This window comes from Dipodomys merriami, unplaced genomic scaffold (assembly GCF_024711535.1).
Source record: "Dipodomys merriami isolate MVZ:Mamm:240054 unplaced genomic scaffold, mDipMer1.0.p SCAF_3, whole genome shotgun sequence".
NCBI lineage: Eukaryota > Metazoa > Chordata > Mammalia > Rodentia > Heteromyidae > Dipodomys > Dipodomys merriami.
The window spans coordinates 109,078,610-109,329,208 of record NW_027204492.1 but is presented as its reverse complement, the minus strand read 5'-3'; the positions used below and the strand labels follow the sequence as shown (position 1 = coordinate 109,329,208).

Genomic DNA, 250,599 nt, shown 5'->3' with positions numbered 1-250,599 from the left:
TGGCGCTGTAGCTCAAGTGGTAGAGCGCTTGCCTTGAACTGAAGAGTTAAATGATAGCTCCCAGGCCCAGAGTTCAAGCCCCACGACCGACAAAAAAAAAAAAAGAACCAATAAAAACCGGTGGCTTACATCTGTAATCTTATCCACTCAAGAGGCTGAAATCTGTGGATCGAGGTTCGAAGCCATCTCTGGCAGGAAAGTCAGCCAGACTTTTCAATTAACCTCCAGAAAACCGGAAATGTCTCTATGGCTTAAAATGGCAGAACCCTACCTTTAAGGGAAAGGGAGCTCAGGGGCATTGCCTGGTCCAACAGCAGCAGCAACAACAACAAAACCCTCAACTATCCCTCTCTTTCCTCCCTCACTCCATTTTTGGTGCAAGATACTCAGGACCATGCATGTGCTTGAGAAGGCACTTAGCACTCACCAGGCACTGGTGGTGGCTCATGTCTGTCGGCTCCAGAAGCTGAAATCTGAGGATCGTGGTTCAAAGCCAGCCCAGCAGAAAAGTCTGCGAGACTCTCCAATTAACCACCAGGAAGCCGGATGTGGCACTGTGGCTCCAAGTGGCAGAGCTCAAACCTTGAGCAAAAGGGAGCTCAGGAACAGCACCCAGACGCTGAGATCATGCCCCACAACCCATCAACTATCCCGCTTTCCTCTCCCTCGCCTACCTTGCTTCATTTTTGGTGCAAGAACCCGGGACCATGCATATGCTTAAGAAAGCACTCACACCTCACTAGGCACTGATGGCCCACACTTGTAAGCGAGGCTGTTCAGGAGGCTGAGATCAGAGGATCATGGTTCAGAGCCAGCCTGGAGAAGGAAAGTCTGTGAGACTTTCCGCAATAGAGAGAGGGAGAAAAGAAATAAAGACGGAAGGAACCAAAGAAGGAAAGTGTCAAAGAAGGAAGGCTCAGGGCTGGGAATGTGGCTTAGTGGTACAGTGCTTGCCTAGCATGCACAAAGGAAGCCCTGGGTTCGATTCCTCAGTACCACATAAGCAAAAAGAAAAAAGCCGGAAGTGGCGCTGTGGCTCAAGTGGTAGAGCGCATGCCTTGAGCTGAAGAGCTGAGGGACAGCGCCCAGGCCCAGAGTTCAGGCCCCACGACTAGACCCCCCCCCAAAAAAAAAAGTTTGAGGAAATTCAGGGTAACTTTTCAAACCTTTGTGATGGTTAGTCTTAATTAGTAAAGCACACTTCTGAGGAAATCTGTGAAGACATTTCCAGAAAGGATTGACATGTAGGACAGCAACGGAGGGGAAAAGACCCATCCTGGGTGTGACCAGCACCAGGGAGAGGTCGAGTAGAAGTGGGATGAAAGGAAGCTAGCCAACTCTCCAAGTGCCCTTTCTCTGTAGGAGCACATGCATGGCTACTGCATTGCCTGTGAGTAGCAGACACGAGCTTCTTCAGACTTTTAATGCAGATTCACACCAGAGCATTTTCAGGTAGCCACCAGGCCTTCCGCCTCCAACTGGACTACATCATCAATCCCATCCTTCTGAGGCTTCAGCTTCTCACATAAGCAGTCACTAGGTTCTCTGGTTCTCCAACATGTAGATAGCCATTATGTGACTAACCAGCCCCCAGTAGTTCAAAATAATCTAATAAATACCTTTTTTACATCTCTCTCTATATATATATATCTGTTATATATTATGCATATTATATATAAATATACATTCTATTGGCTTTGTTCTTCCAGAGAACCCTGACTTAAAGCAGAACAAATAAGCAAACTTTTTTTTTTCCAAAAAGATGACTCAGGCTTTGCTACAGACCTAGACAAAGTAGCCACTGTCATTGTCATTTGTAGAAGGGAGTCAGCTTCTAAGGTGAATAAAGCCAATGATCTTGATGGCATCCCACATGCCCTTCATAACATGCATTAATATGGGGAAAGGAAAATTAGAATAAATTAGGGCAGATAGCCTGAGAACACTGCTGGCTTCTGCATGGCTACAGTGTTTTTATATGCACAGCGTGGGTTTGGCCTTCAGTACTGACATCAGGGCTTAGAGTCCAAGCCAGAAAGAGATAGCAGACTTTTTTGTACTTGGGTGACTTTGGTTGTGTGGCCTCTTACTGTTAATGAAATTGGCGAGGTAATGCTTAGTTGGCACTATTTCCCCCTTTTCTTCTGGCTCATGGCCTAGGCATTTTTTGTGGCTGCTGTCTTTACTTTTTTTAAAAAAATGACTCACTGTTCACAGAAAGTACAAACAGAAATTATTTCTTGTGCTTGGAAGAAAATGGTTTGGAGAACACTTAGACAGCAGGTTCCTCTATTCTCATTCTAGTCACACCATTTTATCCCCACCACCCCCCTTTTGTTTTTTTTTACTATGGTGGAGGATAGATTTCAAAACAAAATTTGGAAGTTGCTACCAGCCTTCTGATTCAATAACTTATTCTGATAATTAACCAAAATTATTTGTAATGAGATTTTTTGGGGTGGTATTATAGCTTCAACTTAGGGCCTCATGCAAACACTCTACCACTGAGCCACCTTCCCAGCCCCTCCATGAGATTCTTATCTCCAATTAACCACCAAAAAGCCAGAAGTGGATCTGTGGCACAAACTAGCCTTGAGCAAAAATGCCAAGGGACAGTGCCCAGCCCCTAGTCTAAGCCCCAGTATTAATACAGAGAGAGAAAGAGAGAGAGAGAGAGATAGAGATAGAGAGAGAGAGAGAGAGAGAGAGAGAGAGAGAGAGAGAGAGAGAGAGAGCACTGCCAATGACCTAAGTGACTCACATTATTTTCCTGTTGGAAAGCTCTGGTCCAAGTAAGTCAGGGCTTGGCAAAGACAACTAGCTAAGTGCCAAATTCCATGTGCTCCTCTTTCCATAGCATAGTATTTCTAGTAAGAAGCAAAGCTTTTCCCATCCTGGGCACATAAATGGGGCATGAAATTAGTTGTTGCTGATGAAATGTTGGAAAGCAGTGTATCTTCTCCATACTCTTTCTCTATTATGCTGGAGGGATTTAGAAAAATGATAAAATTGGGAGGCGAAGGAAATGTAACCTGCAAGTCAGTGCAGGTAATGCACGTCCATCCTTGTATCTAATAAGAGAAAAATTAAGACATGACATGGAGCACAGTGAAAAGGATAAGAAAGTTTATTGGAAAAAAGAAAACACATCCCATAAACTGAAAGCAGCTCATTTGCTGGGAATGTGGCTTAGTGGTAGAGTGCTTGCTTAATATGCATGAAGCCCTGGGTTCGATTCCTCAGTACCACATACACAGAAAAAGCTGGAAGTGGCGCTGTGGCTCCAGTGGTAGAGTGCTAGCCTTGAGCAAAAGAAGCTCAGGGACAGAGCCCAGGCCCTGAGTTCAAGCCCCAGGATGGGGAAAAAAAAGCAGCTCACCAATAGGGTGAGAACTAAAAGGCTTTTTTAACCCAGTCACAAGTTTTTACTGAAGTATCAAGGGCTCAGAGCTTTAAGTTCCTCCCCAGGAGAAGCTCTTGAGCAGTGTTACTATCCCAGGAGTAGGGGTGAGGTTCACTGAATTGTATTTGATCTCTATCCAGACTGTGGTTTGCTGGTCTGGGTTGGGAAGTTAAAGATCTGTTGTTTTAGGAACTGCTCTATTTGTTTGTTTGTTGGTTGGTTGGTTGTGGGGTTTGAACTCTGGATCTGGGCATGGTCCCTCAGCTCTTCATCTCAAGGCTAGTGCTCTACCACTTGAGCCACAGCCTCACTTCCAGTTTTCTGGTGGTTTATTGGAGATAAGAGTTTCACGGACTTTCCTGCCTGGGCTGGCTTTGAACCGTGATCCTCAGATCTCGGTCTCCTGAGTAACTGGGATTACAGGCATGAGCCACCAGTGCCCAGGTAGGAACTGTTCTGTTGACCCAACTTAAACTGTAATGAAGCTTATCATTAATCCTTAGATGCTCAAAAAAATTATCTCATGACATTACATGACTTTGGGGAGCCTCTGGGCCTGTTGGAAAGGTTAATTTTTTTTCTCAGCATTCATAATCCCACCCACCATTTTCAGTTCTCTGCATTTCCCCGCTGCTCATGGCTGCTGCTTATTGGGAACTCTAAGATGGAAATAGCCTGGGCCCTGAATCCTCAGAGTGCTACAACCGTCAGAGGAAGGAAAATCTACTGTACGTCAGTCATTCTGCATCTAATGAAATTTGTTTTTGTTCTAGAAGCTAGCTAGCATGACCCCAACTAGTACAGTAATAATCTCACTCCTTTTGGCTAGTCAGTATCTTGGTGGTAGAAGTGAAACCTAGTTGTGGCTAATAAGAAGAGGCATTCCGGAAGCTTCTGCTAAAGTGTTTCCTCCCTGGTAACTGGAGTAGAAGCAGCATCACCCGCACTGACTTCTTGATACCTTTGCCTTTGCTGCTGTGAAGATTGGATGCTTGGAACCATAGAAACCTTCTCCAGAGTCAAGACACGCCAAAGAGATGCTGTCCCAGAGTCTTGCCATCATTCAGCTCTGAAGCTAGTTGTTATGTGTGATAAATCCCTTAATAACAAAACCTCTTTTTGCAGTGCATATTGGAACCAGCCAAACTGGCATATCTATTCTCAATTTCAATTAAGATTTACATTTAAAATTTTTTAATAAGTTAACATTTTAAAAAGATTATTTGCCAGACACTAGTGGTTCACGCCTGGAATCCTAGCTACTCAGGAGGCTGAGATCTGAGGATCATGGCTCAAAGTCAACTTGGGCAGGAAAATCTGTGTGACTCTTATCTCCAATAAACTAGCAAAAGAGCCAGAAGTAGAGCTGTGGCTCAAGTGGCAGAGTGCTAGCCTTGAACAAAAGAAGCTCAAGGAATAATAAAAAAAAGAAGAAGAAGCTCAAGGATAGCATCCAAACCCTGAGTTCAAGCCCCAGGACTGGCCAAAAAAAGATAATTCATTCAACAAAGATTCATCTTGTGTCTCAGGTGGCTCATGCCTGTAATCCTAGCTACTCAGGAGGCTGAAATCTGAGGATCATGGTTCAAAGCCAGCCGGGGCATGAAAGTCCATGAGACTCTTATCTCCAATAAACCACTAGAAAACCAGAAGTGGTGCTGTGGCTCAAGTGGTAGAGCACTCACCTTGAGCTGAAGAGCGCAGGGACAGCGCCCAAGCCCAGAGTTCAAGCCTCATGACTGACAAAAAAAGATTCATCTGTGTCTCCTCTGTCACAGGTGCTTACTGTACACTAGGTGCTGAGATTCCACCTCACATATAAAAAAAATTCTTGGAAACTTCATCTTCTGGTAGAATATGGGTCTCACAGAAAGAGTTGTGGAACAGAGATCACAATTTTTAAATTATTGCTTTTCTTTAGTAACAACTGAGTTCATCTACTCACAAATATTTACTAAGTAGCCACGTTGGTTAAAAAAAAAAATGAAGTCTCGCTATCCTGAAATGGTAATGGAGAAAGGCATTAATTAAAGAATTGAACAAATCAGTGTCTCATCACAAATACTTTGAAAGTAATAGCAGAACTGACCTTCCCACCCAATGCAATTGAATGCTTCCTTAAATTATTCATCTTCTGTTTTCTTCCCTGGTAAATTATAAGCTCCAAAAGAGTGGAGACAATATCTAATACTGTCCTCTGCTCCTTTCCTACCCTTAGCAAAACTCTGAGCATGGGGAAGGCATTCATTCACAGTGCTCGATAGATGAGCCAGTGTGGAATGGACTGCCTCCTGACTGAAGAAATCTCAAATCCATTGTCTGCTCCCAGATGAAAGATGTTCTATTGTGCAGGAGTGAGCAGAGCCATAGATGGATTAAACATCCTTTGCAGAAGGTTCTCGAGGAGTTGCAAAGTCAGCAAAAATTTCTGGTAAGGGGCTCTAGATGAGGAGATTGGGAAACTTGCTTGCATAGCTGGGAGCTGTGTTGACTAAGCCTCCAGGTTTCATATCCTTGATTTTCTTTTTGCCAGTCCTAGGGCTTGAACTCAGGGCCTGGGGACTGTCCCTGAGCTTCTTTTGCTCAAGGCTAGCACTCTACACTGGAACCACAGCACCACTTCCAGCTTTTTCTGTATATGTGGTGCTGGGGAATCAAACCCAGAGCTTTTGCATGCTAGGCAAGCACTCTACCACTGAGCCACATTCCCAGCCCTCATATCCTTGATTGTTTTTTAGGCAGGAGCTTTAAAGCTGGAGTAGACCTGGGCAAACTCGGGCTCGAAAACAATGTTGGCTTTGGACTTTGGAGTCTAGTTCTGTACTTCCTGGTGGTGTGTGACCTTAGATTAGCCCATTTCTGAATGGTGTTCTGAAGGTTAAGATATATATATCCCCCTTAGCACAGTGTCTATTGCTGGCTCAAAGAAGGTTCTTCAGTAAAGACTTGGACCAATCAGCATGCAGGAAATGTATACCAAGTACTTGGGGGAACATGAAGGAAGCAGGAAGGAGAATGTAAGCCTAGGGTGAGCCCACAGGGAGCTTGATGGTGAGGTAGTCTCTTCTGTGAAGTCCTTTAAGCCAGAAGCAATTCCACCAACAGGACCATTTCCTGCAGCATGTGGCAGGACAAACACCTCAGTCCTAAAAGGGACATCACAGCATCCACCATATTAGCAGTGAATGCAGGTAAGTTTTTCAGGCTCACACCTGTAATTCTAGCTAATCAGGAGGCTGAAATCTGAGGGTCAAGGTTGAAAGCCAGTCAGAACAGAAATGCAGAAGAGTCAAGAGATGGGGTGAGGGGCTTGAACTGCTGTCCCTAAGCTTTTTTGTGCTAGTAGTCTACCACTTGAGTCACAGTTCTACTTCTGACTTTTTGGTGGTTAACTGGAAATGAGTCTCACAAACTTTCCTGTTTGGACTGGCTTTGAATCATGATCCTCAGATCTTAGCCTCCTGAGTAGCTAGGAGTACAGGTGTGAGCCACCAACACCTGGCTTAATACTTAGGGCTTCCCCCCCTCCCCCCGAAGGTGGGGAATGCTGGGGATTGAACCCAGGGCCTTGAACATGCTAGACAACTGTTCTACCACTGAGTATGCCTCGAGCCCTCCAAGAGCCTCATCTCCATTTAACTACCAAAAAGCCAGAAGTGTCTCAAGTGGTAGAGACCTGGCCATTAGCAATGAAGCCAAGAAAGATCACAAGGCTCTCAGTTCAAGTCCCAGCACTGGTACGCATGTGTGCATGTGTGCGCACACACACACACCCCAAATCATGTTGAGGGCTTATCTTCCTCATTGTCAAAGTACAACCTCCCAAAAGCTAAAACAATTAAAAAATAGGAGTCTGAATATAATATTGATTATGCCTCAAAAAAAGTACTTAACTCAGAAAGGAACTGGGCCACCAGCACCTGGCAGAGACCAATTCTGCAGTATATTATGAGGACAAATCAATATAACCTTTGACATCAACTTTTTTCCAGGCCAAACATCATCTTCAATTTTCTGTGTACAAGTGAGTAACCCCAGACTCCAACCCGTCATCCAAGGCATAGCCTGAGACTCAGAGGAACCACAGGCTACCTTAAGACAATGCTGTACTGTAGCAGGACCTTGAAAGGGAGTGATTATCTCTTTTGCCTTGAATTCTGGATAATTCCTTACCATCAGTGAACATCTAATACTTCACATGAGCCATATGAAAATTTTCTAAGAACCCCTTAGAAGACCAGGTCTACCGAGAAAATAGAATTTATTCTTTCCTTTCAGAAGGCCTAGTAAGAGTCAGTGTGTCCTCAAACCTTTATGGGTTTGACTGTGGTAACATGAATCCATCAAGATTTGTGCACATTTACTGTTTCCCATGCACAACAAAGCCCTGTCCCAGTCAACAGTTCTGTGGAGATGACTTTCATGTTTTTTCAAAGATGAGTCTGAACATTCTGCAGGATGGAGTGTGAGGTTCAAAAGGCATGGAGAGTAGACAGAGACAGCTCAACACCAGCAGTTTTATTAGGGAGAAAAATCTGTGGAGGGGAGTATCTAGCCCTAGAGACTCACTCTGGCTTTCTAGTGGGTCGTGGGAATGCTGGAGTCATTTGGTGGGGGTTGATATGAAAGTAACTAATGGTGGGACATAGATAATGTGCAAAATGGGTTGAAGCCAGAGGTAGGGAGAAAGCCAGGCAAAGGTATCTTCTCAAGGGCCTTATCTGTTAAAATTGGCAGTAAATTCTGGTCTGGTGCCAGCCACTAGAGTTACAAGCAGTCAAGAAGAGAGGGTATGGTGGGGAGTGGTTGTAAACCAAGGCACTGGTCTGGGGTCTCAAGATAAGGACATCTGGTTATTCTGACCTAATATAGAGTGTCCCTTATCTGAAATTCTTGGACCAGAAGTCCAAGAATTTTTTTTTAATTTGGAGATATTTGCATTTAGCTGAGCTGTCTTGGGAATGAGACCAAAGCCTAAACATAAAACTCATTTGTTACATTTACACCTTATATACCTTATACCCAAAGGTAGTTTTATACAATATTTTAGTAACTTTTTGTATACCAAATCATCAGAAAACAAAGGTGCCGCTATCTTAGCCACAAATGGTATGTGGATAATCTGGTTATTTGACATCATTCCTGATTCTGAATCTATATGCAATTGACAAGCAACCACTTTTTATACTTATTTTCACAAAAGTACTTCACAGTAAAAAATTTCCCATACTTCTGGTTGCAGATGGTTCACACCTATAATTCTTGCTAGTCAGGAGGTTGAGATTTGGAGGATCACAGCTTGAGACCAACCCAGTCAGATGTTTTGTTGGTCTCCATTTTCAAAACTAACCAGCAAAAAAGGTGGCCTAGAAGCATGGCTCAAATGGTAGAGCACCAGTCTAACAAGTATGAGGCCTTGAGTTCAAACTCCAATATAACCATATATATCTATATCTATCTATCTATCTATATATATATATATATATATATGTTTGATGCACTGAAAAAGTAATGTGTTGAATATTTGTTCAAAAATGTGTTGAACAAAGCAGCACAATAGCATCACTGGAATACCTGTTATCAGCTATTTACCGACAATAACAATAAACACTATAATTTGTCTCATGAGGTTATAGATAGAAATCTTCTTGTGGTGTCATGTTAATGTTCAAAGAGTTTCAAATCTTGGAGCATTTTGGATTTTCAGATTAGGGATGTTCAACATATATTACAAAAGCAAGCTGAAAACACAAAAAAGAGCTGCTGGTTCTAATTTTTTTTAAAGAAGTTACTTTTATAAAGTTTTAATTGCTTAGGACTCTATTCTTTGCACTCCGTACTTCCTGAGGGATGGTGAGCTGAGGAAAGATTGCCTTAATTTTTGAAAGTCCAGAGAGGAGCTTTAGACATTTTCCCTAACATCAACAATTCCTCATTATCGGTTAGAAGGACTGAACTTTGGCATTGTCTTTCTTTTTACTTTTCCTTTTGGTGGTACAGCATATAGGGAAGGGAAGAACAAGTTCTCTATGTGTGATACCTGAAGCTTTTCAGCTCCCTTGGCCCTTTGCAAGTAGTGTTCAGTTTGTTGGCAGTAGAATGTCATTTTTTTTCTTTTTTTGCCAGTTGTGAGTCTTGAACACTGGGCCTGAGCACTCATTGTCTCTGAGCCCTTCAGCTCATGGCAAGTGCTCTACCACTTGAGCCACAGCACCACTTCCAGTTTTCTGGTGGTTAATTGGAGAGAAGAGTCTCATGGACTTTCCTGCCCAGGCTTTGAACTGTGATCCTCAGATCTCAGCCTCCTGAGTAGCTAGAATTACAGGTGTGAGCCACTGGTGCCTGGCTAGAATGTGATTTCTGTACATAGTTCTTGAGAATCCATGCCTTAGATCCTGATCTGAGTGATGGAAGAAAGCACTGAAACTCTCTCCTGTCCAAAGAACACAAGAGCAAGTAGATTTGCCTTGTAAGTCACCCCACAGCCAATTCCATGGTCCCTGTTAAAAGCATCTCCCCAAAAGGTCAGGATTTTCAATGTATTTTAAATCAGTTTCACCTAATCTGTCTCTTATCAGTGTAGGAGGCCTATGCTGGGCACCTGGTTAGTGAGCTTACTCAGCATCTGATCTCATTTATGTAGCAAGTGTAAACACAAACGAGCCCAAATGAAGTTATATACCAACCACCCTAATTTGAAGCATTGGAAAAAAACTGGAGGCAACTGCTTCAGTATTTCCAACTTCCATGTTCTTGTTTCTGGGTTCAATGAGACTGTGAAGTCATGGTTGATAAAGCCAAGCTCTGCTGCCTGACTGACAAACCCTTGAGAGAAAGAAAACCATCCAAATGAAAATGTTCTAGAATGAGTGGCAATGGTGGCACAGCCTTGTGAATATTTTTAAAAACCATTGAATTGCATACTTTGAAGAGGGAGAATTTCATGGTATATAAATTATACCTCAAGGGCTGGGAAGGTGGCTCAGTGGTAGAGTGCTTGCCTTGCATGCCTGAGGCCCTGGGTTCGATTCCTCAGCACCACATAAACAAAAAGAAAAAAGCCAGATGTGGCGCTGTGGCTCAAGTGGTAGAGCACTAGCCTTGAGCTGAAGAGCTGAGGGACAGCGCCCAGGCCCAGAGTTCAGGCACCACAACTGGACCCAAAAATAAATAAATAAATAAATAAATTATACCTCAAGTATTTTTGAAAGTATCACTGAGGGGAGCAGACTTTTTTTTTTTCATTTTATTAAGCATGCTAAAGACTAGGATTCCCTGTTGGCAGGTCCTCGCGTTGTCCCTATAAACAATGATGCCGTTCCTGGTGGTAGAACAACCTGTCCACCACCATTGGAGGCACCAAGGCTGAGGCCCTGCAGTCAGAGCCAGCTAGGCCAACTTCTAACTCAGTGTCCTCGAGGGCATTAACCTTCTTCTATCTACCTCACGGCATACAGAAGCCTTGGAAATATCTTACACAACTTCATGTCATGTCTGGCTTCCCTGAAAATAAGGGCCAACATTCTTATTTTAATCTTGTTGAAATTCCAAAATGTTATGTGAAATGGGTGACACCAAGATTATCTGGTTAACTGTCTTGGCTTATCTACAAATCTTTTGCCTCAATGTGTGTACAGAAGCAAAGAAAAAGAAAGGCACAACAACTTAGCTGTTACTCAAAGCTTCAAAGTGCGTCATATTCAAGGGACAGGCCATCACTTAAGCTTAGCTCCAAAGCTGGCTCCATTTTACAAAAGCAGAGGGATTTTGAATTCATTTGACAGGGAAAGGGACACCCATGCAGGAATTGGGGGAGTGTTCCCACAATTCCACAAGCTTTGGAAAACCTGGTTTTGTTTCAGCACAGTTCTTCACCGAGCTAGCTACAGGAAACAAACAGAGACAAAACACTAGCAGGCCACCAGACTCTTCAATGAAAATGTATTTCACACTGAACAGAATGTACACATCATGCATTTGAAATGAGGCATCACCACAGTCACAATGACACTATGAGGTGTAACAGATCACAACAAAACAGACATCTAGCCAAAGAAAGCCGCAACAAAGATGGCCAGGCATTTTCACAAATCAGACCATGCTATCATTTTCGGTGTGCTTGTCAGAAAAGGGATTCCCCAGTATTCATCAAGATCAATTACACTGCATTATTAGAGGCATGTATTTTATTTAGTATATACACATACACAAACATACAGTTTCCATAGCTAATAAAGTCTTAAACTGTAGCTGGCTTTAAAAGCGAGTGGACAAGATTACTACTGAAACTTCTTTATATTTCCTGGTGGTCAACCTTTCTTTCCAAATCCTTTATGGTATAAGTCAAAACAAATGTCTCAAACAAGAAAAGGTCATTTTGATTTGAAAGCCACATTTAACACAAGAAATTAATTTAAGGAAACAGCAATATATGGAATAAAATGCATGGAATTTTCATTCTAGTGGCATTCTTCCCAGATTTTTTTTAATGTAAAAGTCGGTTAAAAAGATGTGCGAGAACCAATTTGAGGCCTCCTTGTTTCAGAGCACTGTGACTTTTATGACAGTTGAGAAAGCACAGGAATAATCAAAGAAAGAAAACCCCCAAGATCTAATAGCAAAAAACAGCAAAACCATGAAAATCAACCACCTGCATGTGAGAGACATAACTCCTTCAGTTGGAAGGCCACTTGTGGAGATTGTTAAGGTATGACAAGAAAATGTCCTGGCTAGATTGAGTTGCTCAGGGACATAAAAATATGAGTAAGAGAAAAGAAATCATTACTCATTGTTTAGTTCTTCCTTGTCCAACCAAACTTACAACTTTAACCCCCAAAACAGTAATGTGGTTAATGCATTTGCAGGTGGCAAAGCTTAATAATAATAATAATAATAATAATAATAACAATAAAAGGATTTCCTGACATTACTTTCCAACAGAGAAACCCTAGAGGGAGAGAAACTGCTGAATTTCTTCTCCATCTAAACCAAGACAGGGAGATACACAGCTCAAGTCAAGTACATGTTTAACCAGAGTTCTGGTCATGTAGAGAGTATTTAATAGGAAGAGATATCTAAATGTTTTTGTGCTCCAACTCTGAGAATGAGAGCAGTCATGGGTGAAGTTCTGAGCCAGCATCACTCAGGTTGACAGGCTCACCATGAAACTAGAGAAAGAAAGGAAATGCTCTAGCAGCAGCAGAAGCTCAGAACTAGAACTGTAGAATGTAACTTCACTAAAGCCCAGTAAGGCCAAAGTCTGGAGGTTTCTACCAAGAGGCCAGTGTTTGACATACTACCTAGGAATATAGTTACATTCCAATCTAATATTTTGGAATGTGGCTACAGAAGCTCCATCAGGTGGCCAGCAGCTCAGATTGGACTCCCAGCAGCGTCCCGGGTGCTCCAAACTCCACCTGTGGCAAAAACAAAATCACATGAGACCAATACAGAAACCAGTATCTTGTACTTGGTAATTGCATTTTCCTTGGCTCATAGATTAGTCCTCATCAGCAGAAGTGCTGCAGTATTTTGTACATGATCTTATATGAGGTGGGTCCAATTTTCCTGGTGTGAGAATTTTCTAACACCTGCAGATATCCCCATTCCTGTGCTTGTTTTTTTTTTTTTAACCTTTGAGCAAAGGAGAGCCCTACTTAATCTGGAAAGGTTGAACATACTGCTTCAGGAGGGATGTACATGGAATAGGAGAAGATAGCAACATCTTACTGGCCAGTCAGAGTCTCCTTTACTCAAACCTATAGATAATTTCATGTCACAGATCCGACTGAATGCCTTCAGGCATTGTGATACTTAAAAAAAAATGCTGGGCTAAGAATGTGGCTCAGTGGTAGAGTACTTGCCTCGCATGTATGAGGCCCTGAGTTCGATTCCTTAGCACCACATAAACAGAAAAAGCTGGAGGTGGCACTGTGGATCAAGTGGTAGGACGCTCACCTTGAGCTGGAGAGCTGAGGGACAGCGCCCAGGCCCAGAGTTCAAGCCCCACAACTGACAAAAACAAACAAACAAAAAACACCAAATGCTCCCTAGTGAGGGTTGCACCACCTCTTGTTCAGAAGGATTTGAGAACTAGTCTTTTTATTTTTGCCAGTCCTGGGGCTTGAACTCAGGTCCTGGGCACTGTCCCTGAGCTTCTTTTACTCAAGGTTAGCACTCTACCATTTGAGCCACAGCACCACTTCTGGCTTTTTCTGTTTATGTAGTACTGAGGAATCCAACACAGGGCTTCATGCATGCTAGGCAAGCACTCTACCACTAGGACACATTCCCAGCCCTGAGAACTAGTCTTTATCATACATGAAAATATATAAACAAAGTTGGGCACGGTTGACTCATTCCTGTAATCCTAGCTACTCTGGAGGCTGAGATCTGAGAACCATGGTTCAAAGGCTGCTTGGGCAGAAAAGCCCCTGAGCCTCTATCATCAATTATCCAGAAAAAAAGCTGGACTGGAGGCATGATCAAGTGGTAGAATGCCAGCCATGAGAGGAAAAAGCCAAGCAAGAGTGATAGTCTCATAGGCTGGGAATGTGGCTTAGTAGCAGAGTGCTTGCCTAGCATGCATGAAGCCCTAAGTTCGATTTCTCAGTACCACATAAAGAGAAAGAGCCAGAAGTGGCGCTGTGCCTCAAGTGGTGGAGTGCTAGCCTTGAGCAAAAGCAGATCAGGGACAGTGCCCAGGCCCTGAGTTCAAGCCCCAGCACTGGCAAAAAGGAAAAAAAAGAGTTCTAGGCCCTGAGTACTGACATCAATATATGTATACACGTAGTGTGTGTGCACGCGTATGCACATATATGCACACTTGTGTGCTCGTTCTAGGACTTGAACGCAAGGCCTGGGCACCATTCTTGAGTTTTGTGCTCAAGGTCAGTGCTCTACTACTTTGAGCCACAGCATAATTTCTGGCTTTTCGGTAATTAATTGCAGATAAGAGTCACACGGACTTCCCTGACCAGGCTAGCTTCAAATGGCAATCCTCAGATCTAAGCCTCCTGAGTAGCTAGGATTACAAGCGTGAGCCACCGGCGCCCAGCAGGTTAGTGTTTGTAAATGTCCAAGAAAGCAGCTGCTTTATCAAACCAGGTATCCAGTTTACTGTACAAGTGACCTGTTAGACCTTTCCACTCACATGTTAATGCACTACAGGTGCTTTCTTGAAATCTGAGAGAAAGAAACCCTAAAACTCACCTATGGACAAAAGCTGAGGCCTAGTGGAAATACATATACAAACCACAGAAAGCTTAGCTATGCAGCATTTCCACCCTGTTACCTCACTTGAGAAATAAAGAGGTTGGACTAAATCATTTTAGGCATCAAATTTCTATAAGAGGAATGCAGCATCATAAAAACTAAAGTGTCAGAGAATGCCAAGAATATAAAAAAGGTTTTCCTAAGAGTCTAAAATGGCAGGAGTAATTGGATGTATTCATTTCTTGAAGGATTTGGTGAAAGATTATAATTATGTTTTCATTATTCAAAAATCAAGTGCCAAACTGAAGTAGATCAAATGTGAATTGCTAAGCACACGTAACTACAGACTCCCCATGGACTTCCCCTAGTTATAACACATAGATATTCTCACTCATATAACAGGGCTGGGGTGTAGTTAAGGGTCTATAGAGTGTAAGTTTTACATGTGCAAGCCCAGTGTGTGTGTGTGTGTGTGTGTGTGTGTGTGTGTGTGTGTGTGTGTGTGTGTGTGTGTGTGTGTGTGTGTGTGTGTGTGTGTGTGTGTGTGTGTGTGTGTGTGTGTGTGTGTGTGTGTGTGTGTGTGTGTGTGTGTGTATGGCGGGAGGGGAGGCAGGGGGGAGGTAGAACATATAACAGGTGAGGGAAAAAGGAAGCAGAGAAAACAGAAATGCTTTGGCAAGAAAAACATTAGGTCAGCTGGGCACGTGGCTTATGTCTATAATCTTAGCTACTCAGGAGGCTGAAATCCGAAGGTCATGCTTTGAAGCTAGCCTAGGCAGAGATGTCTATGAGACTCTTATCTCCAATTAGCCACCAAAAGCAGCCTGGAGTGGAGGTGTGGTTCTAGCTTTTGGGCCTGAGTTTAAGCCCCAGTACCACAAACCAAAATAAAATAACACCACAACTAGCAAAAATCCAAGCTGGAAGAATGGTTGAAATAGTAGAACACCACCCAAGCAAGCTAGCCAAGCAACTGTTTGTTTTTAAGTGGTCATGGGGCTTGAACTCTGGGCCTGGGCACTGTCCCTCAGCTCTTCAGCTCAAGGCAAGTGCTCTCCACTTGAGCCACGGCACCACTTCTGGTTTTCTGGTGGTTTACTGAAGATAAGAGTCTCACACAGAGATGCTGGGAAGGTGGCTCAGTGGTAGAGTGCTTGCCTTGCATGCATGAGGCCCTCGGTTCAATTCCTCAGCACCACATAAGCAGAAAAAGCAGGAAGTGGGGCTGAGGCTCAAGTGGTAGAGTGCTAGTCTACCGCTGAAGAGCTTGGAAATAGCACCCAGGCCCAGAGTTCAGGCCCGACCACTGACAAAAAAAAAAAAAGAGCCAGGCACAGGTAGCTTACGCCTGTAATCCTAGCTACTCAGGAGGCTGAGATTTAAGGATCTCGGTTCAAAGCCAGCCCTGGCAGGAAAGTCCATGAAACTCTTATCTCCAATAAACACTCAGAAAAGTGGCCCGTAGCTCAAGTGGTAGAGTGCTAGCCTTGAGCTGAAGAGCTGAGGGACAGCACCCAGGCCCAGAGTTCAAGCCCCACGACCTCAGATCTCAGCCTTCTGAGTAACTAGGATTACAGGCATGAGCTACCAGTGCCCAGAAAGGTGCTACAATTTTATAGACAAGGGTTAGGAGGTGCTGAGTCCATTTCTTTTTGTTGTTTTTGCCATTCCTGGGGCTTGAACTCAGAGCCTGGGCACTGTCCCTGAAGCTCTCTGTGCTCAAGGCTAGCACTCTATCACTTGAGCCACAGCACCACTTCCAAGGACTTTTATGTGTATGTGGTACTGAGGAATCAAACCCAGGGCTTTATGCATGCTAGGCAAGCACTCTACTAGTAAGCCACATTCCCAGTCCGAGTCCATTTCTTTAGCCTATGCTTCTCAAACTTCCATCTTAATCCTCAAACTGCAGGAGCAACATAGCAGGGTACTGGAGGCTTGTATATAGAGGAATGAATTAATATCCATCTCAAGTATTGTGTTGCTGCAGTATATACCACAATATATTCATGTCCACATTTTTCAAATAAAATTGGCCATTCAAGAAGCTGAATAATAATTATGTTAAACCCTAGGGGAGTTATGGATTAGAGCATCATCAAAAGACTTTACCTTTCATTAAAAGGTCGTTGTTTTGTCAACAGAAGGTATTCAGAGTAGTTTCTTGGCCAGGGCTGTTAAATCCTTCAATAAGGTTTTTGTTACAGTCATCCAGGCTGAGGTTTTCACTGGATTTCTTGGTGAATGCTGGAGGGCCAGTAAAATCTAAGATATCTTGAAGTGCGCGGGCATTGCCAGTTCCATTTTGGTCCAGAGACATACCAGGAATCATTTCACTCACTGGTGAAAATTCTGGGATGGAGATAAGTTCTTCTTTGGAAACAGGGCTAGAAAAGATGAGAGAGAGACAGAAGTGGGGACAGAACCTAAGGAGTAAGCTCGATTAGCTGGGTGCTAGTGGATCTCAACTGTAAGGTTACTCAAAAGGCTGAGATCTGAAGATCTTGGTTTGAAGGCAAAAGAAATCTATGGGGCTGGGAAGGTGGCTCCGTGGTAGAGCGCTTGCCTTGCATGCCTGAGGCCCTGGGTTCGATTCCTCAGCATCACATAAGCAAAAAGAAAAAAGCCGGAAGTGGCGCTGTGGCTCAAGTGGTACAGTGCTAGTCTTGAGCTGAAGAGCTGAGGGACAGCGCCCAGGCCCAGAGTTCAGGCCCCATGACCGGACCCAAAAAGAAAAAAGAAAAAAAAGAAATCTGTGACACTCATCTCCAAATCAACCAGCAAAAAGCTGGAGCTGGAGATAGAGCTGTAACTCAAGTGGTAGAGCACTAGTCTTGAGCAAAAAAGTCAAGTGAGAACCAGGCACTGGTGACACCTAGGCTAGCTACTCAGGAGGCTGAGATCTGAGGATCATGGTTTGAAACGAGCCCTGGGCAGGAAAGTCTGTGAGACTCCGATCTCCAATAAACTACTCAGAAAAAAGCCAGAAGTGGTGCTATGGTTCAAGTGGTAGAGTGCTAGCCTTGAGCACAAAAAGACTCAGGGACAGCATCCAGGCCCTGAGTTCAAGCTCCAGGACTGATACAAAAGATAAAACAAAATAAGAACTAAGCATAATGTGTTTATATACTTCATTCTGTTTGTAGTATTTTGTTTTATTCTTCTTCTATAAAAAGTTGTGTGTATAGCCGGCGCTGGTGGCTCACACCTGTAATCCTAGCTACTCAGGAGGCTGAGATCTGAGGATTGCGGTTCAAAGCCAGCCGAGGCAGAAAAAGTCCGTGAAACTCTTATCTCCAATAAACCACCAGAAAACTGGAAGTGGCGCTGTAGCTCAAGTGGCAGAGTGCTCGCCTTGAGCTGAAGAGCTGAGGGACAGCGCCCAGGCCCAGAGTTCAGGCCCCATGACAGACCAAAAATAAATAAATAAATAAGATAAAATTTGTGTGTAACACATTATCAAAAATATGCATGAGTTTAAGTCTAGGAAGCTATTGGACACTCTACTAGTGGACACAGTGGTTGAGAACAAGGGACTGGGTTAGGAGACTGGATGAGGGATGTTAGGCTGAGCTCATATAGGCGCCTGCAGGTACCAGCACTTCACTACACAGAAGCATGGCCGTCTCAGAGCCTTTCTAGCAGTACCGCCCCCTCAGCCTCCTGGCCTCAGACTCCTCCCTTATAAAATGGGAAGAACAGTCATTTCTCCTTCCCTGGGCTGCTATAAGTATGGATGTGACAGAGCTGAGAAAAGTTCATTTTGGAGCCACTCTGAGTGCATGCTCAGTTAAGGCTACGGGATGAGGGAATCATTAACTTGGACCCTACTGTCAATCTGAGGTCCTTTAAAAAACCTTATCTGGCTGGATGCTGGTGGCTCATGCCTATAAGCTTAACTACGCAAGAGGCTGAGATCTGAGGATCGATCACAGTTCAAAGGCAGCCTAGGCAGAAAAGTCCTTGAGACCCTTATCTCCAATAAACCACTAGGAAACTGGAAGTGGCACTGTGGCTCAAGTGGTAGAGTGTTAGCCTTGAGCTGAAGAGCTCAGGGACAGCACCCAGGCCCAGAGTTCAAGCCCCCAACAGACAAAAAAAAAGGCCTATTTCACCCACTGTCTCCTATCTAAAACCATTTCCAATTCACCATGACTTATCCAGGAATAAGCCTTATGTTTCTCTCTCTCTCTTTCTCTGTCTCTCTTCTCCCTAGAAGTGAAAGGCATTTCACTGTTGTCTGCTGTAGGCCTAGTAAGCAGCAAATCCGAGCCCAGAAGAGTGGAAGGCTAGGAATTCAGGGACCATCCCCAGGAGTCTCAATAACTAGAGTAAGGCTGCTACCAGGTTCTTCTCTTCTTTGATGAAATCTGAGAGAAGAATCTAGAAAAACCAGTTGAACTGCAGAAGCACCCACAGAAACTCCACCTTCTTCACATGTGTGCCCAGTGTAGGGGCAGCCACTGACCTGGTATCTCCTCTGGTGTATGAAGCAAGCATAGGCAAACTGCCTCATTCAGCAGAAACAGTCTGCCCCAGGTTCTGTCACAGGCTTTGGTGCAGCATCAGGACTCACATATCTTTAAGCATACAAAACCCCTTCACTTTCTCAACTGTGCCAATAGTGCCACGTGTTGTCCCCTTCCTGCCCCCACCCGGAGACATAAAAGAATAATTACTGGGCTGGGAATGTGGCTTAGTGGTAGAGTGCTTGCCTACCATGCATGAAGCCTTGGGTTCAATTCCTCAGTATCTCATAAACAGAAAAACCAGAAGTGGTGCTTTGACAAGAGTGCTAGCCTTATGTAAAAGAAGCTCAGGGACAGTGCCCTGGTCCTGAGTTCAAGCCCTAGGACTGGCTCCCCGACCCCCCCCATAAAAGAATGAAAGACTAAGTACAGCTGGCTCTATGTGGGGGTGGGGTTATGTTGTATTAACCCTTAAAACTGCCTCAGCGTTTTCTGCTGTGGGCAGAGTGGCACCCATCAGGGGATGGTGGCCATCCTAGTGGTGCTAGGGCCAGGAGAGCTCCAGGCAAGGGCTGGAGGGCCCTGCTCTCAGTCTACAAAGGATCTCTCCTGTAGATGGGACTGTCGGGTGCTGGCTTTTCATATATCTGGTTCAAGCTCAGTGCGGATGTGTGGGCTATTTACAACCAGTGTGTCATAGGAACCCATGCTTCCACCCCCATCCTCTCTCTGGTAGAGCTTTTATACAATACTGTCATACTGTCCTGACTAACAGAGCCACCCCCTACTCCAACTGCCCTGCCCAAGGTGACGTGTGTGCTTTATAATGCCTCTGCTTCAATCCCACACTAATTGGCTCTTCATTTCCCAGGCATACCAGCTTAAGAATGCTTTAGGCTTTTAGTATCTGAAAGTATATTAGTTCTTTTCTCAACTCTCTACTGACAAGCTTTCTGAAATATGAGACTCTGGACACAGGAGACCCTGTTGATGCCCAGCCAGAACCCCTATACCTGCAGGTAAAGAGTCACAGTTGCCACCATTTCTCTAGACAACAACTTCCTTTCATTGACACAGTCCTTTAGTGTCCACTTAGTCCTATATCACTTACCCAGGCAGGGGTCCCATAGAGAAAACTGATGAACATAGTGGTACAAAAGCTATCTGCCAGCTATGCACTGGTAGCTCACATCTGTAATCCTAGCTGCTCAGGAGGCTGAGATCTGAGGATCACTGCTCAAAGCCAGCCCAGGTAGGAACATCCGTGAGACTCTTATCTCCAATTAACCACCAGGAAACTGGAATGGCACTGTGGCTCAAGTGGTTGAGTGCTCACCTTAAACTGTAGAGCTACCTGTCATTAACTCAATAAGGCAACTTTGGTGGAAATTCATCCTCTAGGGGTCCTGGGGGATTATCTGAGAATATATCCTTATTCAGTGTTTCCCTCTTTTCCCTTCTTCCTGAGAAATACTGAACATCCTCCCCCAATAAATCCTATGATAAGAAACTTGGGCCCTGGCCCTATTTCCAGGGCACCCAACCCAAGACTCTAGTATTACATCACTGTCAGCTTCTCATATCAACCAAACCTGCTTTGTAGATGACTGATTAAGAAACCATATTTAGGGGTTGGGAAGGTGGCTCAGTGGTAGAGTGCTTGCCTTGCATGAATGAGGCCCTGGGTTCAATTCCTCAGCACCACATAAGCAGAAAAAGCCAGAAGTGGTATTGTGGTTCAAGTGGTAGAGTGCTAGCCTTGAGCTGAAGAGCTGAGGGACAGTGCCCAGGCCCAGAGTTCAGGCCCATGACCAACAAAACAATAAAAGACAATATTTAGAGAAGAGATGAAATGTAAAATATTAACATACCTTACATCCATAGACTGAACTTCTTCAGTGGAGTCATCCAAACTGTTTGATTTCCCATCAAGGGCATCCAAATGAACAAGCCCCCTGACTGGTTTAAACCCATTAGAGAAAATGTCTCGAGGAAAAGCTTCTGGGCCAGTGGGTCCCACACCATTAACTTCCTGGCAGGTGTTTAACCCATTGATTTCTGATAAAAACACACACACACACAAAAACAAAACAAAACAAAACAAAACAAAAAAGCAAAGTCCCTATGTAAATAATCAAATATCCCCAACCGAAACAATGGCAAATATATAACAAGGTCATTAACTTAATTCTCTTTTTTCACCAATATGTTTTATGGAAATAACCAATATTAACCCATGTCATTAACTTCCCACAGGGGAAGCAGAGAAAGATCACATTATCAGTTTGTAGGGCCTCTGGAGGACAGAATCAGATCTGAACAGCATCTGATCTAAAGCATCCTGGGCGGGCTGATGGATGGCATGGATTATTAGAGTAAGGAAGGAAGCCAGCAGTGTTCCAAACGGAGCCATAGCCCCAGCACTGGAAGGATGCCCAGGAAGCAAATCTGCTGGCAACCACTCTCTGGGGACCTAGAGATACTTTTGCCCTGCAGCAGCTTTTACTAGTCCTCGTTGTTGAAAGGAAGAACCAAACCAGACCTCATACTTACCTATTTTATTGGGCACAACTGATTTTGTCTTATTTTCCACACACGTACCAGGCTGAATCTCTACTTTGGGAGATTCCTCTTTCTGAAATCAAACAGAAGCTGAGTGAAAATAGGGAAGGTTGTCATGACAAATGCTTTTGAAAAGCACCAGCCACCAGGCACCAATGACTCATGCCTAGCTTACATAATCCTAGCTGCTCCAGGAGGCTGAGATCTGAGGATCACAGTTCAAAGCCATCCTGGGCAGAACAGTCCATGCAACTCTTATCTCTAACCACCAAAAAGCTTGAAGTGGAGCTCTGGCTCAAGTGGTAGAGTGCTAATCTTGTAGCATAAAAGCTCAGGGACAACATCCAGTGCCTGAATCCAAGCCCCAGGACAAGCACACACACACACACACACACACACAACACACACACACACACACACACAACAACACACACACACAACGCACACACACACACACACAACACACACACAACAACAACAACAACACACACACACACACACACACACACACACACACACACAGAGCTCAGGGACAGTGACCAGACCCTGAGTTCAAGCCCCAGAACTGGCACGCACAAACAGACAAAGAAAAAAGCACCAGGGAATGTTCATAATCCTGAGTGGTGATCTGCATGTTACAGATAATTCTTAAGACTCTTTAGCTGTGTTTCCCTTATTCTCTTGCATTCGTGGACTCATCATCACTTCCTCTGCATACCCACTCCAGTTCTCTGAGGAAATCTTTCATTTGTTCAATCTCTTACACTTCTCTTTTCTTTATGAGCTGGTCAGAAACAGGCCAGAAAGAGTCCATTTTTTTTCTGGCTAGTTCTCCTCCAACTTCACTGAATGCATTCTTTTGTTCTTTCCCACTCAGCATGGTATTTCATAAAAATCCCCACCTTTACTTCTGGAGGCACATCACTCTTCCTTGTTCTCTTCATGATTTCATCTATTCTCTGGAAGCCGTGAAGAAAAAGAAGACCAAAAACATAAAGCAATTGAGTCTCTATGTAATTTCATACTTGTAAGAAAACTTCTAAATGATCAATGTTAGCAAAGGATAACAACTATAGGAAAGTTTTCCATTGGTTTTAAAGTTGGACACCTCTGAACCTATGAACACAGTCAAGTGAAGTATACTAGTCCATACCTACAATTTATATTCAATTTAAAGCTCATCTTTCTCCATAAGTTCTCTATAAATCAACAACTCACCAGCTGCCATTGAAAGAACTACTCTACAAAACATGAAATTGATCCAGGAACAGTGGCTCATGCCTGTAATCTTAGCTACACAGAAGGTGGAATTGGAGGGGGGGAGGAAGAAGAGCACTCTCAGTCAGCAATTGATGAGTCAAGATGACCAAAAAAAACCCAACTTGCTGAGTGTTAGTGGCTCATGCCTGTAACCCTACTACTCAGGAGGCCGAGATCTGAGGATTGTGGTTCAAAGCCAGCCCAAGCAGTAAAGTCTGTGAGATTTGATCTCCAATTAACTACCAGAAAACCAAAAGTGGCACTATGCCTCCAAGTGGTAGAGTGCTAGCCTTGAGCAAAAACAACCAACCAAACAAACAAGCTGGGGGCTGGGAAGGTGGCTCAGTGGTAGAGTGCTTGCCTCACATGCATGAGGCCCTGGGTTCAATTACTCAGCACCACATAAGCAGAAAAAAGCCAGAAGTGGCACTGTGGCTCAAGTGGTAGAACACTAGCCTTGAGCTGAAGAGCTGAGGGACAGCGCCCAGGCCCAGAGTTCAGGCCGCATGACCAACAACAACAACAAAAAAAACAAGCTGAGGGAGAGCGCCCAAGCCCTGAGTTCAAGCCCCAGGGTACACACAGACACAGACACAGACACAGACACAGACACAGACACAGACACAGACACAGACACACACGCCTGCACTTGACTTAATTGACATATTTAAGAATATTCTACCCAAGTACTGCAAAACAAAACTGGACTCACTTCTGTTCCTGCCTCACCCTCGGCCTTTACCTTCTTCCTTTCTAGCCGTTCCTGCTCGATCTGCAGCATGATCTGTTCTCTTTCTAGACGCATCTGTTTAACTGCCTCCTGGGCCTTTGCTTCTGCTGCTTCTTTCTGAAAGTGAGAGAGAAACCAAGGCACCAGATTTATTAAGCTAAGAAAACATGGTAGTAATTCCCTAGGGTTTGCACAAGTTTCTTTCCCCTCATCGTGTGCCCCAAAGTGGCTAGTTAATGTTCCATCTTCAATGTGGATTTACACAAGCTGCTTTATGACCTAAAGACAGGGTCAGGCTTCATTCACATACACTCACACTCAGTCTACTATGTAAATCACCTGCAGACAGTTCTACATGGCCACGGTTTCTCTGTAGAGAGACAAAGGTCTCCCTGTGTTAGTAGCAGAGTTTGGCCAGAAAGTCCACATATACTTCTCCAAGGAGCAATCTTCCACAATAAGGGGCAGTGCTGGTAGGTAAACTTTCCATTTTTCCGCATCCCTCGAAGGACAATTCTAAGCATGAACCTCACTCTCTCAAGTCCCAATGGCAATGAGTTCCAGTTGCTCATAGTAACCCATTCATCAGTATACTTACTATTCTCTCAAACTCTTTCTAGTTTCATGAGCTTTACTCTTTTTTGGGGGCGGGGGTCATGGGGCTTGAACTCTGAGCCTGGATGCTGTCCCTCAGCACTTCAGCTCAAGGCAAGCCCTCTACCACTTGAGCCACAGCGCCACTTCCAGTTTTTTGGTGGTTTATTGGAGAAAAGAGTCTCACAGACTTTCCTGATTGGGCTGGCTTTGAATCTTGATCCTCAGATCTCAGCCTCCTAAGTAGTTTTAAGATTACAGGCATGAGCCACTGGCACCTAGCGAGCTCTACTCTTAAATAAACTACTGGCACACAAATTCTTACTCCAGGGTCTGTCTTTGGGAAGAACTCAAACTCAAAGACAGTAAACATTACTAATTTTGATTGTTCCAAGAAATTTATATTTAATAACTAGCATAGTCAGCTTAAGAAAAAAAAAGGAAGTAACTATTATGTCATTCAAACTTAATGTTTACTTGTTAACAAAAGCCCTTGCAAAACACAGGAAACCTGAGAACCTGGACTTTACCTGCTTTACAATCAAGGCTTTCTCCTGCTCTTCTTTTTCTTGCTTCTCTTTCAACAACAGCTCCTCCTTAGCCTTCTGTTTGGCCTCTATCTCTGCCTTTCTTTTCTCTTCCTCTTCCTGCTGCTTCTTTGCCTCTTCTTGCTTACGAGCTGCTGCTTCTTGGCGCAGTCTCTCCTCCTCTGCCTTTCTTTTCAACTCCTCTCTCTCCAGCCTTTTGAGAACATAAGCGTTGTTAGAAGACAAAGGCAAATCACCTAAGAATCTTGTGCAGATAGTGGTGGATAATGCTAACAAATAACGTGAATCAGACTTCGTCCATATGCCTACAAAGATATTAACCAGGCTTGACTTTAAACTCTGTACTAGACAAGAACAATTCATTGATTTGTAAGCCTACTACTGGGAAGACACAGATACTCCCTTGTCACTCTGTAAATCACCATGATGACACAGGAGGCCAAACCCTAGCATTTGTATTTTATGGCAATTCCTAAGAAATATTCAAAACCAACTAAAGCTAAAAAAAAAAAATAGTGAGGTGGGGATTGTTGTAATGGTCACAAATGTGTCAGTCAGCAACTGAAGAGCAATGACCACAAGCTCAAACAGTTTACTTTGGCTTCTAATTGAGGTATGTATGACTTTGGAAGCAGCTGACTGAAGAAAACATTCAACCAAAATTCAGTATCTGATACAGAAGTTAAAGCATCTTTTTTCCACTGATTTTGGCATTCTTTAAAAAAATCTATTTTTGTATTTAGCCTTTATTATATGAAAATGAAGTAGTATTTGGGTAATTTTCATCCACAGATGACTGGTTCCTGACATAATGCTAAAGAGCTCTAAGTAGCAAGGGAAAACTGCTAACGGTAAAGTCTAAAGCTTGTTTTTGCATTTTTTTGTGCTGGTATTGGAGCTCAGACTTAGGGTCAGGATATCACTCAGCTTTCTTCCTAACAACTGTCACTCTACCACCTGAATCATACCTCCAGCTCAGATTTTTGCTGGTTAATTGGAGATGAAGTCTCAGACTTTTCTGCCCAGGTTGGCTCAAATCTCAGCCTCCTCAGTAGATTCCTATTACATTTCTAATATTCTTGCTTCTGACAAGTCATCCCTTTCTTCAGCTAGTCATTGGCAACATAAGACCCAAATCACATTTTAACTGTGCTACTCACTGTGTGCACCTGGAAATTCGTTTAACATTTATTATGCTCATAGGAATGGCCCTACTATGGGAATGGCTCTACTATGCCTCATGGCATTCTTCTGAGACATAAATGAAATACTGAATGGCAATGTTTGGCCCTGGAACACTCAACTATCAGTTTTACAATTTAAAATGAATCCTCCCTCCAAGCCCAATGACCTTTGGAGTGCATCTATAAATCAGTATTTTTAAAAAAAGTAATTACCTTCATTTAAAAGATAAGACTTAGTCCGCCGGTGGTTTACGCCTGTAATCCCTAGCTACTCAGGAAGCTGAGATCTGAGGATTGCAGTTCAAAACCAGTCTGGGCAGGAAAGTCCCTGAGACTCTGATCTCCAATTAACCATCAAAAAGCCAGACGGGGTAAGGAGGGACATTGTCCAAGAAAAAAAGAAATGTGCTCATTATCTGACTTATGAAATGGTAATCCCTTTGTATAACATGTAAAAATAAAAGTAACATTTTTTTTTAAGCCAGAAGCGGATCTGTGGCTCAAGTGGTAAAGCACTAGCCTTAAGTACGAAAGCTCAGGGACAGTTCGCAGGCCCTGTGCTCAAGCTCAAGCACTGGCATTTAAAAAAAAGAGCGGGAGCTGGGAAGGTGGCTCAGTGGTAGAGCGCTAGCTTTGAGCTGAAGATCTGAGGGACAGCGCCCAGGCCCAGAGTTCAGGCCCCATGACTGAACCCCCCCCCCCCAAAAAAAAGAGGGCTGGGAATGTGGCTTAGTGGTAGCGTGCTTGCCTAGCATGTATGAAGCCCTAGGTTCTATTCCTCAGTACCACATAAACATAAAAAGCCAGAAGTGGTGCTCTGGCTCAAAGGGTAGAGTGCTAGCCTTGAGCAAAACAAGTTTAGGGACAGTGCCCAGACTGAGTTCAAGCCCCAGTACTGGCAAAAAATAAAAAATAAAATAAAATAAAGCCAGGCATAGGTGGCTCATGGCTGTAATCCCAGCTACTCAGGAGGAAGAGATTTGAGGATCATGGTTCAAAGTTAGCCCAGGCAGAAAATTCCATGAGACTCTTATCTCCCATTAACTACCCCAAGAAGCCAGAAATGACACTATGGCTCAAAGTGGTAGAGAAATGTCTTTGAGCAAAGCAAGCACAGGGACGTGAGCACCCAGACCCTGAGTTCAAGCCCCAGGACTGGCATGAACAAAAAAAAAAGACTTAAAAAGAACATCTTTCTATTCTAATACTTACCTTCCCAGATCAGACAGGCTAGGTCTCACCAAAGAAATATTTTAAAAGGTGAAAAAAAAAATGCTTAAAGGGGTTAGCCCAAGAGTATACCAGTAAATACCGTACTCTACCAGCAGAGGCTGCACTTCCTAAAAGCATGCTAGAGCAACTGCAATAAACAACTGAAATAAAGAGAAGAGCATTATGGGGTTTAGTCAGAAAGACACTTCTGTTCTAAGTATGTTCAGCACAAATTTTCAAAACTGGATTGCTAAGATTTATCCAATGGTTTGGTTAATCAGAATGCTGCTTCTTTTCTTAATCCCTTTTTAAAGAATCAATGTGATCATCCTAGAAAAGTTAAAACAAAGGAAAAGGCATATGAGTTAATCATGTACAAGGTACTTTCACAAAACACCCGCTATCTTCATCTATATTCCTCTTCAGGATCTGAGAATCTACTATTCTCCTTTTACCATTGGGATTACAAGGTGTTCAGGTACACACACACACAACACACACACACACACACACACACACAACACACACACACACACTTTATACATATAGCCATCTAACATCACCGTGGTTCTCATCTTTAATCCCTTTGTCATCTAAAACATAAATGCTCCCTTATAGGTCCATCCACCCATTTGTCCTTTCCAGATGCCTCCACGGAAATCTTATCTTCTTATGAACAAAATTCCCTCCTCATAACCTTACTTTGTTTTTCCCCCAAATAGGTAGAGTGGCACTGAAAGGAAAATGGCTTCCTTTCCAAGTATGAACATTCTTTCTTTCCCTGCTTAAGTAACCAGACACAGCATTTTTACAGGTTGCCCCCAGACGATCACCTCTGACATTGTGAACTCCCTCCAGAGCTCACCAAACCACTGGGAGGTTCTGTCTCCCTCACATCCTTGTTGCCATTTCCTCCAAACCCACCTCTCCTTCCCTAATCAAATTGAAAGAACCAGAAAACCAGGTGTCATTGTCATCATTCAGCATTTAACAGATGAATCATTTGTCCCTGCCATTGGTGAGAATCTTAAATATAATGGCCCCATCTCTCAATCACTTAAGTATGCCCCAACCCCATTTGTTGTACCCAGTCATACCTTGCTCATACCACTGACACGTGCTCAGCCTTGAATTGTTTGATCTTGTAGATGAGGAGGTCGGCTTCTCTGTTTTCTATTCCTATGCACTTAAATTATCCATTACAGAGAAGACTGGGTCTAAGATCTGAGAGATTTTGCTTCTTGTTTTTTGTTTTGCTGGTCCTAGGGCTTGAACTTAGGGCCTAGGCTCTGTCCCTGAGCCTCTTTGTGCCAAGGCTATTGCTCTACCACTTGAGCCACAGCACCACTCCCGGCTTTTTCTGAGTAATTTACTGGAGATGAGTCTTTTGGGCTTTCCTGCCAGGGCTGGCTTTGAACATTGATTCCCTAAACAGCTAGGATTACAGGCATGTGCCATCAGCACCTGGCTTAAGATTTTGCTTCTTTATATAAGGCACTACTGCTGAAAATTTGTCCTGCTTCTTCCTTTGTCTAAGAGGAAAAGAACTATAAATAGCATGATTTGTGCTATGGATTCTACAACTTTATGTTCTTGATAGTCCCTTTTCCTTCCAGTGCCAGTTTGACCGTTCTGTATGCAACTTTCCAAGGACTGCAAAAATCATCCAAGGTCTTGGTCATCCTAAACCATTCTTCCTAGTCCTCTCCTATTTGCCTTCCACTGTGACCACAGAATGCTCCCTTATATTCAGGGCCTCCAACCTCTCAAACTTTTTTTCAGGTTACTTCAGACCTCTATTCCTCTTCTCAGTCACTTCCCTCCAAAACATTTCTGTCTCTGAAACTCCAAGACTGGTAGTCTCTTCTCACCCTCAATATGTCTCACAGGTACCAACTACATTGAACCTCCCTCCTTCTCTACAATGTGGACCATGTGAGACTATGCCAGACTATGCGGTTTCAATTCTTTGCCGCCTCCACTGCCATCCCTGCTCTGCTGTTTGTTCCACATAGGAGAGTCCCTGCCTGCCCCCTAGAGGCTGAGCCAGTGAGAGCTCAGGTCTGAGCAGCCCTGGGGACCTGTCTGCAGTTCCAGGCCTGGGATCCTCATTTGAACACTTGAGTTTCAGCCTGGCTATGGGCCTTGCTTACAGGAGCTGCCTTACTTGATTATTCTTGGACATGGGCCACTAGCAGCGATTTCGGCTTCTTAATGGGACTTTATGTGATACATTTTGGAACCCCAGCAAGATCGCTTAAGAGTGGAGCTAGTGTCTAAGGTTACTTGCACCAATCCCACTGTACATCTTGGGCCTTCCCCAAGCCTAGGGGCTGGGCCTGTTCCTTGTGTCTCTGAGAGAACTCTGGTATTACTGCTAGTTGAGACTAAAGCAGCTTTTGTTCTTCTTCATGGGGTGCAGGTATCTGGACTCCTAGTTAACTGTTCTATGGAGGAAGTCTTCCCACCTCTTATTTGGACAGTGTTTCCTTCACTGGTTGGTGACAATAATTGGGCTCTCCACAGTTCAACTCAAGTATCTTTATTGTTCTCTATATTCTCTCAACTGGCAATGACATTCTGTGGTTTTAACTCATAGCTCTAAGCCAAACAACAACAACAACAAACAAGGAAAAGGATGTGAGGATGATCTTATTCCAAGAGGTGTCCAGCTGTTTCCAGCCCCAGGCTGTCTGGTACTTTCCTTTCTCAAAGCGTCACATTCTGGCAAAAGAGAGGAAAACTGATTTTGGGTTAAGTGTGTTACTGGTCTTAATAGTTACCCAGGTCTCAGGCTTCAATTCCATTTCCAGTCACCTATGTATTCTGTAGGCACCTTTGTTTATCTCAGGTCAAATGTCTAATTTTTATCCTTTAAAACAAATTCCTGATTCCTGTCTTTCCATTATCTGTTAACGCCATTCTGTTATGCCATTCTCTTTCAAACCTCACCATTCACTTTTTTTTTTTTTTAGTTACTTTAGTCTGCATACTCTCTTTGCCTTGTTTGCCTTCATCACACAATTTTTGCCCTGGTGTCAACTTAACCTATTACTGTGACCGTTGCTTAGGTGAGCCTCCTCCTCTTTTTCTTCCTTTCTTGTACATTCACTGAGTACGAGGCACCCGCCATCCAAGGGTGCACCCCAGGATTTTAAGGTGTTAACTAGGGGAGAGCTTCCTGTAGACAAATGAGTCTGTGTTAGTCAGCTGAAAGCAGCACTGGTCCAGAGTATTCTCTGCAGTTCAGAGCTTGACAAAGGATAACATGTCTGGAAAGAAGGAGTATGGGATGAGTCCACGTAGGGGCATAGAAAAAGCAAAGCTTTACCAGTATGACATGATATTGGAAATATCAGGCTGACTGGAGCCTAGCGGGAGAGAAGGTAGAGAAGCAGGGAGAGGCCAGTTCTTGGCAGGCCTTCAAGGCCCAATATGTCTGAGTGGATTCTGTGGGCCAGGGAGCCATTAACTTGTTAAAAAAAAATAGGAGCAGCATCCAGGCACTGGTAGTTCATGCCTGCAAACCTAGTTACTCAGAATGCTGAGATCTGAGGATCACAGTTTGAAGGCAGTCCAGGAGGACACATCTGAGAGACAATTATCTCCAATTAACCAGCAAAAGGCCAGAAGTAGAGGTATGGCTCGAGTGGTAGAGCACCAGCTTTGAGCAAAAAAGCTAAGGGACAGCACCAAGGCCCTGAGTTGAAGCCCCAACTAGCATCAAAGGGGAAATAAGAATAAGAGCAGAACAATCATACTATTTTAAGAAAATTCACAGCTAGGTTGCTGTGAACTTGTGAGAAGGGAGATGATAGCACAGTTTGGTTTAACACACTTAAAGTTTAAAATGAAAATGTTGTATAAAGCCAGCTTAGGCTGACAAATTCGTGACTCTTGGGAAGACAAATTCATGTCCAATTAACCAGCAAAAAGTTGTAAGTGGAGGTGTAGCTCAAGTGGTAGACTGCCAGCCTTGAGAAAAAAAAAAGCCTCAGAAAGAATATAATAAGGCCCTGAGTTAGTCTCAGTACACACACACACACACACACACACACACACACACACACACACACACACACACACACACACACACACACACACACACACACACAGAAATGTAGTTGTTCAAGTGGTACAGAGCCAACCTAGCAAGTAGAAGGCCTTGATTTTAAACCCTCAGTCTACCAAAATAGAGAGAAAGAGAGACAGAGATAGACAGAGAGATATGTTAGCCCTAAATCTTTAGGGGGCAGAGAAATGTGGAAGTGTGGTTAAGACGATGGCAATGACCAGTGAGCAGCACTGTTCAGGAACAGCTTGCCAGGTGAGAAGCTGGTCAAAGCTAGGAGTCCAGGCAATATTTAAAGGTTTTGACAAATATGATTTAGAAAAAGAAACCAGAGGGTTGGGAGGTTGGCTCAGGGGTAGAGTGCTTGCCTTGCATGCATGACGCTCTGAGTTCGATTCCTCAGCACCACATAAGCAAAAAAAAAAAAAAAAGCTGGAAGTGGCGCTGTGGCTCAAGTGGTAGGGCACTAGCCTTGAGCTGAAGAGCTGAAGGACAGCGCCCAGGCCCAGAGTTCAGGCCCCACAACTAACAAAGAAAAACAAAAAAACTTGATATGGTTAAGTGAACTAACATTCAATTAGGAGTCCAACAACCAGGTAGAACAGTGGATGTGAGGTTTGAAGAATAAGAGTTGAAAAAATAAATAGAATCAGTTATTTCAGGACCTGGGCTATACAGGGAATGCGAGAAAGGGTGGTAGCTAGAAGGTAAAAAATTCCCTTTCCTAAGCACAAAGCAGTTACTGCTTCCAGTATGTGACATATTTCCAGGACCTGTAATTACCAAGGCTGGTCTTTTGAGGTTCTGTAATTCAGCATCTCCTGTGTAACCTTCCCCTCAAACAACCGACAGCCCACCAAAACCAGCTTGAACATACATTCAACAAAACCTGTCAATACTGACCAAAAGACTAAAGTTGAGAAAATAACCAAAGAAGTTTAGAATTTAAAAAAGGACCAGCCAAGCCTTCCCTGTTTGGAATAAGTAGATCAGTGAACTTGTATACAGACGGCATAGACTTGCCAAGGTCACTAAAGATAAAAAATACTGTTTTCAATTCAGTACTGGCCAAGAGCTACAGCAGTGCTCATTTCCTGTCCTGCTTGTTGTCTAAATGGCACCAGATTGTACTCTGTTGTTATCTTAAGAGCATTCTTGATCAATTTAGTGATTTAAATCAACTTTTATCAATTTTGTGATAAAATAGGCTAGGTTCTTTATCTTTCAGTCCCTCTTGGAATTAGAAAAGGGCCTGGAATGTCAGGGCATAGCTATCATCCTAGCACTTGAGAGACAGAGGCAGAAGGATTAGGAGGTAGAAGCCAGCCTGGGTCTGCTTGGGCTACATCCTGAGAGCCTGTCTCATAAAAACAAGTAAGAACAACAAAACATTCCTGACGACTGCAAAGGGCAGGAGTGGCGGTACTGTAATGAAGTGCTCAGGTACTATCACCCCACAATGGTGGTTTTCCAGTATGACACAATTAGAAGTCTCTAAGGTATTCACACCAGAATAGGAACATATGGTATTTATTAGATGGTGCTTGTGGAAGGGGAAATATTTTAAGAAACCAAGCTACTGAAGGCAGTCCTAATCTCACTTAGATAAGAGAATGGAGGGAAACGAGCTCACAGACAAAGAAGCAGAGGGAATGGGGAAGTGTCTTAATCTATGCTACTCTTCTCCTTTATTTTAATGTTCCAGTGAAGATAATTCTGGTGGGAAAAGTTTGGAAAGCAGAATCAACCTCTCTATAATCCAGACCTCTAGCTTCTCCTGGAGACTCATTCTATAAACAAAGCTTAAGCTCTCTGGACAGCTCTCTGGGCATGCCTGGTCTGAAATGCCAAGTGGAGAAAGGGGAGCTGCCTCTTACATTGAGATCCAGGAGCTATGAGTTCCCAGGTCCTCCAAAAAGAGCAAAGTCCTATTGTTGCTAGTCATCCCCAATAGAAACAGAAGACATCGTCCATGTGGCTCCAGGCTTCTATACCTCTGGTGAGGTTTTGGCAGGCCAGAAGTCTTTACAACACAGCCTTTAATAACACAGCTCACACCAAAGCTATGGGTGCCACATACCTCTCTTGTTGTTCCTTCTCCAATCGCTCTTGCTCCTCCTGTTCCTTCTGCAGCCGAGCCTGACGTCTCTTTTCAGCCAGGATCTTTGCAGCCTCTCCCGCATCTGTGGTGCCTGCTGTAGGCTTCCCCGAGACTGTGTCACACAAGAGATGGTAAAAGGAAAGATCAAGGGAAATTAATGATTCTATTCACTTGGCAGCTTCCATGTCAACACAAAAATCTAGCCTAGGGGTTGGGAAGGTGGCCTAGTGGTAGAGTGCTTGCCTAGTATGCATGAAGCCCTGGGTTGTATTCCTTAGTACCACATACACAGAAAAAGCCAGAAGTGGCTCTGTGGCTCAAGTAGTAGAGTACTAGCCTTGAGCAAAAGAAGCTCAAGGACAGTGCACAGGCCCTTAGTTCAAGCCTCAGGACTGGCAAAAAAAAATTTAGTCTAAGCTGGGCGCTGGTGGCTCACACCTGTAATCCTAGCTACTCAGGAGTATGAGATCTGAGGATCACGGTTCAAAGCCAGCCTGGCAGAAAAGTCCATTAGACTCTTATCTCCAATTAACTATCAGAAAACTGGAAATGGTGCTGTGGCTTATGTGGTAGAGCCTTGAGCTGAAGGACAGTGCCCAGGCCCCATGACCACCACCCCCCACTCTCAAAAAAAATCTAGTCTAGTGTGGTGATGGGAAACATTGCTAGGGCAGCATTACAACTAGCCACTGAGCAGAAATTGGGAAGGACTGCCTGGGACCGTGGGGGGCATCATTTCCCAGTGGAAGATAGTGAACAGCTGAGACGTACAGAGCCACATGCAAGTCCCACTGGGTCCACCATCTGGGGGAACTCCCTGCAGCATGGGAACTTCAAGGGACTAAAAGAAGACCTTCTCCTGGGGAAAGCACTGATGGTCACTGACAGCCAGTCTTACTCAGCACTGTGGTGAACTTCCACAACTGTGAGCAGGGTCAGCTCCTAGGGTCCTCTGGGAGACTGAAGGAAAGGATTAAGGGGCAATGACTACGTCTGAGAAGGCAGTAGAAGGGATGTCCCAGGAGAAATCCTGTTTCTCTTCCTCAAATGGAACACTGATCAGCTCAGAGGGAGAATCATCTCAGCAAGGCCAGGGCTTAGTGGCAACATTGACAAAAGAAGATGTACCTGCACTGCTCTCAGCCTTCCCTCCTGCAGTAGCATGCTTCTCCGTGCCACGCTTGTCGGCCACATGCTTCTCGGTGGCACGCTTGTCTGCCATGTGCTTCTCAGTGGCACTCTTATCCATCACATGCTTTTCAATGGCAGGTTTGTCAGCCACATGCTTCTTGGTGGCATCTGTGTCAGCTACATGCTTTTCAGTGGCATCCCTGTTGGTCAGGTGTTTCTCAGTGGCATCCTTGTCAGCCACGTGCTTTTCAGTGACATCCCTTTCAGCCACATGTTTCTCAGTGGCATCCTTGTTGGCCACTTGTTTCTCAGTGGCATTCTTGTCAGCCACGTGCTTCTCAGTGTCATTCTTGTCATCCAGATGCTTCTCAGTGGCACTCTTGTCGACCACATGCTTCTCAGTGGCATCCCTGTCAAGCGCATGCTTCTCAGTGGCATCCTTGTCAGTCTTGGGCTTCTCAGTGGCCTCCTTGTCAGCCACATGCTTCTCAGTGGCCTCTTTGTTGGCCACTTGTTTCTCAGTGGCATGCTTGTCATCCAGGGGCTTCTCAGTGGCACCCTTGTCAGCAACATGTTTTTCGATGGCACCCTTGTTGGCCACATGCTTCTTGGTGGCACCCTTGTCAGCCACGGGCTTCTTGGTGGCACCCTTGTTGGCCACATACTTCTCTGGAGTTTCCTCTCTGTGCATGCCAGTGGCCAACTGGATAGAGGTACCTTCCCTTTCCTTGTTGCTCTTCTCTTTATCTGCTTTTTTCTTGAGTGTTTCTTGGTTAGGAACAGGGGAGTAGCGATATTTCACAGGAGACCCTGCGTACGGTGGCTTCACTGTCTTTGGAGACTGCGGATATGCTTTTGAAGTTGTCCTGGAAAACCAAAAAACAAGGCATAAGCTTGACCACAAAGCTGTTTCTCTAAGACACCTGGTTCCAGGAGGTTGACCAATTTCACCCTTCCAAAGGAACAAATGCAAGGCTTAGCACACACAATCAGAAGTCTCTAAGGTATTTGCCCCTGAATAGGAAAATATGGTTGGTTATCTATTAGCCGGCCCTTGTGGAAGGAGAAATATGCTAAGAAACCAAGCTGGTTGGGCTGGGAAGGTGGCTCAGTGGCAGAGCGCTTGCCTTGCATGCCTGAGGCCCTGGGTTCCATTCCTCAGCACCACATAAGCAGAAAAAGCCGGAAGTGGCACTGTGGCTCAAGTGGTAAAGCACTAGCCTTGAGCTGAAGAGCTGAGGGACAGCGCCCAGGCCGGAACCACCCCCCCCCCCCAAAAAAAAAAGAAAGAAAGAAAGAAACCAAGCTGGTGATATCATGTCCTAAGCTCACTTATATTTGTTGACAACATAAAGATTTTGATATGGTTTGTCTCTCAAAGGTTCTTGTGCTAGAAGACTCGTCCCCCATGGTAATGTAATGGTCTTGAGAAGGGATGGTATTGAGAAAGAAGTGAGGCCCAGTTGGAGGTGACTGGGCCATAGGGACACTACTCTTAAGGATGTCTTCCTGGCGAAAATGAGTTCCTTCTCTGAGATTGGATTAGGTCTCTTAGGAATGAGTTACATCTTTTGGGATTAGATAACTGACTCTGAAAATGAGCTATTAATAATGTGGTTAGCCTCTCCTGCCTTATTCTTATACATATGTTCTTTCATTTGTTTTGGGTTTTTTTTTGGGTCAGGTCGTGGTGCCTGAATTCTGGGCCTGGGCGCTGTCCCTCAGCTCTTCAGCTCAAGGCTAGCGCTCTACCACTTGAGCCACAGCACCACTTCTGGCTTTTTTCTTTTTGCTTATGTGGTGCTGAGGAATCGAACCCAGGGCCTTATGCATGCAAGGCAAGCGCTCTACCACTGAGCCACCTTCCCAGCCCCTGTTCTTTCATTTGTATAACTTGTTTTTGGTGGTAATGGGGTTTGAACTTAACACCTCAGGCCTATTAGGCAGGTGCTCTATCACTGGAGCTACAACCCCAGGCACACATGCTCTTGCCCATGCACTCACTTTTTTTTCACTTTTCCATCATGAGACAATGCAGCAGGAGTCCCTCGCCAAAAGCTAGGCAGATGCTGGCATTATGCCTTTGAATTTTCCTACCTCCAAAACTTGGAACCTAAGCTTCTTTTTCTTTATAAAGTAACTCCCTCAGGAATTTTGTTATTGTAATGAAGAATAGACTAGGACAGATGGAGTGTTAGGTATTTTCTCTCTTTTTGGATGAAAACTAGGGTTTGATCTGGCTTCAGCATATAGAGAAGTTGGCTCCTTTTTAAACAACATAAAACTAAACTGTGTGTGTTACAATATTTTAGTTGTTAAAACCAAGCACAACACAGGTTCTATTGTTATGGTTACTTTACAGATGAGGAAACTCAGCTTAGAGAGGTTAAGTGGATCCTATGGTTAACTAAGCAATGGAGCTAGGGTTTGAGCCCACATCTACCTGATTACTTCTTACAACTCTGTGCTATTCCTTCTATTACAATGGTGGCTAAGTCTGAGCTTGGTGTTAACAGTACTTCATGTTGTTGTTGTTGTTTAATACTAGTATCAAGAAAACACTCAAAGCCCGGCACCTATGGCTCATACCTATAATCCTAGCTATTCAGGAGGCTGAGATCTAAGGACCCTAGTTCAAAGCCAGCTTGAGAGAAAAGTCCCCCATGAGACTCTTATCTCCAATTAACCACTCAAAAACTGGAAGTGGAGCTGTGGTGCTAGCCTTGAGCCAAAAAAAAGCTCAGGGACAGTGCCCAGGCGCTGAGTTCAAGCCCCACAACTGACCCCAAAAAAGAGAAAAAAAGGAAGCACTCAACAGCTATAGATACAGGTGGTATTTTGATAGATGACAAAATACAAACCCAAATGATTCTCATAGGAAAGAATGAACCTAAATGAGGAGGCTCAACTATAACAGGAGGAAGCATGCCATTGCATGCTCTCTCATGTCGATAGGCCTCCACTTAGCAGTTCCCCAAGGGACTGAAACCTATGTTTCAGTTCAAAGAATATATACATACATATGGCAGAAGACCTGCCTTTCATGTCATCTGTGGATGCAAGTTTGTTTGTTTATGTATTTTGCCAGTCCTGGGGCTTAACTCAGGGCCTGGGCACTGTTGCTGAGCTGCTTTTGCTCAAGGATAGAACTCTACCATTTGAGCCACGGCACCATTTTGGGCTTTTTCTGTGTATGTGGCACTGAGGAATCCAACTCAGGGCTTCATGCATGCTAGGCAAGCACTCCACCACTAGGCCATATTCCTAGCCCTGTAAGTACATTTAAATGAGCAAATCCTATGTTGCATCTGCTATCTACACAAGCTAACAGTGACCTGCAGATGTGAGCTCTGCTCCCAGCAATAAACTTACCACCCACTTTGCCCTAATCACCACATGAGAAAGACTGTGTCTAATATCTTGCCAGGATCAAAACACATTGCCTGCTCTCCAGAACACCATGTGGGCATTATGCTTGCCGTGTGCACCTTTGGTCCAATGACAGAGTGTGAACAGGGGATGGATTTGGGATTTAGTGAGAAATGTCATAGAAAAGTGATAATTTTCAGTAGATCAGATGTGGACAGAATATTTTCCCCTCCCATAAGTATTCCTGACTCATTAAGAAGCCATTTTAGGCACTGCAGGGAACCACCAGCAAAAGCAATCTGTTTTTCTCCCTTACTAACACCCCACTCCCCAAGGAACAAGGAATGAGTTCTCTTGTTAATGAGATTGGGCAGAGATGTCTGCTATGCGCAGCTCTGCTTGTGTTCGTGCCCTGGCTGTAATTTCACTGCAGTGAGCCCATAATCTGGGCTACTCTAAGCAGTGCTGAAAAAGGTGAGCTCTGCCCCAGAGGGGTGGCCATGCCCTGGGGTTCTCTACCCGTGAATGAGTGCATGGATGGGGAGCTTGCCTGCACATATTACTCCCACCATGAGGCTGGAATGGGAGGAATGGGTAGGCATCCTGAACTGGCTGCAGCCTTATTAGCAGCCACAATCTAAATTCTTTTTTTGGGGGGGTGGGGTATGGTCGTGGGGCCTGAACTCTGGGCCTGGGCGCTGTCCCTCAGCTCTTCAGCTCAAGGCTAGCGCTCTACCACTTGAGCCATAGCACCACTTCCGGCTTTTTTATTTTCTGCTTATGCGGTGCTGAGGAATAGAACCCAGGGCCTCATGCATGCAAGGCAAGTGTTCTACCACTGAGCCACCTTCCCAACCCCACAATCTAAATTCTTTTTTTCTTTTTTTGGGTCCGGTCGTGAGGCCTGAACTCTGGGCCTGGGCACTGTCCCTCAGCTCTTCAGCTCAAGGCTAGCACTCTACCACTTGAGCCACAGCGCCACTTCCGGCTTTTTTCTTATGTGGTGCTGAGGAATCGAACCCAGGGCCTCGAGCATGCAAGGCAAGCGCTCTACCACTGAGCCACCTTCCCAGCCCCCCACAATCTAAATTCTAACAGGACTCCTCTATCTATTTAACAGAAGGCCAAGGAGTATAACGAATACACACTCAGTGTGGCAGAATCCCGATGGTTCTTTCAGATTCTTTGAAGTAGATAGAACGGGTGAAACAAGATAGCACTTTGAAGGAAAAAAAAGGCCAACTGCCCTGGGCAGGGGATGGTTTTTGTTTTGTTTGAAGTAAGTTTTTTATTGTAAAAATACTGGACAGAGGGGTTACAGTTACATGAGCCAGGGGATGTTTTGACAGCCTTAAGTTGGCACAGCTCTGAACAATCTTGCTTTAACTTGCTTTTCAAAATGGTCATGTGGAGGCTCATTTCACACCACAGACCACAGTTCTATTCTAAGTAAAACTGGGCCAACTACCCAAAAGCACACATTTAAAAATAACTCCTACCTGAAAAGTAAGGATGGAGAATTTAGGATAAAACTTAAGAAGTGGGGTTATTTTCACTTACCCTAGCCCCCACTGACTGATAAACAAATAAGTTAGAACACACACACACACACACACACACACACACACACACACACACACACTCATGTGCGCGCACGCAACTTCAAATTAGAGAAGTGTCAAGTCCGATTTTTCTAACAGTGAGTAAACAGAATATAGAATACAATCTTTTTTTTTTTTTTTTTTTTGCCAGTCATGGGGCCTGAACTCTGGGCCTGGGCGCTGTCCCTCAGCTCTTCAGCTCAAGGCTAGCGCTCTACCACTTGAGCCACAGCACCACTTCCAGCTTTTTCTGCTTATGTGGAGTTGAGGAATGGAACCCAGGGCCTCATGCATGCAAGGCAAGTACTCTACCACTGAGCCACCTTCCCAGCCCCATAGAATACAATCTTTAAAATTCCCAATTTCCTGTTCGTCTAGCCTTGTCATTTGCTTATATGAATGTAGCATCCTGCCAGTTGCCCTATAAACACAGCTTGTTTTTTGATGGCTTTTGGAGACAGCATTGACTGTACAGCATAGGCTGGTCTCAAACACATTATCTTCCTGCAGCAGCCTTCCAACCACACCCAACTTAGACCTTTATTTTGAAGTACCTACTGGTTTATTCAATCATGGGCTATTTATTGCCATGACAACCCTGTGAGGTAGGTAGGAAATTGTTGTTAACCACAGTTTGGATAAGAAGACTAAAGACGGGAGGCATGGCTCAATTGGTAAGAGTTCAAGGGCAATACTCCTTGAGTTCAATCTCTAGTACTGCTAGCTAGCTAACATACATAGATACCTAGATAGCTAGGCAGACAGATACCAACTCATAAGAGCTTAAATAACTTTTTCCAAAGATGCAAATAGATGAGAATATGCCTACTGGCACTCAAGCCATTTGTTAATCATCTGGTTTTTTTTTTTTTTTTAGTTCTTCTACTTTATTTTTTAAGCTCAATAAAAAATAGAACAAGGAAACACTAAAAATATATAATATAAAATGTAACACGGGTGGTAGGAGATCTTCCTGGACCACCAGGAAGAATTATATAACCTTTTCAAGTTCTAAGACTGGCAGAATATATAAACAAATACCTCTGTAAGTAGAGTGGCAAGAATAATTCTCCAGAGAGCGTTGTCACACTTCAGAATGTGAATTGACTACAAAGCTGAGCCACAAAGCACTGCTTCACCCACCCCACCACATCCTGGAATCTAATTTTGTTTTCTCCAAAGCTATTGCACTGCAAGTGCGGTGAACGCAGCCTACCCACTGGCTAGGAGAAAGGAGTCTGTGGCTTCATCAGCACAGCTTGGCCAATAATCTGACGTTCATTCCTTCCCAGAGAGAAAAAGGACAGTTTTATGCTAGAAAACCCTATGGATACACAACTCCAGTCCAGTGGGCAAAGTTGGCACAACAAGAAATGAAGCAAACAGGCATCATGGTATGAGCCACCGCGAAGAACCCGACATCCCTGCTGTGTGATTTCTTTCCAAAAGGCACAACCTGCAAACATCAGAGCAATCTAAATGGAAGGCAGCCCTCAAAATAACTGCCCTGCCTGCTTTCAAAATGTCAAGATCATGGAAAAAATAATTGGAAGACTGTTAAGAGACCAAAGAGATGAGACAACCAAATGCAGTCCAGACTCTTGATGGGCTGGATCTTGAACTAGGAGAAAAACAGTTTTACTGGGACAACTGGCAAAAGCTGCATACAGATTAAAAATTAAGTAACAGTGCTACTTCAAGGTTAAATTTTCTGATTTCCAAAATTGTACTGTGAGCTTGTAAAAGAAAGTCTTTCTAGGAATGGTGTCTGCAACTCTCAACAGTTCAAAGAGACGAATCAGTCTATAGAGTGAATGTGAGATTGAATAAGACTGATGGAAAGATGGGATGGGATGGGATGGAAGATGACATGGAAAGGATCAAGTAAATGTGCATAAAAACCTATAGGAGCTCTTTAATGTAGTCTTGCCATTCTCTTGAAATTCTGCAAGACTGAAAGAGTTAAAATAAAAAGGCTTAGGGGCTGGGAAGGTGGTTCAGTGGTAGAGTGCTTGCCTTGCATGCATGAGGCCCTGGGTGCGATTCCTCAGCACCATATAAGCAGAAAAAGCCAGAATTGTTGCTGTGGTTCAAGTAGTAGAGTGCTAGCCTTAAGTTTAAGAGCTGAGGGGCCAGTGCCCAGGCTCAGAGTTCAGGCCCCATGACCGACAAAAATAAATAAATAAATAAGCACATACAAACATACATAAGCAAATAAAAAGGCTTAAAACTGGTCTAAACTTAAAGTGATCCTTTTTATTTTGCCAGTCTGGGGGCTTGCACACAGGGTTTGGCACCGTTCTTGAGCTTCTTTTTTGCTCAAGGCTAACACTCTGCCACTTGAGCCACAGAGCCACTTCTGGCTTTTTCTGTTCATGTGGTAATGAGAAACGGAACCCAATGCTTTACGCATGCCACACATGCACTCTACCACTAAGCCACATTAACAGCCCCTTAAGTGATCCTTTTGCAAGGCTGAAAAATATAGGACTACATACAGACTGGGTGTAAGAAAATGTTCAGTTAAGAATGTAAAATAGGGGGGCTGGGAAGGTGGCTCAGTGGTAGAGCACTTGCCTTGCATGCATGAGGCCTTGGGTTCAATTCCTCAGCAGCACATAAGCAAAAAAGAAAAAAGCCGGAAGTGGTACTGTGGCTCAAGTGGTAGAGTGCCTTGAGCTGAAGAGCTGAGGGACAGCGCCCAGGCCCAGAGTTCAGGCTCCATGACCGGACCCAAAAAGAAAAAAAAAAAAGAAAAAAGAATGTAAAATAGGGCTGGGAAGGTGGCGCAGTGGTAGAGCACTTGCCTTGCATGCATGAGGCCCTGAGTTCTATGCCTCAGTACCGCATAAACAAAAAGAAAAAAGCCGGAAGTGGCGCTGTGGCTCAAGTGGTAGAGCACTAGCCTTGAGCTGAAGAGCTGAGGGACAGTGCCCAGGCCCCACGACCGGAACCAAAAAAAACAAAAACAAAAAAAAAAAACCAACAAAAAAAGAATGTAAAATAGCCGGGTGTTGATAGCTCACGCTTGTAATCCTAGCTACTCAGGAGGCTGAGATCTGAGGATCATGGTTCAGGCCAGCCAGGGCAAGGAAAGTCCGTGAGACTCTTATCTCCAATACACTACTCAGAAAACCAGAAGTGGCACTGTGGCTCAAGTGGTAGAGTGCTTGCCTTGAGCTGAAGAGCTGAGGAACAGTGCCCAGGCTCAGAGTTCAAGCCCCACAATCAACAACAACAAAAAGAAAGAATGTAAAATAATTAGTAATCAATTTATTCTACTACCATTTTGGTGGCATAAAAGTAGTTCAACTACTAGTCCAGGGAGCCCTGATCTACTGTACTTGCTGCTCTGTGGGAGGAGATAACCACCACACCACACACCTTACCAAGCCATGCCATAGAAAAATTCTGTGGGCCTATGATTTACAACAAAGTAGGAGGCATTGATTTTGAACCATTCTAATTTTTCTCCTCATGTGGAATATCTATTTTGTTTGTAATATACGATAAAGTAACATTAAACCTGGTTCCTGAAAGAAAACAGATGTTGGCTATAAGCTCTACTGGAAATGGCCATCTTTGACATGATGGATTTTCCGAAGATGGCCACAACTGTATCTCCATCCTACACGATCTTATAAACTTATTTCTCCCATCCGTTGGATCTTGGCTGGTATCTGAGTGCTTCGGTCAACAGCATATAGCAGCAAGATGCATTGTGTTCATAAATTCACATGTTGAATTGAAATTCCTTTTACAACTATTTAAAGGTAATAAAAATAGGGCTGGGAATGTGGCTTAGTGGTAGAGTGCTTGCCTAGCATGCATGAAACCCTGGGTTCGATTTCTCAGTACCACAAGAAAAGCCTTCTAAGTGCCACAGAAAAAGCCTGAAGTGGTATTGTGACTCAAGTGGCAGAGTGTTAGCCTTGAGCAAAAGAAGTTCAGGGACAGTACCCAGGCCCTGAGTTCAAGCCCCAGGACTGACAAAAAGGTAATAAAAATAAATTTAGCCAGGTGCTGGTGGCTCACACCTGTAATCCTACTCAGGAGGCTGAGATCTGAGGATTGCAGTTCAAAGCCAGCTGGAGCAGGAAAATCCATAAGACTCTTATCTCCAATTAAACACCAGAAAATTGGAAGTGGCACTGTGGCTCAAGTGGTAGAGTGCTTGCCTTGAGTTGAAGAGCTCAAGGACAACACCCAGGCCCAGAGTTCAAGCCCCACAATGAATAAATAAATTGAAAATAATGATGAATAGCATATAGCCAAGAAGTAATGCTGTGCCAAACCCGGGCATAATTCTTAACTGGCCCAGTAGCTTCCACATCCTGTCTCAGGAGATGCTCACTCCTGAGACTAAACACTCTTCAAACCATGCTGTAACATGCCTAAGCCATAGGAAGAAGCTACATGAAGACACTCTTACTGATAGCTCCAGCTGAGACCTAGCCAAGTGAATGCCCATCTTGGACCTCTAGTCATAGAGTCCTAAGTAACCATAGTCATAGCTGACAATGAGTCACAACGGCACAGAAGATGCCAGGTAAGAAACATGCGGTGACTGAGTCAGCGCACAGAGAAACTGCACAGAAGATCCAGAGAGACCTTTCCCCTGTGATTGTCAAACGACTGTGAGAATTAATCATACATTATTGGTTTAGACCACTAAATTTGGGGAGGGCTTGTCACAGAGACAACAGGAAGCTGACACTTAACTCATCACAATGACCCTACTAATTCAGAATGAACTCCAAGTATAGACAACATCAGTCTGCAGAGGCAAAGACAGCCTGCGTAAATCCACTTGGCCACACTTGATTTCTTCTCTCTAGGCTACAGAAAGAAAGCTATGTTCCATCTACATCTTTCAAAGTGTTGCTGAAGCTAGGTTTCTAGACCCACACAAGTACCCTACAATACAAACAATGGAAAGAAACTTGAACGTTTAAAAGAGCAATGCTAATAATATGCACAGCCACCCAACTGTGGCGTAATTTATCTGAGATCAGGGAGAACAATACACAGTCAGAGCTTAGGAGGTCACAGGAAAAGGGATCATTCATCACGTGACTTGTCTGAGCTTCTGGATGAGAGTTCAAAGGGGCTAAATAAGCCCCTTTTCAAAGCCACATCATTATTTTCGTGTGCTTTAAAAATCACCTTCCTTGGTTTTGCAGAGTGTCAAAAATAAATGGAGCTTATTTTCTGTGTGACACCATCTTAAGTATCCAGTGTTTCCTTTTATTTGTCTTTCTTCCATATTGAGTACACAAAAAAATTATATGAAGTTTAAAGAATGATACAATAACAATTACATTCTGACTACCTAATTGAAAAGAAACACATTATCATTATGCTAGAATCGCCTATGCAGCTTTCCTGACCCAATGTCCTCATCTCCCCTTTACAAAGGCAATCCCCACCCTGAAATTTTGTTTGTCTTTTTTTTTTGTTCAAAAAGGTCATTTTACATTTATACTCTTAATATCACATAGTTAGCTGGGCCACTGGTGGCTCATGCTTGTAATCCTCAGTATTTTGAAGTCTGAGACCTGGAGTACCATGGTTCAAAGCCAGCCTGGGCAGAAAAACATCACTAGATTCTATCTCAAATTAACCAGCAAAAAGTAGACTGGCAGCATGTCTCAAGAGGTAGAGTATCAGCTGAGGAAACAGACCAAGCAAGTGTGAGACCCTCAGTTCACACCCCAGTTCTACTCCCCTAAGAAATAAGTAAGTAGAAAGAACATTGTTTAGCTTTGTACATTTGGGAACTCAAAAAAGTAGACTCACACTGCTAATATTTTTCTACAACTTGCTTTTTCCACTCAATTGTACATTCCTGAAATTCACCCATATAGTGGTGGGAAGGTGTAGTCCATTCATTTTCATTGCTATAGTCTGGATAGATTTTCAGAATTGACTTGTGCTGTACATAAGTTCTCATGATTCTTATCCTGGTCCATACTCACTATAGTTCAGCCACTAATTTTTATCCAGCAGGAAACCTTCATTCTGAACATTTGAGAATCATGAAACAAGCTGGGTATTCAATATATACTTTGTAAAAAATGAATTGTGCAACTTGTAGGCAGGGATGGGAAGGAGGAACTTTGGAAGAAAGTGAAGAAAGAGGTGACATTGTCCAAGAAGCCTGTAATTTCAGCAATGGGGAGGCAGTGGCAGGAGGATCATAATCTCAAGGCTAGTTTGGGCTCTAGAGAGACCTTCCTTGTCTCTAAAACAAACATAAACCCGAGAAACATTTGCTTTTCTTTGTACCTCATATATGTTAAGAATGACTCATCTGAAAATCTAAAATCTGAAATGCTCCAAAATTCAGAGCTTAGCCAGGTACCTGTGTCTCTCACCTGTAATCCTAGCTACTCAGGAGACTAAGATCTGAGGATCATGGTTTGAAGCCAGCCTGGGCAGGAAAGTCCATGAGACTCTTATCGCCAATAAAAACTACTCAGAACGCTGGGCGCTGGTGGCTCACGCCTGTAATCCTAGCTACTCAGGAGGCTGAGCTCTGAGGATCACAGTTCAAAGCCAGCCCCGGCAGGAGAGACCGTGAGACTCCTATCTCCAATAAACCACCAGAAAACCGGAAGTGGCGCTGTAGCTCAAGTGGTAGAGCGCTTGCCTTGAGCTGAAGAGCTGAGGGACAGCGCCCAGGCCCAGAGTTCAAGCCCCATGGCTGACCAAAAAAAAAAAAAAAAAAAAAAAAACTACTCAGAAAAAGCCTGAAGTGGCACTGTGGTTCAAGTGGTAGAATGCTAGCCTTGAACACAAAGAGGCGACAGCTAGACAGCCAGCCAGAAAGAAAGAAAGAAAGAAAGAGAGAAAGAAAGAAAGAAAGAGAGAGAGAGAGAGAGAGAGAGAGAGAAAGAAAGAGAAAGAAAGAAAGAAAGGAAGGAAGGAAGGAAGGAAGGAAGGAAGGAAGAAGAGGAAGAAAGGAGAGAAAGAAAGGAAGGAAGGAGAGGAAGAGAGAGAAAGAGAAAGAGAGGGAGGGGGAAGGAGAAAGGAAAGGGAAAGGAAGGAAGGAAGGGGAGGAAGGAAGTAAATAAAAAAGGAGAGGAAGAGAGAGAAAGAGAAAGGAGAGAAAGGAAAGGAGAAAAAGAGAGAGAGAAAGGGAGGGGAGGAAGGAAGGAAGGAAGGAAGGAAGGAAGGAAGGAAGGAAGGCAAGCTTTTGGGTATTATGTTAATGCTCAAAAAGTTTCAAATTTTAGATTTTCAGATCAGAGATGCTTAATCCAAGTAACTCTAAAATATTTGATATTTCTGGTCTCAAAGCAACCCCAGACACACACTGAGCACATTGTTGTATACTGCTGCTCATAAGAAATCTAACAGGAGATCAGGAAACCATTAAATGAACTGAAAACGTTGACCCAATGCAATGAGGCACAGATAAATGAAACTTGTCCTCTCATTTCACACAGGGCCCTGCTCTTCTCCACAGAGAAGTCTTTTCTGACCACCTCAACAAGCTACTTCCCTCCACCATCCTCTGGCATTTGACCCAGTTTCTTTATTCTTCACAACGCTTATTAGACAATATTATGTCATGTAAGCCCCCATGAAGACAAGGGCTTTTGCTCTATTCATTGCTGCATCTTCGGCCTTTAGAAGAAGACTGGCTACAGAGCAGGCACTCTGTAGGTATTTGTGAAGGGAATGAATGAGGTGTGCATGTGATTTTCTGTGAGCAGAAAGTAGGAGTTAGGGTTCAGTTTGACCTGGTTCTAGAGAAGGTGACAACTGAACTGAGTTCTTAGGCCTGGGTTAGGCAGCCCCTTTAGAGCCTATACTTTTTATTAGATTATATTAGTTATACAGGGGAGAGGGATAGATTACACTGTTACATTCATTATTCCATTTCTTTTTAAAAAATTGCTATTATAAAGGTGATGTAAAGCGGGATTACAGTTACAGAAGTCAGGTACTGAATACATTTCTTTTTGGATAATGTCACTCCTAACCTTGCTTTCTCCCAGTTTTTCCCTCCTGTCCCAAACCACAATACATTTCTTTTTTTTTCTTTGTCGGTCATGGGGCTTGAACGCTGTCCCTCAGCTCTTCGGCTCAAGGTAAGCACTCTACCACTTGAGTGCCACTTCCGGTTTTCTGGTGGTTAATTGGAGATAAGAGTCTCATGGACTTTCCTCATCTGGGCTGGATTTGAATCACGATCCTCAGATCTCAGCTTACAGGCGTGAGCTATTACCACCCAACACATTTCTTTTTTATTGTGATTTTTTGGCAGCACTGAGGTTTGAACTCAGGGCCTTGTACTTCCTAGGCAGGTATTATACAACTTGACAGGTCCCTAGCTCTTTTGCTTTTTCATTAATCTTCAGATGGAGGTCTCACATTTTTGTCAGTGGCCAGTCTCAAACTATGATCGTCCTTCCTATACCTCCCCATGTAGATGAAATGACAAGCATGCACCACCATATCTAGCTTCTTTGCCCAGGTTGTCATGAGCTTAACAAGGATTCCAGGCAAAAGTCCACCATTCCTAGTTGATAGGCTTTTCAAAACATAAAATGATGGGGTGGGAAAATGGCTTAGTGGTAGAGTGCTTGCCTAGCATGCATGAAGCCCTGGGTTCGATTCCTCAGCACCACATGAACAGAAAAGTCCAGAAGTGGTGCTGTGGCTCAAGTGGTAGAGTGCTAGCCTTGAGCACAGAGAAGCTCAAGGACAGTGCCCAGGCCCTGAGTTCAAGCCCCAAGATTGGCAACAAAAAAAAAAACATAAAATGATTCCAGAAATAGTCTTCTTCAAGATTTTCATCTTCAAAGAAACAATACACAGACAGCCAATTGTTTGCTCCCCAAAACCTAATTCTCATTTCTATAGAAGTAATAACCCCCTTTGCTTATTTTAACAAAATTTATAGTGACAATGATGAAACTTGAGAAAGTTATTATCTGTGTAGGGACCATGAGTCAAGATACCAGGCAAAGATAGGAAAGCCTTGAAAAACTCTTGTCTAAACTAGGCCTTTCTGTTCATGTAATCATCTCAAATTAACAGAAGAGTCATAATACTGGGCTGGGAAGGTGGCTCAGTGGTAAAGCACTTGCCTTACATGCATGAGGCCCTGGGTTTGATTCCTCAGCACCACATAAGCAAAAAGAAAAAAGCCGGAAGTGGCGCTGTGGCTCAAGTGGTAGAGCACTAGCCTTGAACTGAAGAGCTGAGGGACAGCGCCCAGGCCCAGAGTTCAGGCCCCACAGCCGGACCCAAAAAAAAAAAGTCGTAATACTTAGAAGTAAGACAGAAGTAGATTATAAAGCTCACATAATAAACTTAGAGAGAGGCTGGGAATGTGGCTTAGTGATAGTGTTTGCCTGGCATGAATGAAGCCCTGGTTTTGATTCCTCAGTACCACACAAACAGAAAAAGCGGGAAGTGGAGCTTGGCTCAAGTGGTAGAGCACTTGCCTGGGCCCTGAGTTCAAGCTATAGGACTAGCAAAAAATATTTTTTTAAATAAACTTAAAGAAGTTTCAGGAGAATAATACCATAACCAAAAACAAGCAGTACTACCATAGAAAAAATTTAAAATAAAAAAGTAAAAGGTTAGGTATTGGTGACTCACATCTATAATCCTAGCTACTCAGGAGGCTGAGAACTGAGGATTATGGTTCAAAGCCAACCTAGGCAGAAAAGTCCATGAGCCTCTCGTCTCCAATAAATTACTCAGAAAAAGCTGGAAGTGGCGCTGTGGCTCAAGAGTAGAACACTAGCCTTGAGTAATCAGAGCTCAGGAACAGCACCAAGGCCCTGAGTTCAGGCCCTAAGACCAACACACACACACACACACACACACACACACACACACACACACACACACACACACACACACACACACACACACACACACACACACACACACACACACACACACACACACACACACACACACATTAAAATGCTATTAATTCTGTGATGCAATATGGAAGGGTATATTATGAGAGATAAACAGACACATCAAATAGCAAGTATTACTAGCCTATCAAAACCAAAGTGATAAGCTGGGCACTTGTGGATCACACCTGTAATCCTAGCTATTCTGGAAGCAGAGATCTGAGAATTGTGGTTCAAAGCCAGCCTAGGCAGGAAAGTCCATGAAACTCTTATCCTCAATACTGCTCAGAAAAAGCTGGAAGTGGCAGTGTGGCTCAAGTGGCAGAACACTAGCCTTGAGCAAAAGTAGCTCAGGGACAGCTCCCAGGCCCAGAGTCAAGCTCCAAGCCTAGCAAAAACAAACAAACAAATATACATAGTGATATCTGAGAAAATAATAATGAAAACTAGTAGAAAGAATATATTAGAAATAGGAGTGGGTCACCTTCAGATCTTTTAAACCAATTTCCAAGTGTTCGTTAAATTTGTATTTTATATTATGTTCTCTGAGTCAAATTGAAGCACTAACAGAGGCTTGTGTAATTCTGTGCATATAAAAAACTTCCTTGTGGTACATTTCTGTAATGCCAGCAACTCAGAGGATAAGCCACAAAGATTCCAAGTTTCAGACCAACCGAGGCTATACATTGAGACTCTGTCTTAAAAAAACTTCTCTGTTTTCCCAAATTTTATATCTCTTTCTCAGTACTACTGAAGATGTTTACGCTGCATGGTTGGATTAAGCTATTTACTCAGTCTCTTTTGCCACTTCCTCTGGGTAAAATGTTAAGGCCAGTGGTCACATTTACTGCTACTTGTTTTTCAGTTATGTTTTCATTGTTGAGTTTAACGAATTCCTAATGAAAAAAAATTTACTTTAAAAACATTCATTACTGAGGCTTAATCTTTTGGCTGAGATTAAGTATTTAAAAAAACACTTATTTTGATGACACATAATCGCCTCTGTTAAAGAGAGAGACTGTGACATGAGGTGAGCAAGCAGGTGCACAAGCACAATCCAGTCACTTCAATCCAGATCAATCAAGAGAACAGAGAAAGCGTGCCAGCATTGAACAAAAAAGCTAAGCACAAGACTGAAACACTGAGTTCAAGCCCCAGTAACTGCCCCTCACCAAAAAAAAAAAAAAAAAAAAGAGTATAGCTAAGAATACCAAATAAGTGGGCTGGAATTCAAGGGCACCAAAGAAAATGCTCAATGCTTCATCTCAGCAAATAAGCAGTCTATATTTGCCAGAAAACACACCTCCCAATGATCCATCATTTACCAGAAGATACATAGAGTTGAAAGAGACAGCTCTAGGTTAGCATTTCTCCTGCTTGCTCCTTTTGGCTGGCCAGGTCTTATGGGGAAGCAACGGCTGCAACACTGGATGGAACAAAGCCCCACAGACTAGCTCTAACCATCCAGTAGATTTAACAAAGGGCAAAGACGCTTACTTGGATGCTACAGGAGAGGATGCCCTCTTAGGAGTATCTCCGGAAAGCTCGTGTCGTTTCAGTGGGGACCCAAGGCCCCCAGGTGGAGCAGAAGCCGTACCTCGTTGTCCTTTCTTCACCTTCTCCATCTGTAGGGGACACAGAATAAGACCGTTATTGTGAGTGGCTGATACTCCTTACTACAATTTCTAAAAATATCCCAGATGCAATTGGCACACGGCTTTAAGAGGAATCAGTATAAAGCTATGGTATGCTTCGTGTGTAATGTGTATCACACTTAGGTCATTCAATAGAAGGCTCCCACTTCCAGTTATCATACCAAGAGCTAACGATAGAACCATACTTTGTTCTTGGACATATGGAAGAGTTGAAAAGCATATGTTAACTATTAAAAAATTACAGGTGTGTGAGAATGTGGTTACACTATCCAAGACAGCGACTTTGGATGGCATACATGGTAACGGGACTGCGACACTCCCACTTCTTTGAATTGTCCCCTTCCTTTCTCTAGGAAGAAGGCAGAAGAACAAGGACACCAGTGACTCCATAAGGATCACTTCCTTTCTTTCCTCAATATGCTTTCCTGAAGCCAGTCTTCATTTGGCCCACATCTACAAACCACCCCCCACACACACACCCAGTAACTTATCCTACAGCAAACCTAAGGGTCAGAAGCATTCACCTCTTTTGTTGTTGTTGTTGTCGGTCATGGAGCCTGAACTCTGGGCCTGGGCGCTGTCCCTCATCTCTTCAGCTCAAGACTAGTGCCCTACCACTTGAGCCACAGCGCCACTTCTGGATTTTTCTGCTTATGTGGTGCTGAGGAATCAAACCCAGAGCCTCATGCATGTAAGGCAAGCACTCTACCACTGAGCCACCTTCCCAGCTCCTCACCTCTTTTTTTTAAAAGACCCTCAGGGCCACAGTGAATGTGTAGAAACATCCCCCTGGGGATGATGCCCAGTACTACAAAAGTAAAATAAAATAATGCAGCATTATGGTGGTTTTAGCATTAAGGCCTCCCTTCAACAGGTGGAGTTCAATACCCCCTTGATTTTGGATTGCTCTCAGCAACTTCCTTTGAATAATGTGACAGACGTGACAAGTTGGACATGAAAGATACTGCAGCTTTCCTCTTGTACTCTCTCCCACGTCATGTGCTCTGGGAGAAGCCAGTTGCCCTGTGATTTGGATGCTCAAGCAGGTTTGCCCTAAGGGTAGTAAAGAAGTAAGGCCTCTGGTCAGCGGCCATGAGAGGAATATGTAGAACAGGACCAGTCCAGCATTTTGACTATAGTCTCATGAGAGACCCCATACCAGAACCATCTATCTCTCAACTGAGCAGCTCTCAAGTCTGACCCCAAGAGCCCACAAGATAAGAAATATTTGTTGTTTTAAGAGGCCAAGGTTTGGGGTACTTTGCTGTGTAGAGCAAATGGTAACTGAGTAGGCACCCACAGAGGCCCAGGACTGGATGGCTTAAAGAAGCAGAGATGTCACTGCAACACTCCTTCAAATTCCTGTCCTTTAGGCTGACAGAAGCATTAAACTCAGGTCAAGGGAAGGAAGTAATTACACTGTTAGATAAAGCACAGTGGGAAGGGATGTAGTGAGCAAGTGAGTTTAGACTTACCGAAGATGCTTCCGCTCCTGCCGGAGCATCCTTCCCAGCCTCTCCCGTGCCAGATGCAGATGCAGCCTTCTTCCTCTCCATGGTTCGGGTAGGAGAAGATTTGTATGCAGATCTAAGAGGGCTAGCAGGAGCTATACGAGGGCAAGCATGGAAAACTAGAGGGTTATAGATAATATAGCCAACAAAGATGGAGTACAGATCAGAAAAGCAAGGGGTACAGAAGTTGAGAAGAACATTTCTATTAAAATGTAACACAGGAAATCCACATTGTCAAAACTCTCCTTTTTTTGTTGTACACAGAATGGATCCCATCTTTAAAAGGCTCCCAGACTCAAAAGTCAAATTCATTTCAGGGGTTAACAGTCTGTACTTTGGAGTAAGACAGATTCCATACTGCTACTAATTAGTTAGATCACCTTGGGCAGCTCTAGAGAAGACCTCAGTTTCCTTATGCAAGAAGAATTAACCTGAGGATCGGTGGCTCATGCCTGTAATCCTAGCTACTCAGAAGGGTGAGAACTGAGGGTTGAAGGTCAAAGCCAACCCCGAGCAGAAAAGTCTGTGAGACTCTTATCTCCAATTAACCAGCAACAAGCTGGATGAGGTGTGGCTCAAGTGATAGAGCACTAACTTTGAGAGAAAAAGCCAAGTGAGCCCTGAGTTCAAGCCCCAGTACTCACACACAAAAAAGAACTTCACAGCAGTCCTGACCACTGTCCTTGGAAGGGCCTGTTTAAAATGTTGGCTCTTGGCTGATACCTAGAAACTTAGATTTCAAGGAAGTTCCTACAATTAGCTGCTGGTCCTAAACTGTTTATGTAAATAACACATTTCTGAGTTTCTGAAATTTGGGTATAGGACTAGCATAGGTGCCTATATAAGTAGTCCTGAGTAAAACTCCGAAGCAGAGAATCTCTGTCTAAAGTGTTTCCTTACTTGGCAATTATTTCACAAGTGTCATCACAATTCATTGCTGTGTAACTCTACCAGGAAAGGATCTTTGAAAAGTTGAACATGCTTTCCTCTGGCCCTCTCACCAAGTACTTCTTCCCTTTGCTCATTTTTCTATGTATATTTCTGGTGAATCATCTAACCTTAGTGGTCTCAGAAAACCCAGCTACAATTGGTGTCAAAAGTAGACATTGAGCCAGGCACCAGTGGCTCATACCAGTAATCCTAGCCACTCAGAAGGCTGACATCTGAGGATCGTGGTTTGAAGCCAGCCAGAGCAGGAAAGTCCATGAGACACTTATTTCCAATTAACCACCAGAAAACTGGAAGTGGTGCTATGGCTCAAGTGGTAGAGCACTAGCCCTGAGGAAAAGAAGCTCAGGGACAGCAGCCAGGCCATGAGTTCAGCCCTGAGTTCAAGCCCTAGGACTGGCAAAAAGAAAAAAAAAAAACAAGAAGTGGACATTGGTAGACTGATCCTGATTCACTAAAATGTAGTCAAAGCACCATTTGGGAAAAGGTGGGATAAAGGAATAAAGGATGAGGAACTTGTGGGCCTGGGTGATCATGGAGTCATCCGCTGTATGACAGGTCAAAGCTGCCTATGGAATTTAAAGATAACAATTGCAAAGTCCAAGAGAGTTGGCTTGGCGGATTCCCTGGCTACTCCTATCCAGACTAGCTCAAGTGAGGCAAGAATGTGTGGTCTACATGTCTTTGTTTTTTAGTTTTCTCCTCCAAGTGGAAGAGAAAGCTTTCATCTTTTTTTTTTTTTTGTCATCAGTGGATGCTGGCACTTAAAACTCTGAATACTGGAACTATAACAATTCCTATAGCTAAACTTTCCTGCTGAGAGTTTTAAATAGAGCCTCTGGAAAAAGGGAGATATGAAAAGAAATGTGATTTCCAGATATAGATATACTCTGGAGAGTGGAACATCAACTGGGGACTGGTGTAAAAATAGATGGTCCCAGCTGGGCACTGGTTGCTCGCGCCTGAGATCTGAGGATCTGAGGACCACGGTTCGAAGCCAGCCGGGACAGAAAAGTCCCCGTGAGACTCTTATCTCTAATTAATCATTTAAAAACTGGAAGTGGAACTATGGCTCAAAGTGGTAGAGCACTAGCCTTGAGTAAAAGAGCTTAAGGACAGCATTCAGGTCCTGAGTTCAAGCCCACAACCAGGAAAAAAAAAAGTGGGAAGAAAAAATATATCCTAGATATTGCTGAAGCATCTGGGTTGTTTGTTTGTTTGTTTTGTCAGTTGTGGGACTTGAACTCTGGGCTTGGGCGCTGTCCCTGCGCTCTTCAGCTCAATGCGAGCTACAGGTCCACTTCCGGTTTTCTAGTGGTTTATTGGAGATAAGAGTCTCATGGACTTTCCTGCTCGGGCTGGCTTTGAATCTCGATCCTTGGATCTTGGCGCCCGGCAGCATCTGGATTGTACAAAAGTATACCATTCTCTGATTAGATCACCCAAAAGATGATCCTGTCTTTCTAGGCCCCAAAAAAGTTGCAAGTTGGCAATGAGACCCCTATTCCCACCCATGACAAATCAAATTCTATTCCCTCTAGGGTATGCGTCACCACTTCCCTTACTTTCTTCCCAATACACCTTTGTAAAACAATCTGTTCAATGTAGCTGGGAAGGGATTGATGGTTTGTGGGGGTTTTGGTGGGGGTTTTTTGCTTTGTTTTGTATTTTTGGTGTTGGTCCTGGGGCTTGAACTCAGGGCCTAGACACCATCCCTGAGCCTTTTTTTCTCAATACTAGTGTTCTACCACTTGAGCCATAGTTCCACTTCTGGCTTTTTTTGTGGTTAATTGGAGATCGTCTCTCCTGGACTTTCCTGTCTGAGCTAGCTTCAAATTGTGATCCTCAGATCTCAGCCTCCTGAGTAGCTAGGGTGAGCCACAAGCATGTCCTGCTGGGACTGATGTTTTTTAGACAAAAAGGGTAGGGGGTGAAACAGACTCAAAAGGAACTGATGAAGGAAGCCACCTGGCTACCTAAGACAGATCTTGATGGTTAGTGAGAGTTGGTTTAACTGCTAAATCTAGAATTCCTAATGGACATAAAGAGGCCAGTATCCTAGACTGCTCTCATCCCGCTGTGTGGGTCTTCTGGTCAAAAAATACCTTGGCAAAGGGTCAAGGGGTGGACTGTGCAGACTTGAATGCTTTGCTTACAAGGTTAGGCCACAGCCAGCATCTAAGAACTTCAGATGTGGGCAGGGTTCCCACCGTTTGTGGATGAGTGGCTCATTGTGCTTCAACTGTTTAATATGGTGTATACTGAATTTCCTGCTTTCGACCTGGGAATCTGCAATTTTGGTGTGTGCTGGGCAAGGCATACACATAATCAGGCCCTATTAAAAACCCTAAGTACAGAGTCTCTAACCAGCTTCCTTTGTGGGCGACACTCTGTACCTGCTGTCATGATTCCCTGCTGGGGAAATGGATCCCCAGTGCCTTCCAGAGCATGCGCCTGCTTTCCCCTGGACTTTGTTGCTACTATGAATAATTATGCTAAGAACATTGTGTACAAGTTTTTCTATGCTTTTAATTTCTTTGGCTCTATACTTAGAAGTGGCACTGCTGAGTCATCTGGTAGGTAATCTATGCTTAGGAGGTTTAATGTCATTTACATGTTATTTCACTAAATACACTGTGTCTTGGGGCTGGAAAACGCAGACCCAACTTACAGGGACATGGCATTGCTAATCTGCACACAAATAATATCAGCCCTTGTTAATCCTGACATGATGATTTGATATGAGTGAGTAAAGGTGGGACTTTAATGGTCTGGTCCCATGGTTTCTCAGACTTTAATGTGCAGCTATAGAGGGTCTAAGTGTAGGCTGTCCTGAAGTTTCCAGGTGATGTTGTCATTGCTAGTCCATCAACCAGCTTTTTAAGTTGCAAGGCTGATTTCTTAATCTGTGTCATCTTTCACTCCCTCCCTCCCTCCCTCTCCTTCATCCCATTCTCTCTTCCTCTCATTCATTCATTTGTGTGCCACTAGTAGGGCTTGACTTTGTAGCATTTTGCTATTACTTATCTTTTTGCCAGAGTTTGCTCTACCACTTAAGGCATGCATCCAGTTCTGGCTTTTTGATGGTTAAGTGGAGATGAGACTCTCTGGGATCTGTCTACTTGGGCAAGATTGAATCATGATCCTTAGCGCTCAGCCTCCTGAGTATATAGGATTATATGTATGAGCCACAAGTGCCTGGATCTACTCTCTCATTTATATCATTATCCTATTTAATTCTTGTAACAATTTAATAGTAAAATTTTGAGGTGGGGGGGTCTCATTTCATTGCCCTTGAATTTACAACCTTCCTATCTCAGCCTCCTGAGTAGACACGTGCGATCACTCCTGGTGCTCACAATTTAAAGTAACTTCCATTTTATAGATAGGCAAACTGAGGTTTAGAGAAGTTATAAATCGACTTTCTGAAAACATTAAGAGCTGGTGAGTGATACAGCTAGCTTTGGAATGCCAGAGACTGTGCTCTACTGGCGACCTTGCCAAACCACTTCCTATGCAAAGGCTACTAACCTTCGTAGCATATCAAGTGGTTCTTTTTTTTCCCCCAAAGCACATAGCCTTAGTCATAAAACAATTTACTCACCTCTGGGACACTTAAAAGAAACAGCAACAGCAAAACACTGGTAGGTAGAAAATGTTATTAACCAATGAAGACATTTTACAAAGCCAGCAAATGGCAAGCAAAACACAAAACTTCAGGAGTAAATTCCAAGGCTGACCAACACTGCTCTGATCATTTTCCTTGGTGTCACCAGCTGAACCTCTTTTACCTGCATCTCTGGCCTGCTCAGAGAACATGAATGCACTTCTGCTTCTGGCTAAAGAAGCCTGTGTGGGTGTCAACAGTCGCATAACAAGAAAGTTTTCCATAGGACTAAGGTGAGTGCGACGAGCTAAAAGATGGAATCAAATGAAAACATTTAAAAAGCAAAATTAAAAGAAAACCAAAAAAAATGTTTCAACAACACAGTGCATGCATGATGCAAATTAAATTTGGGGTGGCAGAACAAATGTGGAAAATAAAAATATTCTAATGAATAAATGGCTTTGGAATTTATCACAGGAAAATAAAACAAATGATGCATCATTTAGAGTTTGGGAGAGTGCATTAATTCTCTTGGGGCACCAGAATTTACTTAACACACTATTACAGTAGAGTGATCTGTATCACGTAAAGGAAATTAGCCCATCTCCCAAGATGTTAATATAGTCATTCCCTCATCTAGTACACTTACCAGTGACAAAAAGATTACAGCTACAAAATGCTCATTTTAGGTCCTCTGTTCAGATATTTTATAACAGATTTTAAATGAAATATGCCATCCTATAATAATACAAAAATAGATCCTTTCATATGTTTTCCCTATAAATAAGGGTCAAAACTGAACCAGAAGGCATGAAAATATGACTATCAGCTTTAATGGAGGATAATGGGATTCATAATTTAAAATTCAATGACCAAAATAGCTTAATGGTTTTGGAATATATTATATGGCAACAGATTCAAAGAATTACTTTGTATTCTTTGGTTTGAGGATTATACGTTTTCAACTTATAATTTACCAGCAAATAATTTAGTTGTCAATAGCATATAATAGCATGTATACGTTCACATGTTAATCAATGCAAAAAAGAATTTACCATCAATCTGTAACCATGTGAATCTTCAAAAACATATGGGATTTATTCATTAATGGAATAGTTATAAAGAGTATTTGGGAGGGGTGCCCGTACTGGGGCTTGAACTCAGGGTCTTATGATCTCACTTGGCTTTTTTGCTCAAGACTGATACTCTGCCACTTGAGCCACAGCTCTACTTCCGGTTTTCTGGTGGTTAATTGGAGATAAGAGTCTCACGGACTTTTCTGCCTAGGCTGGCTTTGAACTGTGACCCTCAGCTCTCAACCTCCTGAAGAATTAGGATTACAGGCATGAGCCACCAGTGCCCACCAAGAGTGTGTATTTTCTTGTCCAATTCTTCCTTCCTTCCAAGTTCCTATGGTGCTGACCTATGAAGGGCACCAGAAATCAGTGGACTCTTGACACTCACAGGTGCTCTGACATACACGCCCTGTCTCTGTGATACAGTAGTGAGGCCAATACCAGTGGAACCATAACCAGGAAAGCCAATTGGTCACTTGTAAGTCACAAATGTCTTCCTGCTCACCACTTGTGTTGGCTTGGTATGCCCAATACTCAAACTAATGCTCCCCCTTCAGTGGAGCTTTAGGATACGTATGTAACACATGGAGAAACCTCTCCTTCCAACCTTCATACCATGAAAGACATAAATTCAGACTTCCAATGACTTATCTGGACCTCCATTAGAGCACAGATGTTATTAAATCTATTTGGGTACTGGAATTGGTCCCTAATAAGCATCATCTCCCAACTCAAAACAGTGCTGGAAAAGACTAGCCATCCTTTCCCTCTTTTAGACACCTCAAATTACTTCTGTTTTCATCCATCAACTTGGCAGCTCTACAAACCACGAACAACTTCAGAGGCCCATTTTTTTCACACACAAAGTTCCCTCCTCCCCCCCAATAAACCTCTGACTCATCAATTCTGTTCTTCCTGGCCAATCAATTGTATCCTGTCCCTGATTAGGTAAGTACTTTTTAAATTCCTCCATGCTCTGTGACAAGTAACTGGTTTCTCACAGACTGGGAAAAGATGAATTCCTGTCCCTATTCAACAACAACCTGGCTCTAAGAAGCAATGCTGCTTTCCAGAATCCTGTTAGCAAGGCCGTGGAGGCTAGGACCAAAGCACTATTTGCAGAAGGCTCAAGAAAGGGCGCTCAGAATGGCCAATGTTAAGATGCTCACACCAGAAAGAAGCAAACGGGAGAGACTAGGTCTACACATTCACTTGCCTCGGTCTGGGGAATAGGATATTGCCACGGTGGATGAAGACAGGCGTTTACTCATGGGAGGCTCCGTCTGCTTTGGCAAATTCATGGTTGATGTTGAAAGTTTGTCACATGCTGCAGAGAAATGCATTAAAGACATTGGTATTCACACCGCTGTTGACAGAGAACCACATATTCCAAAGTGTCCTTCCTGTCCTCATCCACAATCCACATACCACCAGCGGAGTCCTGCTGTAGCACAGCACACTCGGCATCCATGATTCCCTCATCATCTCATGATCCTAACCTGGAAAATACTCGAGCTCCAGCAGTTATCCATCTATAATTTATTCACCATGTACTTCTCTTCAATTTCAAATGTCCAAGCTCACACCGATGTTCAACTAACGCCATACCCTAACCTCAAAACATGTTTCGTGTGTGTGTGTGTGTGTGTGTGTGTGTGTGTGTGTGTGTGTGTGTCCAGAGAATTTTTTTAAACATATTCATACCACACGAAAAAAAAATGTGGACCCAGAGACAAATCACTAATTGAAAATGTCCTACAGTCTGAATGAGACCTGTGCCGAAACTCAATTATTCTATGGCTCAGTTTGGAGAAAGATGTAATCTGGAACACAAGAAGCTATATTTAATAGAGATCCACCTTAAGGCAGTCTGTTTTGGTCCTCTTGTGAAGAGATGGGGTTAAAATGTCCCTTTCATAAATGCTGCAATAGTTTATGGTTAGGATTTAACACGAAACCCTAGCTTTGATGTTCTGATGTTCAAGCCATTATTTCAGATGTTCCTAAACTCAATCATTACAGACAACTGAGCGATTCTGTCAGTGCCCAGCTCAGCTATGCTACAACCTGAGGTTTAAAAAAAAGTATGCTTATCACTGCGGAGGAAGCAAATTCATCAATATTTTCTGCTCATTTTATTTTCAAAGACAAGAACTGTCAGGTCTGAAAATTGCCACTAACTGGCAATCTTAAATAATTTTAGTGAACTTAAGCTGAAGTCAAAATACAGTGTAGTTGAATTGGGGATAACACAACATATTTCAACTTGAAATTGTATTCTGTAAAACTACTTTTCAATTTCTGGAAGTAATTTAATTTTCTGGAAAAGTAGTTATTAGAAATGATATACAACAATATATGCAGGGATGCACATTTTTCCCTTTTGCCCCAGACTCTAATATGGCTCAGTATGACATTGATCTTTAGAAATTCAGTATTTGGGGATGGGGTTATAGTTCAATGTTCAAGTAATTGCCTAAAATGGGTTACAGAGAGAGGGAGAAGGAGGGAGGAGAGAAAGGAAAGGAAGGGGGAGACATAGAGGTAGGAATGAAGGGAGGGAGGAAGAAATCTAGTATTTTATTATGGATTGTATTAATTTTTATTTAAAAAAATACTTCACTGAAAATGATTGTTATGTTGATCACTGGCATTTGGGGTCTTCTTAGTGTATGTGAGTCACTCACTCCTCTCACCACTCCTACCTTGGGTATTAATTCAAAGTGAATGATTGTTATACTTACTCTCCTCAGTAAGGGAAGGCCAGTATCTCATTGTCAAAGGAAATGACAGAAAGCAAGGATATTTCTTTCTACTGCTAATATGACCAGTATCGCTGGGAAACATTTCATCCTCCCCCCGTCCCTTTTTTATTTGGTTTGTACCAAAGGTTTGAGTCATGGCCTCTGGCTCACTCTGCTTGCTTACTCATGGCTGGCGTTCTATCACTTGAGCCACCCCTCTAGCGTAGCTTTTTGCTGCTTAAGTGGAGATGGACCCTCATGTGCTCTTCTGCTCAGGCTGTCTTCCAAACTTAACTGTCCAGATCTCAAGCTCCTGAGTTGCCAGGATTACAGGCATAAGCCACCAGCACCAGCTCATACCTCTCTTATATTTTGTTGTTGGTCAGTGAAAGGCGGGTTGTATTTCTAAACTCATGATTAAATGGGAGCTAAGTCTTGCTAGTTCTGCTCTTACTAGGCCATTAGGGTTCACCAGGCCTGCATCTAAAACAGAAGCCTTTAGAGAGAAAGAGATGAAATCAAGCATAAAGGCAAGTTTTCTAGTTATTTGGAACTCCCAGTGTTCGAAATACTGATGAGACTCCCTCTCGAACGCTTCTCCTAGAATCCATCACACTAACACCAAGTATTCTACTTCAGAGCTCTGTGAGATTTCTGCTTTGTGAATCTCAAATGATACTTCACCACTCAGTGCCTTAGACCAATGATTAATGAGACTGTCAAAGATCTAAGTGCGCAGAAATCAAATATTGACAGGATTTCTAAGGCAAGAGTTAGTGAGCTGAAGATGAGATGCCTCTAGGACACTAAGACATGCACAGCTCCACAATGACAGAGAAACAAAGAAGTATGGGTGTGTCATTCACATCTCTAGAAGAAAAGTTGTAACTGGCCAGATTAAGAAACCCGTTGTGAAAGTGCTTGAGACACACAGTGATGGAGGAGGGTGGTCAGGACAGTTATCACAGCATGCTATGCACGGTGATGCTTGGATATACCGTTGGTAGGCTCGGCAGCGGTGGCAGCGGTCCCTGCATCCGGAGGGAGGGTGCTGGCTGCTAAACCTAGAGGAAGGGGTGGGGCATTTTCTGATTCACCTACACAGCAAAAAAAAAAGATCAGAGCAAAGAGAGGTAAAAGAAAAAAGTCCTGATTGGTTGTCGCATTTTAATTTCTAATTAGGAAATGAGAAAAATAACTCATGGGTTGTTGACTTCTCACCAAAGAAAGGGATAAAGTATATTCACTGCTAAAAGCACAATACAGCAAAGTCAAGGAACAGTACGCTAAGCCTCTATTCTCAGAACGCTAGTATGTGAGTCCTACCTAATAGAAGGCTGAGTGCACAAACACAGCGTGATACTTTTGAAAAGAGGGGAAAGTCCCTGTGAGATTAGTAACAATCCATCTCATAATGCACACATTTGGAAATTTAAAGATGAGTATGAACTGGATAATGAAATAAATAAGTCATCTTGCAACAAAATCAAAAAGAGCAACAAAAACTCAGAATGAGGGGAGGAAAAGGCCCAGCCCTTTGCAAGAAGGTAAGGTGTTATGCCATTGCCAGTCTCCTCTGGAGCTGTGACTGAGCCTCGCTGCCATTCCCCTCCCCTGAAAAAATCAGCCAACTTGCCCTGCTGGGTCCAGCTAGGCAGGCTCTATACTACGTTCATTTCCTTTGCCTTGTTTTTCTTCTCCCTCAAAGCCCAGTAGTGCATCAAGTGCTGTTTGCTAGCAAGGAAAGCACGTACAACTCTCCCTCCTGAGAAATGCATGAGCAGGTTTTAAATACACGTATGAAAAGGGAACCTGTAAAATTGTGCACAACACCCCCCCTCCCCAGATAATGCAGATACCCATCCTCTCCTACTGGGGCCCTACAATGTGGGGACAGCTCTGCACTTACAATCACGTCCTCCGTTCCCTGAGGCCAGGGATGTTCCCCACGAACTCTTCTTCTTCAGCTCCAGCTGCTGGGTGCGTTCCATGGACCGCCGCATCATTGCCTCCAGCCGCTCCTGCCCAGTTCAAAGTGTTGGAGGTTAACAGAGAAAGAGACCAACACCCAGTTCTACTGCACTGCTGCGCCTCAATGCTCTGGATGAGTCACCAAATGGGGCTTTCTGTGCCCAGCATCCCAAACCCGGGCACACATGCTCTCGCCACCACACCAGTGTGTCCTTGGTGGGTAGAGAGTAAACAATGCGGCTGAGCTAGCACTGGCTCTCCCGGCTGAACACTCTGTCCCTGTCTCCTCCTCTGTCCCTGTCTCCTCCCCGCCTTTCCCTGGGGAGAAGCTGCTGCTGCTGCTATGCCAGCCCTTGATTTGTTTAAGAATAATGCCCAACAAGCATTAACTCCTTCAGGCCTGTCTCAAGCCCCATTCTGCCCCACCCAGTAAGAAAATGGAAAACTGGCTCCAGAATACAGCTAAGGCCTTTCTAACTGAAAGCATGTAGCATTCTGATTTGAGTTTTAAATTAAAATATAATTTGAGGTTTAAAAATGATTTGGGGGAGATCTTGGGTGGGGAAGCAAAGGAAGGGGTGACATTGTCCAAAAATAATTGTACTCATTACCTGACATATGGTGACCCCCTCTGAACAATACCTTAGTAATAACAACAAAATCATACTTTAAAAATAAGGGTCTGGGAAGGGGGCTCAGTGGTAGAGCGCTATGCCTTACATGCGTGAGGCCCTGGGTTCGATTCCTCAGCACCACATAAGCAAAAAGAAAAAAAAACGGAAGTGGCACTGTGGCTCAAGTGGTAGAGTGCTAGCCTTGAGCTGAAGAGCTGAGGGACAGTACCCAGGCCCAGAGTTCAGGCCCCACGACCGGACCCCCCCCCCAAAAAAAATAAGGTGAAGTTTTAGTCTTTGTAGTCTTACATATAGCTCTTTGGGATAATGAGACTTTGAGACTTATTTTACAAAGTCTCATTCTCATCTTAGAATTTCTCAAAGGCAAATCAATTGTTTTCTACATTATAACACTTTTCAGCTAATAAGACTCAAGGGATAATCCTGCACATCTCAACATTTGCAAGATGAGGGTAAAGAACCTTCTTGCCACAAAATAAAGCAGCCATTCATTTCTAGAGTTAGAGGGGTAGGGAGAAAGAACGATGCAATTTTTAACCAGATAATTGAAAAACAACTTTCTCAGGTTTCTCTCTTCACAAAGGATTGATTAAAAGCACGCTCTTGTATTAAGCAAATTAACTTCCATAAAGTTGTCCTTGACACTGGAGAAAAGGCATCTTAATTCTGTACCTCACCACCTCAATGACACTGCAAATACCAGCTTGTCTCCCTGCCTCCACCGGAGCAAGGCCGGCCATTACACTGAGCTAATGAGGCTATTTCTATCTGACTCCATCCAGAACACAAAGACAGGATTTTTTCCCCCTACCTTAATAAAAACAAGCAAGCAAAATACATTGAAGTATCCCTGACTTAACTATCAGGAAAAGGCTCTTTTACGTCACTTACTAGGAACAGGCATAGGTCACTCTGGAGGTCTGGATAGATCCCTCTGTGTCTACCAGAGGGATGAGAAGAATGAGTTGGCTTCTGCACATCTCAGCCTCCTCTGCATAATTTTCCCTCGGTAACATTTTTCTAAGGTACTCTTGTTGAAAGTCTCTCCCGGAATGTGTAAGTATAGAAGGAGATATTTTTTCCCTTTTGCAAAACAAAGACTTGTTCTGGCTAGTTTGTGCTCCAGTTTGGAGATGAGCAGCACTCTACAACCACGGTGAGTCTGCATTTCCTGGCTGTCCCACCATTATGACCCAGGGCTATTCCATTCTGTTGGCCAACACCAGTGGTCTGCCAAATAAAAGTTGAACGCCACCATTTGATGTCTGAAATAGGATCATTGGAGACTGGGACTGAATGGTAAATTCATTCTATAGATTTAACCTACAGTAAGTAATGACCTAATTTAAGTGGTTAAACCTCACCCTACAGTACATTTGGTGTGGGGTGAGTTATGGTAGATTTCCTATATGCCGAAAGGACTTAACAAGACAGTTCCTCATGTATGGAAGGTCCCAATGAGAAGGAAAAACACCAAGTCTCACTGAGCCAACCATACTGTTGAGAGCTACCCAGGGGACAGTGTTATAAGGGATTGTTCAATAATCTTTAGAAACTACCTATGACAGCCGGGTGCCGGTGACTCACACCTGTAATCCTAGCTACTCAGGAGGCTGAGATCTCAGGATAGAGGTTCAAAGCCAGCCAAGGCAAGGAAAGTCCATGAGACTCTTATTTCCCATTAACCACCAGAAAACCGGAAGTGGCGCTGTGGCTCAAGAGGTAGAGCGCTAGCCTTGAGCTGAAGAGCTGAGGGACAGTGCCCAGGCTCAGAGTTCAAGCCCCACAACCGACCAAAAAAAAAATACCCATGCCATCCACCTCAAATCTGCCAAGCTGTTCCAAATGCCACCAAGAGATTGTGTCCTTTAGACCTTTTGTAGACTTAGGAAAATGGAGCTATGCCGGAAAGGAAGATACCCTCACGTTGTAGCATTCATTTGGGGAAAAAACAGGCAGCGACAAAATTCCAAGAGAAGGGGGACTCATGGAACCCGAAGAGGTTGAAATGGAGTAAGTAAAACATTCTAAAAGCCAGATGCTGGTGGTTCACGCTTGTAATCCTAGCTACTCAGGAGGTGAGATCTGAGGCTTACTATTCAAAGCCAACCCCGATTGGAAAGTCCGTGAGAGTCTTATCAGCAATTAACCACCCAAAAGCCAGAAATGATGCTGTGGCTCTAAGTGGTCAAGCACTGGCCTTGAACACAAAAGTTCAGGAACAGTACCCAGGCCCTGAGTTCAAGCCCTACAACGTCCATATTGGGTCAGGAGGTCAGGTGATTTTTGTTTAGATGAGCTCCAACGTTTTTGTTTTATACTCTGCTTGGCAGTTTTGTTAGCTATAAAACAGTGAGAACATAAGCAGGTTAGATATAACAAACTAACATAAAGAGGACGAAGTTACTCTTCGAAAGAGCCCTGTCCTGGTCATCTGTTCAGTATAAGAAACGTGGAGTTTCTTCTCCTCTAAATCCTATCTCCCCTCACCCAGACTAGCTTGTTCCAGCAGCTCAACTCTGGACCTGTACAGAAGGTCGACATTGTAGGAACCCATCTTAGAGAAGGTATTCTCCAATGAGAGAATAAATTCAAGTTCAGGTTCTCCAGTAAGATACTATACCCCACCTCAGCCCCAATTCCTCAGGACAAGCCTGAGTAGCCTTCAGTTTTTTGTCTTGTCAGTCATAGGGCTTGAACTCTGGGCCTGGGCACTGCCCCTCAGCTCTTCAGCTCAAGGCCAGTGCTCTACTCCTTAAGCCATACCACCACTTCTGTTTTTCTGAGTGGTTTATGGGAGATAAGTGTCTCACGGACTTTCCTGCCCCAGCTGGCTTTGAACCATGATCCTCAGATCTCAGCCTCCTGAGTAGCTAAGATTACAGATGTAAGCCACCAGCACTGGGCTGCTGTCAACTCTTGGGAGTTAGGCTTTGTTCTGCATTGAGATGAGGGAACACTATGATAAACAGTCCTGCAGAAGCTGAATTCAAGTGGTTTAACCTCCAGATAATGTTCTATTTGCTTCTGTGCTTTCTTACATTCCTACTGCGGTGGGGAATGCAGAAATATCACTCACTTCTACCTTGGTAGAGATATGAGGTCTTTTACCAAGAACAACATTGTGGCAAACACAGTGATAAGGAGGCAGGGGAGGGCCACATTTCGTGTAGCAATTGGCTTCTCGTCTTCTCCTAAATACCAGACCTGGGGAGGGAGGATCTGTTAGGCAACACATTTTCCAATAGGATGGAGAAGCAAAATGGCCTGCACAAGAGGCTTTTTCTTGGTTGAGTCAAGATGCAACAAAAAAAGACTTAAATTGAGCATCGAGAAGAGAATCAAGAGTCTCTACATCTAAGTGCTGAGCATGCAACCATCTTCATAGAGCTCTCCAAGAAGCATTGTAGTGATCACAGACAGCTGCCTTTGCATTGGTATTTCCACAGTGAAGATGGATCCTGTTATCCTAAAGAACACCCATGAAGTCACTAAATAGGGCCTCAGTACGGGTAAACGCAGCCAAACACTGATGTGATTGCACTGGACAGCCTGTATGCGGCAAGGGCCCAATCTACGCCTGGGTCTCCTGGGGTCCAGAGGGTAGGAGCAGATGGCAGCAGAAAGCTTCTCCTTCCTTAGGTGGCTACACAACCTTGGGAAGCCCAGCTCTGAACCTAGTCCAGCCTTCTCATGCTGTACCATCCTGCACCAAGGAGAAGAGAAAGGCAAGCTCAGCTTGTGTTTATGCTGACAAGGGTCAGACAGCATTCCCCCTACCCCCACCATAGTAGAGGTGCAAGGAAGCACAGTACCAACTAGAAAACTTGGAAGTGAAATCAGTAGACTCAGCTGCATCAGGACCAACCATCTGGCATGTATTCCCTCATCTGCAAGGGACTGACTGCTTGATTTGACATGCTTCCAGCCCTGCTGATGAAGGGTAATGCTACACAGGAATTGCCTCCCAAGTGGACCCTGTGATATGGAGGATGTGTGAGAGAAGGAAAGCATAGAATGTAACGTTTCTTCGTGCTCCTTCCTGCATGCGGCAGTGACAAGCTTTCTCATGAATCAGCAGGATGTGAGGAATGGAAATGAAGAGACCAGGGACAGTGGGCACAAGTTCTAAGTCATCAAGAATGGAGGATAAGAAGAAAATGGGCAAATCTAGGGACTCATGAGAAAGATACAAGTTGAAAATGGGAATTCTGTCCCAAGTAACCAAAACAGCTTCTCACACTGTGGCTTTTGTTTTGTTTTGTTTTTTATAATCTATACACTTGGTGCCACGATTCCTTCTAGGTACTTCTCTCCTGACCTTGCTACAATCTCTAAGGTCAGCTGAAGTAATTGGCCGGAATGTCACATTTCTGAGTGATTACTCTGTACTAGATGCTTTGTTGGGCACTTTCACAAAAGTCATCTCCTTTCATTCCTGGGACCATCTTGGGAGCTGAAGAGAGAGAGAGAGTTAGACAGGTTTTGGGCCATTTTGAGGCTTGAGCTGAGCAGATAAAGTCACAGCCATCACACTGCAGGCAGCAATGGTGAGCCATGATTAAGAGCTTTGTTTAGATCTTCACTTGCTTAAGATGAACAGAGAGCTCACCATAAGCAGGTGTATCATGAGCAAAGATGCATCTCATTGTGTATGCTTGTGCAGATATTTTTATGTGCTCTTGAAATAAAAAGGAAGTGGGAAGTCATATAATAGTGACAGACAAACATTCACAGATAGGAAAAATACTAAATTTATACAAAAATCTTGAGATACCACCTCACCCCAGTTAGAATGGCTATAATCAAGAACTCTAATAACAGCAGATGCTGGGGCTGGGAAGGTAGCTCAGTGGTAGAGTGCTTGCCTTGCATGCAAGAGGCCCTGGGTTCGATTCCTCAGCACCACATAAGCAAAAAGAAAAAAGCCGGAAGTGGCGCTGTGTCTCAAGTGGTAGAGCACTAGCCTTGAGCTGAAGAGCTGAGGGACAGCACCCAGGCCCAGAATTCAGGCACCATGACCGGACCAAAAAAAAAAAAACAACAGCAGATGCTGGAGAGGATGTGGACAGAAGGGAACCTTACTGCATTGTTGGTGGGAATGTAAACTTGTTCAACCACTTTGGAAAGCAGTATGGAGGTTCCTCAAAAGAGTCCACATAGAGCTCCCCTATGACCCAGCAATCCCACTTTTGGGCATTTACCCAAATGTTTACAAACAAGACCACACTAAAGCTACCAGCACAACTATGTTTATTGCAGCATTATTTACTATAGCTAAGATATGGAACCAACCCAGATGCCCCTCAGTAGATGAATGGATCAAGAAAATGTGGTATATATACACAATGGAATTCTATGGCTCCATTAGAAAGAATAACATTGCCCTATTTGTTAGGAAATGGAAAGGCTTGGAAAAAATTATATTAAGTGAAGTAAGCCAGGCCCAAAGAAACATAGGTCCCATGGTTTCCCTTATTTGCAATATCTAGTATATGTCTGAGTCAAGCAGAAAAGGTCAGATAAGGTGATGTTAGAGAAATGAACCCTAAGATATGTATTCAAATTTTTTTTCTTTCATGCAATTGTTTCTAACACATTATAAGATGATTTCTTTGTTGCTATGTATGTCCCTCCCCCACAGCATAACCCCTGCTTTCACTGTATTTGATGTCAGTATAATTTGTGGAGGGAAAGGGGAAAAACAAATCATTTAAGTAGGGATACAGGTGGACCCATTGCAACAATGAGATGTACAAGTCATATGTAGAAAACAAACGTTACAACTTTGGTGCAGGGGGGGAAGAGGGGCGGGGAGGATTGGGTGGGGGGTCGGGGGGAGGATGGGAAGGGATGGGAAGGGGAAACAAAAGAGGAGGCTACAATGCTTGATAAGAAATGTACTCATTATCTTGCCCATGTAATTGTAACCCCTCTGTAGAGTATTTTCACAATAAAAAAAGGAAAAAAATAAATTTATACAAAAATCTTTGTATCCCATTGTGGAGATTTCCAAACTGCTATATTGTTAACATTAAAACTTGAGTCATGATTATTACCTGATTCAAGGCTATGACTGTATCCTCAAAATATACTTGTTAAGGGATGGGAAGGTGGCTCAGTAGTAGAGTGCTTGCCTTGCATGCATGAAGCCCTAGGTTCGATTCCTCAGCACCACATAAGCAGAAAAAGCCAAAAGTGGTGCTGTGGCTCAAGTGGTAGAGTGCTAGCCCTGAACTGAAGATCTGAGGGACAGTGCCCAGGCCCAGAGTTCAGGCCCCATGACCAACAAAAAAAAATTACACACACACACACACACACACACACACACACACACACACACACACACACACACACACACTTGCTAGCTGGGCACTGGTGGCTCACACTTGGAATCCTAGCTACTTAGGAGACTAAGCTCTGAGGATCAAGATTTGAAGCCAGCCCAGACAGGAAAGGTCATGAGACTCTTACCTCTCTAACCATCAAAAAGTCAGAAGTAGGGGCCGGGAAGGTAGCTCAGTGGTAGAGCACTTGCCTTGCATGCATGAGGCCCTGGGTTCGATTCTTCAACACCACATAAGCAAAAAGAAAAAAGCCAGAAGTGGCGCTGTAGCTCAAGTGGTAGAGCGCTAGCCTTGAGCTGAAGGGCTGAGGGACAGCACCCAAGCCCAGAGTTCAGGCCCCACAACTGGACCCCCCAAAAAAATTCAGAAGTAGAGCTGTGGCTCAAGTAGTAGAATGCCAGCTTTTAGCAAAATACCTAGGGGACAACACCCAGAACCCAAGTTCAAGCCCCAGTACCAGCACAGAAAAAAAGAAAATCTATAATCCAAATATGTTTTTTTGGTTGAAGGTAGTATTAGGGCTTCTACTCAGGGCCTTGTCATTACTAGGCAAGCAATCTAACTCTTGATCCACATCTCTAGCCCTCAAATATACTTCCTAAATATACTCTCGGAGGGTAGCAATGAAGGCTTCTGTAGGAAATAACTGCTTTCCTTCTATTGTTTTTAAAAAAAGGTAACTGAAAAGAAAGGATAATTAAAGCAATGGACTACAATAAAATTGACATGCACAACCATCTTTGTGTTTGTAGGTAAGCTAATTTTCCAGTGGTAAATAGGAGTTACTCTTGACTCTCACAGCTCAGGCTCAGGCCTCATGGGTGCTGTGGAAGCATGAACTCCCCACTGAAACCCTCTGCTCTCCACCCCCAGCCAGCCCTGTCATAATCCCTGCATTTTAAGAGTCAGAAAAGGTTATACCTGGAAACAGTCTCGAACACCACCAAATCTACCCCTCTACTGCACACAAGCAAAACAATCAAGACTCAAACTTAGCCAAGTTCACACACAGCAAAGGAGTTCTTAAGTCAAATGGGCTAGGTCTGTTTGCTCCTAGCAGTACAGTTGCTACTGGATCACTGTGTCACGGTGCTGAAAGGTGATATGAGACAGCAAGACAAGGTTCCAAGAGCAAGTCTCTCCCATTCTCCAGAGCTGGGCAGCAAGCCTGCACGCTCTGAGCACTATGACCTAGCTGAGCTGCCAATGTGTCTGTGGCGGTAGGCTCACGGGACCTCACCTCCTCCTCCCGGAGCTTCTGCTTCCTCTTCTCTTCCACAGCAGCTCTCTTCTGGTCCTCACGCTGCCTTTGTTCCTCCATTTTTCGCCATCGCTCCTCAATTTGCTTTTCATATTGGATCTTGGCTCTTTTCTCTTTCTCTAGGATCTGCTGCTCCCGGGCGGCTGGAACGGGAAAGCAGAAGAGAGGTGTGATGCTTAGAGCAATCCAGGTGGGTTAACTGAGACCAAGGACACAGACGTGAAGAGTCTGCTGGAATGAAGGCATGCAGTGATTGAGAGCAAGGCATCTCTGCCACTAGCTGGATGGCTTGGGGCATGTTAACTATGTCATTTGTCTGCCTCGCTTTCTTAGTGAAAGGGGGACAGTAATGTTTGCTACATCACAATATGACAGAGATTAAAGGAGCAAGTATACAATAAGTGCCCCCCACCATGGGAGCTATGACTCCTGTTGCTATCATTGAGTCAAACTTGCACACACTAGCAAAGTCACATACTAGCTTGAGAAATGATAGCTACAAGAATACATTTATTCAGGGCTGGGAAGGTGGCTCAGTGGTAGAGCACTTGCCTTGCATTCCTGAGGCCCTGGGTTCGATTCCTCAGCACCACATAAGCAAAAAGAAAAAAAGCCGGAAGTGGTGCTGTGGCTCAAGTGGTAGAGCACTAGCCTTGAGCTGAAGAGCTGAGGGACAGCGCCCAGGTCCAGAGTTCAGGCCCCACGACTAGACCCCCCCCCCCAAAAAAAAAGAATACATTTATTCAAAAGATAAAGTTAACTGTGCGGGCACTAAGCAGTGAGCTGAACAAAAGGTCAAAATACACACATTGCTGGGGGGAGGTGGGGAGGGAAGGGATGGTAGGAGAACAAAAAGGAGGGGTAACAATGCTCCATAGGAAACGTACTCATTATTTTACTCATGTAACTGTAACCCCTCTGTACAGCATCTTTACAATAAAATACAATTTTTTAAAATACACAAAGAAGACTGGTATTCTTACCACGCCCGTACTTACTAAGAAGCTCTTAACTCTGTCAAACTAGACGAGGCTAAGGAGGAAGAACTTGAAAGATCCTTAGGTGTCTCAATTCCTCAAGAAACTCACCATCAACCTATCTCAAGTACCCTGTCCTGGGGTGGTCTCTACTGCCTCGACTAGGCACCCTGTTCTAATGCAGAAAATGACTTCTGTGATGATTTTTCTCTATTTTTTTTGGTCAGTTGTGGGACTTGAACTCTGGGCCTGGGTGCTGTCCCTGAGCTCTTCAGCTCAAGGCCAGTGTTCTACCACTAAAGCCACAGCACCATTTCAGGTTTTCTGGTGGTTTATTGGAGATAGGAGTCTCACAGGTGGGCGGGCTGGCTTTGAACCATGATCCTCAGATCTCAGCCTCCTTAGTAGCTAAGATTACAGGCATGAGCCACCAGTGCCTGGCTTCAATTCTTCTCATGATGGCCCTTCTAGATGCCCCAAAGAGAAGCTGGCCATCTACCCTTGAGGATATTAGGACTTTCCCAAGTCAGGCATGATGACTGGTTTTCTTTTCTTTGTTTGAATTTGTAGCTTCTCTTGTCAAGGTGATCACACTGGGGTTAATTACAGAAGTGACGTAGTGACTACATTGTGTGTGGAGCTTGTTACCCTCCCTCATTTTTCTCCCTCTTTCCCTCCCTCACATTGCCCCACCCATGTTGTACAGATCATTTCCAAGACTGTCTTGTGAGTATCACTGTGGCATTGGTTCCCCCTTTGTTGTTTGTCTCAGCCTTCTGTTGTTCCCCTTCCCTTCCCTGATTCAGATAAATGAATAGACTGTTTTTCTTTACCACCACGTCTACAGCGAGCACCAGGCATAGGACCCAGCAGAGGTCCACTGTGTGCTGAGAGAAGCGTTTGGAGGGTGAGGCAGTCGTTTGAACACGGCAGGCACGCTTCATGTGGATGGAGGGCAGTCCCGCTTCTCGTCCCATTTACTGACAGATGTTTAAGGCCTTTTGAAAAAAAAACATGACCACATCTCCACTTCTTTGAACCTAGTGAACCAAAGTAGAGAACTTACCCAGACATTTTTCTCTTTCTTCTCGTCTCTCTTTAGCTAATCTTTGTCTCTCATCGGATTTTAAAAATCCATCCATAGCTGCAAGAGAGAAAACAAAATATGATTTTTTTTAATTTGGATTTTGTCAGTCATGGGGCTTGAACTCTGGGCCTGGTCGCTGTCCCTCACAGTTCAGCTCAAGGCTAGCACTCTACCGCTTGAGCCACAGCACCACTTCCAGTAGTCTGATGGCTTATTGGAGATAAGAGTCTCATGGACTTTCCTGCCCAGGCTGGTTTTGAATCGTAATCCTCAGCTCTCAGCCTCCTGAGTAGCTAGGATTATAGGCGTGAACCACCAGCATCCATCCCAAAATATTATTTTAACTTTCTTTTTTTTGTAAGTTGTGGGGCTTGAACTCTGGGCCTGGGCGCTGTCCCTCAGCTCTTCAGCTCAAGGCTAGTGCTCTACCACTTGAGTCATCGCACTTCTGGTTTTCTGGTGGTTTATTAGAGATAAGAGTTTCACGGACTTTCCTGCTCAAGCTAGATATCAATCTCAATCCTCAGATCTCAGTCTCCTGAGTAGCTAGGATTACAGGAGCTCTCTGGTTTTAACTTTTGACATATTCCCTGTCAGCTGAGTGCTAAGGCCAGCTAGGCACACAGCGTGCGTCTGGCTATGTATATACATATCATCCATCACCATCAGCTCATCCCCACCACACTTGCGCAGGCCCCAACAGCCAAGGGACAGTAGCTGCAGCTTTCTGAGTGTTCCTGTAATAGCAACCACACCAGCCCAGGAGAACCAAGCCCATTCCCTAATCCTCTGTCCCCACTCCTGACCTTCAAGGGACCAGAAAGTACAGTAATTGACCAAGAGGCCTGGCAGTGTGCAGAGAAGCTCACCGGGCCTCTTCCAGCCTTGCTCCCAGATCTTAGGGAGCAGCACCTAGGGAAGAGAAAAAGCCCCAAAATGGACAATATTTTGGATACCAATTATTACAGATGGTGAATACTTTCTTTAACAGTCCCATGCTGAGTAACACAGCGAGCATTTGAGTAGAGCACTGTGAAACGGAATGCTCAAGTCGGATTTGGGCTGTGCCAAGTTTGCTCTGATGTCAATCTCAGACTCTCAGAATCACAAAGGAGGAATGAATATAGTATATTCCCATGTATTTGTCATTCAGATACCTAAAAATAATATGGACAACTCTCTCTCTCTCTCTCTCTCTCTCTCACACACACACACACACACACACACGTGTACACACATGCACACACACACAATCCAGGTATCCCTGGTGCTCAGTATCTCTACTCACCCCCTATAGGACCCCAACAGGCTTTGTAAATTATAGATTCAATGGCTCTTCATGGTTTTTTAAGATTAGAAATAATTTACTACCCTCTGTTACAATTGGCTTTTAAGCACACCATTATGGAGAAGTACGCTTTAGGGCTAATGCAAGCACACGCACATTCCTGGGGCGTAGGCGTTCCTCTCTGGGAGCATCACTAATTTCCAGAATGACTCGCTGCCATAGCAACTTGCACTCCTTTCAGGGAAGCCCTTGCCTTTTGATGTCTAGGAAAGAGGCCCCGGAAGCCAGGCCTGCAGTGTAAGTAGCAGTAATACTTCCCCACGTTCAAAGTTCCCCATGTGCATTTGGTTTTCCAGGTTGTATTATGTGTTTGGGATATGAAAGCTTGAGACAGAAGTACTACAAAACCCTCTCAGGGTCTGCAAGTCCCATTCTCCATGTTTGTTTTCTGCAAGCCCTTAATTAGTATAAGGTTCCCCAAAACATGAATGTGATTATGAATTTAAAGGCCAAGCCGGGCACCAGCAGCTCACGCCTATAATACTAGCTACTCAGGAGGCTGAGACCTGAGGTTTGCAGTTCGAAGCCAGCCCAGGCAGGAAAGTCCATGAGACTCTTATCTCCAATAAACTACTCAGACGAAGCTGGAAGTGGTGCTGTGGCTCAAGTGGTAGAGCGTTAGCCTTGAGCAAAAGAAGTTCAGGGACAGCACCCAGGCCCAGAGTTCAAGCCCCAGGACCAGGAAAAAATAAATTAAAAAAAAGGTCAAACTTGGCCGGGCACTGAGGGCTCACACCTGTCATCCTAGCTACTCAAGAGGCTGAGATCTCAGGATCACCGTTCAAAGCCAGCCCCGGCAGGAAAGTCCCTGAGACTCTTATCTCCAATAAACCACCAGAAAACCAGAAGTGGTGCTGTGGTTCAAGTGGTAGAGCGCTCACCTTGAGCTGAGGAGCTGAGGGACAGCACCCAGGCCCAGAGTTCAAACCCCACAACAGACAAAAAAATGTCAAACTCTCAATCCAGGACAATGTGATTCACTTCAGCTCTGCCTTTTCTCCTTCATACCTTCTGGCTGACACTATGTCCTACCCTCCCATTCCCATACCCTCCTTCCTCACCACACTTGCCACATTTGTTTAAACTCCACCCACCTCCAAGACCCCACAGTCCCTCAGATCCATGATACCCTGCATTCAACAATTTCTGGAAGCCTTATTTCCTCTTCCTTTCCCACAAAGATCTCTGGAATTCCGTCTCCCCTGGTGAGCTCGAGAGCCACGGATGGCTGACTTATGGCTGACTTACGTCTAGGTCTCCTCAGGTTCAGCCCCAGTCCCTTCCCCACTGGCTCTGAGGTGCACACACAGGGCTCCAAAGGCAGGCAAGAAGTTAGTGACAGGGGAGCAGGGGGACAATCTTCCTCACGCTTTCAGGTTCTAGTGTCTACTTCATGAGTTACATTAGTATGAATTTGTTGAGTGCAAGAAGCTTTCAAGTCGAGAATGCCTGAGGTTTTCTTCCCTTTAGCATCCACACCAACCTACCCACCCAAGGTGGCCCCAAGCCCCACTCTGACACTGTTTTGATGTTAAAAGACCTAACGCATACCTAACGCAAACCTGAGAACGGCGGGTGTTCCATGGGCCTGGTCTTATGCTGCCCCCTTGTGGACATGTGTAAGAGTTACACCTTCAAATTCTTTCCTTCATCATGTTCATGGTCATCACATCATTATAATGAGAGGATGATAAAGCAATTCTTCTTGGATTTACTGTGCCCAACCCGCCTATGATGACATAGGTACTATTATACGTCTCATCTTTACAAGTGCAGAAACAGGGAACAGAGAGGTTAATTGACTTGTCCAGGGCTGTACCATCAGAAACAGAGAAAGCCAAATTCTAATGTGAGAACTTGAATCTAACACCCATACTCTCCATCACTTTTCCGAAAGGAAAAAATAGAGGCACTCTGACCCAGTGAGGTACATAGGAAACAAATCCTGTCCTGGTCCCAAGAATAATAAGCCTGCAAATCAGGAGAGGAGAAATGTGCCTAAATCATTGGAGAAGTATAAAATAGGCAATACTGTGAGCCAGCTGAGCACAGATGTGGCGACTGCCCACACAGTCATCTGCTCCCTTCTCACACTGATGGCATGGAAATGTGTACTCAGGAGTTCACGGATGCTGATACTGGGTGGGGAATGAGGGTAGCCAGAGGACCCTGGGTATCACTGTCTCTACTTGTTTGTGGCAAGCAATTCAGCTTTGCCCCACTGAAGGGGATGGAGTGACTCAAACAGCCTAACCTGGCTAGCCGAGAATCTCTGTGCTGTTCAGTTGGTAGTCACCAACTACATATTGCTGTGTCAGTGTAAACGAATCAAACCAAGTACAAGCTCAGTTCCTCAGGCACGTGGGGGCACATTTGAAGCACTCAAATGTGTGCGTAGCTATCCTACTGCTCCGTGGTAAATGAGAAGCCTGCTGGCACACTCCTGATTCCATTCAAGTGTAGCTGCTCTGAGGCAGATGTAGAAAAAAGAAAGAAGGAAGATCAGGGCTCAGTCAGAGCTGAATTTTTCTGGAAGAGTAAGGCTGAGGTGGGGCCTCTCTGTTCCACTACACAGCAGTAATTCTCTCCTATTCAAATGACTAGCAAATGCCCCAAGAACAACCATTTAATGAGCCAAATCACCTGCAGCGCCAGCCGCTGACAAGAGACCCCTTTCCTTCATCCCAGGGCAAAGAGAGGTGCAGCATAAACTAGACGGCCGTGGACTTGATCTGGTATCACCATTATCACAACATGGTCAGATTTAAACCAGAAGGAATCATAGTAGACTACCATGAACACCCACACCAGGAGATGCTTCTTGAAGATGCAAGATACAATAGACTCAAGGGTTAATGCTGAATTCAATTTGTGTCTGTGTGTGTGCGCGTGCGTGCGCATGCATACCATTCCTAGGGCTTGAACTCCGTGCCTGGGCATTATCCCTGAGCTTCCTTTGCTCAAGGTTCTCTCTCTCCACAGTGCCACTTGGGGCTTTTTTTGAGTAGTGTATGGAGCTAACAGTCTCATGGACTTTCTCCTACCTGGGCTGGCTTTGAACTGCAATCCTCAGATCTCAGCCTCCTGAATAGCGAGGATTACACGCATGAGGCACCAGCACCTGGCCCCATGTGTCTTTTAGGTATACAATTATTGTTTCTCTTTTAAAATCAGGGGCCCAGTGTTATCTTGATAACATGAGAACAGGCAGATAATCAAACCGTGCTCTTCAGGGGGTCGGGGGACAGGAAGAAAGAAGTAGGAAGCTATAAAGAGCATTAGAAGAGGTCCCAGTAGTGATGGAAACATTCTGTCTTGACTGAACCACTGGCAGCACCATGGTTGTGATACTGCACTCCGGTGTTATAATGCATTCCCCCTGAGGGAGGCCATTAGAATTAGGGTATGCAGGGCCGTCTCTCTGCAACATTTCTATTAAGTGCTTGGGAGTCAACAGTGACCTCAGCATAGAAAAGCTTAACTATGGAGAAAACCAACCTGGTTCAAGGAAGATGCTCCGGGCGGGCTCTAAACACAAAGAAGGAACAAGGAACGCTGTAGCTGAAATGCCCTACTTAGAAGAAAGGCAAGGGAGCTTGTGCGGGAGCTACCCTCGGCCTGTTCTTCACGCAGTAAATGTGTACTTCCGCAATGGAGGCCTTTTCCTCCACAACTCACCACTATGGGGAAATTAAAAACAGCCATGCTGCGGCTAGGAAGGTGGCTCAGTGGTAGAGTGCTTGCCTTGCATGCATGAGGCCCCGGGTTCGATTCCTCAGCACCACATAAGCAGAAAAGGCCAGAAGTGGAGCTGTGGCTCAAGTGGTAGAGCGCTAGCCTTGAGCTGAAGAGCTGAGGGACAGCACCCAGGCCAAGAGTTCAGGCCCCGCGACTGACAAAAAAAAACAAAAACAAACACAAAACAGCGATGCCAGCAGAACAATTAAAAAAAAAAAAAAAAAAAAAACCTCACACTTCACTGACTTGGCTCTTGCTTAGAATAACTTCCCATTATCCTGGGGCTCCAGCAAAACATTTTCAAAAACCTAATTTTAAAGTGAGTTTTATTAGCCTGAAGCACTCTCCTACTAGAATATTAATGAGCTGATATTGGTCAATTCTTCACGGTACTGGTAGGAACCATTATTGAAATAGCAAAGTTTTTAAGGGAAGCAGTTCTGTTTGACTTTAAAAACTTAACGGAGGGAATGTGGCTTAGTGGTAGAGTGCTTGCCTAGCATGCCTAAAGGCCTAGGTTCAGTTCCTCAGTACCACATAAACAGAAAAAGCCAGAAGTGGTAGAGTGCTAGCCTTGAGCAAAAGAAGCTCAGGGACAGTGCCCAGGCCCTGAGTTCAAGCCCCAGGACTGGCCAAAAAAAAAACAAAACTTAATTGAACAAATGAATTAAAAAATAATCTGCTAAACAATAATAATCTGCTGGGCGCTGGTGGCTCATGCCTGTAATCCTAGCTCCTTCAGGAGGTTGAGATCTCAAGATCGTAGTTCAAAGCCAGCCCAGGCAGGAAAGTCTGTGAGACTATCTCCAATTAACCATCAGAAAACCAGAAGTGGAACTGGTGGCTCAAGTAGTAGAGCACTAGCCTTGAGCTGAAGAGCGCAGGGACAGTTCCAGGTCGAGAGTTCAAGCCCCATGACCAACAAAAATAAAAATAAAAAATAACGTACAGTTGGCGATATGTAGTATCTGGTTACAAGCAATAGAGAAATGTAAACGGAAACAAAAATGGAGGATGGGATTAGAAGGTCTCTGAGAACATTGTAATAAAGCTTTTCAACCAGCCTAGAGGCCCATCAAAGTCCTGGAATAGCACAAGATGGACTTTTTGAGCACTGCATCCACTTAAAGATTGATGACAGGCTTCTTTCCAGCCTAAGGTGGGTCAAAGAATAGCTTCTAAAACAAAGGGTCTTTAGCTTACCTACCTACGCTAGCCCATACGTGGAGGTCAAACACAATTCAGTGAAAGTCTGCCACCCTTGGGACAGTGACTGCCCAGGAGCTGGTCCTGAGGACTTAAATAAAGCTCTAAGCCCCTCACACTTTAGTAAAATAGGTGCCTGGGTAAAAATCTTTGTAAGTCTCACCCTTGAGATGACACGCTTTCAGAATCATGGAAGTGTATATATTTTCCACATGAACTTTCCTGACACTTTCACTGTGTCCCAATGTCTTGCCTGAATTCTTCTCTTACCACATTCAAGGACTGAGGATGATTAACTAAGCTGACTTTCCAGTTATAGTTCCTTCCTCTTCCGATTTTCTCACAGCCACCAAGAAAGCTGTCTCTGTTGACTGCAGCCCCATTCATGTGAAATGGGGGTATGTGGCTCAAGTAGTAGTAGAGTACTTGCCTAGCAAGCAGGAGGTTTTGAGTTCAAACTACAGTACTGCCAAAGAAAAACAATGGGCCGGGGGGTGGGTGGGTAGAGAACCTTAGCTGGGCTGGGAATGTGACTTAGTGGTAGAGTACTTGCTTCACATGCATGAAGCCCAGGGTTCGATTCCTCAGTACCTACCACATACACAGAAACAGCCGGAAGTGGTGCTGTGGCTTAAGTGGTAGAGTGCTAGCCTTTAGCAAAAGAAGCTCAGGGACAGTGCCCAGGACCAGACTTCAAGGCCCAGGACTGGCAAAAACAAAAAGGAAAAGGAAAAAGAAAAGAAAACCCCATAGCCCTGCCAGGGACCAGTGGCTCATGCCTATAATCCTAGCTATTCAGGAGGCTGAAATCTAAGGATCAAGGTTCAAAGCCAGCCCAAGCAGAAAAACCCCTGTAAGACTCTTATCTCCAATTAACCACTCAAAAACCAGAAGCAGTGCTGTGGCTCCATGTGGTAGAGTGCTAGCCTTGAGCAAAAGAGTTCAGGCTCAGTGCCAGGCCCTGAGTTCAAACCTCACAACCAAAAAAGAAGCCCTTTTGGCTCCACTCATATGGCCCTACTGTATCCTAGGTCAAGGGACTTTGTGAAAATACTATAACATCCCATTATTCAAGTTCCTCTTCTGTAAATCGGGAACATACGGCTTGATTCTCAGGGATGGATCCCTTCCCCTGATACTATATGAAAACAGCCCAGACAAGTTGTGACAGATGCTCCCTGCCCTCTGAGCCTCAGTCTTTCCAAGAACCCCATAAATTCCCCCAGGACAGCCCCCACAACTTCCCAATAGGTCATAATTTCCATCCTAAAACTTGATCTGTCAAGCTGATAATTCACTTAGAAGGTGAGATGAACAAAAGCTAAAAAAAAAAAAAAAAAGTGCCAGGTGCCAGTGGCTCACACCTGTAACCCTAGCTACTCAGGCGGCTGAGCTCAAAGCCAGCCCAGGCAGGAAAGAATCTCCAATCTCCACCAGAAAACTACAAGTTATGCTGTTCGTTCAAAGTGGTAGAGTGAAAAAGGTCAGAGTGGTTGAGTGAAAAAGCTTAGGGACAGAGCCCAGGACCTGAGTTCAAGACCCGTGCCCAACAACAACAACAAAAAAAGCTAAAACAGCGAAAGATGACACAAGTTTAAAAAGTTAAACTCAACTGATAAGGTATCTATTTTACACCACAATGTGAAAGCATACATAATTCCTGGCAGAAGGCAGGATTCACTGGGATAGTTGCCTTACTACAATCGATAAAATACAAATAGACAGAATTTCAAAAGAAGCCAATGTGCACAGTGTACTCTTTCTTTCCAGCATAATTTGCTATTCATAAGTAAAATCTAATCATTAAAAGCAGGGCTGCTACTGAGCCTGTTACCCTACCATTCTTCTCCGTCGCGGTAGCTACACATCATCTCTGCCCCTTTCCCAACACTTTCCTTTCTGTGTACTCTGATCATCGCAGAGTTGTTTCTGTGGATCTGCTCGTCAATCACAAGACAGAAAAATGTTTACAGTGTAGAGACTTTGATTTCTACCACATTAATATACTGTAGTTAGCAGAAAGGCTAGAATATTAGAAAGAGAATAAACAAGGTTCGTATTTAGGTAGCTTTAAAAAAAAGTGGCAATTTCACCCATTTTTTTAAAAAAATTCTTTTTTAAAAAAAAATGAGTGCAATCTATTATTACTATAGAGGTGATGCAGAGAGGGATTACAAATATATGAGTCAGATAATGAGTACATTTCTTTTCGTACAATGTCTTCTCTTCCCTCACTCTCTCCCAATCCTTCCCACCCATCTCCACCCACATGTTGTACAGTTCACTTTCATCAATGTCCAGTGGGCTCCACTGCTGCACTTTTTCACCCTTTTTCCCTCGAGATCTGTGCCCTACCTCCTCCACCCTCCCGGAAGATATACATGTGAATACACCATACTCAAGAAGCTTGTTAAGGTGTCTGCTAGCATCACTGCATATAATTTGTTCTCCTGGAATGACTGTGGCTAAGTGCATCATTAGTAGCGGTAAGGGATTTATAGCAATATCTATGACACAAACATGCCCAGCGCCATCTCCTGGATAAAAGTAGGAAATCATCGTGGGAATATGCAATGGATTGGGAGCCAGAAGACCACTGTTTGAACAGGAGACTCCAAAGTCAAAGACATACATCTGCATTCACCGGCCCTATTGGGCCAAAAAAAAAGGCCCTTCTTGAGGACATTAGTACAAATTCGACCCTTAATCATATATACTCTGCAGATGAAAACAAGTAACTTTGTGTCTTACAACAAATATCCTGCCCACAGGAGAAAAGGAGAAGAAAAGATGGATGGAAAAAGCTTTTATTCCAGTAAAAACCCATAAGCACTTGAAAATTGAGTTTACTTGATTTGATCAGCACTAAAGGAAGTCTTACACATTTGATCAAAGTTATTAAAAAATATAACATTTCCCTTTGGGTATGTTTTTACCATAAAGAATTGGTAAAATGTAGATTGTCTTACAACTGCAGTGACTGTGTCCTTTTTATAGTAACAGGAAGGATGTCTGTGTTTCCAAGGTAACACAAGGTTTTGCTCATTCAATACAGCACAGAGTGCTTTCCACGAGCACAGTTATCAATCTTTTTTTTTTCCTACTATTTCAAAATTGGAGTTCTCTGCTAGGGCCAGGGAATGATAGTTCTATACATACCATATATAAGCCAAAATGGTCACCAAATCTAAGAAACAAAGATAAAGAGCAAATACTATATTAGTATATATACTATCTATAGCATATATACATATTTACTATATATATATTTATATTCTATTCTCATGTTTTTCTTCAGATGGTCATTATTCAGGGCAATAGGAAGCTATTCAGTCCAATCCACTCTAAGAACTAGATTCTGTGCAGAAAAGTGTCCGCAGAGACCAAGTAAAAGCTAAAGGCATTTCAAATACAGGAGAAAACTGAAGTACAGCCTAGTCCTTCTCCTGGCCCCCTCCTTATACTTTCTTTTCCTTCCCCTGCCCTTCAAACTGGAGGTCAATCCTATATTCAATACTGTCCTTCCATGGGCCCCAAGAAAACAGTGGCTCATACATCTCAGTTACATACTGACAAGAGTTTAGGAGAATGTAAATGTTAAAGGTGAATTTTAACATGGAGAGGTGGATGCTATACAAATACTGTGTAGGTATCTGAACTAGGTGCTACTCAGGAGGCTGAGATCTGAGGATCGCAGTTAAAGGCAGCCTAGGCAGGAAAGTCTGTGAGACTTTTTTTTTTTTTTTTGTCGGTCATGGGGCCTGAACTCTGGGCCTGGGCGCTGTCCCTCAGCTCTTCAGCTCAAGGCTAGTAATCTACCACTTGAGCCACAGCACCACTTCCAGCTTTTTCTGCTTATGTGGTGCTGAGGAATCGAACCCAGGGCCTCGTGCATGCAAGGCAAGCGCTCTACCACTGAGCCACCTTCCCAGAACCAATCTGTGAGACTTTTATCTCTAAACCACCAAAAATCCAGAAGTGAAGCTGTTGTTCCAGTGGTAGAACACCAATCAACCTTGAGCAAGATTGATCAGGGACAGCACCCAGGACCTGAGTTCAAGCCTAAGAGTGGCACAAAAACAAACAAGCAGTTAGGTGTCTGAATAGAGGTAGTTAGGGGAAAATCAAAGGAAAGGATTTTTTTGGCCAGTCCTGGAGCTTGAACTCAGAGCCTGGGCACTGTCTCTGAGCTCCTTTTGCTAAAGGCTAGCACTCTACCACTTGAGCCACAGCACCACTTCTGGCTTTCTCTGTGTATGTGGTACTGCGGAATCAAACCCAGGGCTTCATGCATGCTAGGCAAGCACTCTACCACTAAGCCACATTCCCAGCTCAGGAAAGAAATTATAGTAATTCAGATACGTGTAAGTACTTCTGAGGAAAAATTTGAAAATAATTTTACCCTTCTACAAACTTAAATCACAAACATCGAGGATATGTCCTAAAATACATAAGCAATCTACTTGCGACTCTAAAGTTAAAGGTTTTTTCCATGGTTTTGTTTTGTTTTGTATTGGTAGCAAGGCTTAAACACAGGGCCTTTTGTGCCTAGGCTAGCTTCAAACCACAACTGGGAGAGACTCTTTTCTCTAAATAATTAGTAAGATGGTTTGCCTCAATTAAAGCTATCAGTGGCCAATATTAAATGATAAAAATATTTTAATTCATCCACAAGAAATTACAGTATCTACAATTCCTAGTAAGAACCTAAGCTTAGCCAAATATTTCCTGCATCGATGTCTTTAATCAACATTTTTTCATGAAAATTTATCCAGTTAATTTGTAGTTATAAGAAGGCAAACAAGAGCTGGGAATGTGGCTCAGTGGTAGAGCGCTTGCCTAGCATCATGAAGCCCTGGGTTTGATTCCCCAATACCACATAAACAGAAAAAGCTGGAAGTGGTGCTATGGCTCAAGTGGTAGAGTGCTGGCCTTGAGCAAAAGAAGGTCAGTGATGTTGACCAGGCCGAGTTTACAAGTCTCAGTACTGGCAAAAAAAAAAAAAAGGCAAACAAATTGTAGATGTTGTCAAGTCCATGTTTCCTGTTATGCTACCCAGTCCCTAGCATGATTATAACATAAACAAAACCTTACCTGGTGCCTTGTATACAGCAGGTACAGTAAGATATCACCTCTTCATAACAATTAGTACTCATTGAGCTCTTCCTCTGCTCCAGGTACTGTGTCAAATGCTTTCCACATATTACCTTATTTAAATCACAAGAAATCCATGAAGTCTGATTTATTACTCTCCCTTTCACAGAGGAAGTAATGGGGGTTTCTTAAGAGGTGAAAAAGCTTGGGTCAAGGTCACATAAGCAGTGAAAATAGAAGAATGGAGACTCAAACTAAGGCTATCTGGCTACAAAAACAAACAAAAAATTATATTGAATCAAACAGTTTTTCAAAGCCACTAACAGTGTGTACCATGCTAGAGATATTTGCAGATTCTGAAACTGTAATTTGATGACTAAATATTATTTCTATTAGTGGAGAATACATTTACACAATGGATAGCATTTCGTTTAGAAGGTAGACATTTGATTTGTGTCCTGGCACAAACTCATAGAAGCCACAGGCTGCAATCTCAGTTCATCAGTTACCAGGCAATGCCACCGATCATAGAGAAGCCTGCAGCCAGCCTTTCTCTTCCTGGCTTAGCTCTGCAGCATCTGCAGACCAGCCAGGGAAAAGAAAGCCAGAATCATAGAGGCAGAATGAAAGCAGGTTGACTACGAGGGCATTCCATAACTCACCCAGCCTATGTATTCATTCCTATGTAGTCATTCTTGTAGTTGTGCCACATCCATCAATTCAATCCAGTTCTGGGAACTATTCAAGAAGAATTTAGCCAGACATTGGTGGCTCATGCCTGTTATCCTAATTGCTGAGGCTGAGGATCTGAAGGTTGAGGTTCAAACAGCCTGGGCAGGTAAGTCCGAGAGACTCTTATCTCTAATTAACCACCCAAAAGCTAGAAGTGGAGATGTGGCTCAAATGGTAGAGCATTAACCTTGAGCAAAAGAGCTCAGGGACAGCACCGAGGCCCTGAGTTCAAGCTCCAGGACCAGCATGCAGACACACACACAAAAGACAAGGAAGGAAGAATGGTGGTTTATATTGTCATCTGGAGGAGAAAAATTAAACAAGGATGTAAGACTGGCCAAAATTTGTATCCATCATGATGCAGTAGATTAGTGGTTGGCTTGCCTGGGGCTGAGGGATGAGGGAAAAGGAAAACAGAGAATGACTACGAATGACTAAATATAGATTGTCTTTTCAGGGTGATGAAAATGTTCTGGGATTGTTTATGATGATGGTTGTACAACTCTGAATATGGTTAAAAAAAACAGAAAAACAAAACAAACAAACCTTTGAGCCAAATGCCAGTGTTCCTAGCTCCTGGTTCATGGCTCATGTCTTTAATCTTAGCTACTGAGAAGGCTGAGATCTCAAGACGGAATCCAGCCTGGGCAGGATAGTCTGTGACACTCTTAACTTCCAACTACCCAGCAAAATGCTGAAAGTGGATCTGTGGTTCCTACAGTGCTAGACTTGAGTGGAAAAAGCTCAGAGACAGTGACAAGACCCTCAGTTCAAGCCGCAGGAATAGCAGGAAAAAGATGCTTAAAACACAAAATATTAAGGCCACAATTAAATATTAAAATACTTTATTAAATAAAATTATATTAAATAAAATAATTTATTTAGTAATTTGCTTAATATTTTATTAAATAAAATGTTAAAACCACAGAGCCCCAGTGGCTCATGCCTATAATCCTAACTAATCTGGAGGCTGAGATCTGAGGATTGTAGTTCAAAACTAGCCTGGGCATGAAAGTGTGTGAGACTCTTATCCTCAAATAACCACCAAAAAAAGTCAGCATTGGAGCTGTGGCTCAAAGTGGTAGAGCAAAAAGTGTTGAGGGACAACACCCAGGCCCTGAGTTCAAGCCCCACAACCAACAGAAAAAAAAACAACAAGCAAAAAACAGCACCCTGGTATTTATAAGTGACACATAGTAAGAAGATAATGAGGTTTATTCCGTGTTCCTGAGGAAAGTAATCTGAAAATCAAACATTTAAGACATTCATTGCAAAACAAAAACAAAAAGCAAACAACAAAACCCAAAATTGAAAATACAAGCAGCTGCAGAATTTGGGATCAGAACTAGAGAAGGAACAGAAAGAAACAGGACTGAGCCAGGCTTCCAGAACATTGCTGGAGAGTCTGACCCATTTGTGAGGTGCTTCAATATCCCGTTCCATAAAAGAAGGCCTCGTGAGTAGCTGAAAATATGTCAGGTAGCAAGGGAGCCTTTCTAAAGTGCAGGCCTAAAAGCCTCATGGTGGGCAACATATTTTGCCCAAGAATGTGAAGCATTTCAAGCATTATAAGTACATATAATTTATTTTTCTTTTTGTGCAGGTACTTGGTCTTGAATGTAGGACCTTATATTCTCCTTTGTCAATTTTTTTGTCAGTCCTGGGGCTTGAACTCAGGGCCTGGGCACTGTCCCTGAGCTTCTTTTGCTCAAGGCTAGCACTCTACCACTTGAGCCACAGCACCACTTCTGGCCATTTCTGTGTATGTGCTACTGAGGAATCGAACCCAGGGCCTCATGCATGCTAGGCAAGCACTCTACCACTAAGCCACCTTCCCATCCAAGAACGTAATTTTTTACACGAATTATATCTCAATAATAATTTTTTGTGCCAAAATAAGGGCTTGAACTCAGGGCCTGGGTGCTGCCCCTTAGCTTTTTTTGTTGTTGTTCAAGGGTAGAACTCTACCACTTGGGCCAAAGCTCCACTTCTAGATTCTTTTCTGGTTAATTAAAGATAAGTCTCAAGACAGTTCTGCCCAGGCTGCTTTCAAACCTTAATGTCACATCTTAGCCTCCTGACTAGTTAGGAGCCCAGTTGTGAGCCATGGGCACTGGAGTTTCTATTCTTTATACAACATGGAATAAGTACTTAATATCATTGAGCTACACATTTAAATAGGTAAAATGATAAAGTTCATGTTATATATAATCACAATAAAGAAGGAATAAAAGAAATCAGAGGGGCTGGGAAGGTGGCTCAGTGGTACACGCTTGCCTTGCATGCATGAGAGCCCTAGGGTCAGTTCCTCAGTGCCACATAAACAGAAAAAGCTGGAAGTGGTGCTGTGGCTCAAGCAGTAGAGCGCTAGCCTTGAGCTGAAGAGCCGAGGGACAGCGCCCAGGCCCAGAGTTCAGGCCCACGACCGGCCCCCCCACACACACACCCCAAAAAAAAATGAAATTAGAAGCTAGGCCCTGGTGACTCTCACTTGTAATCCAAACTACTCAGGAGGCTGAGATCTGAAGATCCTGATTCAAAGCCAGCCCAGGCAGGAAAATCGATGAGACTTATCTTCACTAACCACCAGAAAACTGGAAGTGGCGCTGTGGTTCCAGGTGGTAAAGTGCTTGAGCAAAAGAGCTCGGGACAGCACCCAGGCCCTGAGTTCAAGCACCAAAACTGACTCTCAAAAAAATCCCCCAAAAACAAAACAAAAAAAACCTAAAATCCTTCCATGTATACACCTGAACTAAATGGGAACCATAAAAGCCTTTCAAACTTAAAAGTTTTTCCCTTCCCCTCCACAAATTATACCAACATCAAATACAGTGAACCCCAGGGTTATACCGTGGGGGAGGGACATACAAAGCAACAAAGAAATATCTTATAAATATGTTAGAAACAATCACATGAAAGAAAAAACATTTGAATACTTATCTTGGGGTTAGGGAAAAAACAAATCGTTTAAATAGGGATACAGGTGGACCCATTGCAACAATGAGATGTACTAGTCCTTAAGTCGAAAAAAGGGACTTTACAACTTTGGCAGGAGAGGGATGGGTGGGGGGGGGAGGATGGGAAGGGATGGGAAGGGGAAACAAAGGAGGCAACAATGCTTGATAGAAATGTACTCAAAATCTTGCCCATGTAATTGTAACCCCTCTGTACGGTATTTTCACAATAAAAAAAATGTAAAAAAAAAGTTTTGCTAATTTCTTCCTTAGCCCAGGAAATTTCAGATTTAAAGAACCTTTTCATTCTTTATGTAGCTAAAAGGCAGGGTGTGGCACTAAAAGCTCTTATTCTAAGGTGGAAAGAATTCTGCAGCCCAAGGGTTACTTTTCAAAACAGTTAGATGTTATCACCTTTGGATCTGTATCTTAAGAATAAAACCTATTTCTCTTAAGTTCTCTAGTGCAGCCGAGCGCTGGTGGCTCATGCCCAGTAATCGAAGCTACTCAAGAGGCTGAGATCTAAGGATTGAGGTTCAAAGCCAGCTGGGTCAGGAAAGTCTGTGAGACTCTTATCTCCAATAAACCACTAGAAAACCGGAAGTGGCACTTCAGCTCACCTTGAGCTAAAGAGCTGAGGAACAGCACCCAGGCCCAGAGTTCAAGCCCCAGGACCGACAAAAAAAGAAAGTTCTCTTGTGCTCAGTGTAGTTCCCATATCTATGCACAGCACTGATTCTGTTTTGTTTTCTACAGTTATAGTCAAGCCATTTGGACTAAAGTGATCAAACCTTTAGAAAGAAAGGCTAAAGGATGGGAAGGTGGCTCAGTGGTAGAGTGCTTGCCTTGTATTCAGGAGGCCCTGGGTTTGATTCCTCAGCACCACATAAGCAGAAGAGGCTAGAAGTAGTGCTGTGGCTTAAGTGCTAGAGCACTAGCCTTGAGCTGAAGAGCTCAGGGCCAGCACCCAAGCTTAGAGTTCAGGCCCCACGACCAACCAAAAAAAAAAAAGACAAAGTTTTAATCCTTTCGAAGAGAAATAAGCTATCCTTACATAAGAATGTTAAACTTCTCTATAATACTAAAGACTTCAGAAAATAAATTCCTTTGTTGTATTACAAATGTAAGAAGGCCGAAATTTTCTAAAGTTGAACACTCAAGTAGGTACTTAGAAGTTTCAAACTAAATGCACTATGAATATACATCTGTGTTCTCCTCTATTAAGAGACCTACAAGTGGCAGGGCACTGGTGGCTCATGCCTATAATCCTAGCCACTCAGGAAGTTAAGATTTGAGGGTCAAACTCTGAAACCAGTTCAGGCAGGAAAGTGTCAAGACTCTTATCTCCAATTAGCCAGACAAAAACCACAAGTGGAGCTGTGCCTCCAGTGGCAGTGCACTAGTCTTGAGCAAAAAAGCTCAGGGATAGTGGGACAGTGCCCAGGGCCTGAGTTCAAGCCCCAGGACCAGCATGCAGAAGCCTTACAAGTTTAAGACAATCCCCTAGAGCACACTGTGTCCTAAAATTCTACAAGGATGAGGATGGTCTATATCTGCACTGCCCGGTATAATAGCCTCTGGCTACATGGGCTACTGAACATTAGAAATATAACTAATGCAACCAAGAGACTGAACATGAATGAATCCACTTCATCTCCATAACTGAGGTACAACAGGAAGGAATGGACATCTAAGAAGTCACCTGGATTCCACAGACACATGACCATGAGGACTCAAGCCCTCCTCCCTATGTACTCCCTTGTTTCAAATCAACCTGTGACTCATATTTGTAATTATTCAAATAAATAAAATTGTCACAGAGAGTCTGTCTTGAAACAGAAGCCAGTTAAGCCTGGTACAGATGGAATACTATGAGATAATATTTTTCTCCAAAGACCTATTCCCTTTTGATCCAAGTATCTACCGGCAGGTTTTTGGTAGAAGACTGAGTTTCCTCATCAAGGCAGAATGAAGTCCTCTGCCACACTTGTAGTTTCCCGCACACACCACACTCTAGAGGGTCAAAGTAACACCCAGCTGCACAAACACTGCCAATAAACCAGCCGCCTGGAAAAAGATAAGACTATGGGCAGGTGTACGCAGCAAAGCAGAGGAAGGAAGGAGACAGAACACGGAAAGTGACTGCTTCCATTAAGAAGTCACCATCCTGTCTGCCTTTCTCCTTCTGCCAATCCAAACTTCTTTATTTTCTCTCTCTAGTGGCAAGACTTCTGCATCCACCATCTTGTGTCCAGGGGAAATTTATTTCCATTCTGGTTTCACTTTCCTTGCCCACTGTGGCCTCAAGTCTCCAAGGCAGGTTTAAATCTACTTCCTGAAATGCAGAAAATGATACTCACCTTCAAGTCTTTCCTTCTGCAAAATGAAGTGGCAGCAAGGTGCTACATAGCCCAGTTCTAGAAGAAGGAAAACCTGTGTCCCAGTAAAAGGTTTGTGATCAGGCTCTCCAGAAGCCTGCCGGAACTGTATTTTCCTCTCATTTACATACATAATGAAGTCATTTCCAACCAACACCCTTAGGAGTTGAGGCCTAAGTCTTCTTTGAGGATATTACTCACTTACAGATTAACTACCTTGAGAAAGCCAACAAGCATGCAGAAGCTACAAGTCAGGTTTTTTGCTCTGGTCCTATTTTGATCATGGGGAAACCCTACCTGAGATCCAGATGCTGGGCTTTCATTTACATCTTCAGCTCTGCTTCCCCACTCTGCTGAAGAATGCCCTCTGTTAAGTTCTAAGCATTCAAAGAGTATTTACAAATCAGACACTATGTATACTTGATCTCATGAAGAAGTGTTCAGTGGGACTGGGAAGGTGGCTCAGTGGTAGAGTGCTTGCCTCGCATGCATGAGGCCCTGGGTTCAATTCTTCAGCACCACATTAGCAGAAAAAACTGGAAGTGGCTCTGTGGCTCAAGTGGTAAAGCACTAGCCTTGAGCTGAATAGCTGAGGGACAGCGCCTAGGCTCAGAGTTCAGGCTCCACAACCAACCAAAAAAGAAAAAAGAAAAATGGAAAAAAAAAAAAAAACAAATAACTCTGACAATACCAGTGCAGACAAAGATGTAGAAGAATTAGACCTCTCTCTGGGAAACACAAAATGCCTCAGTCATGTGGTGACAGACTCATATCCTCCCAGAGATATTCTTCTGGTCCCTAGAACCTATGAATTATTCTATTATGTGGAAAAAGGCTTTGCAGATGGAAATAAGGCTCTTGGGATTTGGTGGGGAGGGAAGCCCCATGTTATCACAAGGGAGGTAGAAGAATTGGAGTCAGAATGAAGATATGTAGCAATCAAAGCACATACTGGAGACAGAGAATCAAAGATGTTATATAGTTGCCCTGAAAAATGAAGAAAGGGCCATAAGCCAAGGAGTGCAGGAAACAGATTCTTGCCTTCAGCGTTCAGAAAGCCTCTGTGGACCTCATTTTAGGACTTATAATATCCAGACTCAAAAGATAATTTATTTTCTGTAAGCCACTAAATTTGTGGTAATTTGTCATAGCAGCAAAAGTAAATGAATATGAGCCATGTGGTAAAATGGTTTGACAAAATCTGCTAAAGACAAACACATATTATGACCAGGAAATTTTACTTCTAGGTATAATCCGACAGAATGTGTTTGCATAGGCACCAAGATTCATATACAAGCATCGTGTTCATAGCAGCTTTGGGCGGGGTGGGGGGGAATAATCTAACTTCCCACCAGCAAGAGAATATAGATAGAATAAATTTTGATATCAGTTCACAATATAATGCTATGAAGAAAGAAAAACAAATGAACCATCAGCACCTGTAACAGCAGGTATTTATCTTACAGACATAAGAGTGGGCAAAGAACACATTTGATGAGAAAGTTCTGGAAATGGATAGTGATGCAGTAGCACAACCATAAGAATGCTACTGATGCCACTGAAATATATACTTGAAAGTATTATGCAAATGTAGCTTTTACGGTAAACAGATTTTATTTTTATATGTATATAATATAACCATAATAAAAAGTATACACTACATTAATCTATTTGATAAAGTTTAAAGATAAGAAAAGCCAATCTCTAGGAAAAAAAAAGTGAGAACAGTGGCTACCTTCAGAGGGTAATAAGTAGGAGATAGCAAGAGAGAGCTTTCTGGGTAGTAGAAATGTTTAATTTCTTGATCTAATGTTTAATTCCTTAGTTACATGAGTGTGTCATAAAATATTTATCACATTCTGGCTGGGAAGGTGGCTCAGTGGTAGAGTACTTGCTTAGCATGCATAAAGCCCTGGGTTCAATTCCTCAGTACCACATTCACAGAAAAGCTGAAAGTAGTGCTGTGGCTCAAGTGGTTGAGTGCTAGCCTTGAGCAAAAGAAGCTCAGGGACAGAGCTCAGGCCCTGAGTTCAAGCCCCTAGATTGGCAAAAAACAAAGAAACACAAATTTATCACATTCTGTATTTAAGATTTGTGCAATTCAACTTCCAAATGCTAACCCCAATTTTATTTGCACACAGTTCACCTGCATTAATATAATCAATACCGTAATAAAAAATGAAAGAGAAAGGGAAAAAAAACACCAGAAGTATGTGTGTCAGGGAAAAATACTGAAGAATGAATAGGGTAAACAAATAGGACAACAGTAGACACAGAGGAAAAGAATATTGGTCCAACAGAACCTAGCCAAATGCAAGTGGTTGAAAATGTGCTGGACTCTAACAGCTAGTGCTCACTAGCTATACAAAGGAGGCTAGAGCCAGGCACTGGTGGCTCACTCTTGTAATCCTAGCTACTCAGGAGGCTGAGATCTGAGGACTACAGTTCAAAGCCAGGCTGGCCAGGAAAGTTCATAAGACTCTTATTTCCAATAAACCACCAGAAAACCGGAAGTGGTGCTGTGGCTCAAGTGGTAGAGCACTCAGCTTGAGCTGAAGAGCTCAGGGACAGCGCCCAGGTCCAGAGTTCAAGCCCCACTACCAACAAAAAAAAAAGAAAGGAAAGAAGGAAGGAAGGAAGGAAGGAAGGAAGGAAAGAAAGAAGGGAGGAAGAAAGGGAGGAAGAAAGGGAGGAAGGGAGGGAGGGAGGGAGGGAGGGAGGGAGGGAAGGAGAGAAAGAAGCTGGAGGGTCCAGCTTCATCCCACCAGCCTGGAAACCCCATTACCAGAAATTCAGACTGTAGGGGCTGGGAGAGTGCTTGCCTAGCATGCATGAAGCCCTGGGTTCAATTCCTCAGTACCATATAAACAGAAAAAACTGGAAGTGGCGCTGTGGCTCAAGTGGTAGAGTGCTAGCCTTGAGCAAAAGAAGCTCAGGGCCAGTGCCCAGACCCCGAGTTCAAGCCTCAGGACTGACAATAAAACCAAAAAAAAGAAAAGAAAGAAATTTAGACTGTATACTGTAGGAAGTGCACGGGAGACGTCAGAGGAGCTAACATCAAGAGTGGCATGATGGCACGTGAAAGGGAAGGGTACAGAGGCCCCAAGGCTCTCTCCATGCTGGACAGGTCTGAGATGCCAGGGTCTGACCTAAGGCATGGGCTAGAAAGAAAGTAGAGCCCTCAGCTTGGCTGTAATGGGGGTCGAAGACCTTCAAACTACATGGCTTTTGATCCCACCAGGAAAAGGAAAGAGCAGACATATCTTTCTGTTTACGGGGCTGCAACATCAGAGCTGGAAAGCACCAGGAAGATCACCCACTGCACTCTTTGATTTACAGATAAGCCGCTGCATTCTCAGGGCCAATGCCCGAGGCCAGACTGTGAGGTGCAAGCTGGAACAAGAGCTGAAACTTATCCACTTTAGTGAGCACGTCCTAGAGAACAGCCCCCAAATGCCCTCACCAACCTCATGGCCCCTGATGGGTCTTTTTTTTTTTTTTTTTGGTCTGTCGTGGGGCTTGAACTCTGGGCCTGGGCACTGTTCCTCAGCTCTTCAGCTCAAGGCTAGCACTACTCTACCGCTTGAGCCACAGTGCCACTTCCAGTTTTCAAGTGGTTTATTGGAGATAGGAGTCTCACAGATGTTCCTGCCCATGCTGGCTTTGAACCACAATCCTTAGATCTCAGCCTCCTGAGTAGCTAGGATTACAGGCTCCCAGCACCTCAAAATTCTTTTGTGTGTGGGTGTGCCGTTCCTGAAGCTTGAACTCAGGGCCTGAAGGCTGTTCTTGAGCTCTTTTGCTCAAGGCTAGTGCTCTACCACTTTTGAGCCACAGCACCACTTGAAGTTTTCAGGTGGTTAATTGGAGATAAGAGTCTCATGGACTTCCTGCCCAGCCTGGCTTTGAACCATGATCTTCAGATCTCAGCCTCCTGAGTAGCTAGGATTACAGGTGTGAGCCACCAGAACCTGGCTAAAAATATTGTTGTTTTTTAATTTAAAAAGTTACAAAGTCAGGTGCTGGTAGGTCATGCTTGCAATTCTAGCTACTCATGAAGCTGAGATCTGAGGATGATGATTCAAAGCCAGCCCAGGTAGGAAAGTCCATGAGACTCTTATCTCCAGTTAATCATCAGAAAGCCAGGGGGAGCTGTGACTCAAGTAGGAGAGCACTAGTTTTGAGCATAAAAGCTCAAGGACAGTACCTAGGGCCTGGGTCCAAGCCCCAGGACCAGCACACAAAACATTCATACAAGTAAATTGCAGTTTGTCCACTCTCCATAGTCACATGAAGCCAGTGGCTCCCAACAGTTTTGAACTAGAACATATCGATATTCATGGAGTATTCTACTGGACAGCATACTGTATCTTATGGTTCTAGTCTGCTTGAATTGATTATAAGTAACTATCACTCTAAACTTATCTTTACCTGCCAGAGAAGAAAGAATCCTTTAACTTTTTTTTTTTTCTGGTCTTGGGCCTTAAACTCTGGGCCTGGGTGCTGTCCCTCAGCTCTTCAGCTCAAGGCTAGTGCTCTACCACTTGAGCCACAGTGCCATTTCCGGCTTTTTCTGCTTATGTGGTGCTGAGGAATCGAACCCAGGGCCTCATGCATGTGAGGCAAGCACTCTACCACTGAGCCACCTTCCCAGCCTGAATCCTTTAACTTTTAAGGAATAAAATTAGGTACCCCAAAGGATATTTGACATTCTTCAGTAGAAGCCCCTGAATCTCATCAGGCTCTTCAGCTGAAACTGAGAGAAACCAAATAAAAAACAACTAAGAGAAATTAAAGCTGAGCAAGGCAAAGTAACACAGTTCATTTCGTTCCCTTGTTTTTCTATAAAAATAGTTAATTTCACCCAGAAGATTAGGGACATGTAGAAATTAATGAACCATAAATAAGAAGCCATTATTCTTTGGGAAATAAAAACTCATGACTGGTGAACATAAAATCAAGTGAAGTGGAAATTTAAGTGGGTGAGCAGGGGGAAAAAGAACAGGAACACATTTCGCATTAAGAAAACTATAATTAGAATTACAAAGTTTTTTTTTTAAAGCTTTGGTCTGAAGACAAAACTAAACTTGCTTAAATAATATTTGTTATCTAGTTGATGAAAGTACTCACTGTTAAAATTTTGTTCTTAACACTTACCTCTTCTGGGGGAAAATTACCGAAGTGCAGGAACACTTCCATGGAGGACTATCATATTTCACCACCAATTGTCACCAATGAATGCTGCCCAGGTAAACTGAGCACATATAGTTAATAAGGAAGAAAAAGATCAAAACCCACTAAGAGGAGACACTAGCACACTGCACAATGCTGTTGCTCCCTCCTTGCAATACTAAAAATGCATTGCTAAGTGCTAAGGTGCAGGTTGTTTTAAAAATGAGCACAGCTGGGTGCCGGTGGCTCACACCTGTAATCCTAGCTACTCAGGAGGCTGAGATCTGAGGATCATGGTTCAAAGCCAGCCTGGGCAGGAAAGTCAACAAGACTCTTATCTCCAAGAAACCACCAGAAAACCGGAAGTGGCGCTGTGGATCAAGTGGTAGAGTGCTTCCCTGGAGCTGAAGAGCTCAGGGACAGCGGCCAGGTCCAGAGTTCAAGCCCCACTACTGACTAAATAAATAAATAAAGCAAGCAAGCAAGCATTGGTTTTCCCAGTTTAAGGTTCTAATGGTGATTCCAAGATAATGGCACATGTGAGAGCATTATTTTGAGAGCATTATTTTGAAACCGGGATATAGCACTGCTTGATGAGGGCTTCAGGCGCCTGGAGAAAAGACTCCAGCTGCAAGGGCATGCCATGCCCTGCATTTATTAATTTCAGGTATGCACATATGTTCCCATCCTTTTGGAAGGGATTAAAGCTGTTGATAGAAAATACAGCCAAAATAAATAATATGGAGAGCTAGGAATATGGCTCAGTGGTAGAGTGCTTGCCTAGCATGCATGAGGCCCTGGGTTCGATTCCTCAGCACCACATAAGCAAAGAGAAAAAAGCCGGAAGTGGCTCTGTGGCTCAAGTGGTAGGGCGCTAGCCTTGAGCTGAAGAGCTGAGGGACAGTGCCCAGGCCCAGAGTTCAGGCCCCACGACCGGACCAAAAAAAAAAAAAAAAGGTGGCAAAACCAGCCCCCCATACACTGGCATTGCCCAATGATGTGGTCCCCAATTAGAGTATCTGTCAACATCAGCAGATCAGAATCAGCAGGCAACTTAGGTAACAAGGCACCAGAAAGGTATGACACCGGCCCTGAGGGGAGATGACCAGATTAAGCCATACTGAACCCAGGACATCTCAACTCCACACATTAGATTCTTCAACAGGACTCCAACAAAGGACCTGGTAGATCAGACCTGGTTACTAGGATTCTAGTCTCTCGTAGTCATAGTATCATAGTTTTTTTAATACCATGTTTTCTCTCAAGATCAGCTTAACACTTGCCATGAAGTTAAGCCTACCTCATTTCTAGTCTGCCACATCCCCACGATTGTAATCTGTGTGAAGACTCCAGTAGTTCTAGTTGCAGACACTCCCCTTGCCCATGCAGGGGAAGTTTGAAGCAGCTTTTTTTCTTCAAGAGCCTGGGGATACAGGTCTGTTCTGCCTGACTGTTCAGTACACCTCTCCATTTCCATGAGCCTCATCTATGCAGAAGAAACCCAAACTGAACTCACTAACCGCAGCTTCATGTCATGTTTGATCAATAGTAGTGTTTCACTAAGATCATGGTTCAAAGCCAGTCTGGGCAAGAAAGTATGTGGGACTCTTATCTCCAATGAACTACCAAAAAAGTCAGAAGTGGAGCTGTGGCTCAAGTTGTAGAGCACTAGCCTTGAGCAGAAAAGTGCAGGGACATTGCCCAGGCCCAGAGTTCAAGCCCCAGAACGGACATGTACATACAAAACAACTTAAACTCTAGTGGGAAGCCCACTAGGAGTAAAGCCTAATTTACCATTTACCGTGTGCCCATGAACAAATTACGTGGTCCTTCTTAATTTCCATTTACTTATCCAGCGCAGAAGATACTGAAAAAAAAGACCATTAACTCTTTACCAGTAAGTTTTTGCAGTTGGTGTATGTGCTACTCCTCATATCAGGAGTTGGAATCTATTTCCTCTTCCCTTGCATCTGTGCTGACCTTAGTTAGGACTCACTTTGATCACTGAATGTAGCAAAATGATAGTCTGGTACTCACTGGACACAGTGTTGAAAGTGAACTATGCAAGTTGTGGGTGGAGATGGGAGGGAAAAACAGGCAGAGAGTGAGGGAAGGAATGATATTGCCCCAAAAGAAATGTACTCTAATATGCATGCAACAACGGAGGGAAGCCGGGAGGAGGATCAGAATAAGACGGAGCAGCTTACACTAAGCAAAAGGAAAGAAATGTAAACATCACCTGCTGTGAAAAAAACATATTGTCAAGTCTCATAGAATTCATCAACTGTATAGACCATAATAATGACAATTTGCCTTGTGAAGGTTAAAATGTGTGTGTGACTTTAACAAAGTATCACTTCCACAAGAGTGTGAAATATGTGAAATTTATGTAATCACCTAATCCCAATTAAAGAAAAAAAATGAGAGAAGGGATGGGTTAGGAGAGATGGGTAACAATGTTGTCAGACACTTTGTACTCATGTACTGTTTTGTAGAATGGGAACGTCTTTGTACAACTACTTAAAGATAATAATAATAAAAAGAAATGTACTCTACCTGACGTATGTAACTGTAACCCCTCTGTATATCACCTTTATAATAACAATATTTTTTTAAAGTATTACTCTTATCTCCAATTAACTACCAGAAAACCAGAAGTGGAGCTGTGGCTCAAAGTGGTAGAGCATTAGCCGTGGGCAGAAACAGCTCAGGGACAGAGCCAAAGCCCTGAATTCAGGCCCCACAACCACCAAAAAACAAAACAGAAAACAAACAAACTAGGAACTGTGTTCCCTCACTCCTGAAGCATAGCTGTGCGCCAGGCTGTTAGATATTCCAACACACTGGACAATGTTTACACACCTGGGAATTAAGAAGCCATCTTGGACATTTTGACCCTTGCTAAGTATCCAGTTAAGTAGTGTGGCAGTCCAAGTGGAAGTGAAGACCTGCTCAACTCAGAAAAACTGTGAAAAATAGGTTGTAATTTTTTAGAGTGATAAATAACTGAAACTTTTTTTTGCCAGTCTTGGGGCTTGAACTCAGGGCCTGGGCACTGTCCCTGAGCTTCTTTTGCTCAAGGCTAGCGCTACCACTTGAGCCACAGCGCCACTTCCAGCTTTTTCTGTTTATATGGTACTGAGGAATTGAACCCAGGGCTTCATGAATGCTAGGCAAGCAATTTACCACTAAGCCACATTCCCAGCCCTGAAACATTTCTCAGGTGAATATAAAAACAATACTAAGAGCCTAGAGCAGATGGCCTACACCTGTAATCCTAGCTACTCAGGAGGCTGAGATCTGAGGATCTCGGGTCAAAGCCAGCCTGGGCAGGAAAAGTCCTTGAGACTCTTATCTCCAATAAACCACCAGAATACCAGAAGTAGCCCTGTGGATCAAGTGGTAGAGCAATCGCCTTGAGCTGAAGAGTTGAGGGACAGTGCCCAGGCCCAGAGTTCCAGCCCCATGACGGACCAAAAAAAAAAAAAAAAGTTAATAAAGAGAGGAGAATGGAGGTGGGGGAAAATTCAGACAAGAATCCAATGTATAGCCACAAAATTAAGAAGAGGGAAGGAGTAGGTAGGAGAGGCATGGGTGAAAATGTTGAAGGAGGTGATCAAGATGCGCTGTGTTCATAAACTGCTTTGTTAAATGGCAAGTCCTTTGTAGAACTACCTAAAGATAATAAAAAGAAAAAAAAATAACAAGGAAGAAAGTTCCTAAGCAAGAAGAAAACAAATACTTCCCAACAGAAAAGTAGGTCAGGATTGGCACAAACTGACCTCAGAAGCACTGCGGGGGAATCCAGAGGCCCAGTCCACCCAGAGCCTCAGATGCGGAGCCAGTAAGCACCATTTTCCTTGGGGCCACCTTAGATCTGTAGAACCCAGGGAACAATCCCTCCCTGAGGCGCAATGCCCCAAGGGTAAGTCCCCACAATTACCTCCTCTTCTTCCCACTTTTCCTAACAGGCTAGAGGAGAGGGCCAAGGGAAGTTTTCAAATCTAAAGCTAACCCAATTCACAAATGCCCTCCAGCAAACTAGGCAGTATTATCATATCACCAGGCACTATATATCATTAAATCCTCCCAACAAAGCCCACTTTACCAAAGTCTCCCCAAAATCCATCCCTATTTTTTCCCCCAGTCCTTGAACTCAGGGCTTGAATTCAGGGCCAGGGCACTGTCCCTGGGCTTTTTGCTCAAGGCTAGTGTTCTACCACTTGAGCCACTGAACTACTTCTGGCTTTTTCTGTGTATGTGGTGCTGGGGAATCGAACCCATGCATGCTGGGCAAGCGCTGTACCACTAAGCCACATTCCCAGCCCATCCCTATTTTTTACCTTACCCAAATCAACCTTGTAAACTGTTTTGTTATTCAATTAATGTATTCCCTGCAGAAGATGTTTATTTGTGCATGCCTGAACTGGGGCTTAAATTTAGGGGCTTTCTGATGACTAATTTGATGAGTGTTACAACTTTTCTGACTTTTCTTGGAGGGCTGGCTTCAAACCTTCATCTGCAGATCTCAGCCCCTGAGTAGCTAGGATTAAAGGTGTGTAAATCAACAGTGCCCAACTGAACTGTTCTTTAAAAAAGAAAAAAAAATCTAATCCCTACAAACCTGGTATGATGCCTCACGCCTGTAATCCTCAGGAGGCTGAGATTGGGAGGATCACAATTTGAGAGCAGCTCAGGCAAAACAAAAATCCTCAACACTCTTTTCTCAACCAACTTTTGGGGTGGTGGTAAGACCCAGTCACCCCTGCTCAGTGGGAGACTGAGATCAGGATGATAAAGGTTTTAGGCCAGTTTAGGGGAAAAAAAGTTCATGAGACTCCATCTAACAAAAGAAGCTGAGATATGGTGGCGCAAACTTGTCATCCTAGCTTTAACAGGAAACATAAAATAGAACGATGATGGTCTAGGCAAGAGCCCCAGGCAAAAAGTGAGATCCTAATAATCAAAAAAAAGGGGGGGCTGGAGGCTGACTCCGCATGATACAATGCCCTAAATTCAAACTACTACAAGAAAGACAAAACCTCTGTAACCCTTGTGGAAGGTAGAGGAAGAAGGTCAGAAATGGAAATGACAGCATTGGGGGGGAGGGGATGTAGCTTAGTAATAGTGCATGCTCATCAGTAGAAATGACATGTGTTGGGGCTCAGGTAGACCACCTCAAAATATGGTAGGAAACCAGAATATGCCACTCCAAAATAGATGTGTTTGGCATATTTTACACTCATTATTCTGGGAAATTGAAACGGCAGGAGAAACTCTGAAAACTGTCATTCTGTGGAAGAAATGTACATATATATATACATATATATATGAAATTTATATTGATTAGAGTATATGTATGTATATCAAGAAGTGGGATGCTCGAGACAACTTTTCTTACCTGACACTTTATTTGCATAACAAGCCAAACTTTATTCACCTTGTTTCCTCTCCTCACCCTCCTATAAATTCTGCACTCCCTCCCCCCCACCCCCCCCCCATGCCACAAATCCCAAGTCTCTATTCCTTTCTGTAGCTCAGGAATTTATTTAAACTTCAATCACCTGAATCTTTTATTTTTCAGGTTGCCTATTTTGAAGACTCCTGTGCAGGCACATGTAATTAAATGTGATTTTTCTCCTGATAATCTGGTTTGGTTGTTGATGTTGTTTTGGTGGTACTAGAGTTTGAACTCAGGGCCTCAAGCTTGCTAGGCAGGTGCTCTACTGATTAATCATGCTTCCAGCCCTTTTTGTGCTGGTTATTCTTTTTTCTTCTATGCTGATACTGGGGCTAGAACTCAGGGCCTCGTGCTCTTACTTAGCTTGTTTTGATCACTCTTTAGGGACATTAGATATAAATATGCATACACAAGCTGAACATGTGCTTCTTAGATCCAAGCAGACAGAAATAATCAATAAAATTATCTCAGAATTATACATCGCCATTGACCAGAGGGACTTCATAGACATCTAGAGTATTTATTTTATCCAACAGCAGCAGAATACACATTCTTCTTAGCAGTCCATTGAACTTTCTGCAAAATAGATCATATTTTAATCCATACAAGTAAATCTTGCCAGGTGCCTATGGCTCATGTCTATAATTTATTCAGAAGGCTGACATCAGAGGATCACAGTTCAAAACCAGCTCAGGCAGCAAAGTTCTTGAGACTCTTATCTCCAATTAATCATCAAAAAACTGGAAGTGGGGCTGTGGCTCAAATCGTAGAGTGCTAGCCTTGAGCACAAAATCTCAGGAACAGAGCCCAGGCCTGAGTTCAAGACCCAAGACCAGCATGCACATGCATGCACACCCCCCACACACACACATCTTAACAGAGAAAAAATTTGAAATAATTTCCTGTATCCTCTTATGTCATAATGGAATAAAACTTGAATTCAATGGTAAAAGAAACTTCTGAAACTACATAAATATATGTAGATTAAAAAAACACATTTTGGGTGGTAATAGGATTGAAGTTCAAGAACCTAGAGCCATACCTTCAAGCCCAGCAAGATTTTTTTAATTTAGCTTAATATAATTTAATTTTTGTCAGTAGCAAAATTTGAACTTAGGGCCTTGAGCTTGATCAGCTTGCTTGCTCAGTTGGAGCTCTACCACTTGAGCCACATCTCCAGCCTGGCTTTTGGGTGCTTAATTGGAGATAGAATCGTGAGGACCTTTCTTCTGGAGCTGGCTTTGAACCATGATCTTCCAAGTCTGAGCCTTCTGAGTAGCTAGGATTACAGGTATGAGCCACTGGCACCTGGTCCAATCCTATACTTTTAAATCATCAGTGGATCATTGAAGAAATCTGGAAAGAAATGCACACATCATAAACACTATAAAGAATAGTATATTATTTCTATCCCAGGAGTAAGTAAAAGGGATGAAAGAAAGCATTGCTGGTGGTAGATAATGAGGAAAAAGCACAGGATTTCAATGCTGGAGAAACCTGTTGCTAGAGGAATCAACCAAAATCATTCCCTTGCTATCTTTTATAACAGCTCCCAGGAAAAGCATTTATCCACTTATATCTCCCAAATATGCCAACTAACATGACAGGGCATTACCACAGAGTCTCAGACCTTTCTGTCTTCTACAGCTCCCTCCCTCCCCCCCCCATCACTCAGTAATCACTGAGGAACAATGGTTGATCCTCTAGAAAGTTAATTAAGAATGAATTCTAGAATAGTAAAGCCTTGACACATGGTTTTATGAACTATCACATGCACACACATACACACTTTTTTTCTGCAGTGCTAGGAATTAAATCTAGGGCTTCTTGCATGCTAGCAAGCACTCTACCACTGAGCCCAAGACTAGATTATAATAATACTCAAGAATCAAGATTTTTTTTTTGAAGATGACATTTGCTAAGTACCTGGCCCAATCAGCCACAAAAGAATGCACAATGATACCAACCTGGCAGCTAAATTGAGCATTTCAGTTTTACAACACTAATATTAATGTACAAATAAGTTTAACACTTGAAACTTTCACATGTATTTCCATTATTTCTAATTTAAAATATAGGAAAATAGCTTTAAACTATCATTATTATCATATAGTATATTAAATGATTCTTATAACAAAAATCCCCCTTAGCTGGGACCAGCTTAAAGTCTTCCAGCCTAGGCTATGGCTACAAAGGAAGACCCTGTCACAAAAAAAAAAAAGTAACTTAAACAGGGGGCTGGGAAGGTGGCTCAGTGGTAGAGTGCTTCCCTTGCATGCATGAGTCTTCAGCACCACATAAGCAGAAAAAGCCAGAAGTGGCAATGTGGCTCAAGTGGTAGAGTGCTTGCCTTGAGCTGAAGAGCTGAGGGACAGCGCCCAGGCCCAGAGTTCAGGCCCCACACTGGCAAAAATTAAAAAAAAAAAAATTTAAGCAAAGATTTCCCTTGGGCTGGGAAGGTAGCTCAGCGGTAGAGTGCATGCCTTGCAAAGATTTCCCTTAAGTTTCTTTAAATAAATTAAAATACAAGATAAACTGAAGAGCCAATCATACAGCCCCACCTCACCTCTCATTAGTACAATAGAACATCTAAATTTTTTAACTTTTCACCAAATACAAATGCAAACTCACAACCACCTCTTTCTAATGTTTTTTAAATTTATCCTTGTAAAGTCACACACACCTTTTAATCTTCACAATGACAGTCATCTTAATCTACATTGCTTATGAAGTCTATGACCTTTAACAATAAAACTATTTTTTTTACAAATCTGACTATATGTACATTTCTTTCCATTTACTTAGTATTAGCTGCTCCCTTTCTCTCATTCCTCTTCCCAATGCTTTTTAAAAAAATATTTTATTGTTATTATAAATGTGATGTTCAGAGGCATTACTTTCATAAGTGTTTCCAATGTTTTATTCTCAAAGTCCACTCTGGCAGGAAGGCTCAGTTCTGGTGGGTGGATTTCTAGGTTCTTACTTGCCAGATGTCAAAGGATGAAAATAGAAGCACACATTTAAAAGGTATTTATATCAAGACCCTGGGATACTTACTAAGCTCTGCATTGAATAAAAAACATAACAATGCAAACTGGGATTGGCACTGGTGACTCCTGTTCGGAATCCTCCCTCCTCAGGAGGCTGAGACCTGTAAGATGGAGGTTCAAAGCCAGCCCCATTAACCAACAAAATGCCAGAATGGAGGAGTGGCTCAAGTGGTAGAGGGCCATAGGTGAGCTGGAAAAACAATCCAGCAAGCCTGCCCATCCAGTGTGCCCATCAAGCATGAGACCCTGAGTGCTCACACCTGCATACCTGCACAGGCGCATGCACGCACGCACGCACGCGCGCGCACACACACACACTCACACACACACAGAGAAATGCAAACTGGAAGTGATTTAAACCAAACAGAAAACACTGTCCCACCCCCACCCCCAACTGTGTTTTTAAAAACATTTCCAAGCCTAGCATGTCAGCCAGAACTCAAGACCCTGTCTTTTGAGGGTTTGTTTTTTTAATTTTTTTGCCTTACTGGGATTGAACCTAGGAACTTGGGCTAAGCAGGTCTGGAGCTGGAGCCACACCCCCAGCCCCAAAATTTTCTTTATCCCCTCTCCCTCCCCCCCCCCCCCTCCACTTTACATAAAACCGCTCACATGTGGGCTATGTAATCATTCCTCAAATCATATGAAGAGTTGGTCGATATTTAGACTGCGGTCAGGAAAAATTGTTCTAAAATAGCTGACATTATTAACTTAAAAATTAAAAAAAAAAAAGGTGCTGCCACGGGGGAAAAAAATAGCACGAAATCAGTTTCCACGTTGCTTACGCCCCTGCACTACCTGCAATCACTTTACAGATTAGTCCCAGCGGACGCGACGCCCGTCAAATTCTGCCCAACGTTGTCACGATCTCCCCGCTGCGACACCGATCTACGAGACCAGCCCCCCATCAGCTCCGGACGACAGCCACGCAGGCTTCAGGAAGCCGCAGTTCAAGGCCCGACACCTGAGCGGCGGATCGCACTCAGCCCCGGCGTGTGGGGCGCAGGGGGAGGGCCGTCAGTCCGGAGCCCGCGAATCCCACCCCCCCTCCCCCCGCTAGGTAGGCAATGCCGGGCTGGCTCCCCCGCAGAGCCCCTGCGACGGGAAAGAAGCGCAACGCGGGGCCACCTTGGCCGGGGGGCTGCAGTTAGGGCTCGTGCGTATTTTCCAGGACGTGGAGAGGGCGAACGCGCAAACCCAGCCAACGCTCTCGAGTTGGCTCCATCCACCTCAGATTTCCCCTCCATCGACCTCAGATTCCCCTGTATCCACCTCACATTCCCCTATCTACCTCAGAACCGCCCCTCCATTCTACCTCGTACCCCACCCCCACCTCCAGCCATACGGGGGCCAGCACCCCAGAATTTCCTTGGGCACCAAGCATGGGCCCCAAACACACTTGTTACCCACCCTCAACACCCACAAGGACATCCACTCACCCTGCCACCTCAGGAAGGAACCTTGCCACCCGCAGACAGGGTGCGGCCTCAGGACCTCGCTCCCAGTTGACCCCAAAGAGGGCAAAGGCGTTTATCTAAGCTCTGCGCCACCCCTTCCCATCCCCTCCCCCCGCGCTTTATAACCTGTGCCAGGCGCAGCCCGCCCCTTTCCCCGGGGGGTGGGGGGGGGGTCCGAAGCCATCTCCGGCACTTGGAGGTTTTGTTGTTGTTGTTGTTTTTTACCTGCAGGCCTGATATTGGATGGTGGCAAAGTCCGCACGGAGACTGACTCGGCTAATTTCCCGGAAAGCAGAGCGCCTCGAGTAGCCCCTTCAGCCCGGGATCCCGCTCTAGAACTGCTGCTGCGCTCCATCGGGATGCGCCGGCCGCACAGGCGCACTACCCAAACCTCCGCGCTGCACTGGACTCGTGTGTGTCCGCATGCGCAAGCGTCTTCACTCCGGGAGCGCGGTTCTCACCCAGGTCCCGCATGCCGCGCCGGACCCTCGCGCACCCGCACGCGCATTCTCATACTGAGCGCGCACGCGCACACTGTGCACAGCTTCTCACACAGCATGCCTATCATCTGCCTTGGTTCTCACGCATTGGGTACATGAAATGCACATGTAATATACGTAGTTTGTACTGCACATATTAGTACACAGGTCCTTACACATGATCGAACAAACAGTGCACGGACCCGCCAAACCTCGGCACGCACGCAACATGCACAATTCTTCCTGCCGTGTGTACACATAGCAAGCACACACCACATACAGACAGGACCTACATACACTCATAGCGTGTAATGATGTAGGGTATGGTTTCTCAGTGGCCACACACACACCTTGGTGTGTGAGCATAGTGCACACACACGTGTGCATGTCCATGTTTAGACACTGGGGTGTGGAAGTGTAAACTTAATCTGTTCTAGATACAGTTTCAGGCGAGGTCTTCAGATGTGGGCACCCCTGTGCCAGTGCCGCAATGCATACAGACACCAGCTCTGGGTACAGTTCCTGGCTAGGTCCTTAGGTGGGCGCCACTCAGGCTGTCATGAGACCTATCCTCCAAGCACAATTAAGTTCCAGTGATTGACTAGCAGCGTTTAGTGAGCACCCCTCCTCCACGCTCTTTGCTCATCTCAGGCGGTCGATCACTCAGGACAGACTCCAGCAATGCTATCAAGGAAAGCCAAGATGGCCTTCTAACTATGCTCCACTTCCCATCCCTCTCCTGCCTAAAATATGTACTGTTCGGCATCTCAACAAAGGACAACCTTTGGAAAGACATGCAGAAGCAACTGGTAAGTGTATTGCTTCACAAGTGAGGTCAGAGGAGGATAGGGGAAGTATTTCTATTGGACCTCCTTTTATTCCTGTCACACACATTTATTACGTCTCTTTAAAAGTATGAAAGGGCCGTGGGTGTAACCCAATGACAAGAGTGCTCATCTGACATGCATGAGGCACAGAGTTCAATCCTCACCACAACAGAGCAACAAAAAAAAAAAACCATATCAAAAAAGACATCTTTCCAGGAGCAGCTCAAGCCTCTAGGCAGTAACAACCTAGGCATAGCCTGCCATGTGATAGTCCTCCTCAGAGCCCCAGGCCACACATCTTTTGGGTTGTTGTTCCTGGAGGATGATCAGCCTGGAGATTTTATTCTAACTCTTGAGGTGTAAGACCTGGCTAAAAATGAGGATAAAGCCCGGCATAGGGGGCTCATGCTCTAATCCTAGCTGCTTAGGAAGTGGAGATTGAGAAGATCCAACCCATGCAGAGTTGGAGAAATAACCCACCCTTTTCAAGAAATAACCCACCCTTTTCAATCAAGAGCCAGACACAGTAGTCCATGCCTATTAAACTAGCTACAACAGAAAAGTCTAACATAGGCAAGCCATGACTTAGCAGGAAGCAAGACTTTATCTGAAAAATGACCAGCAAAAGTCAGTATGGAGGCCTGGCTCAGCAGTAAGAGCTCCTGTCTGGCAAGCATAAGAATCTGAGTTCAGGATGGGGTGGGTACCTGTAGCAACTATTCAGGAGTTGCAAATCTGAGGCAAAAGTGGCTGAATTTTGGGTATATCTACATTATTCTGAGGCTGCTTCAGGGAGAGGAGGGATAAAGAAAGATGGGGATGAACGTTGAAATACATGACAACTATGTAACAGGGAAAGAGAAAGCATTAAAGGGCTAGTCTGATCAAAATATAGTATATGAACATGAGATAGCATAGTGAAAGCCCTTGGTACAACTGATACACATTAAAAAAAATGAGGGGCTGGGAATGTGGCTCAGTGGTAGAGTGCTTGCCTTGCATGCATGAGGCCCTTGGTTCGATTCCTTAGCACCACATAAGCAAAAAGAAAAAAGCCGGAAGTGGCGCTATGGCACAAGTGGTAGAGCGCTAGCCTTGAGCTGAAAAGCTGAGGGACAGTGCCCAGGCCCAGAGCTCAGGCCCCACGACCCGACCCCCCCCCAAAAAATAATGACAAGAGCTGGGGACCTGTGGCTCAGCTCATGCTTATAGTCCTAGCTACTCAAGAGGCTGAGATCTGAGGATTGTGGTTCAAAACTATCCTGGTGAGGAAAATCCATGAGATTCTTATCTGCAATTAACCACCAAAGAACTAGAAGCAGTGGCTTAAGTGTTAAGAGCACCAGCCATGAGCAAAACAACTAATGATCTACACCCAGACTCAAGCCCCAGTACTTGCACAAAAAAGACAAAAAAATGGTGAGCAAGTTGAGCCAGGTGATGTTAGTGACCCAGGAGGCTGAGATCTGTATTCCAAGCCAGTATCAGCAGATAAATTCAAGACTCTTAAATCCAATTCACTAGCAAAAAGCTGGAAGTGGAGGTATGGCTCACAAAGTAGAGTGACAGACATGAGCAACATGAGCCTTGTGAAAGCAGGGGGTAAGCATTGGGAGAGGGTAAGGCCTAGGAGTTCAGGTTCCAGTACCAGTACACACACGTACACATACACGTATACACAGTCATTACTTGGTACCAAAATGTCTATTATATATGACATGGCAAGTTGATATCATTCTGAAAAATTGAATTACTACCAGAAAATGTCTTCTTTCGCACAAATCTACTTGCTGAGAAAAATAACCACATGTTTGGAATATGATTTAATGAGCCCATTCAGACCAAACAACCAAAACCAGGCAAAAAGAAAAAGAAACATAATATATGCCTCTTCCCTCAAGTCACATTGTTTTAAAAAAATCAAAATTTCAGAACAGAATCACTACGAACAAGTTTAATTCAAGTATTTGTTTGCAAAAATTCAATTGTGTACATTGTTGAAAGTTGTTTCATATTTTATTTTCTAATTGCAGTAGTTTGCATCTGATTTCTTTACAATATTCCACAAGATGGGAAAGGAAACCCTCAAGCCAGCCAGTACTATTTGACATTAATCTATACTAAAAATGACATATTAGAGACTTCCGATGAAATACTCCCCATAGCCATCAAAATTAGTAATTATAAACTTTCTCTAATGAAATATAGAGCAGTTGGTATTCTATAAAATATTTTCAAGCAATTTTTGAGACTTCCATCTGTTAGTCTTAAGTTGGTAGCAAGTATATTAACTATTGTGTCCACATGAGTACAAATATATATTCTACATGTTCTATGATAGGAGTCAACTGCAAGCAAAAGATAAGGTAAATGGTGACTACAGAGGACATGCACTTTCTCTTAATAGCCCTAGCTAAAAGCCAAGAGGCAGACACTGCTCTAAGTGCTACACACACCAACATCTACTTTATTAATCCTCCCAATAATTCTGTGCAACAGATAGTTTTCAGCATCCCTGCCTTAAGGATGAGGGGCATCAAGTTGAGACAAGCTAGAGAAGGTGCAAGTGGTGACAGAGTGGAAGTTAGGGTGCAGGTTATATAACCTCAGCCAGGTCCCCCTACTTGCCCCTTTCTCACACCTTGCCTCATAAGTTCCTGGAGGGTGTGTACACATTCAATACACTTTCCATACCACTCAATCTAGTATTTTTCCATACTATACCTATACTGAAGTCAGATTATTCTTTATTTATTTGTCGGTCATGGGGCCTGAACTGTGGGCCTGGGCACTGTCCCTCAGCTCTTCAGCTCAAGGCTAGTGCTCTACCACTTGAGCCAAAGCGCCACTTCCAGCTTTTTCTGCTTATGTGGTGCTGAGGAATTGAACCCAGGGCCTATGCGTGCAGGGCAAGCAACTCTACCACTGAGCCACATTTCTAGCCCCTGAAGTCAGATTATTCTTGTTTGAATAGGAAGAAGAAAAACAAAGATTAAAAAAAAGGACAACTGTAGTACTGTATGCAAAATTCATGGGAGTTCTAACAGTATAAATGAAACTTATCCTCACTAAGCAGGATAGATAAGCATCTCATTCATATCAATACAAATTCCTTCCATCTTTATGACAACACACAAAAAATCTTTAATTCTGACACATTAATCATTGAGTCACTGTCAATACTGGATATCATTAAATCTGTACAAAATACAAATCAAGTGGAAATCTAGCTAGGTATTCTATTCAAAACATGCATTTACCTATTTGATTGCTCAATTACCCTGCAGTCAACATTAATAGTTTATACCTATTCATAACTTAATGATATGTGAAACATACAATATTAAGTTTGATTACAAGTCATTTTTAGCTATTACTTACAGTCACAATTCCACAAATATGAAAAGTAATAGATCAATGAGTACTTTTCAATAAAATATAAAACTTTCCATCACATATAATTTCCACACTCCTAAAATGGGCTCTTTAATAGCTTGATGTCCAAAAAAGATTTAACAACTAAACCTTGGCAAGTCTTTCCTTTTGCCAATCTTGGGGCTTGAACTCAGGGCTTGAGTAGTCCTTGAGTGTCTTTGCTCAGGGCTAGCACTCTACCACTTGAGCCACAGCGCTACTTCTGGCTTTTTCTGTTTATGTGGTATTGAGAAATTGAACCCAGGGCTTCATGCATGCTAGGCAAGCACTCTTACCACTAAGCCACATTTCCAGCCCTGGCAAGTCTTTTTATATAATGTTTGGTTTGACTTAGCCACTTTGGTTAACACTACATGTATATAATCTAACTAGAAGTAGAATAAAGATACAACCCTATCAAATATTTTTGTTTAGGTGGTGCTAAGGATTAGAAATAGGGCTTTGCACAAGCTTATTAAATTAGTAAAAGACCACACACATTTAGCAGTAAAAAGCATTTTTAGATCTCATTTATTTTCTCTCTGGGTATTAGCTTAACTTTCAGAGGTGTTTTTTTGTTTTTTTTTGCTAAGAGCCATTTGGATATTTGTAATATCATTTGAGAGCTATACAAAATTATCATGGCAGTCCACCATGGGTAGCTGTGAGAAGCATTACCAGTATGTTCCCACTATACCAAATGATTTCAAAGGCTTTACTGCATGGCCTGAAGGACTGGACATTCTGCACCACAGACTAGTCTTGCATTATAGGAATACAAAGCATTCCCCAAAGCAAAGTTTTCTTGAGGACTAATTTTTCCAAGTAGCATTTTATATGTGCTACATTACCTTAACATTTTTTTTTCTTTCTGCAAGTCTTGGGTCTTATATTCAGGGCCTAGGATGTCCCTGAGTTTTGCTCAAGGCTAGTGCTTTGCCACTTGAGTCACAGCTCCACTTCCAGCTATTGCTGGCTAACTGGAGCTAATAGTCTCATGAATTTTCCTATCCAGGCTGACTTTAGACCATGATCCTCAGATCTGTATCTACAGAGTAGCTAGGATTGTAGGCATGTGATACTGATGAACAGCCCTACCTTAACATTTTTAATCATGAGTTCAGATTTTCCAGGATACACCAGCATGGACTGCACTGTAACTATCTAGACATAAAAACATTAACCACTGTGGATACATGACTTGGAGTCCTAAGTTATAAATTTAAAAAAATCCTTAAACTCCTTCGTTAGAGGAGTTAAGTAGTAAAACCAACTTTTGAGTTATACAATTCCACTTGGAATTGTATAATATATGCAGAGTCCCCTCATTACAAAATATCATGGAAGGATCAGGATATAGACACACTGCAAAGTTCCTCTTATACAGGAGCCTTGATACCTTAGGTTTAGAGTACTTATCCTAGCCACTCAGGAGGCTGAAATGTGAGGCTCTTGGTTCAAAGACAACCTGGGCAGAAAAGTCTGTGAAACTCTTATCTCCAATTAACCAGCAAAAAGCCAGAAGTAGAGATGTGGCTCAACTGGCAGAATGCCAGCCTTGAATGAAAAAGCATGCAAGAGCATAAGGACTTGAGTTCAAACCCAAGTACCTGCAGCAGGAAAAAAAAAATTATTGATCTCAGATGCATTCCACTTAGAAGTTGTCAGAAACTACACAGAATAGGAATAGGATTAGAAAAGATCTGCGTTTGTTGTTGTTGCCCATCCTGGGGCTTGAACTCAGGGCCCAGGAGCTGTCCCTGAGCTGTTGTGCTCAAGGCTAGTGCTCTACCACTTGAGCTACAGCTCCACATCTCGCTTTTTGATGGTTAATTGGAGATAAGTCTTTTGGCTTTGTCTGCCCAGCCTGGCCACCAATGCTTGGCTAGATCTGCTTATTTTTAAGTTGCAGTACCACTTTTCATCACTGTGGCTAAAGAGGTCTGACTAGTCCACCCCTAATTTCACTTTATTAGTGGCTAATAACTTAAAAACTAAAATAAGGGCCAACCTAAATTCTCAATATAAGCAAAAACAACCTCTCCCAAAAGAACTGTCCTCATAACAAATCCTTAATACAAGGTCAAGGTACAATATACTCTGATAGTGACATTTTACTGTATCTCTCAGCTATAGCTGTTCTATTTCAAAATTGGAGACCACCTTTCATTAAGTTTAATATCCCTCCTGTTTCCCCAGCTCCGATATAAGTTGAAAAGTTATGCAAGTTGTTATGAACCTAAATCTTCATTTATATACATTTTATGTTTATAAACCACTCAAAATTAAAAATTACATGAATATGACTTCTGAAAATAAAAACCAAAAATTTAAATATAATCTTTCTGATCTGAAAAAATATTCTAAACACATACAATCAAAAAAAATCTTTCCATCTTTGGGAAATTTTCTTATGCATACTAGTAAAAAAGTCACTTCAACTATTCTATCAGTATTTCCATATTAAGATAACTGGGTGCCACCTAGTGTTCAATTTCTGCAACTGTTAGCATAACAAAAATTGCAGTTAAAATCTAGATTCAAAAAATTATTTTGCAAATGCCTCTTCTCCCTAAATATTTATGATGGCAAAATAAGACCATGAAAAGAATGTGTAGGATGATATCAAAATATAAAATACTAATGCTACTTAAATATGAAAAACAAACCAATTGAGTTTGATTTCAAATACAGATTTCTTCCCTCAAATCGTATCAAACCTCAAAGCATCTAGACTAACTTGTACACACTTAAAAGACTGTATAATCAACAGGCCAGTCAAGAGTAGGACTTAATCATAATTCATGAGTATGAGGCAAATTGTTTATTCAAGACATCAATTTACTTACTAGATATAATCAAAGTAGTAAAAGCAGTAATGCTTTTTTTTTTTTACTTTTAAATTAAGCATGGTCTTAACATAATGTTAACAGTTTTTAAAGAACCTTAGTAACAAGGCTATCTGCCTTAACAAATTACAATCATGCTATTAAGTTTTGAATCTTCTTTAAGAGTTACTGCCGGATTTCAAACTGCAGGACAATCAGAAAAACTGGAATGTAAGATGCTGAGTCGAACTAGATCTGAAAGACAAAAGAACATCAGGTCAAAGGAAAAAACAATTCACATATCCCAGCAGTCAGCTAATGGAAATGTCCACTGCCTTAGACTATCTGAGAAACAAACCCAATTGAAGAAGAAATACCCATATACCAGGTTTTTCTCAATTGAAAAGTATCAGTTAATTTGAGGTCCTTTATAATGTTTTCTGTTATGTACAATATGAAAGCTCAGGGTTTTCTCTGTTGTGCTAGTGATTTGCAATTTTATATTTTGGAATTGAGAACAGACACAAGGCAGCATAGTTGTCCAATTTAGAACAAGTATGTCCTAATTCCTTTTCTCCATCTGGATATAGAAATAAGTATAAATGCTAAAGCACCTACCAAAGCACATGGAAAAAATGTTTCAGGGAATAAAGGGTTCTAGATGATACAGAAAGATGTCATAAAAAGCTCAAGAAAATGTAAATTATTTTAATAATCACTGTCTTTACAATCTCCCTGCCTGCCTACTGGGCATTAGAAGCACTGACACAGATCTTGAAGTTTTTTCCTAAGAAAATCTTCACCTTGCTTAGATCCTTAATCTATCACTTGGGTGTGTATGGTTAAGACTCCTTTATCTGCTAGAATCCTATCTCAGGACAGCTGTCAAAATGTTTGGTTCACTCCTTATTCCACAATACACCAGCTACACGTCATTAATCTTACTGCCAAAATATGGATAAGTTAATTTTAAAAAGTCTTTTGACTGTATGCCAGTAGCTCATGTAATCCTAGTTACTCAGGAAGCTGAGATCTGAAAATCAAGGTTAAGACTCAGCCCAGGCAAATTCACAATTCTTTTTTTTTTTTGGTGCTGGTCTTGGGATTTGAACTCAGGGCCTTTGCACTGTCTCTGAGCTTTTGGTGCTCAAGGCTATTGCTCTAACACTTGAGCCACAGCTCTACTTCCAGCTTTTTGGTGGTTAATTGGAGATAGAGTGACACAAGCTGAGAGCTGGTGCCTCATACCTCTAGTCCTAGCTACTCAAGAGGCTGAAATCTGAGGATCATGGTTCAAAGCCTATCTGAACAGGAAAGTCCATGAGACTCTTATCTCACTCTCCTGAGTAGCTAGAAAAAGCATGAGCCACCAGCGCCTGGCTAAATTCACAATTCTTCATCTTTTCAAATAACAATCAAAAAGTTGAAAGTGGAAGTATGGTTCAAGCAGTAGAGAGACAGCCATGGGCAAAGAAGCTGCATGAGAGTGTGAGCCTGGAATTCAAGTCCCAGTATTGAAAAATAAAAAGTGTCTGTACTTGACTAGGCTTCGGTGGCTCACACCTGTAATCCTAGCTACTCAGGAGGCTGAGATCTGAGGATCACAGTTCAAAGCCAGACCCAGCCTGGGCAGGAAAGTCCATGAGACTTAACTCCAATAAACCACAAGAAAACTGGAAATGGCACTGTGGCTCAAGAGGTAGAGCCTTGAGCTGAAGAGCTGAGGGATAGTGTCCAGGCCGAGTTCAAGACCCATGACCAACAACAAAAAAAGTGTCTGTACTTAACATGCTCACTTTTCTTTCCTGTCATTAATCCCTAAAATAATACAGGACAGCAACTACTTATGATTTGCACTGTATTAGGTATTAATATGTAATATAAAGACAATGTAAAGAACATGAAAGAATATATACTACAGATTTTTATATAAAGGACTTCAGTATTTGCAGTGGTGTGTGTATGTGTGGTGACAATATAAAGAACATGAAAGAATATATGCTACAGATTTTTATATAAAGGACTTCAGTATTTGCAGTGGTGTGTGTGTGTCTGTGTGTGTGTGTGCACATGCATGCATGTGTGTCCCTTAAAGTGACTGTAGTGCCGGGTCCCAGTGCTCACACCTATAATCCTAGCTACTCAGGAAGCTGAGATCTGAGGATTGTGGTTGAAGAGCTCAGGGACAGTGCCCAAATCCAGAGTTCAAGCCCCAAGAGAGACCAAAAAAAAAGTGACTGTAGAATCCCAGTGGTATTACTTGTCCTTAAATCATATTTCCCCAGGTCTAGCCTTTGTATCTCTGAAAATCTTGGGTAATTCTACTGTACAACTTTGGTGCTCTAGGTATTATGAAATTACATCTTTCAATCAAATCAAATATTATTTTTTGACTTAAAACAGCTCAAACCAGATTTGAGAGTATCTTATGATATCCCAATCAATTCTTAAATTTATATTACTAAAAGACCAAGTTGTAAACTCTGTTAACTACAGTAATAACAGAAGAGCCCTTCTTGTGGATACTACTTTATTATTAGGAAAAAACTATTTTCCTCAAAATAAAACATACTAACCTCAAACCAGGAATATGCCAATAGAGAATACTAAACACATAAAACCATGAATTTGTCAATAGCCTTTTATTTTATCAATGATTTCAATGTATGTTCTAATTTCAATGCTTTATATAGAGCTGGTTCAAACAATCCTTTTTTTTTTGAGACAGTCATACTATATACCTAATTAGGATGATATAGCTATATACTATGTCTAGTGTATAATAATTCTTTTATTTTACTTGAACAAGTACACTCCTTTGATATGGTCTTGTATTTCTCAACTGTTTACTAAACTTCTGTTTTTGTGCTGGGCACCAGTGGCTCATGCCTGTAATTGTAGCTATTCAGGAGGCTGAGATTTGAGGATAGCAATTTGAAGTCAGCCAGGACAGGAAAGTCTGTGAGACTCTCATCTCCAGTGAAGCACCAAAGAAGCCAGAAGCGGAGGTACAGCTCAAGTGGTACAGCATTAACCTTGAGCAAAAGAGCTCAGGGCTAGTACCCAGGCCCTGAGGTCAAGCTCCAGAATCAGCACCAAAAAAACCCACAAAACTTTAGTGGTGCAGAGGACAAAGCCTGTGGCTTGGACATGCCAGACAACCAGTCTATACATTTCACTTACGTATCCCTGGCAACTAAATTTCTTTTTCTCCAATGCTGGGGGTTGAACCTAGGGCCTAACACATGAGCCACACCAATCCTAGATATTCTTTTTGGTGGTATCAGTGTTTACATTCAGGGCCTCATGACTACTTTGCTTGCATGCTCTGCAGGTGCTCTACCACTTGAGCCATACCACTAGCTTGACCATTTTTGTCAGTCTTGGGTCTTGAACTCAGGGCCCAAGTACTGTCCCTGAATTTCATTGCTCCAGACTAGCTTGAGACATAGCTCCATTCCTGCTTTTTTTGGTAGTTTATTAGAGATGAGAGTCTCATGGACTTTACTGCCCTGGCTGGCTTTGAACTGTGATCCTCAGATCTCAGCTTCCTGAGTAGTTAGGGTTACAGGTGTGAGCTACTTGTACCCAGCTTAGCTTGACTTTTCACTGGATAATTTGGAGATGGAGTCTCAACTTTTCTGTTCAGCATCCTCCAGATTTCAGCCTCTTGATTAGCTAGGTGTGAGTCTCCAGTGCCCAGCTCAGTCCTATTTATTCTTAAGCCAGTTATGATTAAAGTACCTGGCATTTGTAGTGCCAAAAGAAAATCAGGTGTGATGGTGCATGCTTGAAATAGCAGCAATCAAGAGCCTAAGGCCAGGGTGTCTCTAGCTCAAAGCTAGTATGGCTGGCTATACAGTAAGAGCCTGTCTTTTTTCTTTTGAGAACCTATCTTAAAAACAATTTAAAAAAACCCCAGCATAGGGGCTGGGAAGGTGGCTCAGTGGTAGAGTGCTTGCCTTGCAAGCCTGAGGCCCTGGGTTCAATTCCTCAGCACCACATAAACAAAAAGAAAAAAGCCAGAAGTGGCGCTGTGGCTCAAGTGGTAGAGTGCTAGCCTTGAGCTGAAGAGCTGAGGGACAGCGCCCAGGCCCTGAGTTCAGGCCCCACGACCAGACCCAAAAAAACAAAACAAAAAACAAAAAAAAAACCCAGCATATGTCCAGAACAATCAGATGAAGACTGTAAAAATGCACAGATATTACCATATTTTATCCATGTTTGCCCTCTATTACCTTCTCTTACTCCCTAGCACCTCTCTGATCCCCTCCCCTTTCCCAGTCACCCTACTAACTTTCATGTGATCCCTCCAACAACTTAAATACTCTTACTATTTAAATGTTCTGCATTTCTAATATTAAAGAAACTGAGCAGAAAGGACTGATTTTTGAGTATAGTTCTTAAACAGGAGTTCAGGTATACTTACATCATCAATATCTTCATCATCGTCCCCAATGTCATCAAACTGAATTTCATCATCATCCCCAGGTCCAAAGGTATCAGTTTCATTGATTTTAGCTAAAGACACAATTGACAAATACATTCATGATGTAACTGAAATGTTACATCATGTAACTGCCTACAAGTGGGTCTAATATAAAATGTGGTTAGTATAAAAGGAAACTATAAGCCAACCATATAACTTTGTTTTTATTATAAGAAGAGCCTTCCAAACTTCTTTCTTCCTACCAATTCTACTATACAGAGTAAAATATTATACCAAGTTCCATATAAGTGTTAAAAATGAACTATACAACTTGTGGGTGGGGAAGGGAGGGAAAACTGGGAGACAGTGAGGGAAGGGGTGGCACTGTCCAAAAAGAAATGTACTCTTGGCTAGGAATGTGGCTTAGTGGTAGAGTGCTTGCCTAGCATGCATGAAGCCCTGAGTTCTATTCCTCAGTACCACATAAACAGAAAAAACTGGAAGTGGCGCTTTGGCTCAAATGGTAGAGCTAGCCTTGAGCAAAAGAAGCACAGGGGCAGTGCCCAGGTTCTGAGTTCAAGCACCAGGATTGGCAAAAAAAAAAAATTCTCCACGACAGATACAAGAACACATGGATTGAAAATTGACTTAAAAAGTCTGAAGTACCTAGTTATTGTTTTTACTTTGTATTTAACATATGAACACTGAGTCTCTGAAAGGATTTTTTTTAGCATGCTGAGGGCCCAACTCTGTAGGCATACCAGATAAAAAAATTCTTAAAAAAATTTAAAATTTAGGGGCTGGGAAGGTGGCTCAGTGGTAGAGCGCTTGCCTTGCATGCTCAAGGCCCTGGGTTCGATTCCTCAGCACCACATAAGCAAAAAGAAAAAAGCCGGAAGTGGCGCTGTGGCTCAAGTGGTAGAGTGCTAGCCTTGAGCTGAAGAGCTGAGGGACAGCGCCCAGGCCCAAAGTTCAGGCCCCACGACCGGACCCAAAAAAAAAAAAATTTAAAATTTAACAAAATAATTCCTCTTCTGACTGACATCCTGCAGAAATATGGGGCTTATATACTAAAGTATAATTTCAAAAGAAGTTTCTTTACCAAACACCAACAGATAAACTAAACATCATATAATTAATTCACTCATTACCATGTTCCGGTAGCTCGCCATATGCCTTCAGACTTCTTGCTTCATCTGCATTGTATTTTAAAATTACATCGGCTTTGTTATCCTTAAAAAGAAATAGCTTTCAGAACTGATTATATTGATACATGTTATTTCATAAATTATTTTTAAATTCAATTTAAAAAATCATTTTTTACTGGGCACCAGTGGCTCATGCCTACAATCCTAGTTACTTAGGAGGCTGAGATCTGAGGATAGAGGTTCGAAACCAGCCGGGCTACAAGTCCAGGGCACTGTGATCTCCAATTAACGATCAAAAAGCTGGAAGTGGAGCTGGGGGGTAAGTGTTAGAATACATGCTTTGAGCAAAAAACTCAGGGACAGCACCCAGGCCCCAAGTTCAAGCCCCAGGACCAACACGCACACAAACACACTTTTGCTATTGTTTTGCTACAATCTCTTTAAAATTTAAAGTTTTCTTCTACTCTCTGGAAAACATGAATTTAACCCAGCATGATTAATAATTAACAAGCTCAGAAAAGACATTTATAGATTTCACTTTAATAAAAGCAGAATTGTATAAATTCTAGCTTTTTTTGAGTGTGTCAATATTGGGGTTAGAACTCAAGAGTTTGGGCACTGTCCCTTAGCTTTTCTGCTCAAGGCTACTATTCTACCACTTAGGCTACTGGTCTACTTCTGGCCTTTTGATGGTTTTTGGAGATAAAGAATCTTGCACTTTCCTGCCCTGGCTGGTTCTGAATCATAATCTTCAGATCTCAACCTCCTGAATAGCTAGGAGTCATTGGTGCCTGGCTGTTTTTAAATTCATTTTTACTATTACCCTTTTGTTAGAAGTCTTTTGTAACAGAAGTTTCCTGGAACCATAATTTGCAGAGTGCTAAAACACTACAATTCAAAAACAGGAGCACCATGGCCTAAGGAAATATACCATTCCATGTAGTTGTGCTTCTTTGGATATGTATCAATGAGAAGCTCCTGGAGTTTTTACATTTCTTGGAAGAGTCACAGATATGTTAATAAATTGAAGGCTAAATTACTTGTCTGTTCACCTAAGCTTTGTTTTATGCCCATTTAATATTGTTGTCTGTACTGTAATTCATAATTGTGATACCATTTTGGATGTGTAAAATTGATTTTCTTGTAAACTCTTAAATAGACTATTGTGGCTGTTAAAAAAAAGAAACCCCCTGTTTTTATTGATGCCAATAAAAAAACAGTATGGGGGGGAGAGAAATTCAAATGTAATATTTACCTGATAGTCACGAAGACCAACCAATATGATGTCTGAGGTATTTATCCAAACCTACAAAAGAAAAATTACTGCATGTTGTATTTAACATGAAATGAAAAAAATCAAGATTTTTCCAGAGAAATTATGATTTGTTTAGAAATTAAAGGACTTGAAATTATGAACAAGTTCAAGTGGTTATTATATATGAGAAGAGAAAAATTACATGGTTTTATCTCCTGTCTCTTCCTGTGTTCCTTGCACCCACATACACACTGTTTCTAAGACCTCTTTAGCTTGGGAACAAGATTAACATAATCAAATTACAACCACAAAAAAACAAAATCAGAGTTGGGACACTTTATTATTTACTTTTTCGGCTAGGAATTGAATTCAAGTACATTCAAGAATTTTTTTTTTTTGGCCCGTCGTGGGGCTTGAACTCTGGGCCTGAGCGCTGTCCTTCAGCTCTTTAGCTCAAGGCTAGCACTCTACCACTTGAGAGCCACAGCGCCACTTCTGGTTTTCTGGTGGTTAATTGGAGATAAAGAGTTTCACGGACTTTCCTGCCCTGGCTGGCTTTGAACCATGAATCGCAGATCTCAGCCTCCTGAGTAGCTAGGATTACAGGCGTGAGCCACCGGCGCCCGGCATGACATTCATTTTTTTTTTTTTTGGTCCAGTTGTGGGGCCTGAACTCGGGCCTGGGCACTGTCCCTCAGCTCTTCAGGTCAAGGCTAGCACTCTACCACTTAAGCCACAGCGCCACTTCCGGCTTTTTTCTTTTTGCTTATGTGGTGCTGAGGAATCAAACCCAGGGCCTCATGCATGCAAGGCAAGCACTCTACCACTGAGCCACCTTCCCAGCCCATGACATTCATTTTGATTAAGAACAAAGGTTTTGAAAGTATCCCTCAGTTTGGACTTGTGGGCTATTTCCTTATGATTCAGATTAAATATTTTGGGTAGAAATACAACATAGGTGTCTTGCTGTTTGACTCTGCTGGCCCTCATATAAAGTGTTGAGGTGAAGGCTGGGGATTGTACCTCAGTGGTAGACTATGGTGTGCTTACATTGTGAAAGGCCAAGATGGATCCCAGCGACACACACACACACACACACACACACACACACACACACACACACACACACACACACACACACACACACACACACACACACACACACACACACACACACACACACACACACACACACACACACACACACACACACACACACACACTTTCTCCCTACAAATAATTTTATTCTTATACAAAACTCTATACTTACCTTTTTTCTCAATTTCCCTCTAATATGACATAACCTCTTTACACCATCAAAACACATTGCTTCTAATCGTCCATTTCCCAACATTTTGATCACCTGAGCGTATTCTGGGGAAACAGAGCAGGTATGAAACATTGCTCAAATTTTTGATAAAAGCAATTTTAAATATCTATACACAATTGACAAGAGTTTAAAAGTTCTATTGGCTAGGAATAAATACATACAATGGAAATATAAATACATACAAGGAATTTAAATACCACGCCAGTTAATGGTAGAGCTAGAGACTCTGTAATGCTATTTCTTTAACAACCCATGTCTGCTGTTAAACATGCTTTAATTATCTACTCATTTTGAGTAAGCCAATTACTTACTGTCTTCATGACTATATGCTGTTCCTGGAGATCAAAGGAGGACTGTCTCAATATGTATGCCACACCCCATCAATCTCTTGTATTCGTTCAGAGCCTTACCCAACTTTGATCTTTTCTCTAAGAACCTTTAGAGGTAAAGCTCATGGACTTTTTAGTATAGTTTTTTGGTAATGTTCTGTAGTTCTTAGAAAGCCAGAAAGATGTTCCAAAAATAGTTTAGCCAGTATCTTTTCACTGCCTACATTAAAGAACTCTGAGAAAGGGATTATGAGATCGAGTGGGAGGGTGGCAACTCAAGAGGCACAGAATTTCAGGGGTTGACATGAGGAAGTGACTTAACATAGCAGGCCCAGTACCTCAAGATGACTGGAGGCAGCCTCTCTTCCAAAGTAGAGAAGAAAATACAAGGATGGGGGGTGTAAAGCCCTGTCTGCCCAAATAAACCACTGGAGGAGGCACAAATGACTAAGGCTAAGAAAATGTTTCATATTTTAGTGTTTTGTTTTTGCCAATCCTAGAGCTTGAACTCAGGGCCTGGGCACTGTCCCTGAGCTTCTTTTGCTCATGGCTAGCGCTCTACCACTTGAGCCACAGCGCCACTTTCTGGCCTTTTCTGTTTATGTGGTACTGTGGAATCGAACCCAGGGCTTCATGCATGCTAGGCAAGCACTTACCATTAAGTTACATTCCTAGCCCCTAATTTAGTGGTTTATAGGTACAGCACAAGGGTTCAACTAAGTGGGCTCCATCCCTAGCATGGCAAAAGGATAAAAGGAGAGGGAACAAAACTGTACAGTATGCTTATGAAAGGAGCAAGTGATTTAGTGAGAACTTATTTAGTGTTATGCATCTTGATCAGGTATTAACAAAAAATCTTTTTGGTCTAGAAAAGTCAATCATTCAGTTTTACTTTGTTGTAGTTGATTAATCATATACAGACGGTACTGGATAACAAAGCTCTATAATAATCTGGGATTCAGCCTCCAAATATATATAATCTAGCTGGGTGCTAGTGGCTGCCTCATGCCTGTAATCCTACCTACTCAAGGAGGTTGAGATCCAGAAGATGGTTGTTTTGAGGCCAGCCTGAGCAGAAAAGTCCTAGAGACTTTTATCTCCGATTAACCAGCAAGATGCCAGACTCAAGTGGTAGAACATCAACTGTGAGTGAAAAAAATTAGTGATAATGTGAGGAGTTTAAGCCCTGGTAGTGGCACACATATTTAAAAAGTGCAGTCTACTGAATACACTGTGCTACATGATGGATTAAAAAAGCTCACTGAACTGGGAGCCCATGGCTTATGCCTGTACTCCTAGCTTACTTAGGAGGCTGAGATCTGAGGATTGCAGTTTGAAGCCAGCCAGGGCAGAAGTCCCTAAGACTCTTATCTCCAATTAATCAGCAAAAAACAGGAAGTGGAGCTGTGGCTCAAGTGGCAGAATGCTAGCCTTAAGCACAAAAGCATAGGGACAGTGCCCAGGCTCCTAGTTCAAGTCCCAGGACCAGCACAAAAAAGAAAAAGAAAAAAAAAAAGCTCACTAAATCATGGAATATCAATTATAGCTTTCAAGGCTACATTTCCTGTGTAATTAATTCTTCGTTGTAACGCAAATGTTCAAGAAAGCCTGTGTATTTACAGAAATGCACAAATGCATAGTGAGTAGACCAGAAAACCTGAAAGAGAGGCTCTAGAGAACTGTGAGGAATGTGAAATGGAGAAAAGTAAAGGGAGATGAGGTTTACAGTTCAGGATTATGAACAGGATCCTTGTTAAATGTATAGAGTAAATCTCATAGTTAAAGAAGAAAAGGTGTATCAGGTGAGGTAGTGCACACTGCAGAAGCGGAAGCAGGAAGACTGAGTTTAATGTAAGTAAGCCTGGCTACATATATTAAAGCAAGCCTGAGCTATATTGTAAAAACCCTGCCTCAAAAACAAAAATAACGAAAAACAAGGGCGCAGGATGTAGCTCAGTAATAATAAGAGCTCTTACCCAACAAGTATAAGACCCTGGAATCAATCCCCCAGTACCACAATAAAAGCTAAGTGGAACCTACCAAAACTATTTAAACTTGGAAGTTTTGAACCTGACCACTGACTTGAGAGACGGTCCTTTTAAATACATTATACTGTTTTGTGGAGTTCATTTGCAGTTACTCCTATGACAAGTCTTATCTTGGTATTTCTGTCTGTTTTGCCTGTATGAGTTGATAAAAAGTACTCTGTAATAAGAGGCAACAGTCTTTTCTTTGCAGTACAATGAAATGCGATATTCCTGTTTTCTCAATTCCACGAAGTACTTAGAATAAAATCTTTTATTTAAAAAGAGTCCTAAAAACGTCCCAACTTATAAAACTGCTTACCTTGTCCATCTTCCTTGAAGACCAGCTCTCTTTTCTCAGATTCATTTTCATTCTTACCTCTACGTCTATTTTTACCTCCTTTACCTAATGGTTTTTATAGAAGAAATGAAAGAAAATTTGAATTATTTGCAAAGCAGTAAGGGATATTAAGTGAAGGCTTCTTTATCATACTAACATCACCACACCACCTTCCCTACTCTTCATGGAATTTTCTTTGACACTTTTGTGACAAGAAACATAAATCTCATTTAAAACAATGTATGCTGGTGGCTGGGAGCTAGTGGCTCATGCCTGTAATCCTAGCTACTCAGGAAGCTGAGATGTAAGGATCAAGGTTTAAAGCCTGCATGGGTAGGAAAGACTGAAATTCTTATCTCCAATTGACTACCAAAAAGCCCAAAGTAGAGCCATGGCTCAAGTGGAAGAACACTAGCCTTGAGCTAGTGCTTGGGACAGTACCCAGCTACACACAATCACTATCTCTTGGGATGAAATTCCAGAGTCTAACACAAGCTAGACAACTGTTTTGTGTTTTAAATAAGTGAAATTATACAATTAAAATACTCAACTTATTTTCTTTTACACAGCTGGTGTTTAAATGATATCCCTATTTCAATTGTTTATACAGAAGCCGTATTTGCAACCACTATGCAATAATACAACATATTTACCTGTCCCAATCATCCTATAACGCATGTGAAGTCCCAGTTTACCATGTTCAATATAACTCAGATATTAAATCAATATACTGTACATCTTTAAATTCTTCATGTTTTAAAATGCATGAAAAGAAACTATGCTGAAAATGAACTATACAACTTGTGGGCAGGGAGAGGAAGAAAAAACTGGGAGAGAAAGAAGGGGTGGACATTGCCCCAAAAGTAATGTACTCACACCTATAATCCTAACACTCAGGAGGCTGAGATCTGAGGACTGCGGTTCAAAGCCAGCCTAGGCAGGAAAGTCCATCAATCTCCTATCTCCAATGAACCACCAGAAAACTGGAAGTGGTGCTGTGGCTCAAGTGGTAGAGCGCTCACTTTGACCTCAAGAGCTCAGGCACAGTGCCTAGGTTGAGTTCAAGCCTCACGACCGACAAAAAGAATAGAAAAAACAAGTAACGTATTCATCACCTGACTTATGAAATAGTAACCTCTCTGTACCTACATCACCTTTATAATAGCAATAAAAAATAAAAATAAAAGGCAGTGGCTAGCCGGATGCCAGTGCCTCACATCTGTAATTCCAGTTACTTAGGATTTTGGTTCAAAGCCGGCCCAAGCAGAAAAGTGTGGGACTCCATCTCCAAAATAACCTGCAAAGAGCTGGGCCTGGAGAGTGTGGCTCAAGCGTTAGCTAGGAGCACAAGCAAGCAAGCAAGCCAACCAGCCAGGAGGCCTCAATGTGAGCAACAAAAAACTAATTTAAAAAAACACCAGTGGCATAAATAAATAGGAAGCATCCAGTGGTATAAAAAGGAAGCTTTCATGTTCGCATGTTCGCTTATACATACACCCAAAGTACCTTTGGAAGATCAGATACAAAGTATTCTCTTTTGGTAGGTGGTGTGGGGCCTGAACTCTGGGCCTGAGCGCTGTCCCTGAGCTCTTCAGCTCAAGGCTAGCGCTATACCACTTGAGCCACAGCGCCACTTCCGGTTTTCTGGTGGTTAATTGGAAAGAAGAGTCTCATGGACTTTCCTGCCCAGGCTGGCTTTGAACCGCAATCCTCAGATCTCAGCCTCCTGAGTAGCTAGGATTACAGGTGTGAGCCACAGGTGCCTAGCTCAAGCTCAGTTTTACTCAAAACTCATTTTTCCTTTTTTAAAAGGTTGATCCTTAACATCCTTATTTGTTGTGTGACCCTCGTGACCATGCTCTTAACCACTATGTAACGTCATCCACTGAATTGTCATAATCACTTTGAGTTCACTCAATCCCAGATTACTAGTAAGTTCAGTGAAGCTCAGTGGTTCTATGAGGCTACAGTCAGTGAGCAGAGGTGTCCAAATTCACCTTTTTTGGTTGGTTATAGGGCTTGAACTCCAGGCTGGGCACCTTCCCTGAACTTTTTTGCTCAAGGCTACTACTCTACCACTTTGAGCCACAGCTCTACTTCTGATCTTCTGGTGGTTCATTGGAGATAAAGTCTCATGGACATTCCTGCCCATGCTGGCTTTCAACTGCAATCTTCAGATCTCAGCCTCCTGAGCAGTTTCAATCAAAAGCATGAGCCATCAGCACCCAGCCAAGATTCATATTTAATGGTATTTTTTTCTAAGTCCTCACATTAGAGTACATCACCAAAGCCTTTTCTTCTTAATGCAAAAGCTAACTACAACTGGCAACCATTTCCAAAAGATGGCAAGACTCTAAGTGGTAGGAATATCAAGGGATTCATGAGAAAACTTTATAGAGGCAGCCAGAGTTCCCAACTCAAATAAAATGACCATGCATGTGACAATCTCTGAAAAGGCAGACGTCTGCAGCAAGGAACTGGTGGTACTTGCCTGTAATCTTAGCTAATCTTATCTCCAAATCTTAGCTATTCTTATCTCCAACTGACCACCAAAAAGCTAGAAGGGGAGGTGTGGCTCAAGTAGAGTGCTAGCCTTGAGCACAAAAGCTCAAGGGCAGTGCCTAGGTGTTGAGTTCAAGCCCCAGGATCCACATGTGCACATGTGTGCACGTGCACACACATATCTAACTTCTCCAATTAGTGTACTTACTTTCACCTGCAATAGCCTCACATAGCTCTGCTATTGTTAGGTGGGCCTCCACAATTCTCTAACCTGTTCTCTCTTTTTTTAACTTTTAAAAATTATTAAGGTGTTGGGGCTGGGAAGGTGGCTCAGTGGTAGAGTGCTTGCCTTGCATGCATGAGGCTCTGGTTTTGATTCCTCAGCACCACATAAGCAAAAAGAAAAAAGCTGGAAGCGGTGCTGCGGCTCAAGTGGTAGAGTGCTAGCCTTGAGCTGAAGAGCTGAGGGACAGCGCCCAGGCCCAGAGTTCAGGCCCCACGACCGGAGGCCCCCCCACCTCCCCCCCCCGCAAAAAAAAATATTAAGGTGTTGTACAGAAGGGTTACAATTCCACAAGTCAGGTAATGAGTACAATACTTCTTAGCGTCACTCCTTTCTTGAGTCAAGTATTTGAGGAATTGTCAGCACACTGAAACTCCAGAGAAAAAGGTGCCCTCTAGCCATTTAATCAGCAAATTTGTTGATCTAGAGCACAAGTGCCACTAAGAGTAAGAATCATAGCTGCTCTGTTCACTGAGTTATACACCCAAATTTGTCAATTTTTCAAACAAACTAGTCAATAATAATCTATTTCTAAAGGAGTGGTCATTGTCAAATCATAGGTGGTAACCTATTTAAAGACTGCGAGTACTTTACCCAAATGCTTTACGTGACTGGCCAAAAGATGCTTTTATCCGGACTTGAGAATGGGTTTCTAAGAATTTCTAGAGGAAATATATTGGTAAGAATCAGCCCAGGGCTGGGAAGGTGTCTCAATGGTAGAGCGCTTGCCTTGCATGCATGAGGCCTTGGGTTCGATTCCTCAGCACCACATAAGCAGAAAAAGCCGGAAGTGGCGCTGTGGCTCAAGTGGTAGGGCGCTAGCCTTGAGCTGAAGAGCTGAGGACAGGGCAGCCAGGCGCAGAGTTCAGCCCCCATGACCAAAAAAAAAAAAAAAAGAAAAAAAAGAAAAAAAGAAAAAAAAAAACAGAATCAGCCCGAAACAAAAATCATCCAACACATAGTTGATGGCAATTTTTATTTCTTGTGTCAACTATCTCAAGGTTATAATCACCAAGCTTCATAAGTTTCCAATGAAGAAAAACAGATAAATATTAATTTGTTTCTATATTCGAGAGTCTTGAAAAGTTCTTTTTCTTTGAGTAGCTTAAAAACACGGAGGACTCAATTAGATTTACATGTATAGGGATGGTTATGGTAGTTTCTTCTAGAAAGAGTGAAGAGACAAGGGAAGGATAAACAGAAGGTTTAAAATCAATCTGTGAAAAGAAAAACAAAACAAAACCAATCTATGTTGTAATTCTTAAATTCAGGGGTAATGGATTCTTAGTATCTATTGTATTTCTGTATGCTTCAAATGTTATTTGTAAAACAAAGATTTATTTCTTGTCAACTTAGGCAGAATTAACCATACCTTAACCATTCCACTTGCTATTTTATTGCTATAAAATGAAATGCTCTTTATTTCTCTTTTGAAAGAATGAAATCAGACTTAAGGGTATAAAAAAGTAGAACAAAATAGGTAACCTTTTAAATCTGGTTATCTTTCTAAAAGAACATTTAGTCCCTAAAGGAAATAAAAATTTCAGGGCTTGAGCACAGTCCCTGAGCTTCTTTTGCTCAAGGCTAGTGCTCTACCACATGAGCCAGACTTCCACTTCCTTCTTTTTTAGTGATTAATTGGAAATAAAAGTCTCATAGCCTTTCCTGCCTGGGCTGGCTTCAATCTGTGATCCATAAATCTCAGCCTCCTGAGTAGCTAGCATCACAGGCTTGAGCCACTGGCAATGAAAATTGCAAATCTCTTCTTTACAGCAGAAAGAACTATTTCAGGGAAATTTGTCAGATGGGATCTTACCAAAAAAGAACCTATTATTCACCTTAGGGTGGAGCAAACAGAAGGGAGGTGACTCGGTCTAACAAAAATTTATTGAGCATCTTCTAAGTGCCAAGTGCCGGCAATCCAATGTCATTAAGATAGATACTATTCTGTCGTTTAGCTTTTAGAGTCTAGTGAGGGAAACGGAAACATGTTCCCTAACATAAAGGGGAGGGTAAGCTACTCACTGAAGTGATCCAGTTACCACCTCAGAATTCAGAAAAACACTTTTTATTACCTCATTTCTCCTAGAAATAGTAGCGAAAAATCCTTGCTACCAATACAACTTACAAGCTTCATGTCTGACCACAGTGAGGTGGCTTGGCCTGGGACGACTGCACAAAACTGTGCAGAGAACTGTGAGCAAGTACCCAGTGGGTAGTGACAGCTACAAAGAGTAAGTGGAGCCAACTGGCAGGTTAAAAAGAGAGAGAGAGAACTCTAATAGGCATGGTTCAGGGGAGAAGGTCCTAAGGATGAAATAAACGAGAGCCTTCTACTGAGTTGTATAATGTGCTCCATTCCTTTAGAAAACAGTTCTCTCTCTTTCTATTGTATAATTTGATCCAGTCAAAGGATGACTTAAAAAAACCCCACAGAACTCCTAAGTCTATAAAGAAGTAGAACTGCCTTAGGAGCGTTCTACTTTTACTTCACTTAGGCCTTCCATTTTGAAAGTTCTAAACAAACTCATCCTCAAGTTCGCCTATTTGTGAACGTCCGTGAGGCCCCGCCTGGAGGCAACCTAAAGGTCTTTATTCCCGTCACCATATATATACGTGATCTAGAGTAAAAGAAAATTGGGTTAAATCTGGATCAAATCTTTTCTGTGAAACAAACCCTGGCAAGAGATGGGGCAAAGGAAATCACCAGACATCAAACTTTTCCAAAACGACTCAAAGTATCGCCCAGCACTTATAAGCGACAAGGACTTGCCTCATTAATCCTGAACAAGTGTCCATAAAGAAGCCCAGCCAGAAGTGCCAGATGGGCTCGAGAGCCGGCATCACCCTTTTATTAAAGTTCACAGGTCTTCCCAGGGCCTAACTTCCCGCGCCCAGCAAAGCCCAAGGGCCGCATCTGCCAAGTCCCGAAGGCCCCAAGGAAGGCGCCCCCGTGGCTGCCTGACGAGTCGCGGTCAGCGTGGCGCGAAGCCGGGGCAAAAGCGCACATTCTCCCACAGGAGGCCCTACAAAAATGGCGTCGGCTCCACCCCAGTGCCACTCAACTGGGAAACAGAAGTAACTTCCCCGCGCCTCTCCGCACATCCGAGCGGCAGGGAGACGAGGAGGGAGAAGGCAGGAAGGTCACTGCGGCCTGGGCTGACCCAGAAGTGGCGCGTGGATGGGACCCAAGGGAAGCCGATTGGGCAAAAAAAAACCTTTGGTCTCCGGTCCGGGCGGCATTACCTTTATTCTTTGGCATGGTGGTGACTGCGGGGTGGTGGTGTCTGGGATTTCTTGGAGGGAAGCTGCAGCAGTGGGGGTAGTGACTCCTCCGACCGACAAGCGAGGCGATACGAAGGGCCGCGCTGGACGAACAAGGCTCCGAAGGCCAAGCAACGTGCGCGGGAGAGTCTCAGGAACTGGTTCTTCCGAAATCCGCCAGCGCCCACGCTCGGCAGCAGCAAATGGCGTCGCTGTTACGTGCGTCGCTTTTCCCCGCCTCCCGCCCCCCCGCGAGTCCCGCCCCCCCGGCTCAGAGGTATTAGTCCGGCAGACGGAACCTTATTGTTGGAGCCGAGGGAGCAGAGGTGTTGGGGGGAGGACCTCAGGCCGCGGGAAAGCGCTCAGGGGAGTGGCCGGGAACCGGAGGCAATTGCGTTAGGGTAAGAATGGGCGGAGCGTACGTCATAGGCGGGTGACTTGATGTAGCGCCATCTGCTGGTAAAGTTGAGCATCCGCTGTTTCAATACAAACCCGAGGCTCCGGTTTCATAAGCTGCTGACTCATTAACCTCTTGCCTGAGGTTTAACGTGGCGCGGCTCGTTCCCGGGGGAAGGCCTTCCTGTCATCCATTACCAAAGTGATACTTGCGAGATACTTGAAAAAAATAAAAGGCTGTCTTGTCTAGTTCTATGTAAACTTTTCTAGGCAAAGGACAATTTTGTTGCTCACTACCAGTACTTAACAAAGTACTTGGTGTGCACTAAGTGTTCAGTATACAGGATAAGAAGAAAGGGAGGAGCCGGGTGCCCGTAATCCTATCCACTCAGGATGAGGTCTGAGGCTGAGAGCTGAGGATCGCGGTTCCCTGTGAGAGTCATCTGCAGTGGACAACCAGAAAACTGTGGCTCAAGTGGTAGAGTGCTTGCCTTGGGATGAAGAGCTCAGGGATAGCTCGGAGGCGAGAGTTCAAGCCCCACGACTGACCAAAAGGGAAAAAAAAGCTAAAAAAGAAAGGGAGGGAAGAAAACAAAGACAAGTTTGGTGTTAAGGGCTGAAACTGTCTGCAAGTATCTTCTGAAAATTCTTACGTTGAGGCTCTAACCCCCTAGTACCGTAGCATATGACTGTATTTGGACATAGGGGCCTTGAAGCGAGGAACTTAAGATGGTCCCTAATACATTCTGACTGGTGTCCTTAGAAGAAAGAGTTATCAGGACACAGACTTTGGTTGAAAACGCCATGTGGGCCAGAACATAGGCCCCTAACAAGCCACAGAGAGGCCTCAGAGGAAACCAACCGTGCCCACACCTAGATCTCAGACTTGCAGCCTTCAGAACTAAGAGAAAATAAAATTTCTGTTGAATACCCACTCTGTGGGACTTCACTGTGGCAACCATTGTAAACCAATAGAACTGGCTATGCTGGGAAAACCACTTTGAAGTGTGGGGGGGAACCTTATTTTTAAGTAAATTACCTTTCTGCAAATATTAGGTTTTAACATTATCTCTCTAAAGAGCTAGGTGTACTGAAAGGACACATAAGATACAATCATCTAGCCAGGCGCAGGGGGCTCACGCCTGTAATCCTAGCTACTCAGGAAGCTGAGATCTGAGGATAGCTGTTCAAACCAGCCTGGGCAGGAAAATCCGTGAAACTCTTTTTTTTTTTTTTTTTTGGTCCGGTCGTGGAGCCTGGGCCTGGGCGCTGTCCCTCAGCTCTTCAGCTCAAGGCTAGCGCTCTACCACTTGAGCCACAGCGACACTTCTGGCTTTTTTCTTTTTGCTTATGTGGTGCTGAGGAATCGAACCCAGGGCCTCAGGCATGCAAGGCAAGCGCTCTACCACTGAGCCACCTTCCCAGCCCCCCCGTGAAACTCTTATCTCCAATAAACCACTAGAAAACCGGAAGTGGTGCTGTGGCTCAAGGGGTAGAGTGCTCTCCTTGAGCTGTAGAGCTGAGGGACAGTGCCCAAGCCCCATGACCGACAAAAAAAAAAAAAAAAAAAGATATAATCATCTAACTGGAGACAGTAGGCAGTGTCTGCAGACATTTCTAGTGGTTACAAGTGTGGGAGGGTAGTTGGGGTGCTTGGATCTAGTTTGGTATACCCAGCCCCAAATCCAACAACACATGCACTTCTCAGAGGAAAACTAAAAGCTGACAGGGGGCCCAAACTTCTCTTTGACTTATTTTTGCAATTTATACAGAATGCTCAGGCTGACTTAGAACTCAGTAATACAAATCCCTGTGATGTTGAGTTTTTGATCCTTCCTCTTTCTACCTCAGAAGTGCTAGAATTCCAGACATGCAACAATTTAATGCCCGGCTGCAATTTAATAAAGGATGAAAATTCTATTTAAATTTTGTTTCAAAATTGGGCTTTGGAGTTACACTGCTAGATTCCAACACAGGCTCTGTGGCAACTTTTTAGTCTATGATGATAGACAAGTTGTATCATTTCTCATCTCTAAATTAGGCAAAGGTACAGCATTTATTACTTTGGATTGTTGCAGAAATTAAATGGTTACAATACATTTGGTGTTTGCCAATTGTACCTAATATGTAGGTAATCAGACTCCAAGTGTGAGAGAGACTCCACAAGTTCAACAATCAAAAGGCTCTTTCTGTTAATTACCTGATATAAAACTTCAAAGGAGAGGTGACATCTGAGGGATGTGTATTGGCCAAGAAAACTGCCCTGGGTGGGAATATATGTGGCATAGTCAAGAAGTAGTAAGTTGGGTGTAGAATATCATGAGCCATGGGGAAAGTTTGCAGAGAGAACGAGATCAGGGAGGTAAGGAAACCAGATCACTTGTAATCCTTCATAGGATTTAAACAAGTCTTTTAGGCTTATGCGTTAATAGACTGTAGGGGGCAAAGACAAAAAAAACAAACAAACAGAAATCAGCAGATGACTGCAATTGTCTGCGCAAAAGACAATGAGGTACCAAGCTCTGGTGATCAAGCCTATAATCCTAGCTACTTAGTAGACTGAAATCTGAGAATCAAGGTTCAAAGCCAGCCAAGGCAGAAAAGGAGACTCTTAACTCCAATTTGTCGGTAAAAAGCTAAAAGTAGAGCTATGGCTCAAGTGGTAGAATACTAGCCTTGAGCAAAAAAAAGCTTAGGGACAGTGCCGAGGCCCTGAGTTCAAGCTCCAGGACTGGTAAAAAAAAAAAGGGGGGGCGGGAATGATTAATAGTTGAGATTAGAAAATACAAATTTACGGAAGTGGCACTGTGGCTCAAGTGGTAGAGTGCTCGCCTTGAGCTGAAGAGCTGAGGGACAGCGCCCAGGCCCAGAGTTCAGGTCCCACGACCGACCAAAAAAAAAAAAAAAAGAAACAGAAAATACAAATTTACAAAGGTGTCAGTTTGTGTAATCAATATTGTTAGGTCGAATAGCCTGGGGTCCTCACCTTAGTGCCTTGTTCAGCAACCACTCCAGCCTTACCTTTTCCATAGCTATAACCCATTTGGCTAGCAACAGATCAGGACTTTGAACAAAACAGGTCTTTGAACAGCCACCCCCTCCTTTCTTCTTTCCCTTTTTCCAGCTGTGACTTTTTTTTTTTCCTAGTTCTCTATCTCACTATTAGTTTCTTTTGTAACAACTCCCACCAGGCAACTCTAGCATTTCCAGACAGCTACAAAATGTCCTAGACTGTAAGCAAAAGTGAGTTTCTAAGCTTTGGCTGAAGGCTTCTCTATCCAGGTTTTCTTCCAAATAAACCTATGTTCCTGGTGCCAGTGCCTCACACCGGTAAGCCTAGCTATTCAGGAGGTGGAGATCTGAAGATTTCAGTTCACAGCAGCAAAGTACATGAAACTCTTTTCTCCAATTAATCACCAAAAATGGAGTCAGAAGTGGAGCTGTGGCTCAAGTGTTAGAGCACTAGCATCAAGCTGAAAAAGCTCAGGGCTTGCTTTTGCTCAAGGCTAGCACTCTACCACATGAGTTACAACACCACTTCCGGCTTTTTCTGTGTATGGGGTACTGAGGAATGGAACCCAGGACTTCATGCAATGTAGGCAAGCACTCTACCACTGAGCCACATTCCCAGCCCCTGCAGGCACTTTTTAATATAAATATATATGCTTTTTATTATAAAAATACTGTGCAGAAGGGTTAGTTACATGAGTAAGGTAATGAGTACTTTTCCTATGGAGTGTTGTTACTCCCTCCTTCGCCTCCCTCCCCCCACTTCCTGAAGTTAGTTTTCAACATAGTGTCTTGTCCATCTCATTGTTACAATGGGTCAACCTGTATTCTTATTTCAGCATTTTGTTATTTCCCTTCCTCACCCCAAATTAGAAAAATGTATATACAAGACCCTGCAGGCACTTTTAATGGTAGATATCTTTGAGAAAATAAATGCCCATTTGTTAAGACACTCAATCTGTGGTATTCATAATGTAAAAGTATTAAACAAGCCAAGTAGGAAAAAAGTTGCTTTCAGCCTACATACCATATTCTATCAGCTAGCACTCAATAACTTCAAATTTTCTTTCAAATATGCAGATTTACTAGCACAAAAAAATGCAAAGTTCTTCTAAAAATGGTTTTAATAGATACATTTCTTTTAAGAGGGCTTATTTGATTTATGAGGCATGGTTGGGTGGAGAATAGGGGTTCATTATTTAAATTACATAAATAATGGATTATAAAAAGGGCATTTCCTGGGGCTGGGAAGGTAGCTCAGCGGTAGAGTGCATGCCTTGCAAGCATGAGGCCCTGGGTTCGATTCCTCAGCACCACATAAACAGAAAAAGCCGGAAGTGGCGCTGTGGCTCCAGTGGTAGAGCACTAGCCTTGAGCTGAAGAGCTGAGGGACAGCACCCAGACCCAGAGTTCAAGCCCCATGACTGGCAAAAAAAACAAAAAAGGCATTTCCTTTATCTTCCTCCTCTTTTTTTTTTTTTTGGCAATACTGGACTTTGGCACTCTACCATTTGAGCCACACCTCAAGCCCTAAAAAGGTTGTAAGAGTGAATGATTCCCATTTTTTAAAATCCAGATATTCACATATTAACATTCAGAAGAAAACTAGCACTCCAATCCTGAATCCAAAATACATCATGTTTTCAGAGCCAAATCTTGTAGTTTTAGACTTCAAGAAAGTAATGTTTGGGGGCTGGGAAGGTGGCTCAGTGGTAGAACGCTTGTCTTACATGCCTGAGGCCCTGGGTTCGATTCCTCAGCACCACATAAGCAAAAAGAAAAAAGCCGGAAGTGGCTCTGTGGCTCAAGTGGTAGAGCGCTAGCCTTGAGCTGAAGAGCTGAGGGACAGCACCCAGGCCCAGAGTTCAGGCCCCACGACCAGCAAAAAAAAAAAAGAAAAAAGAAAAAAAGAAAGTAATGTTTCATCTGAGTCTGGTGATCATTCTTATTCGTTGAATCATTAAGGTTTGATACTGAATAAAATGTATGACATGCATGAGTCTGATTTGATAAGTCCTTTATTTAAGATAATGCATAGCAAAATTATTTTGTACTTTTTGTTGGTTATGGGACTTGAACTCAGTCCCTGAGCTCTTTTGGTCAAGACTAGTGCTTTTACCATGTGGACCCAGAGCACTACTTCTGGTTTTCTGGTGGTTCATTGGAGATAATGAGTCTCATGGTCTTTCCTACCTGGATAGGGTTTGACATCCTCAGATCTCAGTCTCCTGAGTAGCTATGATTACAGGTGTGAGCCACCAGCACCCAGCTCAACTTTTTTTTTTTGGTGGTAGTAGGATTTGAATGCTGGGCCTGTAGTTGCCAGGCAGTCACTCAACCTCCAGTCCATTTTGTATTTAACTCAGAAATATTCCTATCTTAAAGTTCTATCAAGACAGCTGGGCACCGGTGGCTCACGCCTGTAATCCTAGCTACTCACAAGGCTGAGATCTGAGGATCTCGGTTCAAAGCCAGCCCAGGCAGGAAAGTCCATGAGACTCTTATCTCCAATAAACCAGTAGAAAAATGGAAGTGGCGCTGTGGCTCAAGTGGTAGAGTGCTCACCTTGAGGTGAAGAGCACAGGGACAGTGCCCAGGCTGAGTTAAGCCCCATGACCCACCGAAAAAAAAAAGTCCTATCAAGACAATTTCACAAATGTACTTTGGATATAATAATTTGATATTATAAGGGTTTAATTATATAACCAAGACAAGCTGATAAAAGGGACATACATGCATTTATTTGAAATTTTATTATATAAATTTTCATTTCTTTTAAAGATTACAAAACCTGTTCTATGACAGGGATACAAGCAATATTGTTCCAGGATTATTCATGGTATTCATGGATACATCTAAAAGAGCTTACATTACACATTAATAGTATGATTTGCAAACTTCCCAGATTAGACTCTTAAGTGAAACAATTGAAAGTATTCAGTGATATTTGATCCTTTACAAGCATTTCATAATTACGGCGGCAGTGCCAAGCATCTGATGCGATTTAACCACCAACAGAAGGTACAATACAGAACTTGTGATATGGTACCTTGGGCTTCTGGCATGCCTTACTAGAGAGACACTAGTATAAAGTAAGATCATATATAATAGTAGAAAAATATTTGTGATTTTTTTAAAAACTGCTTAAGTAGACACCCACCCCAATCCCACCCATGGCCAAAAATGCAAAATAATTACATCCCTTAGGTGTATATCTTCCCTTTTATTTAGGGCAAGAATTAAGATAAACTAATACGTGTATATAATTTTAAGAGTTACAAGTCATCACCCATGATTATTAAGGATGCTAATGAATGGCAATACACTGAAGCCTTTTAAGTTAAAAAAAAAACACAAAGCTTTAGATGGTAAACTACACTTACAGGAACACAAACCAAACTCTCTTATCCTTATGCCCTTGCCTTGCATTTAAGTTTTATTTTAAATACTTGTGGAAAACCCCAGTATACAGTTCATTCAGTTCTACAGCAATAATAGGAGTAAAGATGTTCATTTCTATTAGATATTGAACTAATCTACTTCGAGAGGACTATTATAGTGGCTCTCTTCATATACATTACATATACTGTACTCAAATGGCATGTGCTCTAAAGACAATTTCTCGAGGCTTGCACCTGTGGACTTAAATCTCTAAATTTTCCTTTCCACTAATCTCTATTCAAAATGTCATATACTTTGCTAGTTGCTCTGGGATAAGTCATGGACATTTAAACAGCTTATCATGCAGTTCAAGGTTATATGGCAAAACAATGAGGAAAGTGCCTTAAGAGGTAGGAAGTAAGCTCTCATCCCAACCCTTGGTATGCCCCATTATAAACAGTTACAAGACTGGAATCAAAGTGGTAAATTTGAGACCGATACTAATATCAGACTTAAAAAAAAATACCCCCCCCCCCAATTGACTTAGTTACTAGCATTACTTGAGAACAATTCAGTCACATTGGAACCATTTACAAGTCACTTGAACACACAATACAGCAGTGTCAAAAATACACAAAGCACACTGTAGATACAAACTCTTCTTGGCCATCCGTATCTGGGTATTATCATTGTGTAGATTCTTCACTGGAAAAAGTGGTTAAGTGTGGCTTTGTAGAATACCACAGTCTCAAGAAAGAAAGTGAATTCATTCCTTCATTAATTGGTCTCCACCAATGGTCACTTGGGGAGACTGGCAAAATGTAAGCAACCTGGCACTGAAGAGAGGACTGTTTTCATTAGTTGAAATAAAAAAATTAAGTCAACTTCTCTGTGAATTAAATAAGGCTGAAAGCATATATCCAGTTTAGTCCCAGGGCATCAGACCTTACAGAGGGACAGATCTCTGGGACTAGACTGGAACCTCCTGGTTTAAGCACCAAGATTCAGCCAAGGAATCTATATTTGTGAATCATAGACAAAGATCTTTTCTGACCCTTTATATTCCTGAGCTATCTAATATCTTTCTAAGTCTCACATGGGCAACACTACCATAAGATATAATTGACTTGTAGAATATAGTAAAGCAAGTTGAAAAATTGTAGGTCAATTATAAAGGGCAAGGAGTAGAGGCTATTAAAACATGTTAGGATACGTGTTGTTGGCTTGCCATATTAAGTAGGCACATCTACACCAAAGCTTCCAAATCTTGAATGCTGTTCTGCCAATTTTTTATCCCAGGCAAGGCCTACCCTACTTCCTTTCCTACCCAATGTTCTGCCTTCTCTTGAAGCCTTTGCATTCACCACCCTCTGTTCAAAGTTCTCCTATAGAGACAGTACAAGGCACAGCTAGCTATACGCCCATTTTCCTTGATGTTCTCTGTCCCCAACAAGTCACTTTGAAAGATGAGAAATGGTTGATCTGAAGTTGTTCTTTGGAGTGTGCTGCACATTATATGGAAACTGACATGCCCAATCTCTATTTGCCCTCCAAACATGCACAAGTGACTCTTCCCACACTCCATCCTCATGGCATCTCAACTTCAGGCCTTGCAAAATGATTATATCTTTATACTGCGGAGTTTGCTTGTGAATAAACACATCCATGCCACAAATCTGTTAAAGTCAAGGGTCTAATGAACTTAGTAGCTTTATAAACCAGAAGGAGCTGAAAGAATTCACAAAAAGTGAAAATAAAAAAGGATAGAAAAAAACTTACCTTAGTATCATCACTCGAAAAGAAAGATACAAAACACATGGTCATGCATTCAGCAATGTCAAATACAATCCTATCATTTTGCGTATTAAACTGTATTATAAACTAAGAGAAAAGAGTGTAAAAGAGTCCTGATGGTTTAGTTACTTCTTTCACAGTGAAGTATCTTTAAGACTGGACTGACAACTCCTGGGAGAAGTCCCAGGAACTGGCAGCAACTGGTGAAGGGCAAAAGACTTCAGGCGCTTCAATACCACAAGTATAGAGGCCTGCAAGAATTGCAATTTGGGTAATTGATGGAGTGGGTAATCCAACACACACACTATACTTAGGGCACATTGCTGGCCATGACTTCCCAAAGGCAAACACCAAAACTGCTGCTAGAATCATTTATGTTCACAAGCTGCTTTTTAGGCAGAAGGCCTTCAGTTTTGTGAATACAATTTGCTTTTCTCCATTAAAACCGGCAGCTTGACTAGACAAAGGCGGCAATTATTCTGAAAAGAAATAAACTTGGCATCATAAGACAGTAGAGAACTGCCCCAAGAAATCTAAGTTTTTTTGAATTCAGCTACAGTCAGGTGGTGATATGAAGGAAAGGCAGCAATGGTGTAATGAGGAAAAAGGAACTTAATGGGAAGAAGTTGGGGATTCAATTTCAGTCTCAGCTTCTTTACATACAATATGGGAAATTTGGGGAAATTTACAGGAAGTTAAGTGTTTACTTACAGTTCTAAAAGACTGGTGGACAATACAGCTAAGCAATTATGGAATAGCATACCTGGCAAAGTCTCAAAATATATCTATTTTCTGCTCAGAGTTATATTAAAGTTTAAAAAGTGACAAGAATTTGAGATTACTATGGTTTGAAACACAGAGGAGGAAAAGACAAAAAGCTCTCTTTTCTGGCAATGGAAAACAGCTTTTACTGGTTAGCATTCATGTAATCAAGCACTTTAAAAACTTTTTGCTAGATCTTCGGATGTCCTTTCTCCTATTCACTTTTCCTGTATTTGAGATAGAATTACATTTGATTTCTATGCAATAACCATTTTGTGTTAGTTGGGCAAAGGAATATCATGGATTTTCTCTTTAATAGCATAAAGGAAAAATTAAGGAATGACACAGTGGCTTCCATAACATTTGGCTTGGTATGCTTAGGGGAAGGTTTAAAGCTTCTGGCAGGAGAAGATTTCTGACGTGTAATACCTGAGTACATACCTATTTGGACACTCTTTGCCCATATGTTTTTCACATTACATGTTGATATGTGCTAAATAGCCTGGCAAATTTAGGGGTACTAATGGGTACAGAAATTTATTTTTTCAAATGATATAAAATTGTGGAAAATAACAAATTTTATGTAAATAATGAATGCTGCAACAGATCCAGGGGCAATTATGAAAAATGATCATCTCTGCAGTCAAGGGAAATATATGGCTCTAAATCAGGTGGAATTCAGAAAACAGTAAATACGGAACATTCACTTGGCCTACCTTGGCTATAATTTCAGGTTAGAAGAGATAACTGTTTTATCAAGAATGTTTTATTCCCTACCATAAGAAAATTTAAATCCCGTGGCCTTTATTATTCAAATTAGTGTTTAATATAGAATATCTATTTAAACATAAAATTTTCAATAGGAATTCAATTACTAGTTGTAAATTTTCCTTCACCAATCTCTTGATGATTTTTAAAGGTCTTTCATGTATATTGGTGAAATCCCAAAGGAAAAGCCGAATATTAAGTATGGACACTATGTAAAATTAAAAGTGCAAGGGTATTTCCCTAATTAAGGAAAAAAGGACCAGAAGGAGTTGCAAAGTATATGGAATCACTTCACAGGTGTATTCTTGATTTCATGCCACACACATACGACAACTTTCTATACCATAATAGCTCTCTAAGTTAGTCTGACAGAACACCTGATTTTAAGAAACAAACAAATGAACAAACCAGTGAAACAGACACAGGGAAAGATATATACATTTTGAAATATTACATTCAACAGCTGTTCCACAATCTGGCCATGTTTAGGGCTGTCCAACAATACTGTTAATCCAAGTGAACTAGTTAACCAGATTTAATAGTCATTGATTAATAATAGATTCCAAGTTAAACAAGGCATGTATACATTAAAGAAAGCAGTACAGAAATGTACTGTATATGAACTGTTTACAAAAACATACAAAATGTTGGATGGCACAAGGGATACAGTGCTAATATAAATGGACTGTTTAAGCTAAGTGCTTAACATAAACTGTCCATCCCTATAACTAACAAAGAATATTTAAGGGACATGAAATATTTCCTATAAAAATAATGCTATATGGTGTAGAGTACTTTATTCAGTGTATTTTAGGTGGTATTCATATGTTCATTATTTTTCTAGTTGATTCAGTGATTATATCTCCATCATGTTTCCATATTCATTTCATCCGAAGCTCCAGGAAAATCTAACTTGCTAACAATCATTTAAAGCGAGAAGAGACGAAAGCAGGAGCAGCAGCAGGAGCAGCAGCATTATGGGTACCAGCTGGGACAGTGTGTGCTTGCAGGTGTCTCTCAGATATGTGCTACCTGTCGCCAGAACTTGTGCTATCAGCTTACATCATGGTACCAAATATCTCACTGAGGTCACTTCACAGGGCTGTTGAGGTGATTTTTTTAATACCTCTCCGCTGAGCAAGAGTAGAGCGGCCTACTGGTTCCAAAACTGGTGACTGATTACGGTTTAAAGCAGAATATGTAGCTGCCATGGCACCCTGACAAAAAGGAAAGAAAGGTAAAATGACATGTTTGCAAATGGGAAATCAAGGTGTATTCAGATAATTTTTCATGTGCAAATATATCTAGAAATGGCCACATTGGTTAAGCTCAGATTTCACTAAAACACAGGTCAATGTGGGAGGGTGAAATTGTACATGAGAGGACAGGGATGGGCTCAAAATAAGTGGTCCTCACTTTCCTTGGGGATCTTTAACTTGTCTTGGCAATTTTTTTTGGTCAGTCTTGAAGCCTGAACTCTGGGCCTGGGCACTGTCTCTCAGCTCTTCAGCTCAAGGCTAGTGCTCTACCACTTGAGCCACAGTGCCACTTCCGGCTTTTTCTGCTTATGTGGTGCTGAGGAATCAAACCCAGGGCCTCATGCATGCAAGGCAAGCACTCTACCACTGAGCCACCTTCCCAGCCCTTCCAATGTTTTAATCTGAGAGGTTGCAGGGTAAGCTCTTTCAGTTAGAAAATCAATAAGCTCGACTGTCCTCACTGACAATGAATATCTACTTATGGAGACTGACAAAAATTTAAAAGTTACCCTAAATTAATTCCATTACCGATCTTTTGGCATGCTTTGACCTTTTCTATTGTAAGTTATCTATGTAAGAGAAGTTCATACTTGAACTGGATTCAGGATGAAAAGGGAAAGGCTTCTGAGTTTCAGCTGGCCCTGTCTATACTGGAGGACATGTGGAAAACAGTGACCGTGAAGTGCTCACCTTTACTAGATGTGGAGCATCCTGTCTGTTTAATTGGTATTGTGGTAGTTGGTCCCAGTGGACAATCCAAGGATGTCTGAGCACAAGAGCAGCAGTCAGTCTTTGATGAGGGTCTACATGAAGCATCTTTGACACCAGGTCCTGTCAGGTAAAGGGAATAAAACAAGCTTAATCTTTGCTTTTATTTCTACTTGATGCTGGTAAGCATTGTTCTTTAGCTTGTGCGTGTGTGTGTACATGCTCGTGTGTGTGTGCACATGCGCACATACAGCTTCTGTGGCTTGAACTCAGGGGCTGGGCACTGTTCTTGAGTCTCTTTTCCTCAAGGCTAGTGCTCTATCATTAGGGCCACAGTTCCACTTCTGGCTGTTTGGTAGTTAATTACAATTAAGGGTCTCACAAACTTTCCTGACTAGGCTGGCTTTGAACCATGATCCTCAGATCTCAGCCTCCTGAGTAGTTAGGATTATAGTTGTGAGCCACCAGTGCTTGGCTCTTCTTTAGCTTTTATAATATTTTCCCCCCTTTGGCTTGATAAATGTAATAATTTAGGGAAAATATTCCTCCCTCAATGACAAAGGGTTACCTTATCATATTTCTCTTTTTTATTAGTGTTTATTAATTGTACAAAGAGTTTCATTGTGGCATTTTCAAACACACATACAAGGTAGTTTCATCAAAATTGACCCTCCGATTACTCTTTCTTAGCCTCTTCTCCACATTTAAAAACAATTTTAATGGGTTTCATTATTGTACCCATATATAGGCTTATGAAGCACTTAAATGACTACATTTTATCTATCTTTAAGTACTCTAGCTCTTGATTCATCTCAGATTTTATGGAATTTCCTATACATTTGGAGGTCTGAATACTCTTGAGACTTTTATTGTACTACGAGTAATACTGAAAAACAGAACATAAATATCCACTAAAGGAATTTATTAAGAGGGCTTTAAGTTCCCCCAAAAGATTGTACTTTTACAATTATTCTACTTCAAAAGCAACTAATGGCATTAAAAGTAAATCCAAAAACATAGACAATGAACAAAGATGAAGAACATCCACAATCCTGTTCTTCTAGACATAATACCATTGTTAGTGCCTAGCTATCTGAATACCTTCTTACTTTGCAAAATATAAATTCACACCAGTTATACAGCTTTAGACATTTCAAAGTGATAATGTTAATTGTGATCTATAAAGCTTAGAGAAGAACTCTTGCTTTATGAAGCTTTCCTTCAGTGAGGGAGAAACAAATAATTACAGAGCAGTAAGTTTTTGTTTTGTTTTTGGTCTGGGGCAGTACTGGGGTTTGACTTTAGGGCCTTGAACTTGCTGGGGAAGTGCTCTACCACTGAGCTATATTTTTAGCCTTTTGTTGTGCTGGGTATTTTTGAGATAGAGTCTTGCTTTCTGCCTACGTATGTGCCTGGACTGAGATCCACTTATTTTAGGCTTTCTGTTGTAAATAGAATGACAGGCGTGTGCCATTATGAATAGTTTCTTCCATTGAAATGGAGTCTTGAGGACTTTTATGTCCAGGTTGGCTTAAAGCTATAAGACTTCTTTTCTCAGCCTCCCAAGTAGCTAATATTATAGCTGGCACTATGGTCTAGCTACTTAGGAGGCTGAGGCAGGAGAATCATTTGAACCCAAGAGTTCCAGTGATTCACCTAGGCAACATATTGAGATTCTGTCTCAAAAATAACAACTGAGGGCTGGGAAGGTGGCTCAGTGGTAGAGCGCTTGCCTTGCATGCCTGAGGCCCTGGGTTCGATTCCTCAGTACCACATAAGCAAAAAGAAAAAAAGCCGGAAGTGGCACTGTGGCTCAAGTGGTAGAGCGCTAGCCTTGAGCTGAAGAGCTGAGGAACAGCGCCCAGGCCCAGAGTTCAGGCCCTACGACCGGAAAAAAAAAAAAAAAGAACTGAAAACATGAAAAAGGTGAAAAAAGAAACAAGTGAAAAAAATTAAGGATCTTTTCTACCAAATTCTGAAAGCCAAATTGCTTAAAATAAATAAAATTGCAAAACTGCCAGAGGAAAACAAAACAAGTAGTATGTACCTGTAATGCCCGATGTGGCTGGAGGCATAAGAAGGAGGGTTATAGTCTAAGGCCAGTTCTAGGTAAAAAAAATGTAAGACTTCATTCATAAATAACTAAAGCAAAAAGGATAAAGGCATAGCTCCAGTGACTGCCTAGCTAGTGAGGGCCCTTTGTTTAAACTGAAAAAAAATTGTTCATGGAGCACAAAAAAGGAAAATCTGACCACTGTAGTGCTTAATGTATTTTTTAAAAATTTCCATGATACTTAGAGTAAGCTCACAATTATGAACATGAGACACAAACTTTCCATAATAAGCTTCATTTTGTACTCTTTCCCCTCTGCTATTCTTTTTTTTTTTTTTTTTTTGGGGGGGGGGGGTCCGGTGGTGAGGGCCCGAACTCTGGGCCTGGGCGCTGTCCCTCAGCTCTTCAGCTCAAGGCTAGTGCTCTACCTCTTGAGCCACAGTGCCACTTCCGGCTTTTTTTTTCCTGCTTATGTTGTGCTGAGGAATCGAACCCAGGGCCTCATGCATGCAAGGCAAGCGCTCTACCACTGAGTACCTTCCCAGCCCAACCCTCTGCTATTCTTATGTTACCATTACTCCCTATCTGCACGGGATCAACTACAATTTTTAGCTTTCCCATTGAGCTGGCAAAGTCTTTTGTTGCTTCTGGAAAGCTTTCCCTAAAATCCTTCAAATGGAGCTTCCTCTGATCTTCTTTAGCACAAAAGGTGCACACCTGGCACTGCATTTTTGGCTATCTCTCAAGATAAAAGCGTAATCTGATCAGGAATTCTACCTTGGTCACAACTTTTATTTTCAGGGCTTTCCTTTATTAAGTATATTTATAAGTGCTCGATTAAGGGAATCAGAAAGGAAATAGGTACCAGAATTTTATTGCTAGAAAAAGGTGAAGACTAGTATTTCACTTTATTTCATTTTATTTTGTGCCAGGATTGAATTCAGGGTCTCATGCATGCTAGCTAAATAAATATATGCTATACCATTCAGTTATACTCTAGTCTAAAATCTGTTTTTGTTGGTCATGGGGCTTGAACTCTGGGCCTGGGCACTGTCCCTCAGCTCTATAGCTCAAGGGAAGCTCTCTATTATTTGAGCCACAGAGCCACTTCTGATTTCTGGTGGTTTACTGGAGATAAAAGTCTCACGGACTTTCCTGCCGGGCCTGGCTTTGAACATTGATCCTCAGATCTCAGCCTCCTGAGTAACTAGGATTATAGGCATGAACCACTGGTGCCTGGCAAGTGCTCTATCACTTTAACCACAGCTCTACTTACAGCTTTTTGTTAGTGAATTGGAGATACAAATCTCACGAAGTTTATTACCTGGGCTGGCTTTGAACTGTCATCCTAACATCTCAGCCTCCTGAGTATCTAGGATTACAGGCCTGAGCCATTAGCACTGACTCCTATATAGGTTTTGGATGTGCTGCTAATTTATATAATTTGAATCTCCAAGAAAAATCAGTGAGACTGTTGATCAATGTTTCTTTATCTCCTCTATGTTTTTCTTGTTTTATTTTTATTTATTTTTATTTTTTTGGTGCGGTCATGGGGCCTGAACTCTGGGCCTGGGCACTGTCCCTCAGCTCTTCAGCTCAAGGCTAGCGCTCTACCACTTGAGCCACAGCGCCATTTCCGGCTTTTTTTTTCTGCTTATGTGGTGCTGAGGAATCGAACCCAGGGCCTCATGCATGCAAGGCAAGCACTCTACCACTGAGCCAACTTCCTAGCCCCATGTTTTTCTTGTTTTAAAGAAGAAAAGTTCATTTGTTTTTTTTTTAAAGAATTTTCTATGAATAAAATACAAATAGAGCAGTGGTGTAAAGCACATCAGTGCTATTCTGGGGATAGTAGACCTAGGACTTTTCAAATGACTTTATGCATCATCATGCTCATAAGAAATAACTTTAAGGGCAAACCAGTATCTTCTGGAAAAGAAACAAAGGAAATGGTCCATTTTGGAGTTCAAGTTACTTGGTAACATAATTTTAACATACTTCTTTATAAGCTAGATTTGCTGATGGTGTATCTGCTTATCATGGATTATGACAAATTATAGTCTTAGAATGTTGTCATAGGACCTAGGGATGTAGTTCAGTGGTACAGCACTTGTCTAGCATTCACAAGGCCCTTGGTTCTATCCCCAGCACTGCAAGGAAACAAAATTAAAAAGAAAGCTTGTAATAGGGCTGGGTGTAGCTCAGTGAGTAGTAGACTGCAGGCTTGGCATGCAAGGCTCTGGATTCAATCCCCAGTACTAAAAATAAAATAAGCTTATAACAGGAAGCCACACTTACTTTTGCTGTATCTGAAACTGAATTCCAGTAACCGCCACTGAGTGAGAATTTCCCACTCCCTATCCGTGCCAGTATTTCCTCTGGTGTATCATCAGGACCATTTGCAAAGGGAGTGTAACTGAATTACAATAAAATTAAAACATGAACAAAATGTTGTTAGCTAGTAATCTGTACAATTAGTTGAAGTTTCCAAAAGTACTGCAATTCAGCTAATACAATATCAGTAAAAATCAAAGCCCTATAAGCCACAGTATAAGTTACAAAACATGTAACTTATTGTTAACACATTACAGAAAAAAAGTACTAAAAATAGTGCTTGGGCACAAGAACAACAAAGTTATTCTTTACCACCCCCCCCCCGCCCCCCGCCCCAGTCGTGGGGCTTGAACTCTGGGCCTGGGTGCTGTCCCTCAGCTCTTCAGCTCAAGGCTACTACTTTACCACTTGAGCCATAGCACCACTTCCAGTTTTCTGGTGGTTTACTGGAGATAAGAGGAGTCTCACGGACTGCGGGCTGGCTTTGAACCATGATCCTCAGATCTCAGCCTCCTGAGTAGCTAGGATTACAGGCATGAGCCACTGATACCCAGCTAAGTTATTCTTAAATTAAGTAACAAAATTAACAAAAAAAGGGGCTGGGAAGGTGGCTCAGTGGTAGAGCGCTTGTCTTGCATGCCTGAGGCCCTGGGTTCGATTCCTCAGCACCACATAAGCAAAAAGAAAAAAACCAGAAGTGGTGCTGTGGCTCAAGTGGTAGAGCGCTCGCCTTGAGCTGAAGAGCTGAGGGACAGCGCCCAGGCCCAGAGTTCAGGCCCCACGACTGGACAAAAAAAAAAAAATTAACAAAAAAGTTTTTAGACCTTGAGATATATCTATGAATATGATGCTCTTACATTACAATATTGCATGTACTACATAGCATGAGAAAATATGAAAAGAGATATTATAATATCGGGATAAAAAAATCCCTAATTTAGCCAAAATGTTGATGAAATAAATGCTTCCAATATATAGCACATACTTACCCGGTGAGCATTGTATACAGGAGGACACCAAGACTCCATATATCACAAGCAGCATCATAGCCTTGTCGTTTTAAAACCTAGGAAATTGAAGGAGCATTATTACCATACTACTATCTTCTGTATGCATAAGCTGTGAACTTATATTTTTCATAGATGTATATAAGAAAAACTTCACCAGAACATGATTAAAATGAGACAATTTATCAATCCTATCTTAGGACATGCTACTAATGACAATTCATATATAGAAATTTGTTTTGGTTATATGAATATTTGGTTTTAACTTAATACACAGAAGAATAAACTAAAGGTAAGTTTCTTATTTTAATAAATATTGTATGGGCTATAGAAGTGTGATTTTTTTTTTTTGCTGGTCCTAGGCTTGAACTCATTGCCTGGGCACTGTCTCTGAACCTCTTTGTGCTCAAGGCAAGAACTCTACCATTTGAGCCACAGCGCCACTTCTGGCTTTTCCTGTTTATGTGGTACTGAGGAATTTAACCCAGGGCTTCATGCATGCTAGGCAAGGTTCTACATTAAGCCACATTCCCAGCCTGATTATGGTTCTTCGAAAGACCAATTTCCTTAAGAAATTAGAATCTAGCAGAGGATATCATATAAACGAACTATTCAACGAATGTTAAGTATCAAATCAAAACCATGTATGAAATAATATAGGTATAAAGAGGAAGTAATCTATTCTTTTCCTTTTCTTTTTATAGAATTGGAGATCCTACTCAGGGTCTCTGGCAAACTAGGCAGTTCTCCACCATTAAGTTAGATCCTCTAGCCTCAATTTAATGTTTTTTTTTTTTATTTAGAGAGTAAATTTTGATTTCTTTCAATTTATTCTTTTTATGCATATGCTGGTACAGTGGCTTGAACTCGGCGCTTGGCTTTTTTAGTTCATGTTTGGTGCTTTACCACTTGAGTCATACCCCCAGTCCTGCTTTTTTGTTGACTACTTGGAGATAGAAAAAAATCTCTTTGCCATTCTTTGCAGGCTGGCTTTGAACTATGGTCCCCAGATCTCAGCCTCCTGTAGCTAGGATTAGAGACATGAGCCACTCGTGTCCTACCCTAAATGATTAGTATTGTTATGTTTTTGTCAGATTCAGGGCTTAAATTCAGGGTCTGGGCTCTGTCCCTGGGCTCTTTTGCCTAAGGCTAGAACTCTACCACTTTGAGCCACAGCCCCACTTTGGTTTTCTGGTGGTAAGAGTCTCACAGACTTTCTTGCCCGGACTGGCTATGAACCATGATCCTCACATCTCAGCCTCCTGAGTAGCTAGGATTACAGGCATGAGCCACCAACACCTGGATCTAAATTAATTTTGGTATGGGTAGAGAGGAAAAGCTACAGGGTTAGGCAGTTTATTTTGAACAAGTAAGAACTTTTTAATTTTAAATTATCTTTATGGAGTTGTACATATGGATTTCAGTTCAACATGTCACTTTACGAGTTTCCATCATGCTAGTAAAACTTGGAAGGGAAAGTGGTGGGGAAGGGCAGAGTGTAGAAACAAGTGGACAGAGCAGTTTAAGACATAGGCAAGGAGTTCAGAATGGTCAGACCTTAAAGTAGGCTATACTATCGAGATTAAAGTCCTTTTATAATATCTTATCAAGGAATTTGAGACTTTTTCAAGTTCTTTTTTTTTTGGGTCCGGTTGTGGGGCCTCAACTCTGGGCCTGGGCGCTGTCCCTCAGCTCTTTAGCTCAAGGCTAGCACTCTACCACTTGAGTCACAGCGCCACTTCCGGCTTTTTTTTCCCCTGCCTATGTGGTGCTGAGGAATCGAACCCAGGGCCTCATGCATGCAAGACAAGCGCTCTACCACTGAGCCACCTTCCCAGCCAAATTTTAGACTTTTTAAAGTAGGCAATCAGCTGTCATTGAAGCATTAAATAGGGAAATAGGGGTTGACATTTTATCTTAATTATTTGCTCAGTACCACTTCAAATAAACAATTACTAATTAGTCTATATTAAACCCAGCAAACAGGATCTTAGATACATGAAAATACTGCAGGCAAACTGCCTCACAATTACCTCTGGTGCAACAAAATTTGCAGTGTAACAAGGAGTCATGAGAAGACCATTTTCTGCTCTCAACTGTTTTGCAAACCCAAAGTCACAAATTCGAATAGACTCTGGATTACCAGATTCATCGACATAAAGAATGTTGCTAGGTTTCAAATCTCTGTGAACCACCTAATTGAAATACAAATTAAAGAGTCACATTAACAATACATTTACTTACTGAAAATTCTTTATTCACAAGTGTTTAACAAGATGATTAATGCCGACCTTTAGATTACTGCAACACTGTAAAATATTGGTACAAAAATACAAGCTTCTCTCTGACATAGATCTAGAAAGGTCAAGGAGAAGGAGAAAGAAGGAAGTGTACTTACCTACTCCTCCTATCCAATTGGGAAATTGGGCTAAGGTAAATGCAAATAATAATATCTATGTTCAATTATTTACTCATTTCACAGTATTTATTGTCTATCATGCTCCTTGGTATGCTATGAGGGAGTATAGTCAATGTGGTAGAAAGAATCTGTGAGATCCTAGCCATTTCATACTAGGAACTTTCATGGTAGTAGAAAAGGCAGAGAACAGATATCGCAGGAGATGGGGCATAGGGGTAAGGTTATTACATTTATTTATTTTTGTGATACTGGGGTTTGAACTCAGGATCTGTGTCATTCTACCACTTGGGCCATGATGCCAGCCTGTACTGCTTTTTGAATAGGGTGTCACTTTTTGTCGCATTGGCATGGACCTCTTATTTTACTTCCGTATAGCTGGGATGAAAAGCTGTAAATCACCACACACAATTTTTTTATTGGTTGAGATAGAAGAGGGATGGCTTTCAAACTTTTTGCTGGGCTGGCCTCAAACCAGAGTCCTCCCAATCTGTCTCACAAGTAGCTAGGATTACAGATGTGAGGCACTGTGCCCAGTTGGGAAGTTGCTTTAGAAAGCATGGGAAGGGAGGATTTTTGAGAATGGCACCTACGACTTCAAAAACTGAATAAGCCATGTAAACAGTGGATGGAAGAAGACTGTTCTAAACAGAAGGAATAATGTGCACAACACATTACAATCATGATAAATATATCGTACTTTTTTTTGGTCAGTTGTAGGGCTTGAACTCAGGGCCTGGGCACTGTTCTTGAGCATTTGTGCTCAAGGCTGGTACTCTACTATTTGAACCGCAGCTCCACTTCCAGTTTTCTGATGGTTAACTGGAGGTAAGTATCTCAGGACCTTTCCTGCGTGGGCTGGCTTTGAACCATGATCCTCAGATCTCAGCCTCCTGAGTAGCTAGGATTATAGGCATGAGCCACCAGTGCCTGGCTAGATGGTAGTTTTTGTGATACTGGGGTTTGAACTCAGGGCCTGTGCTTGGTAGGTAGGCATTATTATTTGAGCCATGCCAAGCCCTTTTTTACTTTAGTTATTTCTCAGGCAGAGGCCTGGCATTTTTTTGCTTGGGGAGGTCTTTAGATCAAATTTCTCCCATCTACAGTCTACTGTATAGCTAAGATCACAAGCATTAGCCATCATGCCAGGCTTACAAATATGTTGACAGATTAAATGGGACAGCTATGGCCATCAGGAGTAAAAAGAAAAAAAAATCCAAGTTGAGACATCAAGTATTGTCTAAATGATATATACGTAAATATACCAAATGTATAAAAACATATCTTTTGCCAGGTGCTGAAAGCTCATGTCTGTAATCCTAGCTTCTCAGAAGGCTAAGAGCTGAGCATTATGGTTTGAAGCCAGCCTGGGACAGGAATCCACACATAGAGTATGACCCAAGGGGTAGAATGCCAGACTTGAGCTAAAAAGCTAAGGGACAGTACCCAGGCTCTAAGTTCAAGCTCCAGGACTGGCACAAATATATATATATATATATATATATAACTGATAAGGCACTAGGAAAAGAATACAGAAGACTAAGATGATTGCAAACCATGAATTCTTCAGCCAGTACTGAGTTATGCTAATTTCATGGTTCAATACTGGGGAAAATGTTGACAGCAATCAGTCAGGAGGCTCAAGAATTAACACATGTTAGTGTGTGTGTGTGTGTCCTGGGTCTTGAACTCAGGGCCTAGGCACTGTCCCTGAGCTTCTTCTGCATAAGGCTAGCACTCTAATATTTGAGCCATAGCTGCACTTTGGGCTTTTTTTGGTAGTTAGTGGAGATATGAGTCTTACAGACTTGCCTGCCTGGTCTGGCTTCCAACAGTGATCCTCAGATCTCAGCCTTCTGAGTAGTTAGAATTACAGGCAGGAGCCATTAAGCACCTGGCCCACTTAATAGCTTTTATGAGAGAAAAAAAGAGCAGAATGAATTGAAAATGAACTTTTTTTTTTGTCCGGTCGTGGGGCCTGAACTCTGGGCCTGGGCGCTGTCCCTCAGCTCTTCAGCTCAAGGCTAGCACTCTACCACTTGAGCCACAGTACCACTTCCAGCTTTTTTCTTTTTTCTTATGTGGTGCTGAAGAATCGAACCCAGGGCCTCATGCATGCAAGGCAAGCACTCTACCACTGAGCCACCTTCCCAGCCCAAAAATGAACTTCTTAAAAACTAATTTTTGAGCTGGGTGTGGTAGCACAGGCCTGTAGGCTGGCCAGCCTGCGAGGTGGGGGGGGGGTGTGGTTGGGGTGTGGTTGGTGTGTGTGTGTGTGTGTGTGTGTGTGTGTGTGTGTGTGTGTGTGTGTGTGTGTGTGTGTGTGTGTGTGTGTGTGTGTGTGTGTGTGTGTGTGTGTGTGTGTGTGTGTGTGTGGCTTTCTTTCCCTTTTCACTCCTCTGGTATTCTCCAGCCTGCGAGGTGGGGGGGGGGTGTGGTTGGGTGTGTGTGTGTGTGTGTGTGTGTGTGTGTGTGTGTGTGTGTGTGTGTGTGTGTGTGTGTGTGTGTGTGTGTGTGTGTGTGTGTGTGTGTGTGTGTGTGTGTGTGTGTGTGTGTGTGTGTGTGTGTGTGTGTGTGTGTGTGTGTGTGTGTGTGTGTGTGTGTGTGTGTGTGTGTGTGTGGCTTTCTTTCCCTTTTCACTCCTCTGGTATTCTCCATAGACTTCCATACTTTTAAAATAATTTTTGCCATTTACTAAAGATCTGTAATCCAGAAGAAATGAAAGCATCCACCAACCACAAGCCAGGTGACTACTTGCTTGGCCTCACTAGTTTTATATATGGCTACAAACTGGGTATACCTGGGTCTGCTTCTGTTTTTTTTTTTTTGGGGGGGGGGGTCCGGTTGTGGGGCCTGGGCGCTGTCCCTCAGCTCATCAGCTCAAGGCTAGCGTTCTAACACTTGAGCCACAGTGCCACTTCTGGCTTTTTTCTTTTTGCTTATGTGGTTCTGAGGAATCGAACCCAGGGCCTCTTGCATGCAAGGCAAGTGCTCTACCACTGAGCCACCTTCCCAGCCCCCCTGGCTTTGCTTCTAACTTGAAGTAGGCCTCATTTCCAATGATATAGAGTGGCCGAGCTATGTTTTTCAACTCAGAAGATCTCACCTACTTTTTCTTGGAAAGCATATGAATTTAATATAAATAAGCCATAATTTCAAAGTAGCATTTAAACTTTAACGGGAAAAGCTTATGTACAGGAAGACCAGTAAGAAAAGGAGTCTGACAGTATTGTTTATTATATATAGATAGTAACTTACACATTTGCAATTTATTCCAAGTATTAAGAAAGGTGTGTGTACATATAGGAGAGTGCAAATATGGTACAAAGACTTACCCCTTGTGCATGAAGATATTCAACAGTTTTGGTTATAGTAAACAGGACAGCACTGGCCTCTCGTTCAGAGAAAAATTTCTGTCTAAGAATTTTGTCCAGCAATTCACCTCCTTTCATAAGTTCTGTTACTACATACACATATTTCCCATCATCATATACCTATAAAATTCAATATCAAAACATAAAAACCATGATTTGAGGCTGTATTAGTGTTCTCAAGTAAAGTTTAACACACTAAGGAGAATTAAGGTATCATATATTAAAAAACTTTTCCTTGTCACAGCCAATACAGAATATGAAACTTGGAAACAAAACTTAGTGACAGTCCAGGAGACTCTTATCTTCAATTAACCATCAAAAAAAAGCTGGAAATAGAGCTGTGACTCAAAGTGATAGAGTGCTAGCCTTGAGCACAAAAGCACAGAGACAGCATTCAGGCCCTGAGTTCAAGCCCCAGGATAGGCACAAAAAAGAAAAGAGAAGAAAAATTACTGAAAGCTCACTAGAATTTTGGATTTTTACTTGAGGAAATTTTGAATTGAAATTTCAGACCCTTTTTTTTTGGGCTGGTCATGGGCCTTGGACTCAGGGCCTGAGCACTGTCCCTGAGCTCTTTCACTTAAGGATAGTACTCTTCTACTTTAAGCCATAGCACCAATTCTGGCTTTTTCTGTTTATGTGGTACTGAGGAATCAAACCCAGGACTTCGGGGCTAGGAAGGTGGCTCAGTGGTAGAGTGTTTGCCTTGCATGCATGAGGTCCTGGGTTTGATTCCTCAGTACAACATAAGTAGAAAAAGCAGGAAGTGGTGCTATAGCTACAGCACTAGTCTTGAGCTGAAGGGACAGCACCCAGGCCCAGAGTTCAGGCCCTATGACTGACAAAAAGAAAAACCAAAACCAAAACCAAAAAACCCCAGGGCTTCATGCATTCCAAGCAAACACTCTACCATGGAGCCATCTTCCCAGCCACCAGACATTTTTATTTTCCTCTCACCATAGTTACTAGAAACCTTTATTTAGTTCCACAAGAGGTTCAAGGTACTATACAGGTGCCAGAGGCACTAACTATGGAGAAAATGAAGTATGTACTTTCAAAATTCTTTAGTATAGAGAAGCAAACATATAGATAAGAGCAAAACAGTACTGGAGATGTTATAACACGAGTCTGAGAAAAATCTTAGTGACTGTGGAATTGGAAATGAAGGAAGGCACAAAGATGTAAAAAAAAAATAGTGACAGCTTAGAAAGTTTCCAAGACTAGGCTAGAACAAAATATTTTCTAGATTTCCTTTTGAATTTTTTGGATGAGTTCTTGGGCATTATGCTAATTAAAAATCACTTAAGTTGAATAGCTTCACATTTTATTGTGGCTAAAATTATTCATCTAACAAGCAGTGAAAAAATAATCTGAGGAAAGTATAAGAGTTTGGACAATACCCAGACATGTCCTTAATGCCTGTGTAATGATCAGTAGCAAAAGAAGACTGAATGCTCCTAGAGAGTGTACAAGAAGTGTGCTCAATATTCTATAATGTGAGTGGAACGCATGAAAAATACCACACTAGGAGGCAGGCACTTGGAGGGCTGGGGAGAATGAACCTTAGGCAGAAAAGCAACATGGGCTAGGAGCATTAGCACATTCTTTGTGGAAGATAGTTTGGGGAGCCTATAGAAAGACTAATCAGGGGCTGGGAAGGTGGCTCAGTGGTAGAGTGCTTGCCTTGCATGCATGAGGCCCTGGTTCGATTCCTCAGCACCACATAAGCAAAAAGAAAAAAGCCGGAAGTGGCGCTGTGGCTCAAGTGGTAGAGCGCTAGCCCTGAGCTGAAGAGCTGAGGGACAGCGCCCAGGCCCAGAGTTCAGGCCCCACGACCGGACCCCCCCCCCCGCAAAAAAAAAGAAAGACTAATCAATCCTGAATATTAATTAATATTAGTCATTTGTGCATATGTTCAAGTGAGATACTAAATTAACATTAAAATATCTTCTATTCATTTTTACTTTTTAACATATTGGCTTACATGAAAAACTTATTAATGTAAAAATAGAAAGCTAACTATATAAATGTATATAACTATATAAATGTATTATAAATGTATTATATAAATGTATATAAAAAATGTATTATAAATGTATATAAAATGTATTATAACTATATAAAATGTATTATAAATTTATGTCATGTATGTTGTTCTCAAATCTACTTTGTTAACTTCTATACTGAGATCTTTGTCTACCTTGATATTTGAAAACATCTTCAAACAAATCTTTGCTAAAAGTCTACTTACATCCTTTAGAGTAATAATGTTTGGATGCTGTCCATAACGAAGAAGGATTTCAATTTCTTCTGTTGGATCTCTCTTGCTTTTATCAATAATCTAAAAGGCAAATATTTATCATAACATCTCATGAACAAACTTTAAATTTTTAGACACATAACACAGGTATCATCTTCTGTAAATATTCTACATATAAGCCACTTATCAGCCAGGTTTATTCAACTACTTGGTCAGTCGGTTTAATTATTCTAATCCATGAATCGCATTACCAGCATGTCTCTTCAATATATGTTTGTGCACGTTTAGTACTTAATTAAAATTTCAAGTGCTCTAGAAAACATAATGAAAATAGAGTTATCATATATTTTCTCCCATATGTGAACACCTTAAGTATCTACAGTACCACTGACATTTGTTTATTGAATTAACTTTACTTAAAAGTACATTAATGGAGCCAGATGCTCAGGAGACTGAGATTTGAGGACTGAGGTTCAAAGCCAGCTTAGGGAGAAAAGGCTATGAGACTTTTATCTTTAACTAGTAAAAAGCTGGAAGTAGATGTATTAGCTCAAGTGGTAGAGTGCTAACCAGCCTTGGGTGAAAAAGCTAAAGGACAGTATCTAGGGTCCTGAGTTTAAGCCCTAGGATTGTCATGTGTGTGCATGTGCAGACACACACACAGACACACACACACAAATTTTGTCAAAGAGAAGATTGTAGTTTTTTGAAATAGAGCCAGGCTGTCTTCTAACTTGTTAGGAGGCTTGCTTTAGCCTCTGGAGTAGCTGGAATTATAGTCATATACCATTGCCCATGCTTCTTTCTTAGAAGAGTATAATTTTTAATTGGTACTGATATGCATGAATAAAACTGCTAGGACTGGATTTTAAATCTAAAATATTTACCTTCACTGCAAACTCCATGTTTGTAGCTTTATGTATACATCTCTTGCAAACAGAGTATGAGCCAACTCCAATATCTTCTTTTACTTCATATCCATCAGTAAACTGAATACTGTTCCTGTGCAACTGCTACAAATAAAATTATAAATTGATGATAGAGTACTGTAATGCCTTTAGTGTATTTCATAATAGGGGAACATTACTCAGCATGCACTGATGATATTAAACACAAATAGACTAGAGTAATCTAAACAAAATAAATTATAAGTACAATAGTATAAAATAAAAACAAAAACTGTTTCTTTATAGCACTTATTCTTCTACAAGTGTATATTTATAGCAAGAAATAAACAGTTTATGTTAACAGTGAGAAAGAATATGTACAAAAGAGAAACCAGAGATACTTGATAAGGGGCCTGCATTCTTGTTTGTGATTTAACGTTAAGCTTTTGGCTCCCTAAATCAGCTATAGGTTATCTGAAGCATCATTGCAAATGAAGAGAAGATTGAAAGTGTTGTAGAAGAAAAAGATTTGCAAGTGATACTAGTTGTCATTTTGGTCTTTTAGTAGCCACACACCACTTTCTTTACCTTCAAGTTATTGCTTTATGCAAATTCTATTAAAGAAGCTATTTATGCATTAGGAACTAATTACATATGATAGATGAAGAATAGCAAATTACTGTTTTCATAAAAAGGCTTGTATGCTGAGTAACTGAACCCACGGCCTCATGCACGCAAGGCAAGTACTCTACCACTGAAGCCACCTTCCCAGCCCCCTGATAGGGATTTCTAAGAGTAATGCTCAGTGATATAAAATGTATGTCAAGCTGCTCACCGAAAGCCAGCACATAAAATCTAATCTTATTATTCATAGAGTAAAATATATCTACGACATTTCAAATGTAAAATTATCAAGACATCCACTCACCTGAACAATTGAATGTACACCAACTGTCTGCATAGCTTGGCTTTCATCATCTGAGGTAATAGCAACAAAACTAAACCCTCGGAAAAGCTGATGTGCATTAGCACTAGGTGGAATGCCTGGTGAATCTGCAAAGAATGAAATTATTTATTTTGGAGGTCTTATTTATTCTGGAGGTCTTCTCGGGCCACTATACATCTCTTACTTACACATATATCCTCTTATAGGATACCTCACTGAGGTATTACTTCATATCTGTACTGATCGCCTTTTGCTATCATCACCTTCTCAATGTAGAAAAGTTATTTTAGCACCATCTATTGATCTTCCTGAAGTGATGGAATTTTTCTTACCTATGATGTGCAATATGGTAGCTAGTAGTCACATATAGCTACTTAGCATTTGAAATGTACCTAGTGTGGTTTAGAAAGTAAATTTTAATGAAGTTAAATTTGATTAGCTACATGTAGCTACTGGCTACCATACTGGACAGTGCAGCCCTATATGGTAACTTATCAATGCTACATGTAAAGATTCTTGTATAGAATTCTTGTGCAATTTATGTATAGATTGCTGGGTGAACATATGTCAGTCTATAATCTTCAAATGGACTTTTTCATCTTTCAGAATTTTATGAAGAACATTAATGTAAGAATGTTTTTTGTTGTGTTTGTTTTTTTTCTTTTTAGAGGATGCAAAAGGCAGGCACAGAAAGGGAGGAACGGTGAACAAATGCATTCATACTATTCAGTCTATACTATGTGTAAAATGAACTATGTAATTTGTGGGCAAGGGTGGGAGGGGGAAACTGATGAAAAGTGAAGGAAGAGGTGGCATTGCTCATGAAATGGTAACCCTTCTGTATAACACCTTAATAATAATAATAAAATTATATTTAAAAATTAAAAAAAATCTTTTGACCCATTAAGTCCTCTTCACAGGGATATATGAAACTATAAAATAAAAACTGAAGCAGGACGCTGGTGGCTCACGCCTGTAATCCTAGCTACTCAGGAAGCTGAAATCTGAGGATCATGGTTCAAAGCCAGCCCAGGCAGGAAAGTCAGTGAGATTCTTCTTTTTTTTTCGGTCCAGTCGTGGGGCCTCAACTCTGAAGTCTGGGCGCAGTCCCTCAGCTCTTCAGCTCAAGGCTAGCGCTCTACCACTTGAGCCACAGCGCCACTTCTGGCTTTTTTCTTTTTGCTTATGTGGTGCTGAGGAATCGAACCCAGGGCCTCAGGCATGCAAGGCAAGCGCTCTACCACTGAGCCAACTTCCCAGCCCAGTCCGTGAGATTCTTATCTCCAATAAAACACCAGAAAACTATTAAGTGGCGCTGTGGCTCAAGTGGTAGAGTGCTAGGCTTGAGCTGAATAGCTGAGAGACAGTGCCCAGTCCCAGAGTTCAAGCCCCATGACCGACAAAAAATAAATAAATAAAATAAAATAAAACTTAGTAAGAAAAAGAAAGAATAATATCTGAGCATTTGTTCTGATGGTTTAAGAACTTTTCCCGGGAAAATCAATCCCGTTTTGCTTGTTACTATTTTTTTTCCTAGTCCTGGGGCTTGAACTCAGGGCTGGGCACTGTCCCTGAGCCTCTTTGTGCCCACAGATAGTGATCTACCATTTGAAACACATTGCCACTTTTGGCTTTTTCTGAGTAGTTTATTGGAGATAAGAGTCTCATGGACTTTCCTGCCCAGGCTGGCTTCAAACCATAATCCTCAAATCTCAGCATCCTGAACAACCAGGATTACAATCATGAGCCAATGGCAACCAGCTTTGTTATTATTTCTTTATGGTTCCTACATGGGAGGAAGATAAAAGGTTGATATATAGCAAATTTAGGAGACTCAAGGTTAGCATAAAGAATTACCTTGGAAAAGATTTTTTGATTGAATAGTAGATTTATACATTGTCTTTTTTTTTGCAGAGGAGGGTGAGTACTGGGGTTTGAACTCTGAGCCTTGCATTTGTTAGGCAGGCAATGTACTATTTATTTGAACTATGCCCTAATCATTCTACTACCTTGAATACATTTTTATACTTTTTATTTACCTTTGGGAGTTTTTGCAGTAAACTCAGGATCAAAATAAAATGTATCTTCGGGCCTGCCAGTTGCAGGTTTAAAAGGTGGGTGAATTTCTCTTCTGTACAGTTTCTGTAGGAAAACAGAAATATTTCAGATATATGCTAATTATAAAAAATATTTCAAGCAAGTATTTTTGGTGAGGATGGAACTGAGACTTTTTGTATGCTAGTCAAGTACTCTACTGAGTGATCTCTGTATCCCTCAAGCAAATTTTCATATTATACTTACATTCCAGTCTATTGTTGAAAAAAATAAATGTCTTTTAATTTCTTCAACTCCATCTGGTCCTGCACCTATTAAAAATTGAATGAAAGTTTTATTTCAAGGAGATTATATCTATCTACCTATCTATAGATATGTATGTATGTGTGTATTTTTGTCTTTGCCTTTAATATTTGTCTAAATACCAACATAAAAAACATATATTCACCCCTCCCAAGAAACATCCAAACACAAATATACAAAAGAAACAAATTTTAATTAAAATTTTTACCTAATCTGTTTGCAGGGTTTCTCTTGAAAAGCATTCGCAAAAGACTCTGGGCTTCAGGACTCAAAAACTGTGGCATCCCAAGTTTGGCTCTAAAGAATAAATCCACATAATATTTTATTCTTTGAGATATCCTCATTAAAATTTTTTTATTTAGTTTTTTTTGTTGTTGTTGTTTGTGGGGCTTGAATTCTTTTTTTTTTTTTTTTCTGGGCCTGGGCGCTGTCCCTCAGCTCTTCAGCTCAAGGCTAGTAATCTACCACTTGAGCCACAGTGCCACTTCTGGCTTTTTTTCTTTTTGCTTATGTGGTGCTGAGGAATCGAACCCAGGGCCTCATGCATGCAAGGTAAGTGCTCTACTACTGAGCCACCTTCCCAGCCCGTGGGGCTTGAATTCTGGGCATGGGTGCTATCTCTCAGTTCTTCAGCTCAAGGCAAGTGCTCTACCACTTGAGCCAGAGCACCACTTCTAGTTTTCTGGTGCTTACTGGAGAAAAAGCCGGGCCTGGCTTTGAACCGTGATCCTCAGATCTCAGCCTCCTGAGTAGCTAGGATTACAGGCGTGAGTCAACAGCACCTGGCTGTTTAATTTTTTTGATGCCAGTCTTATCGCTTGAACTCAAGAGCCTGAGCACTGTCCTTGAGCTTTTTGCTCAAAGCTAGTGCTCTACCACCTGAGCCACAGATCCAATCTCAGTTTTGGTGGTTAATTGGAGATAAGAGTCTCATAAACATTCCTGCCTGGGTTGGTTTTGACACTAATCCTCAGATTTCAAACTCTTGAGTAGTTAGGATTACAGGTGTAAGCTACCCACACCTAACTGAGACATTTTTGCCTCAATGATAACAGCTTGTGGAACTAGTGTTACCACAATTAGGATAGTGACTTTGTGATAATTCACTTATCTCATTCAGATGGCCCCAATTTTACTTGTACTTACATAGTGTGCGTGTGTGCGTGTGCATGCATGCGTGTGTGTGTGTGTGTGTGTGTGTGTGTGTGTGTGTGTGTGTGTTTGTCGGTAGTGGGGGCTTGAACTCTGGGCTTGAATGCTGTCCCTGAGCTCTTCAGCTCAAGGCAAGTACTCTACCACTTGAGCCACAGTGCCACTTGAGGTTTTCTGGTGGCTAATTGGAGATAAGCGTCTCATGGATTTCCTGTCTGGGCTGGCTTTAAACTGTAATCCTCAGATCTGAACCTCCTGAGTAGCTAGTATTACAGGCCTGAACCATGGGTACCTGGCTTTTAGTTGTATGCCATCTTATCATGTGCATAAATAAGCTCCTGTATGGATATGCCACAGTTCATTTAAGAATATCTGGATTGCGTCTAGTTTGGAAATTATGAATAAAGTTGTAATGAACACTCATGTACAGATTCTAGGATGAACACATAACAGGATGTCAGTCCATATTTTAATGGACTTTTTCATTTTTCAGAATTTTATGAAGAACACTGGTTTAAGAATAATGTCTAAGCCATAGTTCTAGGTAGTTACTAAGTACTTTTCCTGCTTGTTACCCCTTCTTCAAAAGTGAATGGACTAGATTCTAGACCAATGGCTCTCAAACTGTAGCCTTAGTTAGAATCCCTTCTCAAAGGGAATTTAAGAAACCCAGTATGAAAAACTATGTAGACAAAATGTGCTTCACGCTACCTCTCCTCTTCTCAGTCCTTTGAATAGCCTTTGCAGAAACGAGAACTAATGGGAAAGATTTTGTCTGAACACTGAAGACTCTGTGGCCTAGTGTGGAAAACACTGGCCTGGATAAACTTAAGGTCTATTTCAGATATAGTATATAATTTTATTCTTTTCCTAAACCTACAAATTAAGGAAACCAATAATCCTGTAAGTGTGACAATAATAATAGAGCTGGATAAAATGGCTAGCAGAGAAATTCCTATTTTAGAAATAGATCCATTTATTACTCAATGAGTTGTTACCAAATTATTGTGTTCCACACTGCTTAGTGTTATGGACACAGATTTAAAGCTAGGTCCCACAGTCAGTGAGGAAGGTGGACATAGCTAACTCTAGTACACAAAGAGATAAAACCACAAACAGTAGTGTTAAATTTAACATGGGTCACTGTGAAAGGTCTTCAAAGCAAGCAAAAGTTTGAATTTACATTAGATTGACTCATTTGGCCCACATTTATGATATTGAAAAACATTAAATCCCTCTAGATACATAGCCAAAGAATAAAGAATATTTCATAATCCAGTGACTTTGTACAATGATATTTGCTATCCTTCTATTGAAGACACAGAATAAAATACACTGAATATAAAAGGACTGAAAAAACTCTAGACAACAAACCATTATTTTCTAAGTATTTGATTTTTGCATCTCTTTCTCAGAGACTATTAACATGTTGTGGAATTATGGTTCTATTGAACAAAACTGGGATAGCTCTGCTATATTTAGTAACAGAAATACAGAAGTAGGTCTTGAAATGGTATTAACATAACAATTCTTACTTTCAAGGTAATTCCAAGGGTAGTAGAGAAGGATCTGAGGTGAAAAAAATACTAGATGTGGTCCAATAGTGTGGGTAAATCTGGGTAAGATGTTCCCAAATACTAGATGTGGTCCAGTAGTGTGGGTAAATCTGGGTAAGATGTTCCCATTGCTTGAGCATTGTGAGCAATGCAATGTAGAGGAAAGGCTGGAATGTGGAATAAGTTCTGAGATAAAAAATTAGAATACTTGGTATTGTAAGAGGAAGGAGGAAGGGGCTGGGAAGGTGGCTCAGTGGTAGAGCACTTGCCTTGCATGCTCGAGGCCCTGGGTTCGATTCCTCAGCACCACATAAGAAAAAAGCCGGAAGTGGTGCTGTGGCTCAAGTGGTAGAGTGCTAGCCTTGAGCTGAAGAGCTGAGGGACAGCGCCCAGGCCCAGAGTTCAGGCCCCACGACCGGACCCAAAAAAAAAAAAAAAAAAAAAAAAGAGGAAGGAGGAAGACAGTAAAAATGACTTCCAGATTTCTGGAATGGGAAAGAGGATGGATAGTAATGGTAATTCAGAGTTCAAAAACAGGAAAAAGAGTAAATAAACAAAGATGTCAAGTAACGTATACCATATGTTTTAGGAAAATCATGCAGGTGAGTAAATGGAAATATAGGTCTTGTCCCTGGTAAATTGATATAAGTATGATCTGAGCATAATTAAAATAATAAAAGTAGCTATAGGGAAGACTAAGACCAGTTAGGGGAGTGAGAACAGAGGGGGAAGAAAATGAACATAATAGATGTAACACTGGTGTGAGTTTTTAAAAGCTGGGTTCAATGCCCAGCATCAAGTGGGAAAAAAGGATGTGGCCAAATCACACTGCTTGTTGGATGAGGGCAAGTTCATTGTTTGAATCCCTTTAAAGACACTTATTTCAAATAATGATTATTAGTGGATTAAACCATTACTCAAAGCCTGACAGGGATGATTGGAAATCAATCATTCAAAGTAAGGCAATCACAACTCACCTAACTCAGTGCAATATGGAACACAGAAACAGAGTATGAGCTATGAAATAATTTTGACAAAAAAGCTTAAACAGAAACAAAATAGGGACTGGGAAGGTGGCTCAGCGGTAGAGCACTTGCCTTGCATGCATGCGGCCCTGGGTTCGATTCCTCAGCACCACATAAGCAAAAAAAAGAAAAAAGCCGGAAGTGGCCCTGTGGCTCAAGTGGTAGAGCGCTAGCCTTGAGCTGAAGAGCTGAGGGACAGGGCCCAGGCCCAGAGTTCATGACCCATGACCAGACTCCCCCCCAAAAATAAAAAAAATAGAGGAACAAGTTAATATCACAAGGAGAATAATAGTTTACAGAGTTCCAAGAAAAGATTGTTTTGTAACCATGATTATCGATGAAAACTTGGCTGGCAAACACTTCTATGTCAACTGATCATTAAATTTTTTTTTGTCTCTGACAATTAGCCAAACAAGAATAGCCTCACTCAAAGAAAAAAAGAAAGAAGGAAAACCACCCCTAGGGTTAGAGGTATGCACTAGCCAATGAGCAAAAGCATCAGATATCCAGTTGGAGTCTCAGTCTCAGAAAAAAGAAAAAAGACTAACCTCAATCAAACACATTTGATCAATACTCTTACCCAAGTAATTACACTTTTACAGATGAAGTCTGCTTATAGATCTTAAAAGCTTGCAATTTTCTCTAGCCCACCTTCCTTCCTCTCTGAGTGTATTAGGGTGAGAATTCAGGGTCTTGTTCTTGCCACACAGGCACTTTATCACTTGAGCCACACCCCTAGCCCTTTCTGCTTTGTTATATTAGAATACATTCTTGAATTTATGTCAGGCCAACCCAAACTGTGATGCTCCTATTTACACTTGTTGAATAGCTGGGATGACGGACACGGGCCACAATGCCCAGCTTTTATTGGTTGAGATTGGAAAGTTTTCCTTTAGATCTTCCTCCAGATCTCTTCTTCCTAAGTAGCAAAATCTGCCAATCAATGTATGAGATGCTAATTACAACTAACCAGTAAAAATGCTGGACTGGAGCTGTGGCTCAAGTGATACGGAGCTAGTTGACAAAGCAAGCCAAGCAAGAAGGTAAGGCCTGGAGTTCAAGCCATGGTAGTGGCGCGCACACCCACGTGCGCGCGCGCGCACACACACACACAAAATCAGTTTAGGTAAGAAAAGGAGTAGGTGAAGCAAATGTGGAAAAATACTGAAGGTTGTTCAATCTATGTGATGATATACGTGTTCACTGTACTATCCTGTTTTCCAGAATTTTATTTGGAAACTTTCATAATTATAAAACAAAAACAACAGCTAAGCAATTGTGGCTCACACTTGTAATCTTATCTGTTCAGGAGGCTGAGATCCAAGGGATTGCTGTTCAAAGCTAGCCCTGGCCGAAAGGTCTAGGTGATTCCATTTTCAAAATAACTAGCAAAAAGCTGGGCTGAAGGGGTGACTCAGGTGGTATAGTGATAACCATTAACAAGCAAGCTGAGCTCAAGGCTCTGAGTTCAAACTCAAGTATCAGCAAAAACAAAACAAAAGACAAAAAACACAGGCAGAGGGATACATGGTCAAGCAAAAGAGACCAAAAGAAGCCAGGTGTGGTGGCATGTGCTCGTAATCTCAACATCTGGGCTGCTGATGCAAAAATATTACTAGTTGGAAGCCAGCTTAGGCTATGTAGTGAGACCCTGTGCTCACCTTGCATGCATGAGGCCCTGGGCTTGATTCCTCAGCACCATATAAGCAGAAAAAGCCGAAAGTGGTGCTATGGCTCAAGCAGTAAAGCACTAGCCTTGAGCTGAAGAGCTCAGTGATAGCGCCCAGACCCAGAGTTCAGGATGCACGATCGGAAAAAAAAAAAAAAAAAGTGGTCAACTTTCTGATAACCAGCCATGAGTTTTAGCAACCAGAAGACCAATGACAACCACAGTGAAAGCAGTTTCAGTGGAATGGTGGGATAAAAGTAGTCAAAAAAACAATGGGAAGCAGACACTACTTTTTTTTGGGGGGGGGGTCCAGTCGTGGGGCCTGAACTCTGGGCCTGGGCACTGTCCCTCAGCTCTTCAGCTCAAGGCTAGCGCTCTACCACTTGAGCTACAGCACCACTTCCGGCTTTTTTCTTTTTTCTTATGTGGTGCTGAGGAATCGAACCCAGGACCTCAGGCATGCAAGGCAAGCGCTCTACCACTGAGCCACTACTTTATTTTGTTGTTCTTGGTCGTAGGACTTCAACTCTGGGCCTAAGCGCTGTCCCTCAGCTCTTCAGCTCAAGGCGAGAGCTCTACCACTTGAGCCACAGCGCCACTTCCAGTTTTCTGAGTGTTTTATTGGAGATGAGCGTCTCACAGACTTTCCTGCCCAGGCTGGCTTTGAACCGTGGTCCTCAGATCTCAGCCTCCTGCGTTGCTAGGATTACAGGCGTGAGCCACGGGCACCCGGCCAGACACTACTCTTTAAAGTGGGTTTGTACTGAAATACTGTAGGAAGATGTGCAGTAACTGGGAAGGAAGGGTAGGTCAAAGAGAGGGTTTGGTTTTGTCAATATTACAGTGTGTCAGTTAGCTGAAAGTAGAAAAAAGGTAAAATGAAGATTCAGTGATGTGAATATCCATTCCCTCATTTATGTAGTACTCACTTTTAACCTTTTGTATTGCAAGAATAACATAAAATACCAAAAAATCCCTCTCCAAACAAAACAACCACCCGAAGTACACAGCTCAGTGATTCACCACCAAGTGAACAAGCTATCTGACCATGACATATAACATTCCCAGAAACCTTCATTCAACATAACCACTTTCCTTCTTTTGATTGTGGCTTTTACCATCTAAATATGGGCCCTAAAATACTTTAGTTTTGCTTGTTTAGTAAACTTTATAGAAAGAATCATATAGTCTTTATTCTTTAGTATTTGAACTTCCTATGCATAACATTCTTCTGGGAATCTAAGTTGCAGTAAGTACATACTGTACAATGTGGCACATCATACCCCTGGGCCAAAGGCTGGTTTTGTATGGTTCTTTAGTTAAGAACTGTTTTAGCTGGGTGTGGTGATACATATGCATAATCCAAGCACTTGGGAGGATAAGGGAGGATAGTGGTGAGGTTGAAGCTAAATTGGACTACATAGTAAGACCCTACTGCAAAAAAAAAAAAAAGAAAAGCAAGAATCATTTTATGATTTTACAGTGTGCCCTGCAAAACCCAGAGTATTTGCAGATAAATACAATTCCTATTGTATTCAACTATATAAATATATTTTGATTTGTCTACTGCTAAGTGTTCCAGTTTTTACTATTTCAATAAGGTTGCTATGCATGGCTTTCTATTTGTTTTCTGTTATACCTTGATGATTATAAATTGACTGCATGCCTAGGAGTGGGATAAATATATAAAAATATACATATGTTTGTTTGAGGACAAGAACTGCTTTCCAAAGTGGTTATATTAACCTTTATTTGTGTGTGTTGGTACTGCACTTCAGCTCAGGGCCTAGGGACTTTTGGGTTTTTAAAACTTTTTTTGGTCTACCTTATCTCATATTATTTTCTCAATCTTTAGATGACAAGCTTTTTCCAGCATAATTTTCTGCTCTGTATTATTTCCCCATAGTAAATTAAGGGTTTATATATATGTAGGGGTGTGTGTGTGTGTGTGTGTGTGTGTGCGTGCGTGTGTGTGTGTGTGTTTCTGGCCTTATTCTATTGCATAAGATTTCTTTCCATATTAATTTCAATGCCACATTGTCCTAATGATAAGATTCATACAAGTAAAGCAAGTCTTCCTATCTTGAGCAAGAGGGTTTTAGTTATTCTTCAAACATTATCAAAAGTTTAATCAGTTTATCAAGTTCCACATAAAACTTACTAGGAATTTTATTTAATTTTCATTGAAACTCTAAGTTTATAACCCTGTGTAGCAGTCACTAGCCACATATGGCCACGGTGTACTTAAAATGTTGCCAGTACAAATTGTAAGTGAAAAATACATGCTAAATTTCAAATTTCAAAAAATAACATCTCATTCTCTTTCAAAGACAGTTTACATGTTAAAATGCTAATACTTTAGATACTGGCTTAATTCTATCTTATTACAATTAATTCTAATAACTTTTTTTTTTTGGTTGGTCATGGGGCTTGAACTCTGGGCTTGGGCGCCATCCCTCAGTTCTTCAGCTCAAGGTGAGTGCTCTACCACTTGAGCCACAGTGCCACTTCCAGTTTTCTAGTGCTTTATGGAGATAAGAGTCTCACGGACTTTCCTGCCCAGGCTGGCTTTGAACCGTGATCCTCAGATTTCAGCCTCCTGAGTAGCTAGGATTACAGGTGTGAGTCACCGGCGCCTGGCTTCTAATAACTTTTTGTCAGCTGTGGGGCTTGAACTCTGGGCCTGGACACTGTCCCTCACCTCTTCAGCTCAAGGCCAGCACTCTACACTTGAGCCACAGTGCTGCTTCCAGATTTCTGGTGGTTTATTGGAGATAAGAGTATCATGGACATTCTTTCCTGGGCTGGCTTTGAACTGTAATCCTCAGGTTTCAGCCTCCTGAGTAGCTAAGATTACAGGTGTGAGCCACCAGCGCCCAGCCGATAACTTTTGTTTTTTAAAGTGTACTTACTAGAAAACATATGTGGTTCGCACTACATTCTTTTGGATAATATTGATTTATAGAACCCAAGTCTTTGTAACACTGGGTCTGTCATAATATAAATATGAATTTTCCTATAAGTTAAATTTTTTGTTTAAAAATTCTCTATTTTCTTCATATAGGTCTTGTGTAGCTTTTGCTAGATATTTTCCCTCGAAATGTGATCATTTTATTTAGTTTTTGTTAGTTGTGGGGCTTTAATTCAGGCCTGGACATTGTTCCTGAGCTCTTTTACTCAAGGCTAGCACTCTACCACTTGAGCTACAGTGCCAATTCTGATTTTCCACTGGCTAACTGGTAATAAGAGTCTCAAAGACTTTCCTACCCAGGCTGGCTTTGACCTGTCATCCTGAGACCTTGGCTAGGATTACAGGCAAAAGCCACCAGTGCCTGGCATTTTAATATTTTTGTAAACAGTACCTGTTTTTGAATTTTCATTTTCTGTTACTAGACTACATAAATGAAAGATTTACATGAAAAAGAGTTTTATGTATCAACCTTGTAAAGCCTGCAACTTTGCCAAGTTTATTTCAGAATTTATATGATAACTAGATTTTTCTAATGACATGCTACCTAAATAATGGCAATTTTATGTTTGTCTTTATTTATTTTTTTTGGTGTGTGGGGATGCAGGTCCTAGGGCTTGAACTCAGGGTCTAGGCACTGTCCCTGAGCTTTTCTTCTTAAGGCTAGTACTCTACCACTTTAAGCCACAGCACCATTTCTGTCTTTTGGGTAGTTAATTAGAGATTTTCTGCCTGGGCTGACTTTGAACTGCAATCCTGAGATCTCAGCCTCCTGAATCCTCCTAGGATCTGTGAACCATCAGCACCTGGCTTAATTAGTTCTTATACAATTTTCAGTTATCTAAAATCTCATTGGTATTATTTCAAAGTATTTAAAAAGAATCTCATCAAAATATCTTCAATAGGTAGTACTTACTTAAGAATCATAGTCATTGTTTCTTTTCGATCTTTTCCTTGGAAAGGTAGTGTACCAGTGAGCATTTCAAACTACAGAAAAGTAAAATAACCGTAAGTAATAAGTTTCAATAAGCATAAAATCTCAAGGCCAGAAGGTAAATAAGCATTACCTTAATTATAACTAAGTTTTCTCAAGGTACTACCTATAAAAAGTTTATTATTCCTTCTATATTTGTTTTTGTGCCAGTACTGGGGCTTGAACTCAGGGACTTGAGCTCTTGCTTGGCTTTTTCCTGATCCATGCTGCTATTCTACCATTTGAGCCACACCTTCATTTCTGGGTTTTGGCTGGTTAGAAACAAGAGGTTTCTTTCTTTCTTTTCTTTTTGCAAGTCCTGGGGCTTGAACTCAGAGCCTGAGCACTGTCTCTGAGCTTCTTTTGCTCAAGGCTAGCACTCTACCATTTGAGCCACAGTACCAGTTCTGGCTTTTTCTGTTTATGTGTACTCAGGAATTGAATCCAGGGCTTCATGCATGCCAGGCAAACACTCTACCTCTAAGCCACATTCCCAGCCTGTTTTTTCCTTTTCAAATGAGGATAAAACTGAAACAATTAATGGGCTACACAGTTCCTCTACACGGCAGGCAATTATTTTCTGGTTATTTATTACATATACTATAAAATACCAAATGCAAAAAATACTAGTTTCTATTTCATAATATTCACTGTTCGTTTTCATTTAATAAGAAAAATAAGAACTCCCACCTTCTAAACAGAACAAAACAACCTTACCATTAACACACCAAAAGACCACCAGTCAGCGCTCTGAGTATGACCTCTACGATTAACTACTTCTGGAGCCATATATTCCACAGTTCCACAAAAAGAATATGCCTTCTTTTCATGGTCAATAGACTCTTTACTTAGGCCAAAATCTGCCAAAATAAGTATTGATTTCATAAATATCCCACAATTTGCACACATCAATTTTAAACTTTCAATTATAGTATTTACATTATGTTTTCTATTGAGATTAGGTGATTACATAAATTTCACATATTTCACAGTAGTATGGGATAGAGATACTTAAAGTTACAAACACATTTTAACCTTCACTAGGCAAATTGTCATTATCATGGTCTATAAAGTTTGTGAATTCTATGAGTTTTGACAATACAACTATTTCTTCCACATCAGGTGATATTTACATTTCTTTCCTTTTTACATTAATTATTGGTGCCAGTCCTAGGGCTTGAATTCAGGGCCTAGATGCTGTCCTTGAGCTTTTTTTTTTTTTTAAAAACTCGAGGCTAGTGCTTCTACCACTTGAGCCACAGTTCACTTTCAGCTTTTTGGTGATTAATTAGAGATAAGAGTATCATGCACTTTTCTGCCTGGCTGGCTTTGAACCACAATCCTTAGATCTCAGCTTCCTGAGTAGCCAATAAGCATGCGTCACTGGCCTGGCTTATAAGTTTTTTTTAAAACACAGTTTACTACTCAATATTTGTATTATAATCAATTTAAAGGAAATTGATAGGGTGGGAGAAAATCTATTTTTATTTGCTTAATTAGTTATATAAGGATATTTCTGTTTTATTTCCAAACATGCTTATAATGTATTACAATTAATCTATGAGAATATTTTAATAAGATGAGGATTTTTACCTGTTAACTTGATATGACCTTCTTCATCAAGAAGAATGCTAAAAAAAACAAAGCCAGAAAATCATGTAAATCATCAAATAGAGATTTATATAAGCTACAACTAAAAATTATGTTCTAAAATGGTATTGAGATTTGAAATCTGGCCTTGCAATTGTTTGGAAAGCTCTCTTCCACTTGAGCCACACTCCAAGCCCCTTTATGTTTTAGTTATTACTTTTGATAGAGTTATTACTTTTGCTTAGGGCTATCCTTAAAACCACAATCAACTTATTTATCTCTCTTGTAGCTGGGATTACAGGCATGTACTACCACACCCAGCCAGCTGAAATTACTGAAAGCAAAGTTAGAATAAATATGATCATTTGATACCTTAGACTGTTAATAAGAAGGCAAAGGCAATAGGGGAAATTATTTTTGACATATATTCATAAGAGATCTCAAAGACAATTCCATCAGCTTGTATTAATGAGCCAGATGTACCTGAAAATTATTTGGAAAAGAACCCAACAAGGTCTATTCAAAGATGCTTTTTATTTGATGGTACTGGGAATAGGACTTAGGGTCTTACACTTGCAAAGCAGATGCTCTATTACTCGAGCCATACTCCTGCCTTTTATTTTTATTTATTTATATTTTGTTGGTCGTGGGGGCTGAATTCTGGTCTGGGTGCTGTCCCTCAGCTCTTCAGCTCAAGGCTAACACCCTACTACTTGAGCCACAGCGCCACTTCCAGCTTTTTTCTGCTTATGTGTTACTGAGGAATTGAACCCAGGGCCTCATGCTTGCGAGGCAAACACTCTACCACTGAGCCAACTTCCCAGCCCCTGCATTATTTTTAAAATATAATTTTATTTTATTATTATAGTGTTGTACAGAGGGGCTACCATTTCATAAGTCAGGCAATGAGTACGTTTCTATTTTGGACAATGTCACACTTCCTTTACTTTCACCCAGTTTCTCCTTCTCATCCCTGTTCACAGGTTACACAGGTCATTTATACATGGTGTATAAAATTACATGATTTTATTTGTTTTTCCTCCCTCCCTCCCTTGCTGTGTCCTCCCTAAAAGAAAAACAAAACAAAAACAATCATAACCACTACAACTATCAACACCAACAATAACAACAAAAACATGAGTTATTTTTGAAATAGGGTTAGCCTGGGCTGGAGTCCTCCTATTTTTGTGCCTCCTGGGGATGACAGGTGTACACCACTATGTTTAGCCACTGTGCTTCCACCATAGTTGGGTAACAGTACTTGCTACCACTCTCAGCATTGAGACGAAGTCTCTTGAACTACTTTCTCCCTAGGCTAGCCTTGAACAGCATTCTTAACTCTTAGTATTTTACTACAGGTGTGAGCTACTGTGCCCAGGTCCAAGCTGCTCTAATGGTTTTCCAGAATGTCCTGACTACATCTCCCAATGCTTGCAAAATAGAAAGAGCCTATATATTTTAGTTAAAGTCATTCTCTTCATAATTGTGTTTTGTGCTGGTCCTAGGGCTTGAACTCTGGGCCTGGATGCTATTCCTGAGCTTTTGTGTTGAAGGCTGGCATTTTATCACTTGTGCCACAGCTTCATTTCCGGCTTTTTGTGGTGAATTGTAGATAAGGGTCTCACAGATTTTCATATACAGGCTAGCTTTGAACCAGGATCCTAAGATCTCAGCCTCTTGAATAGCTAGTATTACAGGTGTGAGCCACTGGTACCTAGCTCTCAGTAAATTTTAAGGTATTTAACACAAGTATCTTTTTCTAATTTTTTTCCTGACATAATCTATACCCACCTTTCAACATACTACCGTTTTATGTACATTCTGTTTTTCACTGAGCTATCCTTTTACTGTATACTTTCTCCTATGTCTACTCTTTCCCAGGAAATTGTGAGCTCCTAGAGGTTTTGAACTTATTTGTTTTTGTTGTTCAGTGTCTGTGGAGTACAGACAAATAAATGTTTGTTAGCCAGTTACTGGTGGCTCATGCCTATAATCCTAGTTACTCAGGAGGTGTGCCCTGGGGAGTGGTAATATGAAGTTAACAGAGGTAGAAAAAGCCAGGAGCTTCTATCTCCAACAAATCAGCCGAAATGCAGGCTGGAGATATGGCTCAAGTAGTAGAGTGCCAGCTGTGAGTAAGAAAGCCAAGCAAGAGTTAAGAGTTCATATTCAGGCAGAGAGGGTAGAGATGATCAGATCTGTAACTGACAGAAAGTAAATGCCATTTAGTGAATGAGCTCTTTGGTCCATGGCCAAGAAGATTGGAAAATGACACTCAGGTTTCTGGCATGAGAACATACTCCAGTGGAGAATAATGCCATTAATTATGTAGGTAAAGAAGCGAATAAGTAAGCAAGCCCCATGCTGGTGGCTTATGCTTATAATCCTAGTTACTCATGAGGCTGAGACCTAAGGCTCAGAGTTTGAAGGCAGCTTAGGCAGGAAAGTTCATGAGATTCTTTTATTAATAAGTTTTTTTTAATTGTGAAAATACCATACAGAGGGGTTACAATTACATGAGCAAGGTAATGAGTACATTTCTTAACAAGCGTTGTTGCCTCCTCCTCTGTTTCCCCTTACCATCCCTGATCTCCAATTAGTTACCAAATAAGCCAGAAGTGAAGCTTCTGGTTGAGTGCTAGCTTTGAGCCAAAGAGTTTAGAGATAGCACCCAGCTCCTGAGTTCAAGTCCTATGATGGGTACACATATACACACACAAAGAAAGAAGTAAGTGCAATAAGCTGATAAATATAGTAAGTACTATGAGCCCATAACTGTATTTCTGGATAGGTGTTTTTTTTTGTTTCCTTATTTATTTTTGTTAGGGCTTGAACTCAGGACTTAGGTGCTGTCCCTGAGTTTTTGTGCTCAAGGCTAGTACTCTACCACTTTGAGCCACAGAGCTCCACATCTGGTCTTCTGGTGGTTAACTGGAGATAGGAGTCTCACAGACTTCCTGTTCTGGCTGGCTTTGAACTGTGATTCTTGGATCTCAGTCTCCTGAGTAGCTAGGATTACAGGCATGAGCCAACAGTGCCCAGCTTGATAAGTATTTTAGTATGGTTTCAATACACATAAATTAACCACAGTAGAAGTGTGGCTCAAGTGGTAGAACACCTGCCCTGAGCAAGAAGGCTAAGTGACAGGGCACAGGCTTCTAAGTTCATGGCTCAATATTGGTGTGTGCATGGAAGTTCTCTCGCGCGCGCGCGCGCGCGCGCACGCACGCACGCACGCACGCACACACACACACACACACACACACACACACACACACACACACACAAAGATGAGGGAAAACAAAGGAAGGGGTAACACTGATCAAAATGTACTGTAGTCATAAACTGATTTGTTGAGTTGAAACTTCTTCGTACTACTAAAGGTAATAGAATATCATATCACAAAAAATCTAAGAATGCAATTTCAAAAGTTTATATAGTGATGAGGTGTAGGTACTCTAAATGCAATGCTGTGGGAGTTCTTTAAAGTTACTTTTTTAAGTACCAACTTAACAAAAATACAGTATTGAACTTAGTAGCATGATTTCTTACTTTTCTGGTTTTAAGTCTCTATAAATTATTCCCAGGCTATGTAGATGGTCTAAAGCAAGTGCAAGTTCAGCCAAGTAGAATTTGACATCTTCTTCTGTGAACATCACCTAAAATAAAATAATATTTTTTACCTCTATTTCTTTTTGTGTGTGTCATTTTTAAGTATCCACTTGAGAGTTTAAATATTCAAAGAATTTATAAATATAATTATATATAGCTTTATTTACAATTTACTCAAGAAAGAAATCTGAAAAATAATCTTATCTGTCAAGCAAAACCACTTATTAAATCTTAACTATGCACTGTGGGGGCCTTAATTTTACATTTAAAGTAATAATTATATTCAGGGTTGTACCACTGTTGCACCCCACCACAGTGTTATTTTAGAAGTGAAAGTGATATTTAAAATGCATGCTCAATTGCCACTATTAATTGTTTAATGCTAATGCATTATCACTTCTGAAAAATACTATAAAACAAGCAATGGCTAAGCTAAAGATAAATGGTCAAATGAAAATTCTGCTTTCATGATAAATTCAAAAGAAAGGCAAAGAACTTTCTGGCTCAGGTTCTTCAATGTAAAAATCTGTGCACTAGCGAAAATATGATAAGCATAATAATAAAATATAACAAAGCTTTAGTTGAAACAGCATAAGCAGATAAAAAGAGACATTAATTATATACCTCTTTGGATAAGCGTGTAAACAAATCTCCTCCCCTGAGAAAATCCAAAATAAGATACAGTTTCCCTTCAGTTTGAAAAGCTGAATGAAGAAATGAAAATTTTGATTTAATTCATTATAGTTTAAATTTTAGGTAGCTCAATTCATTTACAAGTAAATATTATTTTCAGAAAATTGATGATTTTATCACATAAAATTTTTACTTAGAAGAAAACAGATTTCTCTTAGTTTCCATGTGGGAATGTCAAATGCAGCATTTCTTATTATGGAAACCAGTAGACTTTCAACAGGCAAAAATATTTCAGGAATATAGTAGTTCTAAACAATAAGCTCTGAACAATAAGAAAAAACTCACAGTAGAAAAAGACTTACTTAACCATGAAGTAAAATACACACCATACTACATGGGTAGGTTGATTAAATTTAACTACACAGAGAAAAGAGTCACTGTGACTTTATCCACTAAGAAAAATCATGTGGCTTTATAGAAAAGTTGATAAAAGTTTAAAGATGCTAGCCCGGTGCTGGTGGCTCACGCCTGTAATCCTAGCTACTCAGGAGGCTGAGATCTGAGGATTGTGGTTCAAAGCCAGGCCAGACAGGAAAGTCCGTAAGACTCTTATCTCCAATAAACCACCAGAAAACCAGAAGTGGTGCTGTGGCTAAAGTGGTAGAGCGGCTTTAGCTGAAGAGCTGAGGGACAGTGCCCAGGTCCAGAGTTCAAGCCCCATGACTGACAAAAAAAAAAAATTAAAGATGCTGACATTAGAAATCTTTCTTAAGTTTAAGACGGGATTATGTACATGGACTATAATATAATAGCATATTATTATTAGAACAAAATGATCATTATACGTTCCATGGCTACCTCTCAGAAACCAATTTTGTATTTTAAAATAAACAGTATAAAATAAAATCTAAGAAGTCATGTTTAATTTCCACGACTTTACTATATATATCTTCTAAAGGCATGCAAATTATACACATTCATATATGACAATACACTTAGGTGGTGGGGGAATGAGTTTATGGGATGAGATAGGCAGCAGTTCAAAACTTACCATAATGCAATTTGACAATAAAAGGATGGTTAACTTCTACCAAGATATCACGCTCCATTTTTGTCCGAACACGGTCTCGAACTATAAAAATTGCACATATATTACATTGTAATTATCCATGAAAGATAATGTTAAAGCAGATTATTTTTGGTGTCTACTTTAAAATTTGCTTATGTGTATAAAATGAGATTTTTATTACTCTTAAATTCACAAATTAATATAAATATTTTCACTATATTATATAGCCAAAAGAAAATTATGTACAGTTATAAAATCTGTGCTCTAAGGAAAAATTAGAGAATACATTGATGATTTTAATGTAAATTCTAAAAGTTTTTAAATCAAAGTTGTGAATGTAATTTTTTTAAAAAAACAAGGCATCCTAGCCGGGCGCTGGTGGCTCACGCCTGTAATCCTAGCTACTCAGGAGGCTGAGATCTGAGGATCACGGTTCAAAGCCAGCCTGGGCAGGAAAGACCGTGAGACTCCTATCTCCAATAAACCACCAGAAAACCGGAAGTGGCACTGTAGCTCAAGTGGTAGAGCGCTCGCCTTGAGCTGAAGAGCTGAGGGACAGCGCCCAGGCCCAGAGTTCAAGCCCCACGACCGACCAAAAAAAAAAAAAAAAAAAAAAAAAACCAAGGCATCCTATAAAATATTATAACATTAAAAACTGGATCAGGTTTTAATTCTTCTACTAACTCTATCACTGCTATAAAATGTAGCAGATATGATGAAGGAGAGACAGACCCAAAGGTCTATTCTGAGGGAGGGAAAATGAGAAGAGAGAGATGGAACACCATGGTACAAATGAAAGAGAAAAGATTTTTGTAGTTTGAAGTCACCTCTCAGCTATAAAATGAGGCTAATACTACTGGACCATTGAAAAGTTTGTGGTCACTTGATAACATTTCTACCTAGAGCCTGGTATATAAGAAATATTCAAGTAAGTGGTAGTTATTACTATCATATCCAAAGTAGCACTGTGAATATGATTAAGGAATAAAACAATGAACAGTGTACAAACTCAGAAAGAGCAAGATAAGCTTTACTTGCATAGAAAGGCTAGAGGAAAGTCAGGGTTAGAGTACAAGCTTTAAGAATTTTCTAGTGGACTTTAGGATAAGAAAAAGAGGGACTGAACATCAGGTATGGAGTATCAGCACAAGTAAGGTCATGAAGACATGAGTAATAAAAAGGAAGGAAGCAAATTGGTGTTGAAACAAAAGTTTGTAAGATGGAACAGCAGTTTTATCCTGAGGGCAATTTCTCTTCCAGCAATGAACAAAGTCTATATGGTAATAATTTGAAACACAAATAACCATTTTCTATAATTCTTTTATTTTTGAGTGGTGTAAGTTTAAAAAAAATTCTTACCATTGTAACTAATGTTGCAGTGATAATTTTTAATCACATGAATTATTTTCTGAGGTTATGCTTTCAGATTAATTTATCAATATTATTAATAATAGCTCTTTTTTTGTCAGTCATGGGGATTGAATTCTGGACCGAGGCGCTGTCCCTCAGCTCTTCAGCTCAAGGAGAGCACTCTACTACTTGAGCCACAGTGCCACTTCTGGTTTTCTGGTGGTTTATTGGAGATAAGTGTCTCACGGTCTTTCCTGCCTGGGCTGACTTTGAACTGCGATCCTAAGACTCAGCCTCCTGAGTAGCTAGGATTACAGGCATGATCCACTGGTGCCCAGCTAATAGCTCTTTATACATATTACAAACTGCTTTCTAATTTATATTCCCACCAAATGAAGTAATATCCCACTATTTTAACATGCATTTCTTTGATTTTTTTTCAGCAAAACCAAACATTTTCTCAAAGATTATTTTATCTTCTATTTAAATTATTCTGAAGTATTTTACACAGAAGTTGTAATGGTATTTATTACCAACTCCTAACTGTCATTCTTTTTACATTTGTTAGTTGGAATTCTATTGGAAGGAATAGCTTTCCCATCTTCCTCACTAATTCACTTATGGATTAACTCACAGATTGCTATTCAGTTCAATGGGTTATACTTTATTATTGTTAATTTGGTGAAATGTTCAAAATGTTCCAGATTTAGCCAGCTGAAGACCTTTAACCAAGATTTTAAATTAATATACTATTTGAAGGAAGTACTTTCCTGTTTCCTATTTAAATTATTTTTCATTGTAAAAATGTTATTTTTTTGTATTGTCAATTAGTTGTAATTTATTCAACAACTCTTTTACAAGTTTCCTATATGTGCTAAGTTGTAAAAGTCAGATTGGTTGGAGTTTCTTATGGTGTAAAGTTGAAGGGAAGACAGTTTCTAGGATGCTCAGGGACACAACTTGTGAAATCACTAGTTCATTTCCAATTCTTCTACAAACTGTTTTGTCATAGAGCACAGCAACTACTTGATATTTGTAACAAATATACACATATCATTTAATATAAGACATAAAGTAATATATTTAAAGGTAACTGGGAATAACAGCTGTTATTACAAGTTTTCCCTAAACATTTAAAGCATTATAAGTTACTACAAATTGAAGAGAAAGAATTGACATTAGGAATCAATACATCAAACATATATAGATTATGTGGTAAAATAAGTAGTATTAGTAATTAAAAGTAAGTGAGGGTGCATGTGTGTTTGTGTGCTGGTACCAGAAATTCACTAGGACTTTAACATCCTTGCATGGCTTTTCACCTATGGCTGGTACTCTATCACTTGAGCTATACTTCCAGGCAGCCCAGATTTATGGTTGATTAAAGATATAGTATCTGCCCTGGCCTCGATCCTCAGATCTCAGCCTCCTGAGTAACTAGGTTACAGGAGTGAGCCACTGGCACCCAGCATTAAGTATTATATCTTTTTGGGGTGGTATTTGGTGGCACTATGCTTGCTACGCAGAAGCTCTTCCACTTGAGCCACATCTGTAGCACTATGTCTAGTATCTTCTAAATGACTTTTTACATATTAAAAGCATAAATTTGTATTAGAATTTTCAAAATCCCAGGCTCATCACAAAAACTTACTTGGAGACTAAAAGCCAAGATTATAAGAATCTTTTAGAATTAAAGCTATTTTGCATCTAGTAAATTAATAAGTTTTCCAGTATATTAAATAACTATTAATTTGAAATCAATTTTACTTTCAAACCAAGGTTTACTTGGCTTGAAATTAATCAAACAAAATTTAATCTCAAATTCTACTTGTCTTAAGCCCAAGATAAACTTTCTTTTATAATGTGGCAATTTCTCTTCTTTCTCTCTCCCTCTCTATTTTTTTTCTCCTCTCTCTTTTGTTAACAGTACTAAAGATTGACTTCAGGGCCTCTTGCTTAGTAGGCAAGTACTCTATCACTTGAGCCATGCCCTCAGTCCAGAAATTCCTGTTCTTAATTATATGACTAACACAGGACAAAAAAAGTCACTAAAAAAGGCAGTAACAGGAATATCAATTCAGAATATAAGTAAGTGACTCCCAGTCACATGAGCTCTACATGGAGACCTTTCAGTTTGTTTTGAGTACATGAACATTCCAAACAGCAGAAGCACTTACCTTTCAGTGTAGCCTTCTTCAATACCTTCATGGCATAAAGCTGTCTAGCATCAGAGCCTGAGATTTTTTTAACTAAGAAAACCTGTATTTAAATAAGAGAAAAAGTATTATCAAGTATCACAAATGATCTTCCTTTGTTAAAATAAGACTCCTTCATAATAAAACTTATTTCCATATTGTATCTATTACAATGTATATCTATTCTGATATATATTAAGATTATATTCTGTATCTATGTACATAAATTCTGTATATATATTCTGATACATTACAGATATTCAATGTATCCCTTAGAAATAGTTATATACAGTAGTTATAACTTGGGATGTCAATGTAAGTAAATTTTTTTCTCATTTTGTTATTTGCCATTTCCCAAAGAGCATGTGATACAATAAGACAGAGAAAAATCCTACATGTTTAAAGTGTAACACAAGTAGTAATGGCCCGGATTTAGCAAAAAAAAATTGTTTTGAGTCCACTGACTTTTTTGGGGATGGAACAGAGGGCCTCACATATGGTGGGCAAGTATTCTACCACTAATCAATCTCAGCTTCCTATCAAAATGAGCCTTACAACTTGGGGGGGAGTAAGTGGGGGGAAAAATGAAGGATGGGGTTACTGTTTAAGAACAAATGTAATCATTACCTTACTATGTAACTGTAACTCCTCTGCTCATCACATTTTCAATAAAGATTTAAAAAAAGAAAAAAAATTCTGTATTTCTTTTGACCAGTACCAGGGCTTGAACTGGGTCTTGAAACTTGCTAGGTTTTCTTGTTCATAGCTAGTACTCTATCACTCAAACTATGCCTCTAGCCTAGATTTTTGTTGGTTAATTTGGAGATGGGAATCTTATGGACATCTCTGCCCAGACTGGATTTGAATTATGAAACTCCAGATCTCAGACTCCTGAATAGTTAGGAATATGGATGGGAGCAATTGGTGCCCAGCCTCAAAATTATTATACAGGCTTCCTCTTGACAATTTTCTGTTGATAAATTCACTGTTGTTCTTTCCTTCTTTATTTTCTTTTTGGGGGGGGGGTGTCCGGTCGTGGGGCCTGAACTCTGGGCCTGGGCGCTGTCCCTCAGCTCTTCAGCTCAAGGCTAGCGCTCTACCATTTTTTTTTTTTTTTTTGCTTATGTGGTGCTGAGGAATCGAACCCAGGGACTCATGCATGCAAGGCAAGCGCTCTACCACTGAGCCACCTTCCCAGCCCTGTTGTTCTTACCTATATATGAAAACTACAAACTAATCTCACTTTTGGGAACCTTTTGAAACATTTATACTACAGAACCCTAGTCATAAATGTCTAATGTGACTACAATTCCCTGACTTTTTTTTTTTTTTTTTGCCAGTCATGGGGCTTGAACTCAGGGCTTGGCACTGTCCCTGAGCTTCTTTTGCTCAAGGCTATTGCTCTACCACTTGAGTCAAGGTGCCAGTTCTGGCTTTTTCTGTTTATGTGGTACTGAGGAATCGAACCCAGGGCTTTGTGCACGCTAGGCAGGCACCCTACCACTAAGCCACATTCCCAGCCCTCCCTTTTTACAATCAACAAAATTATCACATAAACTTGAATTCAAATTTCTAAATATATTTTTATTTTTCAAATTTTTTGGACTGCTTTGAAACAAAATGTGGAACTTGTGCAAAATAAACTCTACTCAAAATAACTCATGGTCATGCTATATCAAGGCTAATACAATACTATTCATTTTTACTGTAACATTCATGGTATTTTTTTTTTTTACCAAGTCTTTAAATAGACCTTCTAAATGGACATGGGTTTCTACTCATTTTCCCTACCCTGTTTTTGATCTGCCACAGGTGGGAAGAGAAGCAATTATATTCAAGAATTAATTTTAGAGTAAGTTCTCAATTATCTGACTTAGCATACCAGGACTGGCAGCCCAAATTAACAAAATGATTCACTGAACTGATTCTAGGGCAAGATAAGAGTGTTCTTGTTTTAAGAAATGGTGCCAAGGAAATAGAATCAAGTAAAAAGCAAGACAACTCACACAGAAACCCTAAGGCAGAATATGTTGCTTTACTATAATCATATCTTCCCTGCCTTCAACAAGACCCATCTTTTAGCTCCTTTCAGAAAATTATGGGAAACAATCTAGGAAGAGAAAAGTATTCTTAATTCATGTGCTTCTAATGTAGATTGCTGTTCAGTTAAAGGCAATCACGAATTATGAATACTTTTGAGCAGAAATAAACTAGAATTCAGTGGCGATAATTAGGATTTATCTGAATCCTTTTTTTATTAAGATTCTCCTATCAGGTCTTTTCCCAAAAGAAAAATTCTTGTGGATGCCAAACTTTCTTCAGCAGTTCCTTGAAAACACCTTTTTAACACTTTTCAGTACTTCTTAACTTGCAGAATACTTTAACAGGCAATTGTAATACATCACCATGACAACTTTGGGAGGCAGGCATACTAAACAATGCCAATTTTTATAGCTATCCAAATTAGGGCTTAGAGAAGTTAAACAATTTGCTTGGTGTCACAGTGGAGGTTTGGGAATAAGATCTGGACCAGCCACCCAGTACTGGGTTTTAGCTCACAGTACTCTTGAACAGCAGGAATCCCAGCTGCCACCTGACCTTCCTTTCCAGAGCATTTCTGACCTTTCTAACTCCTCCACGAAGCTATTCTAAGCTCTGACAGGTCATCCCTATTTTCTTGGCTTACATTGGCCTTTAAGGATGAGTAAGAAGGGAGACACCCTATTTTTAATGTTTGTTATTTATAGTAAGGTATTTAAGTTACTTACAAAATAAAAGGAGAAGCATGCTAATTCCTAGGAACTTAAATATTGTGCTCTCTTAAATCTAACACATAAAAATAAACTCATCTATTTATGTTTATTGAGTTGCATGATAACATAATTTAATGCCAGATATTATGTGTTTGGCCTTACATTATTTCTCAACACTACCCTATGAGGTCAGGGCTATTACTCACTCATTAATTCTTTTCAGAATTGTATGCTAGGCACTGTGCTACTGGTTAATGCTGAGGCAGGCATGGCTCCTGCACTCATGGAACATAGAGTCTAGTGGAGGAACACAGCTAATAAAGAATTTTACGAGGGGAAAACTGCAATTATGTTAAGGGTTATAAAGCTGAAGTATGTGATGTTGAAAGGGTGTATGTAATAGGGGATTATGACCCAGGCAAGACAGAAGAGAAACTTCTTTGAGATCACAGGTACAAAAAGAGCTAACCAGCTGAGGAAGGGGTTGTGTGGGACAGGGTATTTCTGGCAGAGAATAAGGAAGAGGAAAGGCTTTCTATTGGCATGCCTGAGTAAAAAAGGCCAGTGGGTTCAGAAAACAGTAAAAACTACATAAGATTCATGCTTTAGAGGTAACCAGGGGTCAGGCTGAGGGGCTCCTTAGATATTAAAAGAACTTGTCCTTATCATAAAAGCAAATGGAGGTCACTAAAAGCTTAAGGGGTTAAAATCTAAGACTATCATGTACATAATACACTGAGGTAAGAATAACTTAATTTTGGGAAAACCCAGTTAGGAGATTCCTTCAATCTAGGGAAAGACAGTGGTAGCATATTCTGGAGAGCATTATTTAAGAAATCTTTATTAAATCAATAGAGATAGGTCAAATTGGCTGGGTGTGTGTGTGTGTGTGTGTGTGTGTGTGTGTGTGTGTGTGTGTGTGTGTGTGTGTGTGTGTGTGTGTGTGTGTGTGTGTGTGTGTGTGTGTGTGTGTGTGTGTGTGTGTGTGTGTGTGTGTGTGTGTGTGTGTGTGTGTGTGTGTGTGTGTGTGTGTGTGTGTGTGTGTGTGTGTGCGTGCGTATATAGAGACTTAAAAAAGATATGAAGAATGCCTTCCAAGTTTCTGGCTTAACTGGATGCCATTCATAGTAACAGGAAAAAAAATGAAACAACAGGTTTGAGGATAAGGGAAGATCACGAGAGTTTGGTCTTAGACTAATGAGCTAAGTACCTTTATTATATACAAATGGAAAAAAGAATTCAGAGCTTAAAAGAAGACCTGTTATGGCAGGAATATGTGAATTATAATTAAGATAGAACATAATCAATTAGTAGGCATATGGAGATGGCAGCTTAGAATCAAACACAAAGAAATTTTAGTATTAATTTAATCACTGGCTAGAGGAGGAAAATGGGGCTCCAAGAGGTTAAATATCTTGCTGAAGAACACACAGTAAATAGAAGAAAAAATGGAATTCAAATCTGGCTTAGAGGATAAACTTAAAACCATTATGTTCTGCTGGCTACTAAGTCTATATTTGGACTAAAAGCATGCTTTGGGTTTGAAAGATGTTAACAACTATAACAAATTACCTATGTTACTCAAGAATTGCTAAATAGTCTCACTAAAATACACAATAGAGTTGAGCTAGTGCTGTTTTGAAGCTTGTAAAACATGACATCTCTAAATGTTTCCTTATAGAGTATTAGGAATTACTGCACTGTCAAAGTAGAATACACTTTCTGAATTTTCCTCTTGCTGAAAACAGGTCTAGAATTATAATGCTATACTTCCCAAAATAGAGCAAAAAGTGCTCCAATGGTATTCAGAAGGGGGATAAGGACTGTTTGAAGAAAAGTGATAAGATGCTTGGTAGTTTTGGGAAACACTTCTTTTGTGTGCTAGTCCTGGGGCTTGAACTCAGGGCCTGGGCATTGTCCCTAAGCTTCATTTGCTTAAGGCTAGCTAGCACTCTATCACTTAAGGCACAGATATACTTCTAGATTTTTTCCAAGTAGTTTGTTGGAAGTAAGAGCCTCAAATGAGAGTGAGGAAGCTGTGGGTGGGGGGAAAAGTGGGACAAAATGGAGGGGGTTAACATTGTTCTAAGAAATGTACTCATTATCTTACTTATGTAACTGTAAACCCTCTGTACATCATATGTACAACAATTTTTTTGGGGGGTCCGGTTGTGGGGTTTGAACTCTGGGCCTGGGCGCTGTCCCACAGCTCTTCAGCTCAAAGCTAGCACTCTACCACTTGAGCCACAGCGCCACTTCCGGCTTTTTTTCTTTTTTGCTTATGTGGTGCTGAGGAATCGAACCCAGGGCCTCAGGCATGCAAGGCAAGCGCTCTACCACTGAGCCACCTTCCCAGCCCATACAACAATTTTTTAAAAAAAAAGTCTCATGGCCTTTCCTGTCTGGACTGCACTGGACTGGAACCATGATCCTCAGGTGTCAGCCTCCTGAGTAGCTAGGATTACAAGTGTAAGCCACCAGTGCCCAGTTTGGGAAACATTTTTGATAGGCCAGTGAGTGCTATATATAGTAAAACCCTGTCTCAAAAACCAAAAATCACCCCTCGCTGCTCAAAATAAAAACTTTGTGTTCCTTTTTTCCATACTGGTGCTTGCCTCAAGCTCTTGCTCAGATTTTTCTGCTCATGGCTAAAGCTCTACTACTTGTGCCCTGCCTCCAGTTTCGACTTTTTCTGGGTAACTGAAATAGTCCCTCAGATTTGTCTGCCTGGATTGGCTTCAAACCTTCAAACCTCCTGAGCAGCAAGGATTATAGGTATGAGCCATCAGTGCCTGGCTTTGCACTCATTTTTTAAATGCAGTACTGTCTAACCTACACCAGAAAAAGAGCCCAGTTTATAGACAATTATGTGAATTTTTTTTTGTTGGTCATGGAACCTGAACTCTGGGCCTGGGTGCTGCCTCTCAGCTCTTCAGCTCAAGGCTAGCGCTCTACCACTTGAACCACAGCACCACTTCCAGCCTTTTCTGCTTATGTAGTACTGAGGAATCGAACCCAGGGCTTCATGCATGTAAGGCAAGCACTCTACCACTGAGCCACCTTCCCAACCCCAATTAAGTGAATTTTAATCATTTAAAAAGCATGATTAAAGAGGTCATGCGGTTGTAAACATACCATGAATATTAAGTAAATACCTCCAATTTCTTAAAGTTTCCAATGTACTTTTGAACGACTTTATTCATTTTTCCACACTTACTGATAGTAAAAGCTGTAAAAACATAGCAAACTGCTGGTAGGTAGATTTGGTGACATTTCAACTTTCACATGGGAGGAATTATAAATATACACACATACATAAATTCCAAAAATCAACTATTTTATCCCAAGATCTTTTAAGTTTTCAATTGGTTCCTTATATCTTTTAATCTAAACCTTACTTTGTGCCTCTTCCTTTACAGTACATTACTATGCATATGTATTTTAACTGACACATAATTCTACATACTTATGAGGTAGTGTGACAATTTGATACATGTACACAATGTATAGTATAATTACCAAATCAAGTTAGCATTAGCATTTCCATTAGCATTCCCTTCTGCTTAAATATTTCTAGCTAAGTCTGATGTCATATGCCTATAATCCTGGTACTTTGATGGCTAAGGCAGAAAATCTGTGGGTTTGAGGCCAGCCTGGGTCACATAATGAGACCTTGTCTCTAAAAATATTTGTAATTTTTTTTTCTTTTTGCTTATGTGGTGCTGAGGAATCGAACGCAGGGCCTCAGGCATGCAAGGCAAGCGCTCTACCACTGATCCACCTTCCCAGTCCAATATTTGTAATTTTTTTATGCTGGGAAGCTTCAAATTTCTCTCTTCTCTTAATTAGATACATCGTAAATTATTGTGAGCTATAATTACACTACTATTCTGAGCTACATTAGATTATTTCTGTGTAACTCCATTTTGGTGCCCCCTTATCAAACTTCACTAGGCCTGGCCATTCTCTCTTTTTTTTTTTTGTCAGTTGTGGGGCCTGAACTCTGGGCCCTGGTGCTGTCCCTCAGCTCTTCAGCTCAAGTTAGCACTCTACCATTTGAGCCACAGCGTCACTTCCAGTTTTCTGGTGGTTAACTGTAGATAAGATTCTCAGTGACTTTCCTGCCCAGGATGACTTTGAACCGCGATCTTCAGATCTCAGCCTCCTGAGATTACAGGTGTGAGCCACCTGCGCCCAGCCATTCTTATTCTTTAGTAACTATTATTCTAGTTTCTACTTCTATAAAACTTCTATGAGCTTTTAAAAAAGAAAACACTCAGGACTTACCTTTCCAAATGATCCCTGCCCTAATACTTTCAAAAGTTCAAACTGGGAAGGATCTGCTTTTTCATGTCCTTCCTTTACATGATGTGTGATTGCAATTTCTTTGATGCTGCCTTCTTCCTGTTGAAGTAAATATAGGGAGAGAAAACAAAGTTATTGAGAGCTAAAGTCTCCCACTAGAAATCAAACAATCTTAATTTACTATAACATATTAGAAACCCTTACATTAATCTACGAAACTACTCCTTGCTGACCTACTGAGCAGAAGACATGCCAAGCAAATATACTTTCAAGTTAAATATTAGAAACAGATGTATAACATCCCACCAGGTAAGTCATATTAATTTCTACATGATATTAGCACTGAGTATTTTCAAGTTTTCATTCTCCCTATCAGAGATAATCGGAATAGATGAGAGAGTAACAGAAGATGAGTAGAAATCTGAAAGTAAGAGAATTTGAGTAATATTGTCCTCTGAAATGGGAAAAGTACTATATACAAAAAAACCCTGTTTACTGAGGGCAGGAACTGAAAAATATTCCATGATGAAGAAGCTAGGTTCTTTCTGAAATATAGCTGTTTAAGAAAGTATCTGAACTTTGGGAATGGTAGTTCATGCCTGTAATCCTAACTCATATAAGAGGATGAGATAGGAGACAGTGGTAGACGCTTGCCCAGACAAAAAGTTAGCAAGATCCTATTTCAAAGTATAAGCCAGAGCAGAAGGCTTGGCTCAAGTGGTAGAGCCTAGCAAGCCCAAGGCCCTGAGCACAAAGAGGCTACAATGCTTGATAAGAAATGTACTCATTGGGGCTGGGAAGGTGGCTCAGTGGTAGAGCGCTTGCCTTGCATTCATGAGGCCCTGGGTTCGATTCCTCAGCACCACATAAGCAAAATGAAAAAAGCCGGAAGTGGTGCTGTGGCTCAAGTGGTAGAGTGCTAGCCTTGAGCTGAAGAGCTGAGGGACAGCGCCCAGGCCCAGAGTTCAGGCCCCACGACCGGACCCCCCCCCCCGCAAAAAAAAGAAATGTACTCATTATCTTGCCCATGTAATTGTAACCCCTCTGTACAGTATTTTCACAATAAAAAAAAAAGAAAGGAAAAAAAAGAAATGAAGAGAAAGGAAAAGAAAGGAAAGACAGAAGGAAGGAGAGAAAGAAGAAAAGAAAGAAAAAGGAAGGACAGAAAGGAGGGAAAAAAGGAAAGAAATAAGGAAAAGAAAAAGCCAAATATGATGGTGCACACTTCTAATCCCAGCTACATGGGAAGCCAGAGTTCTAGGCTGGCACAGGCAGAATGCTCAAGACCCTATTTGAAAAATAATTGAAGCAAAAAGGGATGGGGATGTGGCAAAGTGCTAGAGCATTTTTCTCTACCCACAACTAGCTAGATTTGTACTTTTTTTTTTTTTTTTTTTTGCTGGTCGTGGGGCTTGAACTCTGGGTCTAGCCACTGTTCCTGAGCTTTTCAGCTCAATGCCAGTGCTCTACCCTTGAGCCACAGCACCACTTCTAGTTTTCTGGAGGTTCATTGGAGATAAGAGTCTCACGGACTTTTCTGCCTGGGCTGGCTTTGAACTGCAATCTCAGATCTCAGCCTCACGAGTAGCTAGGATTACAGGTGTGAGCTACCAGTGCTGGACTAGATTTGTACATTTTTTTATTAAAAATTAAAGTGATTAATGAAATGAATACTCTGAGCCAGTTGAGATGGCATGTGCCTGTGGTCCCAACACACTTGGGAAGTAAAAGCAGGTACATCTAGAGTTAGAGTTCACCTTGACCTGCAGAGTGAGATGCTGTCTCAATAAAAGAAAATAGGAAAAAAAGAAAAAAAACTAAATTAAAATTCAGCAATCTGAAACAAACCTTCATGTTTTCTCCACAGCTTGACCCAAAAGTTGAATGCCTATACAACAGCATTCACATTACCATGATGATGTATTGTTCATCTGAAGGTAATATATTAAATGTCTATTTATATGGGGCCACAGCAATGATTCCCAGGACAACTCTAGGAAACTTAAAAAATAATAACATGCCAGGTGCCAATGGCTGATACCTGTAATTCTAGCCACTCAGGAAGTTGAGATATGAGGATTGTGGTTTGAAGCTAGTGTAGGTAGGAATATTCATCAGACTTATCTCTAACCATCAAAAAGTGAAAAATATAGCTGTGGCTCAACTGGTAGAGCATCAGCCTTGAGCAGAAAAGCTAAGGGACAGTGCCCAATCCTGGAGTTCAAGCCTCAGTACGGGAGCATGTGCATGCATGTACATGCATGAGTGTACACTTGAGTGCGCGCACACACACACCATTCCATCAAATGCTTAAATTCACAATAAACTTTCATTACTATTTGGACTATGTAGTTTCCTATTTTTATGGTTTCTAACAGTCCTCTACCATTCTTGAGGGGGGAGTGAGAAATTAATTTGACCACTAATCTATTCTTAGCCCTTAACCCATAATTCCTATTTCTATGAGAGCCTCTTTCTTACCTTGGAGACGTCTCCTACCCTCCTATTAAGATTAGTGGCTTGCTGCAAAACCACTCATCCTGGGGTAGACTTTCTGGACAAATCTACCCTTTTCAATTCTGTCTCCTTTTTAGGTTATAATTTGCTAAGAAAGACGAAAACTGAACTTTGCATATCTGTAATGTTTTGCCTCATATTTGTAATAGTATGGCTTGCTATCAAATATTAGAAAAGAATCTTGCATCAGAACTTTGATGCCATGCTTCCATTGCCTTCTAGCATCCAATGTTGCCCATGAGCTGAATGATGACAGATGGCAAGTGGTAGAACATCTATCTAGCACAGTCTTAAGTTAAAAATCTAATATCCCTCCTCACACCAAATTGGAGATAAAGGATGGTAACCTGTTTCTTGTCCTGGTTTCTCTGAAACTCCACATTGAAGAAATAAGTAAAGTGATTCTTAGTCTCAGAATACTAGATGCTTTGTGAATTTTTATCATCCAATGGACCTGAATTATTTAATCTCTATATGGGAATTCTAACATTTCTGATAGTTTCCTTCCATCTACTTTTAAGGGCTTCTCTTTTTTTGTGGTTCCTCTATTAGTTGGATATTGTGTCTGGAATTGAATTCTCTGTCACTTATTGCTTTTCTTCTATTTTGTGCCTCCTCTGTGTGTGTGTGTGTGTGTGTGTGTGTGTGTGTGTGTGTGTGTGTGTGTGTGTGTGTGTGTGTGTGTGTGTGCGTGTGTGTGCGTGTGCGCACGTGTGCATGTGCCCAGGCACATGTCCTAGGGCTTGTACTAAGGGCCTGGGCACTGTCCCTGAGCTTCTTTTGTTCAAGGCTAGCGCTCTACCACTTGAGCCAACAGCTCTATTCTTAACTTTTTGGTAGTTTACTGGAGATAAGAGTCTCATGGACTTTCCTGCTTGGGCTGGCTTTGAACTGTGATACTCAGATCTCAGCCTCCTGGTAGCTAGAATTACAGGTGTCCTTTCTCTCTCTCTCTCTCTCTCTCTCTCTCTTTTTATTATTCTGGAAAATCTTATTTTAAACTTTCAGGTCATCTCTTTCTTAGTTTTTTTTTTTTGTTGTTGTTCCAGTCCTGGAGCTTGAACTCAGGGGCTGGGCTGTCCCTTAGGGCTGTCCCTCAGGGCTATCCCTCACTGTCCCTGAGCTTTTGTGCACAAGGCTAGCACTCTATCACTTTGAGCCAGAGTTCCATTTTCGGCTTTTTGGTAGTTAATTGGAGGTAAGAGTTTCACAGACTTTCCTGCCGGTCTGGCTTTGAACCAAAATCCTCAGATTTCAGCTTCCTGAGTAGCTAGAGTTATAGGCATTAGCCACCGGTGTCTAGCAATTAGTGAATTTTTTTTTTTTAAGCCGGTCATGGGGCTTGAACTCTGGGCCTGGGCACTGTCCCTCAGCTCTTCAGCCCAAGACTATCGTATGACCACTTGAGCCACAGCACCACTTCTGGCCTTTTCTGCTTATGTGGTGCTGAGGAATCAAACCCAGGGCCTCATGCATGCAAGGCAAGCACTCTACCACTGAGCCACCTTCCCAGCCCATTAGTGAATTTTTTAAGACAGTCTTCCTCCAACCTTCACCCTCTCCCTTCAAAATGAACACAATAATTACAAATCCTCAAATCTCTTTGAGGATTCAAATTAGCATTTAAAATGTTCTTTTAAACTGGGCTTCAGAGTACAGAAAATTTTCCTTGGGGTGAGAGGAAAAAAAATCAACATTTGTGGCAAATTGGACACTGGTTAATTTCTAAAACCTTGCATGGTTTTGTTCTTTTTAAAATTTTTGTTCCTTCTAAAGCTCAAATTGTTTAAGATAGAAAGTTTTAGTTATCAAATTAACAAATTCTATTGACTTTTGTGTATTTTTGGCTTGTAAAATATTTTGCTTGATATCTGTGTTCAGATTGTGCTTAATGCCACTAGGTTATGAAGCCATGTATATTTTAGAAATGATCTATGGTTCAACTAGGACATAATACTAATGCTTCAGTAATCCTGGGCAAAAGGTAGGAAATAAACAATGTGTTCTTCTAATGCATACCTGGAATCGAATATGTATGGATGCAGAGAGGACTATCAAATTTCCAACATGCCAGTCTACCAAGAAGAGACTGACATATATACATGTGACAAAAACATGCCATTAATTCTTCTGTTTCTGAAATAAATCTGTCACTTAAAAACATAGAACTACAGTCTGACAGTTTGTTTGTAAGTACATGATGAAGTAGCTACAATTTTATTAAAAAAAGAATTTTGTCAACAATGTGGAGTACAGACATAAAGTCATATTACATTCTAATTGCTATACAAAGCTCAGGTATTTTATATTGTTTGACACAACCTTAGGTGTAATATTTGTCCGCTCATCATCACAAAAAACCCTGTGCATTTAAAACAGTTACAAGTTCATACTGTTATTTTTATAGAGTCTGTTTATTTGATAAGCAAAAGTCTCATTATAGACAAAATTTTGAGGCTGGCAGTGAATCTATATCACAATCTGTCATATCCTTCCATAAGTCCAACTATTTCTCAGAGCCACCCAGTCTAAGGATACTGAACACCTAGCACCACACCACTAAAGGTCCTTAAATATATTCTTAAATAGTCTTTAAAGTTTTACTTGTTGATTGGAGAAAAATGTTAACCTAATATTTCCTTTTAAAGTTGTGAGGGAAAACATAATTTGGATCCTAACATGTAAAAGAGAATAAAGGAACTATAATTAATGGTGTCTGCTTGGATATTAAAAAAACAAAAACAAAAACAACAAACCTTAACAGTGTAACATGCTAACATGGGGGATACTAACTGATTTTAAAGAATGATTCAATCTTTGGCATTATGCCCTGCCTTGTATACATAATTTCCTTTTTCCTCTCCTCCCTTGAGTCAGGAAGTGTGGTCTTGAGGCATTTGTATTTTCTAAATTGTTTTAAGTGCCAAAAAACATTGTTAAATCTTGGGAGTAAAATATTTAAATGTTCTTTGGTAATACTGATAGAAAAGGTTTTATAACCATGAATGTATAATCATTTTTATGTAACATAAAAGAGACCTTACAAATGAAAAAAATGTTTTTACCTCTTAAAAGTTAAAGCAAATAAAGTATCATTTTCTTATGGATACCTAGTTTTTAATTTGAAGAAAGATAAATTAACTTTAAGTTTTTACATGATTAAGAGACATAAAAATTTGGTAATGTCACAAAATTAGGCTGCTTATTCAAGCTATGGTGAAAAACTACATTTTAATTTATTTTACATTATAATTTACTTCATTTGCAAGTAGAATAATAAATGTGCTCAGTACTTTGTATTTATAACTAAACTCTTTAAGACAGTATTACAAGCCAGCCATGTACATGTCTAAGAAAACAGCACTTCTGGTCTTTAGACCAATAGTCTCAATTGCGATGGCCAAGAGTAGTTTTCTCCCAATTCAAAATCTTAATCAAATTGAATTTTCTTTAAAAGCAGCAGCACAACACAATTCTCATAGCAAAATATAAAACTGATTTTGGCAGAATTTTAAATATGATGAAACAACCATCTACTAATTTGACATAGTGTCTCTGAAAATGGTGCATACTCTAAGTTAAATAAAACTACTTCCTTAAGGTTACTTAAATAGAAGTATTTAAACTCAAGTTTTTACAGAAATGAATTTGAACAAGTATCTGATTTTAAGTTTTTGACTGCTTAAAATAACCTTCTCCTATATATTAGTACATTTTCAATTCTGTTCATTCCTGATTTAATTCTGGAAGTTAAAGTTGTTTGTCTTATACAAAATTACGAATACAAGCCATGTAAAATTACTCTAGCATAAAACTAAATATAAAAACAAGTTGGTAAAAATACATAAAATACATAAAAATACATAAAGTTGAACAGTAAAATGTAACTAGCTCACTTTTATTAAAATTATTCTTGAAAGTTCTATTAAAACTTTTTGAAATTTCAAGTTTTTTAAAAAAGAATTTATAAAATGGAATAGCTATTAAATTACCTTAACTATACTTAGCTCCATTTAAAACATTCTCTTCTTTAAAAGAAGCAAGCTTACCTGTATAGAGCGAACACGAAAAGACAAAAACTTAAACATGGCTAAGAAACCATGTTGATGATAAAGGAATTTCTGAGGGTAAAGCTGAAGTTAGAAAAGGAAGGCCAAGCGCCTGCAAGTTTTCTCCTACCAGCTGTTCCGGCAATTAGAAAATTTCCTGTCAGGCGGGTCCTGAAAATGCTAGAAAAAGAGGCTGGACAGTTTTCCTGTGGTAAAAGAAAGGCTAAATCTGCCAATAGGGGCACGAGTGTAGCTGATAGGTAGGCAGGCCAGAACAGGAAACCACAACAGATTTTCTGATAGCCAAATCCTGTTGAAATGTTCTCTTCTTTGTTCCCAGAAGTCCAGACAACTTTCACAACCAGTAAAATGAATGTTATTATTTTGGAATCCCGAGAAATGCCAATATTTCTTAACTATACGACTAAAGCAACTGAAACTAGTCACCACTATTAAAATAATAAGTGTTGCTGATGCACATGTGGAAGTTTACCCTTTGTTTATATACATACTCAAGATAATGGTCTCAAGTTAAATGTAAGGTTATATACAGACATGCTACTGTTTCCTGTCAATAAGGAAGAATTTCACAACTATACACAGAACATAAAGATCACACACAAAAACTTGTTAAAGAAATTCTTCCTGTCCTAAATGAAAGTAAATTATATTTAAATTTCCTTTGGGTATTTATCAACCAAGTTATAGACTGAGGCCCATAGCTAAAATTCCATGCTCTATTGCTAAAGTCTAAATGAGAAGACAACCTAGAAAAGCAGGTGTCAAATAACTATAACCATCTCTCACCTCTAACCTCTGTTTTATCCTCTTTCTTTTCCTTTCTCTCTCTCTCTTTCTTTCTTTCTTTCTTTCTTTCTTTCTTTCTTTCTTTCTTTCTTTCTTTCTTTCCTTCCCTCCCTCCCTCCCTCCCTCCCTCCCTCCCTCCCCCCCCCCCCCTCCCTCCCTCCCTCCCCCCCCCCCCCTCTCTCTCTCTCTCTCTCTCTCTCTCTCTCTCTCTCTCTCTCTCTCTCTCTCTCTCTTTCTGCCCTAAGCTTGCTGGGCAGGTACTCTATCACCTGACCCAGGTCCTTCAGAGGTTCTTCTAAGGATTTTTTTTTTTTTTGGTTCCGGTCATGGGGCCTGAACTCTGGGCCTGGGCGCTGTCCCTCAGCTCTTCAGCTCAAGGCTAGCGCTCTACCACTTGAGCCACAGCGCCACTTCCGGCTTTTTTCTTTTTGCTTATGTGGTGCTGAGGAATTGAACCCAGGGCCTCATGCATGCAAGGCAAGTGCTCTACCACTGAGCCACCTTCCCAACCCGTTCTAAGGAATTTTTGTTTTGGGTTTGGAAAATACTTTTTGGTGCCTATTTTGGGGCTTGAACTGAGTCAGGGCCGGGCTACGGTCCATGAGCTTTTTGGTCCAGGCTGGCTGTACACCATTTGAGCCACATCCCTATTTCTGGCTTTTTGGTGGTTAACTGGAGATAAGAGTCTCATAGACTTTCCTGCCTGGGTTGGCTTTGAACCTTGATCCTCAGATCTCAGGTTCCAGAGGAGTGGGGCATACAGGCGTGAGCCACTGCTGCCTAGCAGGAAAACACTCTTTAAAGTATGCCAATAATCAGAACATAATCATCATACTAGTGGCACTTAAACAAATAGCCAAATGACCAGCAGTCTTAAGAGCTGAGAGAAAATGCTCCACTTGTTAATTTAATCATAGAAACTTCAAATGTTAATCTATACAATCTATAAGAATTTAATAAAATCACTGAATTTTTAAAACCTGGAGGGACACTAGAAAACTCTAAGAACATAGATTAAGGATGTAGCTCAGTGGTTAAGTATATGTTTAGCGTGTGTGAGGCCCTGGCTGGAATTCCCAGCCCAAGGAAAGGAAAAGGGAAAAGAAAAGGAAACAGCAAGAACAATGCTCATTTTCTGGATGAAGAATCTGGTTAGATGCTCTATAAAACAGCTTAAAGGAACATTCAAGGAAATGAGATAAAAACAAGTAGGTAATGCCAAGTGCTGATGACTCATGCCTATAACCTTAGCTAATCAGGGGGCTGAGACCTGGAGGCTCACAGTTCAAAGCCAGCCTAGGCAGAAGAGTCCAGGAGACTATGGCTCCAATTAACCAACAAAAAAGCTAGATTGAGATTGTGGCTTAAGAGGTAAAGCACCAGGGCTGGGAAGGTGGCTCAGTGGTAGAGCACTTGCCTTGCATGCCTGAGGCCCTGGGTTCGATTCCTCAGCACCACATAAGCAAAAAGAAAAAAAAAGCCGGAAGTGGCGCTGTGGCTCAAGTGGTAGAGTGCTAGCCTTGAGCTGAAGAGCTGAGGGACAGCACCCAGGCCCAGAGTTCAGGCCCCACGACCGGACCCCCCCCCCAAAAAAAAAGAGGTAAAGCACCAGCTGTGAGCAAGTAAGCTAAGGAAGGGTGCAAAGACCTGGTTCAAGCCCTGTTACCAGCATACACACGGACACACAAAACCATCAGGCAAATTCCCTGCGTATTATGAAGGGCCACAGGGCCAAGTAACCTTATGATTACGGAACTAATGATAGCTGGAATAATCATGAGTGAAAGATGGAAGAAACTACCTCTAGCATCTCCAACATAACTTAGGAGGATTTGAACAGGCCACTGTCTGTGGGGAGTGGGGGAGAGGGAGAGAGGAAGACAGAGAGGGAGAGAGGAAGACAGAGAGGGAGAGAGGGAGAGGGGGGGGAGAGAGAGACAGAGAGAGAGAGAGAGAGAGAGAGAGAGAGAGAGAGAGAGAGAGAGAGAGAGAGAGAGAGAGAGAGAGAGAGAGAGAGAGAGAGTATGTGATAGTCTTGAGGCTGAACTTGGGGCTTGGGTGCTGTCCCTGAGTTTTGTGGTCAAGGCTAGTGCTCTACCACTTGAGCCAGAGCTCTATTTCCAGCGTTTTGCTGGTTAATGGGAAATAGGAATCTCATGGATTTTCCTGCCTGGGCTGTTTTGAACTGTGATCCTCAGATTTCAGTCTCCTGAGTAGCTAGGATTACTGGCATGATCTACCAGTGCCTGGCATACTTTCTCTTTTAAACGACAGGTTTCCCTTATATGCTTTTGTGTCTGTAGCAAGGTAATGAAGCACTTGGAACCTAATACATGCTAAATGCTTGGTCAACCTATGACTAGATGTAGTTAAATGCCGAACAAGCTGCTCTAGGAAAAAGACCTCAGAATGCAATGCAGTGACTCAAACAAGGTAAATACCTACTTGCCCCCCACATAAGGAAGTTCATAGGTAAGAGGGTAGTTTAGGTGTCTGTAGACAATTGGATTATTAAGGGACTCAGTTTTTTTTTTCACTCCATTTTCTCGATTCCCTCTACTGTCTTTCTTTACCAAAATTTGCTTATTTGCTGGACACTGGTGTCTCATGTCTGTAATCCTAGCTACTCAGGAGGCTGAGATCTGAGCATTGCAGTTCAAAGCCAGACCAGGCGGGAAAGTCCATGAGACTTTTATCTCCAATTAATCACCAAAAACAGCCAAAAGCAGAGCTGTGGCTTTAGCCATGAGTTGAAAAAGCTCAGGGACAGTGCCAAGGCCCTGAGTTCAAGCCTAGGAGTAGCAAAAATTAAAAAGAATATGTATGGCTAATGGAAATTTTGATTATCTTGTGGGCTTAATACCAGTAAAGAAAAGCTAAAATGACTTAATAATCAAACCCACATTGTTCATGTTATCTTATTCCTAGATCATCCTAACTTGTTTATAGAATGCAATTTTGTCCCAGATGCAAGTGCTATGAATGCAAAAGAGAAAATACAAGCCATATAAAAATATAATGGAGGACTGGGAAGGTGGCTCAGTGGTAGAGCGCTTGCCTTGCATGCCTGAGGCCCTGGGTTCGATTCCTCAGCACCACATACGCAAAAAAGAAAAAAGCCGGAAGTGGCACTGTGGCTCAAGAGGTAGAGCACTAGCCTTGAGCTGAAGAGCTGAGGGAGAGAGCCCAGGCCCCACGACTGGACCCCCCCCCCCCAAAAAAGGAAAAATACTTTAGCTTCAGACTAGAAAAAACAGGTTTTCTTTTCAAAGGAATTGTTATACAAAAAAGGAAACTTGTGGCAGGAAAATCATTATTAATACTGTTTTCACATTTGCTTATATCTAAATATATATTCTAGATCAATGAAGAAAAAAATGTCTCAAATGGTATGGCAATGGATAGGAATGTATATCAAATCCAAAGGAAGTCCTAGGCTTTAGGACCCTTAATACTTAACATTTAGTTAACAAAAACTGAACACCAACTGGGTATTATAAGACAGACTTGGTCATACTTTAGTAGGGAGTAAATACAGGGATATAAGCAATGGGATCTGGCATAGTTTTGCTGTTAGGGTATACAGAGGATGATATGGTAACACAAAGAAAAATGCTTAGTTGAACATCTAAGTGAAAGTGCTAAGTTGTGTTGGGAAGATGTATCAGTTGAGATGATATCTAATTTAGACCTGAAGCATGATTAGGAGTTAAGTGAAAGGAGGTGATAAGGGAAAAGAGAGAAAACATGACCAGTGAAAGTACAGAAGCAAAAAGAAATTGATACATTTGAGTGAGTGAACTTGAGGGCAGGTGTGTGGGCTAAGGAGGATGTGGAGAAAAGTATGCAAAGGCCTTGGTAGGTCACATTACACAGTTTAGACTGGAAGTACAAAAATACTGAAGGGTTTTAAACATATAATACTTGATAATGTTAATCATAATTTATGAAAAATAAACTTTCCCAAGATGTTGAAAAGTTAAACAGAATATGCAACCACACACACACTCTTTCTTACAGACACACTAATCAGCTGGAAGATATAGTGGAAAATCCCATTTTCTTTCTTTTTCTTTTTTTTTTTGCCAGTCCTAGGACTTGAACTTAGGGCCTGGGCACTGTCCCAGAACTTCTTTAGCTCAAGACTAGCACTCTACTACCTGAACCACAGAGCCACTTTTGGCTCTTTCTGTTTATGTGGTACTGAGGAATTGAACCCAGGGATCATGCATGCTAGACAAATACTCTACCACTAAGCCACATTTCCGGCCTGAAAATCTCATTTTCAATCTAGCAAAAACTAAGAAATATCCATGAGCTGGGTGCTGGTGGCTTACGCCTGTAATTGTAGCTACTCAGGAGGCTGAGATCTGAGAATCACAGTTGAAAGCCAGCCTGGGCAGGAAAGTCCATGAGACTCTTATCTCCAATAAACTACCCAGAAAACTGGAAGTGGCGCAATGGCTCAAGTGTTAGAGCACTAACCTTGAGCTGAAGAACTGAGGGACAGTGTTCAGGCCAGAGTTCAAGCCCCAGGACCAACAGAAAAATAAAATAAAATAAATATCCATGAACTAAGAAATATTTAACTATATGTAAGAAGCCATAAAATTCTGATAAATGATATATAAAAATATAAGAATAAATCTTTGATATGGAGACTTAATATTAAAATAATTTCCCCATGTTAATCTGTAAGCAGATTATAAATTATTAAAATCCGAATTAAAAACACCTGTAACTCTGGCTACTCACGAAGCTGAGATCTGGGATCATGGTTCAAAGCTAGCATGGGTAGCAAAGTCCATGAGATTCTCACCTCCAATTAACCAGCAAAACTCTGGAAGTGGAGCTGTGGCTCAAATGGAAAAGTACTAGCCTTGAACAAAAAAGCTCATGGACAATGCCCAGGACCTAAGTTCAAGACCCGGTGTGCATGTATACACACATCCACACCATTTTACAACAGATTGAAAAATTCATCTAGAAAATTAAAATACAGGGTGAAGGGAGAATATAGTGTAAAAGTGTGGAAATTTAACAATAAAACCTGTGTAACTAATGGAAGCAAGTAGAAATGCTATAAAGAATTAAATGCATAAAATTACAATTATGAAAAAGAAAATGAGAGCAGCTCTATTGCCTACAAATGTGACCATATTTTAAAGAGCCTTTGCAAATGTAATTAAGATGAGTTTATACTGTGTAGGATGTTGGGGCTATAATCCAATGACTGATGTCCTTATAAGAAATTTGGAAGCCGGCCGCTGGTGGCTCACACCTGTAATCCTAGCTACTCAGGAGGCTGAGATCTGAGGATCACGGTTCAAAGCCAGCCCAGTCAGGAAAGTCCGTGAGACTCTTATCTCCAATAAGCCACTAGAAAACCGGATGGTGTTGTGGCTCAAGCGGTAGAGCACTCACTCAGCTGAAGAGCTGAGGGATAGCGCCCAAGCCCAAAATTCAAGCCCCATGACAGACCAAAAAAAAAAAAAAAAAGAAAGAAAAAAGAAATTTGGAGACCCAGACAACAAGAATACCATGTAATGACTGAGGTTAAGATTGGAGCAATAAGATGGGGGGGGGGCGGAGGGGGGGAGGAGGATGGGAAGGGGAAACAAAGAAGGCTACAATGCTTGATAAGAAATGTACTCATTATCTTGTCCATGTAATTGTAACCCCTCTGTACAGTATTTTCACACACACACACAAAAGATTGGAGCGATATCTCTATAAGCCAAGGACTACTAAGAATTGCTGGCAACCATGAGAGGCTGAAATAGGTAAGGAAGGACCTTCTGCTAGAGCTGCCAGAGAATATAGTACTGTTTAAACCTTATTTTTGGTTCTTTAGCTTTTAAAACAGTGAGAGAATAAGCTTCTATTTTTTTAAGCCTACTACTTTGTCGTAATTTCTTTTTGTTATTTTTTAATATATTTTTATTGTGAAAATACTGTACAGAGGGGTTACAATTACGTGGGTAAGATAATGAGCACATTTCTTATCAAGCATTGTAGCCTCCTGCTTTGTTTCCCCTTCCCGTCCCTTTGTATCCTCTCCCCCACCCCAGTCTCCCTCCACCAAAGTTGTAAAGTTCGTTTTTCGACATAATGCTTTGTCGTAATTTCTTAAGGTATCTTTGGGAACCTTATATAGGAATTAGGAAACAACTTAAAATAAAAGTTATCTCAATTGAATAGAGAAAGAATGAATTTTATGTGTTTAATAGAAGTTAGGACAATAGGTGATCAACTTGGAAAGAAGTTAGATTTCTACTAAAATGCCAAGTGTATCAAATATATAAATAAAAAAAGAAAACAAACTACCACAATAAAACCCCCAAGGAATAGTAAGTAAACATGCAAGGTTTTCATAATAGAGGATCTCCTAAGCAAAACGCTAACCTTCTCCCCCTCAAAGAATAAGAAAAAAATGAAAATAAGAAAGAATCCCAGAAGCCAAATGTGTTTAAATGATTTCTGTATAAATATATAACGCAAGACACAAAATCAATGTTTAGGGATAAAATTTTGGAAGATCTATAATAGACATGGAATTAATAACCAGAATATATTCAGAGATTGTACAAGCAACAAGGAGACAAGCAACAACAGGACAAATAAAAAATGAAAATACTGATAATGTGTATCTAATCTTATTAATACTCAAATAGGATGCAAATTAAAAGGTTAAGTATTAATTATTTAGAATGGTACAAATAAAATATTTTTGGCAATATCCATGGAATGGTTGAACAGATACTCTCATGTGCTGAAATTTTTACAATCTTTTTGGTAGGTCTAGTTTTACAATCTTTGTGGTAATTCCCATTAAGATCTAAATGTTATTACTGTATAGGCCAACACATCTTCTAAGATTATATTATACTAGTTTACAAAATATTCTACTAGTTTATAAAAATAAATAATGGAAAATGGCATTAAATTTTAGATATGCATCAATGAGTGTTTATTATATAATAGGTTTTAGATACTAGGGATTTAGGAGTGAATAAAAGAGATGAGGGAATGGTTAATATTCACTTTCTATGTTAAATATTTCTATAAAATTATATATATACATATATACAGAGAGAGGAGGGGGGAAACAGAGTTGAAGAAGAAAGGAAGGTATGTTTTCTCTATGTAGCCCAGGATGACCTCAAACTCACGGTATTTTTGCTTCAGCTTCCCAGTGTGTATTTTCAAAATAATCTTACCAGTTTTTTGAATGGTTATTAGAATATATTTTGGTTACTTTTCTGGAAGAGTGGGGTTTGAATTCAGGGCCTCATGCTTACTAGCTAGGTATTCTACCACTTGAGCCTGTTACGCTTTATTTTTGTTTCCCTTTTGGCTAGTGTTGGGACTTGAACCTAGTGTTCTGCAGTGCTAGGGAAGTAAGTACTCTACCACTTGAGCTATGCTTCTAATTACTTTAATTATTTTCAGATAGGCTGGCAAGCTTTTCCCCAGAGCTGGCCTAGGACTGTGACAATCCTACCTGTATCTCCTCCATATCTTGAATTACAGATGTGCATCACCATGCCTGGCTAAAAGAGATGGGAATCTATTTTTTTGCCTAGGCTGGCCTTGAACTGCAATCTTTCTAATCTCCATCTCCTAAGTAGCTATGGATGACAGGCATGAACCATGACAATTGGTGACAAGTTTCTGATATTATAAAGTGACTGTTCTGCTCAGTTTAAAAATAAGAATAATTTTATGGTATCTGATTTGTCTCTATCCTTTGTGATCCTGTATTTTACTTACAGTTTGTGGATTAATCTCCTCCTCTCCCATAGGTTCATCCATAATTTGCTGTCCATTCTGTGAAAAGCATAGCAAGTAGAAAGTTACCAAAACACAGTGTACATCAAAAGAGAATGAAGGCAGACAAAATGTCATTCAGGAATATTTTCACCCTTAAAGGGCTCTAAATGAAGCGGAAGAACCATCATCTAAGAATGCACTTGCAAATTTGCAACAGGTTGTGCTTCCAAAGGTCATATGTAATTATTTAAAACCACAAAACACTTTTTCATGGAAATAATAGATAATTACCTTTACAGGTGAGCTCTTGAGTTTATTTGAATAGTTAAATGCATTACAAATGGTCTTAGCTAAGTCTCAACAAACATTTACAACACTTGGTAGTGCAAAACAACTCTATTAATAATTAATCAGTTTATCCGATTAATTATTTCAGGGAAAGTAAAACTTAATCTCTACATCAAAATAAATTCCAGATGGATTAAACATTTAAATGTCTAAAATAAAACTGTAAGCATTAGAATATAGATGAATAATAATAATCATGAAGGAAGGTAGAAATCATAAAGAAAAATGACAATTGTATCCATAAAAGTTTAAAACGTCTTCTGCCAGACACACAAAGAAAGATAAAAAGACAAACTGATTACAAAAAATAAAGCAACATATGACAAAGAATTGGTATCCTTGATACATAAAGAGCTTGTTTTACAAACCTGTAAGAAAAAACGATGAACCTCAACAGAAATGAGCAATAAAGGAAAAAAGAGTTCAGCCTTAGTACCAATCAGAGAAATGCATTTAACCCAAAGATACCTCTTGCCTTTCAAATTGGCAATGATTTACAAAATAAATAAGAACAATCAGTGCTAACATGGGCATAGATAAAAAGTACCCTGGATTTACTGCTAGAGAAAAGTATAAATCAGCACAACCTTTCAGGGAGACAATTTGATTGTGTATTAAAAAGTAAAACCACTACCATATATAAAATTTTGGAATGTCCCATGAATTCTACTTTTTTTTTTTAAATGGGAAAGTGTACAAAGATGTATACACAAGAATGCTCACCATTTTTTTCCAAAAGAACTCCAAATTGGAAACCTAAATTCCTAACAATAGAGAACTAGTTAAATATATTATGGTACATCCATATAATGGAATACTATGTGGTTATTAAAAATGATGATAAAGATGTAAATTTATTGACATGGAAAGACAGTCACATGTAATAAGTGAAAAAAAGCAGTTTACAAAACAGTATGAATTGTATGATCCCATTTTAGGCAAATATATACATGTCACAATGTATATATTTGTATGGGAAAAAACTCTGGAAGGATATATACACCAAAATGTTAATAAGTGGCTAAGTGGTAGAAATTTTACACAATTTTTTTGTTTGTGCTTACTTGAATTTTCTAATGTGCCTACAATATTGACAACCAAATTGTGTAACTTTGCATATGGTGGTGCAGCCCTGGAGAAGCTGAAGTAGAAGGACTGCACATTCAAGGCCAAACTGGGCTACACTGAAAGATTCTATCTCATACCCACCCCAGAAATCAGGAATACATAGGGTCTTCTTTCATCTTCCCCACCACTGGAAAAAAGGAATAGCTCCCTACCTACTTGTTAATTCAACAAGTACACAAGGATCTAAGCTGATCACTTTTGGAGCACTATAAACTGGGAAGTAAAAGGCAGCCTCCCACCACTCCACACTGCATAAGGCAAATAAAAGATGGTCTTCATCCTAGATCTACTGACCTACACAAAGGGTACCTTTCATTTTTACCCATTCGTAGAGGATGTTCCTAGGTTGGGGATGGTCTATTATACAATACCACAAAGTGTAAAAATAGTGACAAATGCAAGAAACGGCAGGTATAAAATCTTTATTTTCTTAAGACACTATCAGAGACTACAATATTGCCTGCTTCTGTGGTAAACATAGCTGAACTATCTCTGGGATACTTCCCCTAAACTCTACAATCAGTATTTAACTATTACTGATTGTTTTTAGTCTCACATCCCAAAGAAACCTTAGAATAGCTCTTAAGAATGCTGACTTTCACTGGGTAAGAATGGCTCATGCCTATAATCCTAGCTCAGGAGGCTGAGATCTGAGGATTGTGGTTCAAAGCCATCCTGGGGAGAAAAGTCTGTGTGACTTTTACCTCCAATTAACCACTTAAAAGCTAAAATTGGAGCTGTGGCTCAAGTTCAGGATAGCACCTAGGTCCTTAGTTCAAGCCCCAGGAAAGCCCCCCTCTCCCAAAAAGGAATGCTGACATTGGAGATTAACATGTAGGTTCAAAATCCTATTTGTTTTTTAATTTTTTATTGTTATATAAAGGTGATGTACGGAGGAGTTACAGTTACATAAGTCAGGTAAAGAGTACATCTCTTTTTGGACCCCAAAATCTTGTTCTTACCTCTACTAATTATGATGCCTAGGATAAGTTATTTAAATTAAGTTTTAGTTTCCTTCTATATAGAAAGTGAAAGTTTTAGAAGTCTTATCTTCAGAGGTTTATCGTTAAGACAAAATTATAGAAAACATTAAGTACTTAGGGTACTAAGCACTTAGTAAATATGAATTACTTTTTACTATGTCCAAAATTCAATCACTTCACCCATGGCCAACCAACCTGCTACCTTTCCTCTATTTTCTATCTTAGTGAATTGGACCATCATTCACTAAGTAGTTCAAAGTATAGCTTACTATAACAGAGATCTGCTTAATGACTGCCTATGATTTGGCTTTTAGAACTTGGTCTAACTTAAGCTATACTTAACATTTGCCATGGAATAGAATTTGAGAACCATCTGCTCCTTGCAATGTTTAATACATACAAGCAAAACAAACATCATAACTTCTAATTTACTTCTAAATCAAACTGGTACTGTAGCAGTCACACTGAATTTGGATTGATAGGGCCATAGCTACATCTAAGCTTTATGATCTTAATTAAGCAATTCAGAATTTCTCTTAACCCATCACCACCATATGTGCTCAAAGTGGGGATATTTGCCCTGTCTACACAAAGGTTATTATTTAATGTAAAACTGAGATGTGTAAACTGTAAAAAGTTATACTAATAAAAATTACTATTAAGACAAAGTAGCTTCATGAAGATAAAATGGTACTCCATAGTCCTTTTGATCTTAGATTAAAAAAAATAGGATCAGTAAGGGATCTCAGAAGTCTTCTGTTCCAACTTACACATCATATATTTAATTCTTTCTACCCCTTTTTCACCTATACTCAGTATCAGGACAAAAACTGCAGGCTCATCAGGCAGCCTACTATATTGTGTCAGAAAAAACACTGCATTGCTAGATAAAAATTCTTCATTCCATAGTAACTTCCTTCAGCTACAAATTCTCTTTAAGAGAATTGTTAATAAATGAAGACTAACTTGCCTGGAGGCTATATGCAAAGTCATAGGAAGTAAATCTACATCTATGAATGTAAATCACTGGGTCCTGCCTTTCCAAGATAGCTCAAATTTCTTCATATATCATCCTCCTTTCTGAGAATACTGAATCATCCTAAAGAACAGGATATGGAGCTGGGCATAGTTCCATCTGTCAGTCATCCTAAACTATATGGGGAACTAAGATTGTGAGGATCATGGTTCCAGGCTAGCCTGGGCAGACAAGTTCATGAGACTTCATCTAAAATAGTGGCATGTGTCTGCCATCCTAGTAACTAAGTGCCCTAGCAAGAAGTGAAACTCTTTCTGAAAAATATGGAGTGATGCCAGGTGCCGGTGGCTCACGCTTGTAATCCTAGCTACTTAGGAGGCTGAGATCTGAGGATTGTGGTTCAAAGCCAGCCCAAGCAAAGAAGTCCAAAAGACTTTTATCTTCCATTAACCACCGGAAAACCGGAAGTGGTGCTGTGGCTCAAGTGGTAGAGAGCTCGCCTTAAGCCGAAGAGCTGAGGGACAGGTCCCAGGCCCAGAGTTCAAGCCCCACAACTGACCTCCCCCCCATAAAAATGTAATGAAAAATATGGCTGCAGTTAAAACTCTAGTACTGTAAAAAAAATTAGTGCTATAAAGAATTGCAAGCAATTAATAATCCAACGCTAGCATGACCAATGCAAAGTAAAGAGCATACTACCGCACCTCCCGCCCCGTCCTTAACCAAGACATTAAGCTTATATTCTTTTCACATCTACATTATTTTTGGTGTGCCTACAACACATTGTTCACACTGAAGTTTTCTACTGATTCAATCCTCATCTTATACTACAACTAAGCCCTGCACCCCGTTGCTTTTCCCAGTCTTATGAACAAAGCCATATAATTTTTTTTTTTACTGGTATGGGAGTATAAATTCAGGGCTTTGTGCTCGTGTAGTTTTGTTTCCTCTGCAGGCTCTCTATCACTTCAGCCATATCTTTTGTCTAGTTTTTTTTTTTTTTTTTTTTTGCTGGCTAATTAGAGATAAAAGTTTTGTGAACCTTTCTGTCCAGACTGGCTTTGAATCATGTTAACTAGGATTATAGGTGTGAACGACCAATGTCCAGGGAACCGTATACATTTTGAATCCTCTTTTTTCTAGCTCTGATACACTGTTACAGTTTCTACAGTGTCCAGGGAACCTTATACATTTTGAATCCTCTTTTTTCTAGCTCTGATACACTGTTACAGTTTCTACAGTGGATTCCAAAGTTGTGATTTCTTTACTATTTTCAGCTTCATGTCACACACAGGTTTTTTTTTTTGTTGGTAGTGGGGCTTGAATTCTGTGCCTGGGCGCTGTCCCTGTGCTCTTTAGATCAAGGCGAGCGCTCTTCCGCTTGAGCCACAGCGCCACTTCCGGTTTTCTAGTGATTTATTGGAGATAAAAGTATCATGGACTTTCCTGCCCAGGCTGGCTTTGAACTGCGATCCTCAGATCTCAGCCTCCTGAGTAGCTAGGATTACAGGTGTGAGCTACCAGCGCCAGGAGTCACCCACAGATTTTTATAATGTATTTTATTCCCTGAACTGCTCAGCTAATTAACAGTATGTATAAACAAAACAATGTAAGGAAAAAATTTAAATGAGCAGGATCTCAAAGCTATTTTATTCTCTATTGTTTTGAAAAATATCTGTTGCCTTTCTAAGTTTAGCAAAGATTTAAAATTTCAAACTTAATTTTTCAAGTAGAAAAAATATGAAAACCTGTATTATTTTACATACCAGAGAAATTTACAGTTTTTTCCATCAAAAAGCACCTTCATTTCAATGAACTGATTTTCATCAAAAACAAGGATTCAAATGTTATCTATTAGAAGGGGGATAAAGTTACTTCTACAATTAAAATTTTTAACTTTTTCTTTAGAAAAATAACTCATGGGTGAATTTGTTTGAAGTACAGTATATGCATCTATAGAACTTCAAAATGAAATCCCTTTGTACAATATAAGCTAATAAAAAGAAATAAATGACCCTAGATTTTAATTTCTTTAAATTAGGTTAAATGGATCATGTCTAACTAAATACTGTACTTTCTAGACCCCAAATTCAATGAGTAGGGCTTATTAAACAAGAAAACATATTTCTCTCATTTATTTTTAGAAACAAATAGAAAAACATGTATTCTAAACCTGGACAATATCAGGGCTAAACCAGTATTTTACCACTTACTGGTATATTTACCTGAACATCATTTAAGTTAGTTAAAATTCAGAGCCTCAGTTTCTCCATTCATGAGGTATATAAAAATGCTTACCTCCCAGGGATTTTGTAATTAGAAAGATTTGCCAAGGGACACTAAATCTTCAGAAAATGCTACTTCTCATTTGCCTCAATTTGACTATATGTTGTTTATGTTTCATCAGATACCTTCTAAAGATATAACACAATAAAAAAGCATAGGAGAGATAGATGCCTGTCTCACAATTTTTTGCAGAAAATTTCCTGCAACACATGGTAGAAGAGATCATTCATGTGTGCTAGATTTCTGTACCATGTGGCTAAAGAACGAGTATGGACAAAAAACAGTATAAAGGCAAGGCAAATGTATTTATCCTCTCTCATCCCACCATAATGCATGCCAGCCAAAAAAACACTGTGGAACCTGGCAGACTGCACATATGCAAATATGTGAGATACTGAAAAAGGTTAAAAGATGCTAATCATGCTTTGTTAGTTTGAAATATAAAGTCACAGATTGGAATAAAAAGTCACAAATTGGAATAATCTACAATATGGTCATCAGAACAAATATAAAAGAGACTGTTCACTCAGTTTCAGCAGGAATTGTTTTCAAAACAACTTTCAATTTTGTATAAAATTATCACTAACATCATCTTCCAGGTTTAGAGAACAATTCAATCAGTAAGTGGGAACTGAGGTTTTCAGAATCTTGAGAAAAATCTCCAAATATTTTAAGGGAAATATGGACATGTTTAAGAATATTTTCTTGATTTAAACTTCCATTTTACGTAACCTTATCACTGAGACTTCGTTGTAATGCCTCATTAGAATGCACAGTCATAGTCTCTTGGCTTTGAGTCTAGAAAGATCATCATGACTTAGAAATTATCTATGATTGATACACTTGGACCTTTACCTTTATAGAACATACCAACTAATGACATACTCTTACCCAGAAATAAACTGTTCATATGAACACCGGGAGAAAAGGATACCTCACAGAAAATGTCTGAAATAATAGGAAGGGAAAAGGAAAAGGAAAGGGTTCAGTGCCATAGTGTATTACTATGGAGACCCAAGTTGTAGGAATGAACAAGGACCACACTTTTGTAAACCATCCTCAAATTTGCACAAGTGTATCTGCCTTCCAAACTCCCTGGTATCAGCAGTGGTTTTTCTGCCTAAAGCATATGCCAACAGGAGTTCCAACATGAAAGTGCTGAGGATGAGGTAGCAGAGACCTCTTTCCAACTCTGGGTAAAATACCATTGTATTTTGTATATCCAAAGAATCTTCTATGCAATCACATTGAAACAATAAGAAACAAGCAATTTATATTCTTAATAAGGAATGTATATAATCCTTACCAATGTGACAGGGTTAAGAATCAGCTCCTCATTTATCCTAAGGAAATATCAGAGATGTGCATAAAGACTTATGTACAGTGATATTCATCATACTCATTATACTGAAAAATAGAAAACAATCTAAATGACCAACAGGGGATGGGTTAAATAAATCATATACATCTATTCATATGTAGGATACTATGCAATGGTTAAAATTAGGGCCTCAACAAAAAAATTAATGATGCAAAAAATATGCTTGCAATAATATCAAACTATAAAGGATATAAAACGGTAATTATGACCCCAATTTTGCACCCTCCCTCCCAACATGGGTGCATGTAAGTGGCAAAACATATAAAATCTTATTAGTAGTTACCTGGGCCATAGGGTTTTCTTCTTTGTACTGTCTTTTCAAAATATATTCATTTCTTATGTATTATTTTTATAAAGAGAAAAAACAGTGAACGTAATTAGAAAAATCAGCTTATTTCTAGTTACAGTGCCCTTATGCCTGCTGTGATAACTTTCTAGCTACTAAAGACCTGATAGCACCCAAGACTGTTCTATTTTGTAGAAAAGGGTATGAATGACCTCTGGTTATATCTTATTTTTAAGTTTATGAGGACCCTTTCCAAAGCTTTTTTTTTCTGGTCCTGTAGTTGTGGCCTCAGAAAATAAGTTTTTGCTCTGAACCCACCTCATGTTACTTGAAGTGTACCTCTAAGGAGAGTTCTGCTTATGAAACAAGGTATGTTGAGGCAAGAATAAAGAAATGAAAACACAGTAGCCAAAATTAAGTCTGTATTGCAAATAGCAAGTATTAGAACAAACAGTGCAGAAAACAGAATCCATGCCACAGAGGACAAACTTGAGTAAATGAAAAAAGGAAAGAAAAGATTTAAAACTATGGAAGACAGACATAGAAATAATCTATGAATAACAAATGTTCCTAAAGAAAAAGAAACAGAGCAGTTTAATCAATCAAAAGCATAAGAAAACTTTCCAGTTCTGAAAAAAAAAAATACCTGAGACTGCAGAGTGAGAAGGTTCAACAGAGATCATCAACACCAAGACATGTCCTGGCAAATGTTTTTAAATTTCAAGGATAAAGATATAATCCTACAAGCATACAAGCAGAAAAAAATAGGTTATTTCAAAGGAACTAAAATCAGATTTCTCCTCTGTGACAATAAAATGCCAGAAGACAACGGAGTAGTGACCTACAGAGAGTCGAAGGGAAAAGTTAAGATCTAAGAATTTTATACCTCATCCTATATTTTCATGTACAAAAGTCACAGGAAATTATTCTTAGATCTGCAAAGTTTTATAAAATGTCACCATCCTGGTAGTATCTTTAAAAAGAAATTGTTCAATCCCAGACCATCAAAAGAGAATAAAAAAAGAGTTCAAGAATAATGAAGTAGGAAAGAACTAGGGAAGTATACTGACACCAACTTAACATCTAGAAATAATTCAATAAAAGAATTAATCCCACTAAAAGAAAACTGGTAAATAATGAAGAAAAACTGATATAAGTACAAAACCAATGTGAAAGAAAAAGCACTTCAGAAAGTTAAAGTTTGTAACTTGAGGCTAAATTAATATAGGCTCAAAAGAAAAAATTGTAGAAGGAAAGATTCCAAATTCTCAATTTTTCTTATAAGGATATTTAGCAATGACTATTTTTAATAATTAACAAATTTTGAAATTTTTGAAAACCACACAGTATTCAAGAATAGATATTACAGTCCAAATCACTAAATAAGATAATAAATGACAGATAATGGTACTTTGTATAGGCATCACATTCAATCCTAAGAGCATGACATAGCATAATTACTCCTCCTTTACAGTTGGGGAAAATGAAGGCTCAGCAAAATTTATTAATGAATGGCAGAGGGAGATTAAACCCAGACCTTTCCAGCACCATCATTCTTTCTTCTATATTTCACAACCTCCTCAAACAAAACAGTCCCTATGGCAGAAGAAAATAATCCACAAGGAAAGAATATATTAAATGACAGACATCATTCCAAAAGTAATAATGCAAGAAATGTAAAGTTTAGTGGGGTGCATTGGGTGACACCTGCAATCCTAGCTACTTGGGAGGCAGAGATCTGAGGAACATGATTCAAGGCTAGCCTTGGACAAAATCATGAGACCTTATGTGAAAAAATTACTTAAAAAAGTAAAAAGGGCTAGGGGGCATGGTTCAAGTATAAGACCCTGAGTTCAAACCCCAGTACCATAAAAAAGTTTAAAGTGCCTAATTAATAAGTGGTTTATTATGTATTTGATGCTATTAGAGAACTGTGTTATTCAGTGATGATAGTATGGTAGTTATGTGTTATAAAATGTTTTTATCTTTAAGAAATATAACGCATATAGGATTAATTTAGAAATAATCCACTGGAGCTGGAGATGGAAAGTATGTAGAATGAAGTAAGAATGAAATGACTAGTCATGAATTGATGATCCTTAAGGCTGGGTTATTGAAATATGGTGATGCATTATACTACTCTCACTACTCTAGTATATATTAGAAACATTTCACAATCAAAACTTTAAAGTTGGCTTGGCTTATATTTTCTAAGAATTAAAAGAAAAACAATTGTTTACAATTATAAAAAGTAATACAGAGACAGGCACTGGCGTCTCACACCTATAATCCTAACTACTTAAGAGGCTGAGATCTGGAGGATTGCTATTCGAAGCTGGGGGTTACGGGGTTGGGGGGAGAGGATTTCTCAAGCTTCCATTTCCAATTAACCAACAAAAAGCTGAAGGCATGGCTCAAGTATGGTATAATGCCAGCCAGGAACAAGCAAGTTGAATGAGCTGGAGATTCCAGAGATATACCTCACTATGAGAGGTATATATAGGAGGACTGTGGTCTGAAACCAGCTCAGGCAAAAGTGAGACAGCCTATCAGAGAAACAAACATTTCTGCTTAGCTAAAAGGGCTGGGGAAACAGCTCAAGTGCTCACTTAGAAAGCACAAGGCACTGAGTTCAAATGTCTGTACTGCCAAAACAAAACAAAACAAAACAAGAAAATCAAAGGGGTAAACAAAGTATGAAACTCTAACCAGGTGCTGGTGGCTCATTCTTGTAACCCTAGCTACCTAGGAGGTAGAGATTTGAGGATTGTAGTCTGAAGCTAGCCTGGGAAGAAAAGTCCATAACACTCTTATCTCCAATTATTCACCAAAAACCCCAAAGTGAAGCTGTGGCTCAAGTGGTAGAGCATTAACAAAAAAGACTCTGAGACAGCACCCAGACCCTGAGTTCAAGTCACAGGACTGGCATACACACACAAAGCATGAAGGTTACTTTGTACTATATACACTATTTTTTTTTTTTTTGGGTCCGGTCATGGGGCCTGAACTCTGGGCCTGGGTGCTGTCCCTCAGCTCTTCAGCTCAAGGCTAGCGCTCTACCACTTGAGCCATAGCGCCACTACCGGCTTTTTTCTTTTTGCGTTTGTGGTGCTGAGGAATCGAACCCAGGGCCTCTGGCATGCAAGGCATGCGCTCTACCACTGAGCCATCTTCCCAGCCCCAGATATACACTATTTTATTTCTAAAGCAAGTATTTTTTTTTTTGATCCGGTCATGGGTTTTGAACTCTGGGCCTGGGCGCTGTCCCTCAGCTCTTTAGCTCAAGGCTAGTGTTCTACCACTTGAGCCACAGCGCCACTTCCAACTTTTATTCTAAAAGCAAGTATTTTTAACATTAATGGTCTCAAATCAAATATGAGGCTAAAACCTTAATCAAAAGCCTGCTCTATTTGGACTGAAGAAATAATCAGTACTGGATATACACAGTAATAACAATTGCTGCCATTTCCTCAGTTCTTACCTATCAGGCAAATTCTAAGTACTATTAATGACCTTTGATGCTTGTAACTACTTTATGATGTATTATCACCAATTTGCAAAGTAAGCCAAGATGGGCAGATCACTATTAAGTAGTGAATTTCCAGTTCCTACTAAAATGCCTAGCACAAAATAGGTGCTCAATTAATATTTGTTGACTATATGAAAAAGTCTAATGTTTTGCCTAAAGCTACTAAGTAGAGCATATATTTAAACCCAAATCAAAATCTAAACCCCTGACTCTTAACCACATACAGATTTTAAAATAATACTTCAGAGTAAAACTGAAGATGTTTAACTTCTGTGTAACCCTATTTTTCGTATCATATACAATTAGCATGTTTTATTTTTTAAACATGAACGTCATGAAAAGTAGTAAACATTTATGTAATAGTATCAAACATTTATCCACAAACTAAACAAATCTCAAACACAAAAGCAGACGCTTTAGGACTATAACATGAAATAAATGGAAACAAAGTGGACGTGAAAGTTTCAGTACACAGGTATAAACAAATAAGGGCAAATCACTTGACATAATTTATATTAGGATAGGTAAACACCAAACTTAATGGAAAAATACTATAGGCTCTTTACAAAACTGATTATGTGATAGGCCATGAAGTATATCCAAATTATATTTTTTATTTTTTATTGTTATTATAAACGTGGTGTTACAGAGGGGTTATAGTAAAGTAAGTCAGGTAATGAGGACATTTCTTTTTTGGTTGTTGGGCTTGAACTTAGGGTCTGGATGCTGTTGCTGAGTTCTTTTGCTCAAGTCTAGAGCTTTACCGTAAACTTTGAGTCAAAGCACCATTTCCAGTTTTTGAGTGGTTAACGAGAGATAAGAATCTCACTGGGACTTTTCTGCCTCGGCTGGCTTTGAACAACTATCCTCAGATCTCAGCCTGCTGGGTAACTAGGATTACAAGTATGAGCCACCGGCGCCCGGCATGAATAGAGTTCTGTTTTGACAATGTCACACCTTCCGTCACACTTTCCCAGTTTTTCCTTCCTGTCCCCACCCACAAGTGCTATAGTTTATTTTCAGCATAGTGTCTAGTGAGTACCACTCCTACATTTGTTCACCTTTCTCTCTCCATATCTGTGCTCCCCTTACCTTCCTCAAGGAGATAAACAAGACTAAAAGAAAACACAAGAAAAGGAAAAAACCCTTCTTGTTTCCATTTCCTAGATTTCATTATATCTAAACTCTTAAAAGCAGAAATCAAATATACTTTCTGATCATGATGAAAATTGAACAAGAATATAAATCACTCGTAAATTTTCTTCTGACTACTAACACAAGGAAAAATAATAATTATAAAAAGGCTGAGTTATTAATTTGTCCAAGATACCAGAGCTATTTAGTTGGTTAAAAAATTAACTAAGCACAAGTCTAAATACAAAGGCTCTACTATCTGTACCTAGCAAGAGACTATGTCATGTCACTGTTAGAACTAATGTGCAGGTACATGGCTCTGCTCATGACTCTATTCATAAAAGAAAATTCTGTAATAAAAGCAGAGAAAACTAGAGTTCCTTAATATGTCATGTTCTAAAAGTGTACATTGTCAATATACTAGTCTAAGAAGCTTAGGGTTCATTTTCCTAAATACAGTTGGATATAATATTTCAAATTATATAACCTCTGACAAATAGTACTTCTAACTATATTCATTCTCCATAGGACAATAAAAAACAAAGAAAACAGAAAACCAGTTAAACTGAGTACGTGATAAAAATTAAACATGCTTTGCCACCAAATTTCTAAAAACTACCATGATTTTGGAAGTGTCATTTTTTTTCTGGTACTTGCTACAATTCAGGAAAATTCTACAAAGCATTGGTCAGCACGGATTTGAAATCATGCCACAATCTGTGGGCAAGCCCCTAAGCTTCTCTGAGCTGTGGTTTCTTATCCATAAAATAAGTGGCTGAGAGCTCTCTCTGCTTAAAAATGTTATAATCCTTTGACTTTAAGGATTAAAGTTTTAGAGTAAGATAATTTAAGAATTTGTGTGGTTTCTGTACCTGAGAAAATTAGATTCTGTATTTAAGGCAGTTTTTATAATTTTACGTCCACCTCTTTCTCTTTTATTTGCATTCAAACTAATTTTGTATAATCATCTGTTAAGCATTAGTTTCCATGTCAACAAAAATGCCAAAGAGTGGATGCTACAAAGTCACCTGTGTGATTAAAGAATGAAATTCAATTTTATAATTTCTATAATCCAATCTTACACTATTCTTATTTTACTAGTATAGACAACTTGTAAATTCCAACTTCTTAAAAACTCCTATTTCCTGCCTCTTCAAACCTTATCTGTGTGTGTGTGTGTGTGTGTGTGTGTGTGTGTGTGCGTGCGCGTGCGCGCGCGCACGCATGCCCATCCTGGGCTTGGACTCAGGGCCTGGGCTCTGTCCTTGAGGATTTTTTTTTCAAGGAGAGTGCTCTATCACCTGAGCCACAGCTCCACATTTAGCTTTTTTAGTAGTTTGTTGGAAATAAGAGTCTCAGAGTCTTTCTTGTCTGGGCTGGCTTTGAACTGTGATCCTCAGATCTCAGCCTTCTGAGTAGTTAGGATTATCTCTTACATGAAACAGTGGTATTTCCCAAATATCTGCTTGACAATCAGAATTACTTAACATTCCTGTTAAAGATAGGACTGGGATGTAGCTCAGTGGCAAAGTGCCTGCCTAGCAATTTTCATCGTCCTGGGTTCGATCTCCAGTACCAAAAAAGAAAAGAAAAAAATACAGTTAAAAAAAGATATATTACTTGGGGGCTGGGGTTGTAACTCAGTGGTAGAGCAATTCTATGGCTTGTGAGCTGCTGGATTCACTCTTTAGCACTGCAAAAAAAAAAAAATACAAAGCAAAACAAAACAAAATTACCTGGCCTTCCTCAGGCCAAAACAGAACCAGAATTTCTAGAAGCTCAATAACATAGTATTTTACTTTTTAAATGGGCACCTTAGGTTACAAGTCTGGTAAATCAGTGTAGTGAAAATATCACGGGTCATCCTGATACATCAAGTTTCAAGACCTGGCTTTGCCCATTACTATAGCTGTAACTTTGGACAAGAGACATCACAGTTTTGTTATCCACAAGGTTTCTAACATATTTATAAGACCATTTCTTTGTTGCTTTGTATGTCCCTCTCCCACAGTATAACCCCTGCTTTCACTGTATTTGATGTTGGTATAATTTGTGGAGGGGAAGGGAAAAAAACCAAATTGTTTAAATAGGGATACAGGTGGACCCATTGCAACAATGAGATGTACAAGTGGTTATGTCGAAAAACGAACTTTACAACTTTGGCCAGGTTGGGATGGGTGGAGTGGGAGATGGGAAGGGATGGGAAGGGGAAACAAAGGAGGAGGCAACAATGCTTGGTAAGAAATGTACTCATTATCTTGCCCATGTAATTGTAACCCCTTTATACAGTATTTTCACAATAAAAAAATGGACTAAAATTGAAAAATAAAAGATTTGGACACTAAATGCACTGGAGGCTGTGGTAAATGTCTAGCTAAGCCACATGTTAGGTGTTACATGTCAACTCATCTTTCTGTTTATCTTGCCAGGGAAATGACAAACATTAATCTTTGGGGGGATTTTGAGTAGTCCCTTGTCCTAATGGGTCCTCTTCCATTTCTAGGGTAAAAACTAGAGTACCAAATAACTTGGGTTGGCTAATCCAGAAATCTCAGGAATAAACCTATTTATTTTGAGTGGTTCCAGAGACTCAATGAATGATAAAGACTTCCTGTTCAAAACAGATAACCACCATGCAGACTTCAATATACAAGCTTTTATTTTGCTATAACTGTGGCAAAATCATCTGGCCTCTTGTACAACAAGTGATGCTTAAACATCAAGTAATTTGAACCTTTATATTACTGACCATTGTTAGCAATCACTTAAAATTAAATTTATCCAGTTTAACAAACATTGATCTGTTAAAAATATTAATAGCTTACAAATAAGTGAAACCAGCAAGCTAAGTTAAAATACACAACAAATTACAAATTATTTAACAGAGTTTATGATTGTTTACTATGAACTATATCAAGAAACACATGTTTCAAGTGAAGTTGAGTGAATTTACTAAGAAACTTTAAGTGAATTCACTAAGAAACAATCTGAAAATCACTCTTGGAGCAGAGCAAGCTAGTGCATGCCTGTAATCCCAGCTACTTGCAGATTATGACTTCCAGGCCAGCCTGGGTAAACTTAGAAGACCTTATCTCAAAAAAGAAAATAACTAAAGTGATAGAGCCCTTGCCCAGTAAGTGTGAAGCTCTGGTTCACGGTAGGAATAAACAAAATCTGTCAGCAAAGCCAAGACTTACTTAGTTCTGGAAAGATAACCACAAATAAATTTAATTTCTAATTACAGGTCTATGATTACTTCTACCTGCACATTTAGTACACTAATATCATTTTACTAAAAACTTATGCTGTTCACATAAACAATAAACCATTTACAGAAACCTGAGAATTTAAGTGTGAGAACATTTATTCAAGATACAAGAAAAAGTTATGCTCAATACCTTAAACATACCCACACCCCCCCAAAAAAAACCCTCAAATCCTAAATTACATTAAACCTAGATTTCTTTCAGTTTTTTTCAACTTATTCCTCAATGCAACTTAGGAAAAGTTATTTTATTGATTTTGGAATGCATTTTGTATAGTATCCTTTGCTGATTAACTAGTTTTAGCAAACCTGTTTTAGTGGGTTTTCTCAGATTATCTGAGTAGATGATTATATCATGTATGAAGTTATCTTTTATCCTTTTTTGAATACTAATTTTTTGGCTAACTACATTAGCAAGGTCTTCTAGAATACAAAAGCAGAATTGAAAATAGCAGGCATATTTAATGAGTGCCTACATGATCCCATCAATCGTGATGCTGGCTGCTGGTTTGAGATGACATTTTAATATTAAGGACACATTCTTGACATGACAGAATTAAAGAAATGAATAAATCTGTAGTTTCCAGACATTAGGAAGAGGTGGAGGTGAAGTTATAAAGGGGTAACATGAGGAATCCTGGTGCTGATAAACAGTATTTTACTTTGGTGGTAGATACTGAGACTTACAAATGTAGTAAGAAAATTATATTGAACCACATACACAAGCAAGTACCTGTAAAATTAGTAAAATCTGAATATTTTTTGTGCCTCACACCGGTATCAATTCTTGGTTTTTGGTAGGAAGTTATATAAGATGTTATAATGGAGACAAACTAAGTTAAAGGTATAAAGGTATATGAGACTTCTCTTATTTTTGCAACTTGCTATAACAGGTCATTTCTAAATAAAAGGTAATAGAAAGTATTAGTAACATTAAATAATCTATTTTTGTTTAAAAAACTATTCTTGAAGATCTTTCCATAGGCATATGTGCTATCTATTTTTTTTTTTTTTCGGTCATGGGCTTGAACTCTGGGCCTGGGTGCTGTCCCTGCGCTCTTCAGCTCAAGGTGAACGCTCTACCACTTGCACCACAGAGCCACTTCCTATCTATTCTTTTTTGAAATATCTGTTTGTACCTTCTGTCCATTTTCTATTGTCTGTCTTTGCTCCTATCTTAGCTATAGTTTTGCAAATATATTCAATTGGTAACTGTCTTTTCATCCTCTTCAAAGAGCTTTGTTCATTTTATTATGTAACTATTATTTCTAAATAATTGAATTACCTACTAAACAATAACTCAATTCTATAGGTTTGGTTTTGAGTCTAGGAGTAGGTAACTTTAGCTTATCTTGTATGGGGTTAATTTATCATGTTTGAAGGTAATTCTGCCATTAAATTTGTGTTGGCCCATTTCCTTCTTTCTGGGACTCTGATGATAAGAAATTTTTGATACTGTCTCCTGGACCATTGTTCACATTGGGTAATCTCTATTGCTTTATTTTCAACATTACAATTTCTTTCTAGCCATCTGCATTCTTCCACTGAGCTCATCATAGCATGTTATTTGTTATTACACTTTTCAGTTCTAAAATTCCCATTTGATTCTTCTTTGTACCTTGTATTTAATTTCTGGCAGCTATGGAGTTTGAAATCAGGGCCTCATGTGTGCTAAGCAGGCACTCTACCACTTGAATCATGCCTCCAGCCTTTTTGTTCTTGTTTTTTTGAATAGGGTGTTGTTTTTTTTTGCCAGGGCTGGCATGACGTACTATCTATTCCCAACTAGCTGCGATGACAGGGGAATGGAATCACATCCACTTAAAAAAAATTGGTTTAGATGGAGCCTGGAAAACATTTTTGACCAGGTTGTCCTTGAACCTTGATCTCCACCTCCTGAGTACTTAGGATTACAGACATGAGCCATCATAACTGCCTCTTCATTTATTCTCTGAGACAAAAACTTCATTTAAGTATGTTTATGAATGCTCACTAAAGAATGTTTTGCAATTGCTGCTTTGAAGTCCTGGTTAGATATTCCCAATATTTGAATCATCACAATATTGGTGTCTGTTGATGTATTTTCTAATTATGTTATTTTCCTGGCTCTTAGTACAGGTAATTTTTGACTGTCTAATGAATGTTTTGACTGGATTCTATGAGTGTGCTGATCCTGGGCTGGAACTCAGGGCCTGGGCTTTTTTTTTCAAGCCTAGCACTCTATCACTTCAGTAATAGCTCCATATCTACCTTTTTGGAGGTTAATTGGATATAAGAGCATTAGCGTTTCCTGCCTGGGATAGATTTGAAATCACAATCCTCAGATCTCAGCCTCCTGATTAGCCAAGTGAGCCACTGTCATCTACCTTAATCTGCTTTTTGGCAGGAAGTCCTCCTGTTGAGGCACAGTGCAAGGGTAAGGTTAGTGCTTATGCTCAGTTTCTCTGGGATTCATCAAGACCATTCAGACAAAAGTAGAGCAATGACTTAAATATTCTGTTGGAGGATGGTTCTAGAAAGTGAAACACCAACCTGCATCACTGTTGCCTCTGAGGAAGGTATAAGCTTAGTTTCTGGCTGGGCCCCACTGATGAAAAGAAAGACAACAGCTGGCTCATACTTTGTTGTTGCACTACAAAATTAAAAGCTTAGCTTCCTGAAGGTGTTCTTTTTTTAAAATACCTGACAGTACTGGGGCTTAAACTCAGAGCCTTGTGCTAGGCAGGCACTCTTTCTGCTGAGCTATCTCTCCAGCCCTCAGCTCTCCAAAGGGTCCAGCTGTGGAGAATAACACAAAAAGAGATGAGGGCCGGACACCAGTGGCTCATGCCTGTAATCCTAGCTATTCAGGAGGCCGAGATGGGAGGATCATGGTTCAAAGCCAGCCCGGGTAGGAAAGTCTGTGAAACTCTTATCTCCAATAAACTACCAAAAACTCCCCCCAGAAGTGGCACTGTGGTTCAGTAGTAGAGTGCTAGCCTTGAGCTGAAGAGCTGAGGAACAGAGCCCAGACCCGAGTTCAAGCCTCATGACTGACAAAAAAAAAAAAAAAGAAAAAAAAGAAATGAGGAGCCAGAATTGCAATACTTTATCTCTCACTATTTTGTTCAGCTTTGTTGATGTTGGTTGGGTGAGTATAGAGATTTAGTGAGTATAGAGGTTTACTGTAGGCTAACCCTGTCTCCTATCACCATTGAATCTTATTACTTTGGCAGTTGGGGTGGAAGCTCAACTTGCTACTTGACTCTGCTGTACCCTTGGGAGAACACAAACTCCTTTTAGAGGGAATGGAATATTGAAGAGATAATTGCCAGTGTGTCAAAACCACCCAGCAGGGAGAACCAAAGTAGTGCCTGCCTTTACTAGACAGACAATGAATGAATGACTCTCTCTCTCTCTCTCTCTCTTTTTTTTTTTTTGGTCTGGTTGTGGGCCTGAACTCTGGACCTGGGCACTGTCCCTCAGCTCTTCAGCTCAAGGCTAGCACTCTACCACTTGAGCCACAGTGCCACTTCCGGCTTTTTTCTTTTTTGCGTATGTGGTGCTGAGGAATCGAACCCAAGGCCTCCTGCATGCAAGGCAAGCGCTCTACCACTGAGCCACCTTCCCAGCCCACGAATGACTCTCTTGTCCTGAGTCAACACCACTGGATTAGGAAGTTGGATCACTGACATATTAAATGGAATGGAGAGGGGTTTTCTGTTAGTGTTTTGGCTAGGGTGGGGTAAGTAATGTCAAAACAGATTTAGTCTTATTTAGCTACCATTCCTAGTTGTTTAGGTAAAGAGAATAGTTTGCTTTGGGGAGTTCTTTGTGTACGAATTGATACTTCATAGCACCTTCTCTGGAATTTATGGGAGGCAATAAAAAAAATCCAGAGAACTCATAACTTGTATTATTTCTTGAGTCTCAATGTCCACAGATAATCTGCCTTTTTCTACTGTTACAATATTACCATGCTCCTTTGTCATGTTACATCTAAGGCATTTTAGCTGTGAGAACTTAGAAGAACCAGGGTTCTTCATCTTGGCAGACCTGAAGACTTCTCCATGAGATTATTTTTTCTGTCAGTAATAGGGCATGAACTCGGGGCCTGGGAGCACTCCCTGAGCTTTTGTGCTCAAGGCTGGCTACTCTACCACTTAAGCCACAGCTCATCTGGCTTTTTTTGGTGCTTAATTAGAGATAGTTGCACAAATTTTCCTGCCTGGGCTGGCGTCAAACCATGATCTTCAGATCTCAGCCTTCTGAGTAGGTAGGATTACAGGTGTGAGCCACCAGTGCCCAGCTTCTCCAAGTGACTTTTAAATAAAAAATGACATTTATTTTCTGTTTTTCCACATTATGGTTTAAAATGAACTACAGAAAACTGTTATAACATTATAGATCGTAATTTCCCCCTAAACATTCAATTACATCTGTTTACATTATTCCTAATTTAGCTTGCTTAATGCTATTCAGCTGTCTAGAGAAGCTGGTACTTTTAGATAGGAAAAGATTTCTACTTAACTCATTATCATCTAGTACTCTATTACACCTACTCAGAAGGATTAGGAGAAAAAAGTCATCTAAAACAAATTTATTATTTCTTTTTATTAATCCAAGGCAAATCTTTTTTTTTTGTGCTGGTCTCTGGGTTTAAAGTCAGGGCCTGGGTGCTATCCTTGAGCTTTCTGCTCAAGGCTAGTGCTCTACCACTTGAGACACAGCTCCATTTCCAGCTTTTTAAAAATTTTTTTTTTTTGTCTTTTCTTTTTTGGTACTGGGGATCGAACCCAGGACGTTGCACTTGCTAGGCAAGCGCTTTGCCACTGAGCTACATCCCAGCCCCAAAATTTTCTTTTTATTTAATGGTTTTGTTGTTGTTGTTGTTGTTGTTAGTTGTGGGGCCTGAACTCTGGGCCTGGTCACTGTCCTTCAGCTCTTCAGCTTAAGGCTAGTGCTCTACCATTTGAGCCACAGCGCCACTTCTGGCTTTTTTCACTTATGTGGTGCTGGAGAATGGAACCCAGGGCCTCATGCATGGGAGGCAAGCACTCTACCACTGAGCCATCTTCCCAACCCCCATTTCCAGTTTTTTGATGGTTACTTTGGAGATAGTAGTCTCACAGTCTTTCATGTCTGGGCTTGCTTTGAACCATTATCCTTAGATTTTACCCTCCTGAGTAGCTAGGATTATAGGCATGAGCCACCAGTACTTGGCAACAAATCTTTTTTCCCCTGAAGTCAAATGCTCTACTCCTGAGCTATACCCCCATCTTTTTTTTTTCTTTTGTAGGTTGTAAGGCTTGAACTCAGGGTCTGGCAGCTGTTGGAGCCTCTTTGTGCTCAAGGCTAGTGTTCTACTACTTGAGCCACAGTGCCACTTCGGTTTTCAAGTGATTTTTTTTTTGAAGATAAGAGTCTAATGGGGACTTTTCTCCCTAGGATGGCTTTGAACCATGACCCTCAGATTTCAGCATCCTGATAAGCTAGGATTACAGGTGTGAGTCACTGATGCCTGGCAAAATTTATTTTTTTAATCAGTCATGGGGCTTGAACTAAGGGCCTGGGGGCTGTTCCTGAGTTTTTTCACTCAAGGCTAGTGGTCTACCACTCTGAGCCACAGTGCCACTAACAGATCTCATTTTTAATTTGCCAATGACATATCTCTCTTTAAGCAACCCTCTTACTGATATTAACATCAAGTGTGAGTTATTCCTCTTGGGTTCTACCAATAGTAAATAAGAACTTGGAGGAAAGGAGACAAATAGACTTCTATTTGCACATTTACGTCTTCAAACATAATGCCTATATATCTCCTTTTAAGATAAAACTTTGAAGACAATTCATTTACATGTTGATTTACATTTAATTTTGAAGATTTCTGATATTTTGACTTCCAAAGAATTCCAGTACTTTTGCTTAAATAAGAAACTAAAGAGTAGTAATAAAACTGAAGAAACTATATCAACATTCTATAAGTAATTCTGAACTCCATGGAATGTTTCTCTAGGAAGTCTCTCTAGCTCAGATAAAGGGTACTCCAGGTGATGAGGTATCCTAAGATACTTTCATAGAACTTAGAGCTCTAAGAACCTAGATATAAAACCACTGTTCTGGAAATAGTCTTGTATTTATTATATCTAAAAATAAAAGAAATATTTTTAAAAATGCACATTAAAATCAAGTTTTCTTTTTTCTTTTTTCCTGGTCGTGGGGCTTGAACTCTGGGCCTGAGCGCTCTTCAGCTCAAGGCAAGCACTCTACCGCTTGAGCCACAGCGCCACTTCCGGTTTTCTAGTGGTTTATTGGAGATAAGAGTCTCACGGACTTTCCTGCCTGGACTGGCTTTGAACCGTGATCCTCAGATCTCAGCCTCCTGAGTAGCTAGGATTACAGGCATGAGCCACCGGCGCCCAGCTTAAAATCAAGTTTTCTGAGAATATACATATACTATAAATAAGTAACTTCTAATATCAGTATTACAAGAAAACTCCATTTAAGTTCCCAAGTCAGTTACAAAATAAGCAGATTTATGTCTTGTGGACAATAAGCACATGAAAAGATCCTGAATACCATTAGTCATTAGTAAAACACAAATTAAATCAATAAGCTACCACTCCATACCTGCTATGATGGTTACAGGTAAAAGTTAAGACAGTAACACATGTTGGAGAGGATGTGGAAAACTGGAACTCTCATACACTGCTAATAGGAATGTAAAATAGGACAGGTGAGTATGCAAAGTCTGGCAGTTCCTCAATATATTAAATATAGACTTCACCACATAACTCAGCAATTTCTTTCCTAGTTATATTACCAACAGAATTGAAAACATATGTGTCCCGAAAAGCTTGTACTCAAATGTTCAAAGTAGCATTATTCATAATAGCCAACAGTAGTAGAAACAACTCAAATTCTATAACCGATGAATGGATAAACAAAATGTGGTATGTCCATACAATGGAATATCAACCACAAACACAATGAAGCACTGATATATGTTATAATGTGGGTAAACCTTGTAAATATCATGTCAAGAGACACTAAATATGAAAGCCACATATTGTAGGATTCCATTAATATGAAATGTTCACAATAGGCAAGTCAAAAGGTAGAAAGTAGATTAATGGTTGCGAGGGTTTGGGGGAAGGGACATAAGGAGAATGTCTCCTAATGACTATGATATTTCTTCCTGGGATAATAGACATGTTCTAGAATTAGTGGTGAAAGTTGCACAATTTTGAAAGTATGTTAAGAACCAATGAATAGTATGATTTACAGAGGTAAAGCTTATGGTATACAAATTATATGTCAATTAAAAATTAGAGCCTTTTCATCTACTAGTAGTTTCAAAAAGTCTAAAGAAAAAATCCAACGACTGTATAATTTTCTTTTTCTTATACTGCAACAAGGTAATTGCTAAAAAAAAAAAAATCAGTGTTGCTGGGAACTGGTGGCTCACTCCTGTAATCCTACCTACTCAGGAGGCTGAGATCTGAGGATCGAGATTCAAAGCCAGCCCCAGAAGGAAAGTGTGTGAGACTTTTTTTCTCCAATTAACCGGTAGAAAAGTGGAAGTGGCACTGTGGTCAAAGTAGTAGAGTGCTAGCCTTGAGCAAAATAGCTTAGGGACAGTGACCAGGACCCGAGTTCAAGCCCCACAACACAAAAAATAAATAAAATCAAGTGTTTGTATATGAGCTTATCCTGTTTTCTGGAAATTTGAAGGACTATATCAAATACATGTTTCAAAAAAGAGGAAGCAACTACATACAGGTAATATTTTAATAAGCTGCAAATGACAGCACATTTACCTAGGAGCTTCTGCCAAGAGAAATGTTAAGCAATATCTATGTAACCTGTCCCCTCCTCTCTCTTGCAGCTTGAACTCAGGACCTCGACACTGTACCTAAGCTTTTTTTGTGTAAAGCTTTTTTTGGTAGCCTACTGGAGATGAGAGACTCACAGACTTTCCTGTCTCCTTGAGCTGGCTTTGAACCATTATGCTCAGATCTCAGCCTGTTAGTAGCTAGTATTATAGGTATGAGTGATGAGTCATGATGCCAGGCCTCTCTCTCTACCTGCAAATATAAGACATTCTGTCTCATCTGTAAGAGTTGGTTTTTTTTTTTCAGAAATCTCAAGGCATTTTCCCATATAATATTAAAAGCTCTTTCTTAGGCAAGCTTATAAAAGCCCATTTAGCCCCCACTATTTGGAAAGTTTACAGATTTTACTAAATTTCCTAGCTTCATTAACTACTTAAACATTGTCTCTGATATGAACATTGTTTCTAGCTCATGTAAGGATCACAGTTTCTTCATAGGTCCACTTGGTAAGAGGAAGGTTTCACACTACATATAAGATATACATAGAAGATATTTATCTTTTTAGGTCATTATCTTTTTCTTCTGATCTCTGACTCTCCAATGGCTGAGATCACAGCATATGCTATTATACCTTTTTTGGGGGTCAGTTGTGGGGCTTGAACTCTGGGCCTGGGCACTGTTCCTCAGCTCTTCAGCTCAAGGCTAGTGCTCTAACACTTGAGCACCATGGCACCATTTCCGGCTTTTTGTGCTTCTGTGGTGCTGAGGAATTGAACCCAGGGCCTCGTGTATGCAAGGCAAGCACTCTACCACTGAGCCACCTTCCTAGCCCATTGCAGCACTTTTTTACAGTTAAATTTCATCAATGTTTCAGCACTGGAATGTAGCATTCCACTATAAAACTAGTACAGTAGAAAGAGCAGAATGGTGATTTGTAGGGTACTACTTAAATTTAAAAATGAAGTATCAAATACATATTATTTATGAAAAACTAGCTTATTCACTTCAAAATATAAAAACTGAAAAAGCACATACAGCAAAAAGGCTTCAATGTATGTAAATCCTATAATCTAGAATTGTACTATTTAATGTATTAGCAGACAGACACTGGTGATTATTTAATTTTAAATTAAACTAAAAATTCAGGGTTGAAGACTTAGTTTGAGTGGTAGAGCACTTGGATAGCAAGCTTGAGGTCCAGAATTCCACCTCCAATGTAAAAAGTGAAATTTAAAAAAAAAATCAGGCCAGGCTCTGGTGGGTCATGCCAGTGGTCCTAGCTACTCAGGAAGCTGAGATCAGAAGATGGCAGTTCAAGCTCAGTCCAGGTAGAAAAGTCTAAAGACTCTAATTCCAATTAACCAGCAAGAAGCCAGGATGGAGGTATAACTTGACTGGTAGAGTTATGCAAATGAAGTGCAGTTCAATCTATTAATGTCAAACTGATCTTTTATTTCAGGCTATCATATAACATGTGGTTCTAACACATATCAAATGACTGAACTGAGTTTCCTAGAACAAGCTGTTATACTAATGCATTAGAGTTATGCTCATAGAAAGCTAGATGACCAGGTCAGATTTAAAGATTAAAAACTTACTTGCTGAATTGGGGCACTAGTGGCTCACACCTGTAATCCTAGCTACTCAGGAGGCTGAGATCTGAGGATCACACTTCCAAGCCAGCCTAGGAAAGTCCATGAGACTCTTACCTCCAATAAACTACTCAGAAAACCAGAAGTGGTGCTGTGGCTCAAGTGGAAGAGCACTAGCCTTGAGCTGAAGAGCTGAGGGACAGCGCCCAGGCCCAGAGTGCAAGCCCCACTACCGACCAAAAATAAAAGAGAAAACACTATGGTTGTGAGTCTATTTAAATCATGGAAAGATGACACACACAAAAATAAAAAAGTGCTACTGGATTTATTCAGATATAGGATATCTAATATTTAGCAAACTAGCACTTTTCATGAAAACAACAAAAATGGACTCAATATGAAAACCTGTCTGCAGGTGGAGCAGTAACAAGCTACCTTTCCATCCCATTCGTTTTTCTTTTGCTGGTGGTGGTATGGGGTTTGAACTCAGGGCCTTCTGATTACTAGGGAGGTCTGTTGTCTCTTGAGCTATACCCCTGTCCTAAGTTCCCAATTCTTTTTTTTTTTTTTTTTTCCGGTCGTGGGGCCTGAACTCTGGGCCTGAGCACTGTCCCTCAGCTCTTCAGCTCAAGGCTAGTGCTCTACCACCTGAGCCACAGTGCCACTTCCGGCTTTTTTCTTTTTGCTTATGTGGTGCTGAGGAATCAAACCCAGGGCCTCAGGCATGCAAGGCAAGTGCTCTACCACTGAGCCAACTTCCCAGCCCCTAAGTTCCCAATTCTTTAGTTCATACATATTCTACTTTCTAGCTCATTTACAAGAGAAGGTAAGTATGCACAGCAGGAAATGCCAATAATCAAGCCATTCTTTTAGGGCATATCAAACATAAAATCAGCTGGGCATCAGTGGCTCATGCATATAATCAGGAGGCTGAAATCTGAGGATTTAGATTTGAAGCCTATCTGGGCAGAGAAATGCAAGAGACTCATATCTCCAAATAATCTGCAAAAAGGCCAGAACTGAAGGCAGGGTTCAAGTGGCAGAGTGCCAGTTGTGAGTGACAAAGCCAAACAAGAGTATGAGATCCTGAATTCAGGCTCTAGTACCAGCAAAAACCAATGACACCCTCCCCCCCCAAAAAAAAAACCCCATAAAATCAGTTTAGTAGGTAATATGCTCAGCAAATACTCTTAACCCTATAGGTGTTAAGTACTTGATAGGAAGAGCATAGCAAAAGGGTGCATACACTATATTTTTTTTGGTCGGGTGTGGGGCTTGAACTCGGGGCCTGGGTGCTGTCCCTGGGCTCTTCAGCTCAAGGCTACAGCACCACTTCCAGCCTGTTTGTTTATGTGGTGCTGAGGAATTGAACCCAGGCCCTCATGCATGCGAGGCAAGCACTCTACCACTGAGCCACCTTCCCAGCCCGCTATATTATTTGGTAAGCTTTTACCTTTATTTACCCCAAAAGAGATGTAGCCAAAATACTACCAAGTTAGAAGTGGCTGCATTGAAATATTATTAAACCCTATCTATTATCTAGTAACTACAAATCAGAGGAAACTAATTTAAGAAAAGGTATTGGTGGGGGCAGGCAGATTGATGGAATAGTGGTGTATAAAAAGAGAAAATTTGGGGCTGTGAATGTGGCTTAGTGGTAGAGTGCTTGCCTTGCATGCATGAAGCCCTGGGTTCGATTCCTCAGTACCACATAAACAGAAAAAGCCAGAAGTGCCACTGTGGATCAAGTGGTAGAGTGCTAGCCTTGAGCACAATCAGGTTCAGGGGCAGTTCAAGCCCCAGGATTGGCAAAAAAAAAAGAAAAATTAAAACTATGAATATTAGGCTTAAATTACAGAGCAAGTCAATGTAGGGATCATTTATTTTGCCATCATCTTGAACTCAAGGCTGAGCTCTCATTCAGCTGCTTCTGCTCACAGATGGTGGTCTACTACTTGAGCCATACTTCTAGTTTGGCATTCTTCTGGTTAACTGGTCTCTCTTAGACCTTTTATTTTATTTAAATTATAAAATTTTAGTTCACTATGAGGGTGGAAGTTATTGTACCAATTTTTTGGCTTTGTTGGGGTTTGGACTCAGCCTCTTGATTGCTAAGCAGGTGTTCTACTGCTGAACCACACCTTCAGTACTATTTTCTGGTTATTTTGCAGATAAGGCCTCACTTTCTTCTTGGGTGTACACTTGGGTCTACAATTTGCCTATTTTAAGCTTTTCATTGTAGCTAGGATAGATATGTGCCACTGCATCCAGCTCTCAATTATCAGTAGGTCTTGTGAACTTTTCTGCCTGGGCTGGTATCGAACATCCACCTTCTCAATTTCAAGTAGCTAGAACTATAAATGTGAATCACCAACTCTTGGCTATTGTATAATTTAACCTATAAAGATTTCAATCAAAAATGCAATGAAAATGCTAAAGCAGAAAGCGTTGATATAGTCAATTAAACATAGTGGCTTATCCAGGTAATACTGGATCAAGTGACTATAATTACTAGATTTCACAAACTCATGTTTTCCAAAGCTTTTGTGTCCTTTGACAGTGTTCATTTGAAATGAAATCTCGAATAGGTGAGCTCTGTTTTACAGATTCAATGTTTACAAAATCATCATTTTAATAGTTCTAAGAAAATAAACAGTAAAGACACTAGTTATATTTTGCTTAACTCCACACTCCCCAAATTGATTCCACTATGCAATGCTCTCTTGTTCTTGTAGAAGGAAGATGATTGTTAAGGCACAGACATACCTTTTTAACATCATGTCTCCATAGACTTCTCTGTTTGAAAAATACCATGTAGTGTTTAAAGTTTCTTAAGTACCAACACCTTGTAACAGGCAAAAATCCAAAGGAATGGATTTCTAGACAGGAAAACCCAGTTATTCATGGAATATTCAAACAACCAAAATAAATGTATTTATAATGGCAGGGAATTACTTTATATTAGCTCATTTCCCTAAAATGAAACAGACCTGAACAATTTTAATATATGAAAAGTACATAACGCTGTCTTGGGGTATGTACTAGAAAAAAAATGAATATTCTACATATTGATGCTGTATATTGACTTTAATCTTTTCTTCAACCTTCAAGAGGTTGGCATACAGGATCTAACATATTTCACTGATCATAAGACACCATTGTGTGTAAGATATATGATTACATGTTACTAAGGAGAAAAGCCAGTCCTATTGAAACTATGACATTCCATGGATTGAGATGTCTTCCAATTCATGCAATGTTAAAATGTTGTTTTTCTTCCTTATTCTTCCCAATATTCTTTATCTGTTTCTCTATTGGAAAAGGAATATATATATATATATATATATATATATATATATATATATATATATATATGACAAGAGATTTCTATTTACCTTACCCTTGCAAATATTTTCAGATATTACAATGACTCATTAAACCGATCAACCAAAGAAATAATTTTCAACAGCTCTGCTTGGTTCTGAAAAAATATCCCAGAGGTAAAACCTTCTGAGACAGTTCTTTAAGAGAGAAGATTCATCAAAAGATTGTTTATTAAACTCTTTTTTTTTGGGTCCGGTTGTGGGGCCTGAACTCTGGGCCTGCGTGCTGTCCCTCAGCTCTTCAGCTCAAGGCTAGCGCTCTACCACTTGAGCCACAGCACCACTTCCAGCTTTTTTCTTTTTGCTTATGTGGTGCTGAGGAATCGAATCCAGGGCCTCAGGCATGCAAGGCAAGCGCTCTACCACTGAGCCACCTTCCTCGCCCCTGTTTATTAAACTCTTAAGCCAGGTATTGTACAAGTGTTTTATATATACTATCATTTCATTTAATTCTCACAATTCTATAAAGCAGATTCTTATTTTGCAAATTGGAACATAGAGATATTAAATAATTGCATGAAGTTATCAAGTAATACTGCTAGAATCAAACCAGGTCTTTATGATCTAAAGATTACAGTTCTAGCCGGGCGCTGGTGGCTCACGCCTGTAATCCTAGCTACTCAGGAGGCTGAGATCTGAGGATCTCGGTTCAAAGCCAGCCCGGGCAGGAGAGACCGTGAGATTCCTATCTCCAATAAACCACCAGAAAACCAGAAGTGGCGCTGTAGCTCAAGTGGTAGAGTGGCTCTCCTTGAGCTGAAGAGCTGAGGGAAAGCACCCAGGCCCAGAGTTCAAGCCCCAGGACCGACAAAAAAAATAAAAATAAATAAATAAATAAAGATTATAGTTCTTTTTTTAACATTAATCCAAATTATCCCACAAACTTTCTTGTAAAATTTTATGGAGATAAATAAAACTGAAAGACTTAAAGTATCATTGCCAAATGCCATGAATAATCATATGCAATTAGGGTAAATTTTTTCTGAAATTGATTTCTAAATAATATATGTAGTATATTTTTGTTTGTTTTGTCAAATAGTGGCCCATTTTACTTAATAAGGATTTATGGTTTGTTTTTCCCTTTCATCTATACTTTTTGATATTAAACTGATAAAATAAAAATATCTGAGATGTGATATTTGTTCCAGATGAATGATATACATTTCATTAACTCTAAAAGAACACAAATTGCCAGATGAGAAGGGAAGTAGATAACTAATGCTAAGTAGTAAAATGTAGTCATGTGAACTGAGGGAATGAGATGTGTTTGTGTATACATACAGAATATATACTATATATATACACACCCACACATCAATACACACACACATGTATACATCAATACTTTATAACTTGTTATCCACTAAGATACATAAAGAACTGGATACTAGTACATTTTATGCATTACTTAGGTAGACTAACAAGATGTCCCTAATGTTTATTATAATCTGAACCATATAAAGGCCCAAAACACCTATCTGTATTGGGTGAACTAGGCCACTCTGGCCTCACTCATCATTTGCAGCCTGACAGTTCACATGTCCCAGAGCATGGAAGTTTAGAGCAAGTCTATTAATTATAATGACCATATGAATTTTTTAGTGGATAATACCATTTGAAAACAACAATTCTGCAATCGGAACTTTTGGGTAAATTATTTGTTGCACTTCTTATCCTTTTATAATTTAATAAATGTCATGTTCTTGGTCAAGAGTGCACATCTTAATTATGTCACCCTTCTTAGGTGAAAATAAGATACATACTAAACAAAAAGTAAAGTCTGCCTATACTTTTTTGTTGCTGGTCCTGGTGCTTGAACTCAGGGTGCTGTTTTTCCTCAAGGCTAGCACCCAGCCACTTCAGCCACAGCTCCAATTCTGGCTTTTCTACTGGGACTGGTTTCGAATCATGATCCTCAGATCTCAGCCTCCTGAGTATCTAGGATTAGAGGCATGAGCCACCAATGCCCAGCTTATACTTGTTTAATTAGATAAAATTTTATCTCTTTTTCTTAAAGCTTAAATGCACACAAGAAGTTTCACATTTTGGATCTACATCATTAGTTCAGGATCAAACTGCCAAAATAAAACATTTTCTTAGATTTTGAAAAACTGCATTCCATATCACAATCACCGAAAATAATGAAGTGTTCAGTTATGTGTCATAGTTGTTAATTGACAGTTGACGTGTAACAATACCTGTCCTCTCCTCAGATCTTCACTTTGGGGAAAGAAAAAAAATCCTGAAAAGTGGTAAAGGATGAAACAGGAAAGGAAAAGGAACTTAATGAAACATTTTTCAAAAACCATAATCATAGTTTAATAGCATTCTCCTATAGACAAAATGTGAAAAATCTATGCAATACTGATGTAGAATAGAATCTCTGTACTATATTCTATATCATACTATCCTGAGTACTATACAATCTTTTGAAGTTAAATGATTATACATTCACTAAAGATTGTCTCCAATACAAAGCTATCATTTTTATGATCAAGTATTTAGTCAATATTTTCAATGGTTTTTAGATATGTTTTTTAAAAGGATGTCAAGATGGCTGTTTCTATCCAAGACATTATACAAAACACTTTTTAGATTATAAACAATGTGCTGTATTGAGACTATTTTTATACAACACATTTCAACAGAACAAAAATAACTCCTTAATTTTATTATTTTTGAAGACTGTTTATATTTAGGTCTACTATCATTTACACCTATTCCACTGCAATTGAAAAAAAAGGATTGTTCAAAGGCCAAATTATGATTTAGTAAATGTTGTCCTTGACAGCAGTGGTAAGGAATTTGTAGAACAGACAAGCCACAATTGCTTGATACCTATATCTCCTAAACAGTTACATATTCAGAAACATACTAGCATCATTAAATAATTCACTAAAGAACTCTTAATTCACTTAGACCATTTGAGAAGTGATTTTTTTTAATCTTGCACCAATCCTCACTTTGCTTACATAGTACTTCCTTTATTATCCTAAATTTGGGTCTTTAAACATTTGGCCTAGTTCTAGCCTATCATATTCTGACCCATGTTTGAGTTCAACCACAAGGGTTTTTTTGTTTTGAACACCATGAGATTTGTGTGAGGTCTTAAAAGCAGGAAGGCTGGTGTAAAGGAATGAAGAAAATGCCTGTGTTTGTGTTGTTAGTGTTGGCATTTAGGTTTTTAAAAATTGTTAATATTTCAATGTATGATTAAAACAGTAAGAACAGGAATAAGATTCATAATCACCCTGTTCCTAACCTTATGATTCATTCAGCAGACATTTATTGAGTCCATAACATGCATGTGCCAACACTGTATTAAATGCTGAGGATACAGAGAGGAAGAAAAGTCTGTGCTTTCAAAAGTTCACAATATACTAAGGATGAAACCCTAAATGTAAATTCCTATGCAGACAATCTTGAAATTTTTTAGCCTCGAGAGAAAAAGTTTGACATATTTGCTCAAGTAAATAACTATTATAAAATGATGTTACCCGGATAAAATACAATTGTTCTCTGATGTGAATCTTCTGAGGAAGACAGGCATAATGTGTTATCAATACTAGATCTGGGTGAAAACTCTCCCAATCCTTCCTTCATTGGTTTAAATATTTCCAAATTATATCAGAAATAATGAGAAACAGGTGAATAACCAAGTTTAACAAAATATCTAAAGGCAATTTCTATAAGTTTAGTTTTAATAAATCTAGGCAATGGCTGGCTCTGTTTGACATACCTTATGCCAGAATAGCAAGAAAATTATTTGAAAATGGCAAATTGTGAAATCCTATTTGCCAGGTCTTGGAAAACATGACAGTAACCGAAATAAGGCTTTTCCAGACATCTCTTATAATACTTTGTTTTTGAAAAAAAAAAAAAAAAGACGCATGACCTCTAAACATTGGTATATTTATACACTGAATTTTTCCATAAAACATCCTAAAGCACATGAATTGTATCCACTTGGCTTTGAATTATGGTTCTTTCATTTACTGTTTGTTAATGTTTGTGCCCTTAACTATTGAATTGGTTTCCTAATCTGTAAAAATGGGAACTATAATCTCCCTGCTGGGTCACAGGAAGGATAAAATGAAATAGCATGTGTAACACAGTAGCTAGTAGATGCCAAGTAAATATTCATTTTGCACCTTCCTTTGTCCAAATGAATGCTATGCAAAAGAGGGATAAGGTATTTTAAATGACTTCCCCTAAATATTAATACATAACAAACAGAAATGGAAAACTAGAGTTGCAATTGTTAATATCTGTGTCTAAAAATCAGGCTCAAAGCAAATTCTATTTCTTTCACAGGTGAACCCTTTGAGGACATTTTCTTATCTTTTAAGCTGTATTTTTAATGTAATTTTTTCTGAAGGAAAAATAAAGGAAAGGCCAAAGATTTTTAGGACTAGATAGGTAAGAAAACGAAATTCTGCCAGACTTAAAAAAAAAGAACAATTTACTTTTTCCCCCCAGGTAACACATGAATTCTTATTGAAGTGCAGCATTTAGTTTGAGGTTTTAAAAACATGATCCAAGTACCAAAATATTAAGCACTACTCGTAAGCACTATTACAACTCTGCTTGCTTTAAGGAGAACAAGTAAATATTTTTATCCAGCAGTGGGGGCGACTGGATGGGGGGGGGAATTGAAAAGCGATTTGAACCCTTTCCCCCTCCTCCTCCCTCATCCTTGAGAATGCAAGTGTCCCGCATCTCAAAGCAAACTTAGCTTCAGTTTTACTGACGTAACCAGTAACCCTATCCACCTCTCACACTGCGGAGGCCGGCAGGGCAGAGGCGGCCGCCAAGTACACCACTCACCAGAGCCTGCCCCATTCCACCCCCGCGTTTCACTCATGCTTTCCAGAAATGGGGTCACTCACTCTGTAACTATTACACGCAGGTAGCCTATCATCTTGTAATTCCCCCAAAGTCGGCTGCGAGAAAAGAAGGCAGCAAAAAGTCAAGGAGGAAGAATCACAGACGCACCACCATCAGGAATTGATTTTCCACTCTGGAGAGGAGATGCCCTGGAATGGGGTCTCGTCTGGATTATTTTCACAGACACTGAGTTGGTTCTGGGGCAAAAGACGAATACAAGTCGCTCAGTACTGTGATGTGTCCGGGGGAAATTGTTTTGCCCTGGTGGGCACATTATTTGGGGAATTCGATACTCGGGTGGGTGTCAGGGACGGTCACCATATCCCGGGCAAGGAAAACCAGAAAGCCCGTAACTGCGGTCACTGATCTCCTGGAAATGTCACCCACTCACCTCCACGGACAGGAAACTCAAGTTAAAGTCGCAGGGACAGGGGTCCTCAGGCTCAGCAACCTCAGAAACCAGGGGGACCTTTTAGGCTTCTACTTTTTTTCCTCTGCAGCAGCAGCAGCAGCAGAAATCGCTGCGGTAGATGGGGAGGGTTTCGAAACCCACGGCAGTCCCGCACCCCTTATTTAAAATCCTCCCCGGTGGCCACCCTGGCCCCCGCGCGCCCGTCTCCTGAAGCCACCCCCACTCCCGTGGCCGGATCGGAATTTCTATTCCCGAATGAAGCCAATCCATACTCCTCTCTCTCATCCCTCCAAGTCGCCAAGGTCCGGGGAAGCCACCGATCCCACAGGGGCCAAACTTCCTAAGTCCCCGCCGGCCCCCACTCCGCCTCCTGCTTCCCCCCCCACGCAAAGTTGATTAAAATCGGCTTCTCGCAAAGCCTCCGCGCCCACTCCAAACCCCACGCGCCACCACACCGGCAGACCCCGGAGCGAGGGAACGAGGTGAGGGTGCGGGTGGGAGGAAGACACAGACGGGCACACAGATGAACCCCAACACCCCAAACCCCTTATCCTGTACCGGGGAAAAGGTGGAGGGGGGGGAACGGGACACGGGACCGAATGGCCAGCTCCGGGAGAGCGAGCCGGGAGGGAGTGGAAGAGGGGGCGCGCCGGCCCTAGGCGCCCCGCTGTACTCACCTCAGCGCTGTCGGACGGGCTCTCCACAGCCATCTTCTGCCACGGGTCCGCCAGCTGCGCCAGCGGCATCTTCCCCCCCGGCCCGCCGCCTTCACCGCCTCCTCCCTCCCCGCCCGCCCCGCTCTGTCGCCGCCCGAGCCCCACGGCAGCGGCGGCGACAGCGGCAGAAGCCGTAGAACAGCAGCAGCGGCGGCTCCAGAGAGAGCTCAACGCCGTCACTGACCGACTCAAAGCGAAGCGCCTGGTCAGAGCCGCCCGCGCACCGAGCTCACAGCCTTGCGCCGCCGCTGGGCACACAGGCTCGCCCCTTTCTTCCTCTCCTCCTTCCGCCGCCGGGACTACAGCTCCGCCCCCTACCCCGCGCCGGTTCCCGCGCCCGCTCCCCCAGTAGAACAGCGACCGCCGCGCGCTCCCCTACTTCCGCTCACAACATGGCGCCTAAGCGATACCTGTCTCTCAGAGCGAGGCTGGGCCGCCGCCGCCACCGCCGCGCGCACCCAGGGGCGGGGCTAGAGGAAGCCACGCCCCAGGCGCCCCTCTCCCACCCCACCCCTCCCTTCTTGACCCAGCCTCAGCTTCTGGGCCGCGCCTACTTTCAGGAAGGGCGAGCCCAAGCGATCTGGGGGCGTCGGCGGGAGGCGAAGGAAAGGAATGGGAAACGCAGGAAGGGCGAAAAGCGGACCGCCTTTAATTGCCACGAGGCTAGGCAGATAGGAGGCTCCCTGGGATGGAGAGAAAGTGGTCCCTGCCCAGCTGGGGAGGATAGGCTAAGGCGCCAGGGCGGGGGCGGGGAGGGGGGGCACTCCGTCCCTTTCATTTGACCCAGGGCAGAGGCGTGAAAATGTCTCTGGCTTTCCTTCTCCAGGGTGTGCATCGAGTTGGCGCACCTACTATGGGGACACTTACCCTGATGACCCAGGTACCCACCCTTTCAGGGTCACAGTCAGGGCATTCACCTGAAACCCGCCTCCTCCCCCCCCCCCCCCGCTCCGACAGGGACTGGAGTGGCTTTGTGCATGGCAGCACTGGGAGGCTTCTGGTTTCATCGAAGGCTCTCCAAGTTGACGCTCTCGTGTTAAATTTTTGGTACTTGGGGCGTCTTTATTTTTTGTCCCCCAAGAGCCCTCTTCCCCGCTATCAAACCCCTCCCCAAGTATGTAGTCTTCAGCGTCGCCCGGACCATCAGCATGACCCTCCCTACTTGAAATCTTCAAAGAAACATTGGGAGGTTTCTTCAGGTTGCCCTTCTCCGCAGAGATTGCGGAGTTAGTCAAAAATATCTTGTAGGCTGGAGCGCGGGGTTCTTGCTCCACTGTTGACTTGAAATAAAAATTTGGATTTTTTTTGTCTTAAAGCGGGCGGCTCGTGGGAGGAGGAGAAAGGGAGGGCAGAGTGCTGACTCCTCCTCCTGCCCCACAAGGGGGAAGCCCTGGCTTAAGGAAACCCAATCCTCAGATGGTGATCAAACCCCAGAATACGAGAGAGGTGGAAGATAAAGGCTTGAGCATGCGAAGTGGGTCCTGGGAAGGCCCCAGGCGGCCATTGGTGGAGCCAGGTGTCCTGGCATTCAGTGCATGTGGAAGTGTGTAAAAGTCACCGGCTGAGTGGAAAGCTACTGCAGCCCCTGGCTAATCGCCCTGCTAGGCGAAGGGAAAAAAAGCCAAGTGAAATCTCCCAGCCGGCCTGCCTCCCCCGCCCCCCCCCAGTCCCCAAAACCTTGGCGGCAGCATCCTAGTCCTCCCACGCCTGGCTACCACAGCGCGTCCCCCCGCTGATGCATACCTTTTAACAGCTGCCTTTAATCATCCCAATACTCCAACACACCTGGAGAGCCCTCGTCTTCCTCCTTCATGCAGGTGTAGGAATGAGATTAGAGACCCACACCCAGACGGCGAGATCTGTCTGTAGTGGTACCGCAAGGTTTCTCGCAGGGCTCAGGCTAGCAAGTGTTGGACTCTTTATAACGGCCTTCCTCAGCTTACATCTTTGCTTTGACTTCCAGGCCTGGGAACCTAGATGCCATGTGAAGAGGCTCTAACGGTTTTCAGGGAGCATTTGAAGGCAGCTGAAATCTTTGCTGTCCGACCTCTTAGTATTGGACTCAGCTCTGGTTCGGCAGTAACTGTAGTGAGTACTCGGGGAGTGGATAGATGGGGCTAAGGCTCTTGTGGTTGCCATTTCTCTCAACATACTTGATTCGATTGCTGCAAATGCAACCTGGCCCCAAACTCGGCTCATTTGGCAGCACCTTCTTCGTGTAATGCTAGACAACAAAACGTGCTGGAAGGAATTTGAAGTCGAGTTGGGTATTATTTTGCATTTATGAACAGACCATCGAATTTCTCTTGATTTACATTGCCAAGCTATATTAACATGCCTTATGGTGAAAAGGAGTTCATCAATTTGGTTTAAGGTAAATTAGCTCCCCAGTGATCAATTATTCCTGATAACTTTGTTGCTTTAGTAAAAACAGACATAGTTGAAGAGACGGTTATTATGTATCGAACACTCTCCAAAGCTAATTAATCTACCTAAAGTGTGAAATAACCTTGTAAAACTAAAGCATATTGTAGGCCATTTTCAGTATCAGCTTTTACTCGTTTGTTTACCTTGTGATCCAATAGGAATAACTTAAACCAAGTTAAACTGATCTGTAAAAGTAATGTAAACAGGGATCACAATGCTGGGAATCAAACATTAAATGGACTGTAAATAATGGGTTAAGGTACCAAGATGTCATGCACATAGAATCAACTTGAAAACTGGGCAAACTGATATAGAAATACACTTTTTCATTTTTCTCCAAAAGAAAAGAAAGTGATTTTTTTTTTTTGCGGGAGAAGGGAGGAAAGGTTAACAAGAAGTCCTTTTTAAACAAAAATTTTTCTTCTATAAATGCAAGAGTGATGATCCAACCATTCTCCCTGGAAATTTAGAAACAATCAAATGATGCTGGAGGTGTGTGTGTGTGGTGGGGGGTGTCCTGGGGCTTGAACCCAGGGCCTAGGGGCTGTCTCAGAGCTTTTCTGCTCAAGGCTAGTGCTCTACCACTTGAGCCACAGCTCTAATTTCTGCTTATTTTTTGCTGGTCAATTGGAGGTGAGAGTCTCATGGACTTTCCTGTCTGGGCTGGCTTTGAACCATGATCCTCAGATCTAAGCTTCCTGAGTAGCTGGGATTACAGGAGTGAGCCACCAGTGCCAGGCTGAGGCTGGAGGATTTTTAAACATCATAGCTGATATTACCCTAAGGAGGATTACCTTTTTCCCTAGCAAAACTCTAAATGTAGCTATTTAAAAAATAGCTGCCCCCATTACTAGATTTGCTCAGTTGGTGACTAGCAGCCACGAGGAACTACTGACCATTAAAATGAGATTGGCTGATTGAAATTGAGATATAAAAAGAAAAAGGAACTGAGATGTGTTCTAAGTATAAAGGCCATACCAGATCTCAAAAACTTATTTAAACAAAAGAATGTGAATTATATATCACGAATAATTCCTATTTTGAGTACATATTGACATATTTTGAATCAGTTGGGTTAAATAAAATGTTTCATTAAAATTTATTTCATTTTTTGGGCATGGGCAGAGGGTTAAGATAAGGTCTCACTTATTACGTAGACCGGACTGGACTCACTCAGGATCCTCTTGCCTCTGCCTCCTGACTGCTAAGATTGTAGACATTCACCACCATTCCTGGCCTCTAATTTCACTTTTTTTAGTGCCAGTCCTGGGGCTTGAACCCAGGGTCTGGGTGCTGTCTCTGAGCTGTTTACTCAAGGCTAGTGCTCTACCGTATCAGCCACAGATCCATTTCTGGCTTAAAAAAAATAGTTTAATTGGATGGGGTTGGGAAGGTGGCTCAGTGGTAGAGCGCTTGCCTTGCATGCATGAGGCCCTGGGTTCTATTCCTCATCACCACATAAGCAAGAGGAAAAAAAGCCGGAAGTGGTGCTGTGGTGCAAGTGGTAGAGTGCTAGCCTTGAGCTGAAGAGCTGAGGGATAGTGCCCAAGCCAAGAGTTCAGGCCCCACGACCAGAAAAAAAAAAAAGTTTAATTGGAAATAAGAATCTCATGGACTTTACTGTCTGGGCTGGCTTTGAACCTTGATCCTCAGATCTCAGCCTTCTGAATAGCTAGGATTTACAGACTTGAGTTACAGGCATGAGCTCTCAGTGCCTGGTTCCAACATATTTTTTGTGTACTTACTATAAATGTAGCCTTACAGATGTGGCTTGTTTATAAAGAGCTACACCAGAACAGCCCTGTTTTAGAACTGTCTTTCAACATTGACCCTTGTATTCCTACAAGCCCTATAACCTTAAGTGGCATCTTCAGATTTCTATCTTTTTGGCGTCCTGAGTTGCAACATCAGCAGCAAGGCCTAATTTAGTTATCTCCTGATCTCCCTACCCCAAGACTCCTGAACCAAAATATTGGAAAGCAGAGAAAACAGCAAACCTCAGTAGAAAAATCTAAACCAAGTTTCCAAGAAATCATTCCTAATGTATGACAGGACAACTAGATTTAACCTCCTCTGCCCCCAACAATTTCCTACTATAATTATAACCTTTGTATTCCAGTTTAAATGGGCATTTAGTTAACAAAATAACATTTGTCCCAAAATGGAGTTAGCTCAGTCTGGAAAAGTTGCAGGACAACTAACTATGGCTCATGGTGCAAACTCTACCTCACATCCAACTTCACAACTCTACACATATAGATATGCCTATGTATAGATATTTTCTACTCTAGAAAACTCATGAAGCACGATCATCAACTCCTCTGTTTACATTATCTGAACCATATTTATTTTTCAGCAAAGAAGTCATCACTAGAGGTTATTTAACTATTTCTTTTCCTAGAGAAAACAAGGTAAGATTTAGGCCTATTCTGACATCGTGCCAAAATACACAATGGCATGTGTTTCATGGATATAGAATGTTTTTATTTGAAACTTCTCAAATAAAAAGTATTACGAATATTTTTCCTAACCTTGGATGTCACTTAGAGGCAGAACCCTCTCTTCACCTGAATGAGGTCTTGGCTTCAATCTCTGACACTGAAAAAGAAAGAACGAATGAACAAATAAACACAAGAAAGGAAGGAATAAATTCCTGATTGACACACATCTTAAGAAAGAACAGGAAAGATCTATTTGAGGATGTGAGGGAGATCTGGTTGCAACATCTGTCACCACATTAATCAACAGAATGATTTGGCTGATCTGGCTGGCTAGGCGGGTTTCCCTTCCTCCTTCACCTCTCCTTGTACTCCACTTGGTCGAAAATGATAACCATCTCCTAGTAGAGAAGGGCTGTTCTTTGGTCACAGGTATACAAGTAGCTATTCTCCCCCTGCTAGAACCTCCAAACAAGTTCTCAAAAAAAAAAATCTATTTGGAAAAAAAGTGAGTTTTTGAAAATATCAGGATCTTCTCAGATCTTCTCATATATTCTCAGAGATGAGGTTTACTTTATATTATATGTTTTATATGTTTATATATATATATATATATATATATATATACATATTTACTTTTATTTTTGGTTGGTCATGGAGTTTGAACTCAGGGCCTGGGTGCCGTCTCTGAGTTTGTTTGTTTGTTTGTTTTTCTTTCTTTCTCAAGGCTAGTGTTCTACTACACTTCTGTTTTTCTGGTGGTTAATTGGAGATAAGAGTCCCATAGACTTTCCTGCCCAGGCTGGCTTTGAACTGTGATCCTCAGATCTCAGCCTCCTGATTAGCTAGGTTTACAAGTGAAAGGCACCAGTGCCTGGCTCTATGTTATATATTAATTACTTAATTTTTGATTGTTGTATATAATAAAAGGCATTAAATGAAAATACTTTAATGTCTAAATGTCACACTAAAGTGAATATATTCTATGATACAAATAGATTAGTGGGATGTGGTGGCACACACCTATATATTCCAGAACTCAGCAGGCAAAGGCAGGAGGATTTCAAGTTTCAGTAAGCCTATACTACATAGGCAGAGCCTGTTACAAATAAATAAACAAGCAAACAAAAAAACCAATGCATGAAATATTCCCTTTAACATTCTTTCTATTAAGGTAGGAAGTGGTCATGAAAAAAGCAGTAACAGGCCTGTGCTAAAATTCTATGCTCTTGGCCAGGCACAGGTAGCTCACACCTGTAATCCTAGCTACTCAGGAGGCTGGGATCTGAGGGTCACAGTTCAAAGCCAGCCCAGGCAAGGAAAGTCTGCGAGACTCTTATCTCCAATAAAACCACCAGAAAAATTGGAAGTGGCGCTGTGGCTCAAGTGGTAGAGCACTTTGCTTGAGCTGAAGAGCTGAGGGACAGTGCCTAGGAACAGAGTTCAAGACCCACAACCAACAAAAAAAATCTAGGTTATTTCCAGGCACTTGTAGTTCATTTCTGTAATTCTAGCTACTTGAGAGGTTGAGAATATGGTTCAAAGCCAACCGGGGCAGAGAAGTATGTGAAAGCCCTTCTCAACCCCTAGCTTGGTGTGGTGGTGTAATCCTCTCATCCTAGCTAATGGAGATGCTAAGAACAGGAGGACTGAGGTTCCAGGCCAGCCAGGGGAGCAAAGTCTGAGAAACTCCATCTTAACAGAAGTTTGGTGTATACCTGTCATCCCAGCTATGACTGGAAGCCAAAATTAGGCATCAAGGTCCAGTTATAGGCCTGGTAGGAATCAAGACCCTATCTCAAAAATTAACCAACACATAAAAGAGCTGGAGGTATTGCTCAGTGGCAGAGCACTGGCCTAGCAAACATGAGGCACTTGAGTTCAACCTCCAGCACAACTCCTTCAAAATTCTAGGTTCTTTTATCTCTTCTAAACTTCGACTTCATCTAGAACAGGGACTGGTACAGCTTAGTAGTTGCTCACCAGGTAGAATTCTCAAAGTAAGCTGTTTTCCTTATTTGAAAAAAGGTATAGTCATGCCTTGTAGGATTGTTTGGAAGATTAAATAGAGATAACATTTGTAAAGCATTAAATATAGGGTCTGCCACATTAAAAACATTTAATAAATAAACTATTGTTAGCAGCTTCAGAAAGAGAGTATTCCCTCATCTATAATGTAATTGAAAAACATTACTCTTTTTTGGGGGGGAGGGGGGGAGTCCGGTCATGGGGCCTGAACTCTGGGCCTGGGCACTGTCCCTCAGCTCTTCAGCACAAGGCTAGCGTTCTACCACTTGAGCCACAGCACCACTTCCGGCTTTTTTTTTTTTGCTTATGTTGTGCTGAGGAATCGAACCCAGGGCCTCATGCAAGCACTCTACTACTGAGCCACCTTCCCAGCCAAAAAACATTACTCTTGAAAGTTATCTCTTAGGGGGTGATACTGTTCAAAAAGAGATGAACTCATTACCTTACTTACGTAATTGTAATCTCTCTGTACATCACCTTTACAATAAACATTTTTTAAAGAAGAAACTAATCTCTTTCCATTTGTTGTAAGAGCATTTTCTGGTAGCATTCTCTATTTCTTTAGGGCACTCATACCACACAAACGATCCTGACTAACTTCCTGAGTGTAAGGTAGCTGACTGTTCCATTTTTCAAGTTAGATGTGTTGAAATGCAAATGATTACAGGTCAGTTGCCTTATAGGCTATGATCAAAACCTTGTTTATATAATACTCAAAAGAAACTAACAAATGTTTGATTCAAAGTTAATATTACCTGACTCATATTTATGTAGGGGATATGGTTGGAACAGGAAAGTATGGTGCCTGTGTCAGACATGCTTTAATGTTTTCTTCCTTTATTAGTTTCTAAAATGTTTAATCCTTAGAGGTGTCATATTGTTTCAGAGTCCTTTGAAGGAAAAGAGTTATGAGGCTTTGAGATTTGACAAGGAATGGAGAAGCCATTCTGGGAGCTTTAATAAGCTACTGTTTTTCTTCAGTTTTCATTTTACTAGAACAGAAAAGGCCCTCTAAGTGTTCTTGTTTATAAACATTAATTCATAAGAGGGAGATAATACATTAAAATTTCATGTTCAATCTGATATTAAAAACGGTTGCTTTAACATTAAGCAAAATGGCAGTAGAAAGTATTCCTTCAGAGGATACATATTCCTGTTTTATAGCTATATATTTACTTTGGTTGGTTAGAACAATGGTTCACATTTTTAAAAATTTTCAGTCCAGGGGCTGGGAAGGTGGCTCAGTGGTAGAGTGCTTGCCTTGCATGCATGAGGCCCTAGGTTTGATTCCTCAGTACCACATAAGCAGAAAAAGCTGGAAGTGGTGCTGTGGCTCAAGTGGTAGAGCACTAGTCTTGAGCTGAAGAGCTGAGGGACAGCGCCCAGGCCTAGAGTTCAGGCCCCACAACCGACCAAAACATTTTTTTTTCAGTCCAGAAATCATTTTGAAGTAAAAAATCCAAGGACTGCTAGTTCCTACTTTTCAAGAGAGAGGGGGGGAGTGGGGAGGGAGAGGGAGAGAGAGTGAAGAAAGAAAGGGAAGGGGAAGGAAGGGAGGAGGAAAGGAAGGAAGGAAGGAGAAAGGAAAGGAGGGAGGGAGACAGGCAGGCAGGAAGGAAAGAAGGAAGGAAGGAACATTGCTGTTATTATGGCTGATATTTTTTTTGGAGGGGTCCAGTTGTGGGGCCTGAACTCTGGGCCTGGGAACTGTCCCTCAGCTCTTCAGCTCAAGGCTAGCGCTCTACCACTTGAGCCATAGCGCCACACCAGCTTTTTTCTTTTTGCTTATGTGGTGCTGAGGAATTGAACCCAGGGCCTCATGCATGCAAGGCAAGTGCTCTACCACGGAGCCATCTTCCCAATGGCTGATATTTTTTTTTTATTATTTTATTTTATTTGAGAACATACTTTACAGAGGGGCTACAATTACATGGGCAGGATAATGCATACATTTCTTACCAAGCATTGCAGCCTCCTCCTTTGTTTACCCTTCACCTCCCTTCCCAGCCTCCCCCCTCTCCCCACCCAATTATACCCCCCTCCCCCCCCACCGACATTGTAAAGCTGGTTTTGACATGACATTTTGTACTTCTCATTGTTGCAACAGGTCCACCTGAATCCTTAAACGACTTGTTTGCCCCCATCTCCTCCACATGTTATACTGACATCAAATATAGTGAAAGCGGGGGTTACACTGTGGGGGAGGGACAAACAAAGCAAAAAAGAAATAATCTTATAAATGCGTTAGAAACATATGCATGAAAGAAACGAAAACATTAAAATACATATTTAAGGGTTCATTTTCCTAACATCACATTATCTGACCTTTTCTGCTTGACTCATACCTATACTAGATATTGCAAATAAGGGAAACCATGGGACCTATGCTTCTTTGGGCCTGGCTTACTTCACTTAATATAATTTTTTCCAAGCCTTTCCATTTCCTAACAAATGGGGAAATGTCATTCTTTCTGATGGAGGCATAGAATTCCATTGTGTATATATACCACATTTTCTTGATCCATTCATCTACTGAGGGGCATCTGGGTTGGTTCCATATCTTAGCTATGGTAAATAATGCTGCAATAAACATAGTTGTGCTGATAGCTTTAGTGTGGTCTTGTTTGTAAACATTTGGGTAAATGCCCAAAAGTGGGATTGCTGGATCATAGGGGAGATCTATGTGAAGTCTTTTGAGGAACCTCCATACTGCTTTCCAAAGTGGTTGAACAAGTTTACATTCCCACCAACAATGAAGTAAGGTTCCTTTCTGTCCACATCCCCTCCAGCATCTGTTGTTGTTAGAGTTCTTGATTTTTGCTGTTCTAACTGGAGTGAGGTGATATCTCAATGTCGTTTTGATTTGCATTTCTTTTATGGCTAGGGATGTTGAACATTTCTTCATGTGTCTATTGGCCATCCTTCTTTCTTCTTCAGAGAAGCTTCTCTTTAAGTCTTTCGCCCACTTATTTATTGGGCAGTTGTTTCTTTGAGGATTTGTTGTTGGGTGGTTTAATTTTTTGAGTTCCAAGTATATTTTAGATATGAGACCCTTGTCCGTTGTATGGCTAGTAAAGATCTTCTCCCAATCGGTGGGCTTTCTATTGATCTTGCTAGCTATGTCATTTGCCCTGCAGAAGCTCTGCAACCGTATGCAATCCCATTTGTCCAACCTTTCTTTGATTTGTTGTGCTTCCGGGTCTCTATTCAGAAAATTTCGGCCTGAGCCAAGGAGACCTAAGGTTTCTCCTATTCCATCCTGTAATGTTTTCAGAGTGTCTGCTTTGAGTTCAAGGTCTTTGATCCATTTGGAGTTGATTCTGGTGCAGGGTGATATATAAGGATCTAGCTTTAGTTTTCTACATGTAGTTAACCATTTACTGAAGAGGCTGTCTCTCTTCCATTCTATTGTTTTAGCTCCCTTATAGAAGATTAGATGGCTATAGGTCTGTAGGTTCATTTCTGGGTTTTCAATTCTATTCCATTGGTCCTGAGGTCTGTTCTTATGCCAATACCAAGCTGTTTTGATTACTATGGCTTTATAGTAGAGTTTGAAATTTGGTATTGATATTCCTCCAGCAGTGTTCTTTCCGTTGAGGCGCGTTTTTGCTATTCGGGGTCTTTTATTGTTCCATATGAATTTTTGGATTGCCTCCTCTATTTCCTTGAAGAATGAGGGTGGAATTTTGATAGGTATCGCGTTGAATTTGTAGATAGCCCAATGGCTGATATTTTTAAAGTCTGTATTTATGCTTTTTTTTTTTTTTGCCAGTCCTGGGTCCTGAACTCAGGGCCTGGGCACTGTTCCTGAACTTCTTTTGCTCAAAGCTAGCACTGCCACTTGAGCCACAACACCATTTCTGGCTTTTTCTATTTATGTGGTACTAAGAAATCAACCCCAGGCCTTCATGCATGCTAGGCAAGCACTCTATCACTAAGCCACATTCCAAGCCCTGAATTTATGCTTTTGAATATAGATAGGAATCTGCAGCTAGAAAAATTTGTACTTTTTTTTTTTTTACTGACTCACATTTAAGATAATTTCATACCAAGACTTCAATTGGAAGTGACACTGTGGAATTAACTGGAACCCCTTTCCACAACCACCAACCAAATGTCAAATCTCTATGCTTGGAAAATCTTTAATAATCAAAATTGTATAAGCCAAGCAGTCAGTGTCAGCTGGAAAACGGGTGATTATGCTATCTTTTATGAATGATATATCTCATCAAAGAACATATTGATTATGATTTCAGTAGCTTATTTTCTTTTTTATTGTGAAAATACTGTACAGAGGGGTTATAATTACATGGGCAAGATAATGAGTACATTTCTTATCAAGCATTGTAGCCTCCTCCTTTGTTTCCCCTTCCCATCCCTTCCCATCCTCCCCCCCCCCCGCTCCCCCACCCAATCCTCCTGGCTCCCCCCCCAGTAGCTTATTTTCAAGTCATGTTTGTAGTAATTAGTAAGATAAAATACCTTAGGAGGCACAAATATTAAGTTATTTCTTTTGTTAAAAGCTGAATAGAAACAACTGCTGAGCTAGATAAGAGATGAATTCTATAAATTCAATGGCTTTATTGCAAATTTAAGAAATTTTACCTAATGAAACCATATACAGAGCCTGACACTGGTGACTCAATGCCTGTAACCCCAGCTACTCAGGAGGCTGAGGTCTGAGGGTCACAGTTAAAAACCAGCCTGGGCAAGAAAGTCCATGAGACTCTTATCTCCGATAAACCACCAGAAAATCTGAAGTGGAGCTATGGCTTAAAGTGGTAGAGTGCTAGCTTTGAGCTAAAAAGCTCAGGGACAGCACCTAGGCCCTGAGATCCATCTCCATGACCCACCAAAGGAGAAACACACAAACACACACACACACACACACACACACACACACACACACACACACACAAGTTTGTGTTTATGCAAGAATAAATCAATTGAAAGTACAATCTGGCAGTTTTAGATACTTTAAAACTTTTTATAGTGGTGATGATGATAGCAACATATATTTCCTTCGTTCTTGCCATGTGCCAGGCATTGGTGCATGACACGTCTTAACCTCTTTAGTCATTGCAATCCTAGGCGTAATAACTATATATTACTAGCAGCTATGAACTACAGAGTGCATTTAAACTATTAAATGGTTTACATACATTTTTTGGTGCCAGTCCTGGGGCTTGAACTCAGGGTCTGTGAGCTGTCCCTGAGCTTTTGTGCTCATGGCTAGCCCTCTACCACTGGAGCCACAGCACCACTTCCTGCTTTTTTTGTGGTTAATTGGAGATAAGAATCCCATGGACTTTCCTGCCCGGTCTGGCTTTATGCTCCCTAGATATCATTCTCCTGAGTAACTAGGATTACAGGCATGTTGCCCAGCTTACATACATTATTTTGCCCTAGATACTGTTAGCACAAAATAGTTTTTTTTAAATTAAATAAAGAATTGATATTTCCACTCTTGTTATTTCTTTCAAAAATGTCAGGAAAATTCTTGGGAATATGTATCATAAATTAATTTATTAAATCTCTCTCTCTCTGTCTCTCTCTCTGTCTCTCTCTCCCTCTCCTTCTCCCCCTCCCCCCCTCCCTATAGCCTGGGTCCTAAGGCTTGAACTTGGGGCCTGGGCACTGTCCCTGAGCCTCTCTGTGCTTAAACTAGCATTCTACTACTTGAGCCAAATCACCACTGCCAGCTTTTTGAGTTTATTGGAGAAAAGAGTCTCACGGGGACTTTTCTGCCTGAGCTGGCTTCGAACTGTGATCCTCAGATCTCAGCCTCCTGAGTAGCTAGGATTACAGGTGTGAGTCACTGGCACCTGGCTAGTCCCTGAGCTTTGTTGCTCAAGACCAGAACTCTATCACTTGAGTCATAGCTCCTCTTCCAGGTTTTTGCTGGTTAACTGGAAATAAGAGTCTCATGGACTTCATGGGCTGGCTTCCAATTGTCATCCTTAGATCTTAGTCTCCTGAGTAGGTAAGATTACAGGTGTGAGCCACTGGTGCCAGGCTTACGCTGTCTTTTATTAATTTATATTTTTGTAGCACTGGGGTTCAAGCTATTACTCTTATATTCTGAACTTTATTTCTCTTTGTTGGGGGAAGATTCTATAAAGTATCATTTTTAAAAAGGTTTTTTTTTTGGGGGGGGGTCTGGTCGTGGGGCCTGAACTCTGGGCCTGGGTGCTGTCCCTCAGCTCTTCAGCTCAAGGCTAGTGCTCTACCACTTGAGCCACAGCGCCACTTCCAGCTTTTTTTTCTTTTTGTTTATGTGGTGCTGAGGAATCGAACCCAGGGCCTCAGGCATGCAAGGCAAGCGCTCTACCACTGAGCCACCTTCCCAGCCCAGGTTTTGCTTTTTTCAAAGACCAATATAAAGTTTTTGAGAGCTGGGGGCAGGGAGATGTAGTTCAGTGTAGTTAGTATATGTGAGATCCTAGGATGACCCCTGGGACCACAAAGAAATAAGGCTGTGCACTACAACTCATGCCTATAATCCTAGCTACTTTGGCGGTAGACAATGAGAAGATCCCAGTTTGAGTCTAGTCCTGTAAAAAAGTTAATGAGATCCCATCTCAACCAATTGCTGGGTGCAGTAGTGTGCACCTGTCCACTCAGCTGTTCAGGAAGCATAAATGAAAGGGTTAAGGTCAGGTCAACCTAGACATAAATGTAACACACTGTCCTCAAGATAACTAGAGCAAAAAGGCTGGAAGTGTTGCTAAATTTGCAGATTGCATATTTACCAATACAAAGACCTGAGTTCAAAGCCCAGTAACACTGAAAGAAAATGGCTTTGGAAGAATGCTACAAAAATCTTTTCTATAACTTATCATAGGTTTAAAAAATTATTATTTTGGTCCTGAAGATTGAACCCAGGGACTCCAGAGGCCAGGCAAGTACTCTACCACTTTAGCCATTCTCCCTAACTCTTTTGTTTATATTTTTTCTTTTTTTCTTTTTTTTTTTTTTGTCCATCGTGGGGCTTGAACTCTGGTACTGGGCGCTGGAGCCACAACACCACTTCTGGCTTTTTCTGTTTATGTGGTGCTGAGGAATTGAACCCAGGGTCTCATGCACGTGAGGCAAGCACTCTACCACTGAGCCACCTTCCCAGCCCCTATATTTTGTTTTTATGTTGGGATTTCACTAACAGCACAGACTGGCCTGGAACTCATCATCCTTCTGTCTCTATCTCCACAGTAGGTGGGATTACAGGCAGGTGACCCCACACTTGGCTATCAGAGCATTTTAGACAATTGTTATGAGTTGAATTATATCCCTCTCCAGAAAGATATATTGAAATCCTAATCCTCCAATACTTTGGAATGTGACCTTATTTGGAAATAGTGTCTTTGCAGATGTAATTAGTTAAAATGAGGTCATACTTGAATAGAGTGGTTCCCCTTAATCCAATATGACTGATGTTCTTAGAAGAAGATGGCTATGTAAAGACAGAGACCCAGGGAGGATGTCATGTAATGATGGAAGATTAGAATGATGTATCTAACCAGCCAAAGGCTGCCAAAGACTGCTGTCAAACTGCCAGAAGCTAGGAAGTTGCAAGGAGGCAAAGAGGGATTTCCTACAGGTTTCAGGCAGACAATGGTCCTGCTACGACTGCCTTGATCCTGCAGCTTCTACTCTTTAGAACTTTGAGACAATAAATCTGTG

The 250,599-nt window shown here is 41.2% G+C and overlaps 3 protein-coding genes across 29 annotated transcripts; all 3 read right to left on the bottom strand.

The window, feature by feature from the left end:
• Positions 1-11,571: 11,571 nt before the first annotated feature.
• Positions 11,572-106,134, bottom strand: Map7d2 (MAP7 domain containing 2). 22 transcript variants are annotated; one of them, XM_070040738.1, is made up of 18 exons: positions 105,972-106,134; positions 73,136-73,213; positions 71,072-71,235; positions 62,788-62,899; positions 61,877-61,975; positions 59,351-59,461; positions 57,243-57,365; positions 52,468-52,622; positions 50,835-50,962; positions 34,478-35,346; positions 33,329-33,461; positions 24,763-24,973; positions 23,621-23,755; positions 22,551-22,607; positions 21,640-21,721; positions 20,958-21,144; positions 16,730-17,004; positions 11,572-12,819 (listed from the first exon to the last, which is right to left on the bottom strand). In XM_070040738.1, the coding sequence occupies exons 1-17, from the start codon at positions 106,099-106,101 to the stop codon at positions 16,755-16,757; spliced, it is 3,024 nt and encodes a 1,007-aa protein (XP_069896839.1). In that variant the 5' UTR covers positions 106,102-106,134; the 3' UTR covers positions 11,572-12,819; positions 16,730-16,754. The 22 variants fall into 22 exon arrangements, with proteins under 22 accessions (XP_069896839.1, XP_069896841.1, XP_069896840.1 ...); XM_070040740.1 differs by having other exon boundaries at positions 23,651-23,755; XM_070040739.1 differs by having other exon boundaries at positions 52,468-52,598.
• Positions 106,135-113,275: 7,141 nt separating this feature from the next.
• Positions 113,276-130,418, bottom strand: Eif1ax (eukaryotic translation initiation factor 1A X-linked). Its single transcript, XM_070040737.1, has 7 exons — positions 130,181-130,418; positions 124,132-124,215; positions 121,397-121,500; positions 120,127-120,177; positions 118,875-118,956; positions 117,724-117,815; positions 113,276-113,549 (listed from the first exon to the last, which is right to left on the bottom strand). Exons 1-7 carry the CDS (start codon positions 130,194-130,196, stop codon positions 113,544-113,546), a joined length of 435 nt encoding a protein of 144 aa, XP_069896838.1. The 5' UTR covers positions 130,197-130,418; the 3' UTR covers positions 113,276-113,543.
• Positions 130,419-136,325: 5,907 nt separating this feature from the next.
• Rps6ka3 (ribosomal protein S6 kinase A3) lies at positions 136,326-236,371 on the bottom strand. 6 transcript variants are annotated; one of them, XM_070040733.1, is made up of 25 exons: positions 235,988-236,066; positions 209,941-210,034; positions 208,934-208,970; positions 202,623-202,643; positions 201,907-201,963; positions 186,743-186,859; positions 179,685-179,766; positions 176,140-176,220; positions 175,080-175,159; positions 174,396-174,502; positions 170,847-170,884; positions 169,971-170,113; positions 169,197-169,267; positions 160,119-160,207; positions 159,854-159,918; positions 159,592-159,694; positions 157,535-157,659; positions 156,607-156,732; positions 155,711-155,800; positions 153,421-153,579; positions 149,703-149,864; positions 147,652-147,728; positions 146,627-146,744; positions 142,258-142,398; positions 136,326-141,525 (listed from the first exon to the last, which is right to left on the bottom strand). In XM_070040733.1, exons 5-25 carry the CDS (start codon positions 201,946-201,948, stop codon positions 141,403-141,405), a joined length of 2,139 nt encoding a protein of 712 aa, XP_069896834.1. In that variant the 5' UTR covers positions 201,949-201,963; positions 202,623-202,643; positions 208,934-208,970; positions 209,941-210,034; positions 235,988-236,066; the 3' UTR covers positions 136,326-141,402. The 6 variants fall into 6 exon arrangements, with proteins under 6 accessions (XP_069896834.1, XP_069896832.1, XP_069896835.1 ...); XM_070040731.1 differs by lacking the exon at positions 202,623-202,643 and having other exon boundaries at positions 235,988-236,371; XM_070040734.1 differs by lacking the exons at positions 202,623-202,643; positions 208,934-208,970.
• Between the last annotated feature and the right edge of the window lie 14,228 nt (positions 236,372-250,599).

What these genes read in the sequence shown, in the direction of transcription:
- Map7d2 (XM_070040738.1), bottom strand. Translation starts at nt 106,101, where the DNA reads ATGGAGCGCAGCAGCAGTTCTAGAGCGGGATCCCGGGCTGAAGGGGCT. An exon ending in ATCCTATTCCCCAGACCGAG is followed by an intron (nt 57,366 to 59,350) that starts GCAAGTGAATGT and finishes TCCATCTTTTAG; the next exon opens with CTCGTCGCACTCACCTTAGT. An exon ending in GAGAAGGAACAACAAGAGAG is followed by an intron (nt 24,974 to 33,328) that starts GTATGTGGCACC and finishes TGTTCTCAAAAG; the next exon opens with GCTGGAGAGAGAGGAGTTGA.
- Eif1ax (XM_070040737.1), bottom strand. An exon ending in GAGGGAAATTGAGAAAAAAG is followed by an intron (nt 120,178 to 121,396) that starts GTAAGTATAGAG and finishes TTTCTTTTGTAG; the next exon opens with GTTTGGATAAATACCTCAGA. An exon ending in TGGCGAGCTACCGGAACATG is followed by an intron (nt 117,816 to 118,874) that starts GTAATGAGTGAA and finishes TTGTGTCTTTAG; the next exon opens with CTAAAATCAATGAAACTGAT.
- Rps6ka3 (XM_070040730.1), bottom strand. Translation starts at nt 236,056, where the DNA reads ATGCCGCTGGCGCAGCTGGCGGACCCGTGGCAGAAGATGGCTGTGGAG. An exon ending in ACAATGACTATGATTCTTAA is followed by an intron (nt 160,208 to 169,196) that starts GTAAGTACTACC and finishes TTTATTCTTTAG; the next exon opens with AGCCAAACTTGGGATGCCAC. An exon ending in TACTGCAAAAACTCCCAAAG is followed by an intron (nt 157,660 to 159,591) that starts GTAAATAAAAAG and finishes CATTCTTTGCAG; the next exon opens with ATTCACCAGGCATTCCACCT.